Raw genomic sequence first — 255,768 nt, 5'->3', positions numbered from 1 at the left:
TTGTGTATCGGATTTAAAACAACTTTCTGCGGCAGCCTAGCCAATATTTAGTTTGAAACTGAAAAGACTTGTCCCTTTTGACCACAGCACAGACGGCTAGCTTCGCTACAATACTTGAGAAAATACAATTGCATTTGCTGCACAAAACATTGTCAAAGCTTTCCCCGCGACTGGCCAGGCAGTAACGCGACTTCGTCAGCTGTTGAGGAAAATACTTTCCATTTTAACTAGAAACAGGGCGTCTATAAGATAGGGCGGCGAAACGCACGGATAGCGTGTTGAAACATGTGTGATGCGATTTTAAGACTGCGACGGGGCGGTCGGCGAAAAATTCTCGAACGAAACAATATTTACTTGGTTTTTAACAAGCTCATTAAAACCACTCAATCTGTGAAACTATTAACGCGATATCTAAAATAAGAGTTCTCCTGTGTAATTTGTAACTCTTTCTATTAATATTGTGTCTTAAAATTGTTTCTTCAAAAGTTAACTGACCGAATTTGTCAAATTAAAACTACGGACACGCACGGCTACTTGGTCTTTTTTTAGATGTATCATACATATTTTGATTTTTCTCGGTGAGGAAAATCCCCAAAAGCATTATACTTCAAGATTTGGTGTACAGAATATTGACGAACATTTGTAGCAAATTTCACTACACAACGTTTTGAACCTTTTTTGCAATCATTTGTAGAAGTGAACGTATTCAAACTTTCTACAACAAAATTGTTTTCACGGCTGCGAGGTCGGAAAATATCAACACAAAATCCCGTTAAATTATATTATATACTTAGATAACGTTCCAAAAAGTTTGTATTTTCAAAATACAAAATTTCCATTAAAAAATTGAAAACCTTGTCATAGCTCCTAAAGCTGGGAAATTTAGAAAATAACTCCCTTGTTCATTAACATCGACTCCACGTGCAAATGGTCGCATAATGTTTTGAACCTTTTTCACAATTTTCTCTGGAAAACGACAACCATAAAACGGAACCATGTTTACAAACTTGTCTTGGTAACCAGCGGACTGGGACAAGTATAAAAAACACGAAGAAACCCTTTCAAGAACAGCAATTAACTCCTTTACGTTGAAATTAACAGTATTTCCAACTGGAAATGACGAATTTGTGCCATCTGTTGCCAGATTAGTGTCATCCAAACTAATAATCATCTCAACTTCTTCGTCTTCTAAGTAACCCGCCGCCATTTTGAAAACAGTTTTTCGAATCTTCATGGGGGGTCCGCACATCACACATGTTTCAAGACACCCTGCCAGAAATACATGCATGCAGCAACCCCTCGCCTCGGTTAAGCCAATTGAGTTAAGCATAGGGATGGTAACATGATAGTTGGAAAATTTTGTGTGGGTTGGGGAGTTTGGAGGGTACTTGGTATTGTTGGTATGTGAGAAGAGAAGAATGGAAATATATTTCTGGAAGCGGAAGCACTGTAGTCATAGCAACTCGCAACCAACATCGCAACGGCCGTATATTTTCAAAGAATCAAAGTTTACCCCATTGAACTATATAAGATGGAAGGATAGCTGCATGATAATGAGGTGAAGCCATATTTGACCTCCAGACACGCGTGTCTGGAGGTCAAATCGTGTAGTACGCGCGCGATTTAATCGCGTTTAGTGCGAGACGTGTCGAAGCAGTCGAATAGTGATGGCATGGCGGCATGCGGTTTTATGGAAAGATAAGGTTTTGAAATGCTTCAAAATTCAAATATTATATTTTTATATTCTAACAAGCGGTGATCACCCTACGTTTTGACACAAAGAGTGATTGTGTTGAGTTCTGGTTTAGTCAAAACGATGCTTTACATAAAATGCGTATATTAAATCAGGAAAATATGAATGGTGAAATGAAATACTCAACATGGATCCTCCTCTCGAATATGGACGGTACGTTTTTATTTTGTACACAACTGAAACATTGAAACAATTGCTTTTATTATTCTTTACAAAAAAGCCTATTGGTTGTTGAATAAGATCAGTTTGTTAAGACTATTCTAACACTTTGTTTTCCTTTGTTTACAATGTCCTTCGTGAATTTCTTTCCCAAATTAAATAGTCGAAGAGTCAGATACTTGTCAGCCACAAATTTAATCAATTGTGTGCTGTGGTCGTCTTCCAGTAAAAGTTCGTTGAATCCCTCTTCGTGGTCGCTGAATAGTTTTTTCGTTGTATCAAGGGAAAAATATCGACACACTTGTAAGATCATTGTTTTTTTTAGGTTTGAATCGTTGCTGATATTTTGACAATTCTGTCCGCTTACAGTTGATCTAAAAACGTGTTCACAGTATTGAACGGTCCTGAATACCGAGGTTGATGGAATCTGCAAGCCCCCTCTATTAACGAATCTTGTAAACGATGATGCTTTCCCGCAATCGTGATATAAGCTGGATGTATAATCGTGTCCATGGATTGGTGGCTGTGTTGGAGGAAGAGGTACAAGGCATTTTTTACATTCTGGGCAAGATAGATTGTCCATCAATTTTGATACGATATATCCCGCAATATAAAACAAAGCGTTGTCAATGAATTCGCTGTGTTTGTCAAACACGAGATCACAAAAAAGGTCCATCTTTTCATCATCATTTGGACCACTTGCGTTATTTTTTGCCTGCTCTTGACTCTGCCTTTTTTCTGTGTGTTTTCTTGTGTGAAACAGTGGGGTGATATTATTGCAACCTGTGAAATCGACACAATTGGCATTTTTGGATGCAGTAATAGCATTTCGCATTAACATTTGCCTGAGGGCATATTTCATCTGTAGACAATTTGGGTTGTTGTTCCAACCTCCACGTGATCTAATGCATGAAAACAACAGTTCGACATGATCCTGGGAGTATTTGTATGTTAATAAATACTTGAAAGGATTTGTTGTCTGTTGTAGCATTTGGTTAGCCATTGAAATAGTCGATTTTATGCACGAGTCAAATCCAATTACAAATGTTTTACGCCCTGATCCAGAAAGCAATTGTTGTTTGGTTGTGTTTATTTTTAAACCCAGAAGATACTTTGCAATGGATCTAAAGTCCGCCTGCCATGTTTCACGATCGCAAAATTTAAGTGGCTTTTTAAAACCTTTCCCTATTGGATTCCGAGAGTTGAGCATATCGAATAATTGATCAATCTTTCTAATAAAATTTACAGTGCCTTTGCTGTTGGTAGATAGCTTTTGTGATCTGTCCAAGAACTCGATTGCATCTGCTACCGACCTGCTTAATGTTTGAGCAGCCAGTCTCACATTCATCTTATGTTTCTGGAATTTTAGGTGATTCGATGAAAGTTTGTTTGCAAGATTTAATCCCTCCTGTTCTTGGATGTTATGAAGTTCTTCAATATGTTGCCATCTGATGATATTGCCGTCTTCATCTTGAAAGGATTGTAAATGGGCAAGTGCGTTCCGAGCTAGTTTTATCATGTGACAAGGATCAAGTATTGCAAAAACTTCTCCCATGGTTGGATGAACAAATGAGCTTTTAATGTTTTCATATTTGCCAGAAAATTTGCAACCAAGCAACTCAAATGTGCTTACATTAGCTGCTGTTCCATCGGCTGTTGTAGACCAAACTTTTAAACCAGCATTAGCGGCCTTTTCCAGACATTTTTCAATTAGCATGGCTTGTGTTTTGGCTTTTATTTTGTCAACAAAAAAATATCCTACTGGGCATTTCCAAGGACCTCTTGCACCAACCAATAGAAAAACTAGTGCTTCACTTGCTAGTTTGTCCACATCGTCATTGGGAATGTCCTTCCCAAAATCTACAAATCCTGTGTAACAGTCTTTTTCAGAGTTCCAGATAGTTTGTTTGCGGATTGACATTGCGTCTACTATTAGGAAATAATCTTTGTCAACTGGTGTTTTAGTTGCTTTTTGAGATAGTGATGCAAATGCCTCGTCAATAAATCCGGGTTCACACTTGAATGTGGATGTCCACTTTTTAATTAGTGATGGATTAGGCAGAGGAATCAAAGACCTGACATACTTGTATGCTCTGGGTGAGTAGAAGTGCAATGTTACAGAAAATTCTTTAATTTCATCTGAGTATCTTCTTGCTGATGGTTTAGCATTCCAGTTATCTTTAAAGTTGTACAGAAATTGAAGCTGAGTGTTACTAAGGGTGGATTGAAGAGCTTCTGATTCTTGTGGATTAATTACTGATGTTTCTTCCAGGAATTGAATAACTTCATGCATTGTATCCATTTTCTTCTTGGTTCTTCTCAGTTTCTGTTGCAGGGCACGAATTTTTTGTTGCAACTTATCATGCAACCCATCTCTCTCCTCATTTGGGGCAGCATATCTTGGCCTCTTTTCTGATGGCATAGGAAAGGGATCGGTGCGTTTGTTAGTCTCTCTGTTTAATTCTTCATTTACTGATGAGGGTGTTTGACAAGGATATTGAACTGAAGAGGGAATAGCATTTTTTTTAAGTCTGCTCGTGCCATTAGATGATGGAGGCAAGATGTAATCTGTGCTCTGAAAATGTTTGCTGCATATACGGCTGTACTTGGTTGCATGCCATGGTTCATTGCTTTCGTTAACTTTTTCAACATAATTTTCCCAACATTTTAGTAATGCATTATTGTTTAAAGGAAATCTGAAACAAAACATTTTCTAATCTTTAGCACTATTTTGTATGTTTTATTGTCTTAATTTTAGCAATTTGTTTGTTATATAGGATGTGCTTTGTGGAAAAACTTGAATAACACCTGGATATTTGTAATTTTTTAAATTTACAATGTTTGTATTTAAGACTGTATAGTCTATAAATGAAAATAATAGTCGTAGTAATAATATAAACAACTATGATTTACAAGGCTAATGGCAACAGTGGAAAAAATTGTTGCCATTAATTATTTATACGGTAAGTAAACAAACAAAAATATTTAAATACCTATGAAATGCTAAAGCTTCTGGATGATTTCCTCTGCTGTTACATCTATTTATGACACATGTGAGTGGCATTTTTATTTAAAAACCAAATGGTGTATAAACTAAATTGTATTTTTCTTTATCGTAGAAATTTGTACGTCATCGATGTGTACTTGATTGCGCTCTGGGTTTTTAAAAACAATTGCAGACTGTTTTTGTTAAAACTGAAAAATTTAATATTTGTTATGGCTTAGAAGTTGGTAATTTTATTTGCTTTTACACTCTTGTTTTAGTTATTTTATGCATAATTTTAGCTGTGAGGCGAGAAAAAGCATCGTAGATGACATGTAGGTATTATTACCGACGGGATGTTGTCTGACAGACCGGTGAGGAAAGGACGGTCAAAAAATCTACCCGTAACCCCTCACAAGTTGCAACCATTTTAGTTACTAACTTAGAGACATTGTGACTCTAACAAATATTGTCGTTATTGTTGTAAATTCTCCGTTTTATTATATCAAATAAACAAATATTGCTATTTAAAAGCTGTTTTCCAGCTTCGCACCTTGGCCACCGTATTTGGCCGTGTGTTTACTTTCCGTGGAAGTACTAGGTTCTAACCGGATATAAATTGGCTTCAAACTTCCGGCAGCAGCTATCCTTCCATCTTATATAGTTCAATGGTTTACCCTCATATTTTTGTGAAAAAATGGCAAAAATACGACAAGATTCTAACCATTTTCTGGAAGTCAAGTTACTCATCTATAGTCACTGTTATGGTAAATTATTTTAATCAATAATTACTGTGAAATATAACATCAGACGTCTCATACGACTTCCCAAGTTTTATGTTTACGCCTCGACTGGTTTTTGCACGCGAATATTTTGAAAAAATGGAGTTTTTAAATGAAATTATAATGTCGTCTATCACATTACCCATTCTGATTTGTAGTGAAATACGTTTGAGAATACTAAAGTTGTGTTTACCACGAAAGAATGACTTTTTATACCTGTGCCGGGTTTTATTTTCAAGTGTAAAATCTTCCGATTTCATTATACACGGTGAATTCGGTCGAAAATTTAGTCTTGTTTTTTTTTGTTAAACCGTAAAAAGTCCCGACCACATTTGACTGATTCGAGTTTCCCTCTGATGTAATTAAAAAATATATATATTCCATATTTATGAAAATATAAATAATATGAAAATATATTTAAAAGTTTCTTCAAAATTTTGCAAAATGACAGTTATGCATGTTTAAAAATACAAATATTTGTCTCGACCAATTAAGAGCTTAGTACACTGGCGCATGCGCATAACGTAGAAGACCGTCCATGGCGTGAGGTCCATTGCATAATGGCGGACAACTTTGATTTCGCCTTTGCACATCCTGGGTGTAAATATCCGAGCGGAATCAGTACCCTCGCACGGTCCTCCGCACCGGCTCAGGGATAAAATGTCAAACGATAATAAATAACCGTTAGGAAGATCAACATGTATGCATGCTTTTCGACGCATGAAATATGTTATATTCTGTTATATTATATTAAATGAGCGAATATTTTGTACAATATCTTGCCTGACTTTTATACAAGACTCTGTTCGTGTCTCGGCAGGCCTGAAAAACAACTTTCTGCAGCAGGCTTAGGAAATATTTATTTTGACGATTTTAACCTATATGACTGAAAATGAAATATTTTTCATTGAAGGTTGCCGGTTAATCAATCATGTAGTCGGCGAGCTCCACACGGCAAATATCTTGGAATGTTCTCTGAACTGTCTCAGAAAGTCTCCTGTTTGCAAGGCTATCAACTACAGTGAGAACAAGCAACAATCGAATCTACCGAATTGTCAATTAATTAACGCAACGGAAACCACGCACCCCCAGAATTTACTGCTGGACAAAGATTACGATTTTTATGAAAAATTGGAAAAGGTATCAATTTATGTACATCGTACCATCCCAACCTGCATCTATAATCACGTGGAACCGTGTATCTTATAATTTTAGTGAAATTTTATATAATTTTAGCCTCTCTATTTGTAGCTACTATATAAAATTATTTGGTTAAAATGGTTACATAACACTAAGATAATTTTTAGTGTCTGTAAATCCTTTATTAAAGCCTTTATTTTGAATTGCAGGAAGTACACAACAAAGACGAAGGTGAGATTTAAACGTATTTAAGATTGCTCCCAAAAGTTATACATCTTGCAATACAACCAGTACAGGGAATGCGCGTAATTTTCTTGCCTAGACCACAAATGCTTACTGTTTTAGATAAATGTCAACGGATATAAGGCATTGCTTTTGGCAATGTTGAAGTCAAACATTGTGGTATCTTGCCTTATGAAAACAAAGTGCAAAACTACACGATCGACAACTCGAAATTTTTCCCTCAAAAAATGTATCAAAGTCATGTTTATATTATACCTGAATGCCATTTTATTAGGAACATAATTTATACCCTGGTTCGGCTTATAAATTTTAACTGGAGAAAATGAGATAAACTCAGCAACTATTGACAATCTGACAGCATTCAATGCAGCAGAAGAATAAAATTTATTGCTCAGGTTCGGCTTTATCTTTTTGGAACACAAAATTACAACTTCATCTTTTCACCAAATTCCTCTTGCAAGGAGAAAGATATCTTGGGAAAATTTTGAAATGAAATAGAGAACTGTCACACTTTGGTGTTCTGTCATTTATAAAATAACAGATTTGATTATTTAGCTAGTGTGTAACAAATGAATAAACATGCAGTTTTATGAAAAGTAAAATTAATTACACTTTCACTAAGCTGTGTTTTGTACATTTGACGTAATAAAAAGGCCCAACCCGAATTTATCATCGCCGTTTTTATCAAAAATAATGATAGTTTAACGTCTTAGTGACTCCATCGTATAATGCAACTTTCACAAATCTTGGAGCGACAGGACGTTTCGGTCCTACTTCGCTTGGTTCTTATTATGTTGGTAAAGATAATGAGAAAATGGTGACAGTCCAAAATGGTACACAGTTCTGGACAGTTCCCTACGATGGTACATACGAAATAACGGCAGTTGGTGCAGCCGGTGGATATGACATATTTGGACCAACCAGTACGCCAGGTCGAGGAGCTTACATAAAAGGAGAATTTCAACTGAACAAAGGAGATGTGCTAAAAATATTGATTGGACAACGAGGTGTAAAAAATACAGAGAGATATTCTGCAGGAGGAGGTGGAGGAACGTTTGTGGCAACGGCATCGAACACCCCATTAATTATTGCTGGAGGGGGTGGTGGTACACAAAGCCTTAAAACCAGGTTGCTCAACTGTGATGCAAGTACCAGCAGGTCAGGAAATAAAAACGCGTGCATTGGTCAATGTATAATTCAATCTGGTGGTTCTAATGGAACTGGTTCTCGAAAGACAGGCCATTCGAAGTCAGGTAAAAAGCTGTGAACCACAAAATATAATAGTTTGAAGCAGAAAATATCAATATATTTTTTAAAATGAAAAAAAAGTGTTGATTGCTTCACCTCAGTATATATGGGGGCTAACAGAATGGAGATTTGAAACACGACAATATGGATTTCTAGTTGCGGAAAGTAATTCGAAGCTTGAGTTTAGTTTAGCTTAATAGATTTACCGGACAACACGTATTACAGACAGTTGTGGCAGGGAATGAAAAGAGGACAAATTAAGTCCCAATTGACATTCAATCCCTTTACATAGAGACGATACAATAAAATATATTTACAAGAATTTATGCATGCGTAAATAGTTATCACGTACTTCCAGGAGGCAGCACAGAAATTCTAAATTCAGAACTTTCGCCCGACTTTATATTTTTGCCTTGCACTCAAGATCTTTTAGGGTACTTGGATGCAGAAATATTGGCATTTCTACAATTTTCATTTGAAATATTGAAGCATCGTTGAAATATTTCAAACAAACCCTACACGCCCGTCGTTTAATCATATTATTTCTTCAAGGTGGTGGCGGTGGTGGATTTCAAAGCAATGGACATAGTGGTTCATATTTCGACGGATCTTTTGGAGAGGGTGGAGAAGGGGGAAGAGGATTTCTTCAAGGAGGAGCAGGTGGTCGCTCATTAGTACGAGATAATGCTCCCGGAGGATTTGGCGGAGGAGGTGGTGCATGGGGATGGAATGGAGGAGCAGGAGGTGGAGGAGGATATTCGGGAGGAGCATCTGGTGATAATAAAGAAGGTTCATGTGGTGGAGGAGGAGGATCTTTCAATGGCGGAAAGAATCGCTTCCATAAAGCAGGATATCTTGCTAGTGGTCACGGTTTTGTTCGGATCAAGCATTTATCGCATAGATTTTCATAAGTCATGAAGTATGGATGTTGCAACATGGGTATTAAGGTACTAGTTTACACAAAATTAACAATATTTCTCGCATGTAGACAGCATGCGTACAAACATAAATAAAGAAAACAATACACGGCTGCGTATAAGTCCAACATTTAATGTTCTCGCTTATATTTTCAGTTGTCGATTTGAAATCAAATAGTCCACTCTGATTGGCTTGGACAATTACGGTTTTTTAAACACGATACAGATTACTCTTAACACCAAACAATGAGAGCGGACTACCCATGTTTATATAGTTAGTGAAACATGTAACTCATGTGTGTTTTCTTCTTATTATCTCGTCTTTATTTACTTCGTCACGCCAGCTATATTTAGAATAATGAAAGAATGCAGTGTTCATAATGTTGTCTGCATGTAAGATCTTGTGCACGTGTAATATTGGGTATATAGAAATGTGCAATAAACTTTGGACTAGAGGTAATCCTGAATTTTCTTGAATTTTTGCAATTTTAGCCGAATTGATTGGTCATTCTATTGTTTACTTTCAAATTTTATGGCAATTCTCCCCATGAAACTATTAATGTAGGTATATTTGGGGTTGGTCTATTTGTGGTTTTTATACTGATGTGTATTCAGGGCTTTTCATAACAATAGAACTGGAGGAAGGGAATTCCTTCAAAAGGACAAGTATTGGGCTTAAACTGTATGTGACATTCGGAAGGGTTTGGGAGAGGCGACCAGCAGAATTGATATAAGGTTTTTGCAAAGTGAGGTTATAATAAATTAATGACTTTGTCACTTTGTTCAAAATCAGTTTGACAGAGTTAGGTTTTTGGGTCACTCAGCACTCTTTAATAAGAACGATTTACTAAGCATAAACAAAGTAATAGTACTTTTGTTATCAATTTTCATCCGGCGTTGCGAGAATTGTGTGGTATTTCTAGGGAGTTGCAAAATACTCTGGGCATTTTTTTTAGTTTTAAGCCGCTACAAGATCCAGAAGTCTTAAAGATAATTAATTTGTATATGCTAAATTTCAAAAAGTTGAATGCCCGGTAAAAGGGATGGTTAAGTATGGTTATAAAAAGTATAAAAGTTGTGATAATATTCTGGTGGGCGAAATGTTTTAAAGCACGGTTTGTGCGGACGGCTACCGGGCCACCATTTAATGGCGAGGAATTCACCAAGTTTGGTTAGATTATTGGTTTTAAACATCGTAAGGTGACCCTGTTTTTGCCTCGGGTTATTGGTGACGTCGAAAGGTTCTTTCGAATAGTGAAAAAGTATGTTAAAGGTGCCAAGACAGAAGCAAAGAACTTGGGGAAAGAGTTATCGGACAACCCCACATCCGACCACAGGTGTTGCTCTAGGTGTATTTCTAATGAAACGTGCTGTCCGCGACAAAATTCCGCACATGGACAGCAGAGAGGAAGAATGCTTGGCCCACATGAAGCCACATGGTGATAAAAAGTGTTATGTAAAGCCAAACAACATTTCGGTCGGTGAATCGGTGTTGGAGAAACGGTCCATTGGCTGTGGTTGGAGTGAAAGGTAATATGATTACGTCCAAGAATGCAGATACCACAGTTACGACTCATCATTCTTTAAGAAGCTATCTTTAGAAATAGGAAGTGTTAGACCAATTGCGAAACTTAGCAACCGCGCCTTCGCGCAACATGGAAACAAATAAAAATTTTGTACAAAGAAGAGGAAGAAGAATGCATGAAATAAATTTTCAAAACTTTAGACGAAACAGTTTTGAAAAAAATAATTTTTTTACCTGAGTTTGTGTCGGCCTTTTCCATGCATATTTTCCAGTTAAAAGTATCCAAAAATATGTAACACAAGGGCGAAAACCAGGACATAACTCGGCGAATAGGTTTGTATTGCAAAAAAGAAATATTGTTTTTTACACAATAAGCCTCGTTTCCATGTTGCGCGAAGGCATGGTAACTAAGTTTTGCAATTGGTCTATGAGAAAGATGCAGTTGCTATTCCACCAGTTTAAGAGTGTCCTAAACAGACACACAGTGAAATTTCAAAATCTTTGTGTACAACCACACCTGTCAATGAAGATAAGACATCATCGCAGCTAGGAGAACCTAGTCAGATTATATCGAAGGAGCCTGTTCAAATTCAGTGTGATCCACCTGGGCATAAACCGAATCACCGCCGTTGCGGAGATCAACCAGGAAAATATGTCCAAGAAAGATTTTAAATTTGTGTCAATTTATTTAGATTGTCGGGAAAACGATAAATACAGTACGATTATTTGAGAGCATTGACAATTTAAATTTGAGTAATATTAGGCATATGGCTTTGAACTATATAATCAGATGTAATGTTTTGATTAATATTAATTTACGACTGACTAAGCCTGCAAAGGATTGCTGGCTATCAGGCACAAAAATCCATGTAACTTAGGACTAAATAGATTTTGCGCTTGAGTTTTACTTGGATAATAAACGTTTTTTATAGAAGAGGAATCTCACAATTGCTTACAAAAAATCGTCTATTATACAGTCTGTTTCATCCGTATAGGAATCTTCAGGTGGTAGAAAAATGCGAAAAGATGCCACTTCAGTAGTTTTGGTCGAAACGAGGCTGGATGGGCGTTCAAACAATGGAAACTAATTATTTTTCTGTATACTATGTTCTTAGGGGGCACTAATAAAGTGTGACCGATTGTTTCTAATTATGTTTCTAATTGGTAACTACGGACTTCACGTTCCATACAAATGTAGCTTACCTTAACTTATTCCCTTTAAAGATCTTATGCTGCTTGTGCATAGCTATGTGGGAAGTGTTTAACTTTGTCTAGCAGGTTTAGGAAGCAGCATGCAGCCAACATTGGTCGTCATACTCTTATTATATACTTATTACTTATAAAGGAGGGTTGCTCCTGCGACTGCCTGTTTGTGGCTGTGGTGCACGTTTGATGTAGTCTAACTTCTGTCTATAACAGGTAATGCCTTTGGTAAGTAGGTGCTGCGCGCATCATTAAATTATTGCTCGTCAGTAATTGTTTATGATGTATGGTGGGTGCTTGGAATGTTTGTTAATGCATATCGAATCGTCATTGGAATTCCTATAAGGTTTATACTTTCGGGCGGAAGGATCGAAATTCGAAAGTTCACACCATAGCAAAGCTTTCTCATTGAGAGTATAACTGAGATAATAAAAAAATTTGTTTATTAAGAAAGCTTATTTTTTAGGAAATTCTTTAAAAACGAGGATCCAACGGATGTCGATCACAACGGTGTCGGCCAACACATCCACCATTTTGCTTTAAACTGTACAGTACAGCATGCTAATATTTTGGCTCAGTGTGAAAAAAAGTGTGTTTCTTGCACAAGGGCGTTCTTCAGGGCTTTAAAAGAACATTTTCGTACTTAACTCCACGTAGGCTATAACATTATAAATATTAATTCCTCATGCTGTGTAGAAATGACGTCGCTCATGATACGCTTAGCTTTGCTGCATCTTAGAAAATAGACTGTCAGTACGAATGCTATCGTCAGCATGTGCATGTATAATAATCCTTTTACCGGCATTGCATGAGGACGTCCATTCGCGAAATCTATGCATTCCAATTCAGGCTTCCTGCATGATTACAAGTTCCTCACAAGGATGTACTGTTGGAATATCTGCCCGATAACTGCACTCGCACTAGCGCACGAAATTTCTTCATGTATCGAGTTGTCGTGCATTTCCTTTGACCTCGGCATATTATCAGAAACGTACAGCACTGACTTAGACAATAATTATCTAAACCCATGTTTCTATAAAAATATCTAACCGTCAACAAAATGTATTTATACAAAATACAATCGTTTCGGTATGATAAAAATTTTATTTCAAATTTTATTATTGCATTCCTTCATTGTCCTCCATGCTAAAACTAAAAGCACTAACTCAACTAAATCATATTAATAATCATATTTGAGGAATAGCATTAGTGATTTGCAAGATTATTTAAGTCACATTTCAACTACTGTGAAGGTGGTACTTCTTCAATCACAATACGCGAGACAGAATTCCAGCCGGAATACGCGTCAGCGTTTCCATATCCTTTGCAATTGCCAACATTGAATCCAACACGGATATTGCCTTTGCGAATATTGCCACAATAACCTTCAATATGTCGATGACGGTGAAGGTTTTTATGGTTCACACCTCTCCACATATAATAAATACCTTCAATAGGAACATTGCATTCAGCGCCCCCAAACGTGAAATACCATCGCTTGCAGCAAGAATTACAATTGTAAATACGAAGATTTCCCTCGTAAAAAACACGAAGATATGTGTCGCTGCGTTTCTTCACAAATGTACATGTCTGAAATATATAAGAGCCGAAGTTATGTGAACATTTTGTGCAAAAAATATATATATTCAACAATAGGAGCTCAATCGTTCAGGTGGAGTGGCGCCCTGTGCTTTCCACCTTATATTCAATGAGCATTAAGGTGCATTCGCAAGCAGCCCAGCGATAAAAAAACTTTTTACACTTTGGGGATCTGTCTTTTGTCCCTATTTGTTTTGCCATGGAATAAATGCTTGTGTGTTCAAAATACAGGAATATTAGACCCAAAGAAATCACTAAACACAGTCCTTAAAAATTCCATGAGTAAGTCATTAAACATAGCCATACTTCGTCAAATTAATGTAGATGTATGTATACGAAAATATTATCCAAATGTATAGCCACATTTAACTCACGAAAATATAATATTATTCTCCCATGCATGTGTGCAAACAATCTTACATACAGGGTGAGTCAAAAAAAACTGACACCTTTGAAATTCAAATTAGCCGCGAACTTATGGCTGGAATTTGACAATTCCCATTGTGTACAATCAACAAGACGTGGTTAAAGAATGCGAAAGTGTTTAAACCAATTGAACCAATTCCACGTTCTTTTTTATTACAGAGCTTAGAATGCATTTTAACTCCTAAAGGGAACAAACTTTATGTTCTACTTAATTAATGGATTAACTTATTTGATATGCTTCGTATACCCATAAGATATTTTAGGCAACTTCTGTCTCATTACAGCCGATTACAGACACATTGCAGCTAGTTTGAATTTCAAAAGTGTCAGTTTTTTTGACTCACCCTGTATTATACAGGGTGTCCCAAAAAAAACGAAAACTATTGAAATCACTCATTGTTGAAATTTGAATGCCGTGCTCACGAATTTCCGCCCGTGGGGATTTAATGCAACTTATAAAATGCTAAATGCTTTGTGTTGTTAGAGAAAGGGGACATATCGAAAGTCATGGTCCTTGAGATGCACATTAAATAATGTTATCCATATTTGTAAATTGTAAATATTGTTGATAAATATAATTTTTGCGAACAAGCAAATTTGACTGCATCATATGCATGCATAAAAAATGCTTATGGCAACCCCGATTTATACACTTGTGGGCCCAACAGAGTGCTTGGGCATTCAAACTCTAACAATGGCATTGTTATAGGTGATTTCAATAGTTTTCTTTTTTTTGGGACACCCTGTATAGCAAAGTAAAACAATATCTTACACGAATAAGTCCATTGTCTCTACCATCGTTAGCTTTCCATGTGCATTGTTTCCAGTTTGGAGTGGGCATCTATGAAAGCAATAATAAGAACTTCGAGCTAACTAATTTGTGATTTAGGGTTCGAATCAACCAACGCACTCCGTATATTATTATAACTCATCAGTACACAGTGCAGCTAGAAAGAGCATTCTAATATTGGTAAGGCAGGAAACTTGCAATTGATGGCAAAGTTTGTTGCGATCGTGTGAATAAACAACGAAACCTGAAACATGGAAAATGAAAACGTATAGAGGTAATTGCACTTGCGAAAAATATTAACATACACTAGCTTTTTATAAGTAGGCGGATTAATACATAGAGCGCTAGTCAGCTAGTGCTATTCTGAAGTGATGAACTGCTTTTCAATCGTTAATCGAAATTGCCTTAATTACCAGATCAATTTTACAAAAATGCATGACTGTGTGTGCATTAAATGTCACTCTGGTATCCTAAGCTTTTATTTGAATTGGTGATTATCAGGAATTTCCACCGCTAATTCTCAGTTGATGTATATTCTTGCGTTCATATCATTCTACTGATTCAGTCAATACCTTATAATTGTCTTATATTATACCTTATTCTTATATATATTATAATAATTATAGTGTACATTTTGTACTATTCTCCTATATAACCAGGGAGCAGCGTGGCGGCGTCTTCAAGCAACTTAATTAGCATCAAATGTGGAATAACAACTGCCTAAAATAGACAAAAAACTTCTCTACGTTTACCTGAGGGCCTTCGTCATGCAGGAGAGTTAGTATGACGAAGGCCCTCAGGTCGAAACCTCGAGAAGTGTTTTGTCTATTTTAGATAGTTGTTATACCACATTTGATGCTAAGTTGTATTCTCCTGTATATTATAATACCATCAGTATTAATTATGCGTTGTTCTTTTATTATATTATACTATTGAGATATTGTAAGTTTTAATTTTATTATATTATATAATTAGTATTTTATCGCAAATATATTACACCTTATTCTTCTAAAATTATATTAAAATACAAACGTATTACCCACATTAATTATAATACCAATATATTATACCTACCTTATTCTCCTCAGCTAATGCATGCAGTTTTTTGTCACTCTGAACGTAAATCTTCTTGTTGTCTTTGCGATAAACCATGATCCCTTCGATCTTCGGAATCTCTTTGGCAGTTTTATTATCAGGCACAACCAGCATCTAAAACGAGCCCATTTAAGTCGATTTAAATCCCAGGTTAAAAATATGTGTGGCGGAGTTCTGGTGCAATAACTTGATTGATAACTACATGCAGTACTGTATGATTTCCCAATGAGAGCTTTTTAATTTTTTTTTCTCCAAGTCAAATTCAGTTTTCGACCTCTCTAGTAACAATAATTCTTACGACGAGCAGCTATAGAAATTTGTAGTTTCTGGCTGCCTCAATAAAATTGTTAAAGAAATTGTATCAAAAATATTAAAGAGATTTTGAATTCAAAACGGTTTTATTTTACTCACGTACCCCGTCATAGAAAAGAGGCTTGTCTTTACCACAACGACCCTAAATAAAAGCATATTAATTTTGTTGTATTCAGATCTCGTAAATACTAATCATGCATGCACGAGTCAAAAATTGCATTGGGTATCGTGTGGTATATGTAGCCTACATATGTCTAAAGGACGTCCAATCAAATGGGAAAACTGGTATAATTACAGAGAACCGTTACGTTTATAAATATTACTAATCCCGAGAACCTTCCCAATAATTATATTGTAATAAATTTATTTGTTTTAGTATAAATCATTCGTTTTAAACAATTGCCCACCGGACAAATTTTTTTAAATGCATGCCTATTTACAAAGTCCAGCAAACCTTCTTTGGCAACACATTTGCACCAACGAGTTTGTACCATACTGGAGCGCCATTTTCAGTGACTTTATACTCCATGCATTTGCTCCACATCCTCTTTGGAAGAGATGATCTAACCCAAAACCAAGTGTATACATCCTTTTTAATCGTCCCACCATTTTGTGACGAACATTCTTTGAAGCAGTAATTATTTTTCCCATTCTTAGGACCATAGCATCCGCAACACTTAAATTGCCATAATACAACATATTTGAATATTAATTAAAGGCGAATAAAGGCGAAATGGTGTTTATAAGAAAAATTAAAGAGAATATTTACTTAAAATACAGGGCTTAGGGCGAATGAATTGTAATTGAAATTTTAAATAGGTGAGGGTAAATCAATTCAAAATTTTGTGACACTTCAGGCGATTTAGGATAGTTTTTCTACAGCGCTTTTAAGGGTGTTCATTTCGATTGAAAATCGTACACAATCCAACCTACACCTACTGGCTGTTTGCATGATCCCGCTTAGCCGAAATTTAGCGAATGACTACAAGATATTGAAATGAGTAAATAGCACTTTTCCAGGCAGTTGTGCAGTCATTCCTACAATGGTATGCTTCTTTAATTCTGTTTCAATATCTAAATTTTAATACCTAAATCTCGGGTAACCGGGTTTATGTGAACCGCTTTTAAGCTACAGAAATAGCTGCCAATACAGGGATATAATCCTGAGGGATATAATAAATTTAGATTTTGTGGCAATTGACCTTTTGCATTATAGACTACCTTCTTATGTATGCTTGAAAATGCAATTAAAATACCACTGCTGAAAAAGCGTGGTAAAATTAGTAGAAGTGCAAAATTTGGTTGCGAAATGTTGTATAGAATGCGGAAAAAATGTGTATACTTTTTTACTACACACGGAAATTGTAACCATGCATATTCAGGCCAAAAATGTAAGGATAACTTGTTTAAACAGTTTAAGGTCTTAATTTGCAAAGGCGACTGTTTGTAATCTCCCTTCACCCTGTGGCAAGTTTTGTAATTGCTATGCATAATCATGCTTTAACATTAATTTTATTATGTGGCATAATTTAATGAGCTTGTTAAACACTGCGTGTTTTCCGGTCATTTCAAGTTTAACCTAATCTAGCTATGATATTATCTTAAGTTTGTTACAAACATATACAATATATAGGATAAAGTAGCTACAATTTCCTAATCCAGATGTAAAATTCAGAATATTTAATTTCTTTTCCAAACCTTGCCATTGTCACAGCCAATAAATGCAGTTGATCCGAAATCTATTCCAGAAATGGCATTCTTTGTGCTATAACTGTATTAAATAGATTATAAATTGTTATGACAGTTCGTAGTCCATAGTAGATATAATCTGCAGCTCTTAAATTTCAATCAACAATAATTGGTTGATCATGTACGAATCACCCGTATCTGAATTTGGTTATAATTAATCAACTTTTTTGTAATTTTATTGAAGTCCATTGCATTGGAGCTAGATTACAATTTCATAGGCTACAATGTTTACATATAAAATGCACTTTCACATCAAATGTAGTACAACCGAATAAAAATGCTTCTCGACGTTTCGACCAAGGCGGCCTTGGATCATCAGGAGAGTTAGAGCGTATTGAGTTATAATTTGTTTACTTGGGATATGTCACTATGGAAACGATGCAATGATGTGCAATTGGAATTTTTTAATGAACAATTTTTTAATTGGAATTTTTTAATGAAAAACAAACTAATAACTTAACAAATTACATATTATGTATACCATTAATGTATAGCTTTACTAATGAAAGTTTAAAAAACCAACATCATGCAGTATATATTAAACGTAACTACCTGAATGCACCAGAAAAATCAGTTTGAATAGGATATTTATGATGAAAAGCAAATCCCCAGCGGCATGGTCTTTCCAGGCAGTCGTTCATCTTGGCCTGAAATTTGAGGAATGTGTGAATATTCGTCTCACATGCAATAATCTGATCGGCGTTTCACAATAATCTTTCATTGTTGAATATATAAGGGATTTTTCATGCATGTGCAACTAGCTAGGCAATTTTTTCTACCCTAAAATTCCGAACATTTGTATATGCTTACCCATCCAAACTTTGCTCTTTGACTATGAGCTACTCCAAATTTCGAACAGCGAAATTGAGTAGTGACGATGTTGTCCGTCATCAAATCTTTCACAAACTTAACATCACCTATTCCGGGCGATGATTTCCCACAGCCTCCCTTATTGATGATCATTAGGTGTTTTAATGCTCGAGGATTCCGAAGTCGGTAATACCTTCAATTTTTCAAAAACAATTTAATTGTTTGAAAGATTGAAATGCTAAAAGTTCAACCTCGTACACAGGGCAATTTGCTTCTACATTGGGACGTCGGCGAAAAAGGCCCTGAAATCGGCTGGTCACGTGACACCCTGATTTTGAGAGTGTTTGAAGTGATAATTTATTTGCTCCGATAAAAAACATATTAATGATTTACATAAATCGTCCATTATCTGGAATGAGCCGAAGCCTGGACGTTCTTCCAAATTCATAACACAACCCCCTTAAATTCAGAGTCTCACGTGACCAGTCGATGCCAATTAAGGGCTTTTTCGTAGACAAATTGGAGGCAAAATGCCCTGGGTATGAGGTTGCCACAAGTTGATATAGCTACGACAAATCTCTATCCGTATGAGCGGAGGGATATATAATCGTATGAATTTAAGGCTAATTAATGTGCATGTTAAAAAACGCTTAGAAATTTGGGAATTTTCCAGGATATAAGGCTGCTTTCCACTTACGCGTTTTTTTACGCATGGAAAATTTGAAATGCCTCCAAATTGTTATTATTTAACGAATGGGTCAACAAGTGTGTATTAAGTGGAAAACTAAGCTCTTTCGATTTATTTGCCCAGCTTCTTCAAGTACGACATATAATTTATAAGGATTCAGACCCATTCGTGCAAGCGTGCATGTACGTGCGTATGAAAAACGCGACAGTGAAAAGGAGCTCTTAAATCGGTTTTCCACAGGGCAGAATTTTTCGTTTGATCGTCATTTTCGTTCGATCGATTAGTCATTTTGTATATTAATTAAAAAGAATGACAAGAGCAGAGAAGGTTTTTTCTCCCCTTCAAAAGTGTGTTTTATTTTATGAGAAATCACGTTAGATATATAGACAGGAATTCAGGGTTGCATGTATTCAACCCGATATACATATATATATATATATATATATATATATATATATATATATATATATATATATATATATATACTGAATTTAATCGCCTGAAGATCGAGATAATCGTGAAACTCAGAGTAGCGATAGCTAAATAAATTCATTTTAAGACTTAATTTCATCTATATATATATATATATTATATATATAATATTATATATATATATATACGCCACTTTTTAATGATTTCTAGGAAGCATACCAATGTGCCTTTGTTGTTTTAAAATTTTCTGCACTTGCTATTTGAATTCGAAAATCAATGATCCGTGCATTTCCCAACGAGCTTGACCAATGAGGATCGCCGAAAGGCTCTACGGGCTTGTTGTTCGACGGTACTGTCCATGTGATTGATGTATTTTTGTGACCGACCAAAAAGAACCCTCCTCCATCAGTTGTCATATCGCAATAAACCTTGATTGAACACAAATTGTTATCGGTCGTAATTTGAACAATAGTATGATACACTTTTTTAGGAAAATTTAATCATTAAATGTTAAATCCTGTATCGTGTTTTTTCGAACGTTTTAATTCAGAAAAAACGGAAACAAAACTGTATATTTTGTAAATCTATATTTTGACGACCTTTGGTGCACTCTGGCGTGCTTTTATCAAGGAAAACTTCAATTTCAACTCCTTAAATCTTTCTGACATTTTGTTTACGTTTCTCTACTACACAGATATGAGATAATATATGTCTAGTACAGATCCAATCAGATTGCACATTAGCTCATTTTACGACATAAATTATCAAGATGAAGTAGATGATATTACTTTTCTTGGCATCTTGTATCCGAGTGTGATCCAATAAAATCCATCTTTAGCTTTAGGATCTTTGTTTAATATACTAGTACAATCGTATCCTGGGCTGAAGAATTCACCTGGAGGACTTGACCCTGTTTTAAACATTCATACTATTGAATCATGCCAAAACTAATACAAAACTAAACAAAACAGGAAATTTCAATTAGATTACTGATCATGAGAATCTAACCATTTACTGTAAGAATAAATTAGCTTCCTAGCAATTTTAGCTTTTTCTGGCTATTTCGGGAAGTCAGTACTATAATTAATTTTGTCACTTCGCTAATTTTATTGTAATATTTCAATTATGCCACATTTATAGGTACAATAAATTTGTTGTTGGTTTTTGTATTGTTGAAAACACGTGACTCTGGCTATAAACATGGAGTACATAACACCGGAATTAGGAACTTTTTCTCTAACTCCTGGGGTCGGCTGTTCGAAAGGCATTTAGCTTGAACGGTAATAAGCCAAAGTTTAAAAATACTGTCATATATATTGTGAATGACTGAACCTGTTTTATATGCATTAAATATGTTAAAATTTAAGCTATTTACATCGAAATATTTTAGCTCATTTGTTCAATAAAGAGATCATTATTTTTGTTTTTCATTTTGAACTTATCCGCCTTTTAAGTTAAACACCGGTCCCTGAACTATATGCTGCTATGTTTAAGGAAAAAACTACCTGAAGAAAGATTTTAATTTCATAGTATGTTAAGAGAATAAACTATTTCCGGAAGTAAATCCATATGCTATAGCTACAAGAGTTGCTTCTCATCGCTTCAAATTTTAAAATTGATCGCAAGGTTGGAAGCTAAGAGAAGATATTGTTCTAATTGGTCATTTATGCTTTACGGGAGTGTGAAATTCACTTGAAACTTCATCTGCTGAGTTGTATAAAAGTTTCTCTAATTTCAATAACATTCAATTATTTCTATAGGCTTCTGGCATATTATCGGTTACTATTGTTATTCTCAACTATACATGACACTCCACACTATATATACATATGTACATAAATACATATTTTTTTTAAGTAGATCCACTCAGAACATTCCAAATATGAATACTAATACGCAAATGAATAATGCCTTTTGCAAATTGCTCAAGGTCTCCAAAGCCTTCCAAGGTCATCAACCATTTGAAGTTTTTTTTATTTCGCGGATGGGTCAAAGAACTATTTCATTATTTACAATTACCACAAAATGTGCCATACAAACTCCAGGCTATATAGATCAATAATTGGCAGTGAATGATTTAAAATTTTTGTCTGTTTAATTTAACCTCATGCACTAACTTGTCGCAATCGTAAACACACTAGCCATAAAAACATTCGCTACAAAAATCGTTAATGTAAGGCGATCAACAATGAAACCATGTAATAATAATTACCCAGGCGAAACTCGACGTAGAAACTAGTCTTATATTGTTATAGCATACGCACTATACCAACGTTAGAGGTGTAGCACTTCCCCCCTCCCCATGGATACAATTAGCGATATGAACTATGTCTAGAGAACCAATCTTTTAATGGGGTGAAACAAGCTACCTAATAGTAATATGATATACAGGACAAATCAAACCTCAGTTACCACATACTACACCAGTTACCCATAACTGAGCAAGCTACTATAGTTGTCAACCGTCAGCAGCACGTGGTTTTCGCCAAACTGCATGCTCAACGTGAAAACTAATCACATGCAATGGATAACACACGGTAGTGATTAATCAAGTACGAATAGAAGTTAGTGCACGCAAAAATTTAACTTCATGAAAGCACGGATATATTTCGTATTAACTTTTGTGATATTTTTTAGGCTGATACTAACAAAATTTTCAATCTTACCGTCCAATGTTCGCCATCCATAAATACCGTTGTCGTTGGTACAGATCAGTAACTTATATTTGTTTTCTCGATCTCGCACTAAGATCATCTCTCTACTATTTTTCTTCGAGCACAACCCAGGATTGTTTCCTTTGTGTACTTTGAATTTCTAGAAAATACATGAGGCTAGAAACATCGTTTCACGATAATGCAGTTCTCTATTATTCGAAAATAATCGCATGATGCGCTATTTCGACAAAGAACTAGCTTCCCTGTATAAAAGTAAAATTATTAAACGTCCCTATAGAACGTCCCTATTTAAAGGAGATATTATTAAAGAAATCACGAAACGAGAGCTCCTTAATTCCGTCTTGAAATAAAGAAAATATAGCTCCAAAATATACATACTCCATTGACAAAAATGTATGAAATCTCCATCAGGAGCATCAACAGGAAAAACACGGTCTTCATTTTGGCTTCAGAATCCTTTGAACACGACGACAAAGCTTCTGCGCAGAAGGCTAGAGTCATCTTTTTGTAATCACCGTGAAAGAAAGAAGCTAAAACGGAAGTCACTCAAACTCTCAGAAGAACAATAATGCAGAGAAACACCACAGAAACAACCCACTAGACATAAACACTTAAAGTAAATTCACACGAATATGCAAACTCAATTATTTTTTATAATCTGCATTTTTTTATATCTGCAGTTGATAAATAGCTGAGTCAATTCTCTTCTAACTGAGCTATTAGGACAAATTCGCAACCCAGTCTAGTCCTTTCCATATCTGTGTGGATTAAAGTGACACACGTTAATGTGTCGCTTTAATACGGTCGCGAAATCCATTCCCATTTCAATGTGTCTGATACACAACAAAAACATACTTGAATTAGAAGTAAGTCAGGAGCAGTCATTTCCGGTTGCGTTTGCTTGGCAGGCTTTTGTTGGTCCTCTGCTTTTGCTGTCTGCCCCAATGATAACTGTTTTTCCTAGCCATCCTGTATCCCTTGTTGCATGAGTTACTTTTTCGGTTTATCTGCCATTATTTATCTAGTTAGCAATGTAATATACAGCTGTATACTGATTGGGAAAGGAAAGGTGATTTACTTCCTAGCTGAATTATGCCTTACCGTGTCTGTGTTGCATTGATTTGCCGTTGTCGTTCTTTTTAAGATATTGATAGCAATGCCTAAACTTTTGACCGACAAGTAATCGATTTTTAATCGGTAAAAATGACTTGCATGTTTACGACAATTACGACTAAATGGAATTGTTTACATTTTGACCAGCCTTCCATTTGATGAAACGATGATCGAGGTTACAGTGTTCATTGTGGAATAGAAAAAATCTAAAATATACGTTTGTACGATTCCTACTGAAAAAGACCCTAAACTAACAATGTTACACTTTGAATTGATGAACTTTTTTACCTCAAGAAATTAAATAGAGACGAGTTACATACAGTGGCTTACCTCATTGCATAATCCGATTTTAAAATATTTACTGTTTTTTGTCATGCGGTACGTCCTTAGTAAACTGACATTAAGTTAGCTAAAGATAAACACGGCGTTAATAAAGCTTACGTGGCAACTACCAAACGTTAGAATATTGCTAAATTAGATAAAAATATTTCTCCAGCTATTCTTCAAATTCTTTGGAACCTATTTTTCAGAGCTTTATGTATAAGAAGAAGGTGGAAGACTTGAGAAATTTTGAGCATTCGCCTTTTATTCACCGCGTGTATTTATAATCACACTCATATAAAATTATTTGTATTAGTGCTGAAACGACCTTTGTCACTTTCTAAATAGTGCAGATATTTGAAAAAACATATAATAGGAGTAGTATTGAATAGGGATTTTTGCAGGATCTAAATTGAATTGAGAATATAATAAACGCAGCCATATACAACCATGAAACAATTGTCGAGCGCTATACCATTTAATATCACATATATTTGCTACCAATCAATACTGCACTAGACGGAACTAATAAAATGTAAGGCAAAAAAGGCAGCAATTTATGCAATAAATTAATTTCCGTTCTTTGAAGGCAGTTGCCATCATCACATTTGATAGGAATAATTTTCAAAGTGGGGTCACTATATAAATGTTGTTTTCTCCTGGGAATTTAAAACAGCTAGCATCACTTGCGCACATGCATTTGACTTTCAAATGTGTCATTTTTTTACTCACCCTGTATAAAGTACAACTTGAACTTTTCGCCTGATTACTTTGGTAAAAATTCGCAGCAAACATGCCGATAACGAAACTCTAAGAGTTATCATTTTCTGTACCATTTGGCCAAAACATTACATGCCAGACAATGTAAACATGCTATTCCACAACGCAACTCTTTTTATAAAGTATTTAGACAGAATGCCGACCCTGGCCTGTCAAATGTCAAATATACACATACTTGTATTTTTTATTGGATCTATAAGGCTTGTGTTGCGAAAGTTGCAGCTTAATTTAGGCTGAAATTTGTTAGTATTTTTCCAATTTCCCATTTTGGAAGAAATGTACGTGAAAAGGTTGATCCATATAATGGTTAGAGCTACTACCGGAAGTCCCAAATTGACAGAGTAAATACCCCTAAAGCTAATAACCATGAGTATCGATTTACTTTAGAATGATAAGAATACTCGCAGATTAAATCTCGGTTAAAATTTTTACCATTAATGATTCGTGCTCCCCCCATTCAGTGCTGTGGCTCAAAAAACACCTGCGCTCGAAATACTGGGAAATGGGCCAAATGCCAACATTTGCGCAGGAATTTCCATCGCAAAACCTGTTGTCAGTGTGATGCTAACCAGAAAGTGGACGAAGAATAGATATATGGAGTTATCAAACTGAAAATCTGCTGAATGCCTCATTATTATGAGTCTTGGATTATTATCTGATCAAAATTATATATTTAAACATTAAACATTCAAAAATATGCGCTAAGTCCATTTTCAATCAATATAAATCTACTACGAATTCTTTAGTAAACCTTTTGCTGTTGTCAACCGAACTCATGTTACACGTTCACACTGGACGTGCGCATGCGGGACATGCAGAGCGCCACGTAGATTAATTGTTGTAGATTAATTATTGAATATTGTTGTTAGATTATTTAATTAGCTGGTTGCAACGAAAGATCGCGTTTGCTTTGCTTATAGAACTCGTGGCAGCCGAAGTTGGAGGACTGCATCCATCACATCAAATAATGACACTACTTTGTCGGAATGAAACTCGAACAATTAGGGAGTTTAGTTAATTTTTTTTTAATAATCTGTAGAACTGTTAAACTTAGTTTTAATGCATGATCGATTATTTTGAATTTCCCTAGTTCTAATAACCGTAATAATTATATACTCTTATTGTTGTGCTTACGAAAATAGAACGACAAACTAAATCATTTATGATATCAAACCACTGAATGGAGCTTGTGTTTTGCATAATATTTTGATTTTTTATGCTCCCAATGCTTAGTCAGACTTCGGCATTATAATTATGTGTCTACATGCCCGGACTCCATCAGGAATTGGAGTAATATTGCGCAATTTTTACACTCTAAATGGTACGCTTTAAAAATATTAATTTTAAGAGCCTGCAAAATAAGTATGGTTTTTAAAACAGTGAAATGTGTATCTCGCCAAAAATTTGAGACCTTCGCACACGCACGGATGCATTTTAGCCACTGTGACGTCTACTTTGTTCATTGCCTGATAACCACGCTGTATCATGGCGGCATGTAAAGATAATCAAATGTCGATGCAAATGAAGTGCAATCTTTGCTCTTTGCTTCAACACAATAAACTGTCCGATATTGAGGTTGTAGCAATATTGACAATAATCGACTTGTCCATAGTTCACAGTGATTATAAATTTAATGTCAAGGACCGTACCGTATATAAATGACCATTAATCGAAAAACTTATGCTTCTTAAGTTATTATTAAATTATATTAATAAACTTATGTCTTTAAAACAATATCATAATTATCATCCTTTACTGTTGAAGGTTTATGTTCAAACTATGTGTAAAAAAATATTGCAGATAATTTAAATTGTGCATGTTCATTAAATAGCCATAATCCTAAGAATTGACGATGGTGTATCATATATATAATGCATTTTTATCCATCTACAACAAAAGGCGATGGAAATTGTCTATACAGAGCTTGTTCCAAATTACTTTGTGGCAAAGAAGATCTTTTCTATTCATGGAGAGACATTACCAGTATTGGAGAGACCTTACAGCCTCAGGAGTTTTATCCATTGTTTTAGTAAAAAATGTTATTTTAAATGTTGTTGCAGGTATTTGGATCCTGTGCCCTGTGGAGATGACCATGCCTTTATTGTGGGGGTGTTGGAGGGTGCCTTTTGAAAATGAGATGATTGGCAATGTTGTTGCAAGTTTGAATATTTTTTTATTTCTAACAGTGGATGTGAATCTGTAATGGCAATTGTGGAATGTAAATTATTATGGTTTGAAAATTATAATAATTTTAATATAGTACGAATGTATTTGTTTGCTTATTTAGCAAAAACCTGGGTGCAACGTGAATATGTGTGCATGGTATGCCATGGCCAGAATAAATGCTTGTCATTGCCTTTCTGGTCAAGTCCCTTTCGTTTGTTTTTCGTTCAAAACTGCGGTTGTTTCATCAGGCTCCAAGCACAACTAGGAAAAGCACGTTTCTAACCCGCTAGCAGGTCTTCGAACGATGTGCTCGCATGTTTAACTTCTGGTCTTGGAGTCGAGATTGTGTAACGTGAACTCGTGATTCGTGGTTGTTGGTAAAATCGGTGATGATGAAGTCCAGATATGAGCATGCTGTTTGTCCAAGTATGGTTGATTGTTTGTGTGAAATAACAAGTGTTTTTTCTTCATTTTTTTATATATTTTTTTCAAACTATTCATTTAAAACGCTGGAAATCGCATTTGCTAGATTTTAAAATTTCCCGGGGGAGAATACCATATGACCTCCCTTTTCATGCGAGACCTAAGATTACGCACCGGTCAGGCGATTTCCTCGATTCGCCCATGTCTATAGCTCATATCTTGAGTTTACAAAATGCAATTTTTTCGGAGTATGTTTTTTTTTATACATGCGTTCATTAGAATTAATTAAAGAATTACGGAGTATGTTTTTTTTTATACATGCGTTCATTAGAATTAATTAAAGAATTACGCCGTTTCGTTTTTCACTTACTTAGTATATTATTGAATTAATATGTGATTATTCAAATTCTGATATAAAGCAATAAGTGTAAAAGCAGGTAGTAATTAATCTATTGTTGTGGAGGTGGTACTTCTTCAATCACAATACGCGAGACAGAATTCCAGCCGGAATACGCGTCAGCGTTTCCATATTTATTGCAATTACCAACATTAAATCCAACACGGATATTGCCTTGACGAATATTGCCACAATAACCTTCAATATGTCGATGACGGAGAAGGTTTTGAGTGTTTAATCCTTTCCACATATAATAAACACCTTCAATAGGAACATTGCATTCAGCGCCATTAAATGTGAAATACCACCGCTTGCAACATTCATTACAGTTGTAGATGCGAAGATTTCCAGCGTAGAAAACACGAAGATAAGAGTCGTCTCGTTTTTTTACAAACGTACAATCCTAAAAGCATAATAGGCGGAATATATAATTCTTTACAGTTGAGTTGGACACTAACATGTAAGGCTTTTTGCGCGATTGATAATACAAGCATCCTAACTAAAATTATAACCGAGCAGCTCTGGTAAACAGTCAAAAAGCTAGAGGAAGCTTGGCGAGCTTTTTAAAAGCGTAGGCTTTTTAAAAGCGTAGGAAAGAAATATCATTATCATAATTTATTCTGACTTAACATTGTTTGGAAACACCATCAATAGTGAAACAGTTGTATATGCGTAAACTAATGATCATAAGGTGTCCGTAGGAATATCGATCTTCTAAAAATTCTACTTTTCCAAAATAGTAAAGCAATACTAACACTATTGAAGTAAACAAATATGATTTTATACCATTTCCTTAACTAATTTCAAAGAGTGAAAGGGGATAAAAGCTTACACGAATTAGTCCATTATCTTTTCCATCTTCAGCATTCCAAGTACATTGTTTCCAGTTGGATGTCGCGGAAACACCACGATCACCTTTCTCACCTTGTTGACCTGGTGCTCCAATTGCCCCAGGCACACCAATAGGGCCAGGGTGGCCGTCCATGCCAGCTCGCCCAGGTACACCTGGAACACCAGGAACGCAAGGGACACCACAGCATTGCCCTTTTGGGCGTAATGGTTTGTGGCATCCGGGATAGCCAGGGGGACAAGGGCTTGGCGGTCGTCCTCTTTTTGCTCGCACGTCTGGTCCCTAAAAAAATTCATAAAAATTGACGCATTTCGGAACAAAGAATACACGCCATTTTCTTCATACAAGGAGGCTCTCGTGGCCTTCACGCGTTTTCCACGAATTTTTATTTACCGGCAAGCCATTAAAATCGATCAGGGCAAGTTGAAAGGGTCGTTTAGCGCAACTATTCGTGTTTACTTCATCAAATAACTTTAAGAAAGTTCTAAAACAGTAATTATTACACGTGAAAATACACAGGCGGTTAACATGAATGATTGCGCATTTAAATGCCACAGAAGCTCAACAGAATCCACCAATCGCTATATTCGTTCAATTGCTGTTGATGTCGTGATCCAGAAATATGACAAACTTCAGCTACGGCTTCTACCATGAGCTAAGATTTGACACTAAACAGAATTGATGGATTTAATCTTCCGGAGTAAGTATAAGGACGAGTATTATTTACATTTACAAAACCTTTGATTTCGGTATTGAAAGTCAATGAGGTAGATTTTTTATGAGCTCGTTATTACTTTATATAACCAGTGACTATGAGGCAATAGCTATAAATTATGCTGTACTCCTGAAATTGCTCTTAGCAATAGCTATTGATTGTCAAACAATAGTGCGAAAAATTGTTAAAAAATTTCTCCGCTCTTTGTGTGGCAATAAAACATGTTGTGAAAGACCAACAAAACAAGGTGTGAAATTATGTGAAGCTCGCGAGAAGTTTGCAATATATAATTCTATTAACTGTTTTCATTTTAAAAGGCATTGCCATGCACAATATAATTAGTTAAGAACGACAACAATATTAAAACTACTTTTTAATCACTTTGTGTAATAAACTGTTTTTTCGGATTGACGTCCAATACTTGGGAATTCACTCAAACTGCGAAGAATTAGAATTAAACTTGTTCATAGCGGTCAAGTTTATATATTTTAATGTTATATATTATTAATACTTACATGAGGCTGGTCGGCAGGCTTGTCTTCTTTATCAGCCAAAGTGTGTGAAACAAGCGCAAAAGTGAACACAGCAAGCGATATGAAATTCATCGTCTTTTGCTGAACGAATTAACAGCAATGTCGCTCAGAATCCTGTGTGTTTAATGCAGAGCTCCGTGCGCTGCTTTTCTTATATGTTTTTCTAAATCTATTAATAACTATTACCATTTATCGGAAACTAAACTGAAGCATGTTATGTTAGAAAAACAATGTGCTTGAGAAAAACAACATTGGTATTGGCCCGCCCATAACTGAAATTAAAAACGTGCACTTATTTTGCAGAGGAAATAACTATATGTATGGAAATAAGTATGTCATCTTGTTGCTAAAGCTTTGCAACAAAATACGTTTAACATTAATCGAAATTTTATAAAAACGAAATAGCAAGAAAATTTCAAAGCAAGAAAATTTAGAACTCCTCCGTACTGTTCCAGAAAATCGAGTACGATATATCTCGTTTTAAAACGGTTTTTCATATAATGTGGTAATCTAATTTTTTTTAACTTTATTAATTTTTAACTCATGCATGCTACGTTGGCCCGCTATAGTTTGAAATAAATAATTTTAACTTAGAGTCTAAAATCCAAAACTGGCAAAATTTTTCCAACTTTCGAACTTGCGGACTCCTGTTTGTTATGAACTGAACCGAAATAAAAGATAAATCCTCTTACGTATGAATCAACAAAGAAAAGTTGTCAAAGTAATGTGAGCACTTGTATGAGTTTGCGGACTATTGTATTTTGCAGTGGCAGCTAGCATTAGCGCTGTACCCTTGACTGATTTGACGATAAAAATCAGCTCAGGGAGTTATGGAATATTAAATTCGGAATCACATAAAGATAGAAAAACGAAAAAGATTGAATAACGTTATTATTACATTACATCCTAACGTTACTACATTATTCAGAAATGAAATTTTAAAATGGCGCCGGTTAGCGCGCTTATACGTTTGCCGCTGTACGATTAAATAACTAACTGCAAACTAAATTGCCAAAATAAACTTTTGGCACGTTCACACAGGCAGTAAAACTTGTCAAAGAAAAAACTGTCATACACACTGTACATACACACTGCAATTGCCAATGAAACCATGTCGTAAAAAAATCTGATCCGTCATATAAAGCTAGCTCTCGTCTGTACGGGGCTTAAAATGCGATTACAAAAATATGATTATAAAAGATTTAATACGATTTGAAATACCGTAACAAAATGGTAACGTGGTAGTTATAGGGATATTCCCAATCAATGAACTTAAGGGGAGAACTTAAGTGGAAGCAAAAGTTGAATTATTTATACATGAATTATAATTGCACCATTCTGAAACTGGCAGGAAAATTTGTGACATCTAAAATATGTGATTGAATGCGCGTTTGACAGCCAAACTACAACGTGTACAAAACTTTGCTGCAAGAATAATCACTTCATACCCCTCAAGCAGCTTCTACCTTTCAAAAATTTAATAAAACTGTTCTTACATAATATCCGACTTTCAATATATGTACAACTAGACCCTGATATCAATTTTACCTCCACTCACACATTAGGGGAAATAGCCATATTTGTCGTATACGATTCTTACCCTGGCGTATGTGAACGTGTAAACACATATACAAACGTGGCATTTGAAATTTCTCCCTCAAATGAAAGCGAGGGGATTGCAACATAGGCCCTCTTTTTGCCTTCTTCTGGGGCCGGTTGTATCAAGCCCGTTTAGCTTAAACGGTGGATAAGTCAAAATTAAATAACACTCTTAGGTCTCTCTTAATTGAATAAGTCAACTTGAATATTATGCACTGAATATGTAATTGTAAACAGTGTCTTTGTATTAAGGTTTAATAGACTTGCTTTCTATTTTCAACTTAATCACCGTTTAAGCTAAACGGGCTTGATACAACCGGCCCCAGAATGATAGTTGCATACAACTCATATCGTATAATCTAAATAGGCCTTTAGAGAGAGTATTCAAAAGAGTATATTATTAGTTGATAAACACTTGAACTTATAATGTATATTCCGAGGATACTACAGTCTATAGCCGACATTCGAACCATGTTGAAAATGTCTGAGCATGATTGCAAACCTATTAAAAATTGCCAAACAAATCCATTTTGATATCATGGCTTTCTATTCTTGGGTGAGTTGACTCAAGTTAACTCAGCCAACTGTACTAATCTTATTAGCTATAATAAACAGCTCGTTGATATCTTTGTCTAAAAGAAATAATTAAACTGGCAGAGGAAACGTGTGACATACCCAATGTACTTGCACCCACTTAATTCCTTATTCAAGTACACCTTAATATATTTACCTCCACTTATTTGCATCGGGGGAAATAACCATCATTGGCCGATGAAACAAAGAGAGAGCGTTCAATACAATATTATTAGTTGATGAAAACAGAACACTTGAATTTAGAATGTATCCGGAATTTAAGTAAACCCTTATCTCACCAGCGTAGGTTTCAGCCAATATACAAACTATTATTCTATATAAAATTATATACATTTGATAACATCAGAGAATGCATATAGGACTAACTATTTGCTCGTTTGCATCGACCAAAGCAAGAAAGTCGTATTTACAGAAAATCGCAGCTTAATGGTTTAACTATACATTCAAAAATCGCCAGTTGATGAGTCCGAAACACATTACCGTAAAATTGGTATATAATTATTAACTTTTTTCACTCGTATCAAACGTAATCACCTATTACGTTTGATTATATTAACCTGTCGTAATCGTTGCTGGAACCTGCATAGGCTATAATTACCTAATTAGATTCCTAACGATATTTGAGATGCAACGTATAAAAATGTTTGAAAACCACAATTATATTGATTATTGTAATGCTAACACAGTGGCTGTCGGATTGATTGCTAGATTCGGAAATATTGCTAGATTCGGAAATATTGATTTCGATCCTCTGTTTTTTGTTTTAGACACAAGTATTATGGAGCCGTTCATAATAGCTAATAATATTAGTCAGGTTAATTATTAATCAATTGACTAAATAATTATAGTAATTATATCTCAGTGAATTCACCCAAGAGTAGAAAGTCATAACAAGAATCGATTTGTTTGTTACTTCTAGACAAGTACAACAATGCTCAGACATTTATACGCTATGTTGTAAAAGCTATTTTTTGCTGCATAGTGAGTTATTGTTGCTTGCCCTTATAGCACACTATTCTGGACGCAACATGAAGTTTTTCACACTTACTCGTGCGCAGTGTCTTTGGCCGAGCAATGTGAAGTAAAGTGGAATCTCCACTTGCAAAAATTTTTATTTCTATTGGCATTCCGGGCGGGTCACGGGAGGTGTTTCATATGGAAAACGTACTGCATTTCCTGGTTTTAGATTATTCTTAGAGTGAGGGGTTGAACAATGTAGAGAATGGTAGACATTTAATGGCAAATTGGTAATGTTGTATCCTAAAGCAGGCAATAGAAAATTACGGAAAGAAAGAACTTTCCAAGTCCCACCTGCAAGTACGAATCGCTTCGGGAACTCTTTTATAAATTATTATGCCAAAAAACACTATAAGGAAACTTAAACATTTTATCTTTTTAAATAGTTTAAATAGTATATTATAGATAAATAATTATTAGTATTATAAAAGTATTAGTCAGTAGCTATTATAAAATGTACTATATAAATTGATATTCTATACTATATTCTTAATTTTTGTATCCAACACATGTAATTCAGTCTTAAGACTGCGAGATGTTGTTTTTAATAAACTGCTACTACTACTAATACTTGTATTTCGTCAGTTCCAAGACGCGTACTACACTAGCAAGTATATTTGGTTTTTAATGCAGTAATCTAATGACAAATTGACAATATTTTACTACTTATCTGCATTGACAATGTGATATTATCTATCTGAAAAAAAATTGAATGTTTAAAACTTTTAACACGCATGTGCATGTAAATCTCCTTTTTAATTTTTAGTAGCTAATTTTTTTGAACATTTTAAAAAGAATTACAAATTTTGTCAGATACAAGTATATATTTAAAATTTTAACATTATAATTTTTTTTAATTTGATATATATTTAAATATTTTAAGGTGGTCCATTACAAAACAATCAAGATTTAATCAGTTTTAAAAATATCAAGGGATTGAAGTTTATGAGTTCACGGCAACCAGGTATATAATCCATCGTAATTATCGCTACTCTGGTTTTAGTAAATGAAAGTAATCACCACACAAAGATTAACTTTCACGACCCAACGTTTCGACACTCCGGTCTAGTGTCTTCATCAGGGGTGATCTGATGTTGAAACTCGGTTCCTTATATACTCTCAAAATGACGTCATCTATTAATCAGATGTAAATACTCTTTTGGCAAATAGCTTCCGTCATCCCTATTAAGGGCACAAAGACTCGCATTAATATGCCAGGCTTCCAAACAACGCCTTTGTCCATAACGATCATTAGTGGTAATGACTTTTGAATCGTTCCACGCAATGTTATGGTTAGTTTGACACACGTGTTCCGCCAAGGCTGATTTTGAACTGTCTAAGTTCGATACGGCCTTTTGATGTTCTTTTAAACGTGTGCCGAACTGGCGTTTTGTTTGACCTAGATATTCTTTCTCGCAATCACCACATGGTATAGAGTATACAGCATGAGTTTTCTGTTTAGTCGCTACGCGATCCTTGGGTTTCGCGAAAATATGTCCCAATGTCTGAAAGGGTTTTAAGGCAACTTTTATACCACAATTATTCAGGATCCTCCTGATTGGTTCTGCAATTCCCTGAATGTATGGAACTATAGCAAAACCTGTTTTTGAGGTATCACCCTCTGAGGAATTGCATCCAGTCGAGACAGGGGATTTTAGACAATCATTTAAAAAGTTTCGAGGATAGTTGTTCTCTCTCAGTACACTGAGGACATAATCACGCTCGTTGTCCCTAGCAACGCGATTGGATGGTAACGATTCAGCTCTTTGAAACAAAGTTTTTGTAACAGACTTTTTATGACTTTTTGGATGGTGTGAGTAGAAGGATAGATATTTGTCCGTATGTGTAGGTTTACGGTAAACGTCAGTTTCTAACTGCCCTTCGATATTTCTATGAACATAAGTATCCAAAAAAGCCAACTTTCCCTCACTCTCGCGCTCTACAGTGAATTGAATTGATGGCTCAATAGAATTCAAATGTTTCAACAAATTATCGATCTCATTTTTGTTAACCGCAGAGGCCACATCGTCAACATATCGTTTCCAAAACAAGGGTTTGACCGGACTAGAGGCTAAAGCTCTTTGCTCGACATCTTCCATTACTAGGTTAGCAATTACTGCCGAGACCGGGGATCCCATCGCTGTCCCAAAAACCTGCTGGTAATAGTTGCCTTCAAAAGTAAAATAAGTCGTATTGAGACAAAAGGATAAAAGATCGATTATATCCTCCACAGGTGACGTTTACCGTAAACCTACACATACGGACAAATATCTATCCTTCTACTCACACCATCCAAAAAGTCATAAAAAGTCTGTTGCAAAAACTTTGTTTCAAAGAGCTGAATCGTTACCATCCAATCGCGTTGCTAGGGACAACGAGCGTGATTATGTCCTCAGTGTACTGAGAGAGAACAACTATCCTCGAAACTTTTTAAATGATTGTCTAAAATCCCCTGTCTCGACTGGATGCAATTCCTCAGAGGGTGATTCCTCAAAAACAGGTTTTGCTATAGTTCCATACATTCAGGGAATTGCAGAACCAATCAGGAGGATCCTGAATAATTGTGGTATAAAAGTTGCCTTAAAACCCTTTCAGACATTGGGACATATTTTCGCGAAACCCAAGGATCGCGTAGCGACTAAACAGAAAACTCATGCTGTATACTCTATACCATGTGGTGATTGCGAGAAAGAATATCTAGGTCAAACAAAACGCCAGTTCGGCACACGTTTAAAAGAACATCAAAAGGCCGTATCGAACTTAGACAGTTCAAAATCAGCCTTGGCGGAACACGTGTGTCAAACTAACCATAACATTGGGTGGAACGATTCAAAAGTCATTACCACTAATGATCGTTATGGACAAAGGCGTTGTTTGGAAGCCTGGCATATTAATGCGAGTCTTTGTGCCCTTAATAGGGATGACGGAAGCTATTTGCCAAAAGAGTATTTACATCTGATTAATAGATGACGTCATTTTGAGAGTATATAAGGAACCGAGTTTCAACATCAGATCACCCCTGATGAAGACACTAGACCGGAGTGTCGAAACGTTGGGTCGTGAAAGTTAATCTTTGTGTGGTGATTACTTTCATTTACTAAAACCAGGGTAGCGATAATTACGATGGATATCAAGGGATGCAAGCATAAATGTATCCCTAAGCGATCCTGAATGTTTTTTTCCAAAAATATACAAAGAACGCGAGAATTAAACAAAAAGTTTTATTAATTTTTTTTATTAACTTTTTGAACGATTTATTTCCGACATATAAAATTACAAAACCAAACACGTTTACCATTTCATTCCCAATACATTTTCGCGGGAAAACGCTCGAGATAAACCACATGCCCACTGGATGTTTTTTCATGATTCACCCCAAGATCCCCTGAAACTTCTATTGGATATAATTTTTCCACCGGTCGACTTAACTCCACGCAGTTATTGTCCTTTGCCAAACGCACTATACTGCAGCTCTTACACGACCATCTCTCTCCTTTATTAACTTCTGTACGATTGCGACTTTCTAATTTTGGCGTGGCACCAAATTTTCATGAACACATATTATGTCTCCTTGTTTAATCTTCCGCTTGTCTGATTCTTTTCTTCCGCGATGGTGTTCCCGTAGCTCCGCTAAATACTCTCTACGCCATCGATTCCAGAAATGATCTAATACTAAGTTCAGGTGTTTCTGCCTTCTCGTCAGGTCAGAAGAGGCGAATAAAGAGTACTTGTAAATGGAGACTCGTGATTCGCTCCGGGATCGAGCAATCTCCGACCTATACACAATGATGATGGAGTTAATGGTTGCGTGAATTCTTCCGATAAGTACGTCAAAGGACGGGAACTTAGAGTCCGTTCAATCTCAACAAGAATTGTCTGGAATTCTTCATAGGTTATCTTTGAATTTCCAAGACTTTTCTTCAAACACCATTTTATCGAACGAAAGGGTCTTTCGAAGAAACCACTCCAACATGGGGCTAGTGGAATGTTAAATTTCCAAGAAGTATTGTACCGGGAAAGAAACGCCTTCAAGTTCGAACTCTTAAACGTTTTTGCCTTGTCAGAAACAACAAGCTTTGGCTTCCATTCGTATAACGCACTTGGAGATTACTTTATTGACGACTTGACGGCCTTGTGTAATCCAGAATCGTGCACGAATTTCTCTCAGAACGTCCCTTGCTCCATTGTGCATAACCTTTGTATGACTATCCCAAATAACCAATTTGGTGAATGGATCTTCTTTCGCGAGAAGAGCTGGGAACTTCGCTTCGTATGGATAGAGAGCGTTTCCTATTCTTCTATGACACCTCAGAATTCCGCTTTCATCTTCAACTTGACCCAATGCGTTTCGTAATATGTAACTGTCCGTATCCCTTGTCTTCGCGAACGAAATTTTGCGAGTTCTTGATCCACAATGCTTCTGAACGATTCATTTCTTCAACGCTTGGTTCAACACATTCTCTCATACGACCAGATCTACATTTCGGCGCAACATAAATAAATCTCAAATCATAACTCGTAACTCTCAGTAACCTGCCCAAATTGCTGAATCGCTCAATTTCAATGACTTGATTGATACCAGCTTTAGCTACTTTGACCACGTTTACCGCTATTTCTTGCCTCTTTTTAAGCTCACTGTCTTCGAGTTTCGTCAAACCGAATTGTTACTGCACTGGCCATAATTTCTCGCGCGATTTCAGAAAATTAGGACCCTCCCACCAGTGTGCTTCATCTTTCAAACGTGACGCGCTGCATCCGCGAGATAACAGGTCTGACTAGTTGCCTTCCGATGGAACATGTCGACACATTTCCAGGGATGTTAATCTTCGGATTTTTACAACTCGATTTTGGACAAATGTTTTAAATTCTTTCTCTGACTGGGTAATCCACCATAATGCTATTTCCGAGTCCAACCAACAGACACATCTGGTGATCGAGAACGTTTCGCACAAGGCGTTCTGAACTCTTGATATTAATCGGGCAAGAATAACCGCGGAAAGTAGCTCTAATCTTGGAATAGTGCAACCAGCGATAGGGGCAACTTTTGCCTTAGATGCCACTAATGTGGAGACTACCGATTCACTAGACTCGGCTCTAATATACACGACCGCCCCGTATGCCTTTCCTGACGCATCTCCAAACCCGTGCAACTCAACGCAAGACAGTTCGAGAGTGCGATTGTTCAACTTAGAAAAAATACCATCTGGGTATCGGTATAGCAGAGACTTCTTTCATATTCTCCAGAATGGATCGCCATTCTTCGATTATCTCCTTGTCGACAGGGACGTCCCAGTCAACACTTTTCTAGCATAACCGCTGGAACAGAATTTTCAGGACAATGACGATTGGTGAAAAGACACCAAGTGGGTCGAATATCTTCACTTCGAATATAGTGCTGGAAATAACTTTCTGCGTAATGATCTTTTCTTCTAGATATCTAAGACACAGCCAAGCTTAGTTGAAATGGCTACTGGACCATGACTACTATCACGAACGACCTCACCAGTTACGAAGTGCCAATAAAAATCAACCCCAATAAGAATATCCACAGCAAGCTCTGCGGAATTCTGCGTACTGTCCGCTAACTCAAGTCCGCGTAAGTGAGGATGGGTTTCTTGTGTGAATTGAATGATCTGGTTGCTGAGGGCATATTGTGGGAACAACATAATTATGCGGACATATATATCTCCATTCCATCCATTGTCTCAACCGCCGGCTGGACAATGTGATATCGCTGTAACTTGGCTGAGGTTTCTCCAAACGTTTTAATGAGTAATGTATCATTTCCAGACACTGGAAGGCGAAGGACTCTTTGCAGGTTGCTGGTGATATAACTTCTTTGACTACAATTGTCAAATAATTATGATTCTTGCATTCACGCTAGGTTGATCACAACCAGGTTTGCTGACCTTGGCTCTTGCAGTTTGTAATGGAGTGCTGTTTTTCGAGTTCATTAACATGCTGGTAGTCTGGTTATTCCCATAAGCAGGAGTCTGCTCGGAGGTATCATTTGGGTTGTTCCCTGTGCTCCCTTTCAAAGATTCTTGATTTTTCACTTGATCTGAATTGGTTGGAGACTCACATACAACCTCGTACCCAGGGTCTTTTACCTACGCTCCACGGCCCACGCTGCGGCAAAGACCCTGGCAGAAGCTGGTCACGTGACCCCCAGATTTTGGGGGTTTCTTGACTATTTTAATATGGGAGGGGTAGTTGGGAAGTGTATTTTGTATTGCTTTAGTTTTTGTATAGTTCACTGTTTTTAATACACGAAACTTTATATTAATATTTGCAATATTGTGAGACAAAATGTGTGAAAAACCTTGCATCATGTCTCTCTACAATCGTGGTATTAGATTACAATTCAAAGCAAGAAGTTGGATCAAATGTCAAAATCCTATTCATTTATACTTGCGTCGATGGCTAGTAAAGACACGCCTAAAAAGTTCTATAAGAAACGTTCGGAATCGACGGCAAATACTTCGCGTTGCAGGCTTTGCAACAGTGTTACTGATCCAAATCATAGTAAACGTCTATTTCGGGCCAACAATAAAGCAATTCTTCGAAACGTTGAGTCATTTTTTGGCAGCGAATTAATTGAGCACGTCGAGCTTCCTCGCTTGATATGTCGGCCGTGTGAGCGAAGACTTGATAACGTTGTGCAGTTCAAGAAAGTTATCGCCGAAACTCAGAGTGAGTTACAGAAAATTGTAAGAACAAAACGGTGTCTTGACGTATCACCTTCCGTGCTGAAACCACCCGTCAAACTTCGTTCTGCTGGGGATTTGCCACGTCGACGAAGTATCGATTTCGGCAATGTTGCTGAACAAGAAAATGTCATTCCTGCTGTTGCGTTATCGACTGTGAATGTAAGTACTTTATAAAACCTGAAATTTTACATTGTATATTTGTATAGGCGCAAAACCTTGCCAATTTTTCTTTTAGGAATATTTTGCGCTATATTTTACGCAAATTATGTATTTTCATTAGTGATTAATTCATGCATGTGTAATATTGTAAAAAGGTTTCCTTCACGAGATTGTTAGGCAAGCTGATGAAGCAAACCAATCATTCATTCACTTATATTATAGTTGGCAAGTCATAAGATGTTTCATATAGTAATAATCACAAATCTAAAATATGTGGTAACGTATTTTGATACTAATATCATATATTCATATTAAATTTTAAGAATGAAAATCTTGATTGAGGCAGAAAAGGAGCTTATAGAAGTTGCTAGGAGAAGTGAGCCATCTGTCCTAAGAGAAAGGAGCTTTGATGGTCTGGCAGACATAAGTTGGGTTACAAAAGTGCTTGAGGAGTTGTCGACCAGATGCCCAAGAGTCCATAGGATTCTATGTAGACTATTTGATAGCACCATATACAAAGAAAAGAAAAGTTATGCCATCTCCTTTGTGTACAGCATCATTATGTTTTTACGGTGCCATGAATTGAGTCGAGTTCAAAGAATCAATTCAGTTTTGCTAATTGAAGGACAAGCATCTGGAAATGTAAGATAAACTCATTCTTTCTGATTTACCTTTATGTGTGTGTTGACAATTGACATAATGTTATGGTAAGTTGTGCAATAGAAATGAATATTTAGTCTTATTTATATTCTGCATTATAGCTGGTTACACGTCTTCACAAGTATGGTATGTGCCTTGAACCATCAAGCAAATACAACATCCTGGAAGACATTGGCAAACACTTCATTGATCGTGCCGCAGAGTTGGTGAAGTCAGGACGTTCATTTGTGTATGTCTTAGATAACATTGACTGGGAGGAGAAAGCCCATGACATGAGGCAAAATGTGCAAAATAGAAGTGTTCATGCAGTTGCAACAAGTATTGTATTTAACCGTGTTTCTGATGAAGGATTGCCCGATTCTGGTCCACAGCAACGACTGAAAGATTGCAATGTTCATGAGTTGGTGAATATCAATCCACTGGAATTGGAGGCAATTCGAAACCGGTATACAATACTTGTTGCTAATATTCTGTTTGAATATTTCCCCTATTTTGGAGCGTTCAGGCAGTATCTACCTAAAGCCACAAACTGTGCATACAAGAGTGAGATGGAAACTAAGTCGGAAGTGTTGACAATGCCGGTTTTGATGAAAGACGAGAAGAAGTATGCAGAATGTGTTGATGTCTTAGATCAACTTGAAAAGTGGACTCATGACATCTATGAAGCTGCAGGGTTATGTTCACCACCTCCCAGTGATGTCCAAGATGCTACTCCCACCATTGGAACCCACTCCAGACCTGACCAACCTGGATCCCACATCCCTCCTGTAGAAACTGATACTGATCCACTGTGTGGTGTGAAAGTTCCATGCTTTGGGGATCAATTGACAAGAGTCAGATTTGCAGGGGCAAGAGACTTAAGATCAGGTTGTCACACAGCAAAGCAAAGACTTGATCATATTTATCCTTTCTCTATTGTTGACTGGCATACAAAGAGGAGCTTTTGAAGGTATGTATGACTACAATACATGTAACCATGTAACTTCATATCTGCCATATTATGCAAATTAACCCATTTGAAATATTATATAAAATTGCCAAAAATGAGTAAACCTTTTCCATTTAGACCATATTCAAAAAACTCTACAAAAACTCAGGCAGAGAGAAAGGTACACTTCGATTCTTTCGTGAGAAACTGAACCGAAGAAATGTTACTGTAGACGTGAAGCACTATGAGGATTGTGAACAACTGTTTTTCAGTATTGGTAAATGCTATGTTGTTGAAGCTCTCATGGAATTTTTTCAAATGGAAGACAGAAAGCACGATCCCACTGCAAACGTTCCTCATAGTGCAAGTGTTTCTGGTGATGAATATGGAAAGCAGTATATTTTTCAAGTTGTTGACAAGTTTCTTGATGAGTTTGTTTTCAATGAAGAAAAGAGTGATGATTCAGATAGTGTTTTGGATGGGATTTCAGATGATAGTGCATCAAACGAAGTTGCAGATGGTGTTTGGGCATATGCTGATAACTTGCTTGAGTGTTTCATGTTGTTAGCTGACTTCAAGGATGCTGTTGCTACTGGCAATGGTGAACACATTTTCATTCTGCGTAAACAATTATTAACTCATTTCTTCTCAACACCTGGCTTTAATGACTTTGCAATAGAGATGTTAATTAACATTCTTCAAACAGAAGTGTTGCTTTCAAAAGCTGAAGCTCATCGTTGCAAGTGGGCAGCAACTGTTAACTGGAAAGGTGGTGCTGGTCATAACATAGAGATTGACCTGTTTCAGGTAAAGAATCACATAGAATCTGACTATATTTTGAAAACCGTCTATCTATATACTACATTATGTATGCGAATATTAACATCTGTATAAAGCTATACCATGCATACTAATTAACTTAATTATACTAATTGACAATACTATAATAACATAGAGATTGACCTGTTTCAGGAAAACAGAAACTGTGAAATGAAAAAGTTGATAAGGTCAATGGGTGCCAATAAGACAGAGAAAGCAATAAAACGAGCAAGCAAAGCATCAGGTGGAGTGACTGAGATTGTGGAAGCATTTGAGGCACAAATGAACATTCATGCTAAGTCAACAAGCCATACTCACAAGTCTTCAACTGATGATGAGGCCATAGTTGCAAGAGACCTGAGAAGTTTAAGGCCTTTCAGACAGGAAGAGGAAAGGAAATTTGAAACATTTGATGGCATTTCTCACAATCCAACACACTTGTTAGATAAAGACAAGTTCAAGGAATGGATGGAACGACATAAGAACAATATATTAATCCACTATCCTGTAGCAGAAGAACCTCAATAGACCTTTTCAGGAATTACCAGTACATGTCACAAATGCATAGAAGTCAGACAGAAGACAATGGTGAATGTGCACATTGGCATTATTATATTATAAATTGGCATGAACCATGCAGTTGTGAAATAATTACTGAAAATGTATATTGTGTTGTCAAACTGTGCTAATATGCAGCACCATATTCTAAATGTCATTACTGTCAGATTTGATGTTTCAATCAAGTTTTGTCAAACCGGTTGGAAAATTCTTTTATAGGTATCATGGTTTTTATCTTTATTCACACACACTATGATTTAAGCACTCTTACAATTAACAATTAACAAACAATATGCATGTTTGATGCAGTACTAGTTTGTTGTATTTGACTTTATCATTGTTGGTCCTGTAACCCTTCACATTTGTGCAGGACAAATTTCATTTAATTAGATGTAAGCCAGGATGCTGTAAATATTTTCTACATTTTACCTTAATTTGCAGTCAATAAGATGTAAACACATAATACAACAAAACAATTCTATGATGTCTCTTTCATGACCAAACATTTGTCTCCAACTTAATGTTTTACATTAATACTTGCAAGCAGCTGGAACATTTACAGTGTTTCTTACAGGAGCCACAACAAAGATGCAATGGTTTTATATAAAAGTCTTGTTCATAATCCAGTGACATTAGCATTAATTTTCTGAGGCATACATCAGAACTGGCACAAAACTCACGCATATCATCTTGCATCCCCACTTTGTTCTTTGCAATGTCTCTATTGCAGTAATACAAATAAGCTGATGCAGGCTGTCCATCCCTGCCAGCACGTCCAGTCTCTTGGAAGTATGCTTTTACAGAGCATGGAGGACCAATATGTACCACCTGGCGGATGTTAGGTATGTCCACCCCCATCCCAGTAGCTACTGTTGCAAATACAACACGGACAACACTTCTTCCAGAACTAAGTTGCATCAATATTTCTTTCTTCATTTCTTCTGTTTGGGGAGCATGGAATTGTGCAAACAACCTGTTTGCTGGTCTATGTGAACCAGTAGGATAATATTGCTCACTGCCAAGAACATGTTCAAACAGTTTGTATGCAAAACCACACAAGCGCAATGGAACATATACAATTGTTAAAGGAAATTCAATCTTTTTCTTTAACAGGGCGGTAGCAATTGGCATTAAAATTAAGTGGATAGTATCAACATCTTTCCCACTTTGAAATATTTTTTGATAAAATATATTTCTTCTGTCAGGGTTGCCAATTATACACTTCACCTTTTTCAACCCCAATGAGTCCCGGATATATTTTATATCAGTTTGACTTGCAGTTGCTGTCATTGCAAGAACTGGGACGTCTGAAAAAAGGGCACAAAGCACTCCCAACTTGCTGTAATCCTTTCTAAAGTCGTTTCCCCTAAAAATATTCAAATTGAAAAATATTAGAATTTTAGTCAATGCAATATTCAAATTGATAAATCCATCCTAAAATATTAAGTTTGTGTTATAGCCCAGTGGTAATAGAACCAAGTAATAAGAGTTGGAATTTTTTAGAGTTCCTTATAGTTACCATACAAAATACGTTGTTTCAAAGTTTATATTTATACATACCAGTCAATAATGCAATGGACTTCGTCCACAACAATCGCACGAACATTTTCCTGATATTTGTCGCTTAACAACAAATCACGACCGTACTTGCTGGATATTAATGCTTCTGGATGTGCAAAAACAATATTATAACAGCCATCGCGTAACATTTGTTCTTCACAAAAGCAGAAATTAATCTCAATGTTTCCCATTTCATCAGAATCGTCTTCTTCCCCTCGTTGACTTCGTTCATCCTTCGACTCTTTCACCGTTAAGACAGACGCCCGGATGCCACTCTTATTTAGACGGGATATTTGATCAGAGATCAAAGAATTTAGAGGAGAGACAACGACTACAATCGAGTCAACTACAGCCGCAGTCAAACCCCTTGACCTCCAACCACAAATTAAATCGCCACGCAACTTGATCTTGGCATACAACAGCATTGGCAACAGATGGAAAACTAGGGACTTGCCGTATCCCGTCGGCAAAACACACATAACATCATTATGAAGATAAACACTTTCAAGACATATGACTTGCCTTGGTTTAAAATTTTTTTCTTCGTATAAACTGTTCAAAACGGCAAACTCCAAGCAAGATAAAAAAGCAAGATGGTCCAACATGGCAAAATCAAATCCGGATGTGGAAGCATGTAATATGATACTCTAATCCACACTCCCTGAGGCAACAAATTGTTCGCTAAACACGTGACCAGCTTCTGCCAGGGTCTTTGCCGCAGCGTGGGCCGTGGAGCGTAGGTAAAAGACCCTGGGTACGAGGTTGACTCACATATTGATATATGGTGATTCAAATGACAACGCAGGCATCCTTTTTTGGGTTACCTACAGTTTGCAGCAAAGTATCCCGCCTGTGAACATACAAAACACTTTCCCTTCTTTCGCAGAATTTGTTTTCTTGGAGAGATTTGGGTAACAATAGTACAGCTAGCTGATGTATGATTTCCCTTGCAGTAAGTGCACCATGGACCCTGTTGATCATCATTATTGGTGTCAGTGAGCAGTGAATGTGATGTAGAAAGAATGCCTCTGTATCGATTGTCCCTGCTATTTGGTAGGGAACCAGGAATATGTTGACATTTTTCACGCAGTTTAAGGAGGCTCTAATTGCCAGTCATTAGATGATAATTCTCTTATGATGGCAATACGCATTTCTTCAGGAATCTTTGTCATTATAACTGAGGCTAAAAAGCTACCATAGGTCTCAGTTTTATTGTCTCGGCATTTAAATTGTCCAACTTGGAAGTAAAAAACCTCCCTTCGTTTGTCGGGAATGAATTCAACTGCGAAAGATTTAAAATAATTTGAAAGACTCGCGCAAACCCCGCGACAAACCCTCGTGGACAACATTCCGGGGGGAGAAATATTCAAGAATACATTTGTTCACAACCACAAACAGTCAACAACCCGAGTAAAATTTGTCCGTTTTGCTGTTAATATTTCTCATTAAAAAGCTAAAAAAATAAACCAGAAATATCTTCGTGAAAACGCGCACCCCCCTGCAATGTTGCCCACGAGCATTTGTCGTGGATTGTGCGCTAGACTTTTTAAATTATTTTGAAAATTTCGCACTTAAATTTCACTCCCGATAAACGAGGGGTGGTTTTTTACTTCAAAGTGGGACAAATGCTTTTAAATTTTGGATAGCTGCTATTGTAGCTATCAATTATTCATCGTGCTAAATTATTAGAATCGTGGTAAAGTACGTTATTTGGATGGTGCTTGCGACGGACGGCGAAAAACGGCGATCAAATTCGCAAAATATGGCTGAAATCGTGTTTTGGCGGGGGGTAAGTGAAATGAAATATGTCGTATCATTATAGGAAATTTATAATGAATAAAACATTAAAGTAAGCATTAAAATAAGCATGTTTTAAGCAATTCATAAACATTAAAAAAAGCATGTTTTTTTATCATATGGCAAACGTGTTTTGGAAATTAGAGAAAATTAGACTTTGCCAGGTGAATCTTTATTTTTATGCATAAATAGCAGTTGACCTGGTATGGTAAACATTCAGTAGCGTAGCCAGCCTGACGAATTGCCCCGCTATGCTAATATTTTAGTGTTCATTGACTGTGAAAACAATAAATTTCTAAAGGAATGAATAATTATAATAACTCGAAATTTACATAGCGGGACAAAATCGCCAGGCTGGCTACGCCACTGTAAACATTCATTTTCATAGTAAAATATGAAACTTAGGCTAATTTCACTCTCCAGTGACAACCCCTAAAAGCAACCATTCTGAACCATATAAACAATTCAGAAAGACGTAGCTTTGATAATTCAGGAATTAGAGCTATGTCGACTATGCCGTTTCTGGGTGTGGTCATTTTAGGACTTTCGTCCCGGATTCAGATTTTCATGTTGACCGTCATGGTAATTTTACCCTAAGACAGTTGAGATAATCGGTCCAAACTGAAATGCATACATACTCCTTTACAGGTTTTAGACTACAGCTGATTGAAAGAGTCCCAAAAGATGTCCTCTCGACAGGATTTCAACCAAATTTTTTAAGTTCTAACTTAAGTAATCTTGCATGAATAATGTTTGGCTTTCCATACAATGCAGTCAGGGGGGTTGAGAAGCCAGTTGAGGGTTTTTCGTTATTTGAGCTTCCTATACTAACAGAAAAACATCAGAAACACAATCATAAACAGCACTTACGAATTCACAACTGGCTTTGACTTCTTAATTCATTGCTTTTCCATCTTCGAGTGATTCTGCGATTTCGGTATCCATATTTTTTAGCTGCGAAAATTTATCTTTTTATTCAGATTCCAAAGACTTGAGCTTTTTTAACGACCCCACATTTCCTCTGCCTTCGACCTTTTCGAATGTTTCTCTAGCCATAGACATAATTTTCTTTGCATGACTTCGATGTCCGGCTCAAATTCTCACTTTTTTACTTACATCCGCCATGTTTGATTCACAAATTATCAATGATAAATCACGAATTTTAGACTTCAATAGACTTCAATTCCCGGGAATCGGCACCAAAATGTGTTTGAGTGACTATAATTCCTTGACCAAAATCCACAAATGATTTAGAATTCTCTTGTAATCCTTCCCTTTTTGAACGATTTATTCCCGACAAATAAAATTACAAAACCAAACACGTTTACGATGTTTAATATAATGCCCTCCCACTAGGATAAATTTGACCCGAAAAATTGATTTCTGACTTAAAATTGGACCTAGGGGACAGATTTTCGGCTTTTTTGCCTGGAATTTTTGTCGATATTTTTATTATTGTGAAATATTATTGCCGGTGATGCGATGTAATTTTATTATGTGAACTAAATCACTTTAACCCGTTTTAGTTTGCATTTGGGCAATACTTTATAGATTAGGCCTCTTTGATGTGTAATATTGAATAATATATAAAACGAATGCACATTAAATTGAATATCATAGCGAGTTGGCAACATATCGATCTAAAAAAACATGTATCCACTGAGAACAATTTCTTCTTCTTTAAAGTGGTCCCATTTTTATTAAAATCGGTCAAGTTTTCGCACAGGAATCGCAAGTTAAAATCAGCTAACCACTTTTAAATATCATCTGATCGGACGGGAATTAATTTAATCCACAAAGCGATAAAAAAGATAGCCAATCAGACCGCTGGAGTGATGTAGCGAATGACGAAACGAGGAAAACTCACGAGTAAAAGCGCTTTCTACGCTTTCATGTTCGAAGGCTTTAGGCCAGATAATATTTTTAAAACTGGACTGTGAACTTTTGTTTGATGCATGCATGCAGGGCACTGGACTGTTCTTTTTTCCAATTCATATCCTAGGCTTTTTTTTTAAATTTACCTCAGTCCTGGAATCGCTCTGATCATCCTTAGATCCGCCCTGTGAGACGTGTAGTCAGAAATACGGGCGACACATCAAGTTTGGCGTGCATTTATTAAGAGTTATAAGAATTACTCCATCACGTTTTTTACTTAAGCAAAATAATATTCACTGTAGACTTAGTATAATTATTGTATTCATATGTGATTATTCTCTAAATTTCCCAAAAAGAAAAATTCACACAGAGAAATTATTCAGAAATTAAAACGTATTTCTATATAAAGCAATAAATGTAAAAGCAGGTAGCATTTAATCTATTGTTGTGGAGGTGGGACTTCTTCAATCACAATACGCGAGAAAGAATTCCATCCGGAATACGCGTCAGCGTTTCCATAACCGTGGCAATTACCAACATTAAATCCAACACGGATATTGCCTTGACGAATATTGCCACAATAACCTTCAATATGTCGATGGCGGTGAAGGTTTTGAGTGTTTCTTCCTTTCCACATATAATAAACACCTTCAATAGGAGCATTGCATTCGGCTCCATTAAAAGTGAAATACCATCGTTTGCAACAAGCATCACAGTTGTAGATGCGAAGATTTCCAGCGTAGAAAACCCGAAGATAAGATTCGTCTCGTTTTTTAACAAACGTGCATTCCTAAAAACATTATAAACGAAATATATAGTTCTTACTTCTTAGGAATAAATTGTTTTCTCAATTGAGTTGGACTCATCAAGCTTGCTGCGCCACTGATAATATATATACAAACAGTGGCGTAGCCAGCCTGACAATGTGGTCATGCTATGCAAATTTTAAGTCATTAGAATTATTAAACTCTTTAGAAATTCATTGTTTTCGAAGTCAATGAACACCAAAATATTAGCATAGCATGACTAAATTGTCGGGCTGGCTACGCCACTGTATACAAATTATCCCAAGTAGAATTTCAGCTCTTGTAAACTGTCAAAGGGCAAAGGAGGCTTGTCGTGCTTTTTAAAAGTACAGAATAGGATTATCGTTATCATAGTTTCTTAAAATTAATGTTTCTCACCATTGAAACAAGTTGTGAAGTAAAGCTGACTCGATCTGAAGTATCGTAAACACGATTGATTTAACTTAATTAGTTTGGATATACGTAAACTTAAAGGTCATAAGATTTCCGTATGTATTTATCGATACAGTAATATCGATCTGGCCTCGAAATTGTACTTTTCCAAAATATTGAAACAAAATAAACTATAGAAGTAAACAAAATATGATTTTGAGAACCAATCTCTATGAAACAACAATATGCATAGCTATATTTCTGTTAAAGGCCACGCGGAGGTATCCGTCAAATATGACTATAAAAGTAAAAAATTTAATCATTTTTAAAATTTCCTTAAGTAATTCTAAAGAGTAAAAGAGTATAAAAGCTTACACGAATTAGTCCATTGTCTTTTCCATCTGCAACCTTCCAAGTACATTGTTTCCAGTTTGATGTCGCGGAATCACCACGATCACCTTTCTCACCTTGTTGACCAGGAGCTCCAATTGCCCCAGGCACACCAGCACGGCCTGGTTGGCCGTCTCTGCCAGTCTGTCCAGGTACGCCTGGAACACCAGGGACACCCGGAACACCACAGCATTGCCCCTTTTGGCAACTAGGAGTGTGGCATCCTGGTTGGCCTGGTAAACAACCGCCAGGCGGTCCTCTTTTTGTTCGCATTCCAGGTTCCTAAAGAGACATTAATATTTATGTATATATTGAACGAACTCTCCTTGAAGCCTTGGTAGTTTTTATAGTCATGCCCACGTTACATAGCTCAAACTGGCTTTGAGGTGTTAACAAGTTATTTCTCTTTTAGCCAAATGCAGATCTATTTTGATCAAGATGCGACCGAACTTCATCTTGACATTAGGCTGACTGACACTATGTAATTGCCTCTATAATAGCAACAACGATACAGATAGTTTACATTCAATTTTAGTATTCTTACACGAGGCTCGTTGTCATGCTTGTCACCTGTATCAGCCAGGGTGTGCGAAACCAAAGCAAAAGCGAACACAGCAAGCGATATGAACTTCATCGTTTTGCGGGACGAAAAGGAATGTCGTGCAAATCCTGAGTGTCTAATGAGAGTTCGGTGAGCTGCTTCTCTTATAATGTTCTTCTTAATCAATAATAATAACTCTTTATCTCTGCTCGAGAACTAAGGGATGCATGTACCGAATAAAAACAATGTACTTAAGAAAAGGAAATTGTTATTGCCTGATATTGCACGTCAACAGCTAAAAACGTGCGAGGGGAAATATAGATATACATGCGTGGTGTATTGCTTCTTTTTAAATAAAAAGAGATCGTAGACTCCTTGGAATGATTAAGGTTGCCGTTTTCATACACCCTCGTCAAAGTGTTCCTTAAGTGAGCCCGATAAAGATGAAACATTTAAAATTAAGAGCTTATATACGATTATAATTACCGCGAAAAATCGTACCGATCGAGGTATAATTGAGCCCACCTAAAGAATTTGAGAGTGAGGGTTGGGATACAGTTGTTGACCTTCTAAATTATTTGAACATGGATTGCTATTCTTAAACTAGAAAGGAAATTTATAACATGGCACGAAATGTGCTCGAACGCACTTCCGTGTTCAAGTACACCTGATATTTACCTCCGCTTATTATACATTGGGGGAAATAATAATTATTGGCTGATGAAACAAAAACAGAGCATTCAATAAAATATTATATACTTGATGAACACTCCTTACACTCGAACTTAGAAAGTGCCCGGAACCCCATTGCGCCATTAACTCATCTGTTAAGATATTGTACGTCTGTATAAAGTATTCTGATTGAAGCATCCCGGATGTTCTAGCCGATATACAATCTATGTTAAAAAATAGCTTTCACAATACACCGAAATAAATGTCCGAGGATTCTGCCCCCTGTTCTGGCGTCCCTGTGTTCATATAAGTGATCGTATTTGCATCCGTAGTAAACACTTAAAAAGTATAAACATCTACCAAATGAATCTTCCATTTAAACTTACATATTCAATGAACACCGGTTATTGGCATCATGTGTGTGCAGCGTGATGTCTTGAAAAATAAGCTATATATCGTGATTGACAGAGCCGTAATGTAGAGTGGAGACAGGTAAATTGTAAAGGGCTGGTAGTGTCTCGCGATAGGTCAAAAACTTTTAAACGCAAATCAGTGGTTCGTTATTATAGTAGGTATTAAGTAAGTACTAGGTTTGCGCTACTTATGTTCATTGTTTTTTATATGTGATTTGTTATTGATTGTCCCCTATGTAACCTGTCATTGGCACGATTGTGACATTTTGTCCATTCTCCCAATTTTGAATTTTTATATGGATTGTCACTCGTTTTTACTTATTTCTGTTGCGATTATTGAATTTCTGCACTATTCTCCACTTTCACAAATACCATAATGCTTTGCGCTTTGGGGGGACTGCGATGTAAACAAAATGGGGGACAGACAGGAAGTATCAATTGTAAACTCGTTAAAGACGTTCAAGGACGTTGCACAACTGTCCAAAACAAAATTAAAACATATCGCTAAAAGTTTGGACATTGACGTTGAAAAGTCGTTTGGAAAGAAAGCCATACTTAATCTTGTCTGTAATGGTTTAAACATATCAACTTCGTCTACGAGTTCGTCTGTGCCGTTGCCCCAACCTGCTGAAGACCAAAGCTTACCGTCGATAAGGCAGCTACAGAAACTAAAAAACTGGAGCAAGAGTCTCACTGGTTTACCGCAAGTTGTGGAAGAGTCCATGGTAAAGACCTTTTTAGTTGGAGCGGGTTATACCAAAGCGGACGTCAAGAAATACAAAACCCTTCGTGCTTGGGAGCACAAACAAGGAGTTCACTCTTTAAAGTAAATATTTACAACAACATATCTAGTGCACAATTCTTTGTCTGTAGCAGAAACATTTTTTCCTAAAAATTTATACCTATATAAATATTAATATATTTCCGTTTGGCTGTTTTGCTGTAAATTAGGGTTCATTCATTACCAGAGTATGAAAATATGTGGGTTTTAAGAGGTTGTTGCAACCCATCATTCTCCACCGATCCAGAAGAAATGAAGACGATGTATGTTGTCATGCACATGGAGACCAGCAAGCCATTATTTGCATATTGTACCTGCACAGTTGGGTAAGCTATTTTTGCAAATTTGGTGTGATGGTAGTAAGTGTGATGGTAGTAAATGTGTTTTTTTTCCATCATAAAGTTTGCGAGGTAATTGCAGCCATGTTGGTGCTTTGTTGTTTGTCTTGGCTGACATTATTGCAGAAGGAAAAGTGCAAATCCCTTCAGACCCTACTTGTACGGACTTACCTTGCTCATGGACAGAACCTAAAGGTAAAATAATCCTACATAATCTAACATGTCAGCACTGAAATAGAATACAATATTTCTGCACATTTTTCTTTGTAGAATCATCTTAAGAATTTTTGCTATCAGCTGCCTGTGAATTATTATGGAATAATCTTTGCTCTTTTTCCAGGTGCCAAAGTAAAACCACCAATGGTTGAAAATATAAATATTTACAAAGCTAAAGTGGGAGAGCAACCACCTGAAAAGAAATTCCGACCATCTCTTGCAATAACAGAGGATTTGTACAAAAACAGTGATGAAAATCCCCTAACAAAGGAAGAACGAAAATCTAACTTGAGGCAGGCAATTCTAGAAGCAAATATGGGTAAACCAATGCCTCCCATAGTTTACCTGTTATCAAAGGTGGAAAATGATTCTGCCCAACCTGCATCTGAGTGTAATCTACCAGACGTTTATATTTGTGAGAATTATGATGCAAGTTTAGCTATTTGTTGTGATATTGAGGTACAGACTAGCTCATATGCAAATGCTGACAATAATGAAATTGAAGAAATCTTAAAGCATAATCTTGGTAATACAATTTGCTTGCAAGAAATTCGAGAAAAAGCAGAAAATGTTTTGAGTGAAATATGTGTAAGCCAAGAGGAAGTTGATTCAATAGAACGGGAAACCAGAGGCCAGCACAACAATCCACCCTTTGGGCTGATTTTGTTGCTTCAGATGGAAAGGCTATATTTGTTCTGAACACTGCTTACTGCCAGAAATTTTGGGAACAGCAACTACCCAGGCTTAGGAAATTTTATTATGACATTATTTTATTGGAGCTTGCATATCCTCGGGTTAAGTTTGGACACAGTAGAATTGGTAAACTTGGAATTACATATGAATCTCTCAGCACTGTTGTAAGAGAGGAATAATTATTATACAAATACCATTGAATTATTAGGGCTGCCCCAAGGGTTTCTAAATGTAATGGAGTAATGTGATAGTACCACATATATATGTGCAGCACAATTTACAATAAGTTATTTACCCACTGGTAATATTAATGAAATGCATTAATAATTTATTTATCCATTGTTGAAAACTTTAAATAGTTGAATTGTACATATAGTTTACTTATACTGTAATTTATTGTACAGACAAATAATATGTTAGGGAAATATATATCAAAGTATGATTCTGAAATATTTGATATTGAAAAGTTTTGTTTCCAATGCTCTATTCAATATTTAACTGTCAACCTATTGTAGTATTGGGGACTGGAAATTAACTAAATAGGCACAAACAGTAAATATTTGCTCAGCTAAGTGTGTCATAGTCAAAGGTATTTAAGTTCGAAGAATACGATAAATCTTGATTCTCTGTATTGCCCTCTCCACATGTATTCGTGCCACTGCTATATTTTCTGACCTTCTACTTTCAACTGCCCTCATTTGTGAGCGGTCTTTCCCCTTAAAATCTGGGATGATAACTTTAACACCTGGAACACTTAAGACATCATCTATGTCAAATCCTCTATCAGCCATTATCTCATCCCCCTCTTTCATTGAATCTAGTAAGTCATTACAGTTTGATGTAATATGTTTGTCCGAAGTGCGCCCACCCCAAGCTCGAGAAACATAAACAACTGCTGCATGTGTGTCAATTCCAACTAAAAACTTGAATGTTGTGTGCCCTTTATAATTGGAATATATTTCTTTGCATGCTTGCAATGATGATGGTTTCTCTGTAAAAATTTCTGTACAATCAATGATAATCTTCACATTTGGAAAATTGGAAAAGTGCTTGGCCTTTCCTTCATCCAGAGATTCTGGCATTTGGCAGAGGTCTTTTAATTCAAAGTACATTAAATTGATCCAAGTAGTGAATATTTTGCTAATATTGCCTTCACTGAGCATAAAACGCGATGCCAAGTCAGTCAAGGTGAGTCCAAGTCTGAGGCGAATCAGAACCATAAAAAATTCCTCCTCAAGTGATAACTTGCTTGGGGCCCCTCTCTTTCTTTCTGTTACATTTACCTTGCGTAACAAATCAGATCCCCTCCAGTTTCTCTTGTTTACTAAAGCACACTCCAGGTACTGAAACAAAGCACTGAAAGAACCATAATTAGGAAATCCAGTCCAAAACTGAAAGCTAGAATCATCATGCTTCAATTGGGCTAAAATGAGGCATCGTGAGCGAAGATTTTTTTTCTTCTTCAAGTTTCTGTACTCTACTTTCTAAGTCATTGATATGCTTTAAGGTTTCTGAATCAAAGTTTAGGTTGTCTGGATAAGCCTGTGTTCTACAATAATCATGTGCTTTCAGAGGATGGCTCGAAGGAAGGCATACTCCCCAAACATTGTGCCTTCCAAAGTTATCATCTTGTGGATTACCTTTAGGCCTCCCTTTTCGAGTGGGTACCTAAGTTAAAATATAAAGGATTTTAACAATTGCTGCACAGTGCGCAAACGTTGAATGTTACAGAACAGGTTATGAATTATTAAAATTCACAACTGGTTTTTAAAAAGCGTATCTGATTCGTCTATGAATAAAAAGATGCCAATCAAACCTTTGAGGAAAAGATAAATCAGAAGGAAGTTTAGACAGGCTTACCGGCATTCTTCGTTGCCTCTTCAGCTTCGGTTCTGTAATAACTTCCAATGCTGTATCTTTGGTGACACTGTTGTTCGTGGTCCTTGGAGTTGTTTGTGCCAAGTGAGAGTATTCAAAAATCGAAGGAATAAAATTTCGACTGGTTTTTTCATCTGACTTGACGCCGTCAGCGAAATGAGAAGAACACAGTCGTGTGTTTTCAGAAGGGACAAAATCACGCCTAATTCTAGCCAGCCAGCTCTTTCTCCTAGTTTTCTCTTTCGGAATTCTGTAGAATTGTAGTTCAGGGTTTTTCGTTCGGTTATATTTGAACATCCAGGAGCACAACAATAGTCTTTTTTACCCATTATTAACAATGTAAAATTGTAAACAAATGGTACAAAGGAAATATTTTTTAAATAACCCCCCAAAGCGCAAAGCATTATGGTATTTGTGAAAGAGGAGAATAAGTTGTTGATATTTTCTCAACAATGATTGCGACCAATACAGATTGGTGCTTCAGATTTCCGAAAAAAAACCGATCTTCTCGTTAACATTCGTGACGAAAACATTTTAAAAACATATAAAAAAATGGTTGGTTGGTAATTTTAATTTCGATAGCTACATGCTATAATTTGGGTACACTGTCGTCACGGAAGACACTTGATTGAACCAATAATTATGGCGACGACCAAGGCACGCCATTCGAATAGAATTGTGACATGACATGTTTCACATTATTTGTGTGGACACGAAAATTTTATCATGACTGAAATATCAAAAAATTCATATGAGGGTAGAACACAAAATAAGCTGTATTATGAGTCACTCATATACATAATACACATTACTAAAATTGCTTTTAAAAGCACGCTGTGATTCCCTTAGAAACATGCGCGCGCAGAGGAGTAAGGTTCTAAATCATAGATAAATACTATACCGAGACTGCATACTTTGTTCCTATATAGCTCTATAGGATATACTGTGTCTTAATACAAACACAACTGCAGCAACTCTCTATTAGTGTTGACCGAAATCTTTTTACGTAAGAGGTTCACGTGATGGAATATTGGGAAACATCTACCTCAAACCTTACCCCCTGCCTTTTTGATACGTGATTTCCATGCAAACACAAGTTCGCGCCAGTTCAAGTTGATGAAATCATCGCAAAAATTCTTGCATGCAGCGGCAGGAGATTTTTAACTTCATGTTTTCTCGACTTATCTGTCTTCACCATCTTTTGTTCGAAGAATTAGAATAATTTTTTTCTCAGGCATTGCTGCAGTAAAATTCTGAAATAGCTTGCACAACTGCATTGAATAGGCCACAAAATTCATAGTTATTATAGTTTATTTACTAAAATCGTTGTATTTGCTGTTTTTGAGAAACAGATAAAGTCATATGTTACTAATGTGAAATACTAGTGTGGGAGTATATCCTTATGTCTACTTTTGTGGAGGTGGTACTTCTTCAATCACAATACGCGAGACAGAATTCCAGCCGGAATACGCGTCAGCATTTGCGTAACCGCGGCAATTGCCAACCCAAAATGCAACACGAACATGGCCTTTGTGAATTTTTCCACAATAACCCTCAATATGACGATGGCGGTGAAGATCTTGAGTGTTTAATCCTTTCCACATATAATAAACACCTTCAATAGGAACATTGCATTCAGCGCCATTAAATTTGAAAAACCACCGCTTGCAACAACTATTACAGTTGTAGATGCGAAGATTTCCAGCGTAAAAAACACGAAGATAAGAGTCGTCTCGTTTTTTTACAAATGTACATTGCTAGAAATGAAATATAATAAACATGGTGATCAAATTCAACATTGTTACAGTGATAATATTAATATAAATTGAGTGTAAAAAATATGCTGAACTGAGTATTAAAACTATTATATACTCTTATCTTTAAACTTTTAAGTAGAGGTTAAGTTTATTCTGTGTGTAGGTCAATCTGCTCATAATAATGCGGAGTTTACGATTCACGATGGCTTGGAAAACCAAGAAACTCCACACGCAAGAAAGTAGGTATATAGAACTGCAATGTCAGCGAGACATCGGAGGTTCTTACTTCTTAGCACAATCGAAACGTTTCTATATTATTTCAAAGTTCTGGCAGCATAATCACTTCTCCGTGAGCTTATCTCTAGCAAAATTTTTGACTAGTGACGTCGAGCTAACCCTGTCGTAGATCGTAAACTCCCTCATGAGGTCCCTCTCACATCAGATTTAAAACAGCGCTGGGGCAGATATTCATATATTCGTAATCTGCATTATTAATTTCTTTTCAAATCGATTGTTTTTAGGATCTGCGAACATGAATATGTGAATATCTGCCCCCGTTATTATCGATATTCCGGCGCCCCTGCAACTTCCAATATAATTATTTGACATCTAAAGTTGTCAAATACGAGCATTTCTTAGGATCTGCTAACGATTTCGTAGCTATTCGAACACTTTTCACAAGTTAACATCGCTCAAACTTATAATTGCATTGCAAGATACAAGGAAAATTGCATAGCGTAACAGCGCCAAGATTGTGTAAGATTGTACTATGTAAGGTGTTTCATACTATGTGAGTTGTTTTTGAAGCCTTACTGATTACGGAATAAGTAATGGCCGCTGGTAATCGTTCTCAGCCAATCACAGTTCTCTATTTTACCAATAAAATTAAAAACGATATGATATAAAGTATTGAAAAAAATCTGATATTGAAAGAATAGAAATCTTACACGAATAAGCCCGTTGTCTTTTCCATCACCAACTCTCCAAGTACATTGTTTCCAGTTTGATATGGCGGGTTCACCAGGATTTCCTTTCTTACCAGGCGCTCCAATTGCGCCAGGCACACCAGGGCGACCGTTTCGTCCGTCTCTCCCGGTCTGGCCGGGTACACCTGGGACACCAGGAACGCCTGGAGTACCACAGCATTGTCCTTCGGAACATCCCGGTTTATTACATCCTGGCTGACCAGGTAAACATCCGGGTGGTCCTTTTCCTCTACGTTCCTCGGGGGCCTGAAAATCATAAATTATTGTTATACATGCAAGGACTGTACAGGGTTAAAATCTAACTTCAGCACGCTATTATTCATGAACTATACTCTTTCTATGAGCGAAATTTGGAAAGTTCAAACATTTAACTATCGAATGACATTTTCAATACGAAATAGAGTAAAAATTAAATAAGAAAATACGAGGCTGGAAAAAAAATGTTGGTCAGAATAACTATTTTTCACCACTTAGCTATATATAGCCTAACTATCGCAGTGCATAGTAACAGGAAAATTGTCTACTGCATGCAATTGTTTTGCAATGTTCAGAAGAGAAATTCATCAATGAATTACGTCCCAAAGGGAGCTGAAGAAAGGAGAGTTTTCGATGGTTTCAGTCCAAATTCACAGAAGTGGAAATATGCGTTTCTTACTAACACTTTGTATCAGACTTGTGTTTGTTCGTTTTTTTGTCCATTTAGTTGTGAAAACATGCCATTCGGAAGCTAAAAGACTGGTGTATCCCAATGTTTAAAAAATACGTTTCTAAATTGTTCGGTAAAATACAGACTCTGTAATTTTTTGTAAAAATCACAAAAAAAGTGAGCAGAATAAAACAGAAAAACAAATTTAGAGACCAGGACGATGTCCAACTCCCACAATTAATCTACCAAGCAGCCCAACCCAGTCCCAGCCCATGTAAGCGGGCGCTGTTAATTATGCAGGGACAACCCACGCTGAGAGGCCTGGCACAAAATGTTGAGATTTCAAAAATTGTCCCTGATTTTGTCCCTGACGCAAATATTTTGAGATCAGTATTGCTTGAGAAAATTTTCTGCCGCCATTTTGAATAAAGAATTAAAAACATTTTGTGCTAGTCCTCTCTGATGACACAAGAACCGAAGGCGCGCTAAGGAGGACTAGGGACTAGTCTGCATGCAGCCAGTCCATGGTTATTTCTTTCATCTCATTCCCATTGGAATGGGGACTCGAAAGAGAATTTAAAAGTTTTCCGACAAAAATTATTCTAAAACAATCATTGGAATTCATGGTTGGTCAATTTAGTATAATAATTATACTGTTTTCCTGTTTAAAGATGTTGTATTGTGTAATGTGCAAAACATTTTTGACATCCATAAATATGAGAGTATCATTAGCATCGGTTAAAAAGTACCTATACGATACCTGTACAGGAAACGTCATGTGGCTTTAGTGTATTTTCGGCTAATTTTTTATGTACACCTTTTCGTAATTCTTAAACCGAAGTTACATTCATGTGTTAAGTATAGATCGTTACGTTATTGTTAGGCAGGCGGTGGTAAACGCAACCTTTCGAACAATGAATAAACAGTGCATTTTATTAGAACCTAGGTAAGTAAAATGGGTGCAGGAATTTCTTGACAGCATGTAGCTATAAAAGAAGCAGAAGTACAAATGGAAATAAACAAAAATTGCTATTAGCATAAAATATCCTGTTAACGAGATCCTGTGCCACACTTTCACAAAGCGAATTTTGCACTTACAATCCAGATGTTAAATAATCATGGTGCAAGCATTTCTTTTCACATTTGATAGGGGAGTGAAGAGTATAGTCACGGAAGGGTTGGTATCACTGTAAACATGAATTACATGATCGCAGAGTATTATACAAAGAGTGTGAGCACCTGAAAATATAACCCATCACCCGTGCTCCATCCATCTCTGCTCTTGGGCGAAAGAACATGTGCATGATACCTTATAATTATATACTTTAGTGCATTTTGTCATTTACAAACTAGTTAAATAAATGTGGGTGGTAGAATTTCCTTACTGTATCAAGCTAAAAGAAGCAAAAGTACTAGTAAATAAATTGCTCAGTCAAATGTTTTAAAAATACATTGCCCTCTCTTTATTTAGCATGAAAATTACAAGATTTAAAATACTCATTGTTGCATGTTTATCCGCCATTTCAGAAGAAACTGCAATACAACAATGCAAGCCTTACTTGCTACCTCAAATACCCGTTGAAATTAACAGTCATCCTTACATGAGGCTCTTTGTCAGGCATCTCTCCAGCATCAGCCAGAGTATTCGAGACTAGGAAACAAGCAAAGACAGAAAACTTTGCCCAATTCATCCTCGACAGTTGAATACCACTAAAATTATTTTCTTATTTGAGAATACGGTGCATGCAGTGCAGCAATTTTCAACCAGTGTGTATAACGCAACGATTTCTTTAATATTCCTCTCTTTTACGTTTTGGAATTTCTAAGATGAATGAGCATTGGTGCATGATTGGCTCATGACCACTCGAACCTTGAGGGTATCTTCAAGTGAAAGTGTTTCGTACTCATGATTTACTGCTTGTTGGATAAATCCTCCTTTGAATACATTTACCGTAAATGTTGGTTTTAATATATGACACCATTCGTCGTAATTCACATGTCGTCATTTGTTTTAATCAGCGGTTTTCACAATTGTATATATGTCGGGTTTCGCACAGCAGCCAATTATAACGAATAAAGGCATGTGACTAACGAGGAAGTATGACATATGAAAACCAGCCTTAATTGCCTTTTACATTATTTCCTCATTTTCTTGACAAAACAAGGATTTAGGCTAATTAAAAATTTACCTTGTCTTGAACCCATATTAATATATAAGGAAATGAACGTATATAGTTCATACTTTTTTCTTCCTAGCAAACTTTTTCCAAAAGGACAAAAGATTTCAGTCCCCGGAAATTTTAAACGACTTTTACGAACAAACCTTTTTATCGCCCTACATCTCAAAGCTGTTTTCGAAACTGAGTGAAATAATTATTTATAACGATGACAACCATAAGCTTGATAGTGTAGTGAATTGTGTGGTAAACAAAAAGGGAGCGTTAACTTGTGAAACATGACATATAGAGACAGAGAATGCAAGCATAGAACTGTGAAAATATAAACCCTGTGCCACAACTTCTATTAACAGATATTATTTCAAATGTAATTATAATATGCAAATAATAATTAAGAAATAGAAAACATTTTCCGTGTTTCTATACAGTTATAGAAACACGCGTGGGAGTTTGGGAGAACGAGAAATAATCAGTGGGAAAACGAGCCCGTAGGGCGAGTTTTTCCACGTTATTTCGAGTTCTCCCAAACTCCCACAAGTGTTTCTATAACTGTATAGAAACACAGGAAAAAATGTTTTCTATTTCTTTTATAATATAACTCAATAAAAAGATTTTGTACAAATATTATGATTCGATTCAATTACAAATTCTCATTACATCGCTTCGCTTGTCAAGTTCGGCGGGAAAATTCCCGTGTTTCTATACAGTTATAGAAACACGCTTCTCGACCAATCAGCACGCGCGTACTATAAATGTTATATTATAAAACTCTTTGTTAAAGGCCATATTTCGAGGACACATGCTAGCGTTTATCATCGACGGAATGACTAAGGTGTTTTTTTCCAGAGCCGTTTGTTCCTTTCATTAACATGCACTGATTTCAGTATTTCTAAAATAATAATTTTTATTTCAAATATATTACTTTTTACTTCAAGACATCGGGAATGTATATAGCAGCCCAGCCGGCACACTATTGTACTTCGATTATAAAATCAAATCCACATAATTATGAAGGTTGCCTGGAAATAATTATTGATACAGTTGCGTTAAGAGAACAGAGAATTGTATACGATTTTGCAATGTTTAAACCAAGCCGCAGTATCTTCATGGCAAAAATGCGACCAAATCAAATGACTTTATCGCGCGTGACTTGATCGTCGTTGGCATGTGATTATTCTGCGACAAACAATTTAGTGAAGAAAAATTTAAACGTTCTTTATCCCGTTCCAATCCCTATACTTAAGGATAAGGGCATTAAGAACCCCGCATATCGCATAATATTATCTCAAGAGGCGTATTATTGCACATAAAACTATTTTTTAGAAAACAAACGTCTTTAAACAGAGCTCCCGTTGACCAATTCAATATTTAGGAAAGCTCGTTATTTTCGGAATTGCATGTATATTGGTGTTCATTTTCGACTCGAGTATATTTTTAGAGCTACAGTTTAAAATCGCTTTGTCAAAATTCCCTGATTCCATCTTTAGACTAATACGTGACGTCAACAGGATGGAAACATGTATTTTTAAAACAAAGGTGCAAGTCGAAAGTTAAGACAGAACTTATATAATTGATCGGAAATTAGCTATAGCGGCTTTTCAACGCCGAGTGCTTCAACAATTTCAGCTGCATAAATGTAAAGCTTCTTTAAGATCAAATTATATTGTTGCCTTTTGCCAGATGCGCCCCTGTCGACGCGTACTTAGTGATACAGTGAACTGTACTAAACCTAAACAACACATTAATTGATATCTTAAACATATATGAATTCGCTTTTTTGGCACGAACATTAGCGAACATCTTGCATTGTTTTTTTGAAAGCATTTTGCAACTATACATCAACCAGGAACAGGAAGCTGCTGAAGTGGATGTAAAACAAAGCTGTTTCACCAGCGTTATTTGAAAGAATAATAGGAAAATAAAACTCTTTATTTGTTTGCACCCTAACATCGTGAGAAATTTGGTCTATATAGATTAATATATATATATATATATATATATATATATATATATATATATATATATAATATATATAATATATATATTATATATATATAATATATATATATATATGTATATATATATATACAGTATATATATATATATATATATATATTATATATATATATATATAATATATATATATATATATGTATATTATATATATATATAATATATATATATATATATATATATTTATACACACTTCTATTATTACAATTTAAGTGTCGCCGCTTTTCTATTGCTATTTTCGCGACGCGTTGTTTAGCATGTAAATGCATTGTCATTACATGTAATTCTCCGGTAAGCGATGTATATGTTTACTCAAATTAATGACGTTATATAGGCATGGCATCATACATGTCTATATATGTATATAGATATATACCACTTATTAACCGAATTTGAGGTCCGCACTAGAAAAATATCAGACCGAGGTCTTGACAGTATGTACATAAAAGAGCGATGTCTGATATTTTTCTACTACGGACCGAACGTATTCGGTTAATAAGGGATTTATTATATGGAATACAGTATTTAGTTTATTACTCCGCCAGCGTATGCGCAGCGGAGTCTTAAAATGCCATGGTCTTTTTTCCTTTTCGTCGTTTTGGGCGACAGAAGTTGGCATTTCTACAGGTAACCCAAAACATTTTGACCGAGAAGCCCTGGGTTACACGGTCCACGGATGAATTAGGTACATCAGTTGGCATGCAGGCGGAGTGAACGCCTTGAGCAGGCGTCTTGTTTATTTATATAATGCGCTGCAGCATTCCTGACGCTCTTTCGCCAGCCAGTCGCCAAGCAAGCACTGAAGTGGCTTTCAAAACTTTGTTTTTTACTCGTTAAATAAGAATGATACAGTAATATTATAAACAACAAGACGCCTGTTCTGGCGTTAACTCCGGCGCACGTGCCAGTCTTTAATATAGAGCTTCTGAACATAAACAATACAGTTCATATTCGCATTTAGATACCTTGCGAACCTATAAATGTTCGATCGCGAAATTCAGAAGCACATCGCACTTTAAAAAGTATAGAAGTTCAATTGTTCAAAAATGTAAATAAACCGCATGATACATTCGCTTTGTCTTACACTTTGCCTTTGGAATTCGCGCTTATATAGTTATATTAAATCTTCAATCCTGTGCAAACTACGACGTGTCAACGCGGCCATACACGACCACATCATCTTGTTAAGCGGCGAAATAGCAGTAATATTATTAAAATAGGACCAGAATTAACATGTATTAATATATTCTGACCCCAATTCAATCTAAACTTAATCGAACAGCATGAAAACAACGGTTTATTCGTTCCTCCTGGAGCAATTGCCTATCATGCGAGCGAAATCGAATCGCGCATCGGAAAATTAGCCAAAGCTGTACACTGCACAACTCTTGGGAGATAAGACTGGGACATAGATAAATAGGATTACATACACATTTTAAATACTAGAATGTTTCGCGCCATTTCAGACTTGCGACGACGAAAAATAAAAAAAAAAAAAAAAAAAAAAAAACAAAACCGAGGCGAATTTTCAACTCCGTCGCTGACGCCGGAGTAAAAATCAAAGATGAATAAAATATAATATTCACATGTACCGAATAATGCTCTTCTTCGTCCATTCTACGTCAATATTTTTCGTGTCAAAAATAAAAGTGCAAGCTTGTTTTTTGTAATTGTTTCTGTAATTTTACAGTAATTGCTCTGGCGTCCAAGCTGCCAGTTTGTGTTTACATTACTAAAAAACTGTTTTCTCCTATACTCAGTGCTTAGTGCTCCTTTATTCCCATGGGCCAGATTGAATATATCATTTGGCAAAAATTCATTTACAATTTGGTCAATTACTGCACTTCCAACAGACATTTCTCCCAATTTAGTTTTTATATGATGTTTTAAGTGAGTTTGAGACATGTTATGCATTGCCTGCATTTCCTGGATGATCTTTTGGATAGTGCTAGCAGGCACATGATATTTGGCATTTAGTTTCAGGTAAAACAATGCCAAATTTTTAACAAATAACTCACTAATATCCTCTTGGGTATCATCATTTTCAAGATTGTCATTGTTGGATGTCTCTCCTGAATCAAAACCATCAAACTGGCTTAAATTTGAAGTGTTATTAGTTGCTTGGCTATTTACATGTACAAGTAACTCAGAAGACACCTCTCTGTTGGCAGGATTTTTATGACGCCTACTTAGATGAGAAGTAAATGATGATTTTATTTTGAATTTTGAGTTACAGCCGTTAAAAGGGCAAGTTACCTCGACACCTTGGGTAATGTGATCTTTTTGATGAGCAATTAAATCTTTTATGCTTTGTAGAAACTTGGAGCAAAAACTACATTGGCATTGTATCGGCGCAGAGCTAACAGTATTAGATCCCTCTCGCCTTGCATTTTCATGATCTCTTGTAACATGCGATTTGAATGCACTATATGTTCGAAACCTTCGAGCACAATTTTTAACAGCGCAAGGGAACGTTACATTGGCCTCGTTGGAATGAAGCCTGTAATGGTTGGCATAAGCTCCCAGCGAACGACTTCGATGAAAACACGTAGGCGCCTTGCAACGGTACATACTAATTAACAATACGGAAATATATAACACAACGAGCATTGAAGCGGAAAGACATAAGTAGTACTTACTAATTCACATAAACACAAACTAGGACAAACACAGCCTCGAGGAAAGTGGTCACTTCAAAACGACACTCGACTGTCCGATGTTGAGACGCGACTTATCACGCTGATTATCCAACGGTAGGAAACGTAAAAGCCTCAGCTCGGCCAGGAAATTAGTATAGAAGATTCTCTGATAAGTACCCAACGGTGTAAAACTTTTAAAACAAATATTTTAGCCTTTTTAGGCACGTAAATGCAGTTCTTTCGCACCTTCTCCGGCTTTTCAACCTTTCTTCCGGCTTTGCAACTTTTTGCCAGTGAAGACAAAACTTCACAGTAAAGATCAAAGGTCAACAAAAACCACAATCACATTTCTGTATCACGTGTTACTCACGGACACGGTTTGAACAGCCATTAGCACTGAGAATTTTATAATGATACTCGAAACGTGGCTAGTATTTATTTATTAGGGAAAATATTACATATTTTGATTCGAAAGAGTTAAAACAAAACAAATTAAATGATTGCTATTAAAAGAGTATATTATGACTTTATGTCTATTCGCAGTGCATGGAGTTCACATGCACGCCACTGACTATTAAACAAGCTTTTATTAAAAACAAACGAAATAAGCTTGTTTTTCAACAGGAACTACGATTTTTCCGGTTTATATCATGTGCAAATACTAATTAAAAGCTATTTCAGCCTATTTGCCATCATTGACAAATTGAAGCCCGCAAGAGACGAACATAACAATTGACAATTCCCCCTTCCAAATTGCCCTTTTCAAAATTTATGTATCTATTGGAGTATCTGATATTTTGGGATAATTGTTACTCAAATGATAGTGTATTGTTCTTATCTATAATAACCACTAAACCATCACTATCAGATATCCCAATATCAGATATTTCAAAAGATCAATAATTTTTGAAATGGTCAGTTTACTGCAGTACTTACATCAAATGACTTAATCATAAGCTCTTGAGGTTCTTCAAAGTACGCCAAAAGCATTAGAAATACACCATCAATCTGGGGTACTTGCATTTTCTCTGCAGACATAGCAGCTTCTATACGAATAAGCAATTGCTTCAGGTTTTTCAGGTTATAAGCTTGTTTTTGTTCAAAAATATGAGAGTTAGACCGTTATTACGGCAACGGTCTGATACTGGGGGATTCCAGACGGGCAAAGAACCAATCAGCGCACGCCATTTTAGTCACGAGACCGCGTGCCATATAATAAATATAGTTATTATATACACAAGCGCCAGATATGAGGTATGCTGCAATTTCATTGGTTGGCTACTAGACAGATATTAGCTCATATCTGTCTAGTAGAGAAAGTAAACAAAATGGCCGAAAGATTTCGGGAGTTGAGTGAAATAGAAATCCAAGCTTTAGTTGATAATAGCACACCAAAATGCACCGAAAGGGCGACAAAGTTTGTGTATATAATAAAACAGTTATTTTTCTCACTCTCGTCGTATATGGCCGATAGCCAACTCGGCGCTACGCGCCTCGTCGGCTATCAGCTCATATGCGACTCGAGTTCGCAGAATAAACTGTTAAATATATGTGATCTGATATCATTACGTCATGAGGCGTCTCGACTAACTATGTGATCTGATATCATTACGTCATGAGGCGTCTCGACTAACTGAGTTATCATACGCCTGGTGTTATTTGTCCTTATTCTTCTAACTAATACTATAAAGGGCGAAAAATTTAAATTCTAATTCACAGTTGGGAAAAAATAAGCGTGTTTTCATTATTGAAGTTTATGAGTTCACGGCAACCAGGTATATAATCCATCGTAATTATCGCTACTCTGGTTTTAGTAAATGAAAGTAATCACCACACAAAGATTAACTTTCACGACCCAACGTTTCGACACTCCGGTCTAGTGTCTTCATCAGGGGTGATCTGATGTTGAAACTCGGTTCCTTATATACTCTCAAAATGACGTCATCTATTAATCAGATGTAAATACTCTTTTGGCAAATAGCTTGCGTCATCCCTATCAAGGGCACAAAGACTCGCACTAATATGCCAGGCTTCCAAACAACGCCTTTGTCCATAACGATCATTAGTGGTAATGACTTTTGAATCGTTCCACCCAATGTTATGGTTAGTTTGACACACGTGTTCCGCCAAGGCTGATTTTGAACTGTCTAAGTTCGAAACGGTCTTTTGATGTTCTTTTAAACGTGTGCCAAACTGGCCTTTTGTTTCACCTAGATATTCTTTCTCGCAATCACCACATGTTATAGAGTATGCAGCATGAGTTTTCTGTTTAGTCGCTACGCGATCCTTGGGTTTCGCGAAAATATGTCCCAATGTCTGAAAGGGTTTTAAGGCAACTTTTATACCACAATTATTCAGGATCCTCCTGATTGGTTCTGCAATTCCCTGAATGTATGGAACTATAGCAAAACCTGTTTTTGAGGAATCACCCTCTGAGGAATTGCATCTAGTCGAGACAGGGGATTTTAGACAATCATTTAAAAAGTTTCGAGGATAGTTGTTCTCTCTCAGTACACTGAGGACATAATCACGCTCGTTGTCCCTAGCAACGCGATTGGATGGTAACGATTCAGCTCTTTGAAACAAAGTTTTTGCAACAGACTTTTTATGACTTTTTGGATGGTGTGAGTAGAAGGATAGATATTTGTCCGTATGTGTAGGTTTACGGTAAACGTCAGTTTCTAACTGCCCTTCGATATTTCTATGAACATAAGTATCCAAAAAAGCCAACTTTCCCTCACTCTCGCGCTCTACAGTGAATTGAATTGATGGCTCAATAGAATTCAAATGTTTCAACAAATTATCGATCTCATTTTTGTTAACCGCAGAGGCCACATCGTCAACATATCGTTTCCAAAACAAAGGTTTGACCGGACTAGAGGCTAAAGTAAGAGAAATTGCAGAACCAATCAGGAGGATCCTGAATAATTGTGGTATAAAAGTTGCCTTAAAACCCTTTCAGACATTGGGACATATTTTCGCGAAACCCAAGGATCGCGTAGCGACTAAACAGAAAACTCATGATGTATACTCTATACCATGTGGTGATTGCGAGAAAGAATATCTAGGTCAAACAAAACGCCAGTTCGGCACACGTTTAAAAGAACATCAAAAGGCCGTTTCGAACTTAGACAGTTCAAAATCAGCCTTGGCGGAACACGTGTGTCAAACTAACCATAACATTGGGTGGAACGATTCAAAAGTCATTACCACTAATGATCGTTATGGACAAAGGCGTTGTTTGGAAGCCTGGCATATTAATGCGAGTCTTTGTGCCCTTAATAGGGATGACGGAAGCTATTTGCCAAAAGAGTATTTACATCTGATTAATAGATGACGTCATTTTGAGAGTATATAAGGAACCGAGTTTCAACATCAGATCACTCCTGATGAAGACACTAGACCGGAGTGTCGAAACGTTGTTTCGTGAAAGTTAATCTTTGTGTGGTGATTACTTTCATTTACTAAAACCAGAGTAGCGATAATTACGATGGTGTTTTCATTATATTAAAATTAATTGATATTTTTGAGTGTGGAAGTCGTATGCAATGAAGGAAATGATAATTCAGTTTTGTCGAAGATCTGGCTTCTGATTGGTTGATTTTTCTACCCTGATCAGCTGGATATATCTAAATAGTGTATATTCTATTTTTATAATTTATCACATATATACTATTTTGCATTTTACTAAAATTAACAGCATTTTCCTTTTTTTAAAATTTTCGACATATAATAGTATACAAATTGAAACATGTCAGAATGCTCGGAAGCTTTCGTCCAATTGGATAATGCTTTTCTATGCTTTCTAAAGAACGAAGCTAATTCATTGGTTAAACCAAAAATGTATTGCGAGGACCTGCTAATTTTTTTTTGAATATATTCCAGAATATTTAAAATTCGTAAAATTGAATTGAAGTTTTTGAAATTGTAAACAGTACAAAATCTTCACAGACAAAGAAAAAACTTCAAATGTTATTTTATTCTGTAATTGCAGTCAACGCCGGCGGCTAAAAGTTTCAGTATACTTTATAAATATAGTGTGTATTTTTGATACCAAAATTCAAATTACACTTTCAAAAACACTTTTTGAAGTTAAAGCAAAGGTGTAATAGCCCTTCACAGGTTTATGCATTTGCAGAAAAAGCTGAAAATTTAACAAATGAACGGCATACAAAGCTGAAAAGTATACAAATACGGCTCATTCTTACCGCGAAACAAGTACGAGATAAACAAAGTAAACACGTACCCTTTGTCTTTGAAAACATTTATAAGCTTGCAGATTATGAATTATTCCTCTTACACGGCTTTGTTTTGACTGTATCCACGTTCATCTTTGCTATCTGTCATGCTTCATATATCTTGTTTCTTCTCGTTTTACTTTCTTTGCACAAAGTTTATGAAACGCTTTTACAAAAATGTTTACGGAATGACAGTTAAATTGCTGACGTTCTCATTGAATTACAAACTTTCTGTCTTAGCCAATCAGAACGTTCGTTGATTACCAGTCTACACTCGTTCGCATTTCGCGCATGCGCACAAGTACCATGACCATTGAACGTCCACGGTCCACGGTCCACGGTCCACGACATAGAATTTGAGCAACTTTGGATTCCGCTATGTTCTGTCACAATACCCGGGTGTAATAAATCTCCCAGCGGAATTAGTACCCTCGCACGGCGCTTCGCGCCGGCTCGGGGAATATTTTTAAGACTGGACTGTGAACTTTCATTTGATGCATGGCTTTTTTTTAAATTTACCTCAGTCCTGGAATCGCTCTGATCACCCTTATATCCGCCCTGTGAAACGTGTAGTCAGAAATATGGGCGACACCACAAGTTTGGCGTGCATTTATTAAGAGTTAACAATCACTCCATCACGTTTTTACCTAAAAGAATATTTACTAAACTTAGTATAATTATTGTACTCATATGTGATTACTCTCTAAATTTTATAGAAAGAAAAATTCACAAAGAAAAATTGTTCATAAATTAAAACGAATTTCTATATAAAGCAAAAAAGGTAAAAGCGGGTAGCATAAAATCTATCGTTGTGGAGGTGGTACTTCTTCAATCACAATACGCGAGAAAGAATTCCAGCCGGAATACGCGTCAGCGTTTCCATAACCGTGGCAGTTACCAACATTGAATCCAACACGGATATTGCCTTGACGAATATTGCCACAATAACCTTCAATATGTCGATGGCGGTGAAGGTTTTGAGTGTTTTTTCCTTTCCACATATAATAAAGACCTTCAATAGGAACATTGCATTCAGCGCCATTAAAAGTGAAATACCATCGTTTGCAACAAGCATCACAGTTGTAGATGCGAAGATTTCCAGCGTAGAAAACACGAAGATAAGAGTCGTCTCGTTTTTTAACAAACGTACAATCCTAAAAACATAATAGACGAAATAGATATAGCTCCTACTTCTTAGGAATAAATTGTTTTCACAATTGAGTTGGACTCGTCAAGCTTGCTGCGCCATTGATAATATTATACAAACCATCCCAAGTAGAATTGTAACTGAGCAGCTCTTGTAAACTTTCAAAGGGCAGAGGAGGCATGTTGTGCTTTTTAAAAGTGCAGAATATATAGGAATATCGTTATCATAATTTCTTAAAATTAATGTTCGTCACCACTGAAACAAATTGTGCAGTAAATCGGTGACTCGATCTGAATTATCCTAAAAACGGTTGATTTAACTAAATTAGTTTGGATAAACTATAAGGTCATAAGATGTCCGTATGTAGTTATCTATAAAGTAATATCGATCTGGCTTCCAGATTGTACTTTTCCCAAATATTAAAACAATAAACTATGGAAGTTAACAAATATGATTTTGAGAACCGAACTCTATGAAACAACAATATGCATATCTTTCTGTTAAATGCTACGCGGAGGTATCCGTCAAATATGACTAAAAGTCTAATTTTTAAAATTTTCTTAAGTAATTCTAAAGAGTAAAAGAGGATAAAAGCTTACACGAATTAGTCCATTGTCTTTTCCATCTGCAACCTTCCAAGTACATTGTTTCCAGTTTGATGTCGCGGAATCACCACGATCACCTTTCTCACCTTGTTGACCTGGTGCTCCAATTGCCCCAGGCACACCAGCACGGCCTGGTTGGCCGTCTCTGCCACTCTGTCCAGGTACGCCTGGAACACCAGGGACACCCGGAATACCACAGCATTGCCCCTTTGGGCAACTAGGAGTGTGGCATCCTGGTTGGCCTGGTAAACAACCGCCTGGCGATCCTCTTTTTTTTTCGTATTCCTGGTTCCTAAAAAGACAAAAAAAAATAAAAAAAGATAAAAATATATATATATATATATATATATATATATATATATATATATATATATATATATATATATATATATATATTGAAGCCTTGGTAGTTTGTAGTCGTGCCCACGTTACATAGCTCAAACTGACTTTGAGTTGTTAACAAGTTATTACCCTTTTAGCCGCAGCTCTATTTTGGTCAAGATGCGACTGAACTTCATCTTGACATTAGGCTGACTGACATTATGTAATGCCTCTATTATAGCAACAACGATACAGATAGTTCACATTTATAGTTAGTATTCTTACTTGAGGCTCGTTGTCATGCTTGTCTCCTGTATCAGCCAGGGTGTGCAAAACCAAAGCAAAAGCGAACACAGCAAGCGATATGAACTTCATCGTTTTGCAGGATGTCGTGCAAATCCTGAGTGTCTAATGAGAGTTCGGTGAGCTGCTTCTCTTATATGTTCTTCTTAATCAATATTAATAACTCTTTATCTCTGCTCGAGAACTAAGGGATGCATGTACCGAATAAAAACAATGTACTTAAGAAAAAGGAAATTGTTATTGCCTGATATTGCCTGTCAACAGCTGAAAACGTTCGAGGGGAAATATATATACATGAATGGTGCATCGCTTCTATTTAATAAAAAAAAGTTCGTAGGCTCCTTGGAATTATTAAGGTTGCCGTTTTTTTATACACCCTCATCAAAGAGTTTCTTAAGTAAGCCCGAGAAACATTAATAAGATGAAACATTTAAAATTAAGAGCTTATAGCTAATTATACGATTAGAAATACCGTGAAAAATCGTACCGATCGAGGTATAATTGAGACGACCACCTAAAGAATTTGAGAGTGAGGGTTGGGATACAGTTGTTGACCTTCTAAACTATTTGAACATGGTTTATTATTCTTAAACTGGAAAGGAAATTTATGACATGGCATAAAATGTGCTCGAACGCACTTCCGTGTTCAAGCACACGTGATATTTACCTCCACTTCTTATACATTGGGGGAAATCATAATCATTGGCTGATGAAACAAAGAGAGAGCATTCAATAGAATATTATTACTTGATGAACACTCCTTACACTCGAACCTAGAAAGTGTCCGGAACTCCATTGCACCATTAACTCCTCGGTTAAGATATTGTACGTCTGTATGAATTATTCTGATTGAAGCATCCCGGACGTTTTAGCCGATATAGCTATAATCTACGTTAAAAAATAGCTTTCACAATACACCGGTATAAATGTTCGAGGATTCTTCCCCTGTTCTGACGTGTCTGTGTTTATATAAGTGCTCGTATTTGCATCCCTAATAAACACTTAAAAATATAAACATCTACCAAACGAGTCTTTCATTTAAACTTATATATTCAAATAATAAACAATTATTGGATGAGGTTTTTGTGATATGCAGAGTTATCAAGGTCGAGGTAAGCGTTATCAACCGAGCCGAAGGCGAGGCTGATAACGCTTACCGAGACCTTGCATATCACAAAAACCAAATTCAATAATTTTTTTATTATACATTTGAAGAATAGTAAACATAGTGTTAACGAATGAAAAACCTTATTTAATAGCAACATCCAAAAATACATCAATTATTACGAGGAGATTTTTTATTATGTCGCGTATTTTGGCGGGAAAACGCTCAAAACCTAAAGTCTTTTTGGCGTACCACTCAAAATCCATTTATTTTACCGTTATTCTTTAGATTATGTTATGAACTAAGTTTTGAACTGTATTTGGTGAATGCAAAACACCAAACAAAGGAGTTATTATAAAATATAATGACTGAAATGCGCCATTATAACTGAAATGAATACAAAAGAAGCTTCGATTCAATATTGTGATTTTCTTCTCAGCGTATCCGAGAAATCTTTTCATTTTCACACGATTTTGAGATTATACAGTAAACATACTTTGTGGATGCTTTTCAGGTTTGCAAAACATTTTTATTGCTGAAAATTTTAGCGCTGTTGCATGAAGATATAACTGAGGTTTTGAGCATAATATTATAATATTACGCGACATAGAAAAATATCTCCTCTTAATTCCTCTTAATACATAAATACATTCAAATGAACACCGCTTATTAACCACCGCAGGCTCACTTGCAGATAACTGAATTTTGCGTGATTGCGCGATTTATTTGTCAACTATTAGCCAATCAAATTGCTTTTACTACTATGATGTATAATATATAACACCGGTTATTGGCATCATGTGTGTGAAGCGTGATGTCTTGAAAAATAAGATATCGTCCTTGACAGAACCGTAATGTAGAGTGAAGACGATTTTAGCACAAGTAAAGGGCTGGTAGTGTCTCGCGATAGGTCGAAAACTTTTAAACGCAAATCAGTGGTTTGTTCGTTATTTCGTTATAATAGTACGTATTAAGTAAGTATTAGGCTTTCACTACTTATGTTCATTGTTTTTTATGTGATTTGCTATTGATTGTCCCCTTTGTAAACTGTCATTTGCACGATTGTGACATTTTGTCCATTCTCCCGATTTTGAATTTTTATACGGATTGCTTATTTCTGTTGCGATTATCAAATTTTTGCGCTGTAAGGTGTTGATATTTTCTCAACAATGATTGCAAGCAATATAGATTGGTGCTTCAGATTTCCGAACTAAAAATCGATTTTCTCGTTAACATTCGTGACCAAAACAATTTAAAAACATATAAAAAATTGGTTGGTGGGTAATTTTAATTTGGATAGCTACATGCTATAGTTTGGAAACACTAACGAAACTTGACTGAACTGATAGTGGGGACGACCAAAGCACGCCATTCGAATAGAATTGTGAAATGACATGTTTGACATCATTTGTGTGGACATCACAGAAAATTATTACATGACTAAAATCTCAAAAAATTCACATGAGGGTAGAAAAGGAAGATAAGCTGTATTATGAATCACTGATACATAATACAGTTTACTAAAATTGCTTTTAAAAGCACGCTGTGATTCCCTTAGAGACATGCGCGCGCGGAGGAGTAAGGTTCTAAATCATAGATAAATACTACCAAGACTGCATGCTTTGTTCCTATATAGCTCTATAGGATATACTGTGTCTTAATACAAACACAACTGCAGCAACTCTCTATTAGTGTTGACCGAAATTTTTTTTCGCAAGAGGTTGACGTGATTGAATATTGGGAAACATCTACCTCAAACCTCACCCCCTCCCTTGTTGATACTTACGTGATTTCCATGCAAACACAACTCACTTGCGGCAGTTCAAGTTGATGAAATCATCGCAAAAATTCTTGCATGCAGCGGCAGAAGATTTTTAACTTCATGTTTTCTCGACTTAACTGTCTTCACCATCTTTTGTTCGAAGAATTAGAATAATTTTTTTCTCAGGCATTGCTGCAGTAAAATTCTGAAATAGCTTGCACAACTGCATTGAATAGGCTACAAAATTCATAGTTATTATAGTTTATTTACTAAAATCGTTGTATTTGCTGTTTTTGAGAGACAGATAAAGTCATATGTTACTAATGTGAAATACTAGTGTGAGAGTATGTCCTTATGTCTACTTTTGTGGAGGTGGTACTTCTTCAATCACAATACGCGAGACAGAATTCCAGCCGGAATACGCGTCAGCATTTGCGTAACTGCGGCAATTACCAACCCAAAATCCAACACGAACATGACCTTTGCGAATTCTACCACAATAACCCTCAATATGACGATGGCGATGAATATTTTGACTTTTTAATCCTTTCCACATATAATAAACACCTTCAATAGGAACATTGCATTCAGCGCCATTAAATTTGAAAAACCACCGCTTGCAACAATTATTACAGTTGTAGATGCGAAGATTTCCAGCGTAGAAAACGCGAAGATAAGAGTCGTCTCGTTTTTTAACAAACGTACAATCCTAAAACGTAATAGATTAAATATATAGTTCTTACTTCTTAGGAACAAATTGTTTTCACAATTGAGTTGGAAAGTACATTGCTAGAATTGAACATAATGACAATATCAATATACAGTGATAATATTAATATAAATTTTAATTGAGTGTTAAAAATGTAAGAAAAAAATGTAAGAAACTTTTAAATCAGATTTTAGCCGATCCAAGCATAAATTGAACGAGTTAGTGTGTAAATAGGAATCTCCCTTAACATATGAGTAGCGTACAGAGAAACATTTTTATATTCCCATGCAATTTTTCAAAAACTATTTTATTGTTAGTAGTTGCCTAAATAAATAATTAAATTTTATAAACTATATACTATACTGTAATTTTTTGTAGCTATACTAGCTCAAATACTGTAAATATAAACATAATTTTTCGCTTACTCTCACCTCTAATCACCACGTAATTCTGTCCTATGTAACTGCAATGTGTGTGAATTATTAAACTATCTGTCTATTTATCTATCTATCTATCTATCTAAAACATGTTAAACTGAGTATTAAGACTATACTCTTATCTTTGAACTTTAAAATGGACGTTAATTCTGTTCTGCGCATCGGTTAATCTGCTCATCCGCGGCATAACAATGCAGAGTTTACGATTCACGCTGGCTTGGAAAACCAAGAAACCCCACATGCACGCAAGACAGCAGGTGTGCATACAATTTGTGCATGGTCCTATACGACAGCGTTGTCATTCTTACGACACCTTCAAATGAGCTATTTTCATCAGCCTCTCAATGACATGAATGCAGCGGCAACGTTATAGCTGTTTTACACCTTATATGAAATTGCAATATCAGCTTGACATTGGAGGTTCTTACTTCTTAGCATAATCGAAACGTCTCTATAATTATTTCAAAGTTCTGGCAGCATAATCAATTCTCCATAAGCTAATCTCTTGCAAAATTATTGACTAGCGACGTCGAGCTAACAGCGTCGTAGATCGTAAACAGGTGAGGTCCATCTAACATTATAATTATTTAAGGCAGTGTTACACCATGCAACTTTCCGTGTAACTTGCATCGCAATTCTTCTCCTGAGGCATTTTAAAGTTGTCAAATGCAAACATTTCGTACGATCAGCTAACGTTTTCTTAGCATTTCGAACACTATTTACAAGTTAACATCTCTTTACTACCGTATGTAAGTTGTTTTTGAAACCACGCTCAATACGGAATAAGTAATAGACCGCTGGAAATCATTCTCAACCAATCAGAATAATGGTTTATTTTACCAATAAAAACTTATTCGATATGATAAAGCATTAAAATTTTAAAAAATTCCGATATTGAAAGAATAGAAATCTTACACGAATAAGCCCGTGGTCTTTTCCATCACCAGCTCTCCAAGTACATTGTTTCCAGTTTGATATGGCAGGTTCACCAGGATGACCTTTCTTACCAGGCGCTCCAATTGCGCCCGGCACACCAGGGCGACCGGGTCGTCCGTCTCTCCCGGTCTGGCCAGGTACGCCTGGGACACCAGGAACGCCTGGAGTACCACAGCATTGTCCTTCGGAACATCCGGGTTTATTACATCCTGGCTGACCAGGTAAACATCCGGGTGGTGGTTTTCCTCTACGTTCCTCGGGAGCCTGAAAATCATAAATTACTGTTATACATGCAGGGACTGTACAGGGTTAAAAAAAGGTAATCTAACTTCAGCACGCTATTATTCATAAACTATACTCTTTCTATGAGCAAAATTCGGAAAGTTTAAACGTTTAATGTCCACTATCCAATGACATTTTCAATACGAAAAGGAGTAAGAATTAAATGAGAAAATACGAGGCTGGAAAAAAATTTGATCAGAATAACGATTTTTCACCACTTAGCTATATAATTATAGCCTAATTATCGCAGTGCATAATAACTGAAAAAATGTCTACTGCATGCAATTGTTTTGCAACGATCAGAAGAGAAATTCATCAATGAATTACGTCCCAAAGGGAGCTGAAGAAAGGAGAATTTTCAATGGTTTCAGTCCAAAGTCACAGAAGTGAAAATATGCTATTCTTACTAACACTTTGTATCAGCCTCGTGTTTGTTCATTTTTTTGTTCATTTGGTTGTGAAAACATGCCATTCCGAAGCTAAATGACTGATAAACATGCCATTTGGAAGCTAAAAGACTGATGTTTCCGAATGTTTAAAAAATCCGTTTCTAAATTGTTTGGTAAAATACAGAAGACAAAAAAAAGTGGGCAAAAAAAGAGGCCTGGCACAAAATGTTGAGATTTCAAAAATTGTCCCTGATTTTGTCCTTGATGCAAATATTTTGAGATAAGAAGATTTTCTTGCCGCCATTTTGAATTAAGAATTAAAAACATTTTGTGCTAGTCCTCTCCCGCGCGTTTAAACCGGTGACGTCACAAGAATCCAAGGCGCGCTAAGGAGGACTAGGGACTAATCTGCATGCAGCCAGTCCATGGTTATTCCTTTCATCTCATCCCTATTGGAATGGGGACTCGAAAGCGAATTTAAAATTTTCCGATCGAATATGAAGGCGAAATAATTAATAATAATTAATAATGGATTAATTTGTTAAAACAATCATTGGAATTCGTCAATTTTGTATAATATACTGTTTTCTTGTTTAAAGATGTTGTATCGTGTAATGTGCAAAACATTTTTCACATCCATAAGTATGAGAGTAACATTTGCTATAGCACCGGTTAATAAGTAGCTATACGATACCTGTACAGGAAACGTCATGTGGCTTTAGTGTATTTTCGGGTAAATTTTTATGTACACCTTTTCGTAATTCTCAAATCGAACTTACATTCATGTGTCAAGTATAGATCGTTGCGTCATTGTTAGGCAGGCGGTGAAAAAGAACGCAACGTTTCGAACAATGAATAAACAGTGCACTTTATTAGAACCTAGTTAAATAAAATGGGTGCAAGAATTTCTTCACAGCATGTAGCTAAAAAAGCAAAAGTACAAACGGAAATAACCAAAAATTGCAATAAGCATAAAATATCCTGTTAACGAGATCTTGTGCCACACCTTGACAAAGCGAATTTTGCATTTACAATCCAGATGTTAAATAATCATGGTGTAAGCATTTTTTACACGTTTGATAGGGGAGTGAATAATACGGTCACGGAAGGGTTGGTTTCACTGTAAAACATGAATTACATGATCGTAGAGTATTACACAAAAAGTGTGAGGCCCTGAAAACATAATCCGTGCTCTATCCATCTCTGCTCTTAGGGAAAAGAACCTGTGCCATGATACTTCATATTTTTATATACTTTAGCGCATTTGTCGCTTACAAACTAGTTAAATATATGTGAGTGGTAGAATTTCCTTACTGTATCAAGCTAAAAGAAGCAAAAGTACTAGTAAACAAATTGCCCAGTAAACTGGCTTAAAACAACATTGGCATTAGCATGAAAAATACAGGATTTAAATCTTCATTGTTGCATGTTTATCCGTAATTTCAGAAGAAGCTGCAATATAACAATGCAAGTCTTACTTGCTACCTCAAATACGCGTTGAAATTATAACTCTCATTCTTACATGAGGCTCTTTGTCAGGCATCTCTCCAGCATCAGCCAGAGTATTCGAGACTAGGAAACAAGCAAAGACAGAAAACTTTGCCCAATTCATCCTCCAGAGTTGAATACCACTAAAGTTATTTTTTTGATATAGAGAAAACCGTGCAGTGCAGCAATCTTCAACCAGTGTGTATAACGCACGATTTCTTTAATATTCCTCTCTTTTACGTGTTTGCATCTCCAAAGACGATTGAGCATTAGTGCATGATTGGCTGATGACTACTCGAATTTCGACTGTATCTTCAAGTGAAAGGGTTTTGTACTAATGATTTACTACCTGTTGGATAAATCTTCTTTCGAATATATTTTTCCTAACCAAAAAAGGATTTAGCCTAATTAAAAATTTACGTTGTCTTGAACCCATATTAATATATAAGAAAATGAACGTATATAGTTCATACTTTTTTCTTCCTAGCAAACTTTCTCCAAAAGGACAAAAGATTTCAGTCCCCGGAAATTTTAAACGACTTTTACGAACAAACCTTTTTATCGCCCTACCTCTCAAAGCTGTTATCGAAACTGAGTTAAATAATTATTTATAACGATGACAACCATATGCTTGATAGTGTAGTGAATTGTGTGGTAAACAAAAAGGGAGCGTTAGTCTGCATGTGAAACATGAAATATAGAGAGAGAATGCAAGCATAGAACTGTGAAAATATAAACCCTGTGCAACACCTTCTATTATTTTTAGCAGATTTTATGTTTTCTTGAAATATAATTATATGCAAATAATAAAACCGAGCACCTTGTTGAAGGCCATATTTCGAGGACGCAAGCTAGTGTAAGGTTTTTGTCGACGGAAAGACAGAAGACTAAGGTTTTTGTTTTTCGGAGCCGTTTGTGCCTTGTTCATTAATACTGATTTCAGTATCTCTGAAATCATGATTTTTATTTCGAATATATTACTTTTTACTTCAAGACATCGGGAATTGTATATAGCAGCCCAGCTGGCACACTATTGTACTTCGATTATAAAATCAAATCCACACAATTATAAAGGTTCCCTGGAAATATTCATGAGGTCGCGTTAGGAGAACAAAGAATTATATACGATTTTGCAATGTTTAAACCAAGCCGCAGTATCTTCATGGCAAAAATGCGACCAAATCACTGAATGACTCTATCGCGCGTGATTTGATCGTCGTGGGCATGTGATTATTCTGCAACAAACAATTTAATGAAGTAAAATTCAAACGTTCTTTATTCTGTTCCAATCCCTATACTTAAGGATAAGGGCATTAAGAACTCCGCATATCGTATAATATTATCTCAAGAGGCCTATTATTGCACATAAAACTATTTGTTAGAAAACAAACGTCTTTAAACATAGCTCCCGTTGACTCGTTCAATATTTAAGAAAGCTCGTTATTTTTCGAATTGTATTTGCTGCTCATTTTCGACTCAAGTATATTTGTAGAGCTAAAGTTTAAAATCGTCTTTTCAAAATTCCCTTAAAAATCAATTTTTGATTATGTGACTATATTAAGACGTCAACAGGATGGAAATGTATTTTTAAAACAAAGGCACAAGTCAAAAGTTAAAAAAGAACTTGTATAATCGATTCAACACCGCTGAGTGCTTCAACAATTCCAGCTGCCTAATAATTATAAAGCTTCTTTAAGAGCAAATTATATTGTTGCCTTCTAATGCCAATGTACATAGATGCGCCACTGTCCATGCGTATACTCAGTGGATACAGTGAACTATCGGTACTAAACCTAAACAGACAATACATTAATTATTGATATCTTAAACACATATGAATTCGCTTTTTTAGCACGAATATTATCGGGCATCTTGCATTGTTTTTTTTGAAAGCATTTTCCAACTATACATCAACCAGGAACAGAAAGCTGCTGAAGTGGATGTAAAACAAAACTGTTTGACCAGCGTTATTTGAAAGAATAAAAGACTGTTTATTTTTTGCACCCTTATATCGTGATGAATTTGGTCTATATATACAGTAGGGGGCAAAAGTTTGAGTCCAGTTGTTGTAGAATTCTAGTATTAAATCCTGGCAGCGTATTCGAGTTAAGACATGCGTGCTAGTGTTTGAATACTGTAAACCATATTAATTGCACACTGTTTTGGTCCTATTGATCTAAATTATAACAAAATAAAGTTCTCATTCCTTTACACAACCCAAGATGGTTGAGGGTTAAGTGATGGTGCACAAGGACAAATAGTTGCATTAAGTATTGAAGGATTCTTTCCTCGTAAGATCGCAGAAAAAGTGAGAATTTCAAAAGGTGGTATGCAACTAACCTTGGAGAAATTCGAAGAAACTAAATCCTACTCAAGCAAAACTTTTAGCTGCTTTGGTCATGCTGGGTTTGGCAATATTGAAAGATATAATAGGATCCTAATTAAAGAATAGTATTATCCAATTCTTCAAGGACATGAAATTTCATCTGGCACAAAGATGATCGCGCGTCTAACTATATATATGATAATCACCCTAAACACATGCACATCTCCTATGTGCCACAAATCTTTTAGAAGCAAACTCGTTCTGGTGATCTCGTTCTCATGGCTTTCCACCTCAAATTCCAGATCTAAAACCTATGGAGCACTTGTAGGATCTCTTTAAACGGAAAAGGGCGAGGCACAGACCCACAAGCCAGGATGACTTAAGGCAAGTGGTCGACGAATGCTGGCAAGGTATTGAACGTGCGACATTAAAAAACCTATGGGATCTATGCCAGCAAGAATAAAGGCCGTTTCAAGAGCAAAAAAGTGGGATACTAAGCATTGACATGTAATGCATGTTTGCACATCAACATACGTTAAATGAATATCATAACATCCCATAGTTGTTGTGCAGCATGTATTTTTCAGTTCACTTATTTACTTTTTTCTAGTTCACTTTTCGGTAAGGTTTTCTGTAGAAAATTAATATATGCTGCTAAAACAATGAAATACAGTCACTGGACTCAAACTTTAGCCTCCTACTGTATATTAATATAATATATAGTTATACATAGTTATATTATAACAATTAAGTGTCGCCTTTTATCCTTTTTTCTATAGCTATTTTCGCGTACGCGTTGTTTAGCATGTAAACGCATTGTAACTGCATGTAATTCTCCGGTAGGCGGTGTATGTTTATGTACTCAAATTTGTGACGTTATAGGGCATTGCATAAGCTATAAACTGCGAATGTCAATAGAATTAGGCACTATTAAATATACTAGTCTACAAAATTACTGATCATGATGTAGCTATTATCTAATTTCCAACCCTTATAGCATAGCGTGCATGCGTATTAATATCACTGACACTGCACATTTGAGTATTTTTTACTGCTGGCAGACAGACAAGAATAATTTCAAGGTTTTCAAAGAGAGTTACACATTCACGTAAAAAGAAGTTACGATAGACGATACAATTCGCAGGCACAAATAGACAAGATGAAGTAATTCACCGTTTTTCACAGATAATTCCGAACACGATTGGGCAATGCAAATTTCGCAAATTGAACCGGTTGATAATATTAAAAACAAGACTGCACTGGCGTTAATTCCGGCACACGTGCCATGCAGTCTTCTGAACATAAACAATACAGTTCATATTCGCATTTAGATGCCTTGCGAACCTACATGTTCGATCGCCTCTCTCCGAATTGTTCAAAAATGTAAATAAACCGCATGATACATTCGCTTTGTCTCACACTTTGCCTTTGGAATTCGCGCTCATATAGTTATATTAAATCTTCAATCCTGTGCAAACTAGGACGTGTCAACGCGCCCATACACGACCACATAATCTTGTTAAAAGGCGAAATAGCAGCGATATTATTAAAATAGTACCAGAATCTACATGTATTAAATATATTCGTACCCCAATTCAATCTAAACTTAATCGAACAGCATGAAATTAAAAGAACGGTTTATTTGTCCCTCTTGGAGGAGTTGCCGTATCATGCGAGCGAAATCGCGCATCGGAAAATTAGCCAAAGCTGTGCACCGCAACTCTTAGCCGGATAAGATTGGGACGTAGATAAAATACGGTCACATACACATTTCAAATACTAGTATATTTCGCGCCATTACAGACTTGCGACGACGAAAAAAAAAAACCGGGGGCGGGGCGGGAGTAATTACTTGATGATAGTACATTTTAAACCCAAGCATTTTCCCGTCCTTGAATATATATACATATACATATACATAAAAAAAACATTCGCGTGTCCGAATCGCCTATCCAAATAGGCTACCAGAGCGAAATGCCAGAAATAAAGCTTTTCATGCAGCATCTATTGTAACTTTATTTTATTCACTTAAAAATACCACGCATGCGCTTAATAACACATATAAATTGTCTAATGATATACTCTAAACTGTCAGAGAAATAATCACATGGTTTCTGCATGTTTTTTGTGTAGAGCGCAGTGGCGTAGCCAGCCCGACAATTTAGTCATGCTATGCTAATATTTTGGTGTTCATTAACTGTGAAAACAATGAATTTCTAAAGAAATGAATAATGATAATAACGTAAAATTTGCATAGTATGACTAAATCTTCAGGCTGGCTACGCCACTGGTAGAGCGAATGGAAATTAGGGAATAGGAAATAAAGTCAGACAAAGTTTCTGTATGGGAACGCGAGACTGACAAAATATAATCTCGAACTGTGTTATTGATACATAGTGTTATGCGCAAAAATTACTAGAATATTTTGAGGCATCAACATATCTATTGACATGCGACACTCCATGCAGGGCCGATTTTTTACAATCCAGTTAGCTGAACCATATATAGATGAATTTATAGTGTAAATCTAGAAATCAATTTGAACAGTTTGTTGCAGCAACTTTCCCTGACTTGATAGAGATTTTTTTCTAAAATCTTAAAACAATAGCTATATACAGGCATTTTATTATTAGCGCTTTATATGCTCTTCCTATACTTCCTAATCATCTTGCAACTAAATTTTTCTCCTACTCAAAGTAATTTATTGCTAATTAAACACATAATACATGTACAGCCAAGTTGAAGTAAAATTTTATGGTTTCCTTGCGAACACCCCGCCAGGAAAGAAAAGGACGGGGTTCTTGTGAAACTGGATATCAACAAAGCCATGTTTGGTGAGCAGCTCTTTACATTCTTTTTCTGTTCGATACCTGTCATGGCCATTCTGGTGTATCGAGAGCACCAACATGCCGTAAATCATGGCCTGCCAAGGTCCTCGTTTGTCGTTATCAAGCATTATTACACCAATCAAAAAACCTCCACCTTCAAAAATGAGTAGAAAAAAGTGTTGAGAAAATGGGCTGAAAGACACTTGCATTGCATGCATGATCACGAGTGCTGACCTGGAGATCACGTTCACTTATTTAAAATAGCTGCGTATAGAAAGAAGGGTCCATCTAAAAATTTCTGCCATATTAATGGGACCAAGCGGAGCCCTCCCTACAGCCTTAAACATGAATTAGGTTACAATTACAAGTGTTATAACAATATTTACAAATACTGCAAATTTTGTGTTGCCAAACTTCATGAGATCAAATCAACCTCTTCGGAGGGCAAAACAATCTCTTCGAAGATCAAATCAATCTCTATGGACCTTGATTATTCCTTGCATGCGCATTCGTAGTAAAAGTAGAAAATTACTAAAGCTGAAATAAAATGTAATGTGGAAAATGCAACTCTCAAAGGTTGGCAATATTATAGTCGTTTTGAAATTGACAATTCTAGTTATCTATCAGTAAATTGATCTTTCAATACCTGAAGGAAGACTGTTGTATATTTTCTTTACCAGAAAATCTATTTTCTCCACACTCCAATCATTAATGAGAGTGACCAAGCTATACAAATCGGCTGGAGGTAGTTTAAAAAAATCGCAAAAATCTCCAGCCACAAACGTGACATTATCTCTGTTCAGGCACTCTTCCAGAGACGGTCTGAAATGATCAGACACGTTGACAACAGTTGGCAGATCAAAAACTATCGACTTCATATTCGGGTAGGTGTTCACAGCAGCGTAGGATAACGCCCCACCTGCACCTACAAACCTGCATTTACAAAATACAAATACTATCGATAAAAAAATAACGTAAAATTGAAACATCTTCTGGAAACTGAATGTAATTTTGTTAAAACGTCAACAACCCGCATTAGTAATTCTAAATGATCGAAACACAAAACATCAATAATACAAAATTGAAAAAAATCAATCTACAGTCCTGCGCATATGAGGCCTGAAAAATGACCTCCAATCGCTGCTTCAACTTCCGCCATTTTTGCTAATTAATTACTTCTGCATTGGCATTTAAAGAGCTGACTGAAATAATCGAGCATGTACGCGATCTACGACGTCACGTAACCGGAGCTCGATGCACAATAATTTGGTTCAGTAGGCTAGACCTTTCAGCGTTTATACTGACCTTCCCGCGGCGCGCCATGCTCTCTGAGATCGCATGAAGACAAGGACGATTTGCGTGCTTTCAAGGAAACCCTTATATTCATGCTAAACTAAATCACTCCTAAACACAGCACCGGCAAAACTCAAAATCTTAACTTGGATAGTCAGGTAATGCATTGCGCGGATGAGAAAGGTGAAAGGAGCACTTGGCTTCATGAAAACAAACCTCCGAGATCACAAAGATGGTTGAATGCAGAAAAGTCGAACGGGCCAAGGACTGAGCTCATTGACATTTTCATACGGCAACCCATCCCTTCTACAAATTCGATTGTTTTTTCTTTGTTGTCAAACAAATTGGTGAAACATTCATCTTCTATATAAGGAAACACCAAATGCTCTCTCCCACTGCCATTTCCCTTCCTTCACTGTGTGCTCGAAATTGGCAACCAGCTTTGAGATGGTTTTTGCTTCGACAATGGCGTATCCATACACCGATTCCGGACTTTTAGGAAGAAGATATCGCTTCGTTTGTTCGGAGTTTGAATAGAGAGCATTTTCTACTTCACCGTTTGGTATTTCTTTCACCAAAAGATCTACGCTCGTGCAATTGTCAAGTAAAACCGTCGTCGCAGTCTCGTCTAAAATCAAGTCTCTCGCCGTCTGACGAGCCGTTCGTCCCCCGTCTTTCGTTTCCAAATATTCAAATATTCCATGATTCAGGGCTGCAAACAACCCGTACGATGCTCGATATCCACAAATGAGGTTGAGAACGTGATAGTTGCTGCATGCAGAGGCTATTTTGTACGCCATATTTGAATATATATATGTATTTTTTTATATACGATGTGTCCTCATTGTTTTATGCCATAGGCATAGCGAATATTTGAATATTGCCCAGCATTTAACGATATTCGACTGCCCCTAAAGGCGGATTTCCATTCAGTGCAAAACGTCTAGCGATCGACTTTTGAAGATCGCTTTATTTTGAAATACAAACAGTCGAGCGGAACTAAAGGGTCGGCGTTAGATCATATCGAACTATATATAAATTTTGCAATAACGGAAGTATAATAACAGAAGTCTTTCATGAAGTCTTTCTAGAGCTGGTTCATAAAAATGATAAAATAAAAATGGCGATGAATGATGATACATTTATACATTTATAAATGTACACGAAAGTGTAAATGTACTTATGTAATAGTATCTCTGGCTTTACCATAATTACGGTTAGGGTTAGGGTTATTGAAAATTTTATGACGTCATGTACGTTAGTTCAATATGATCTAACGCCGACCGAACTAAAGGCGGATTTCCATTCAGTGCAAAATGTCTGGCGATCGACTTTTGAAGATCGCTTTATTTTGAAAAACAAACAGTCGAGCGGAACTAAAGGCGGATTTTAATTCAGTGCAACATGTCGCGCGCCGATTTTATGCGATCGCATTCTTTTGAAATGTGTTCATTCAAGCTCTTCTGATGGGATTAGTTCCGCTAGACTGTTTGTTAAGGCCGCGAGATTTAATGGGGCCGTCTATGGTAGAATGTGACAATTTTTTAAAGCATTACGTAGTATCATTTTTGATGTTTTATCGATAGAAAAGTTTTAATACAAATTCTGCAATATGCGATTTTTTAAAAAGATAAATAACGTTATTTTCAATTTAAAGGAAATTATTTGGACGCTTAATTTGCATTTAACTATATATATCAAGATTTAAGGAGCCATTTTAATAGCTTGATGAGTTGTGTTTGCTGGTCTAACGATCTTCCTAACGTTGATCATATCACTAATCATTTTTCAATGTAACAACGGCGGCAAGAGTTTATATTATATATTGCCATAGCAAAACTATAGTGTGCCGAAAGTTCCGTCGTTATTGTTCACCTTAATGAATGCATGGTTTAATTATAATCGCGAAAGTATGTTCCAAAATCTGAGTAATACGCCATCAGACCATTCATTCCAGGGTACTTAGCTCAAGTGAGGTACATTAGGACGCAGAACTCTCGTCTCAGTTCACCTAGTGGGATGATCGGTTCCTGGATAGATCGTGAATAAACACGAAAAAAACACCAAATGAATAAATACCTAAGCTGCTGTTTTGATCTGAAGTTGTTGTGCGAGGTCTTGATGTATAAATATCTTCGGACGATCCTCGAGTTTGAAACAGCTGTAAGATTTTCTTGTCATCGTCCCTACAAACACGGAAGTCACTTCCTTAAATGAATCACATTTTGGTTTTGATCATTTTGTTATATTAAAAATATTATTTAAAAATCAGAAAGTGTAATATAAAAGTAATTCGCAGGCGGATATTGACGAGATAAAGTAATGTTTTTCACAGATAATTCCGAACACGATTGGGCAATGCAAATGCAATTCTCGCATATTGAGCCAGTTGATAATATTAAAAATTTCTGGATGATAGTAATTTTAAAACCCTGGTATTTTCCCCGCCCTTGAAAACCATTCGCGTGTCGGAATATTTCAGAATCCGGTTAGCGTAACCATATAATTTTTATAGAGCTTATAGTGTAAATCTAGAAATCAATTTGATCAGTTCGTAGCAGCACCCTTCCCTGACTCGATTGAAATTTTATTCAAAACAATAGCTATAATTATAGGTATTTTATTATTAGCGTTTAATATGTTCTTCGCCCTATATTTCCTAATCATCTTGCAACTAAATGCTACTCCTACTCAAAATTAACTCATTGCTATACATTTACAGACAAGTTAAGGTAAAAGCTTATGGTTTCCTTGCAAATACTCCACCAGGAAAGAAAAGGACCGGGTTCTTGTGAAACTGGACATCAACGAAGCCATGTTTCGTGAGCAGCTCTTTACACTCTTTTTCCGATCGATACCTGTCATTGCCATTCTCGTGCGACGAGTGTCAACATGCCGAAAGTCATGGCCTGCCAGGGTCCTCGTTTGTCGTTATCAAGCATTATTACACCAATCAACAAACCTCCACCTTCAAAAATGAGTAGAAAAAAAGTTGAGAAAATGGGCTAGAAGACACTTGCATTGCATGATGACGAGTGCTGACCTGGAGATCAGTTCACTTGTTTGCTTGAGGAGCCCTCACTATAGCCTTAAACATGAATTGGATTACAATTACAAATGTTAAATACTGTAAATTTTGCGTGTGGCCAAATTTCATGAGATCGAATCAACCTCTTCGCAGGGCAAATCAACCTCTTCGCAGGGCAAATCAACCTCTTCGTACGGCTATTCAATCTTTTCGGAGTTTAAATCAATCTTTTTGGACCCTAATTACTCTCTGTATTTCCATTCCTAGCGAAAGTAGAAAATTGCTAAAACTGAAAGGAAATGTAATGTGGAAAATGCAACTCTCAAAGGTTGGCATAATTATAATAAGTATACAAAAATTACTAATTAATGCAAAATTGCGAACTTCGCACGAAGATACATTTAACAAATTTCAGCATTTTGCCAGTCAACTTTTTATCATTACAACTTTTTAAGTTCAATATCTAAATCAAATTATGTCTAAATCTAAATCTAAATCGATAACGCCATGGAACATGAATATGCCTGGCTAGTCTATGTTACCACCCATGGAGGTTGATTCGATCTCATGTCATTGGCCATTTACGTTAAAGTGAATTTTATAAAGAATAAAAGCATGATAATTCGATCATGTGGGTACAGGTAAGAGTCGTGTTGAAATTGACGATTCTATCTATTAGTAAATTCACTTTTCAATACCTGAAGGAAGACTGTTGTATATTTTGTTTACAAGAAAATCTATTTTCTCCACACTCCAATCATTAATGATCTGGACCAAGCTATACAAATCGGCAGAAGGTAGTTCATCTTTGAAGAAATCCCCAGCCACAAACGTGACATTGTCTCTGTTTGGACACTCTTCCAGAGACGGTCTGAAATGATCAGACAGGCTGACAACAGCTGGCAGATCAAAAACTGTCGACTTCATATTTGGGTAGGCGTTCACAGCAGCGTAGGATAACGCCCCACCTGCACCTATGCATTTACAAAATACAAATACAATTAAAAAAATGAACCTAAAATTGAAACATCTTCTGGAAACATTTCATTGAAGGTAATTTTTTGAAAACGTCGACAATCCGTACTCGTAATTTTAAATAATCGAAACACAAAATCAATCTACAGTCCTGCGCATACGAGGCCAGAAAGATGACCTGCAATCACTTCTCCAATTTCCACCATTTTGGACTAATTATATACTTTTGCATTGGCGTTTACAGAGCTGACTGCAATAATCGCGCACGTACGCGATCGAGAACGTCACGTAACCGGAGCTCGATTAGAAGAGACAGAAGTATGAATGGACCCAAAGTTGGAGGTGTGTCTATCAGCATGTCCGTACCAATTATAAACTATAAAATTCGAGATGATTAAATTGATAGGTAGATTCACTTCAAAACCTAGTTTTGGAAATTAAAAAACCAAGATCTAAACCCATATTAATTTGTACCTGGTACAGAGTACAGACCCCCTGATTCACTAGTTAGTCATTTTTCATAATTGGAACAAATGATAGGTTCTTTTGATGCTGAAAATTTGGAATAATATTGTCTGTTTGGTGATCTAAATGTTGACGCAATCTTTCGACGCAATCAACGCAATTGACCTGCCAACGACCCCCAAAATATCATGAACTGAGAATTAAAAAGCCTTATTGAGCTAAATGGTACGGTAATTAACAAGACAAAATTCTGTTAATTCTGTCAAAAACCTTAGGAGTACATATCGATGGTCATTTTGCCTGGTCAGTGCATATCGATAAGTTTTGTAAAAAGATATATAGACAAAAAAGTATTATAACTTATATCCCAATGAGTACGGTTGTCTAGATCTACTGTACACTAATCCAATTTATATATCCAACCTCATTTTGACTGTTGCTGCTCGGTCTGGGACGAACTTGGTGAAATGCTAACCAATAAACTACAAAAACTACAGAATCGAGCAGTTAGAGTCATTACGAGAACTAGCTATGACAGTATGACACTAATGCAGGTACGTACATTACTCGATACCCTACAGCTGGATTGCCTCTTATTGAGACGAAAAAAAATTAAAAATTAACATTCGGTTTAAAACTCTAAAAGGTAACACTCCTAGCTGTCTACAGAGATCGACTCGCAGCTCAGATTACGTTAGAATTGAATTCTGAAATGAAGTTGAATCTCCCTAAACCACGTACTAATTAATACGAAGTTTTCATGATAGCGGAGCATTGTCGTGGAACAGCCTTCCCGAAAATATACGAACATTACGATCATTTTCTCAGTTTCGGAAGGCTGTAAAATAATACAATAATGCTTAAACTGGACTTCCACACGGCAATCTTGTAAATCAGGGAAATTTTAACCTTTGTAATATAATGTAATTATACTTATAAGTAATCATGCTTCGTTAATATTCTTGTAATTTGTTATACTGAAGATTTTACTGTGTTTTAAATATAGTGTGCGGCAGCCAGAGGAGAAAGCTTTCGAGCTGGTTGCCGCAATGTGAAAGTTTAGTAAGCAGATTTGGTATTTCGGTTAAAAAAAGAAGAAGAGCTAGATATAAATTATTTGAACGATCATACATTGATAAACAACTCATTATAATAACAAGATTACTCTTGACTGAAAAGTAGAAATTTCTTGTATTCCTTTTTAAACGATATGAAAGGCAATAATTTCAAGTATACAGGCATTGTTTTCCATAATTGAGCTGCAAAAAACTTGAATGAAAATTTTCCATAGTTTGTTCGTAGAGCAGGCAAATAGTAATTTTTTTCAAGTGCATAATCTTGTAAAGTAAAAATGAATGTTAGAAACAGGTACCAGCCATTCTGAAAACAGATCTGGAATTTCATGACCTCTACTCCTTATTTGACTTATAAATAAAGCTGTTTTTAATTTAATTAGATTATCAAATTTCAAAATCCTAAGTAATTTATAATATGGACTCAGATCCTCCCGACCACTTACAAAAAATATACACCTAATACATTTGTTACCCTTTGAAGATAACCGTTTTAGCAATTAGTTTTGTAAGTAGTCCCCCAACTCATTAAGCCATAATTCAGATACGGATAAATAAGAGTATAATAAAGATTAATTAACATCTGTATATTAAGATAAGAACGTAATCGAAATAAAATTCCTATATTCTTAGCTATTCTATTGTTAACAGTATAATTTGATTATGCCATTGAAGATGCTCGTCAATACAGACACCAAGATATTTTATACAACTTGTTTGGATAATATTAGGAATGTAAATTAAATTACTTGATTTTGAAGCTATTATCATATAATTTGTTTTCTTAAAATTAATTGAAAGTTTATTTGCTGAACAATACTGGTATACATTATATAATTCATTTATAACATTTTGTAGTGTATTAGAGCTTTTTGATGAGTAAAATATATTAGTATCATCAGTGAATATTCTAAATTGGAGTATTTCAGAAGAATTAGACAAGTCATTTATATAGAGAAGAAAGAGCAGTGGGGCCAGTGGGCCAAGGGTTGACCCTTGTGGAATACCACATATTACTGTTAATATTATCTAACTTAGCATTTCTCATCTGCACAAATTAAACTCTATTAGTTAAATAGCTATAAAACCATTGAAGGGGTAATCCTTTTATTCCATACTTCCATAGTTTTTTCAATAATATATCATGGTTACAGTATCAAATGCTTTCGAAAAGTCTAAAAATTCCACATGTATATAGTTTATTGTCTATTGCTGTTCCCTTTGTTGCATATTGGTTACAATTATAACCTTAATACTTTCACCCCTGCTCAGGATATGATTATGTGATACCTTTAGTATAAGTCTCTCGTTATTTTCCTATATTGACGCTAATTGCAAGTAAGCTGTTCCGTGGGGGCATTCCTTGTTAATTTTGTAAAGATGGGGTCAAGAAAACGAAGATGGTACGTTTTCAATTTATGTAACTTACAAATAAAAATATATATTTTTTAAGATTCCTTCAAAACACGGTTTTATTTTTCTCAGCCTAAAATATACTAATGATGTTATATATAAGTATAGGTTTCAATAAAATGCCTTGAATAATAAATGGCAAACAATTTTTAAATTTGGTCACAATTGTGATCATCATAAACCTGAATTTCTGTATTATTACTCGGGTAGCCGACTGTAGGTTTCGCGATCATTATTATTACTTTTTTTTCGTGTTGCAGACTTAGTCTTCCGCGCGGACAGTCGCGTATTTACAGAGTATCAATATAGCTCAGTTTCAGTGCACGCGGTATTTACCAGCTACATAGCGCAAGTTAACGCCTACTGGGCGTCTTGTTTTTGGTAATAAAATACTAATTATCAGTATTGCTACTTTTTATGTAACAAATTAGCTATTTTTATATACTTTTTGAATGCTTCTTTAAGTCCTTGACAATTCATTTAGATGTTCTGTGGAAAATGTACAAAACCTTGACCAAAATGAGGAGCATTCCCTCGGGAAGTGAGGATGACCGATTTGACAGTGATGACTACTAGCTCGGAATTTGAACCTGGTGATCATGATCTTTTTACAGGTGGAGACAATCATTTACAAATTGAATTTGCAGAAGGTGAAGATGAACAATATGTTATTGATGATGACCATAATGACATCAACAAATGAATCTGACAATGAATCATCTACTGATGAAGCATTTCATGCGACTATTAATAAGAGAAAAAAGAAAACAACTGATAAAAAAATGAAAAAAACAAAGAGGAAAGTATCGAAGTGGGAAATGCGGATTTAAATTATCCTGGTGAGCTGCCAACTAATGTACTCCAGGCTAAAGAAAGAACTAAAGACCTAAAATCAGCATTGGATTTATTTTTTGCAATGTTTAGGAGAGAAACACTTGAACTATTGACCTTAGAGAGTAACAGGTACCGAATCCAGATGAATAAAACAAGAATGGCTCCCCATCACACAGGATGAAATACAGGAACTTATTGGAATAATATTCTACATGTCTGTCGCTCATTTGCCTGGTACGAGAGATTATTGGTCTGAAGCTATGCAACAAAATTTTGTGGTTGAAATAATGCCTGTGAATCGCTTTGAACAAATACTCTCAGTATTACATGTTAATGACAATGAGTTGCAAGTGACAAATGACCAACCTTGATATGACCGACTACACAAAATTCGCCCCCTTACCAAAATTCTACAGAAAAATTTTGCTAATTGTGCTAAGGAAGAAAATCATATGGCTGTTGAAGAACAAATTGTGTCTTTCAAAGGGAGACATTCTCTGAAAGTTTATATGAAAAACAAACCAAAAAAATGGGGTTACAAGATTTGGGCATTAGCTGGGCAATCAGGTTATATTCACAAAAATTACGTACATCAGTGAGGACAACACAGTGCAATCATGTGTGAATGAAGTTGACCCAGCCATTGGCAATAGTGGTGCAGTTGTTCTCAACTTGGTCAAAGATATATGCCAAGGAGTACACATCTATTTTGATAATTATTTTTCCTCTCGCGAGCTGTTACTTTAGGTAAAACATAGAGGGTATGATGCACTTGCACAATTCGTGGAAATCGAAATGGAAATTGTCCGAGAGATGGGCAGGGAACATCAACATGGACTTTCTTCTCAGCACTGTTTTGGCGGAAAAGATGAATGGGCATAACCGAGCATTTATTCGAAGCTAAATTGACAACAGTGTTATCATACCAAGAGGCAACAACAATTCCATCACTGGACTTGTAATTATAGGAGCCTCTACCCTCGCTTTCTTCAACTCTTTTTTGGTCTTCATAGTAAAATCTTACAACAAGAGCATGGGAGGTGTTGATCTCTGTGATATGATGCTTTCATTTTACTGGAATACAATGAAAAGCCACACAGTGCAATCACCTCCTTGATCTGTGCTGTGTCAATGCATGGACACTTCAAAACCATGTTGTTGGCTCGACCAAGTTCTACTTTGAATGCATGCTGATCACTATTGTCACCAAAAAAACCTCCCCACGGGTAAATATTTGATACTGATATTTCAACTTTTGGATATCCTTTTTCAATATAATTGATTGTGCAAAAGTTCTCAAAGATTCAGGAACTCTTAAGATTCATGCAACAAAGGGTTGTCTGTATTTTCAAGAATAGCTTGTTCTGTAGAATACCTATCTCTTTCTTAATCCAAATTGAGATTGATATAAAATATTTTGTTTCTCAATAAATAACAACAGCTGATTATAAATTATACGTTCAAAAATCTAACTAAATGGGGATAAAGTTGATATTGGTCTAAAATTTCCAGCTTCAGTCATAATTCCACCCTTATAAACTGGGGTTATCTTTGAAATTTTCAGTCTGTCAGGGACAATGCCAGTCATAATGGATTCATTATATGATAGTGCAAATGGTATTGCAAGAGGTTGATAAGCCAATCTTACCAATTTGTTAGGAGGCTTTATTGGGGTTAAGTTGAGAGAAAAGTATAGATACATCTGCTGTGCTTCTAATGACATAACAAAACTAGAAGAAGGTGATTTCTTAATATATGACGTTGGGTCAATATTAGTATTCTCAAAAAGTTCAGCTAATATAATGACCCAATGCTAATATAATGACCCAATGCTAATATAATGACCCAATGCTAATAAAATGTTCATTAAATTGATTTGATATGTCGTCTTGTTTAGTAAATGTTTTCCAATTTCTAAGTACTAATCTAGTTGGAGGTGTTTGCCATTTTGTCTGTCTTTTAATCAATGCAGTAATAAGTTTCCACGTTTGTTCAAATTATTCTTATACTTTTGAAAATAATTAATATAATATATATCGATCTTTTGCTTTCTTTTTTAACCTGCTCAGAAATTAACATACTGTTTATATATACTGTTGTACTAATAATGGTTGTTCGCTTAAAAAATTAGTACAATACATTTTTTTCTTTTATTGATTTTAATAATCCATCAGAGATATCCATGGTTTAGATATTTGATCATTTTAGATTTAGAGGCAAGCTTTTAAGGGGCATGCTTATCAATAATACATTTTAAAGTATCTATCACTTTTTCTGTTTTTTTTTGCAAATCTATAACTGGTGAAAGTACAAAAGAGCAGATATCACCCAAATAAGCTTCATTATTAAATTTTTTACAGTCACGAAAATATACCTTTTCTTTATTCCTATAAGGACCTGGGAGTAAGACACACAGAAGATCTGCAAATTATCATGCAGATATATCAGCAGTAATCTTAATAGTACATTATCTGTATAGAAGATGAATTTCTTTAATTAAATTAAATTAATTAATGTTGCAGTGACAAGTCACTCAAGTTGCTTTTGTTATTAGTGGAAGAAAGTTATTACTGTAGATCACATTAAGATACTCTTCAGTTTGACTATGCTCCTCACAATTAAGAAGATTAATATTTAAATTACCTAAAATATATGTATTAGATCAGAAGTAAGCATGTTCATGATTGCTTCAAGTTCCTCTATATCTATAAAGACAGCTAAGCTAGATGTAGGGTGTCAATAAATGCAGCCAATCATTAAATTAGGCTTGTTGGTACAACTATATCTATTTCGACCCAGCAAGACTCTATACTAGAGGCATATTACTTCAAGTCAGGTCTTAAAATGGCATTTAAATTCTTACTAACATGAATGCTTGCACCCCCAGCATTAGTATAAGGGAGTCATGATGAAAGAAATTATAATTAATTAAGTCAATATTATTTACAGACTTAGATTAATTCAACTTAGTCTCAGATATAGCAATATTATATCAATAGATTTATTTAATGTATCTAAAAGTTCATTCAGTATAGTGGAAGATTATTTTGCAAGCTTCTAATATTACCGTACAGTGCATAAAACTCGTTTGTTTATTGCATTAATCAAGAAGTTCATTAAGTTGGCAAGGACTACAGTAGGAGTCCATATCATCAAATTTATTACGATTAATTACTTAGTATATCATAAATATCTTTACTGCGGTCCAATCCATAGCAAATCATAATCAGACATTTTTGTATAAATATTTTAATAGTTAATTTATCATTTATCAAAATAAAATTTAAACACACAAACAGACAGACAGACAGACAGACAGACAGACAGACAGGCAGGCAGGCAGGCAGGCAGGCAGGCAGGCAGGCAGACAGACAGACAGACAGACAGACAGACAGACAGACAGACAGACAGACAGACAGACAGACAGACAGACAGACAGACAGACAGACAAACCAACAGACAACTTATCTGTTAGTACTGGCTATAATTGTAACGTTTATATTCTTTATTTAACGTTTATAAGGAAACGTTTATATTCTTGCTAAACTAAATCACAGCGCCGTCAAACTCAAAATGTCAAGTTGGATAATCAGGTCATTCATTCCGCGCATAAAAAGGTGAAAGGAACTTAGCTTCATGCAAATTAACAAACCTCCGAGATCACAATGATGGTTGAATTCAGAAAAGTCGAACGGGCCAAGGACTGAGCTGATTGACATGTTCATACGGCAACCCATCCCTTCTACAAATTCGATCATTTTTTCTTTGTTGTTAAACAAATTGGTGTAACATTCATCTTCTAAGGAAACACCAAATGCTCTCTCCCACTGCCATTTCCCTTCCTTCACTGTGTGCTCAAAATTGGAAACCAGCTTTGACATGGTTTTTGCTTCGACGATGGCGTATTCATACAACGATTCCGGACTTTTAGGAAGAAGATATCGCTTCGTTTGTTCTGAGTTTGAATAGAGAGCATTTTCTACTTCACCGTTTGGTATTTCTTTCACCAAAAGATCTACGCTCGTGCAATTGTCAAGTAAGACCGTCGTGGCAGTCTCGTCTAAAATCAAATCCCTCGCTGTCTGACGAGCCGTTCGTCCCCCGTCTTTCGTTTCCAAATATTGAAATATTCCATGATTCAGGGCTGCAAACAACCCGTACGATGCTCGATATCCACCAATGAGGTTGAGAACGTGAGAGTTGCTGCATGCAGAGGCTATTGTGAACGCCATATTTAAGCCGGTGCGAAGGAACTACTTCCGCCCGGAGATTTTTAAAATTACGCCCGGGAATCGGGAATGCAAATGCGAAATCAGGACGAAATGAAAGTTGTCCGCACTGTTGTCCGCCATTTTGTTTGCACAGCTATCTTGGATGTTTACTTTCGTATATTACGCATGCGCTGTTAAGACAATCCATAAGCAGATAGCTTTCATTTTGCCGCACGCGGAAAGATTTTGGCACGCGAGGCAGAAATTATCAAACATGCTAGATATTTGGCGTATTAAAGTGGCACGAATGACCAAAGTCGCCGGAAAAGTCGCCCGCACACGAGAGCGACTGCCTTACGTAAATGACCACGAATGACTTTTTGCTAAGCACATAACTCTAGTGTGCGCCGGCCCAAGTTTAATCGTTCAACGTCTTAATCTTAAAGAAACAAATTCTCGCGGGGCCACTCTTGAAAATTTCTGCGTTTAATTTTGCCTGACACTTCGGCACTAAGACGTTGAACGATTAGTTCAGATTAAGCTCTTCTAATGGGATTAGTTCCGCTTGACTGTTTGTTATAGCTACAAGATTAATTGGGTTAGTAGATAGCTGCATATTTGAAGCCAAACACTATTTGTTTTGTTTTCTTGGTCTTGGCTTTTTGTTTTCTTGATAGCACAAGTCGATGATGTCCAATTTTTCGCGCAAAACTTATTCTCCCATGCGGCTAATCATCCTTTTGGCCAATCAAAATAAATCAAATAAATCGTTCTCGCACGCGTGGCATATTTGTGACCAACTTATTGGCGTTCAGCAGCTCATTCGACTACCAGCTTCTTTGTGCTTAACATCACCTGTGTGTGAAGATTGTTTTCTGACATGCAACACGTTACATTAGCAAAAAGTGTAATAATACTGTGCGTTTTATTACGCGTACCAGCTTTGTAAGCGTACTAACTACTTGATCGAAGATGAACGACTGCCTGCAGCAGCTCGCATATTCTATGTATTCGATTCTGCGTGATCAAAATTAAACGTTTGTACGCATATTCCGTGAACTCGATCAAAACTAAAAGACTGCGCGCATATTTTGTGTACCCGATTAGTTATTTTATTTCAAAATTTGATATAATTATATTATTATAATCATTTTTGTTGCTAAAACGGCTATGGGCAATCGATGATTCACGGAATCTTCAGTCCCATTCCCCCCTCCCCTCGTTTTAAGTTAACCTGCGATATTTTTGCTGTGCCTGCCAATCTTCTGCTTTTATTTATAAACTTTATCAGCTCGAAGTAACTCCTAAGTAGCTCGAGTAGACTCTTGGTGTCTTGTCGTTAACTTCTATTGTAAATTGATAGTGCTTGAAACAGTTTTGTCATAACAACAAATGTGAAAAACGCTTGAAAACGTTAAGCTCTTTGTTTATAACAATATGAAGCGAACATTGTGAGGACATTTCATTTGGAAACAATCATTTTATTCAAGGGAGGTTTCGCAATGATTCATATTAATTAGCTATGAAAAAAAATCGAACATAAAAAGTCGTATCTGATTCCAAAAATGACCGTCTATAACTGGAAGTTTAAAATCCTAAGCTCTAATTAAGCGCGGAAAACATTAAATTTAGCTCACGGGAATTTACGTCTAGTTCCAGTTCATTTCTATTGTTGGTGACCGCACGGTTTGCAGAACTAGCATAAAAGAATTTTTTTTCGTATAATTATGTCGTTTTTCTGAGACGTTTTACTGAGAAGTTTAAGTAAAAGCTTATGGTTTCCTTGCAAACACTCCACCAGGAAAGAAGAGGACGGGGTTCCTGTGAAACTGGACATCAACAAAGCCATGTTTGGTGAGCAGCTCGTTACACTCTTTTTCTGTTCGATACCTGTCATGGCCATTCTCGTGAACCGAGAGCATCAACATACCGTAAATCATGGCCTGCCAAGGTCCTCGTTTGTCGTCATTAAGCATTATTACACCAATCAAAAAACCTCCACCTTCAAAAATGAGTAGAAAAAAAAGTTGAGAAAATGGATTGGAAAACACTTGGATTGCATGATGACGAGTGCTGACCTGGAGATCAGTTCACTTATTTAAAATAGCAACGTATATAGGAAGCAGGTTCCATCTAAAAATTTCTGCAATAATATTGGGACCAGAGCGGAGCCCTCACTATAGCCTTAAACATTAATTGGATTACAATTACAAGTGTTAAATACTGTAAATTTTGTGTGTGCAAAGCTTCATGAGTTCAAATCAACCTCTTCGGAGAGCTATTCAATCTCTTCGGAGGAAGGAAAACAATCTCTTGGGAGTACAAATCAATGTTTAAGGACCTCAATTACTCTCTGTATGTGCATTCGTAGTAAAAGTAGAAAATTACTAGAACTGAAAGGAAATATAATATTGAAAATGCAACTCTCAAAAGTTGGCATAATTATTATAATAATATACCAAAATTACCAATTTATACAAAATTGCGAATTTCGCACGAAGATACATTTCACACATTTCAGCATTTTGCCAGCCAACTTTTTATTATTACAACTTTTCAAGTTCACTGCCTAAATCAAATTTCACGATAATGCTATGGAACATGAATATGCCTGGCAAGTCAATTTTACCACCCATAGTGTCATTGGCCATCCACGTTAAAGAATTTTATACAGAATAAAAGCATGATAATTCGATCATGTGGGTACAGGTAAGAGTCGTGTTGAAATTGACAATTCTATCTATTACTAAAATTCACTTTTCAATACCTGAAGGAAGACTGTTGTATATTTTGTTTACAAGAAAATCTATTTTCTCCACACTCCAATCGTTAATGATAGTGACCAAGCTATACAAATCGGCAGGAGGTAGTTCATCTTTAAAGAAATCCCCAGCTACAAACGTGACATTATCTCTGTTCGGACACTCTTCCAGAGACGGTCTGAAATGATCAGAAACGTTGACAACAGCTGGCAGATCAAAAACTGTCGACTTCATATTCGGGTAGGCGTTCACAGCAGCGTAGGATAACGCCCCACCTGCACCTATGCATTTACAAAATACAAATACAGTTAAAGAAATGAACCTAAAATTGAAACATCTTCTGGAAACATTTCATTGAATGTAATTTTGTGAAAACGTCGACAATCCGTATTCGTAATTTTAAATAATCGAAACACAAAATCAATCTACAGTCCTGCGCATACGAGGCCAGAAAAATGACCTACAATCGCTTCTCCAATTTCCGCCATTTTGGGCTAATTAATTATTTTGCATTGGCGTTTACAGAGCTGACTGCAATAATACACGCGATCTACAATGTCACGTAACCGGAGCTCGATTAGAAGAGGCAGAAGTACAAATGGACGCAAAGTTGAAGTTGTGTTTATATATGTCCGTATCAATTATAAACTATAAAATTCGAGATGATTTAAAGATAGATGCACTTGAAAACCTAGTTTTAAATTAAAAAGACAAGATTTAAACCTATTAATTTGTACCTGGGACAGACCCCCTCATTAACCAGTTAGTCATTTTTCAGAATTCGAACAAATGATAGGATCTTTTGATGCTGAAAATTTGGAATGTCATCTGTTGGTAATCTAAATGTTGACTACATTCCAAAAAGTGAATTATCAAACAGACAAAAAGTGCAGGAAATACTAGACATAATATGATATAGAGCAATTGATAAATGAACAAACAAGAATCACAGCTGCATCAAGTACGTCAATAGATCTATGTCTTACAAACAAGCCAGCTAATATTGTCAAATATAATCTGATACTCTACACATATTCATCGATATGATACGTAAGGCCCACTATAGAAACTCCACAGAATCCTAGAATAATAAATACTGGATCAATAAAAAAATTCAATCGAGAATTCTTTTTAAATGAGCTGGAACAAAAAAAAAATGGGAAAATGTTTATTATTTCCAAGACGCAAACGAAATGTGGCATAACTTGGAAAGTATGCTGATAGAAACTTATTAACAAGCATGCACCACTTAGATCCAGAAGAATTAAAAACAGGAAATCACCCTGAATCACAAATGAACTAAAACACCGAATGTTTTATAGAGGCTACATGAAAAAGTTATTTCATCGGGCCATGAACTAGAAATTTGGAATCATCAATACAGACAAACAAAAAACCAGGCTATATTGTATTGAAATTAAAAAAACCAAGCAATCTTTTACAAGAATAGTCTTGAGATAATGGTAATTTGAAAAAATCTTGGAAATTTGTAAATGAGCTGAGCTCTCGATATGCTTGTAAAACTAACCGAATAGCTCAACTAAAAGTTGAAAGACAAGAAATATCTACGCCCAGAGAAATAGCTGAAACACTTAATAACAGCTATTTCTCAAACATTGGTGAAAAATGTGCTTCAAAAATTTCTACCTTCCGAACATGAACCAAGTTTCTGTCTCAAAAAAACTGGTATTCTCAGTCCAAGCTCCACAGGTTGATACCGTATATCAATTGCTGAGCAGAATAGATGAGAGAATATCGGAAGGTTTCGATAAAATACCGAATAAACTATTAAAGATATAGCTGCCGCTGTGATTGCAGCTTCACTAAATGGAGTATTCGCTGCATCAATTAGAACAACAATATGCCCAGGTGAATGGAAAGCGTCTAGAGTGACACCCATCATGAACAAGAACCGATCAAGAACCAATCGTCTTCGATCAGCTATAAGAATACCTAGATGGCAATAACCTGCTAAATGCCGGTCAAACTGGCTTTCAATCCTTCCACAGTACCCTAACAGTACTGTTGAAGCTACATTTGACCAGTCTATATAAATATTGACAACGGCCTAGTAAATGCATGGCGTTGTGTTTATTGATCTAAAAAAAGCTTTCCATCAAATTACTCTATTAAAAAAAACTTGGTTGAACCGATGAAACCTGGTTTAACCTGGTTCCATTCCTATCTTACTGATCGAACTCAAAAATGTAGGGTCGATAACGAACTCTCAAATTCTGTACCAGTCACTCCTGGTGTCCCACAAGGTAGCAGCTTAGGAGCATTCTGTTTCTCATTTACATAAATGACCTACCAAACCGCCTGAACCATGCAACAACACCAAGGATGTTTGCTGATTACACAAGTCTCAGCTATGCGTCGAATTTTGCGAACAACCTCCAAAGTATCCAAACTCATTGCAATCTCATTGCAAAGCTTTAATGAGCGGCTTGTCACAAATAAACTAGGTCTAAATATTGTGAAAACAGAGTTCGCGATAATCGGATCTCGGCAAAGAATAACTAAATCGTAAGGTAATTAATAAGACAAATTCTGTCTTAGGAGTACATAGCCTATAGATGGTCATCTTGCCTGGTCAGTGCATATCGATAATTTTTGTAAAAAGATAGCTCCGGCATGCAATAGAAGCATTAAAACGTATTATAACTTATATTCCAATGAATACGGCTGTCCAGATCTACTATACACTAATTCAACCTCATTTTGACCATGCTGCATGCTCGGTCTGGGACGAACTTTGTGAAATGCTAACCAATAAACTAAAAAAACTACAGAATTGAGCAGTTAGATTGATTACGCGAACTAGCTATGACACTAATGCAGGTACGTACATTACTCGATACCCTACATCTGGATTGCTCCTCATGGAGACGAAAAAAGTTAAAAATTAACTTAGTGTTCAAAACTCGAAACAGTAACACTCCTAGCTATCTACAGAGGTCGAATTGCAGCTCAGATTACGATTGTAGTTGAGGCTCCCTAAGCGACGTACTAATTGTTTAAAACGAAGCTTTCTTTGCAGTGGAGCATTGTTGCGGAACGGCCTTACCGAAAATATACGAAAATTACAATCATTTTCCTAGTCTTGGAAGGCTGTAAACGAATACTATAATGCTTAAACTGGACTCCCACACGGCAATCTTGTAAAATAGTTAAATTTTAACCTTTGGAATATTATGTATAATTATTTATATGTATATGTCTCGTTAATGTTCTTGTAATTTGTTATACTGAAAATTTCTGTGTTTTAAAAAAAATCGGTTGATTTGATTCATAGACGATAATTTGGTTCAGCACGCTAGACATGCATCTCAGCGTTTACTGCGTTCTCGCGCGCGCGCGCCATGCTCTCTGACATCGCACTGTTCAAGAAGACAGGGACGATTTGTGTGTTTTCAAGGAAACCCTTATATTCATGCTAAACTAAATCACTCCTAAACACAGTGCCGTCAAAACCCGAAATGTCAAGTTGGATATTCAAGTCATGATCAGATAATCAATGGCATTGCGCGCATGAGAAAGGTAAAAGGAACACTTAAAAGCTTCATGCAAACAAACCTCCGAGATCGCAAAGATGGTTGAATTCAGAGAAGTCGAACGGGCTAAAGACTGAGCTCACTGACATCTTCATACGGCAACCCATCCCTTCTACAAATTCGATCATTTTTTCTTTGTTGTCAAACAAATTGGTGTAGCATTCATCTTTTAAGGAAACACCAAATGCTCTCTCCCACTGCCATTTTCCTTCCTTCACCGTGTGCTTGAAATTGGCAACCAGCTTTGACATGGTTTTTGCTTCGACAATGGCGTATCCATACAACGATTCCGGACTTTTAGGAAGAAGATATCGCTTCGTTTGTTCTGAGTTTGAATAGAGAGCATTTTCTACTTCACCGTTTGGTATTTCTTTCACCAAAAGATCTACGCTCGTGCAATTGTCAAGTAAAACCGTCGTCGCAGTCTCGTCTAAAATCAAGTCCCTCGCTGTCTGACGAGCCGTTCGTCCCCCGTCTTTCGTTTCCAAATATTCAAATATTCCATGATTCAGGGCTGCAAACAACCCGTACGATGCTCGATATCCACCAATGAGGTTGAGAACGTGATAGTTGCTGCATGCAGAGGCTATTTTGAACGCCATATTTGAGTATATATGATCTGTATTTATAAATTATACGAATTGAAATTCGAAACTTAACAAGCATTCGACCCCTGGGGTGTTGGATGTTATCTGTGTTAAAAATTCTCGTATATTTGCGTGTTCTTGAGATCTCGCGCGCTGCACTGCGTGATGTTTTATGACAAAGGCCTCTGAAGAGTGCAAGTGTCCTCATTGTTTTATGCCACGACGAATATTTCAATATTGCCCACAACGGCCTCACTAAATTAACGATATTCCGCTGCCCTAAAGGCTAAAGCCCCTTTAATAAAAGTCCACAACATTTGATGGGGCCGTCAATGGTAAGATGTGACGTTCAGGGTTAGTAGATAATCTACATGTATTAAATATATTCTGACCCCAATTAAATCTAAACTTAATCGAACAGCATCAAAAGAACGGTTTATTTGTTCTTCTTGGAGGAATTGCTGTATCATGCGAGCGAAATCGAATCGCGCATCGGAAAATTAGCCAAAGCTGTGCACCACAACTATTGGGAGACAAAACTGGGACGTAGATAAATACCGTCACATACTCATCTTAAATACTAGTTTATTTCGCGCCAAACACTCTTGCGACGGCGAAAAAAACAAAACAAAACAAAGCCAAGGCAAATTTCCAACTCCGGCGTGAGCGACAGAGTAATTATATCAGTTTGTTGCTAAATGCAATCGACTCCCCATTCCCGGCCCTCTTAAAGATACCCTCGTTTTATGTTAACCTGCGATGTTTTTGAAGCGCCTGCCAATCTTCTGCTTTTATTTATAAATTTTATCAGCTGAAAGTAACTCCTTTAAGGCGCTGTTACACAATGCAACTCTCCTTGCAACTTGTAATACAATTGATCTTAATTTGTAAAGAGTGTTCAAAATTCTCAGAAAACGTTTGCAGATTGTAAGAAATGTTGGTATTTGCCAACTTTAAATGGCCCGGGAGTAGAATTGCACCGCAACTTGCAAGAAAAGTTGCGTAGTGTAACAGCACCTTTAATTAACTCGAGTAAACGCTTAGCAAGCGTCTTGTCGTTAACTTCTATTGTAAATTGACGGTGGTTGAAACCGTTTTTTCATAACAGCGAATGTGAAAACGCTTGAAAACGTTATTGTGGGATAGCCTTAAGCTCTCTGTTTATAACAATATGAAGTGAGCATTGTGAGGAAATTTCATCGAAAACCATCATTTTATTCAAGGCGCTGATTCGCAGTCATACATAATTAGCCATCTAAAACATCGAGCATAAAAATGTCGTACGTGATTGTCAAACCAAACTGGAAGTTTAAGATCCTAAGCTCTAAGCGCGGAAATTAAGCATTAAATTTAGCTGACAGGAATTTACGTCTAGTTCCAGCTCATTTCTATTGTTGTTGACCGCACGGTTTGCACAACTAGCATACAAGAATTTTTTTTCGTATAATTATGTCGTTTTTCTCACATCATTTAAGGAAATCCCAAATTTTCTCACATCATTTAAGCAAAAAAAGAATGATTTTGCTTATAGCTGACACAAATTTGCAACACTTTCGATTGCTGTCGCCATAGTTACAAATATATGACTTCTCATTGAATAAAATACAGGGTTGGTGGGGGAAATAATAGGAGTAAATTAATTAAGGCCTATAAATCGACGGGCTAAATTTCATCAAGCTAAACGCAAAATATTGAATTCTCGTATTCAAACATACGGTTGAAAGATACGATTACAATAACTATCGTATTGAAAGATACGGTTTCTTTCTCGTGGGCATATTTTTGTGTTTTAAAGTGCTGGCAAATTTTTAACCACTTTCTCGCTTTACACAAAAAGTAAAAATACGGCAAACGTTTGTTCAAGAGCATCTTAAAATAATGATTAACAACTTTGTACAATACTGCATCGTTAGAAAGCATCACATGGTATAAAATTTCTGTACGGCTTCCCCATTAGGTGGTGCGCATTACCTGACCTAGGCACCGCATTGATTGATGTCTTTAATAAATAAACGACAAAAAGTTCGCCAAGGTAGGCATATCTTTGACCCCAATAATCATTCTTCCTACGTCTCCACAGTTTCATCACAGCTTTCTCCCTCACTTTCACTTCCTGATTGATCACTACTACTGTGCTCATTATTACCACCAGATAACAAGCTGAGCAATACACGAAAACGACTTTCCACCTGAATAAAACACATGATGCATGTAAACGGTAATATATATATCTGCGCATTTCTAGGTCACGTTGGCTTGACCTGAGAGGAATTATTAACCTACAGTAACTTGGGCAAGATGAAGATCATTCTCTGATAATCTGTTTTGTTCCGCATGGGATCAATGCTGAATGTTTAATTTAAACAAGGGTATATTGAACATTTAATGTTTGGCAAAAACATAAAAATTTAATAGGAAACATACCTAGAGCGTAAAACGTTAAAAAATGGCCACCAAATTGAGTACAATTCGTGTTTATTTCGCAAAGGAGTTCGGTGACCAACAATTTTTATCCCATTAAAAGTATTGCGTAGTATCATTTTTGATGCTTTATCGATAGAAAAGTTTTAAGAAAAATTCTGCAATGTGCGATTTTTTAAAAAGATGAAATAACGTTATTTTCGAATAGAACAGAAGCCAAGCTTCCAGGAAAATATTTGGACACTTAATTTACATTTCACTATTTCAAGACTTATGGAGCCATTTTAATAGCTTGATGAGTTGTGTTTGTTGGCCTAATGATCTTTTTAATGTTCTTAACGATCACGTCACTAATCATTTTCAAAAGTAAAACTCTAGTGTCATTGCCGAAGATTCCGTAGTTATTGGTCACCTTAATGAATGGTTTAATTATAGTTGCGAAAGTATGTTCCAAGATCTAGGTAATACGCCATCAGACCATTCCAGGGTACTTAGCTCAAGTGAGGAACGTTAGGACGCAGTACTCTCGCCTCAGTTCACTTAGTAGGATGATCGGTTCCTGGATAGATCGTGAATAAACCCGAAAAAACACCAAATGAATAAATACCTGAGCCGCGGTTTTGTTCTGAAGTTGTTGTGCGAGGTCTTGATAAATACCTTCGGACGATCCTCGTGTTTGAAACAGCTGTAAGATTTTCTTGTCATCGTCCCTACAAACACGGAAGTCACTTCTTTAAATGAAACACATTTTGGTTTTGATCACTTTGCTATATTAAAAAAATTATTCAAAAATCAGAAATTGTAATATAAAGGGAGACGACGTACCTCGTCCAGATAACCGACTTTCCATTTTCGTCCACGTCAAGATTGTTCGCTGAAATCCGTTTTCCCACATCATTTGAAGATTTGTTGACAGGTATTACATTTTGGTGTTGAGAAATATCTCCTGCACACTGTACAGAGTCTTCAGGTTTCTCTTCCGAACCACACTTTGAAGAACCAGGTATTGCAATATTTTTTTGGCTTTCAATAGAAACAATTTTTGATTTTATTTCATCACTAGCCGCCGAGTTCTGGCACTGTACCAAAGACCCTGGGGAATTATTTGTTATTGCGATCATATCAATAGTCTCACTACTCCAGTCCGAAAAAGCTTCCGATGCTGACGTAATCTGACTCTCTTGGCTTGCCTCAGGTGAATCAATGTAATCTTCATCAAACGGATCATCCGCTGACTTGCATTCACTAGCTGGAGTACTAGGGTTGCTATTATCACTGGCATATTTCGTTATATTCTCGGTATCAGTAAAATTTTCCAGTGTTTCACTATCACTGTTAATTTTATCCATGGCCTCATCGTAATCCTCCTCATCAGATTCTAAAACTTTATCACAATTATCCTCCATATCTTCAGGGAAATCATTCACTTCTCCAAGATTATCGATTGCTTCATCAAGATCATCGCCGTCCTTTTCACCGGCATTTTTATCGTTATCGTCACCCTTCTTTAACTTCCGATATTTTCTAGAGATATTCCTATTGGTAGGTTTTACCGGCGTCTTATCGAATTCTCTTGTCTTTGTCAAATTTTTCTTCACGTCTGGTATGACAAGCTCTTCGAAATCATCAACCTAAAAAATGAAGACGTATAGTATCATGAAGCTGGGTGACGAGGAGAAAAACCAGGTTCTATAACTGATATTCCATAAGATATTTGAATCATTTTCCGCGAATATTCTGGTGTTTTATACACCTTTTTAAAAAGAGCTACCTCGCCCTGGGGAAATATCATCGCTTTCGGAAATATTTCGCCTAACCCCTTCACTCCTGGAGCCAGTTGTGAGTTAGGTAATTCCGAGTTAACTAGGATTGAACTATATGCAAAATGTAGTTAAAGCGTTTTATTCAACGGCCCTTGGTCTATAAAGATAAATGTTAATCAACCAGATTAGGGCTGTATCTGAGAAGGAGGGTTGGTGTTGTTGGAGACAAGACACAGCTTTGCAGTTTTAAACGGGTACTTTGTAAGCAACGGCATCATATACAATACTGAACGTGGGGCTCTCTATTTATCCGCTATTATATCCATAAAATCATGACGATTAAATACAGTCTGACCTCGATTTCACTTCCACTTCCAAGGTCAACTTCCTCAAAATCATCACTGTGGCTGAAATAACAATAAAATTGGAATAAAATAAGACAAACAAAATAGAGCGTTCCATCTATTCAACATAGCTGAAGAAATTTTGACTCGTATTCACATAAATCGAGTCGGATGCAAAACAAAATATATTATGCAGAGGGCAAAAAATAATTGAATCTCCGGCAAAATTGTCAGTAGCAGCTAGCGATCATCAACCACCAGGAAAATGAGTAACGCCTAAATACGTATAACTTTGTACTGCATGTTCAAGTTTTATCGGGTGGTTTACAAAGTATGCCAGGAATTATTAGTATACATCGACGGAGGAGGAAGTTTTGTATCCGGCATATAATTATATAAATATATAAACTTGCAATCATTACCATTGTTCGGGTTTTAATTGCTTGAAAAATGAATTGAATTCCTCGATCAGATATTGCTGTCCCTTTAGGAGAGGAACGACTGCTTCGTACAACTGAAAAAAACCCCACATAAAATAGTTACCTAAAGTAATAGAGTTTAGGTTTATTTACTTATTTATATTTTTTACCCTTTATTTATTAGTAACGCTTTTCCCACTGGTGAAAAATGTTTCTTTAAAATTGCTGCAAGTACCTTCTCTTCTTTCTCACTCGATAATGATTCCCGCGAGTTGAACGCTGAGAATGCCTTGATAATCTTTTGAAAATGTGACTGATTCTTTGAGAAATGGTTCTGTTCAGAGAAAAGAGATTATGTATGCGTCAAAGGCCGGCAATTTGTTTAAAGCTCGAATAGTGTGACCAACATTGAATTTTTTTTAGAAGCATTCTCGATATATCCCACAAAGACCCTTCTAATAATGTAACTTACCTCAACTCGCTCAAGAAATGCCCTCGCTTTTAAAATATCCTTATTTCGCATAAACTATGGAAAGTTAGAAAAAAAAGGCAATTAGTTCGATGTTATCAATACAATTGCTTTTGCATTTTGTGAAGATAAAAATATACAAATGGATTTTTTCCGCCACAAAAAAATCTTACCTCTCCAGCATCCAAGGCCTGATGAGGTTCAAGAAAACCGACAAAATCACGAACCAAGTCCGGAAAATCTTTCAAAACTACAGCAACTTCATTGTAAATCTTTTTAAAAATATTTAAAATAACGTTATTTTCACGTGTGTTAATACGATATTTCTCAGCAGCTAAAAACTCTACAATTATAACACTTTTGTTTAACAGTAATTGGTATGTTTCATTTAAACAACCGTTTAAGCTAAACGTCTTTCGAATTAACAACCGGCCCCAGAAGTGCAATCATGGATATACATATAGTCATTCATCTGATTAGTGCCGAGATTTTTTGGAGCTCAATTTGCGTAGCTAATATAGAATAAATAAAAAGAGCTTTCGATATTTTACCCTTGTTGGACTCCAGGCATTAATTTTTGAATCCGCGAGAACTCTTAGGAACGATTGATAAGTAAGGCTGTCTTTCTTCACCTCTCTCTATATAACGTAAGGCAGATATTATATTAATTATATTGAAGTAATCACTATGATATTTTGCACAAGCCATTTTGAAATAACATATGCATGCATATATAAGCCCCGTTTACACTACACTCGATATATTGGCACGGCACGGCTAAAATGGGTACCCGTACCAATTTCATCTGTGCTCGGCTTTTGTTTTGGTAGCCTGAACACTAATAAAATTGGGTATGGGTACCAATTTTAGCCGTGCCGTGCCGATAGATTGAGTGTAGTGTAAACGGGGCTGTAGACTAAAGCGCCGTTTACACTATACGCTCAATTTATCGGCACGGCACGGCTAAAATTGGTACCCGTACCCAATTTTATTAGTGTTCAGGCTACCAAAACAAAGGCCGAGCACAAATGAAATGGGGACGGGTACCCATTTTAGCCGTGCCGTGCCAATAAATCGAGTGTAGTGTAAACAGGGCTTAAAATCGTAAGCTTTATAACTACGTGCACGTAAAATCCTAAGCGAGGCAAAATAAGAGTACAAAATGCTTAGATTACCTTGACATTGTTGAGATATGACTCCGCGAATGAGAGAGCACGAATCTAAATATAGGAAACACTGTACTGTTGAGCATAATTTATGCCAGCTCCTTAAAATTAGCGCTTTAAACAGATGTTTTCAGTAATTTTTCTGCGCCTGCATGTGTAGATCGAAGGACGTTTAAGTATTATAATATTATCATCACCTTTGCATCTTCACTTGTATCAGTGGGCAGGCCTTCACGATTTCCATCGTCTACGCTTCCACCAAGAGTTTCCTCGCTAGTTGGTTGTATATTCTCTTTCTCTGAACCTTGCAAAATTGTGCAAGAAGCATGATCCGTAGTCATCTCAGCTGCGATTTCACTTGGGGAACTGCGTTCGGGAGTCGATGTTTGATTTTCTACAAGTTGTGTGGTTGGTGTGGAAGAGCTCTGAGTTAGCGTCTGTTTTTGAGCCGTTGGTAAGGTTTGTGTGAAACTAACAACAGTTGTTTGATTCGGTAACGTCTGTGAGGCTGGTATGGGAATGTTCTGTTGGTGTGGGGATGTTAATATTTGACTTGGTAGCGATGTCGACGTGGACGCGGGGATATTTAGATTCAATGATTGCCTTTGCACTGTTTGAAACGTTTGTACGGGCATGTTTTCAGCAGGCCTTAGCAAAGGCTTCAAATATGGCAATATTTGCCTCATTCTGTCGTTAGGTGAAGAAACAGAGGTTCTAAAGAAAATGGAAACGAGCAAGAGAAATGAGAACACCATACGCACTCACCAACATAAAAACTGAATGGATACTTGCATGCAGGTCGGGAATTATTTATTATCACAGTAATTAACGTGTAACAATTTCACTTATTGATCTATTTTATTAAAACTTTATGTTGATTTTATGCTCTTTATCTAGTACCGTAACGTTGACCTTACACTATTATTTTGTTCCATTTGTATATACTCATATTGTGATTCGTCTGAATTATACATGACCATGGAATTCTCCACCGTACAGTTCGCTCAAGTGTTGAAAGTTTATTATTACAACAAGATTTTGTTATTATATAGACCATGGTCAAGTGGCTACGTTAACGCTGGTTTTCGCTCGGGGAAATCATCCTCTGGACGGCATCGGACAGAAACGTTTCTTTTATCAGTGCTAATTTTAATTTTTATCAAAGCTAATTGTTTTAAACACAAAAGAAACTACACTGTTTAATCCGGTCCGAAAGATAATTTTCCTGAGTGGAAACCAGCCTTTAAAAGGAGTATTGGAATCTGACTTTGACAATACCGATGCACTCGAATGATGTTTGTTACGAAACAAGGGATAACAGAATCAACTAAAATTGACTTATAAAAACTGAAATTTTATTGGCCAGGCAGGAAAACATATTTACCTTGTAGAGCTTCCATTCCCACCAGCATTGTTGCCGTTGGCCTGGGTGTTAATACCTTCCAATGTAGCATTTTTGCTAACTTCCACTAAGCGGACATTAAACGGGACACCTGGCGGTCGCCCGCTGATTAGAAGACTTTCGGTGTTTTTAATGACTGGATCCTTCACAATAATAGTCGGAATATTCTACGAAAAGAAGAATCGTAACATGGTTAAAATACAGGGCGAAATTCCGGAAATCGGATTCCGATAACATGCAGCTGAATTACATATTTCTTTCATATTTCACAAGTGAAATATGGAAAATATGAGTGTTTTAGTTTTCGTAAACACCTATGTCGATATAATCAAGAAGAGTATACACCGCATGTTTTCTGACGGTGACATCTTTGCGTGCCACACTCTGTTTTACCTCATATGGTATACCATAGACCGGTGGATAATGAACTGACGTAGGACAAGTTCCTTGTTCAACATTTCCACTTTTCATGTGTTGTAAATTTTCCAAGTTGGCTGGCAGCACCTATGTAGAAATATTCATTTACTAACCGAGTTCCGAATACAGAAATTCCACCGGATTTTTATTTGAAAGACATGGCAACGGTTAGCACAGTTGTGATAACAATACGAGTATTGAAAGGTCCTAATGTTTATGGTATATGAAGAATTTGAGGGATAATCAAAGTGCTCACTTATTACATGCGATTCCTGCCTAATTTTCTGGCAAGTAATCCGTAGAAACTAATGAATAACAAAAACCTAATGTAATTATTATACTAGCTTTGGCCTTACCTTATTTGAAACACCAGGAACAAACGGATTGGCAGCAATTTCTTTACTTATTTCACTCTTTGGATGTGGTGTGGTCTTGCATATCTTCACAGTGGCCGGCTTTATCTGCGGAAAAAGTTGAAGAATCAAAGCTGCCTAAAACCTAGAAATTAAAGGGGGCTAAATGACGCCTATAATGTGAGTAAAAATCTGCCAAATGTAAATATGCAATGCTTGAAATTTCTTTCGAGCATTTCCTAGGCATCATTGTAATGCAAACATGGTTTTCTAACCTTAGTGAAACATGAAAGATTTACTCACATTCTTTCTTTTCCTGCCAAGTTTTTTCTTCCCGTTAGTAATTGTCTGCTGGGAATTTGATTTCTTCAACAACGCAGGACTCGCACCTGCTCCAACAACGGCAGGAAGTATAAGACGCGGAGCTTCAGGTGCTACGAATAAAGCGACTATAAGCGGACCATCACCTCATACAGCGGGTTAATAAACGTAACCTCAGAATCTTTCGTACAGAAGTGCACGCATCTACTTTCATGCAATTATTTTTCTGTAATGCAGGTAAATTTCAATTCATACAAAATTACTTCTAAAGAGGCGACGGGAAAAGGTAGAAAGCTAAGGAAAACTATTACAGCCACCACCCCCACTCACCTATAAAAGTTAATGTAAGTCAGCTTAGCCCCCGGATAATAAAAGAATATTTTACTTAGCGTGAATAAACAGGTAGTGTAGATTACATGGACTACCTTTGTGTCTCTGGTTTGGATGGTTAACACTTAGAATCATTTCGTGGCCGGTCAGACGAAATCCCTTTTAAATTTAGGTCCCCAAAGTAAAATATGTTCCGTCGGACTTCATTCGGGAAATTCCGAGGTTGAGTTTTAACAGACGATCCCAATTTATGTTATAATCGTCATAAATAGTATAAATTTTAAAGTTTCGTGAGCGAAAAGTTAAGCAATTTTTAAACCCGTGCTTCACACGTGCCGAACGTATTAAAAACTAAATAATCAGTTGTGGTGGCTCATTATCATTTGTTGTTAGTGCGTTTGGCACATGAGAAGCACGACGTTTGAAACATGCTTTGTCATGTTTATGTAGAAAAATATTTGGTTCAAAATCGATTATATTCTGTACCTGGAGCAGCAGGAACCGTGGGTAAGCTTGGTATCTCGTGAGAGGCGTTATACTGTTTCACGACATTATCTGGAGCACGATTTGAACACAAATTTTTGCGACGAATCTTGATTTGTTTGGTAGTCTTGGCTGGCAGATAATGCTTCCTAATTTCACTCCAATTATGGCCATATTGGTCCAATCCTAACACAAGTAAGTTGTCCTCGCTCTGAAGGAAAGCTGCTCGAGTATTTGTTGTCTTTCCAGCATCAAAGGTGACCTGAGGTAATAATTCCCTGTATATGAACACAGGTGATGACACTATTACCTTGATCACTTCCTTAGCGACAGGACCTGATGTGCTCTCACGTGACTCGTCTTCAGGCTTCGGCGATGTCGCAGTCGATGTATCAGACGAACGGGGAAGGTTAATTACTCTGAAAACGAAAAACTCATGTTAAACTCGGCTGCCGGTCATTAGTAAAAAATATTATCGAAAACGCTATAGCCTGATAAGAAACATTTACATTGGCAGTGTCGGGCGCAGTCGGGCCTTTCTAACGTCATATTGCTAAATGAAACAATAGGTGCATGGTTTGCAATTGCCATTATCTTGGTTGTTTTTCAAAACATGTGCACAAATAAATTTTTCATCGTTGCTGTATTTCAATGCCCACCCAATAATACGACAGAGATGATAAGCAGTGACAAAATAAGCAAGGAAAAAGTAAATCAACGAGTTTGTTCCCATAAAAAACAGAATTAAACTTTGTACAGTCATCAAAGATGGCGCCTAATGGTTGATTACGACGTCATATGCAAACCAAGAATATATTATTGTTTTGTGATAATACACGTGTGCCTTAAAGTGCCTATATCACTCGTGGAATCTTTATGCATTTGAAAAGAATGTAAAAAGTTACCTTAGTTAATAGATTAAAAAAGTTTTTTGATTTAGTGCAATAATTTTGAAGATACTAGCCTTTAAACTACCTGAGTCCCAAACTCCTGTAAACAATGGGCAGTTTCAAATTAAATAGCCGCGTGTTTAAACCCAGGAGGTTGGGACTCAGGAACCGCAGTTACTTTAGAGGCTTGTATCTTCCAAATTATTGCCCTAAATCAAAAAATGTTTTTTAACATATTCACTAACTTTTTACGTTCTTTTTAAATGCATAAAAATCCCACGAGTGATATAGGCACTTTAATTATCGTCTTAAAATAAAGTACGCTTCACGCCCGTGTTGCTGAAAACATCTGTAGCTCTCTATTGTAAATTGAATGTGTTAACACACTCGCAGCGGCCGGTGGAGATCGCTAGCTGTGGAGTTTTGGGGTTCAAATTTTCATCTATTCAGGTTCTGCATTATCAGTTTCTCTTCAAACTAGTTATATCCACAGTATGCTAACAGGAATATATAAATGCTCCCGATCTTTCGCAGCCGCTGCACCATTGACATACTAAAAAAGGTGGTGCCTTAACAACTTACTGTTATGTCAGGTTAGCAGCAATAGATTAATCTCAAAAAGTCTTGACATTTCTCATATTTACTTTGTATTATATAATCCTACCAAGAGTTGCAGTTTACCTGAGAGCCTCGGAAAGTTTAACGGAAGAAAATACAGTAGGAGTCGCGTGTTTATCATCTACCAATCGAGTGACGTAATTGCTCGTGGAGACATCGTTGAGGCGTATCATATCCTGAAGTAATCCTTCGCATGATTCTGTTATTAAACTCAAATCAGAACGTTCTTTAGACAACAGCGTCACTTGGACAAGCAGTTGAGTATGCTAAAAGGCAAAGGAAGGACAAAATCGCAAAAAAATTAACGATTTACACGAAAAATATGCAATAAGTTATTCTCTACGCCCTACAGCAGGTCTAGTCGCCAAAGCTTTGTTTACGAGAGGTAAGAATACATAATGGTACACATAGAAATTCGGAGATGGGCCAACTTTTTTGAGTACGTAAATGTTGACATTCATCTTGAATATACTCGAAGTCATTCAGGGTTCGTGCTTGGAATGCATGCACGCTATACCGAACTCTAACGATCGAGCGAACCATAATTTTTTACCTCTTCATTTATAGCACTAAACAAGAATGTTTTTCATCAAATATAAATGTAAAAATCAACATGCACTTCAGGTCAGATTTAGACGTTTTAAAAATGAATTGGTATATCATTTCTTGTTCTCTTTCAAGTACTCTCCAATCAATTTCATGCATCATTTTAGATTGAAGCACTTTTCAAGTACCTTGAATTATTTAATTACCCACTTGAAGCTATTTTCAAGTGTTTTAAGCACCTACTCGCTTTTAGCCAGTTTGATATTGTCAATGGCAGTCTCGTGCATACTTGCGCCATTCAAGTAAATAATAAGCCACGCATTCTGCAGCGTAAGAAGGCAAAATAGGCTTTGTCGTATGGACTGTTACAAACCAACTGCATTGCACACAAGTTGCAAGAACAATATTTTTAGATGTGGAGGCACACTCGCTGCTTTATACTGTATCTGCATAATTATAAAAAACTTTCACGTATATAATAAAGTATGTATATATTATGGTGTTTGAGCATTTGCTGAACAATGCGTTGTATTAAAAATGGAATTTTCTCACTGCAATTCATTACCTATATAAGGACTTTATCTACGGTGCAAGTTCTATTTATTTGCAGTTGCAAATTTACCTTTTGTAATTGTGTAATCAAGCACGCCCGTTGTTCCAAAGTCATTCCAACTCCTTCTATATACGGTACGGCGGGAGCTTCCAGCGCTTGTAAACTGAAACGACAACAGTGAAGCTACAGAACTAAAATATACGTGGTAGCAATTTCCACACATAATTACGAGTCGTATATCTGAAACATGTGTCCAGAGTAAATCATAATATCATATTAAATACGTCAAGAGAGGCTTGCAGGGGCGAAGCCGGTAGGACACAGGACTTTAAGGCCGTTAAGGCGTAAATAGTGAACAAAATATTTATTTACCACTTACGGCTGCTTTCCACTGTCGCGTTTTTTATACGGACGTGCACGCACGTAAAAGTCTAAATCCTTATATATGTCATATATGAAAAATATCTTAGTTTTCCGCATATTTTAGTATGCATTTGTTGACCCATGCGCACAACACGTACGCGACCATGGAAAGCAGCCTTTAGTAATTTAAATTATAATGTTGTCATTGTAACTATGTCTATAGTCAATCACATGCATGCTCATAATGTGTGAAACTATCCAATACATGCATGTATTTTAGGAATATCCACCACTGGAAGATTATAATAGTAATAATATTCGAATAACTATCTCCTAGCGAAGATTCTACTATTAAATTTCGGGAAAATATGGCATTGAACGTATGTATGTAGCTACCTGTTCCTTTCATCCGTCAGAGGAATTTCATCACCGAACTACAGAAAGAAATGAACATATTAGATTTTGAAACGTAATATTCAAAGTGTAATAATCCATGAATCAAAAAGTGAATCATTCAAATCGCAATTTCACTAAGTTAGTTCGATAATTTGTAAAATGTCTTTGTAATACTCATGTGAACAAACAATAAAAGGTCATACCTCGGCTAAAAATTCTTCAAAGAGTTCGGCCAACTCTTTCTCTAAATATTCATAAGCGGAGTCAGCAATCCTAATACTCTATCATATTTTAATACTGTTTTCTCATTAGCAATTTTGTTCACCACATACAGTATGGAGCAGTATGAACCAGTACGAAACAAAAACATACAAAGGGGATGCACGAAATATTCATGATACAATATCACTGTTTGATTTGAGCTTGCACATTTGAAACAGGGACTGGTAAGAATGTACGTATCAAAAAAAAATTTTCGAATGTCCAAAATCTTAGAAGTGTACATAAGGAAACAAGCAACATATATATGGGGGTGGAATGGTCGGTATTCACACTCTGGTTAAGAATTCTCGCTGCTTATGAAAATATTTTTGCAATATAATAAAGCTTACGTGAGATTGTCACAGCTCGATCAGTTCGATATTCTTCCTGTTCTTCTTTCTGATCTTCCGCCATGAAATTATACTCTGAATCCTCAGGATCTTCAGTGTCTGTTGCTCCTGTATTTAACAAAAATCATTAATTTTGGAGCAATGATAAAATATCTCAACACTATAGTCTAGACACTCGCGAACAATTTCGCCAAGGACGTTACCACATCATGCATACACATAGGTTTATTGCAGTTGATTCAAAGCTAGGTGATTTTGTGTCTTTTTGAATAATGTACTCAGCGAAAAATTAAAATCCATGACATCTGGCTAATGGCTATGTAATGTCTCTTGATTTTTGTACAGTACAGACTACACATATGTAGTGTCCACTGATTTTGTACAGCACAGAGTACAGGTATGTAGTGTCTATTTGTTTTGCGCAGTACAGCCTACACGTGTATGTAGTGTCTAATTGTTTTGCACAGAGCTATGTACTGTCTATTTGTTTTGCACAGTACAGACTAAACATGTATGTAGTGTTTATTTGTTTTGCAGCCCACAGACTACACATGTATGTACTGTCTAATTGTTTTGCACAGAACAGACTATATACATCTATCTACTCTCTATTTGTTTTGCACAGTACAGACGAGTCTACGTGTATGTAGTGTCCACTTGTTTTGCGCAGTACAGACTATACATGTATGTAGTGTACGTCTGATTGTTTTGTACAGTGCAAACTATATATATCTAGTTGTAGTGTCTATTTGTTTCGTAAAGTACAGACTACATGTATATAGTGTCTACTTTTTCAGTACAGCTACGGGCACTGATATTTCCTCTCCTTCGTTAGATAGCTAGCTATATCAACTGAAGTATTTTCACCTTTCTCAGCGTTAAGACCAAATAACCATTTATGCCAATCAAGATCGTCTTGCTCTAAATCATCAAGATTGATAATATCGTAAAGATCTGGTGTCTGATCCGGGGGAACAAACTGAGCTGTAAAAAAAATAAAAAAATAATGAGTGGTATAGCAAGTATCAGAAAAACTAAGCGGGAAAGGAGCAACTCATTCCGATAAATTTACGGCGTTTTATACATGTCAACGCGTGATTAAGTTTTGTATTGATCAGTAACAGTTACCTTCTATACTTTCCAGGCTCGTATCAGTCAGTGGAAGTCTAGATCTTGTTCTTTCCGCAATCAAGTCAGTTTCCTCGATTTCTTTCTAAAAACATTAAAGTATCGTATTTATACTTTAGATATGAATAGAAGATAAAAGTATTGAATATTGCACTGTAATAAAGTAACGATTAGTCAAGAGAGATTGTGGAGATTTATGGTTTGTTTTATGGTTTGTTTGGTTTTTTGGTTAGGTTTCAGTTAATGCAAATTGTTCACAACAATGGACTCTCTGCAGAATGTAACCAATAAAGCGATCGTTTAATATCATCACGCTATTAAATTATTGCACTAGCTACATATATCACAGCAAACACCTCGACACCGCACTCTGCAGCATTCAAATCACAGAGCTTGCAAGTCATCTTCTTCTTGGACAAAGCATCTCTTAACACGGAAGCGACATCGAATAGAGCGATACATACAATATTTAAATGTATATTTTACCTTATCTGTTGACTTTGAAATCGGTAGAGGAACTTTGAATTGAGATGACAATTCTTCCGGACCTGAAAAACATTGATAACCTGGAATGTCATTTACAGGAAATACACCACAAGGCACAACGCTATTTAAAACAAAGTTATAAAAACGTCTGTATGCAATGTTCTTTAAAAAGTCATTACCCTTGCAGAAAGCGGTCGGATAATTAAAGTTTCACATTTCGGATTGTAATTCTTACACTAAGCCACGCATTATTGTACATATATACTGTGATAAGATGGCGACTATTCCTGTTAATGTTAAACTAAAATTATTGAACTATAGAGTATAGACCGATCAGAGACCCATCTTTTCAATCAAAATCAAAGCATCTAAAATACCCAGATGGAAATTTCGGAAAACAATACATGATGCTTAATATGTTTATGTAGTAAAGTACCTGTAGTTAAAGCTGTATTTTCATCCTTCTTATCATCATGCTGAAGACTGCTGATCTGATCTGTCAGTAACCGCCGTTTGACTCGTGATGTACGACGTAATGGCTCAGGTGAAGCAAGGTCACTACATTAAATGCATTAGATACATATCATTGCCATAAATTAAATAACCTTAATCAGGGCCTTAAAAAATTAAAGCACCTTAAAAAAATGGTGGGCTCGGTGTATTATTCGCACACTAGTCGAAAATACGAGTGACAGCCATTGTTACTTTAATTTCTAAGATACGTTGATATTGTTTGTAAAGAAGTTTGTTTGTTAAACTTTTTAACATCGCTTTGAAGTACTTTATGCCTCGCAGATATTTAAAACCATGACGTCATAGGGCCCCAGAAAAAAATTGCCCCGGGCCCCCCAATTTCTCTCGACGGCCCTGACCTTAATACAGGTATATTAAGAGGTTTTCCAAAAGGAAAATTCATTCGCGCTAACTAATAGAAAGTAGAAAATAGAAAGCGATTCTACAGGACTTTTTACGGCGAATTCGTTCAGTACAACACATGCAGTTATGTTACCTGGTACTAGAGACACAACTCTCCGAATCGTCTTCACTACCATCCTGTAGATATTCAAAATACATATTTTCTCTTATAATTATGTACTTCACTGTGTATATTAACCGTACGTGGCATGGCAATTAAGAAAAATTATGGTCCTCGGGTAATTGGAAGAAGCATTTTAAACCTATATACACGTGTGTAGCTACACAAGTCATAATGACTACACAGTTGTGATACACTGGTGATAATATTAATGACAAACAACGTATATTTGTGAACTTATGTTCAAAAATACTGCACTTAGCGCTAAATGATATCACTCACCACATGTTCTTTCAAAGGATCATATTCTTCATCAGAAGAGCCGCCTTCCGAGAAGGTAAGATCAGCCAAGGGAACCTCAATCTCCTGTTATCAAGAGAAACACACATACATATACGATAATTAAGGACCGTGGAAAAAGTTCCCGCGTCCACTTTTTGGGACATTCGAGAAAGGGTGTTCGGTGCCGCTATATACAGATTTGATTTTTATAATATTTGTGCTCTTACAGGCTTTCATTGCATTTCTTACTTGGTTGACATCCTTGTCTTCTTCTTTTTGATCAGTTCTATCAATCTCATCATGTGTGTTAAAAGTATCCGGTGCTTTGCGTTTCAGTTTAAATGGAGATATAACATTCTTTACCGGCGAGTGTATAATAGTCTCTTTCTAAAGAAGAAAGTTCATGCCTGTTAACGAACTCTTGAAATTCAGTTTCCGAATTAGTACATACGAAATAGTTGCATGAAAACGTGAGAGTAGGTGACTTCTACAGTAGGATATGTACACTGTACATACCACAAGTAGCAATGGATCTGGAGCAGTCCCAGTTGTTTCAGCAACTTTACGAACTCTTGATCGTGTCAGTTTTGGTTCCTATGATATTAAAATACGCATGTCAATTGCATGCACATGTATCATACTTGGTGAGGCGCAAGGCAGATTAGTTTTTCAGCAAAACGGGCATGCAACCACCCTCCCCTCACAGACCTCACCCCATGTTATGCCTTTCTGAAACAGTAAAATTCATAGATCATGCATTGAATGAATATATACAGTGCTGATCAAAAGTGTTCAAATACTGTTTTTTTACAGACCTCATAAAAATGCTCATATCTACTTTCAAACAAAAGCGAGTAGAAAAACGAGTTATTCGCATTGTTGACCAGTTATTTTAATTTACTATTTTAAACAGAAAGTACATTTCAAACCAAACAAGTGCCATTTACTATTTCTTTCTAAAGTTAACACTTGGGAGGATATTTGTGAGAGTACTTATTGAAATGTTTTAGGAAAAATGAATAGCAAAGTGTTTGCTTTTTTAAATACAGATAGAATAATGCCAGTAAGTTGCGTATAGTTTTTAATTTTGATCAATTAATTTTCTGCCAAAAAATAACAAAAGTTTCCAGAATTTTATATCCATTCATTTTTATCCCAGTTCTATGTTATTAAGGATGTATTTGGAATAGGTTCTATTAATATCAGTCAATATCTGAAATTTACAACACCAAAAGACCCAAGTTGTCAGCTTTTGAAAATTTAGTGATTTTAATGCGTATTTAAGAATTTATGCACCTAAAAACTGTTTGTTGCACTGATTATTTTAAAAATAACAACCAACTTTCTGGAATGGAATCACAGTGAGACAGTTTTAACAATGAAGTTCATACAGTCATAATTTAATTTTGAAAAAGTAGTGCTAGATGCCACCTCTTTGGTCATACGTGTACAAGTTTGGGAGTGACCAATTAATTTCTAAAACTGCTGGGGAGAGCATAATATCACACTCTATAATAAAATAGTCATTCAAATAGGTTCTGTTTTATTTTTGTGTACATGACAGTGCTTTTTGTAAGGGTCAAAAAGAGGTGTTTTGATTAGTACTGAGATGGTAGTGTAAGTATTAATAAAGTACTCACAATAATACCAGGGGATGCTGAACATATTTCATCCTTGGTCTTGTCTTTTCTATTCTCATTATCATCATCATCAGCATCTGTTTTGCCTTCAGCAATGTTACATGCCATTGCAACCACCCGTTCATCAGACAACACATGCTACATTAAAATTACACAAACCACAGATATTTAATTAACACATACATCATAATCAAGGCCGGCAAGATGGGAAGGGGGCAGCATCCAAGCAAAAACTCTTCAGATAAAAGGGTTATTTTCAGTGGAGTAGCCAGCCTGTTGATTTTGTCCTCCTAAGCATGCAAAATTTCAAGTCATTAGAATTTTAGAAATTCATTGTTTCCACAGTTGATGAACACCAAAATATCAGCATAGCATGACTAAATTGTCAAGCTGGCTCTGCCACTGGTGATCTTACCATCATTATTCAATTGTAATATATTGACAAAAATTTGCAGAGTAAATGTAGAGAGCTGGCAAAAGGACGGAAAAAATTTGCAGCATGCAAGAAACTAATTGTGAGCCAACAAGAGTTGGGACTGTCAGAGGCCCCACTTACTAAATTGTTCTATCTCAGGCTAGCCTTTATTGACCATAATAAATTGACCGAGTCTTCTAAAATTTTTGGAGGGTACCTGAGATATCATATTTGCTCCTGTTTACTTCTAAATGTAGGAAATTGCAAATGCTGTACACTGTAATTCAATACTTGTAATAACACTGTAATTCAATACTTGTGCATGTTACATCTTAATGATAGCAAGCTAAATATTAAATCATCTTCAATCATCTGATCTAGCTTAAATTGGCAGCATTGCAGCTAATCAATCTAGGCAAATTATTGGTGCTGATCAGTTGCTTATCTATACTTCTGGATGGGCAAATTTAATACTTACATGAATCAAGCTCTTTACATTAAATACAGACAGATTACTTTTTGAGGCATTTTTGTCAAGTTCATGATCTATATCAAAATTCTGTTCTGAAAATGGATCATCATCACTCTTGCTATGATCAACATTGGCATCTTCAAAATTGCTCTCATTCTCTCCTTCATCCTTCTCATTTGCTTCATCGTTTTTAGCCCGTCTAACTCTCTTCGCCTGCTTACTGTTATCATCCTTGTTCGTCTCTTTTTTGCGCCGTTTTCCCGGAGAAGACTTAGGCATAGTTACTCTTGTATTCACCAGGGAATGCTAACGAAAACCAGCAAGATATCAAATCAGAAGTAATTCATATTCGTGGCACTGCACAGGAAAACAAAATTGAAACACAAATGCAACAAACATCACTTTAATAACGTATTTAAAATTCGTATATTAATTTTGTTATATTCTGGAATTCTGTTATAATCTGCACCGCCTAACATGAGCCCGCGATAGGTTAAATTATTATTGATTATGATAACTGTAGCTTCACAGTTCACAGTTCACAGTTCACAGTAAATAACGATTAAAGTTAACTCTAAATCATAAAACTCTTTCGCTTTTTAGTATAAGCAATATACAATGCATCATGCCATTTATTTATATCATGTAGCGGGCATCGTTTGTAGCGGGCGTCGACCGCGTCGTTTGTTGTACGATATTTTTTGTCAATATTTCATGTTTTATTTCTGAAATACTTTATGTAATAATAATCAAAACCAATCGCAGCCCTGATCGTTTCATATTTTTGAGAAATGTAGCAAAATGTTGATTTTAATGTTCTCCCCTGTTGTGTGATGCGTCAACGTGTTCTCTTGTGTTCCAAAAAGGATCCCAAATCCAATATGCAGCACGAACTAATGCGTGCCTCATCGATTATTATCATTCTACTGTATTATTATTCTCGATAATGCTCAGCCGCATCCAATAATTATTTATTATCCCCAAAATCTGACTCGCCTTGCTACTAAGCTAAGGGAAGGTTGTTTTTAAACTCGATTTAGTTCCTCACATACTTAAAGTCGATAGCACGGTGTTTTGCGATGTAACGGCCTGGTCGATTTGCTAATATACAACCACTTTACATCATTACTTGAAAATATAGTCGCTGGTAAGTGTAGTAATGATAGCAACCAGCTAAAGAATGCTGCCCCTTAAGTTCAACGAGAGTGATAGCTATTTGGGTCAGACATATTAATTGCAGCATGTAACTGACAGTAACAGTATTGTTTTACAGCGATATAGGTAGGGCCTTTTTTCGTCTACATCCTCGTTTTTTTTTTGCCTTATTTTTAACAACATTTTTTCGTTGTTCTGTGTTCCGGATTATTACTGTTCCGGTGTTCCGTGTTCCGGTATTTCGCTGTTCCTGGTTTTGCAGGTGGCCGGACAAGGCGGAGCTGTTAACGTGACGCACCGTTCTTTGTTTTCAGGATCAACAGGAATTGCAAAATTTATTAAAAGCAGGCCGGGCTTTCAATCTTTCTAATCTCGTGTTATACTAAGGCTTAGAACTTTATTCTTAGAAAATTGTTGTGATACGCGGACATTCGAAGCGGATTTTTACAGGATAAGATAACTAGATCTTGAAAAACATTATCGTGGTGCAGCGATTTCATACGAGCAGCTGTGTGGTCATTAGACTTCGACTTAAACAAAAAGTAAGTAAAGATATCTCTGCTGATTGATCATGAAACTAAAATCGTGTTGGTTAGAGAAACATTTAACCAAGATAATATGGATTTGATATAACAAATATAGCATTATACTGAAAAATATATTGACAGGACACCATCGGGCCTATAGCAAACGGCACTTTAGTGTGCGATTTAACTTTCCTTCTCAAAGGGAGAACCTTGCTGTTAAAAAAAAAAGTGGTCCGAAACACGGTAAAGACGAAGTCATACCATTTGTAATCTCCTATAATATTTGTCCATTCGTTCACTCAATATAACCCTAATGATATCGAAAGTCGCGATGCATAATTATTATAACATTCGCGTCTATATAACTATTGGGTTATGTTATGATTTGAATTGTTTTGTAAAGTTCTTGATTGATAATTTATCTTACTCGGTGGCTGATTGAAATATTTTTCTTTATTTCGCTTCATGGTATTCTTAAATAATTATTTCATCTGAACTTTTGTTATCATCTGTGGCGTAGCCAGCCAGACAATTTAGTTATGTTATGGCTAGTATTTTGGTGTTTATTGACTCTGAAAACAATGAAATTCTAAAGAAAGAAATAATGATAATAACATAAAATTTGCATGGCATGACTAAATCGTCAGGCTGGCTACGCAACTGGTTGTCATAGCGCTAATATCATTCAGTTTTGATGATTGTGCAATTTTATGACCTATTATAGGAGCATTAAGTTGTGTGTTTTCACTGTTTTGAAATATGGCTCTTTCTAAAACCAAAAACGCGGAATCTTAGAAGGGAATGGGGATTGGGGAACGCGAAAGTTACTAAACCTGGAATACTAAAGCCGGAATCTTCAAAACCAGGAATACCAAAATTCGGAATCTCTAAATTCCGAAATACTAAAAGCCGTATATCTCCAAAACCCAGAATACTAAAAGATTCAAAGACGGAATCTCTAAAACACGAAATGCCAATAAAAATAGTATACATTATGCTAATATTTTCTGAAAGTGATTTTTTAACTGGTTTAGATGCAAATGAATCTTTCTCGATTGCAGATAAGAAAGTAAACATGTCTGTAACCGGATTGCTACTTGATGTTTCTGGTTCAATGAAGAATAACATTGGAGGCGGTGTTGAAGAAGACGGCAAGCCGTGGGCACAATCTATTTTTTGCGCTATTGATGACCTTATCAAACATGATCTTACGTCTGAGAATCGAATTTTTGCTATAGGCTTTGGTGCAGAACAAACTGGCAGCCAGGTATTTGATATTATCTCAACACTTTATGGGGACACGAGTATGATGACCACACATGAACAGTCGGTTGACAATGCACCTGCAAAGCGTGATGACATCAATAATATCCTAGATATTCTCGAGCAGCATGGAGCCCGCAACATACGCACATGGGTCTCTGTTGAGTTGATTGAAAAAGTTATTGATTCACATTTAATCGCAATAGCTTTGGACAGACTCATGTCTGAGGAAGAATTTCCATCCATATTTGTACAAGATATTTTACCACCTGGTTGTCGGAATAAAAGTCCAGCTTTTTGGCCAGCCGAAATGTTTGAGGATTTGGGTGTATTTGCTTTCAGTTATATAGTACCGAAAGCTACGGAAAAGGATATCAAAACCATTGTGGAAAAAACTGTCAAATATTTCAAATCCAAGAAACGTTTGGTGAACGTGGGATCTCACTCTATATACAGCGTGCAAGATGCTTCCCGCATTATCCGTGGTTGCGTTGGTGAAAAGGAAGTTAGCGAACTTTCTGAGGAACGCAAAAAAGAATTGCTTGAACAAATCGAGCCGTATATTTATGGAGGAACCCCGTTATTCGAATCCCTCGAGAAAGCAACAAGACTTTTTGAACAAACTACTGCTGAGAACAAGCTGCTTTTTGTGCTGTCAGATGGAGAACCTGCAGACGGCAGGCATTTTCTCAGTGTGGAGCATTTCACCTCCAGATTAGCACGAGCTGGCGTATACATAGTATCTTGTTACATCACAGAAACCACAGATATTTCTGCAAAGCACTTGTACGATGAGATGGATGGTAATTGGGAAATTGGGGCGAAGTTTCTGTTTTCCTTGAGCTCTAAACTGCTTACACAGGATCTGCCACTGGGATTCCTAATCAAGAATGATTGGAAGATCGACATCGACAAGAATGAAACAAACTTGTTTATTCAAGCCAATCATCCTGATAACCTAAGGTACGTTTAATAAAAAGAGGTCGAAAATATTCAGTGGGAGTGGGCGTAAAAAAGTAACACTTTAAGTTTCTCCTGTGCCTATCCCTCTGAATAACAACGTAATAACAATAATACGAATAATATTCTTGTTTTATTTCATCATGGTTAAATACTTACCTTTAAATTCATCCAGTCATAGAATCGTACCGGAAATTATTATATAATTAAGCCAGAAATAATATAATTATCTCGTCGTCCCTAAGAAAATGCAAGATCGAATTTCAATCTTGCAGAATTACATTTTTAGATTGATTTATATTAGAGAAGCCCGATTAAAACTAAAACGAGTAATAAAGTATCCTTTTTCCCTAAGTTCGTCTGCATCCGTATTTGTACTGCGTCAAGACGAACTACCCATGGAAATTTGTCTGTATAAATAGACGAACTATGCGGATAATTCGTCTTGACGCAGATGATCCGTCTACTTGCCCGTGTTTATACACAGACGAACTAGAAGACGCACTATCTTTTGCACGCCCAAATTCGTTCAGACGGATCGTTGTTATAAGCTTGAACTTGATGTTTTAAATAGGTAGGCAAAAAATTGACTAAGCTAAGATTACTACTTCATCATTTCATTAATTTTTGATTTCTATGCACCGGTCTGTGCTCACAGGAAACGAGCATGTTCTACAAATGGCATAATTTTTATATTGACATGATGATTGTCGGACGAAAAAAAATCGAGCGTTTACAATCTGCACAGGAATTGAGCCCTGTTTAACCGCACAGGAATTATATTCTTAATAAAAAAATTCCCTTCGGCCAAAAATAAATTAGAACCGCGTTCATGAAAGCAGCCTTTTAAATCATTCAAGATCTAAATAATTTTCAGGGAAGCATGTAGAATGGCCAAAGAAGTTGTCGGTTCGGCTGACACATTATCTGAATTGCTAGTATCTGTTGACCTCGACATCTACATTAGAGATTGCACGAGAGATATGGAGGCGGAGGAGCAAATCTTAAATCAAAATACTTGCTATGCGTTTGCGTCAGCTGCTGTGCTTCATTTAAGAATGCAAGGAGTTTACGGTCCGGAGGGAGTTTATCCTGAGTTTGACATGTTGAAAGATGAAATGATCGCAGCCCATGGTGTCAATGGTGCTAACACCGGTGATGTTCTGCAAAAAATATGCGAGAAGTATGGTTTTAAATGCGAAAAAGTCTTCAAGGTTAACAAAGCAAAGAAAGCCATTGTCGAGAAGCGTCCTGTGGTAGCAACATTTCATCTGCCAAAAAAGAAAATGAAGAGCTTTAAAGATTACTTTCGCAATAACCCAACAGGTATACTGACGCTGAAGGAGATGACGAACGCTGATACTGAATCTTCGGACAAAACCTCGCCTCCTACCATTGGTCATGCCGTCGTTTTGACCAGCTACAACAGCAAATGCTTGAAATTTATGAATTCCTGGGGACAAGAGTGGGGTGATAATGGATTCTTTAGAGTGGAAAATGCAGAAGTGCTTGGTGATAAGCTGGAATTCTTTGACGTTTCCTGGGATTGGGACAAAGCGACTGAAGGAGAAAAGGAGTATTACCGGAAACATGCTGCTGAAGTAGCTGCAAAGCTGATGAGCTCGTTGAAAGGTTTGCAAAACGCAGAATACACGTGCCCAAAATGCGAGAAAAAATCGTTAGTTACCGAGTTTGAAGGAACGTTGTCGAAAGCCCTTTGCCCTAAATGCCAGAGTGAATTTTCTACGAATGATAAAAAGGGAAACATCGTCGCACTAAACGTGTACTTGGCATCTTTGAGCAATTGAACGTGCTCTCTTTAAATTACAATTGATGATTGCATAAGAGAATGACTGTATTCCAATAAAACTTATATGTTGAAGCACTTTATTGGGATTTACATTATTAGTATACAAGCATGTGTAGGAGCATACATACCGTTTTCTGGTTTTCAAAAATGAAATTAATAACCACACAAAGACTGCATTCACGACCTTAGTAACGTTTCGGCAACCAGTCTAGTGTCTTCATCAGAGGTGATCTGATGTTGAACGTTGAACCTATATATGCCCCAACATGACGTCATCTGCCAGTGAGATGTAAGTAGCTTCCGGACCGTCATCTCTTTCAACATCAGATCACCCCTGAGAATCCAAGATCGGAGTGCGGCGATGACTTTCATTTTTTAAAACCAGTGTAGCGATTATTACGGACTTAAATTCAAATACTTTTTGTCCAAGATTGCAGTATAAAGCCGCGTTTACACTACGTGCTTTGATATGGCCTGGACCAAGCCTAGGCCTAGATGTGAACGTTAATTGTTTATCCGCCTTAGAACGGACTGGACCTGACCTGGGGCAAGATTTTGGCAATGTGCACAGGCTTTCCTGACAAATTTTGAACTTAATAGTTATACTATGATTTGTGTAACATATATATATAGTATATTACCACTTTTCGGCGTGTTTTGGGTCTTCTTCCAAGTAATTTGTCAATTACTTTGGCTATCCGATATCAGCTACAAGGAAAACAGTGTGAACGTGGCACATATTACCTAGACTTGTCGATCCTAGTCCTGGTCCAGGTCTGAAGTGTAAATGCGGCTTAAAATTGATTAACGCGTTTACAAACAGGTCGTATCGAAGCTTACTTGGGGGAGTGTGTAATTATTCTTTTAATCAGTCTTATGCCCGAATGATTGTCGTGAAATAAACAAGTGAGGAACAAAAATCTAATCAGCATTGGCAGATGATAAGCATATTCAATTCAAAATCAGTGAACCTGTGGGCAAATACGATAGATTTGTAAAGTCAGGGTGAATAGCTAGAATCAGTTTAGATTTAGTGAATGAATACAAGTTTACTTGAATGTCACTGAACAGTCGTACTGCATGCCGGTTTCTCTAAACTCTCTATATAAAGACCAAGTCCACTTGGCCATGGAACAAAAACCAGCATTCTTAAATCATTAACACGTCATTACGTCATATTTTCAGTGTATCATTATAAAAACAAGTTTGTAAATACCTATATACTGTATTTACTAATTACTATATATTTATTTGTTTTGACAAACCCTGTCATTGATTTGTCATTTTCTTCATGATCAAATCGATTTTGTATGCTACAAAATCCGCTATTATTATATCTATTAAAGTGAAGTAGCAAAATACTAAACGGGATTGATATATAAGAGTTCACTTTCATACACCTTATATATCAATTATTACATAGCATGTTATAGTTAAGTAATTCATCTTATAGATTCATGAAGTTGAAATACGCGAAAATTCGCCTTTTCCACGAATTGCATTTTGTCATATAATATAATTATTGAAGTTCCACGAATTACATTGTCAACAATATTAAACGTTTAATTTTGATCAATTACTATTTAGCTACAAAACATACGTAAAGTTTAAATAAAACCAAATATGGCCAATATAGCCATATCTCTAAAACAAGTTCAGTTACTCCCATTTTTTATTGCTGATCGTTTTCATTTTGATTGGGAGATTTCGATAATATCCTGAAAGGCAAATTTCGAAATTCCATTTTTTCCCCTTTTATTATTATACTTATTGCACACAATTACCCATCTGGTTGAAAAGCTAAAATGTCATGGTACCAAACCCGTGCGCCGCGATCAATGAAATGACATGCGCGTACATATAATCATTCTAATCCCATGCAAGTTCGGATGAATCGGATCGCATGCATTACTGCAAAAGACATAAATGCCATAAAATCAAGATAATATATATGAAAAAAGGTCACACTAGTCTAACATTATCGGTTTAATGTTTTGTCCGCCTTAAGGCACATCAATTCATCCCAGCTTTACCTAAGTTGGGATACTCGCAAGCAAACCAGACAACACCAAGTATCCAGCACAAAAACTGCGCAAAACAAAAACACAATAGTGACATTATAGCGAAAATGTTGGATGCGATTAAACGCCCCAGCAAAAATCCTACGTGAAGTGCGACAAGTGACCATGATTGGTAAAAAGCTGCGTCTTTTGCATGTGTTATTTTAGACAAGAGCGAGCAACCTAAGGTAAATGAAAAGTATGGTACTCTAAGACTGACATAAGGAATTAGAATATAACCACCGTATACACCAAACGAGCTGTCCCAAGTAAAAGCAATAAAAGTTAATAACGATATTGCAGTTACCTGCATTAGCATGGAGCAAATTAACAATAGCGTCTCATGGTAATATTTTGCAGCAATGTAAAACACGATCAAAAGAACCATGGAAAATAAAGCACACACGAGGAATAGCAATTTTACATGAATAAATTGAAGATGGAAGTGTTCTTGTGCGAGCAAGGGGACTAAAATTGTAGTCGTGTTTGAGTAGAATAGACCTAACAAAACCAGGTGAAATATAAAAAATATTTGAGAACAAGAACCAAACTTTGGCTGTTTCCCAGAATCTCGAGTCGCAAGAACATCGTCATCATCATCGTCATCATCATCATCATCCTTCACCATCACTGTTCCAAACTCTTTCGGTAACTACAGGGAAATTAGAAAATTCACAAACCATACTAGTGCAATAAAACGTGCTGGAGAATTACCATCCAACCATGCAAGGATATTAATATTGAAGATCAAAAATACGCCAACGGTTGGCCCCAAAAGAGTTCCCAAGATGAAAATCGCCTCCAGAATGATAAAAAAATTGTGCGCAAAACCTCTGAGGCGTGTACAATGTTACTCGTCCAAAAAATACTCCGACAGTCAGATCAGCTTGAAAGACCACCTATTAATCGGCCTGCCAAGGGGAAATAAGCTGAAATTGGGATTGAATAGATCACGAAGCCGGTTGCCCTTAGAAACAAACTAACGAAGAAGATGAATTTAATATGACCAAATTTGTCTGCTAGTCTTCCGATGATAGGGCTGAATGGAAGAGCGCTGAATTGGTATGCAGTCATGACGATGCCGAATAACGTCTTGTCTCCTCCAAGTGATTTCACATAATACCAGGCTGACGCTGCAATGAGGTACTCTTCGACCCCGTCGACAAAATTTCGTATAGCAAGTACATAAAATACCTATGCCTTCAAGTATGTTCCCTTCATTTTCGGCCTGAATTTGGTCTGTATAAAAGATGAAATTATATTGTTACTCTTTGTAATCATTAGCATTTTTAAATATTGGTTCGTTGTAATATCGAGTCACTGCTAATTTATTATCGTAGTACCTTATCATAATGCAATTTTATTTAAATGAAACCTTCCATAATTTAGTAATTCCAACCCAGCCGTCTAATCATTCCAACATATTGGGTTAAACGAGTTTATAAAAAAAAGGCTTTCAGAATATTTCGTGATTCCAGATCTGATGTCATCAGCATGCATATCCTCAATAATCCAAAATGGTGAACAAGTAATTTCTTTTTGTAAAAGCAAGTATGTGATGTGCGTAGAGATTTCCAATTTTTTGCCATATCGCCTCCTCATGCAGGTGATACGAACATTTTTCTAATACTCAGTGGCGCAGCCAGCATCGATAACTGAGGGGGCGGGGCGATATTCATATATTCATGTTCCGTAATATCAATTGCTTTTGAACTCTATTGCCTTTACAGTCACTTACATCAACATATGAATATTCCCACCCCCAATTATCGATATCCCCAAGCCGGTGCGAGGGTACTAATTCCGCTGGGAGATTAAAAACACCCGGTATCGTATCCGGAAATATATTTAAAATCCAAAGCCATCAAACACAAAACAGACCTATATTACTTGGTTTAGATAAAAAATGAATAATCACATGTTTAGTCGTTGAATCGAATCCGTTCTAAAATTACATGCCACTGGACCAGGAGCGACCACGAGTGATCACGTGCACGGATGTCAGTTATCATTTTCGTAGCTCAGCCAGACTCGCACAACATTAAAATGGAGGGCAAGCGAAAGGATTGTAACCAGAAGCCAATATTTATATAAATCCCAAGCGACTGGCAACTGTAAAAGTCGAAAATTCGAATTCAGCGAATAAAAGTATTGGTACTATTGTTGTGGACGACGAGCATGATGAAGAAACTAGCAACACCTACAATTTGTCGCAATTGATACACATAATAGACCATGCGCAAGTCAGCAGATCGACACCATACCTATTCAGCGCATGCAATTGCGATAGGGAATATAATGTATTATAAACAATCAAAAAGTTATTAAATACGGGGATGTCTGCCAACAATTTTTCCGCTTCGAAAACTGTCGCTTGTTGACACCTGTGGTCACTCGTGATCCGCCTGTGGTTCATCCGTGGTTACTCATGGTCCATCCGTTGTCATGCGTGGTGCACTATAGTATGTAGTTTTGAAACTGAACGTTGAATCGCGCATTTTTACAAAAGTGGACTCTTCGCCCAAAGAACGTATCAAAAAACGCAAAAAAAGCTTCCAATGCCTCAGCAGGAACTTTCGAGTCTTCGGAACATATCGCAAACTATTGTCACGTCAAATTGCATGCATGTAACTATCTATGTTATTTCTGCCAATCAAATCTAAATTCTGCCAATCAAAATTTAACTTCATACGTTAGAAATTAGATAACTGAATTTTAGTTCATTTAACGCCTTCGATAAATGTTAACTATTATAACTGTACAGTGGACTGTATATAGTCAGTAGCGTAGCCAGCCTGATGATTTTTCCCGCTATGCTAATATTTTGGCGTTCATTGACTATGAAAACAATAAATTTCTATAGACATGAATAATTATGATAACATGAAATTTACATAGCGGGTCAAAATCGTCAGGCTTGCTACGCCACTGTATATAGCTCATGAGTCATGTACGCGCAGCTATATAAAAAACGGTACCACTCTACCAAAATTCTCTCATCGTGGTCTTTTTACAAGAATTGACAGATTGAATGTTGAAGGTAAGTCCTAATATCAGACTCACTCTAAATAATATTTTGAATTTGTATAAGTTCACCGGTTCATTGAACCCATTTTGTTATATACGCTTATAATCATACAGGTATATAGCTTTGGCACGTTCTAAACAGATTTAGTTACGTTGTTTCATTACGCTTTATTTTGTCCTCATTTATTGGTATGTACATTTGTAATTCGCATGTACAGACTGCTAGAACAAATTAAGGCAAAATTTACACAATTTCACGCGGCATTTCTCTCTCGGTATGCATGTAGATTTATAAAGCACTCTCGACATTCGCTGCCAAGAATGAGCAAGCAATAATTGGCCTATAAGACCTAATCAATACACTGACTTTCATGAATTAATGTTGTTTGCCGGTATTCACTCGTATTTTTGTCTTTATTTCTTTTATTGTTCCGCTTTATAGTTTGTAGTTATGCGGATTATTTTTGGTCATTATCATTATTTACACAACACTAGCTACCTTATTGACGATACTTATCGGAAGGACATAATTATAGGTCAACGCGTAATCTACACTAGTTAAATTAGGGTATATTTTTCAGCCAGTTCACACATCAAATGATGGTAACGGTATACCGTTTTGTTTCTTGACATCCTTGCCGTTCAAGGACATTAATTTTTGTCATCTATGACCATGCCGTTCTTTACGTTTCGCGGGGCATTCTGCCGCCCGACTGCTTGACACGCGATGCAAGTTAGCTAGCTGCATGTTGAAATTTATTCCGCCTTATCATGGATTCGATATAAATAACTAGAGTGTTTAAACATAATATGTCTTTCAGAGGAAACCAAAAGTGAACAGGGCTTGCCCAACACTATCAATTTGTCCTCAACTCAAAGAAATTTCTAAAAAGAATTCCTCATTGGATCCCGGGTATGCTTTAATTTACGTAAAGACTTAATATCAGCATGTCATACTCGCCATGATATGATAGCCAGAATTCTCGGCGTACGAAAGTACACCATAAATATTATATTCTGGTATACAATATTGCACTTTGTTTCAGAATTCAATGTAACAGCTTCCTGCTTCCCTTTTTAAAATTTCCCTACGGAGACATAATAAAACACGATTGTATACAACGCGTCTTCTGATTGATCAAAGCCCGTCTTTCATGCAATATGGCTATTGAAACACTGACACCATAATTTGTTCGAGAATTCACTCTAATACTTTCTCTTTTTCTATTAACCAGAACTATTTAATCGATCCAGGAATGGAGATTACATATTTGAAGACATTTGTGTTCTACGCTTTTATTCTCCGCCATTTTCTTACCGGTCTCGATTCATTCCTCATTTTACCGACAGCCTGGTATTACGTCAAATCCCTTGGACAAAATATAACTTTCTTCGGAATTGTTATGTCAGCATACCAACTGACCTCTCTTTGGTCCAGCCCTATCATTGGGAGATTGGCGGATAAATTTGGACATTATAAATGTATCATCGTCGTCAGTATGTTTTTGAAGGTCATCTCCTATGTTATATATTCAATCCCAGTCTCTGCCTATTTTCCCTTGGCAGGCAGATTGTTAGATGGTCTTACCAGTGGATCTATTGGAGTGATTTTTGGACAAATAACATTGTATACACTAAAGGAACACCGCGCGCAAATTTTTATAATGTTGGATGGAATGTTAACCTTGGGAACTCTTTTTGGTCCGACAGTTGGCGTATTTTTTACCTTTAATGCCAATATTCTTGGTTGGAAAATTGATGCTGGTAATTTCCCAGGAATTGTTTGTGGAATGTTGTGGTTTGGAATGTTTGTAATTTCACTTTGGCTTCCTGAAGAGTTTGGGACAATGAAAGTGGCAGATGATAACCATGATGATGTTCTTGAAACTCAAGATTCAAATGAAGAACTGAGATTTGGTTCTTATTCTCCAATTTTCTTGATATTATATCTTGTAATTTTAAGCCTCTTCTACTCAAACACAACTGCTATTTATGTCTCCTTGCTTGCACAAGACCACTTCCATTTTCAACTCATTCATGTGAAAATGTTATTTCTCGTGTGTTCTTTATTTTCAATGGTTCTTTTCACCGTGTTCTATATTGCCGCGAAATATTACCATGAGACGCAATTGCTAATTTGTTCTATGCTAATCCAGTTAACTGCGATATCGTTATTAAGCTTTATTGTTTTCAGTTGGGACAGCGAGTTCGGTGTTTACGGTGGTTATATTCTCATTCCATACATTTGTCTTGGAATGCAATTCTTTTCATTTTCTTTGGGTTGTTCACTCTTGTCTAAAATAACCCACCCAAAAGACGCAGCCTTTTTCCAGTCTCCGTCACTTGCCGCACTTCATGTAGGATTGTTGCTGGGGCGTTTAATCGCATCCAACATTTTTGCTTTTAGTGTTGCTTTCAACGATCTGGTACTGGTGCTGAGATAAAAAAAATGGCGATGATGGAGCCCGTTGATGCTCTATCCAATTACACGTATTAACTAATTGATATAATGTGTATTAAACTGAATTATTATGTAGATATATTATAGTAGCTCTTGTCGTATTTTTATGAACAAATTAAACATGTTATTAAGTTGTTTTAAATAGGAAATTAGACCATGAAATCACCGTGAGTCCGTCAAGGCCATGGCATGCCTTTTACCTGATTTACCTGTTTGAACAGAGATTATGAGATGAGGAACCCTGGACAGAGTATTATCTTGTCTAAAGTTATTAACTAGTTTAATAATTTATATGGTCTATTAATGTTGTAGATTAATTATTGTACAGACGTGGTTTAACATAATTATTGTTAAACATGGTTTCATTAATTATTTGAGAGAGTGCATAATAGAGGACATAAATTCGAAAAATTACTCGAATTTGAATCAGGTGATGCCTGGCTTGCTGATTAGAATCACAATTTCTATTCACCATAAGAATCAGTTCCTTGTTGATTGGAATGCATTTAGTGACTCGGGGTTTGAATGAAGAGGTAGGTGTAGCTTTCGTCTGAACAGAATTTGAATAGCGACGATAATCCAAACGAAACTACTAGCCTAAATAGACGGGTGCGTGGATAACAAAACGAACTCGATAGACGATTCTGATTCTGATAATTTCAAATTCGACTGTGTTATCCTAACGACAAGTTCGTGTTTGTCAGTCTATACCTGTAGTATCGTTGATTTATATAAAATCCTCAGAACATTGTGACAATGTTCTGAGGATTTTATATAAATCAACGATACTACAGGTATAGACTGACAAACACGAACTTGTCGTTAGGATAACACAGTCGAATTTGAAATTATTTTCCTTAGATAATACGACTGGAATCGGACTGTAGATCGATTGGGAATCCACTAGAAATCGATCGAAAATCGACTGGATATCGGTTCGAACTATATAACAAATATAAACAAACTAACTATAAACGAGTATATAACACAGAAAGCTAATTGGGATACATAATTATGTGATATGACAATTAACGAGTATACTTATACTGAGAATAACATTCATTAAGGCTGTAAATTACTATTGCCGATTTATACATGGCGATTAATGCTATAACAAAAAGACACTGAATTTGGCATGCGGAATAATCAGCGAACTTAGCCTTTTAGAATAGTAAAATATATAACGTTGCATTCAGGTATTGTATAAGGGTCAGCTGAAAAAAGCAAGGTGCTTGGGGTGGTTTTGTTTAGCGAGAAAGCCGCAAAGCGCCAGGCAGAAAATGACTGATTTCTGACAAATTATAAATCATTAATTCAAATAAACTGCGCATACAAACAGGTCTGATACAACTGCGTCACTGCGCACAACCACAATGCAAAGCAACCCTAAAAATTTGCTTTTCACTGCCTACTGCGCCAATTAGACTGCTGCTACGCTCGCTCGCTTCAGGCTCGCTCGCTCCGCAGCAATTACATCAACGATTGTAGGTAAATATCAATATTGCATCCGAATAGATTTACGTTGAAGGTCGCAAATCAGGGGTGAAATTGCATTGCATAAGCACTTTAAGATTTAATTTTTCTAACGACCTTCAAAACTTTGAAATGATATGTATACTGAAATCAAGAGACCGCATTGTCTCCTTTTTTTGCTAAGTGCTTTGTACCCACTGTTGGTTTCGAAACGGAAGGGACAAACCAACGGATGTTTTGTATGATATTGTATTAGTCAGTGTCCGTTGCGCAAAACAACATTTCTAGATCCATAGCACGTTCCGGTATCGCTCCGCATAAATATAGCCGACTCAAGCAAACGTAAGTCAGTGTTTAACGTGGACCTGCTTGTGAACAAGCAACTGTCGTTTGTTATTTTTGTGCCTTTATCAAATAATTGGCGTATCATTATCTATTCACGTTGGAATTTTAGAAATCTGCATATTCTACGCTATATTTCTTTCAAAATTTGGTGCGTGCGCAAACCAAAGTAAGTGAATTTATCAAATATAATTGTTATTCTATGCGCTATGTTCACATTTTGCGCTGTTTGTTTATTTCAAGTAATCTGCGCATGATCCTTCGCTGATTTGTCAGTTCGCATGCCGCATGTTCTAGTTAAGTATCGCTATTTTAATAGTAAATAAAAAGCGGCTGGGTATGAGGGTGGTCCAGCGAGTGTGCATTTTGTTAGCAGCGAATTTCTCGTTGATACAATCATCGATAAGTTTCTAATTCCCGAAACTGTTTACCTGACGGACGATCAAACGCCATCCATCGCATAAATTGCGTTGACAATGCGTAGTCTTTGTCTCTACGATACTAGGTTGATGCGGTGCCGAATTTTGAGAAATGACAGTTAAAAATTCACGTTTGAAAATACAAACTTTTGTCTCGATCAATCCTGAGTATAGCAGTTCACATATCAAAATGGCGCAAGCGTATAACGTAGAAGACCGTCCATGACGTGTGGCCCAATGCATCATTACGGTTTTTTCTCTGTTGTTACAGAAATTTGCACTGTTACACGTTTTTGCACTACTGTTTGGGATTGACTGCACTGAAATAAACCATTCAGGATCATGAAACGTTTCCTTGTATATTATTACCACGAAAGTAAATGGTATAGGTTCTGCTGCCAAAACTTGAAGAGCTATTATATCATAAAAGCTCGCTTTTATGCTATCTCACTGCATAAAAGATGAGGCCTGACGTTCCGCGTCATGCCTTCAAACAATAGGAAAATATAATTCTTTCAACAGCAATATTTCAATTTTATCAGCTTCAGTAAACACTCATGCATGAAGTATGCAGGCATGTTTCCATGTTTCAACGAAATTTAAAGCTGAATCACAACAATATTGCAGCTTAATTTTCAACTTAATGAATGTTACGCAATTTTATTGTATTTAGTGTATGTTTAAAATTAAAATATATAAATAATCGAATAAGGCATTTCCCAATCGAGCAGGGTACTGGGTCTAGTCGCAAAATGCAAAGCATATTGACTGAAGAATATTGTACGTTCAATCAACAGTCGTGCATGTATGGCATTTTTTTACGCGTGAAAAACATCGCACGTCCATTCAAATTTCTTAGTTAACCCAGTGAAGAACGATCTTTATTTCATCATTCTACTGTGCGTAAATCTATATGCACATATATGCACATATAAGAAAATAATTATCTTGTCATTACCGAGCTAGCCTTTTTACTTTTTGTTACAATAATTATGTTGTCAAAGAGATGCCTGATTGCGGGCTAGAAATAGCACGAAATTGAGGAAGCCTTGTATTTAATGGGAGAATTATGACCGCGGCTCAGTCCAAAGCCCTGTCTACACTAAAATCGATTTATTGATACGGCATGACTAAAATGCGAACCTGTGCCTATTTCATTCGTGCGCGGCCTTTTTTTGGTAGCCTGAGCACTAATAAAAGCCCTATTTACACTGACACTTGATTTATTGGCACAGCACGGCTGAAATTGGTACCCGTGCCTAACTCGTCAGACATTAACATTTCATAAAATACGACAAAGAGCTATATATCTACATAATTATTCACTTTAATACACATTATTTCAATTAGTTAACACGTGTAATGAGATAGATAATCAATAACTACAACATAGGTAATATGGAAAATTTGGGTGTAATCTGAAAAATGAGCTCCGTAATTGCCATTTTTTTTAACTCAGTACCGGTCCCAGATCGCTGAAAGCAACGCTAGAAGTGTGTCGTTTAAACTGTGTCAAGTTATATCCGCCCCTGCTCTTCGTAAGTAGGGATACTCTAAAGCAAACCAGACAGCACCAAGTGTCCAGGATAAAAACTGCGCTAAACAAAACCACAAAAGTGATGCCTTGGCAAAAAAGTTGGATGCGATTAAACGCCCCAGCAAAAATCCTATATTCAGTGCGGCAACTGACGAAGACTGGTAAAAGGCTGCGTCTTTTGGATGTGTTATTTTAGACAAGAGAGAACAACCCAAGGAAAATGAAAAGAATGGCATTCCAAGACAGATGTAAGGAAAGAGAATATAACCACCATAAACACCGAACGCGCTGTCCCAACTGAAAACAATAAAGGTTAATAACGAGATCGCAGTTAACTGGATTAGCATGGAACAAATTAGCAATTGGGTCTCATGGTAATATTTCGCGGCAATATAGAACAAGATGAAAAGAACCATTGAAAATACAGAACACACGAGGAATAACATTTTCACATGTATGAATTGAAGATGGAAGTGCTCTTGTGCAAGCAAGGGGACATAAATTGTAGTCGTGTTTGAGTAGAAGAGGCTTAAAATTACAAGGTAAAATATCAAGAAAATTTGAGAATAAGAACCAAATCTCGCTTCTTCATTGGAATTTTGAGTTTCAAGAACATCATTATGGTTATCATGGTTATTATCTGTCACTTTCATTGTTCCAAATTCTTCAGGAAGCCAAAGTGAAATTAAAAACATTCCAAACCACAATGCTGCACAGACAATTCCTGGAGAATTACCAGCATCAATTTTCCAACCAAGAATATTGACATTAAAGGTAAAAAATACGCCGATTGTGGAACCAAGAAGAGTTCCCACGGTTAATATTCCATCCAACATTACAAAGATTTGCGCGCGGTGTTGTTTTGGTGTATACAATGTTATTTGCCCAAAAATAACTCCAATACATCCAGTGGTAAGACCAGCTAACAATCTGCCTGCCAAGGGAAAATAGGCCGAGACTGGGATTGAATATATAACATAGGAGACGACCTTCAAAAACATACTGACGACGATGATACATTTATAATGTCCAAATTTATCCGAAAATCTCCCAATGATAGGGCTGGACCAAAGAGAGTTCAGTTGGTATGCTGACATAACAATTCCGAAGAAAGTTATATTTTGTCCAAGCGATTTGACGTAATACCAGGCAGTCGGTGCAATGACGAACATATCGACACCATTAAAAAAATGGTGTAGTACAAAGGCGTAGAACACAAATGTCTTCAAATTTGTAATCTCCATTTCTAGATTAAATAGACCTGGTTAATACCAAAAGGGAAATATTAGAGTGAAATATTGAACATTTTTTAAGGTTACAGTGTTTTGATAGCCTTATTGAAACACGGATTTGACCAATCAGAAGACGCGTTGTATACAATCGTGTTATTTTATGACACAATCTTGCGCAATCTCCGTTGGGAATTTTAAAAAGCGAAGCAGGAAGCTGTTACATTGAATTCTGAAACAAAGTGCAATAATGTAATACCAGAATATGATATTTATGGTGTACTTTCGTGCGCAGAGAATTCTGGCTATCATGCATATCATGCCGAGTATGATATTAAGTCTAATAGGTAAATTAAAGCATACTGGGATCCAATGAGGAAATCTCCTTAGAAATCTGTTTCGGTCGAGGAGAAATTGATAGTGTTGGGCAAGCCTTATTTAGAGGCGGTTTACATGAGCCCGTTTACCTGAGATTCAACGAAGCGTGAGAGAACTTTGAGGTATTGAAATAAGTCTTTATTACACCAAACGAGCACATGCTATTGTTGTGGTGATTATATTGCTGCCAAGATTACGTGTGGTTTCCTCACAAAGACATCTATATATACATACATATATCTTATATATATACAGCAGCAGATTCAGGATAAGGCGAAATGAATTTCAACATGCAGCTAACTTGCATTGCGTACGTGTCAAGCTGTCAGGCGGCAGAATACCTCATGAAACACAAAGAACGGCAAGGATGCCAAAATATCCTTGAGCGGCAAGGATGCCAAGATACAAAACGGTATACCGTTACCATCATTTGATGTGTGAACTGGCTGAAGGATATACCCTGGTTTAAATGGTGTAGATTACGCGTTGACCTATAATTATGTCTTCCAATATGTTTTTTCAAAATTAATGATAATGACCAAAAATAATCCGCATAACTACAAACTATAAAGCGGAACAGTAAAAATATCAAAAATACGAATGAATACCGGCAAACAACAATAATTCATGAAAGTCAGAGTATTGATTAGATCTTACAGGCAAATTATTGCTTGCTCATGTCAAAAACTTGGAATTCTTGGCAGCGTATGATGGAGTGCTTCAGTATAAATTCTGCATGCAAAGCGAGAGAGAAATGCCGCGTTCAATTTTGTAATTTCTGCCGTAATTTGTTTTAGCAGTCTGTGCATGCGAATTACAAATGTATACATACTTATAAATGAGGACAAAATAAAACCTAATAAAAAAACGCAACTAAATCTGTTTATAGAACGTACCAAAGCTATATACCTGTATGACTATAAGCGGGTATATATCAAAATGGGTTTAATGAACTAGTGAACTTATATTTAGTGTGGGTTTATATATAAGTGTCTAATATTATGGCTTATACCTTCAACATCCGATACGTGAATTCCTGTACAAAGACCACGACGAGAGAATTTGGTAGACTAGTTTTTTATAATATAATATAGCTGCAAACATATGAGCTATATACGGTCCACTGGCACTGTGTAGTTAACATTGACCGAAGGCGTTAAACGAACGTAAATGCAGTTATGCATGTAAATTTTTAACGTATGAATTTGAATTCTGATTGGCAGCATTTGTAATATATGTAAATGTTCATATGCGCATACCGTTTATACTGTAGAATGTGCAAATTCTGAAGAATTTATTGTGCTTCAATTCGCTAAATCGATTTCGGATCTAACATAGCCAAGTCGGCACCTACACACTCCTAATCTATAGATGATTAGATTTCGTAACTTATCGTGTCGTACATGTCAAGTTGTTCATAATCGTGCAGAGTTTAAAAAATATGAAACGTTTCCAGGCACGGCCACAAGAGTCACAAGGGAATAACATTAATTATTTGTGCGGCCCCGACAACGTAATAAAGAGACTTTCTAGCGATCTCTTTCTATTGAGTTATATAAAACTCATTATTCTTATACCTTAACCTATAGGGTGTCCCAAAAAAACCGAAAACTATTGAAATCACCCATAACAATGCAATTGTTAGAGTTTGAATGCCTAAGCACTCTGTTGGGACCCACAGGTGTATAAATGTTTACCATGCATACGCATTTTTAAGCATGCATATGATGCAGTAAAATTTGCTTGTACGCAAAAATGATATTTATTAACAATATTTACAATTTACAAATATGGATAACAATATTTAAATGTGTATATCAAGGACCATGTCCTTCGACATATTCCCCTTTCTCTAGCTACACAAAGCATTTAGCATTTCATAAGTTGCATTAAATCCCTACGGGCTGACACCGCGGAAATTGGTATAGGCTTAGCCGCAATTCTCGATACTTAGACGTCAAACTTGGTGAGAAAAAAGATTTATAAATATTCAAGAAAATATGTCTTGCACAAAAGATTTGAAGCTTGCTCACGGTAAAAACGAATCGTCTGAATTAATAACCTTGTGTATACTTTAAGCCTCAAAATAGCCATTTCACAGCGGTCAGATGTGTATGATGAGCTGTCAAAAGATTGCAGAATGCGTATTCAGAAGAAAAATTGAACTTTTTTAAGATATTCAAAAGGTTTCTCTTTGATAGGGTGATACAGAAATGCACAATTGTGAACCAGCGATTAGATTTTCGGGTTGAAACGTCTTAAACACCAATTTCTGCGGTGTCCTACGGGCTAAAATTCGTGAGCACGGCATTCAAATTTTAACAATGAGTGATTTCAATAGTTTTCGGTTTTTTTGGGACACCCTGTACGTATAAGTAAGTAAGCTACATACCGTTTCCCGGAGGTGTGAAATATAAAATTTGTTACATGCCACAGGTCCAGAGTTTTAATATTTCATGCAAGGAAATTCCATGTTCGTGCGTTCCGTACGTAGGTGAGCAAGCGTTCAGTTCTGCAAGCTTGCAGCTTTCGTGCGAATAAATTAAGCCGAACGTTATTAGATTTTTGTCCAATCAAGAGCTTAGCCAATGAGAAACTGTATTTTAACTATTGTTTCGTTCAGTAATGAGACTTTCCGTTCGTTTAGCGCCGTCGGTGAATGTTAACTAATCGTTAATAGCGTTAACATGCACCGATGGAGTTATAGCCTCATTAACGAAGGAAACATACGCTAAGAATATTGCTCCCTGTTGGCTGAGACTGCCAAATTCGTACGTTACCGTAAAATGCCAAGCTCTCATTGGTTGAACGTTTACTGTGATATATTTATAAACGAAACTACGTTTGCAGTTCTGTTTTGCATAAGTTTTTTTAACGCAGGTTGAATGCTTAATATTAGATTCCAATTTTTACGCTGATCGACAAGTAGCTTACGTACACCAAATGCTAATGTCAAGTGACATTATGCAGACCCTAAAATTCTGCCTAAAATTATTCGGCAAACAGCATTTCGCTCTCCGGCATTTTAGTACAAGGGTCAAGTACCGCTGAAATTCGAACTTTCAACAAATATTTCGCATATATGTTTATCGATTTTAATATAGCGCAGTATTGAAAGAACCTATTGCTAAATGCTAAATACAAAAATCTCTAATTTGCCGGCGTGGGAAGAAGGACATGTCGAAGATCATAAATGAATGTTGTTAATAGAAATAATTTGTATATGCACGAACAAATTGCACTGTTATCATGCATGAAAATGCTAATGTCAAAAATGATATAAAAAGGTTAGCTGGAAAACGCGGACACGGACACGCGGACACGGACACGCGGAAACGGACACACAGACATGAAAAACACGGACACGGACACACGGACATGGAAAACACGGACATGGAAAACACGGACATGGAAAACGCGGACATGGAAAACGCGGACATGGAAAACGCGGACATGGAAAACACGGACATGGAAAACGCGGACATGGAAAACACGGACATGGAAAACACGGACATGGAAAACACGGACATGGAAAACGCGGACATGGAAAACGCGGACATGAAAAACGCGGACATGGAAAACACGGACATGGAAAACACGGACATGGAAAACGCGGACATGGAAACACGGACATTATTATTAATATTATTATTAGACATAAATACAAACTGCGTATAACGTGGACTTTATTTTCCCAAATATCAACTATAATATATATAGAGATTACTTCATGGTTGGCGAGTGCGTACGATTTTTATGCACGAGTTGTGAAGGATGGCAGTACGAACGAGTGAGTGCAGCGAACGAGTGAGTTTGCGATCCTTCGCAACGAGTGCATAATAAAAATCGTACAAACGAGCCAACCATGAAGTAATTTGTTTATTAAATGTGTATAGAGATCAATTTGACAACGACACGCTTTTAATATACAAAAACACAGCGAGAAACAAAATCGAAACTTTATCCATGAAAGCATATTTATTACCGTTCAGTCTCTTTAATTTGTAATTTTGTTCAATAGAAGTTAGATATTCTTTCCGAAAGATTTGAGAATGTGCTGAATGTAAAAATATCGTGAATATGAGAATTATGTTTTGAATTTCACTCCTATATTTCGACGCCATCTTGAAAGAAAATGAAAACAAATTGCCGCCAAAATGACATACGACAATTTTTCACGCGTGAAGAATATCGTACGTCCAATCAAAAGTCGTGTATGGCATTTTTTCACACGTGAAAAACATCGTACGTCCAATCAGATTGCATGAAATTAATTTACACAGTGAAATATGATTTTTATTTCATCATTTTTCTGTGCATAAATATCTATACACATATAATAAATATATATATATGTATAGGTAATAGTATGGTTTCGAGTGCAATTTGGAAAAAACATGCACGAGTGAGTTTTTCAAAGACTCAAAATAGCACGAGTCCGAAGGACGAGTGCTATTTTGGGTCTTTGAAAAACTCACGATGAAAATGTTCGAGACAAACACACTTACGAGTATTTCTTGTCCCCATGTACATTTTGTTGATCGATTTTTCCTTTATATTGAATATTTCCTTTAGCGACGTTATATTTCTTAAATATTTCGTTGTGAAACCATTGTTTTAACGTTAAAAAGTCGCGAAAATCCAAATTTCCGTGCTTGATTTCCGTCGCCATCTTGGTTTGTTTTGTTTGGGGCAAGCATTATATTTTTCCCGCCAAAACGTAGCTCGAATTTGATTGGCTAATATTTACGACAGCCAATCATCTTGTCTGACAAATTCTTGTATAACGCCGTTGGTCCTCTCTGATCGATTGGTGGTAAATCTTTCCGGAGGGCAACCCAAGCCGCATCTTTGACGTACAGGGCTTATAACGCTTTCCTGAAACTCCTGCGCTTTAAGTTTAACGAACCAGTCGTAAAATGTTGCACCGCTGGGATGAGCGTTTGACCATCTCTGTTTCAATACCCCTAGAAGATTCTGAAATTCTTCATTGCTCGTTGCTTCTGTCAAACCACTTTTAAAAACATCACCATTTTGTTTCCCAAATACATCCGAAATTACATCGTTCTTGACGTCTCCCGTAATTCCTAACTCAATAAGCTTTCTTTCTAGATTCTTCTTCAAATGTATTTCACAGAGAAGGTGTGTAGTTCAAAATGTCTGCTGAACCCCTTCGCTAGCGCCTTCTCGTCATCTGTTCCGAAAGCCATTAGGGTTGATAATCCTGGTTCTAAAGTCTTAAGCGAAGACGGAAATGTCGAATAGGTTTCACGAGGTTCTATAATCCATTATATGTCCATGAACATTTTTTTTCGAATTTAATTAATAGTTTAAACAATTTATACAAGTAATGAAAAACATTAAAAATTCTAAAAACTCAAATTTTAACAGTTCGTGTGTCCATTGCTATTATTAAACGTGGATCAGTAATTGTTTGGCTAATTTCATTTTTTTCAACAAATCAAATGTATTTAATAAGGGGTTTTTCCACTGTTGTTACAGAAATTTGCACTGTACACGTTTTTGCACTACTGTTTGGGATTGACCGCACTGAAATCAAGCATTCAGGGTCATGAAACGTTTCCTTGTATAGTAGATATACATGCATGCCAAATCCCCTCGCCTGAAGCAATAAACATATATTTCCATCACTGAAATTCTATAATACTTGTTTCTGCTGAATGATCGAAGTCGTATAAGTAAAATCCTATATCAAGTGCAATTATAAATTCTCGAGCTATCACATTCAACTATAACCATACTTCATTAATTCTGCTAGGAACAGTTTTAAATACTGTACCAAAAATTAATTTTTAGCGAAATTTGAATTCCTTTTTAAACAGATTCACATTTAAATATAAATGCTTTCTCAATCAAAATCATTCGGTTAACGAAATTGACGAGTATATTCAAATAGGTGTCGTAAATTTGTTGATAAATGCACAAGTTAAATTTACAAAATGCTTGCATGCTTTAAAATATAAAATCTATCCATTTACCCCAAGTATGTACTATAACGATATTATGGACACGACACTGCATTCATACCTCGGAATTTTTTAAATGCATATTATGGAAACGGCGATTATATGTTACATTGTATGTCACATAGCTTTTAAAAAACGAGTGATCTATGATAATAACCGATCATGCACTGTTCGATTGAATGTGTGCTGACCATTCGCAAAATGCGAGGTTTATAAGTATTTTTCATGAGAGATGTTAATTCAGGTATAGCTAGAAGCTTAATTTGGGGGGGAGAGATTATATACACAGGGTCGTTGCTAGACCACTTATTTGAGGGCTGGGGGTTGTCTATTCATGGACTCATCGTATCACGGGACATCACCCTAACCAATTAAGTTTCCAGCTGCGGTCCTGAGACAATACCCTATTTAATCTAATTTAATTATTCATAATAATCATAATTATTGCATAGACGTAAACCTCGTTTCGAGCATCTCTCTTTAACATATATAGTTACTGTAAAAGACTGATAAACGTGAATTACATAATTTCTATGGTGTTGATTCTGAAAACGTTCCACTGCATTTACGTGAAACACAATAGGACTAAGAAGTTTCTCTTGTTTCTCGTAAGTTGGAATATTCCCAAGTGAACCAGACGACACCCAGTGTCCAGCATAAAAACTGCGCCAAACAGAAACACAAAAGCAATGTCTTACCGAATACGTTTGATGCAATTAGACGGCCAAGCAAGAAACCTACGTGTGCTGAGGAAAGTGATGAAGATTGGTAAAAAGCTGCGTCTTTTGGATGTGTTATTTTAGACAAGAGCGAACAACCCAAGGAAAATGAAAAGAATGGCATCCCAAGACAAATGTAAGGAAGGAGAATATATCCACCATATACACCTAACCCACTGTTCCAGTGGAAACCAATAAAAGTTAATAGCGAAATCGCAGATACCTGCATCAGCATAGAACAAATTAGCAATAGCGTTTCATGGTAATATTTTGAAGCAATATAGAACACGAGAAATAGAACCATGGCAAACAAAGAACACACGAGGAAAAGCATTTTCACATGGATGAATTGAAGATGGAAGTGGTCTTGTGCAAGCAAGGGAACATAAACTGCAACCGCGTTTGAGTAGAAAAAGCTTAAAAATACCAGGTAAAATATCAAAAAAATTGCCGAGTAAGAACCATATTTTGCTTTTTTGCGAACATCATCACCCTCATCATCATGATCGTCCTCTGTCACCTTTATTGTTCCAAACTCCTTGGGGAACCATAGCGTAATTAGAAACAGTCCAAACCATATCATTGCATCAACGATACCAGGAGAATTACCAGCATCAATCTTCCATCCAAAAATATTTACATTGAAGGTCAAAAATACGCCGACAGTGGGACCAAAAAGCGTTCCCGAGGTATATATTCCGTCCAACATTATAAAGATTTGTGCACGATATCTCTTAGGCGTGTACAGTGTTATTTGTCCAAAAAGTACTCCAGCGGATCCGCTGCTGAACCCAGCTAATATTCTGCCTGTCAAGGGAAAGTAGGGCGAGACTGGAATTGAATATATCACATAGGACATGCCCTTTAAAAACATACTGACGACGATGATGCATTTAACATTTCCGAATTTGTCCGCGAATCTCCCAATGATTGGGCTGGACGGAAGAGCGGCGAATTGGTATGCTGTCATGACGATTCCGAAGAAAGTCATATCTTGTCCCAGAGATTTGACATAATACCACGCTGTTGCTGCGATGAGGTACTCGTCGAGTCCATCAAATAAATTTCGTAAAACAATCGCACAGAATACCAAAGTTTTTAAGTATGTAATCTCCATTTCTCCAATCTCCTGAATTTGGTCTGTGAAATAAAAGAACGAATATCCACGTAAATTTTACAATCAAAGGTATGGTGTATGTTATAAACTCTACATTTTGAACAGCTAGAAAATGTATTCCCTAAAACAATATAATTACACACTCGACAGTGTTTTTTTACCACACTTAGTCATCATACCCTCAAGCTTTCATTCTTATACAATTTAGACCTAACTAGATGAACTTAAGGCTTTTCAGTCTACGAAAACTCAACAATAGTTTTTGTGGTAATACTTTAATTAAATGCGTGGACATGCATGCTTTATATACTTTTGCATTTCTTGCAAAGAAATATATTATATTAGGTTCTTTCAACAGCAATATTTCAACTTTATTACATTCAGTAAACACCAATGCATGCTGTATACAGGCATGTTTCAATGTTTCGACGAAAGTTGAATCATAACAATATTGTAGCTTAATTTTTAACTGGATGAATGTTACGCAATTTTATTGTATTTAGTGTATATTTAAAATAAAAATTATAAATACAGCATTTGCATGTCATTTAAAGAAAAGAGAAGAACATTAAAATGATTGGCATTTCAATAGCGCTGAAAGAACTACAATAGCGCTAATTTAAAATCAATTGTATTAGTGCGGAAGTTCAACAACACGGCCTTATTATATATTCCGTAAAGTGAAAATCAATAGAACGAAACGAAGAACAATTGCGTTAACTTATTGATCATTAACATTTTCGCAACAACAATAGCAATAAATCAAACGACATTTAGCATAGAGAAATATTCATTAATGTAAAGGTGTACAAAGTAAATATTAGAGTTCGCATTCTATCATATTTGTCTTTTCACACAACAACAATATATGTGCAGTATGTTTTATCCCTGGATGTGTTCTCTTGCAAGTAGGTCTGCATGAATAAGTCTGCCCCATGCTGTGTACATTTTGCAATGGTTAGGCAGTGCACATTCCGTTCAGCAGCTGCTATCAAAATTTGTTTTTGAAATTCAACGTTTTGAAGTGAACAACATCTTTTCATTATCTCATCTGTGCCTTTATAGCTATCTTTTGTTTGTAATTCATGTATACATATTAGAACGCAGATGAGAGAACTTTGTGTAAATGAGTATTTCTTTACGCTAAAATGTCGTTTGATTTATTGCTATTGTTGTTCCGAAAATGTTAATGATAAAAAAATTAATGCAATTGTTCTTCGTTTTGTTCTATTGATTTTCACTTTACGGAATATATAATAAGGCGTTGTTGTTGAACTTTCGCACTACTTCAATTGATTTTCAATCAACGCTATTGTAGTTCTTTCAGCGGTATTGAAATACCAATCATATTAATGTTCTTCTCATTTCTTTAAATGACATGCAAATTCTGTAATCCAATAAGCTATTTCCCAATCGAGCAGGGTACTGGGTCTAGTCGCGAACCGGAAAGCATATTGACTGAAGAATATTGTACGTCCAATCAATAGTCGTGTATGGCATTTTTCACGCGTGCACAACATCGCATGTCCAATCAAATTTCTTAATTAACCCAGTGAAGAACGATTTTTATTTCATCATTCTACTGGGCGTAGATCTCTATGCGCATATAATAAAAAAATCTTACCATTACCGGTACCTTTGCCTTGGAGCTGTATCTAGTACAAAGTAATAAGACTGTTGCAATAGTAAAAGTTTGGCAGGCTAATAGTATACATCAAACTTTTACTATCCAGCCATGAAAACTAATTTATCAATAAGCTAGCCTTTTTACTTTTTGAGTACTCTTGTATAAATTATGAGAATTTTACTATCCCAAGAAAAGCGATAAATTAGAAGTGAGATATCGATGGATTATATGAATGTATTTTATAATTCGCTTCAATGAACAACAATATTGTTTCGGCGTACTCAAATACGGTCAATCACATGCGTCAAATTTGACAAAGAATATCTGATCGTGCAAAAGCAGCCTTAACCGAATCAACTAGACCAGCAAGCATTATAAAAACAATTCAACATGATTGCTCTGATGAAGGCCTGAAGTTTGCAGCTGAAATTTGAGTTGTTAAAACTTAAAAATTTTATCATGTATACTCTACCGATCGCCAGAATAGCATAATAGGAGAATATACATATACATATATTCAATTTAGTTTCAAGTGGGATTTGTTTAGAGGTTGCTTCAACAACAATTTGACATTTGCCAATATGCCAGGCTTCCAAACAACGCCTTTGTCCATAACGATCATTAGTGGTAAAGATTATACAGTTATCATTGACAAAACGTTATCACCATTATAACTAAAGATGATAGTGTGATTTCATAGATCCAGTAAAAAGGCACAGGTGGTTTGCAATGTTGATTACAGATAATAACTCATCAGCATGGAGATGATAGCACGAGTTCGTAGGTCCAATAAGACTGCGTGGCTTGTTTACAAATTTCATTGACAATATCTTCTGTGGTAATCAATCCGACAATCAGTCAACATTGAATGCCATCGTTCATCATTGATATAAATGTGTATTTGCTGAGTAGTAGTTACCAGGAAGGTATGTCCTAGGACCTGGATTTTCCTACCTATCATTTGAAAGTATCAGTAATAATGGCACATAAACATTGTGATAGTATATAATTTGAACATACCATAAGCACAATTCACTGTTCCTTTGACCCTTAATCAATTCGTTCTTGAGATATGACAAGGGCAGGTATTGAAATTGAACCAGCAGTGCAAATTCAACCATTCAACAAATTCAACCATTGTGCAGATATAAATAAAACGTTAAACCATATTTGCTGATTTTTTCAAACAAAATACTAAGTTTAAGGCTACAAATATGGGCGTCATTATTGAAGTTCATCACTCCAGGATTGGTTCACACCACAATTTTCTAGACCGTCGAAACAGTCTCTGGCAAGCTTTGGAATCAAATACTGTTGATGTTTCATATTAATGTATTTTGCTTGCCATATCTCAAGAAGCAATTGATTAAGAGTCAAAAGAACAGTGAATTGTGCTTATGGTATGTTCAAATTATATACAATCACAATGTTTATGTGCCATTATTACTTTCAAATGATATGGAGAAAAATCCAGCTCCTAGTATGTACCTTCCTGGTAACTACTATTCAGCAATACACGTTTATACCAATAATAAATGATGGCAATCAATGTTGACTGATTGTCGGACTGCATGATTACCACAGTGATAAGATATTGTCAATGAAACTTGCAAACAAGCCACGCAGTATTAAAGATTTGTACGCTCGTATAATTTTATTCCGATTGTCATCAAAATTGCTCGATCACAGTGGTATTTACAAGCATTTGTCCCACTTGGAAGTAAAAAACCACCCCTCGTTTATCGGGAATGAAATTCAAGTGCGAAAGATTCAAAATAATTTGAAAGTCTAGCGCACACTCCACGACAAATGCTCGTGGGCAACATTGTAGGGGGGAGGTACATTTTCACGAATACATTTCTGGTTTGTTTTTTTAGCTTTGTGAAAGCAAAAACATGCAATTTTAACCGGGAGACTTGTTAAAATTGTTATGAGAAATACTAACAGGAAAACGGACAAATTTTACTCGTGTTGTTGACTGATTGTGGTTGTGAACAAATGTATGCTTGAATTTTCGTCCCCCGGAATGTTGTCCACGAGGGCTAGTCACGGAGTTTGCGCGAGACTTTCAAATTATTTTGAATCTTTCGCACTTGAATTTCAATCCCGATAAACGAGGGGTGGTTTTTTACTTCAAAGTGGGACAAATGGTTTTAAATTTTGGATAGCTGCTATTGTACTATCAATTATTTATCGATTCTGTGGAAAAAATACAGCTTGGGGATCAAGAAGTGGCATTTATCGTGCAGAAAGGCGACGAGACATGGCAATGGCGACATAATTGATAAAATGTCAAGAGACAAAAAAATCAAAAAATATTATATGGCACTTCTTTAAAATCCATCGAAAATTGGTTGAAAAATTTTTTAGTCCACTAGAATCGTGCTAAAGTACAGTATTTGGATGGTGCTTGCGACGGACGGCGAAAAACGGCGATCAAATTTGCAAAATATGGCTGAAATCGTGTTATGGCGGGAGGTAAGTGAAATGAAATATGTCCTATCGCAACAAAACATTGTTATTTCCTAGGAAATTTATAATAAATATATTAAGATAAGCATGTTTTTTCATCATATGGCAAAATTTTTTAGAAAATAAAGAAAATTAGACTTTGCCGGGTGAATCTGTAATTTTATGCATAATTAGCAGTTGACCTGGAATAGTAAAGATTCATTTTCTTGTAAAATATGAAACTTAGGCTAATTTCACCCTCCAGTGACCACCCCTAAAAGCAACCATTCTGAACCATATAACAATTTAGAAAGAATGTAGCTTTGATAATTCAGGATTTAGAGCTATGTCAACTATGCCGTTTCTGGGTGTGGTCATTTTGTAGACTTTCGTCCCGGATTTAGATTTTGGCACATATAAGCCATGTTAACCGCCATGGTCATTTTACCCTAAAGCAGTTGAGATAATCTGTCTTAAATGAAATGCATGCAAACTTTTTTACAGATCCTAGACTAAATGCGTTATTTTATACACGAGTGAGCAGCACAATGAAAATGACGAAAATGCATTCCAAAGCAGGCGTAAGGAATAAGGAAATTACCACCGTTACCTAAATGACTAGTTTGTGGTTGAAATTCGTTGTTTATTAATTTCTGTAATCCCAGAAATACGTTTAATTAAGTAATCTTTCAGTTCTAGGATAAAGGTATGGACGCAACTGATGTAGATTAAAAAAAAATGTGATAAACAATCGATTTGTGCGAAATTTAACGATGGAATAACGCAGAAAATGTTTCTAAAGGAATTAATAAATTAATCAAACAACAAAGGTAAGAACTTAAATACAAGTCAATGAGAACGAAAAAATATTCGATATTCATTTGAAGTTTGTATACGTAGCGTAGTGATCACAACGTAAATTAACAAAATTTTGTCGTAGAATCGTAGAGTACGCGTCCGAATCACACAAGACGCGTTGGCCGCGCTTTTACCAAGCCTTTCTTACGCGTATTGAGTTTCCTAACCGCGTCGTGGATCACGGTAAACTTTCTAATCTGCCAACCAAAGGAAAGTAAGCCGAGACTGGAATTGCATAAGTTACATAGGCAACAGACTTCAAAAATAAACTGACGACGAAGATGCATTTAAAATTTTAAGATTGGTCAGCCAATCTCCAAACAATGCATGGGACTGGACAGAAGCTTTCAATCATAGAGAGAAAAAAGTTGGTATACTTTATCAAAATGGCCATTTCACATGGAGCTGGAAGATGTGTATGATGAGGTTGCAAAAGATTCAGAGTATATATTCTGAAGAAAAATTGGAACTTTTTAAAGTTATTCAATAGTTTTCTCTTTGATATAGACACGTCAGTAGATTTAGTAATTAGACTGCCGGTTTGAAATTTAATAAATACCAATTTCCGCCATATAAGTAATGTGAAGTGGGATGTTAACTCAGTTTCTATCTTTGAAGTGGCAAGCCCTATTCACGTTTGGTTTTCTCACAAAGACATAATTTTATTATGTTTAAACACGGTAGTTATCTATATTTACAACGGCGGATCAAGGATCAGGCGAAATCTCAACATGCAGCTAGCTAACTTGCATCGCGTACGTGTCAAGCTGCCGGCGGCAAAATGCCGCGCGAAACCTAAAGAACGGCAAGGATGACAAAATATCCTTGAGCGGTAAGGATGCCAAGATACAAAACGGTATACCGTTGCCATCATTTGATGGGTGAACTGGCTGAAGGATATACCCTAGTTTAACCGGTGTATAGATTACGCGTTAACCTATAATTATGTCCTTCAAATATGTATTGTCAATAAGGTAGCTAGTGGTGTGTAAATTAATGATAATGGCCCAAAATAATCCACATAACTACAAACTATAAAGCGGAACATAATAAAGACAAAAATACGACGGAATACTGGCAAACAACATTTCATGAAAGTCAGTGTATTAATTAGATCTTACAGGCCAATTATTGCTCGCTCATGTCTAAAACTTTGAATTCTTGGCAGCGTATATATGACGGAGTGCTTAATAAATTCTACATGCATAGCGAGAGAGAAATGCCGCGTGAAATTGTATAAATTTTGCCCTAATATTTTTCAGTTTAGCAGTCTGTGCATGCAAATTACAAATGTATACATAGCAATAAATGAGGACAAAATAAAACGTAATGAAACAACGTAACTAAATCTGTTTAGAACGTACCAAAGCTAGATACCTGTATGATTATAAGCGTATATAACAAAATGGGTTCAATGAACCAGTGAACTTATACAATATCAAAATATTTAGTCTGAGTTTATATTAAGTGTCTATTATTAGGACTTACCTTTAACATCCGATACGTGAATTCCTGTAGAAAGACCTAATCACCATGATTCTACTCACCATACAGGAATCAACTGATTGAAATTTGAGTAAACTTTCCAATTTATGTCCTTTATATGCACTATTCACAACACTCATAATGATATGCAAAGCGGAAATAAGGCTTAATAACCTAGAATTTGCAAGTATAAGTGTTTTTAAGCCATGTTACACGGTGCAATTTTTTTTAACTTGCAACGCTATTCTACTTTAAAGAGATGTAAATAAGTGAAGAGTCTTACCTGTTACCGAAATATTCAACACTTCATTCGCCACAGCTATTTTGAAAAAGAAGAAAATCGCAGCAAGATCACAAGTGTAAACGAGCCTTTAGGAACCAAGTTTTAATCAGTTTTACAAACAGCTGTAACTCCAAAAGGAGAAGGAGTCCATAATTTTCATTCCTGTTGCGCTGAAACTGTGCAGAGGACGACTGTATTAGTCCCTCTTGTCATTCAGGAGTGCGATTTAATGAACAAAATTAATTACGTAATTTTTAGCTCGTTTGCACGATTTTTATTATGCACTAGTTGTTAAGGATTGCAAACTCACTCGTACCATGGCGATATGACATCATCAATTAAATCACGAATTTCAGGAGGGAAGGTATCATAGCGAGAAAATGAGCATGGTGAGTGGTGACCTATCTTTTTTATTGCAGAATCACTTGATTTATAATAACTTTTTGAATCTTTTGAGAAAATAATTTCAAAATCGACAGTGTAGTTTTTTTTAAAAAGCCAAAAATTGGCTTGACAAAAACTGTACTGGCGATTTTTCCCAAAATTTGAAATTAACTTAGCATGGTACATATACGTACAAAATTTGAGATATGGTTACCGTGGAAATGAGCGAGGAAATAGCGCCTCAATATGCAGTTTTTATTTCACGAAAACCCTTCAACTACATGCATTAAATCAGATGTTATTTTCTTCTGCGGATGCGGCTGGACGGACAATTATCTTTAACAGATCTCTAAGTTTCTGAATTAAACCGTTTAGTTTTTACTCTTCGAAGCTAAGTGATAGTCTTTTTTTCTTCTTGTGTTGTACAGATGAACGTCGCTGTTTAATACAAAGTCAAACTTTTTCATTCTTTATCTTATATACTAACAGACAACGATGGCAGGGCGTAATCTCTGTTCAAAGCTTACAGTAGATTATTATGCGGTGTAAACATTCCTTAATGTAGGTCAATCAGGCAAAGGGAATGCCATGGCCTGTGGCAATAGCGGACTCATGATCATGTTAATTTCACCGTCTAATTTTTATATTTAAAACACCTGAATAACATGTTTAATTGGTTCATAAAATACGACAAGAGCTAAATATCTACATAATTATTCACTTTAATACACATTATATCAATTAGTTAACACGTGTAATGAGATAGAGCATAAATAGCGACAAAATAGGTAATACGGAAAATTTGGGTGTAATCTGAAAAATGAGCTTCGTCATCGCCATTTTTTTAACTCAGTACCGGTCCCAGATCGTTGAAAGTAACGCTAGAAGTGTGTCGATTAAACTGTGTCAAGTAATATCCGCCCCTGCTATACGTAAGTAGGGATACTCTAAAGAAAACCAGACAGCACCAAGTGCCCAGCATAAAAACTGCGCCAAACAAAACCACAAAAGCGATGTCTTGGCAAAAATGTTGGATGCGGTTAAACGCCCCAGCAAAACTCCTATATGAAGTGCGGCAAGTGACGAAGACTGGAAAAAGGCTGCGTCTTTTGGGTTGGTTATTTTAGACAAGAGAGAACATCCCAAAGAAAATGAAAATAATGGCATTCCAAGACAGATGTATGGAATGAGAATATAACCACCGTAAACACCGAACGCGCTGTCCCAACTGAACGCAATAAAGCTTAATAACGTTATCGCAGTTAACTGGATTAGCATGGAACAAATTAGCAATTTGGTCTCATGGTAATATTTCGCGGCAATGTAGAACACGATGTAAAGAACCATTGAAAATAAAGAACCCACGAGGAATAACATTTTTACATGAACGAGTTGAAGATGGAAGTGGTCTTGTGCAAGCAAGGGGACATAAATTGTTGTCGTGTTTGAGTAGAAGAGGCTTAAAATTACAAGGTAAAATATCAAGAAAATTTGAGAATAAGAACCAAATCTCGCTTCTTCATCGGAATCTTGAGTCTCAAGAACATCGTCATGGTTATCATCTGCCACTTTCATTGTTCCAAACTCTTCAGGAAGCCACAGTAAAATTACAAACATTCCAAACCACATCATTCCACAAACTATTCCTGGGGAATTACCAGCATCAATTTTCCAACCAAGAATATTTATATTAAAGGTAAAAAATACGCCGATTGTGGGACCAAGAAGAGTTCCCAAGGTTAACATTCCATCCAACATTATAAAGATTTGTGCGCGGTGTTCTTTTGGTGTATACAATGTTATTTGCCCAAAAATAACTCCAACAGATCCTGTGGTAAGACCATCTAAAAACCTGCCTGCCAAAGGAAAATAGGCCGAGACTGGGATTGAATATATAACATAGGAGATGACCTTCAAAAACATACTGACGACGATGATACGTTTATAATGTCCAAATTTATCCGAAAATTTCCCAGTGATAGGGCTGGACCAAAGAGAGCTCAGTTGGTAAGCTGACATAACAATTCCGAAGAAAGTTATATTTTGTCCAAGCGATTTGACGTAATACCATGCTGTTGGTGCAATCAGGAATGAATCGAGACCGATAAGGAATTGATGCAGAACAAAAGCGTAGAACACAAATGTCTTCAAATTTGTAATCTCCATTTTTAGATTAAATAGATCTGGTTAATAGAAAAGGGGAAAATATTAGAGTGAAATATTGAACAAGTATTTTATGGTTTCAGTGTTTCGATAGCCTTATTGAAACACGGGCGTTGACCAATCAGAAGTCGCGTTGTATACAATCTTGTTATTTTATGACACAATCTTGCACAATCTCCATGGGGAAATTTTAAAAAACGAAGCAGGAAGCTGTTACATTGAATTGTGAAAGAAAGCTAATATTCATTTTTTGTAAACTTACGTTCTGATTGGTCGATTTGTACCACGTGAGTGAATGTTAAATAACAACAACGCCACGGCAGTGCTGTTATAGGATTTATTGCACTATCAAATGGCTGCAACAAACAAAAATTTGCCGAACTTAGCGAACAGAACGGGGAAATTAATGTAATTATAGATGAATCCACACCAAACGGGCAACCGCTTGGGGTATTTCAGTATTTAAAGATAAGCATGTGTTGTTTATTTAAGTTTATAAATGATACAAAGTCTTTACGAGTTTACTCAAAATGAATATTAAAAGCATTAAAGCACTCTTTGTTTGTGCATCATCGGGTTTTACATCATCGGGTTCACTCATGTAAAACCCGATAATGCAATCACAGAGTGCATTAATCCTTAAATAATGTATACCAGAATAAAATATTTATGGTGTACTTTTGTGCGCCGAGATTTCTGGCTATCATATCAATGCCGAGTATGACATGTTGATATTAAGTCTTTAGGTAAATTAAAGCATACTGGGATCCAATGGGGAAATCTCTTTAGAAATCTCTTTCAGTTGAGGACAAATTGATAGTGTTGCTGTGTTGGGTAAGCCTATATATTCACGTTTGGTTTCCTCAGAGAGACATATTATGTTTAAACACTCTAGTTATCTCTATCTACAGCGGCGAATCCAGGATAAGGCGGAATGAATTTCAACATGCAGCTAGCTAACTTGCATCGCGTACGTGTCAAGCTGCCGGGCGGCAGCATGACGCGTGAAACGTAAAGAACGGCAAGGATGAAAAAATTTCCTTGAGTGGCAAGGATGCCAAAATACAAACTGACGGCATACCGTTACCGTCATTATTTTGATGTACGAACTTGCTGAAGGATATACCCTGGTTTAACTGATGAAGATTACGCGTTAACCTATGATTATGTCCTTCCAATATTGTGAATGAGGTAGCTAGTGTTGTGTAAATTAATAATAATGGCCAAAAATAATCTGCATGACTACAAACTATAAAGCGGAACAGCAAAAATAATAAAGACAAAAATACGACGGAATACCGGCAAACAACATTTCATGAAAGTCAGTGTATTGATTAGATCTTACAGGCCAATTATTGCTTGCTCGTGTCTAAAACATTGAATTCTTGGCAGCGTATGACGGAGTGCTTTATAAATTCTACATGCATAGCGAGAGAAATGCCGCGTGAAATTGTATAAATTTTGCCGTAATATTTTTCAGTTTAGCAGTCTATGCATGCGAACTACAAATGTACATACCAATAAATGAGGATAGAATAAAACGTAATGAAACAACGTAACTAAATCTGTTTAGAACGTACCAAAGCTATATACCTGTATGATTATAAGCGTATATAACAAAATGGGTTCAATGAACCAGTGAACTTATACAATATCAATCTAATATTAGGACTTACCTTCAACATCCGATACGTGAATTCCTGTAGAAAGACCTAATCACCATGATTCTAATCACCTTGCAGGAATCAATTGATTGAAATTTGAGTAAACTTTCGAATTTATGTCCTTTATATGCACTACACTCATAATGATATGCAAAGCGGAAATAAGGATTAATAACCTAGAATTTGCAAGTATAATTGTCTTAAAGCCATGTTACACGGGATATGTTTTAAAACACCACACGAGTCTGAACAGGAGTGAACACGAGTGAACACGAGTGAACACGAATGAACACGAATGAACACGAATGAACACGGATGAACACGAGTCAGAACACGGCTCCAAAAATATGAACACGAGTGAACACGAGTCAAAAAATCATGAACACGAGCGAACACGAGTCCAAAAATCATGAACACGAGTGAACACGAGTCAAAAAATCATGAACACGAGCGAACACGAGTCAAAAAATCATGAACACGAGCGAACACAAGTCAAAAAATCATGAACACGAGTCCAAAAATCATGAACACGAGCGAACACAAGTCCAAAAGTCCAAAAATTATGAAAACGAGTAAAAAAACACAAACACGAGTAAATTTTGTAAATATTTGAACTCATTTAAACAAAAACACAACAAGATCCTACAGAGGCATCTTTTAATTACACTCTTTATTATAGTAAAGTATTAACCCGGATTTATTTAAGATTGAGGCTGGTTAGTGATTACTACAATCTTGGACAAAATAGTTTAGTAACGTGAAGTTATGTTATGCGGGAAATTTATTATGACTTAAACTCAACTTCGCAGCTAGAGGGAACAAGGATTAGGTACATATAATAAGAAAAGAATGCGCATACGACTTTGTCGAAGATTGTAGTATAATCATTATCAGTGACCGGTTCTTAGTGTTCAAAGCAGGTTAGCCTAGCCTTAGGTCAACCTCCGCCGCAGGGCACTTTTCATTGCAGTGCTTTCCGCCCACTGGGCTCCCAGGAAAGCCTACGAAAGACCCTGGGTAAGAGGTTGGCCTTGGGTAACAAAATTGTTCAAATGAAAGTTTCCAAGATTGGTGATTTTATAACTATAACAATGATTGACATCGTATAATTCCCAATCGAGCAGAGTACTGGGTCGAGTCGCGAACCGCAAAGTATCTATGGACTGTTTGGAGGGACAAATGATTTCAGACTTATATTTCCTGTCCCTCCAAACAGTCCATAGATACATTGCGGTTCGCGACTCGACCCAGTATTCTGCTCGATTGGGAATTATACGATGTCAATCATTGTTATAGTTATAAATTTACTCGTTTAGCATCACCAATCTTGGAAACTTTCATTTGAACAATTTTGTTACCCAAGGCCAACCTCGTACCCAGGGTCTTTCGTAGGCTTTCCTGGGAGCACAGTGGGGGGAAAGCACTACGATGAAAAGTGCCCTGCGGCGGAGGTTGACCTAAGGCTAGGCTAACCTGCTTGGAACTGACACTATAAGAACCGGTCACAGATAATGATTATACTACAATCTTCGACAAAGTCGTATGCGCATTCTTTTCTTATTATATGTACCTAATCCTTGTTCCCTCTAGCTGCGAAGTTGAGTTTAAGTCATAATAAATTTCCCGCATAACATAACTTCAGTACGTTACTAAACTATTTTGTCCGAGATTGTAGTAATCACTAACCAGCCTCAATCTTAAATAAATCCGGGTTAATACTTTACTATAATAAAGAGTGTAATTAAAAGATGCCTCTGTAGGATCTTGTTGTGTTTTTGTTTAAATGAGTTTTACTCGTTTTCATAATTTTTGGACTTTTGGACTCGTCTTCGCTCGTGTTCATGATTTTTGGACTCGTGTTCATGATTTTTTGACTCGTGTTCGCTCGTGTTCATGATTTTTTGACTCGTGTTCACTCGTGTTCATGATTTTTTGACTCGTGTTCATATTTTTGGAGTCGTGGTCTGACTCGTGTTCATCCGTGTTCATTCGTGTTCATTCGTGTTCACTCGTGTTCTGACTCGTGTGGTGTTTTAGAACCGATCTGTTAGACGGTGCATTTTTTTTTAACTTGCAACGCTATTCTACTTTAAAGAGATGTCAATGAGTGAAGAGTCTTACCTGTGACCGATATATTCAACACTTCATTTGCCACAGCTATTTTGAAAAAGAAGAAAATCGCAGCAAAACTAATCGCAAGTGTAAACGAGCCTTGAGGAACCAAGTTTTTATCAGTTTTACAAACAGCTGTAACTCCAAAAGGAGAAGGAGTCCATAACTTTCATTCCTGTTGCACTGAAACTGTACAGAGGACGATTGTATTATAGCTACTTCGCGCACGCCTGCTTAAGGTCCCTCTTGGTATTTTAAGACTGACAGGGGCCCCGGAATATCGATAATAACGGGGCAGATATTCATATTTCGTGTTCTGCATTATTAACTCCTTTTGAAATCGATTGTTTTTACGATCTGCGAACACGAATATATGAATATCTGCCCCCGTTATGCCGGTTTTCCACTAGCGATATTTTTGCGCGAAGCGACTTTATTCCTTTGTATTTGAGCAATTTGTTCCAGATGGTTGCATTTGAGAGCTCTGGAACAAAAGTAAAATGTCGATTCGCGCGAAAAATATCGCCAGTGGAAAACCGGCTTTGTTATCGATATTCCGGCGCCCCTGAAGACTGCGTTTTGACAAAAACTCTATTACTCGTCATTTTTTCCCGTTTCAAGCCAGAAAATCGACCATATTAAGACGGCAGAAATTTTATGTAATTTAGTTCATAAAAATACGACCGTATAGGTATACGTAATGGATCTTTTCGGTAATTACGTCAGAACATTATCGCTTTAAGTTTCGAACCTCCTTAAATGAGTTGGATTTGAAGTTTACTCTCACAAGCTATGTGCGAGTAGAACTTTAAATCCATTTCATTTAATTAAGGTGGTTCTAAATTTAAAAGATTGCAACGTTAAAATCTTGTTACCTAATTACAGAAAAATGTCTATTGTTTACACATTATAATTATCAACTTGATAACATGAGTTATATACAGTTTAAACGCTTTAATTTGCGTTAAGGTCACGCAAATGTCGTCTTTTGACTCTTCCACAAATTGCATTGTCATAGAACTTCCAAAGCAGAAGAAAACGTCAAATTATTAAATATTATAATAGAAAAATCAATAATATGGATTCCGATCCAGTTTGCTCGGCTGCAATAACTACAACATATCTAATATGGAAACAGGGCCGTAGCTAGAAGCTTAATTGGGGGGGGGGTGTATATTCATATATTCGTCCTATGCCCAACCGATTTCTTTTGTACGCTATTGTTCCTACGGTATATAAACATGAATATATGAATATACACCCCCCCAATTAAGCGGTCTAGCTACGGCCCTGTATGGAAAACATGGTCGTTAATTAATCCCAATAACAAGCCCGGTCATTTCCAATTTTTTTTATTCCAGTAGCGGCTCCCTATTGTCAAAAACAAGCCTAAAAGTATTTCAAGGCGAGTTAAATTGTATCCTTCCCTGCTCTTCGTATGTGAGGATATTCTAAAGCAAACCAAACAGCACCAAGTGTCTTTAGACAAGAGCGAGCAACCCAAGGAAAATGAAAAGTATGGCATTCCAAGACAAATGTATGGAATGAGAATATATCCCCCGTAAACACCAAACGCGCGGTCCCAACTAAAAGCAATAATGCTTAATAAAGATATTGCAAATACCTGGATTAGCATAGAACAAATTAGCAATTGCGTCTCATGGTAATATTTCGCGGCAATGTAGAACACCATGAAAAAACCCAGAGAAAATAAGGAACACACGAGGAATAACATTTTCACATGAATGAATTGAAGATGGAAGTGATCTAGTGCAAACAAGGGGACATAAATTGCAGTCGTGCTCGAATAGAAGACGCTTAAAAAAACAATGTAAAATATCAGGAAAACTGCAGAGTAAGAACCAAATTTGGGCTGTTTACATGATTCGCGAGTCGCAAGAACATCGTCATTGTCCCAGACATCATCGTCATCATCTTTCACCTCCACTGTTCCAAACTGTTTGGGTAACCACAGCGAAATAAGAAAAATTGCAAACCATATTAGTGCAAGGACAATTCCAGGGGAATTTCCAGCATCAATTCTCCAACCAAGGATATTAACATTGAAGGTCAAAAAGACGCCGATGGTTGGCCCCAAAATAGTTCCCAAAGTAAATATCACTTCAAACGTCATAAAAAGTTGCGCACGAAATCTCTTAGGCGTATAAAATGTTATTTGCCCCAGAAATACTCCAAAAGATCCGCCCGAAAGACCACTTAGTAATCTGCCTGCCAAGGGAAACCAAGCTGAGACTGGGATTGAATAGATCGCATACGCGGTAATCTTAAGAAACAAAGTGACGACGATGATGCATTTAACATGACCAAATTTATCTGCTAGTCTTCCAATTATTAGGCTGGACGGAAGAGCGGTGCTTTGGTATGCAATCATAACGATGCCAAGGAAAGTCCTGTTTTGTCCCAGAGACTTGACATAATACCAGGCTGTCGCTGCAATGATGTACTCGTCGACTCCGTCGAAAAAATTTCGTACAGCAAGTAGACAGAGTACCCAAGACTTCAAGTATGTTCTCTTCATTGTTGTACTGAATTCGGCTATAGCAAAGGAAAATTATGGAATTATTTGCTTTCTAACTTTCTAATTCGGGGCAGTGGTTCGACATGGTTCTACAGATTGTTTGGTCACGGACTCAATGCTAATTTTCAATTGTTGTAATGATTTTCATGAAACCCTCCGTGATACACTAGCGGTCAAAAAGAACTGCTTAAATGTTGCTATACTCGTATGTAACAGGAATCAATTTATCTTTTATTGTACACTAGCAGTCAAAATGAACTGTTTAGATACAAATTCATAAAAAAGAAGCGAATATAGGAGAGAGCTTCATAGGCATTTTGAATAATTCTCTTATTCCAAACAATATTTCAATAATGTAATGCAACCTACCACACTTCCAAGATATAGTCAAACAATGGTTTCAGGAAGAGGGAGGGACAGAAATTGATTAGCCTGCACAGTCAAAATATCTTAACCCTATTGAAAATCTGTGGGACAGTGTCAAGGGGATAGTGCAAGAAAGGAATTAATTCATAAAGCGTCCATGCATGATTTATGCGTTGATGTGAAGACTGTGCATAAGATGAATTTCTTTTGACCGTGAAGATTACCACCTTAACAGAACGTATGCCACGCCGGTGTAAGGCCGTTATCAATTATTAGGCCAAAGGAGAATCGACAAAATATTAATATTTCATATAGCTTAGCATGTAATCTAGTCCATATTTACTCGTATATATTGTTAGAGGGACAGTTACGTTCATTTGAGAGCATTTTAACTTGTTTTGAGTAGTTCTTTATGACCGCTAGTGTATAATCTTTGTGGCCAATTTTTAGATTTTAACTTTTAAAGCAAGTACAAGCATTTTATGGCTTATTTGGCTGCAAATTATACATTTTTTCGATGCTTTAAAAGGCAAAGCAACAAAACATTTTAACTCATCAATAATTGAATTTTGTTGTGATGACGTAGGGATTGGGTTGTCTTGCTAATTTTCGAGCAAGAATCATAAGACGTTCACAATTTATTTAGAAGTTTGAAATACCATAAAGGAGTTTCAGGTTCTTATTGATAACGTTTTGTCAGGATAACTCGTGCTTCCACACCTGATGTCATCATGCATAATTTGTGAGCTTCCATGGGAAAACACAGGTTAACGGTATTTCTTTGAAACGGCAAAACAAACGGGTAACGAGACGGTAACGAACGGTTAGAGAACGATCTGTGATAACGTTTTAACGAATTGAATGTAAAAAACGTTTTGACGAATTTAGTTATAAATCTGAAGGTTTTAAGTCGAGAATATACGAACGGATAAATAAATGTTCAATCAGAAGCGTTCGAACGATTTACGTTTATGAACGGTTTTTATAAAATAACATGTATATAACGCGTGTTCTGATTGGTTAAAGCCCGTGTTTGGATCAGGCCATCCAAACACGGAAATTTCGCGGGAATTTAAAAACAAATTTATTATGGTTTGTTATTTTATAAAACAATTACTTAATGGTTTCCGTGTTTGGATGATCTGATCCAAACACTTGGGAATGTTGCTCGAGTTAAGAAAAGCTCGCAAAACACTCGCCTTCGGCTCGTGTTTCGCGCGCTTTTCTTAACTCTCGCAACATTCCCGCGTGTTTGGATCAGGCCATCCAAACACGGAAACCATTAAGTAATTGTATAGTATTAATTAAACGAATTAGTCTGAAGGCTTGATGCGCGTGATATGATTGACGCAAAATAAATTATTAGGTCTATATACTACCTAAATCACATTATTTTGTACTTTATATGCATATATACATTTGCGTTTTGCGGCAAGATTCGGGTTAAGCGTTAGAAAGCCTTCAGCCTCCACAGACAAAATCAATGTAGCTATGAGTGCATGATTAAAGCCGTAAACATAGACGTAAAAATGCACCGTTTTATCAACACGCGGCTGTAAACCAGGCCAAGCTGTAAACGAAGATTGACATAAATGGCCTGCCTTCGATAATAATATCATAGGTAATGTCATAGGTCACCGTCTCACTTTGGTTGAGTTTCAGCTACTGGATACATATTTCAGTTTTGTTAAACTAAACACAAGAGTACGCTTTTGCTAAAACTCTTTGATGCGCAAACGATTGAATTAATTAGCGCAAGAATCAATTAAGTTGTTTACAGATGATAACCAGACATTAATACAGAATATCGCATACGCAAAGTTCGTTTGTATGCGAACCAGCGTAGCCGAAACGTGTTTTCATGCCGTCAAAACTAATTTGATGTAAATACTACATGTTTGTTTCGATGTTCGTTTCATTTGGCAGGGATTCGTTCAAGTGTTTATTAAAATTTCAAGTATTCTAAATATTCACAGATATATTTATATACACGTGAAAATCCAAATTTAATTTCAATCCCAGTAATGTATTGCGCAGTAATATTTAGATAAAATTATCAGCATCATTTTTCCAACCAAAAATATTGACATTAAAGGTAAAAAATACGCCGATTGTGGGACCAAAAAGAGTTCCCAAGGTTAACATTCCATCCAACATTATAAAGATTTGTGCGCGGTGTTCTTTTGGTGTATACAATGTTATTTGCGCAAAAATAACTCGAACAGATCCTGTGGTAAGACCATCTAACAATCTGCCTGCCAAAGGAAAATAGGCAAAGACTGGGATTGAATATATATAACATAGGAGATGACCTTCAAAAACATACTGACGACTATGATACATTTATAATGTCCAAATTTATCCGAAAATCTCCCAATGATGGGGCTGGACCAAAGAGAGGTCAGTTGGTATGCTGACATAACAATTCCGAAGAAAGTTATATTTTGTCCAAGGGATTTGACGTAATACCAGGCAGTCGGTACAATGAGGAATGAATGGAGACCGGTAAGAAAATGGCGCAGAACAAAAGCGTAGAACACAAATGTCTTCAAATTTGTAATCTCCATTTTTAGAGTCAATAGTCCTGGTTAATACAAAAAGGGAAAGTGAAATATTGAACAAGTATTTTACGGTTTCAGTGTTTCGATAGCCTTATTGAAACACGGGCTTTGACCAATCAGAAGACTCGTTGTATACAATCGTGTTATTTTATGACACAATCTTGCACAATCTCCGTTGGGAAATTTTAAAGCAGGAAGCTGTTACATTGAATTGCGAAAGAAAGCGCAATAATGTAATACCAGAATATAATTTTTATGGTGTACTCTTGTGCGCCGAGATTTCTTGCTATCACATCAATGCCGAGTATGACATGCTAATATTAAGTCTTTACGTAAATTAAAGCATACCCGGGATCCAAGTAGGAAATCTCTTTGGAAATCTCTTTCAGTTGAAGACAAATTGATAGTACTATTTACGTTTGGTTTGCTCAGAAAGACATATTATGCATGTTTTTACTGTATATTATAGTTATCTCTATATACAGCGGCGAATCCAGGATAAGGCGAAATTTCAACATGCAGCTAGCTAACTTGCATCGCGTACGTGTCAAGCTGCCGGCGACAAAATGCCGCCCGAAACCTGAAGAACGGCAAGGATGACAAAATATCCTTGAGCGGTAAGGATGCCAAGATACAAAACGGTACACCGTTGCCATCATTTGATGTGTGAACTGGCTGAAGGATATACCCTAGTTTAACCGGTGTAGATTACGCGTTAACCTATAATTATGTCCTTCAAATATGTATTGTCAATGAGGTAGCTAGTGTTGTGTAAATTAATAATAATAACCAAAAATAATCCGCATAACTGCAAACTATAAAGCGGAACAGTAAAAATAATAAAGAGAAAAATACGAATGAATACCGGCAAACAACATTTCATGAAAGTCAGTGTATTGATTAGATCTTATAGAGGACAATTATTTCCTGCTCATTCTTGGCAGCGAATGACGAAAGTGCTTTATAAATTCTACCTTCATACCGAGAGAGAAATGCGGCGTGAAATTGTGTAAATTTTGCTCTAATTTGTTTTAGCAGTCTGTGCATGCGAATTACAAATGTACATAGCAATAAATAAGGACAAAATAAAACGTAATGAAACAACGTAACTAAATCTGTTTAGAAGGTACCAAAGCTATATACCTGTATGATTATAAGCGTATATCAAAATGGGCTCAATGAACAGTGAACTTATACAATATCAAAATATTATTTAGAGTGAGTTTATATTATAAGTGTCTAATATTTGGACTTACCTTCAATATTCGATCTGTGAATTCTCGTACAAAGACCACGATGAGAGAATTTTGGTAAGCTAGTTTTTTTATAATAATTTATAATATAGCTGCGTGTACATGAGCTATATACAGTCCACTGTATAGTTATAATAGTTGACCGAAGGCGTTGAACGAACGTAAATTCAGTTATGTAAATTTCTAACGTATGAAGTTGAATTCTGATAGGCAGCATTTGTAATATATGTAAATTTTCATATACGCATTTCGTTTATACTGTAGAATATGCAAATTCTGAAAAGAATTTATTCTGCTGCAATTCGCTAATATCAACTGATTTCGGATAGAACGTAGTTATGTATGTACTGTACACGCCTAACAATAGATCATTAGATTTCCTAACTTATCGTGTCGTACATGTCAAGTTGTTCATAATCGTGCAGAGTTTAAAAATATGAAACGTTTCTAGGCACAGCCACAAGAGTCACAAGGGAATAACATTGGTTATTTGTACGGCCCCGACAACATAATAAAGAGCAATAAAACTTTCTAGCGACCCCTTTCTATCGAGTTATACAGTATAAAACTCGTTTTATACCTTAATCCCCCGTGCACGTGAAGTATTGATTTGTTATCGCTACATGTAAAGTCTAGTAATATCATTTGATTCACAATCAGATTTAAGAATAACAAAATATTCAGTACATTCGGGAATGGAAATATTTTCGCAATTTATATTCAAGCAAGTATACTATGATTTAAAACTGGGATACATTCGCACAGAGCTACATGCACGACGATTTATATCTTAGAAATTTGGTGAGTAAGCTATATATCGTTTCCCCGTGTTGTGAAAAATAAAATTCGTGACATGCCACAGGTCCATGCAGAGTTATAACATCTCATGCAAGCAAATTCCATGTTCGCGTTCCGTACGTAGCAAGCAAGAGTATTCAGTTCGCCAAGCTGGCAACTTTCATTGATGCATTGAAGGTAACAAGGTGTACACCAAGCAACTTTATTTAACTACGGAGGTCTGCGTATATCATAGGTCAAACTTGCTCTTATTCACCCCAAACATTAATTGCAGTCCCTGGTAGCATTATATGTGAATTGCCCATGATTTTATCATTTATTCATCTACAAATATTGAGGAAAGATATCATTGATAAAATACTGGTGGATTCATAAAAAAATGTATGATTACCCTCTCATGCTTTTTTGACACTGTTTGTGTCTCAGCACTGTTTGTGTCTTACATGTGGCAATTTAACTCACGAAGCCTGGGTGCTTCATGGCAAGCATTGACCTTAAGGACGCTTATTATAGTGTACCGGTCCACCATGATTTTCAGAAGTACCTTAAGGTGGCTCCCTACAGTTTTAAGAATATTGAAATCTTGTTGTTTTGATTTAAAATTTTAGCACGAGATTTCTTGGTAGGGATAAGAAATTTCCCATATATATTAACCAACATTCTAACAGTCAGAAATTACCCATAAGCATGACGTCATTACCGTTGTTATGGTAACAATGGCGATTCAATATGGCCGACATTTTACCTATTCATGCATTTTACTCGAAAACAAGTTCGGTTACCCCAATTTTTTATTTTATAAAAAGTTTTCTTACAAAAAAATGGGAAATTTGAGCAAGTTTAAAAAAATTCTATGGAGCCAAAAAATTTCTATAACGAAAAATTACGTTTTTTCATTTTTAATAATTTTGGCTCCATAGAATTTTTTTTAACTGGTTCATGTTTTCCATTTTTTTGTAAGAAAACTTTTTACAAAATAAAAAATTGGGGTAACCGAACTTGTTTTCGAGTAAAATGCATGAATAGGTAAAATGTCTGCCATATTGAATCGCCATTGTTACCATAACAACGGTAATGACGTCATGCTTATGGGCAATTTCTGACTGTTAGAGTGTTGGTTAATATATCTGAGAAATTTCTCTTCCTTACCAAGAAATCTTGTGCTAAAATTTTAAATCAAAACCACAAGTTTTCAATATTTCAAAAAATTGTAGGGAGCCACCTTAAATTCAAATTTGATGGGAAATTATATCAGTACACTTGCTTGCCTAATGGCCTCTCTAGTGCCCCTCGTCTATTTACAAAACTGATGAAACCAGTATATGCCACACTGCATGAACAAGGGCATACTAACCTTGGTTACATTGATGACTCTCTTCTGCTAGGAGACACAGTAACCGAATGCACTAAAAATGTCAAGGCAACTAAAGGCTATGTCGAACAAGTGGGGTTCACTCCACACCGGGAGAAATCCATTTTAAACCCGACACAAATTATTGTGTTTTGGGGGTTTAAATTAAACTCTATAACAATGACTGTTACACCAACCCCTGATAAAATTATGAAAACTGAACAGGGCAGCATGCTGCTTTTAAACAAACAGAACCCCACCATTCAAAAGTTGGCTGAGGTTATTGGGGTACTGGTGGCAAATTTTCCAGGTGTGGAGTTTGGGCCATTACACTATTGTAATTTGGAAAAAGATAAAGTGTTAGCCCTTTCCGCCTCTATAGGCAGCTACCAGGGACATGTAAATCTATCTAAAAAGTCCTGTGAGGAATTACAATGGTGGTTAGATAACATAGCTACTTCCAGACAGATGCTTCAAAAGCCGGATGGGGTGCAGCATGCTCTGAGAAAAATACAGGTGGCCGTTGGTCAGCTGCGGAACAAGAGCAACATATTAATGCCCTAGAACTCAGAGCTGCATTCTTTGGGCTTAAAGCGTTTTGCCCTGGAATGCGTGATAATCATGTGAGACTAGAAGTAGATGATACCACAGGAATAGCTTACATAAAAACATGGGTGTTTCCAAATCAAAGGAATTGAATCAGCTTGCATGCGAATTATGGGATTGGTGTTTGGTGTATAACTCGCAACATCTGGGTGACTGCAGCCCATATACCTGGGGTTCATAACATTATGGCTGACAAAAGATCTAGACAGTTTCAGGATGAACATGAATGGCAGCTTAACAAGTTGTATTTTCAGCAGATACTAATTAACTATCCTAATCTTAATGTTGACTTGTTTGCAAGCCAACTAAATCATCAACTTGAGACCTATGCCTCATGGGATGACAAAATCATGATAGTGATGATAGGGAGGTGTACAAAGTGTAGACAGATATACAGATGAAGGAATCACAAAGATAAATTTAAGTTACTTATATAAATGAATGAGATTATTAAAAAATAAGAAATATTGTAGTTAGTATTTACCAATCTGATCATGATAATATTTATTTGCCAAAGTTTATAGGTCATTTCATAAGCATGAAAATATGTTACGACGTTACACCAACAAATTTAGAAGTTTCCTAACAAATTTTTATCGTATAAAGACCTGCAGTTTATTGGGTGTTGTTTGAGCAAGAATTTAGTTACACACATGCAATAGCTTCCCAAGGTTTATATTGCGGTCTTGTCTTCCCATGCATTGCATTCGTGTAGGTGAATTAAGTAAAATACTCCAAGTGACTTTCTTGTAAGTTCAAAGATTCTTTGAATAATTATCCTAAATGAAGTCAATTTATAGAGTGTCTCAAATGTGTCCTGTCAAATGTCCTGGGAATAGGTACGATATTGTCCTTGATTTTGTAATTTTATTATGTTTTTTACTCAATGGTGAAAGTCTCTCCAAGAGGTACCGGAAAACAAACACGCCTTGACACGCAATTTCGCCAGCCATATTTGTCTTCTTTTTTGCTAATTGCTTGGTACCCACCTCCTCATTCAAACCCTGAGTTACGGAAATGCATTCGAATCAGTGATTCGAACCAACAAGGAGCTCGTTCTTATGGTGAATAGAAATTGTGATTCTAATTACCATGCAGGCATCACCTGATTCAAATTTGAGTAAACTTTCGAATTTATGTCCCCTATATGAGTCCTCCAGAGAGTTGAAAATTCGCCTAGGTTTTGTTTCATTTTTGCTTTTATATTTTTCGTTGTCCTAAGTGTGTTTTGGCGCGAAGTATACTAGTATTTGAAATGTGTATCTGATCGGATTTATCTACGTCGCAGTTTTGTCTCGCAAAAGTTGTGGTGCACAGCTTTGGCTAATTTTCCGATGCGCGATTTGATTTCGCTCGTATGATACGGCAATTCCTCCAAGAGAAACAAATAAACCGTTCTTTTGATGCTGTTCGATTAAGTTTAGACTTAATTGGGGTAAAAATAATTTTAATAGATGTAGATTCTGGTCCTTTTTAAAGTACGACGTGCTTCTGAATTTCACGATCGAACAACATTTAGGCTGGCAAGGCACCTAATGAGTATAAACTGTATTGTTTATGTTCGTATGTTCAGAAGCTTTATATCGAAGACTGCATTAAACAAATAGCTGATTCTTATGGTGAATAAAAATTGTGACTCTAATCACCATGCAGGCAACATCGGATTCAAATTTGAATAAACTTTCGTATTTATGTCCTTTATATGCTCTCTCTCAAGTAGTTAATGAAATCATGTTTAACCGTGTTAGTAGTACCAAGGTTGCCAGATTACTGAAAAAAGAAGCCAAACATTGTTTTAGTCGGTCCTTTGAAACAATGAAAACAACTATTGTGGTAATAATTAGCTGATTTATTCAGTAATCTGGCAACCCAAGCCTGATTCTGTCTAGCAGAGTTCCTCATCTTGTAATATAAGTTCAAAGCTTAGTAGATTTTTATGCGGTGTAAACATTGATTTCCTAAATGTATAGGTCTGATTGACTTATAGGCCACAGTTGATTTCAGATTGATTTCACAAATGTAAAGGTCTTGTTGACCTATACGCCATAGGTCTGATTGGCCACAGTTAATAAAATATACATGGTTTGGAGACACATAGAATTACAATGCAATCATTAACTACGTTGAGGTAGATTTATGAAAAAAAATAATGAATGTTGCCTTTCTCATCACATGTCTATTGTATTTGGCATAGATAAACCAATAGCAATCTTATAATTAACCTATTTTTCAAGTCAAGGGTGACGAGCTTAGCAAGACGAATGCCATTGGTAAATTTGGCTAAGATACAATAGACACGCGACAAGAGGAATTGAATTGTTTTTCTATTTAGTCTACCGGCAAACCACGTATATTCTATTAACTATGACCAGGCAAAATCCATGCCAAGGCCTGTAGCAGTGACGGACTCAGTGGAATTTCAATTCTAATTTTCTATTTAAAACATCTTAAAAACGTGTTTAATTGGTTAATAAAAACGCGATAAGAGCTTATAATTATACACTTTTCTAATTATACATTTTAATACACATTATATCAATTAGTCACACATACATAATTAGATAACGGTAAGTCATGCAAAAGTCGTCTTTTCCAATTTCCACAAATTCCATCGCCAGTCATAAAACTTCCAAAACAGAAGAGAGCATCAATAGCTACAAAATAATAATTTATTATTACATAACACGCCAATCCCGGGTTATTCTAAAAAACGAGCTCTGTTATCGCCATTTTTTATCTTAGTACCGGTCCCATATCGTTGAAAGCAGCGCTATAGAAGTGTTTCGATTAAATTGTGTTAAGATATATCCGCCCCTGCTCTTCGTAAGTAGGGATACTCTAAAGCAAACCAGACAGTACCAAATGCCCAGCATAAAAACTGCACCAAACAAAACCACAAAAGCGATGTCTTGGCAAAAATGTTGGATGCGGTTAAGCGCCCCAGCAAAAATCCTAGTTGAAGTGCGGCAACTGACGAAGATTGGTAAAAGGCTGCGTCTTTTGGATGTGTTATTTTAGACAAGAGAGAACAACCCAAAGAAAATGAAAAGAATGGCATTCCAAGACAGATGTAAGGAAGAAGAATATAACCACCGTAAACACCGAACGCGATGTCCCAACTGAACGCAATAAAGCTTAACAACGTTAACGCAGTTAACTGGATTAGCATAGAACAAATTAGCAATTGGGTCTCATGGTAATATTTTGCGGCAATGTAGAAAAGATGAAAAGGACCATTGAAAATAAAGAGCACACGAGGAATAGCATTTTCACATGAACGAGTTGAAGATGGAAGTGGTCTTGTGCAAGCAAGGGGACATAAATTGTTGTCGTGTTTGAGTAGAAGAGGCTTAAAATTACCAGGTAAAATATCAAGAAAATTTGAGAATAAGAACCAAATTTCGGTTTTTCTTCGGAATCTTGAGTTTCAAGAACAACATCATCAGCCACTTTCATTGTTCCAAACTCTTCAGGAAGCCAAAGTGAAATTACAAACATTCCAAACCACATCATTCCACAAACTATTCCTGGGGAGTTACCAGCATCAATTTTCCAACCAAGAATATTGGCATTAAAGGTAAAAAATACGCCGACTGTTGGACCAAAAAGAGTTCCCAAGGTTAACATTCCATCCAACATTATAAAAATTTGCGCGCGGTGTTCCTTTGGAGTATACAATGTTATTTGTCCAAAAATCACTCCAATAGATCCACTGGTAAGACCATCTAACAATCTGCCTGCCAAGGGAAAATAGGCAGAGACTGGGATTGAATATATAACATAGGAGATGACCTTCAAAAACATACTGACGACGATGATACATTTATAATGTCCAAATTTATCCGAGAGTCTCCCAATGATAGGGCTGGACCAAAGAGAGGTCAGTTGGCATGCAGACATAACAATTCCGAAGAAAGTTATATTTTGTCCAAGCGATTTGACGTAATACCAGGCAGTCGGTGCAATGACGAATATATCGACGCCGGTAAGAAAATGGCGCAGAATAAAAGCGTATAACACAAATTTCTTCAAATTTGTTATCTCCATTTTTAGACTAAATAGACCTGGTTAATGGAAAAAGAATAAACATTAGAGTGAAATATTGAACAATTATTTTATGGTTTCAATGTTTCGACAGCTTGATCCAAACACAGGCTTTGACCAATCAGAAAACGCGTTTTATTCAATCATGTTATTTTATGACACCATCTCCATGAGGAAATTTTAAGCCAGGGATCCAAGGATAGTGGAAAGTTAGATAGATTGTTCTAAGCAACCAGACATTTGTCTCAATATAAACGTTTTGTTAATATAAACGAATTATCTCAATTTTTAAATAAAATAAATATTTGTTTCATTCATGTTTTCTAGTTATAAAAGTTTCCCTGATAATCATGAAAGTGTTATTAATTAACTGTATGCTACTGGTTCTCCACTCGAGTTAAGATATGTTCATGCATCTTCATTTTGCTTCTTAATGTCAAGACCCCGAAACACCACTAAACGATAGAGCTTGAAAAGACGATTTGAATAGTATATTCAAACCAGCATAATTATAGTGATAAGCTGCATTTGCATTATAAGTCAAAACATGAATCAAAATAATAGGTTGCTTTGTTATCTCAAATTACTGACCCATGGCAACGATATACTTAGCTTTAGAAATTCCGTATTTTTTTGCTTTTTTTGTTCTCTGTGATCTTCAAATAATCTGAATTTTCATATTATTAATATTATTCTGTTATAATTCTGAGTAATTTGTGGGGTAGGATTGCAAACGAGGCGGACAAATAGCGTTTTCGGCCACAAAAATCAACTCGTGACGTAAAGTTGGACCAAGGGGTCAGTTTTTCGAATTTTTTTCCCCGAATTTTTTTTTCGATATTTGTATTATTGTGAATGTGAAATAGTATTGCCGGTGATGCGATAATTCATATCATCATGCATGCATGTTTATAAAAATTATAAAAAATCAGCAAAAATCCTGTTTAGGCTCGATTTTGACGCAAAGATATCAAAATAATCTGAAAATGTGAACTAAATCACTTTAACCCGTTTTAGTTTGCATTTGGGCAATATTTTATAGATTAGGCCGCTTTGATATGTAATATTGAATAATAAATAAATCGCATGCATTTTAAAGTGGACATCGATCATAGCGAATTGGCAACATATCAATCTAAAAAAACATGTGTCCACTGAGAACAAGTTCCACTTCAAAATGGTTATATTTTTATTAAAATCAGTAAAGTATTTACACATACAGAAATCGCAAGTTATTTTAGATTCATTTGCATTCGATTGGACACATGAAAAGTTCGCCGTCGGAAACGGGCCTCAGTAATCAAAATTTGAACCAGTTCAAAGGCCATAAGAGTTCATGACAGTGAAGGACGTTTGACGCGATCAAACGCTAGCGAAAGCACTAGTTGTAACCCTCATCAACTCTTATTCTCGTTTGACCGGAGCTAAAGTCTTTCAATTGCTTCTTTAACATCAGACATATGGATCGACTGCTATAGTTGATATTATCTTTCACGGATTGTTGATCTTAATCACACTTAGACACTTGCGCTTGAACAGCTTACCCAGAATCTCGCTGGTGTTGACTCCGTTAACACATATAAGGGAATTCTTATTCTTTCCGGGGTGAGACCAAGAATCAACTAATTTCAAATTCTCAGCAACAAATTGCTTTAATGATTCAAAATAACCAAAGCATAAATTCCTGTTCGGCTTTGTTGCTGCCATTAAGAGTGTTCCTAAGAACGCTATGTTTCAAGAAATAAACATATTCGTAGCCGGATCAATCATACATCAAGCAAGAATAGGCATTAAATCTGTGCAGAGACGAATCAATAAACCTATTTAGAATCAAGCGAACCTATTTATTGTCATTGTAAGAATAATGGTGAATAAACAGACACTCATGCATGCATATAAAATTAAGAGCAGAGCGGTGGGCGAGGACGAGTGAACATTGAACTAAAATCGTAAGAAAGAACTACGACAAAATTAGGTTTCAATTGAAATCAAGTAAAATATAACGATATTATAGCTGCGACATTCATACCTGATGATGGGAGCTGACTATAACCATATCCGTGAGAATAACTTGTCACGGTTGGATTGAGGTATGGAGACCTCTCATGGAATGCGTGGTCAATTTACGGTATGTTTTAATGATCTATTCTAGAACTACGGAATCGGGGGATCGGGGAATGGGGGATAGGGGGATCCGGGAACGGGAGAACTGGGGAGCAGGGGAATGAAACAGGTGGGCATTTTGCTCGCGCTGACCAAAAATTGCGGGCTTATTTCTTCTTCAATTTGCATTTTCGCCTAGAAGAACTAAAAATACAGACTTTCACAGCTCGAAAATTAAGGTATCCTCACATCCTGAGGGTATCATCACATCATTAGGCTTAAATCAAAGTTTTATCTATAGTATTTTATTAGAACTAAGATTCAACATGGCAAAAATGCGCCAAAAGGGAAAAATTAGCATTGTATGTGTCCACTATTTTTGACATGTATTGTTTGCTATTTTGAAAAGGTATATTCCCATATAACCAGGGCCGTAGCTTGACCGCTTAATTTGGGGGGTGTATATTCATATATTCATGTTTATATACCATAGGAACAATAGCATACAAAAGAATCATTCGGGCATATGACCAATAAATGAATATGCACGCCCCCTCCCCCCAATTAAGCTTCTAGCTACGGCCCTGCATATAACATATGTTCTATTGCATTTTTCATTATAATTATTTTGAAATTGCATCCCAACTAAATGAACACACAAGCTTATTGTTTTAACGTCATTCTTATAGTGACACAACAATACCATCATGCTATTTACAGTTTTAATTTTTCAGTACTGAAAGGGATGTATATTATGATTTTTCACTTAAGTAATATCTAAATCTTCAAAAAACACTTGCCACGTTTGCATAACAATATTCATCTTTTAAATGTAGAACAGATAGATATAAAATAGTTTCTTTCCTACCATGATTAGCACATTAAACAAGTAATTTTTAACAAGTAATTTTTAAGTGTAATAAAAATTTTAAGCCATCTTGTAAAATAGTTAGATATTTATTATTTTAACTTTTAATATTTGTAAAACACATTGTAAATAATTTTTTAAAAATCTCATCTTTGATTGTGTTGAACCTAATTAAAGGAAAAACTGTTTCCACATCTTAGGCGCGTGTATACAGTATTATCCCTTTCTGCATCTGAGAGCAAATCCCAGTGAACGATAGAGATATTGTCACCAAACAACACCAGACCCGTTTAAAATTAAGGAACCACCCGTACAGCGAAATGTCATAAACTCCCAAGTCAAGTTGCGCTAAAACTCGATAACTTCATGTCTGCGATCTCGTGTATTTACGCTTTGATCATGACAAGACTCGTCTACGAAAGCCCTACCTAGTCGTATCCGTTGACAAGCCATGGTGCTTCGTTAGAAAATTCTCCGATGACAATTACTGAGTGTCATGCAGTTCCGTGTCGGGAGCCAAATGTTTCTCCTCGACGATATAAAGAAAGTAACAGTGAAAACGAGGACTTGGTTCCCGGTCCACCATTTCAACCTGCCATAGTACAACCGGCATACACTCTACCCAGTTCATCCATACCCCTGCAAAATTTGTCTCATGCCACTTTCCACGCCAACCAGAGTACGAGACCCAAGCGCAGCCAACAACCACCCACGTACTTTGAATGTGAGACTTGGGAGGAATATAGACCAGTTTGATACAGTTACGTTTGTTTGCGTTACGTTTGCGGAATCCAAAGTTGTTCAAATTCTTTGTCATGGACGGTGGACGGTCGTTAAGTCTGTTATGCGTATGCAGGAGTAACGGTGCTAATCAACAACGTACGCGTGTGTGGGGAATGGTCCCAGAGACACTGAATAATTCAAACCTGATCACTTCGCTTTGTTAAAAATATTTATAAATATAATAATATAAAAAAAGTTTTCTTCTATGAGCTCGCTCGCTCCGTGTTCAAAAGCACATGTTATTGTTTTTTTCCATAAATTAACATAATCAACTATAATGTCAATCCCAGTTCTCGCGCTGTCTCACAGTTTCTAACAACGTGCTGATTGGCTACGACAGAAAGTTTATATTTCAATGAGAACGTCAGCAATTCCGTCATTTCGTAAAGTTTTTTGGGAAAGCGTTTTATAAACTTGTGCAAAATAAAAGGAGGTTTTTTAAAAGAGCCAGACCTCGCGTTCGGTCAATAATCAGTTAATATTCATATTTTATTGATTAGATATTTTGAGTTTCAAAATGGCCCTATAAACCGAAACGAAGTCGAATCATTGTCGCCTTTGTGTACTTAACCAGTGGTGGATCTAAGCAGGGTATATAAGTCAGAATAAAATACTAGATTCTACCTTGTAGTCATATTGGTATTTTTTTTGTAAAATTATTCTTCAGTTAAAAAAGAATAACCAGAAGCGTTGTTAGTATAAGCTTCTGTCACCTTTATCCTCCAAAACTCATTGGGAAAACATTACGTAATTAGAAACAGACCAAACTATATAATTGCATCAACGATTCCAGGGAAATACCAGCATCAATCTTGCATCCGAATAGATTTATGATAACACCACTTTAAGATTTAATTTTTCTAATGATCTTCAAAACTTTGAAATGATGTGTAAACTGAAGTCAAGGGAGCGCATTGTTTCCTTTTTTTGCTAAGTGCTTGGTACCCATCTCCTCACTCAAACCCCAAGTTACGAAATAATTAGCAATTATTGAATGAGGTTGAACATGATATGAAGAATTATCAAGCCGAAGTTTGACATTCCTAAATGTAGGTCAATCAGGCCAAAGTGGTTTGGAGACCACGTGGTTTGGAGACCACATAAAACTACAATACAATCATTAACGATGTTGAGGTAAATTTATGCAAAAAATGTTGTCTTTCTCATCACATGTCTATTGTATTTGGCACAGATAAACCAATAGCAATCTTCTAATTAACATATTTTTCAAGTCAAGGGTGACGAGGTTAGCAATGCCATTGGTAAATTTGGCTAAAATACATGCAATAGACACCTGACGAGATGAATTGAATTGTTCTCTTATTTTAGTCTCAAAACCATGTATATTCTATTAACTGTGATCAGGCAAAAGCCCTGCCATTGCCTGTGGCAGTGAGGGATTCAGGGGAATTTCACGGTCTAATTTCCTATTTAAAACACCTAATAACATGTTTAATTGGCTCATAAAAATACAGTAAGAGCTATATATAATTATTCACTTTAATACACATTATATCAATTAGTCAACACGTATAATTAGATAACGCTAAGTCACGCAAAAGTCGTCTTTTCCACAAATTGCATCGTCATAAAACTTCCAAAACAGAAGAGAGCTACAACATATTACGTATTACGGCAAATTCGGGGTAATTTTACAAACGAGCTCTGTCATCGCCATTTTATTATCTCAGTACCGGTCCCATATCGTTGAAAGCAGCGCTAGAAGTGTAGCGATTAAACTGTGTTAAGCTATATTTGCCCCTGCTCTTCGTAAGGAGGGATACTCTAAAGCAAACCAGACAGCACCAAGTGTCCAGGATAAAAACTGCGCTAAACAAAACCACAAAAGTGATGTCTTGGCAAAAATGTTGGATGCGGTTAAACGCCCCAGCAAATATCCTAGTTGAAGTGCGGCAACTGACGAAGATTGGTAAAAGGCTGCGTCTTTTTGATGTGTTATTTTAGACAAGAGAGAACAACCCAAAGAAAAGGAAAAGAATGGCATTCCAAGACAGATGTAAGGAAAGAGAATATAACCACCGTAAACACCGAACGCGATGTCCCAACTGAACGCAATAAAGCTTAACAACGTTAACGCAGTTAACTGGATTAGCATAGAACAAATTAGCAATTGGGTCTCATGGTAATATTTCGCAGCAATGTAGAACAAGATGAAAAGAACCATTGAAAATAAAGAACACACGAGGAATAACATTTTCACATGAACGAGTTGAAGATGGAAGTGGTCTTGTGCAAGCAAGGGGACATAAATTGTTGTCGTGTTTGAGTAAAAGAGGCTTAAAATTACAAGGTAAAATATCAAGAAAATTTGAGAATAAGAACCATATCTCTGTTCTTCATTGGAATCTTGAGTTTCAAGAACATCATCATCGTTATCATCTGCCACTTTCATTGTTCCAAACTCGTCAGGAAGCCAAAGTGAAATTACGAACATTCCAAACCATAATATTCCACAAACAATACCTGGGGAATTACCAGCATCAATTTTCCAACCAAGAATATTGGCATTAAAGGTAAAAAATACGCCAACTGTCGGACCAAAAAGAGTTCCCAAGGTTAATATTCCATCCAACATTATAAAAATTTGCGCGCGGTGTTCTTTTGGTGTATACAATGTTATTTGCCCAAAAATAACTCCAATACATCCACTGGAAAAACCAGCTAACAATCTGCCTGCCAAGGGAAAATAGGCAGAGACTGGGATTGAATATATAACATAGGAGATGACCCTCAAAAACATACTGACGACGATGATACATTTATAATGTCCAAATTTATCCGCTAATTTCCCAATGATAGGGCTGGACCAAAGAGAGTTCAGTTGGTATGCTGACATAACAATTCCAAAGAAAGTTATATTTTGTCCAAGCGATTTGACGTAATACCAGGCAGTCGGTACAATGATGAAAATATCGAGACCAGTAAGAAAATGGCGCAGAAAAAAAGCGTAGAACACAAATGGCTTCAAATATGTAATCTCCATTTTTAGACTCAATAGACCTGGTAAAAAGAAAAAGGGTAAATATTAGAGTGAAATATTGAACAATTATTTTATGGTTTCAGTATTTCGATAGTTTGATCCAAACACGGGCTTCGACCAATCAGAAGATGCGTGATATTCAATCATTTTATTTAATGACACTATATCTCCAGGAGGAAATTAAATTTTAAACTCAGTAGGGATCTAAGGATAGTTGAAAGTTAAACACGCCAGGTCGTGCTAAGCAACTAGACATTTGTCCCAACATACACGTTTTGACTTTAATATGGCAGTAAAAATATAAAGTACTAGGTTAAACATTACCCTTAATCAAACAGGGATTACTCAAAGTACACAAATTACGTTTGCTGTGATATTGTTTCTCATGCAAAGCGGGCCAAATTTTCTCAGTTTAGCATTACAGGATTCGGCAAAAAACACCATGTCTCTTCTCTTTGCAGTAAGCAACTGTGACTACATGAGCTACATGTACATGATAGCAACAAATGACCCGTCATTTCAAAGGAATAGCCAAAATAGTTGCGTTGTAAATAATGTAAATAAACCGCGGTGAACTTCGACGCGTAAATCGATACAACGCAATATACTTATAATCAAAACTGTATACCGCCAAAATGATTTGATTGCATGTAGCTGTTACGTACATTGAATTGTGAAAGAAAGCGCAATAATGTAATACCAGAATATAATATTTATGGTGTACTTCCGTGCGCAGAGAATTCTTTACGTAAATTAAGGCATACACGGGATCCAAGGAGGAAATCTCTTTAGAAATCTCTTTTTGAGGACAAATTGACGGTGTAGGACAAGCCCCGTAAAAAGGGCTGTCCACAAGATGCTCAGAATTCATCGCGCAATAATTTACGCGCACCTTTAGACTTTAAGTTTGCCCTTTCCGCTTTTTTTTTGTATTTAGGCGTTCGGCTGTTTGGATAGAAGAGAAGTTGCTCGGAATAAGGAAAAATGGTCAAAAATGGTAAATTTCCGAGCATCCTGTGGACAAATATCGCTATATGCGTATACGAGGGCTATGAATCTGAATTTGTGAATTTTAATTAAGTTGCATGGGTTGCACTTGATGACCGCTTCTAGATGCCTTTTCTAAAGAAAGCTGAGATATTCTGTGATTCGTGTCGTAAGATTATGAACGAATTACAAAATATATTAATTTGGAACAGAATAGAAATGCATGCAGGTGACCACGTCTGTCAGAAGTGTCACGTGTACTGGCAATGTGCGCCAGTGGTACAACGAGTAGGGATTCCACCACATGATCTTATCGCAATTTACTACGGGCTGGTTAGATCTGTTTCAGAATATTATTGTACAGTGTGGCATTCTGGTCTGCGTGGGTACCTATCTGTCTGACGAAATTGGGAAAGTTCAAAAAGGCGGATTGAGGGTTAAACCGCCAGGTCGATCTTACAGTGAAGCGCGAGAACTGCTGCAGTGTCCTAGACTTGATAATCGTAGAAGCGAACTTTGTGCGAAAACAATTAAAAAGATACCATCAGGCGGCCGCTTATTGCGCCACCCAACCCTGATTGAAGACGAACATCGATATAATTTAAGAAACATTCAACAGTTTTCTTCTTTTAAATGTAGAACAGATATACAGGGTGTATAAAAAAAAGGAGACCTTTAGAAGTCAAGCTATTGTTAAAATTTGAATGCCTTTTCAATTGCATTTGCACATATACTGAACCGTAGTGCGTGAAATATTGATGGCGTGCATGCATACATTAAAAAAAGGAGACCTTTAGAAAATGAATTGACGTTTGTACACAAGATTATCTGCTCCTGGGAATTTGAAAATAACTTTAATAGCATAAAGAAAAATAACGACCCAAAAATATTCAAATGACTAAGCACAATGTATGGTAGATTGTTTTAGCTGTTCCTTCAAAAAATGAACAAATATTTGCCATTAATTTTTAACACTTCATGCGAGTATTAGGGCTGTTCACATGAGTTAGAATTGACTTTGAATCCGGAATGGCTCAGCATGCATTTTACAAACCCTGGCTATTAAAATGTTTTCATGAGTCAGGAATGAATTACAACTTGATCTGACACAGATTCACTTGACATTGCGATCCGGATTAAAAATTACTGATAAATAAAACATCAAAAGAACTGAATGTCATGGACCATGTCCTTCAACGTGGTCTCCATTTCTCTCAACACAAACTATCGTACGCTTGTGCATATCGCGAACTGCTTTTCTGATGACGGCAGGCTGCCCCCGTAATGCATTACACTGTTCAATGATTACACTCGTTGCTGCATTTGAGTCTTTTCGCACGTTTTTAAAAACTGTACTTTTTACGGGTGGTTACGATCACGAAACCTTTCTCGACTCTATACTGCGAGTCTGGGTATAAGTTGAGACTACAAAAACTCTGCTTTGTACTGGTAGTGTGCTTAGTCATTTAAATATTTTTGGGTCGTTATTTTTGCTTATGCTATTATATATATATATATATATATATACACCCGTTAACAAAAACGTTGTCCGCAGATAGATATATAGATAGATACTCGAAATCTAATTAGAATTGCATATATTGTGTAATATGATTGAAATCCCATGCAAATGTAATCATATGCAATTCTAATTAGACTTCGAGTATCTATCTATCTATCTGCGGCCAATGTTTGACTTGCTACAAGTCGACAAAAATATCGGCAAAAAACCTCAAAAGGCTCGATTTTTACGCTAAGGATATCAAAATAATCCAAAAAGTGTGAACTAAATCACTGTAACCCGTTTTAGTTTGCATTTGGGCAATATTTTATAGATTTGGGCGCTTTGATGTGTAATATTGAATAATGAAATAAATCGCATGCATTTTAAAGTGAATATCATAGACATAGCGAATTCAGGCAACATATCGATGTAAAAAAGCATGTATCTACTTAGGACAATTTCCTCTTTAGAATGGTTCTATTTTTATTAAAATCAGTCCAGTATTCACACAAAATCGCAAATTAAAATAAGCTAGCCACTTTGAGATGCCATCTCATCCGGCGACAATGAGAATGACGGCTTTGATGACCGGCTAAACGGACATGAAATCTCGTCGATGTGCCGAACATATTATGTAACAAATGAGTAAAATTCTTTGTTGAGGTTAATTTGCATTCGATTCGACACATGAAAAGTTCGTTGTCGGAAACGGACCTCATGCATGTATAAAAATTTCAAGCAGTTCAAAGGCCATAAGAGTTCACGAGAGTGAAGGACAGTTCGCGATCAAACGCTAGCGGGAGCACTAGTTGTAACTTTTATCAACTCTTATTCTCGTTTGACCGGAGCTTAAGTCTTTCAATTGCTTCTTTAACATCAGACATATGGCTCGACTGCTATAGTTGATGTTATCTTTCACGGATCGTTGATCTTAATCTAAGTTAATCACATTTAGACACTTGCGCTTAATATAAACAGCTAACCCAGAATCTCGCTTGTGTTGACTCCGGTCGCACACAACGAATTCTTATTCTTTCCGGGGTGGGACCAGGAATCAACTAATTCAAATTCTGAGCAACAAATTGCTTTAAGGATTCAAAATAATCAAAGCATGAATCCGTGTTCGGCTTGGTTGCAGTTGCCATTAAGATCTAGAGTGTTCCTGAGAACGCAATGTTTCAAGCAAATAAACATATATCATATATATCATAAACATATACATCAAGCAAGTATAAGCATAAAATCTTCGCTGAGACGAATCAATAAACGTATTTAGAATCAAGCGAACCTATGTATTCTCATTGTAAGAATAATGGTGAATAAACAGACACTCATGCATGCATATAAAATTAAGAGCAGAGCGGTGGGCAAGGACGAGCGAACATTGAACTAAAATCGTAAGAAAGAACTACGAGAAAATTAGGTTTCTATTTTAATCAAATAAATTATAGCGATATTATAGCTGCGACATTCATACCTGATGATGGGAGACGACTATCAACACCATATATATATCGATGAGAATAACTTGTCACGGTTGGATTGAAGTGTGAAGACCTCTCACGGATTGCGTGGCAGTGGCGTAGCTAGCCCGACAATTTAGGGGCTGTTTACTCGAGATTCAACGAAGCGTGAGATGACTTTGAGGTATTGAAACGAGCAGATAACATCATCCTCGCAGTCGTATAATCACCACAACAATAGCATGTGCTTGTTTGGTGTCTTAAAGACTTATTTCAATATCTCAAAAGCCTCTCACGCTTCGTTGAATCTCGAATAACCGCGGGCTCATGTAAACAGCCCCTTAATCATGCTATGCTAATATTTTGGTGTTCATTGACTGTGAAAACAATAAATTTGTAAAGAAATGAATAATGATAATAACATAAAATTTGCATTGCACGACTAAATCGTCGGGCTGGCTACGCCACTGGTGCGTGGTTTACGGTATGTTTTAATGATCTATTCTAGAACTACGGAATCGGGGAATGGGGGAATCAGAAAATGGGGAAATTCAATTCTAACTTTCCATTTCCCCAGCTCGTCACTCCTCATTTTTAAGATAGCCGTTACTCGTCTAAAGTCATTTTTTACTTGTCTGCACTCGTTTGTCTCTCGCCTGTTACCGACTGTCACTCGTCTGATACTCGTCTGTTACTCGTCTGTATTCGTCTGTTGCTCGTCTGTATTCTTCTGTGATCGTCTGTTATCCGTCTGTAGTTTTAGAATAGATCATATTTTAATAATATGTTTTGTGAGAAATGCTTATAAACCCTTCCGATAATTACGTGATTTAACGTCGCAATATTATCGTTATAAATTTATAACCAGCTTAATTGAGATGGATTTCAAGTTTTACGCTCACGAGCCACGTGCAAAAATGCAAAACAGCCTTCTTTAGAAAGAAGTTACAAGGCAAAGTTCACCCTGGCTAATCGGTTACGTCTTAGAGAACTTGGACTTGGTGCAAATAAGTTATAATTTTATTTAATAAATCTACTTACTTTCACCGTTGCAGTTATTTAAACTTAAAGTAAGGTACAGTCCGTAATGTCAACAAACGCTTCGTTTACATTTTGAATTGGTATTGTGACTGCCATTATAGTCTGCCAAGCATGTCTTAATATTTAAATTAGGTGTGGTCATTATATGTATAACGTAAAGACGGTGCTTGTCAATTAATGCATGATCGTGATTATTAGTTTTTGTGAACAATTACTGAAGGGGGTAGTTCGGTACGGGTACGTTTTTTCTACCGTACACTGCATGATAAACGCAGTATTCTAAGTGTGTGTATTCCATGTGAATACTGGTTGGAATAAAACACATATTGCAAGCGTATTCCTACATGGAATATTAGTGTGAATACGGCATCGTTCACACGGCATCGTATTCCTAAGTATTCTAAGTGTGAATATGCTGTGAATATGCGCGTATTCCGACCAATATTCACGCTTGGAATATCTCACTTCTCGCTTAATCCATGTTTCCACAAGATAATTTCTGACACTGACATTTTTTAAACTTTATTTTGAATGCTCAAAAATGGAAGTCGAATTTTATAAATAAATAAAATAATTTGCCGCAAAAAGCGCGCTTTCAAGTTAATAAAAATTGATTGAGGATCGCGCATTCATACTTGTAAGAAAGCTTTTTAGCGAAAAATAAATATGGGTCAGTACGCCAAGGGCTTAGTAAAGTCTGCAAACTCTGGTCGCGGCTATTTGTATGCAGCGATTCCCACGAAGAAAATGCGCAAAACAGAAATGAGATTGCATGGCGAGATGCACACGGTACATTATGTTACTTGTTCACCAGTGTACAATGAAAACGAATACTATACCTATAGACTTACCCTATAGCCTATGACCATGTGGTGAGTATCTTTACATTTCTTTCACGAATTACCTTGTGATAAAACGTTTTTGGGTTATGCGTTGACAGTCTGTGCGAATGTTTAAGCAGTTATTGTCCTTCAAGCTTATCTATGAACAAAAATATCAATATGAACAAACATGATCTTTAGGTTGCCATATTAGTTTGCATACCATATGCCATGATAAGATTATTTGAGATTTCGTACAGTTCTCAACAGATCACTGAAAATGTGATGCTTAATGTTTACAACATTTGAACACTATCCATTATTGCTGTAATTAATTGCAAATTATCTAAATCATAAAAAACTGGTTGCATACAGTAATTATTTTTACAAATGTACCTAAAAAAAGCTCTAAGCTGTTAAGATTTTTAATCTTTGGGCAGTGGTTGTTAAGACTTCAGTTTTTTGGCAATCAGTTCATAGCTACACTGTGGTAAACACTTAACTTCCTAAATTATAGCAATGTTGTAGTATATATGAAACATCATTGCTCTTGGATTATGTCAAGCAAAGTGAAGAGTGAATTGTTGAATATACATGTAAATATTTTATTTACTTAAAAAAACACAGTCTGGCTTGGACTTCTAACCTGTTAAGATTTTTAATCTTTGGGCAACTGGTTGTCAAGTCTTCGGTCTTTTGGCAATCAGTTCACAGCTACACTGTGGTAAACACTAACTTCCTAAATTATAGTATTGTTGTAGTATATATGAAACATCATTGCTCCTGGAGTATGTCAAGCAAAATGAAGAGTTAATTGTTGAATATAGTAATTATCTTTATTTACTTGAAAAACACAGTCTGGCTTGGACTTCTAAGCTGTTAAGATTTTAAATCTTTGGTCTTTATAGTACATCAGTTCATAGCTACACTGTGGTAAACACTTAACTTCCTAAATTATAGCAATGTTGTAGTATATATGAAGCATCATTGCTCTTGGAGTATGTCAAGCAAAATGAAGAGTGAATTGTGGAATATATACGTAATTATTTTTATTTACTTAAAAAAACACAGTCTGGCTTGGACTTCTAAGCTGTTAAGGTTTTTAATCTTTGGGCAGCTGGTAGTTAAGACTTCAGTCATTTGGCAATCAGTTCATAGCTACACTGTGGTAAACACTTAACTTCCTAAATTATAGCAATGTTGTAGTATATATGAAACATTATCACCCCTGGAGTATGTCAGACAAAATAAAGAGTGAATTATTGAATATGTATGCAATTATATTTATGTAAAATTTTATTATCATAATTAGGGCAGGTACTAACATTATAAGTGCCATATATGTATACAGAATGATAAAGTGTAATCAACTAAAAAGTAGAAGTTTAGGTGAAACATTGTTAAATATACATGTAGGAAACAACTAAGAAACACAGTCGGGCTTGGATTTCTAAGCTGTTAAGATTTTCTATCTTTGGGCAGCTTGTTGTCAAGACTAGTTTCTTTCGGCAAGTCAATCTAAGTATTTAACTCTCTATTGATATAAGTATCAGTGTTATTTTAGAAGACATGATCAACATGTGTTTTCTGCATTATCAGTTCATACTTTCACTGTGGTAAGTGTTTAGTGTTCATAGTAGCACTAGGTACCAACATTGAACAGTACATATGTATGCATTTGAATACACTTTGCAACAATCAATGGCAATACTCCTAATTTGCACAAACCACACTTGGCAGCCTGATTTATTTCAGGCACTAATTGTCAACCAGGTTTTTTATAAAGACAAAATTCAACGTAGAGTAAATAGGATATAAGAAAATGATTTGTCATGATCAATCATGTATAAAGTCATTCCATGTAATTAATTATTTGGTAGTGCATGATTTTATGAATTTTTCTATTTGCCTAATTAGGTAATAATATAAATAAATTACAAAAAAGTTGTGCTGATGCCAACCATAAAAGCGTTGGTCTCACATTTCTGTCTGTCTGTGTGATTATTCTGTCTGATTTTGATACCACATATTGAGCTCGTAGTCATGGCATTCCAGGAAGGCAGGATAGCTATTGAAACATTCATATCATTCCATGGTTGCGATGTATAGTTTCACTACATATGTACCGCCAATATATTTCTATCTGTCCGCATCTTATTTGTGCAACAAACTGAACATGGTTAAAACATTTCCAAATGAAGTTCGTAGGTGACTAAGGTGAGTTACAGTATTACTTATTTCATTATTTATATCAGCATTTTCGCGCCGCTATCGTCAATAGCTGACACTAGCAGGCGATTGCGGAATCACAACAAGGCTATATATATATATATATATATATATATATATATATATATATATATATTTGGCACTATAGACAAAATTAGCGGCAAATTTTTACAGTGAATGTCTCGCTTATTCTATATTTATTCAACAGCACTTAATAATATGACCAAGTGTGAATATCCAACCTCAAAAATTATTCACGCAATATTCCAACATATTCTATGTGAGAAATGGGGTGTGTTTTATTCACAAGTATTAACGTCGGAATACCCCAAAATATATTCCGAGGATATTCACAGTGAATATCTGTAAATATGTGTGAATACTAATCATATATTCGAACTCATATTCGAACTCATATTCGTACGTATTCACCTGTGAATACTCGGCTTTCATGATCATGCAGTGTAGTTATCGACAAAAACGTCATAAACGAAAGCTATATACTTACATGAAATACTTTAAACGAATACTGCCGTAACATGAGTGGAAAAACCGAGCTTTAAGGTCAACGTAAAGTGAAACAACAAACAACGACGAACGAAGCGTGTCGAAACGGCGAGTATGTCAACATCTTCGTCTATTGACATGGATATCGAATTGCACCTGAAGAGCAGCGGAGAGAAAGAAATCCTACCGAAAGAGGACGAGTCTACAGGGTGAGTAAAAAAACTGACACCTTTGAAATTCAAATTAGCTGCAATGTGTCATGAGACAGAAGTGAGACAGAAGTTGTCCAAAAGATCTTATGGGTATACGAAGCATATCCAATAAGTGACTAATAAGTGACTAACGAGACACACAAAAAAAAATAGATTCATTAGCGACCGATTATGATAATTCGCATATGGTTAAACGAGAATTGGAAGTGCTGGTCGCTATGTTGGATGAATTGAGAGAAACCTGTCCGTGTTGGTATGATTTATTGAGAACTAATAAAGAGAAATCAGATGGTATCATATGGTATAATGAACAAAAGAAACGAGCGTTAGAATTTAATAAGGATATCGAGGTATGGTTGGCTGAAGCACGGAGCAAAGAATAGAAGAATAATTTGATGAATTGTACAGGGTGAGTAAAAAAAACTGACACAATTCAAATTAGCCGCAAACTTATGGTTGGAATTTAACAATTCCCATTGTGTACAATCAACAAGACGTGGTTAATTAATGCGAAAGTGTTTAAACCAATTGAACTGATTTAACGTTCTTTTTTATTACAGAGCTTAGAATGCATTTAACTCCCAAAGGGAACAAACTTTATGTTCAAGGTCAATTAATGGGTTCTCTTATTTGATATGCTTCGTATACCCATTAGATATTTTAGGCAACTTGTGTCACATTACAGCCGATTACAGACACATTGCAGCTAATTTGAATTTCAAAGGTGTCAGTTTTTTTTACTCACCCTGTATTTAACGCCCTTGCGAGCTTTGCGTTCTGATCGGTCTAACTCGGCTAGTTCAAAAGATTCTAGTGTGACTTCAAAGATGAAAGAGAGTCTTAAAGTGGCGAAATTACGTGCAAAGGCTGAAACCCTGGAAAGGAAACAAGATCTTGAGAACAAAACCGAGAGACTACTGTTACAGTAACAGTTAGCGATTGCTGAAGCCCGTGAACGTGTATATTCGCAAGTTGAAGACCCAGACACGAAGAATGCTATGAACACCTATTATAATGAAATGACTTCGAAGGATGTGCCAGCTGCGCTGACGTCAACGAGTGCATTTGGGAATACAACTATTTCGACCACGTCAACAGTAATTGACACTACAGACACTGTCACAGCTGCAGAGATTTCATTATTCCCAGCAGACATTCCTCCTTTGTTCCTATCTTCTGATTCGAGATTCACTATCAACCCAGAGTTAAGTCAACCGAATGTATCTGAGATACCTAAGGAAGGATAAGGAATCGTATGGATTAATACTACTCTTAGACCACCTAAAGATTATCAAGATCGTCACCAGCCAGTATTTACGAATGTGTCAGCCAGTTCAGACGAACAACCTGTTTCTTCGACAGCGGTAAAGTCGACACGTCGAGACATCGATGAACATTCGACACGAACAACAGGTGTAACGTTTAGTGAAAAACAATTCGGATTGTTGATTAACAAACAATGCAACTTCACGGAGAAGTTAATGGAGCATAATCAACAAGTTCTTCTTCCTCGACTTCCTCTTCCAATGTTTAAGGGATATCCTATTGAGTACACTACTTTTATTCGTGGCTTCAATACGCAGTTTGGCCAGAAACTTACTTACGACCGTTTGCGCTATTTGGAACAGCACTTGGAAGGAGAAGCAAAGAACTAATAAAGGGATATTCTCATATGCAGCCGCGATAACGCCTTCATCAAGAAATTAATAGATTGGTCGGTTACTAGAAATACATGCATGCAGCAACCCCTCGCCTCGGATAAACGAAATTAGTTAAGCGTAGGGATGGTAACATGATTGTTAGAAAATTTATGTGGGTTAATTTGGGGGTTTTGGAGGGTACATGGTATGTGAGAAATAGAAATTGAGAAAAGTATGGAAACATTTTCCTGCCCGTGGAAACAGTGTAGTCATAGCAACTCGCAACGGCCGTACATTTTTAAAGAATCAAAGTTTACTGGTTTACCCTCATATTTTTGCGAAAAAATGGCAAAAATACGACAAGATTCTTACCTTTTTCTGGAAGTTAAGTTGCTCATCTATAGTCAGTGTTATTGTACATTATTTTAATTATTAAATACCATGAAATATAACATCAGACGTCTCATACAATTTCCGAAGTTTCAGTATGATGTTACGCCTCGACTGACCATTTGTTTTTTATCACGCGAATATTTTGATTTTCTTTTCATTCTGTTTCATTATGAAAACGGAGCTTATAAAATAAATTATAATGTCGTTTATCACATAACACATTCAGATTTATAGTGAAATACATTTGAGAATATTAAAGTTGTGTTTACCACAAAAGAATTACTTTTTAAAGCTGTGCCGGATGAAATATTATCAAGTGTAAAATCTTCCGACTTCATTATACATGGTGAATTCGGTGGAAATTTTTTTTTAAACCGTGAAAAGTCCTGACCTCATTCGAGTTTTCCTCTAATTTAATAAAAATACATATATATTTTATATTTATGAAAATATAAATTTGTAAATTTTATCAAAATTTTGCTAAATGACAGTTATTCATTGACGTTTAAAAATTTAAATTTTGTCTCGACCAATCAAGAGCTTAGTAGTTCACACTGGCGCATGCGCATAACGTAGAAGACCGTCCATGGCGTGAGGTCCATTGCAGAATGGCGGACGACTTTGATTTCGCATTTGCACATCGTGGGTGTAAATATCCGAGCGGAATTAGTACCCTCGCACGGTGCTCCGCACCGGCTCGGGAATCAAGTCTAATAACGACGGGGTTCTTGAACGTTTCTCTACGTTTTTGACACAGTGTACAAGTGCTATGCAGTCGTTATCTGATCTGAACATTTTAGACCATCCGCACATTTTACAGAATTATAGGCATTGGTGAAAAAACTGCCTTTGTATTTGCAAGATAGATTGAGACGTCAGGCGTCCAAGTCTCGCCTGAAAAACATCAGCACTCCCATGATTTCAACATTATTCGCAGATTTTATAGAAGAAGAAGTCAAGGTTGCCACTGATCCTACATTTTCCAGAGAAGCCTTTAAGGTACGGAGCTTTGATTTTAAGGTACGGAGCATCGATTTTACGAACTAGCGTAAACTTATCGACCCTAAAATTAAGAGCAATACAACGAAGATAGATCCCTGTCCTTTTTGTAAGGAAACACACGATTTGGATGACTACGAAAAATACTCAAAAAGGGAAATGATTGCATGGAAAAAGAGCCTTTCTTTCAGAACACCGATCCCGAGGCTGCTTGCAAAAGCGGATTTGTAAAATTTGCTCTAAACGACATCCAACTGGTCTCTATCAAGAAAATTTTCGCTTTGAAATGGAGTAACCACTCAAAGATAGTAACAAAAAGGAAAATAAAAATGAGAATAAGAACGAGAAAGCAAATACTACAGTTATCATGACTGTGAAGTCGAATTCAAACACTATGCCAGAACAATTGCTTGATCAAGAAAACGCTTCGGAGACTATGCCTTTCGTGCAGCTTATGCTAAGATCACCCAGCGCAGAAGTTATGACGTATGCTATGCTGGACAGCTGTTGCACAGGAATATTTGTTTTCGAAGAACTTCAACAACAACTAGATCTGGAAGGTGTAGATTCTCATGTTCAAGTGAAGACAATGAATGGACAGCAGCTTTATAACGTTAAGGTTTTGAGAAACTTTGGTCGAAATTCCATCAATTTACCCAAAGTTTACACGAAAGATGAGATTCCAGCTACGGAGCAAGACATCCCTCAACCAGAATGTGCCAGAAAGTGGCTCCATTTGGTTGAAATCGCAGATCATATGCACCCTTTCATGTCTAACATTAAAGCTAGCCTTCTATAATTAGTCAAATTGTCCAGAAACAATTGAACTTAGGGATATGGTGGCAATTAAGTAAGAATAGTGGCTCATTTGTAATCAGGACATTTGCTGGTTGGACGATTGTTGGACCAAATTTAATATCAACGAGTGAAGACATTGCAATCAATTGCAATAGGACCGTTTCAAAAGAAACTGGTATCTTTCCATCACAAAGAAATCCTTTTTCCGTCAATAAAGTGGTCAAGGAAGTAATTACGCCTGAAGCTTTCAACAAGATGATGGAAATCGAATTCAGCGAAAGAAGAGTCACGGACGAATGTAGCCATTCCCAAGAAGATAAGCTTTTCCTTAACACTGTAGAAATGGCGAGAAGATGTCATAATGCCCAGCAATAGAACTCAAGCTGAGATAAGAGCAAACTCGTTAAAGAGGAAACTTTTCAGAGACCGTCGTCTGCACGAGCAATATAATGAACTCATGAAAGTGTGTATTTGTGTGGTATTTGCCCCACCACGCCGTTTACTACCCGAAGAAGCCCAAAAAGGTCCGCGTGGTGTTTGAAGGAGTATCGTTAAGTGCTAGGTTTGAATTCGAAGGAGTATCGTTAAATGACAATCTACTACAAGGACCAGATCTTATAAGTTCTCTTGTTGGCGTGTTATTACGATTCCGTCAAGAAATTCATGCCTTTATGGGCGACATAGAATTAATGTTTTACCAAGTCATCGTTCCTGAAGATCAACGTGATTTCGTCCGTTTTTTGTGGTGGCCTGATGGAGATTTATCGAAAGAGTTAGTGGAATATCAAATGAATGTCCACATTTTTGTTGCGGTATCATCTCCAAGCTGTTCCAACTTCACTCTTCGCCGTGCTGCTGACGATGTCCAACAAGAGATCAGTATCGAAACTGCCAAGTCTTAAGACGGAATTCCTACGTGGACGATTGTCTTCGATCAGATAGAGCAGAAAGCATCTGGGGAGCCAGATGTGACTGCCCATTATAGTCTGCCAAGCATGTGTTAATAATTATTTAAATTACGTGTGGTTATTATAATTATAACGTAAAGACAGTGCTTGTCAATAATTATTAGTTGTTGTGAACGATTAGGATCCGTTGAACGAGAGAATCCGTTGATAGACGAGATTAACTCTAGCTCGATTCAAGATCTCTATTCTCGATTCATGAACTTAACTCCTGAAAAAACTATTTGGTTGACAAAATTCGCCCACCAAGCACTTGTTCGCCCAGGTCTAATCCAAAAACGTCGAGGTTTCGCCTGACGTTTTCGGTTCAGGCGTTTTAAGACTTGTTTTAAAGTCGGCAATGAAAAAACCCAAATTATATTTCTGCGCTTCTTCAGATTATCTGCTTGATAATTTAGAATGGCAATATTTTTTGAAGCTGAAAATAAGCCACAAGGCTTGAAATAAGCCCCATGCATTACTATCAAAACTACAGCTTGTTTGCTATTTAACATGATCGGCCGAGAGCGCCGACTGGACTGAACTGGGCTTGAAACGTTACGTCATCGTTTTCAAATTGTTTTTAAATTTACCCGCGGCTAAGCCGTCCACGCGTATCCAGTGGCGTAGCCAGCGTCGATAATTGGGGGGGCCCATATTCATATATTCATTTTAACAGACTGTAAAGACAATTGATTTGAAAAGAAATTAATCTTGCGTATCACGAATATATGAATATTCGCCCCCCAATTATCGTTCTGGCCACTGCGCGTATCCACTCTGGAGAGCGTTTTCAAATTTATCCGGATACCGTGTGAAATTAATTCATTAAGCACTATAAGCATATTTTAGACCAGGCCAAGGGTACTTATATTAGCCAAAGCTGCATGTATAAGAAACTGCCTCATTAGTTTAAATTTTACTCTAGCAGCCATTAAGCATGGATTTAATAAATATATTATTATTTGAAGCCGATGCTCGCTGACTGTAGCTATTACGCCGGAGCAAAATGTCCATGATTTCGGCAAAGAATTCCGAAAAAGACTTTTTCAGCAAGACAGAGAGAGAAATGCTCCCAGACTTCTTGTTATATAATTTGTTATATGATTGATTCAAAAAAAGTTGCAATTTTGAGTACAACTTATTGGCCTTCCCCGCAAAGTGTATAGAAAGAAATATCAACCTTCACAAAAATTTTACATGACATTTCATGTACGAAATAGGAGTATCATATATGAAATGAACATTTTCATATATGAAATAAAAAAATTGATATATGAAATTCGACTTTCATATAAGAAAAGTGATTTTCATAACATGAAATGCTGCTCTCATCATATGAATTTTAATTTTTTAAATATATAAAAAATACTTTTCCTGTATAAAAAACAATTCATAAAAAACAATACATCAAATTTTGGCTTCACCAACGAAACAATTTAAATCGTGTATAAATTTTTACCCTTGAAATAGTATGTGTTTTAATTGGAAATAGCATTGAAGTTTATTATAATTTATCCTGATATTAATAGATATGATATGAAAACAGTATTATATTGGTATAGCATGTTTCCATAGTATTGATTTGATTCCACTCCATTTACGTGAGGTGCGATTGTTTGGTTAAGAATTCTTTCCTTTTTCTCTTAAATTGGAATATTCTAAAGTAAACCAGACGACACCCACAGTCCAGCTTAAAAACTGCCCCAAACAGAAACACAAAAGCCGCAGCGATGTTTTAGCGAAAACGTTCGATGCAATTAGACGGCCAAGCAAGAATCCAACGTGAGCTGCGACAAGTGATGAAGATTGGTAAAAAGCTGCATCTTTTGGATCTGTTATTTTAGACAAGAGCGAGCAACACAAAGAAAATGTGAAAAATGGTATCCCAAGGCAGATGTATGGGAGGAGAATATATCCACCGTTTACACCTAACCCACTGGTCCAACTAAAAGCAATAAAAGTTAATAGCGATATTGCGGATACCTGTATCAGCATCGAACATATTAGCAATTGCGTCTCAGGGTAATATTTTGAAGCAATATAAAACAGGAGAAATTCAACCATGGAAAACATGGAGCACGCGAGGAATAGCATTTTCACATGGATGAATTGAAGATGGAAGTGGTCATGTGCAAGCAAGGGAACAAAAATTGCAACCGTATTTGAATAGAAAAAGCCTAAAAATACCAGGTAAAATATTAAAAAAATTGCAGAGTAAGAACCATATTTTGCTTGTTTGTGAACATTATCACCCTCATCGTCATGATCGTCCTCTGTCACCTTTATTGTTCCAAACTCCTTAGGGAACCATAGCGTAATTAGAAACAGTCCAAACCATATCATTGCATCAACGATACCAGGAGAATTACCAGCATCAATCTTCCATCCAAATATATTTACATTAAAGGTCAAAAATACGCCGACAGTGGGACCAAAAAGCGTTCCCAAGGTAAATATTCCATCCAACATTATAAATATTTGTGCTCGATATTTCTTAGGTGTGTACAGTGTTATTTGTCCAAAAATTACTCCAATGGATCCACTGGTGAGCCCAGCTAATATTCTACCTGCCAAGGGAAAATAAGCTGAGGCTGGAATTGAATATATCACATGAGCGACAGCCTTCAAAAACAAACTGACGACGAGGATGCATTTAACATGTCCAAATTTGTCCGCCACTCTCCCAATGATTGGGCTGGACGGAAGAGCGGCGAATTGGTATGCCGTCATGACGATTCCGAAGAAAGTTATATTTTGTCCCAGAGATTTGATATAATACCAGGCCGTTGGTACGATTAGGTACTCGTCGAGCCCAGCAATAAAGTGCCGTAAAACAATTACACAGAATACCCAGGTCTTTAGGTATGTAATCTCCATTTTTTTACTTTCTTTGTCTATAAAATTGAAAAAGGTATTATTGCTCTGTAAATGTACAGTATTGATAATTTTTGTTTTGAATTCACTGTGCCTGAAGATGTAAGGAAATCCAGGATTGACACTCGTTTATTGTGTGGCTTTTGCAACTACATAATTATTCAGTAAATGATATTCAAGTTTTCTCATTCAAGAGAAATGTAAAGGCCCATTTAGACTACACGATAAGTGTATGTAATTATCATTCTGACAAATGCAAAAGAGGGCCTTTGCACAATCTTCATTCAATTTTGTTCTTTGGTTGGAGTTAAAATTACCAGGTTTGTAGTGTGTTCATTCGTTCACATACGCCAGGTTACGAATCCCGGGAGAACATAGCCGAAACCAAAGTTGTCCAAATTCTTTGTCATGGATGGTGGACGGTCGACGTTCGTTTTGTCTGTTATGCGTATGCGTGAGTATAACGCTGCTAATCAACAACGTTCTGATTGGCTAAGACAGAAAGTTTATATTTCAATGAGAGCGTCAGCAATTCTGTCATTTCGTAAAGTTTTTGGGAAAGCGTCTCATAAACTTGTGCAAAATAAAAAGAGGTTTTTTAAAAGAGCCAGACTTCGCGCTCGGTCAATAATCATGGGTAAAATTAATATAATTTCAGTACTGATATTAGATATTTTGATTGCTCTATAAACCGAGACGAAGTCGAATTATTGTTGCCTTCGTGCAATTAACCAGTGGTGGATCTAAACAGGGTATATAAGTCAGAATAAAATACTACGACTGTACCTTTTATTTATATTGGCAGATTTTTATGTAAAAATATTCTTTAGTCAAAAACGAATAACCATGCAGAAGCGTTGTTATAGTAAACTCATAATAATATCTCAATACATATATTGTTAACTTTCGATACTATGTACAATAAGAAGATAAAAAGATAAAAGGTAAGGCGACTATAAAATTATTATTTTGAGCAAAACTTTCTTGGCTGCAGCAACAGATATATCTAGACATTGTTATAGTAGCTATAAGGTTACCTATTTGGAATTTGAAATAGAAATGTGAAATTTACTACATGCACGAACATGAAGTATAGTTTTAACACTACCTACCAAATATAATATCTATACAAATCAAAGTTACACTACAAAAATAATTCACATAACTAGAAACTATAGAGCGGAAAAGAACAAAAATAAAGACAGAAATATACAAATGAATTGACTAGATCTTATATTAATGATCAGATGGAAACCGGTGAGGAAAGTTGTTGTCGAGAGGCTAACATGGCTGATGGTTACATAGCTCATGTGAAAATGCTACCTTGAAAATTTTGGCAGCGTATGACAGATTGCTTTATATAAAGTCTATATACATTCCGAGAGAGAAATGCCGTCAAATTGTGTCTGGAATTGTTAGAGCAGTCTATGCGAATTAGAAAATAATCTACCGAATGTAGTCATAGACGAGATATAAAAAGACTATAGCTATATATTACGGTATAATATACCTGTTTTTAAGCGTATTTCAAAATCAGTGGACCATTGAACTTGTATAATTATAGTAAAATTATATTGAGATTGAGTTTAGATTAAGTGGCTAATAAAAGAACTTGCCTTTAACGTGAATTGCTGTATACCAGAGCCTCGACGAGGAAATTTCGATAGCCTAAAGTTTTTTATATTATGTATAGCAGCGTATATTTTAGTCCATGGTATGTTTAGTAATGAGCATCCTTTATGCTTTGTAGTTCACGTGGCTAATTGCACTAACAACAAAACTATTAGCCCCCCTATTGAGATTCGAACATTCAACAAATATTTTGTATATATGTTTAATAGAGATCCCGGTTTTTCGCTATATATACAAGCTTCTAAGGGGGTTACAATTTTTCAAAATTAAACACGAACAAAATTAATTGTTTATCTTGAAACAACATCTAACAACAACCCGTAGGCAAAATTTCCGCTTGCTAAATAATAATTTGCAAGCGAATTATTTGCATATTTTCTTTTGAAATGAAAGTTGTCCAGCTGAACTAATTTATTTACTAAAAGAAAATATGCAAATAACTGTTTCTCTGTAAGTGGAAATCCACCCTTGTCACTCTAGCCGTACTTTACTATCATAACATTGAAATTGCTTCATATTATTTTGCTCCTCGCTTTTTCGTTGGTAAGAGTAATGAGTTGCAGACCGATGGTCGGCCCATCTTTGATTAGCTTATCATCACTACGGCTGTAGCCCGCAGAGTGATAGTAAAGTAGCCTGCTTACACTTGCCATTTCACCACTGTACTATACCCGTTTCGACTGGCGTGCGATATCATTCGTACTTGCAATATTCTGATTCGGAAACTGCCGGAAAACGCCGGAACCACGCTTTATTAACCGCCACGCTTGTTCATTAATTAAATACTAACCAGCAAACATGACATTTTGGCCCCGTTCACAAGGCACCGAATTGCCATCGGAACAGGTCAAATTTTAATGTTAATAAAAGTCAGTGAAGATGTTTAATGTGGGAAACCTGAGTATATTATATTCAAAATGTCTCAAAATAACAAGCATTTTCTACTAATGGGGTAATGCAAGAAACGAGCTAATTCATGACCTACTACTGTTTATACAAAAAAGAGCAGCTAGACTAATTTTAGCTAGAAATACAACCATGCGACATCCCTCCCAATTTCAAACGAAGCAAAATATTTCCTGAGCTAACCAGACCTAATCTTCTCAGTATATATTTTGAAATATATACCTTATCTTAAGTGTAATGCCTATTGCTGATGAGTGGTGTTTCAAAATTTTCGAAAACAAACGCAGTCGTAATGGTGAAGTGCAACCGCCCGTTTTCCTGCTGCATTACGTTGCATGCAGTTATAGACTTTCACAATTTAAGGGAGAGGTAATACTTCACTATATAACTAAACCATCAAAACATCAAAGCAGCACAAATAATTTTCTCCCCCAAGGACTAAACGTCGAATGTTTGTTTTTCGATTATTGAATTTATGCATGCGCAGTGATTGCAGTCGAGTCTATAAAATTTGGTCTCATTTCGTTATGAGACATCGCTCTAGTATACACACGAGATCATGTCTGACAGACCTGGAAAAACGGAATCTGCTAAGTCAAAGTTATCATTTAGTGGCGCAAGTTTATTTAATTCACTGCCAGAAATTTCGAAATTTACTATTATATCTTATAGGAAAATCGTAAAAAATAAATTACTTTATTAATTTTAATTATACAGTCAGTGACCATATCAAAAAGTTTAGCTGCATTGCTTGCAAGCACGTGGTCATTTGTCGATGTGTTTCCTACCAATCTTAATTCTTTCGAGAGAACACTAAAGAGGGCCATTAGGTAGAATACGTGTCAAACTGTAAAATAAATAATGTAGAAAATACCCTCTTGAAATAAAGTTTCATTAGAGATCAGAAGGAAACACTGCCTTTCGGTAATTTCGAACATTTAAAAGTAGTAAAGATTTAAGCGCAAGTTTTATATCTGTAAGGCTTGTCAGACAGTTATTAAAATTCTGTTCACGTTTTTAATCTCAGAACAATCATGAGGAAAACATACCGAGTTCAGTTATGAGAAGAAATATTCACATAGCAATATATTACATTGTTAAATTTTACACGTACGCAAACTGTACACCAATAAAGTGGGTACTACACCATGCAACTTTCCTTGTAACTTGCATTGAAATTTTACTCCCAAAGCATCTAAAGTTGTCAAATACGAACATCTCTTACGATAAGCTAACGTTTTGTTAGCATTTCGAACACTCTTTACAAATTAACTACCCTAAAAATTATAATTGTAATGCAAGTTGCAAGAAAAGGACCTTAAATCTTTGCACATACGTCTGGTTCATTCCGTCCTTAATCCACGTAAGTTCGGATACTCCAAAGCAAACCAGACAGCACCAAAGGCCCAGCTTAAAAACTGGACTAAACAAAAGTATAAAAGTGATGTTTTGGTGAAGATGAACGAGGAGATAAGACGCCCTGTCAGATATCCTAAGTGAAGTGCGGAAATTGAAGAAGATTGATAAAAAGCTGCATGTTTTGAATGTGTAATTTTAGACAAGAGCGGGCAACAAAACGAAAATGCAAAAAATTGCATTCCAAGACATATGTAAAGAAGGAGAATATAACCGCCGTATACACCTAACGAACTGTCCCAGCTAAAACCAATGCCTGTTAAAAGCGCTATTCCGAACACCTGCATCAGCATCGAAGAAATTAACAGCTGGGCTTCATCGTAATATTTCGCAGCAAGATAGAAAACGATGAATAAAACCATGGAAAACAAAGAACTTGCGAGGAATAGCAACTTCACGTGAATAAACTGAAGGTGGAAGTGTTCTTGTGCAAGTAAGGGAACGTAAACAGTCGCAATATTCGAGTAAAAAAAGCTCAAAAAAATTAGGTAAAACATCAAACAGATTGCAGAGTGCGAACCGCATTTCGATTGTCTACTAAAATCCTGAGTCGCAGGAGCATTATCATTGCCATCGTCTTCGCAATCTACCACTTTCCTTGTTCCAAAATCTCTAGGAAACCACAACGAAATTAGGAATATTCCAAACCATAACACTGCAAGTACAATCCCTGGAGAATTACCAGCGTCAATCTTCCAGCCAAGGATATTGACATTAAATGTTAAGAAAACGCTGACTGTTGGACCAAAGAGGCTGCCCAAGGTAAATACACCATCCAACAGTATAAAGATTTGCGCTCGGTGTCTCACTGGCGTGTACAATATTATTTGTCCATAAAATACTCCTACAGATCCATCGGTAAGACCAGCTAATAATCTGCCTGCCAAGGGAAAATAAGCTGAGACTGGGATTGCATATATCACATAAGCAGTGAACTTCAAAAACAAACTGACGACGATGATGCACTTAACATGTCCAAATTTATCAGAAAAGCTTCCAACAATGGGACTCGACGGGAGAGCGCTGAATTGGAATGCAGACATAACAACACCGAGAAAAGCCATGTTTTGTCCCAGCGATTTAATGTAATACCACGCTGACGGTGCGATGAAGTATTCCTCTGCTCCATCAATAAGATGTCGTAGAATAATTACACAGAATATCCAAGTCTTCAAATATGTAATTTTCATTTTAGGACTGAGTCACGGCCTGTGAAATAAAGATAAGAAGATTGACTAAAAATATAACTGCTCCAAATTTTTTTACTCCTTTTTATCTGTCTATGTTATTTTAGCTCTCGGGTAGATGCAAATTGTAGAGAAATGGATTCTTAAATTGAATTATTATAAAGTACACCTGCGAAACTCTTTTTGCTATAATAGGTTTGCAAACGATCTTCAAAACCGGAGACAAAAATAGCGGGGAAACTATCTGATTATGTCTCTGACATGCAGTATTTTATGCCTGCATCTTCAATTCCAGAGTAATTGTAGCACCGCACATGTGGGGAATTGTGCATGTGAGCCGTTTATAGCCGGTAACCAGAAAAAATAAACCGTAACTAAAAGTTAACAATTAAGAAGAACGTCAGCAGACTCTGTTCACACGTATCCGGATATTTTTAAAACGGAGTATTTTTTCTCTGCTTTTAAGAAAATTTGCGTCCACACGAAAACGCTAAAACGAAGGAAATTTGTAGAGCATGCGCATTTCCAAGTAATATGAGCGTTTCCAAACGATCACAGGGCTCGAATGCCATCGATAACAAATATGTTTATTTGGTGGAATTTAAAAACAATTCTGCTTATTTGCTTTGGGTTCGCTTTACGCTCGCCCTTTCTTGGATTAAAATGACTAAATGACCAAATCTTCGTGATCTAGCTGGTGAGGTGGAAAGCATTTTCATCGTATTCATTTGCTTTATTAAATATACTCTCCGTGTAGGTTTAGCATAGTAACATGAAGCTGAATGCATGCTATTAGACTTGAAATTATGAAATAGGCCAAAGTAAAACAACAAAGCAATTTTAGTTCACAATCTTGAAGAGATACAATACACGCGCCGTTAATGGCCCGTTATAGACTGGATCCGAGTACAAACGTCATCGAATTCGAACACCTCCGTTTTAATTTCGGTTACCGAAATTGAAAACCTCCGTTTTCGGTTACGCCGGTTATACGCCTGGACGCAAGGCCAAAACGGATAAAAAACCTACGTTTCAAAAAAATATCCTGCACGTGTGGACAGGGTTTTAAAAAGAGCCAGGCGTCGTGTTTGGTCAATAATCAGTTAATTATCATATTTCATTGATATTAGATATTTTGAGTTTCAAGATAGCTTTATAAACCGTCGAGACGAAGTCGAATTAGGCCCTATTGTTGTTTAACCAGTGGTGTATCGAAGCAGGGTATAAATCTAAGGCTCTATAAGTCAGAATAAATCTCTAAGGCTCTACGTTGTAGGCATAATCTTCTTCAAAAAAGAATAACCAAAAGCGTTGTTAGTATATAAGTTTACGTATTTTGAATTTGAATTAGAAATGTGAAATATTCATACATGAAGTAGTTTTTACAATACCTACCAAATATAATATCTTTATAAATCAAAGTAATGCAACAAAATATATCTTTTTCTACTATTTTCAATATGGTAGTGTAATGTCAAAAATTATGTGCATAAATGATAATGTAATAATGGCCAAAAATAATCCACCTAACTGCAAACTATAGAGCGGAACAGCTAGTACAAAAATCAAGACAGAAATACAAATGATCAAGCAAGGTTTAGTGACTAGATCTTATATGAATGATCCGATGGAAACGTGAGGAAACGGTTGTTGTTGAGAGGCTAACAATGCTATACTGTATAGCTCATGTGAAAACGCTAGCTTGAAAATTTTTGCAGCGTATGACGGAGTGCTTTATAAAGCCTATATATATATATATATATATATATATATATATATATATATATATATATATATATATATATATATATACAGTCGTTATCATTAAGGTTGTCCATGTCAATATATACACAAATATATAAATATCAATCACGTGACCATTAAACATGGCTTATTTTGTTCACTTACCTCTTGTTTCTTTATTATTATCAATATTGTCCACCTTACTATGACATTTAAGAAATTATCAACATAGATTTCCAACGATTTCCCATAAAATTAACGTATGCAGTACAATCACGTGATCGATATTTAGGTATTTATATATATTTCCAGGTGACAACCTTAATGATAACGACTGTATATATATATATATTATATATATATATGTAAGGTGTATTTGTTTTTCTGCACATATATATATATATATATATATATATATATATATTCCGAGAGAGAAATGTCGTCAAATTGTGTCTGGAATTCTATCCTACCATATAATCTACAAATAATATTATATCTCAACTGTAAATCATCCAATCAGAAAGCTCGATTTGTACCACGTGATCAGTAAATTAATCATGCAGTTCCATCGAATTTTTTCACATTATGCTATAAAAGTCGAATACTTCGAATACCCCGCTGCAGCGGGGTATTCGAGTTTGCGTGTACCACGCGTGGATGCCTCGCACACGATTCGAGGTTGTCAACAATTTCAAAATGGAGGCAAAAGAAGCCGGTCGGCGTTAGATGATATCGAACTAACGTACATGACGTCATACAATTTTCAATAACCCTAACCCTAACCGTAATAAGATAAAGCCAGAGATACTATTACATAAGTATATGATCACTCCCATACTGGGTATGAGGGTAACAGACATTTACACTTTCGTGTACATTTATAAATGTATAAATGTATCATCATTCATCGCCATTTTTATTCTATCATTTTTATGAACCAGCTCTGGAAGACTTCATGTAAGACTTCTGTTATTATACTTCCGTTATTGCAAAATTTATGACGTCATGTACGTTAGTTCGATATGATCTAACGCCGACCAAAGAAGCCATTTCATCCAGCTTTTGCGCTGCCTACACGTTGTTTCGATATAATATATAATTTATAGACCTTCCGCTCGGGGAATTTGACGAAATATTACCCCCTTCGGGAAGATATATCTTCCCTTGGGGGTAATATTTCGTCGAATTCCCCTCGCTACAGCCTACAGGTCTATAAATGATAAATATAGTCATAGACGAGATAAAAGACTTAGTGTAGAGCAACGTAACTGTGTAGACGGATTCTAGCTATGTAATATACAGCATAATATACCTGTTTATGGGCCTATTTCAAAATCAGTGAACCATATTGAACTTATATTATAGTAAAATTATTGAGATTGAGTTTAAATTAAGTGGCTAATGCAAGAACTTGCCTTCAACGTCCGTGAAAGGCTGTACCAGAGACTCGACAGCGAAATTTCGATAGACATCATGGACTAGTTTTTTAAATCATGTATAACTGCGTATATTTCAGGGGCTGTTTACATGAGCCCGGTTACCCGAGATTCAACGAAGCATGAGAGGACTTTGAGGTATTGAAATAAGTTTTTATGACACCAAACAAGCACATGCTATTGTTGTGGTGATTATACGACTGCCAGGATCACGTTATCTGCTCATTTCAATACCTCAAAATCATCTCACGCTTCGTTGAATCTCGGGTAACCGGGCTCATGTAAACAGCCCCTCAGTCCATGGTAACGACAAAATTATTAGCCCTCCTATTGAAATTCGAATATTTAACAAATATCTCGCATATATGTTTAATAATTAATGATCCCGGTTTTTCGCTATAACTCATATAATTATATAGCAAATATACAAGCTTCTAGGGGTTAAAACTTTTCAAACTTAAATTTAACACGAACAAAATGAATTGTTTAACTTGACACGACATCTAACAACAACCTTAAGCACGATTTCCATGCACCTGCTACTAAATAATAATTTGCAAGCCGAAACATTTGTATATTTTGTTTTGAAATGAAAGTTGTCAAGCTGAACTAATTTGATTATACTGTCAAAATTCAAAAATAAATACGCAAACAGCTGTCTCCCTGCAAATGGAAATCCACCCTAATCACTCTAGCCGTACTTCACTATCATCACATTGAAATTGACACAGCTGATGTTTAATAACAGTAATTGATGCTGCTAGGCCTGTTCAGCAGGTATCTGTATTAAGGCGGATTTCCACTTACAGCGAAATCGTTCGCTAGCGAAATATTAGCATATTTTCTTTTGAATTTAAACAGCATAAATAAATTAGTGCGACTTGAGTGCTCTCAATTCAAAAGAAAATATGCAAATATTTCGCCAGCGAACGATTTCGCTGTAAGTGGAAATCCGCCTTTACGCTACGCCGCTTCTCGCCGTCTCACCCTTCTCTGACGTGATACATTGTGCTATTTGAGTAAAGAGCTGCAGACCGAAGGTCGGCCCATCTTTGATTAGCTTATCATCAACTCCTTCTCGAAATACTCTCTGATACCGCTGTAGCCCGCAGAGTGATAAGTAAAGTAGTCCGTTTACACCAAAGGCATGCCTTTCCATTATACACTTCGCCACTATACCCTTTTCCTAATCCAAATTTCGTTTCAAAGAGCCTGCGATATCATTCGGACTTGCAATATTCAGATTCGAAAAGTGCCGGAAAACGCCGAAAGCACGCTTTATAAACCGCCACGCTTGTGTATTAATTAAATACGAACCAGCAAACATGACATTTTGGCCCCTTTCACACGGTACCGGATTGCCATCGGAACAGGCCGGTCAAATTTTAAAGTTAATAAAAGACAGTGAAGATCATTAACGTGTGAAACCTGAGGCTGAGTAAATATTCAAAATGTCTCAAATTAACAAGCATTTGCTACTAATGGCGTGATGCAAGAAACGAGCTAATTCATGACTACGGCTTATACATAAAAAGAACGGCTAGACTAATTTTAGAATAGAAATACAAGCATAATTAAAGACGCATCTCTCGAGTATTTCACAGGCGATAGGTAGTATTGATATAGGGCGATAGTTTTCGCATTTAGGCTATCATCAGACTTGTAAATGGGTGTAATGGCTTTAGTTAGTTCAAAATTAACTTTTGCTTTGAGAATTGTATCTGATCGCTTTTATTTTATGGAAGTCTCTTGATCTAATTAAACTCTTGATGCTTTGAGAAACCCGGGGAAGAGAATTACTCGAATTCTCATACGTCTAACGGGAGCATGTCAGTTAAGGACCTGGGGCCGGTTGTTCAAAAGCAGGTTAAATTTAACCCTGGGTTAGTGCTAAACCTGGGCCCAGTTGTTCAAAGCTAGGTTAGCGCTAACCCTGGGTTAAATGTTAACCCGGTGTTTTAGTTTAGGTGCTTCTGAACAACTGTTCGACTTAAAACTTTAGAAAATATAACATCTATCGGTCCAGAAAATATTTATGAAAAAATATATTCAACTTTACAAACAAGCGATCAAAAAAATTCGTGTAAAAATTTGCTTTAACCCAGGGTTAAGCTAACCGGCTTTTGAACAACTGGCCCCTGGGTTAAAATCCTTAACCCTAGGTTAGCTAAACCTGGGTTAAAACTGTGTTGTTCAAAGCAGGGTTAGCGGTAGGGTTAGTTAACCCAGGGTTAAAATATTTAACCTAAGATTAAATATATTTTAAGGACTAAATTGGATATAAGAACGTTTTCGATTGGTCAATAAACGAGCGTCAAAACTTTACTCGTCGAGGATATATTGTCAGTCGAAAGATTATATGCCGTGAGGGCAGGGTATGCCTGCCCGTTTGTAGCAATATTTAATCCGTAGAAATGAATATGTATTCCGATAACTAATGTTGATGTTCACGTTAAAATATCTCTGATCCAAATAATTATTCGAATATTTTCAAAATATCATTTAAACTTTTTCAAAATATCGTTTAAACTTTTTCAAAATATCGTTTAAACGTTTTCAAAATATCGTTTAAACATTCTCAAAATATCGTTTGAACTTTTTCAAAATATCATTTAAACATTCTCAAAATATCGTTTAAACGTTTTCAAAATATCGTTTAAACATTCTCAAAATATCATTTAAACTTTTTCAAAATATCGTTTAAACTTTTTCAAAATATCATTTAAACTTTTTCAAAAACATATCACTACAAAGTGGAAACACCCTGGAAGCACCAGTGCACCACGCTGTGCCCCCGCCGAGTCGAAAATCGAAACCACTTCACTTGTATAATAACCATTAACCACCGGTGTTTCAATCTATGATGGCCGATGAACTCGAACAGTTTTTAGCTTTTGTTTTAAACAGATCTGAAGAAATTCGTTTGCTGGAAAACACAAGCGCTTCGGATAATTTTCTCTCTGAATTATTGAAACACATTGATTTACTTGGTAAGACCGTACAGTTACTGAATGAAATCAAAGATTTTGTGGATGCTCCTGCAGTTCACTGTGCTTCTGAGCCTGACTCACACAAATGGCGGGAATTGATCGACATTTATTGTAAAATTGAAAATGAATTCATTCGCCTCTTCCATCACGAAGCGACCCGAATTACTGTTACATGTCATCTGCCACCACTAATAGAGGAAACTAAACGTCCTGGCAGGCCGTGTTTAATATTACATTCCAAAGGACTCTTTGATAGAATTGCGAGGTCTTAATTTTTCTTGGAGCAAGATCTCCAGTATGTTTCGCGTATCCAGGTGGACTATTATGCGTCGTGTCAACGAGTATAACCTTTCAAATTTACAAAGGTTTTCCATAATTTCGGATGAGGAAATTGACGAAATTGTAAGGGAGTACATTTCCCGGCATGGTTCAACCACTGGTGAACCATTCATGTCTGGCTACTTTAGATCTTTAGGCCTTCATATACAAAGGCGAAGAATTAGAGCGTCGCTGAACAGGGTAGATCCTGAACACTCTGCGTTACGTTGGGGTGCTCTAGTTTCAAGACGAAAATACTTTGTACGTTGGCCAAATTCCCTTTGGCACTTAGATGGCCACCATTCCCTCATCAGATGGAAGTTTGTCATACATGGCTGCTGTGATGGTAAATCCAGAAAAATTATGTATTTGAAGTGCAATACAAATAACCGTGCAGAAACTGTCCTGAATTTATTTCTAAGAGCTATCAATGAAAATGAGGGATTATGGCCTTCTCGTGTCCGTGTGGATTATGGTGTTGAAAATGTGCTGGTGTGCGATGAGATGGTTTCCCAGCGGGGCGAAGGACGAGGAAGTTACATAGCTGGTTCATCAACAAGTAATCAAAGAATTGAGAGACTTTGGCGCGACGTGTTTAGATGTGTTTGCCACTTCTTTTACTATACTTTTTATGCTATGGAACAGACAGCAATTTTGGATATTGAAAACCCAATCCATATGTTTGCATTACACCAAGTATTCACAAGTAGAATAAATACTGCTTTAGATGATTTTGCTGCAATGTTTAATAACCATAGACTTTCAACTGAAAATGGTTGGAGCCCTAACCAGATCTGGCTAAATGGAATGCTAAATGAAAACAATCCATTGCGCTTTAGTCATGGATTGGATGACTTAGTTGTTGATCAACATTATGGTGAAGATCCTGATGGCCCACGTCCTTTGTCAGATGATGAAGGTGTTGTTGTTGAACCAGTGCAAATAATAAATGAGAGAGAAATATCTGATTCAATTTTGCAGCAAATTAATCTAAATAGACCATCAGATAAAGCTGGTATGGATGTTTATGCTGATGTTTTAGCTCTAGTTGTGCAAAATCTTGAGGAGTACATTTAAATGCAATTTTGTCCAATAGGAACACAACCTGTTTTTTCCAAAGTTTTTTCCAACTTTTATCAAAGTTTATGAAACATTATATAATTAGAAATTAGTGTGTGTTTAAAAAATCACTTCTTAAAATCTAACAACTAATAAAAATAGAAAACCATGAAAAAATGATATAACAGACAATCAATTCTGCAATGTACAGAACTAAAATGTTGGTCTTTCAATGCCTTTGAAATGTTAACACAAGAACTAGAAACCTAAAATCAAATTCATGTGGGAAACTCAAAGTCTAAGACATTCAATTCACTTCTGTGATGTTCAGATCAATGCATATGTTGAATACAATTCTTAATCAATGGTCTTAATGAATTAGGCATGTAATACTATAAACAGGAAGAGGTAACTTTAGTAATAACATAAGTGTAGTTTAACTATTGGCTTCTTTGACTTTGACTGCCCACATGATTTTTTGTTAACAGTATTGATAAATTGTTAATGATGTATTATCAAATAATATGAAACAACAATGTGTTTGGGTAGTAGTGTACGCTCAGTTACGCATTTCCAAAGTGAGCATTCGCAAAAGCAAAATCAAAAACCTCAAAAAGTTCTTCTTCACTTGGTAACTCAGACGTGATTGATCCTATGGATAAGACCATGTTGTTAGTACAGGTGTGAGCCTTTGGTATAAATTCATATTTGCTTGATACCTGTTAAAAATAAAGAAAGAATTAAAGAAAATTAGGGTGCCTGTTTTAGCAGAGCCTTATTTCCCTTTTCTTTCCTGCAATTTGGATGTAAACTATTTTTGTCTGGTTTAATGGGAGTTCATGTGCAAAGTTAACGCTTGATGGTTAACTGATATGACTAAAAGGAGCCCATAATACTGCCTAAAATTGTTTTTTAAAGAAATCAGTTAACTGATTTACTTTGTGGTTCATAGAAAAAAACAAAAATCTTACAGTCAAATTTTTGCCAGAAGGTGTAAACAAACGAAAATAAAGTTCTGCTTACAAGTTATTATTTAACAAACCATGAATCACAGAGCAAGTTGTTATTTTTCTCTTCACAACTTTACTCCTGATGTAACAATTAATGCAATAATTTTGCACTGTCATGTTCATTGCCAATCAATTAATTAAAGCATTCAAAGAGTACTTCATAACATTCCTGTCCATTTGTATATTGTTGGAAGATGCTGTACATACCTTCATTGGCTCTTCATCCTTACATGTGAATGTAATTGATGGATGAACAACAAATCCAAGTGGTGGTTCCTCAGAAGCACAGGTTGCAAAAATTAAGAGAGAACTTAAAGTAATTGGTTCTCTCCTACCACTAGCAACCTGCCTTACATACTTCACGAACAAAGCATATAATGCCTTTTCCTTAAAATACATGGATGATCCTTCTTCAGAGAAAGTGGGTGCCAACAATTTAAGAACCATCTTTGCTGATAATGTCTGGTTGTTGTGTCTGAGTAAATGGAGCAGGATGGGGAACTTCTCCATTATCCTTGCAAGGCCAAAAACATTTAGACCCTCTCTTAATTTAGCAATGCAAGGATTTAAATTGGGTGAGACCAGACTCTCAATGACATCATGGGGCATAAAAGTTGGCAGCTGGCCATTTTGGAGCAAAGCAATACCAATCATGATGCCCACATAATAGTAATCATCAGCTAGATACTCTCGGAGACCTTTGTCAAAGTACTTGTCCTTCATGGCTGCATTCATTAAACGAATCCACTCTTTTCTAGGACCTCCTACGTCTTTAGCCATTTCACCAATAAAGTCAACTTCAAATGTGACATGAAAATCTTGTATTGCCTCCAGCTCTGAAAATGTGGATCCCATTATATTATGTCTATCAACACAAATATAGTTAGTTTCACCTTCTGGGATTTCTGATGTATCTTCAACATCTAACACTCTTCCTTTCACTAAGTTCTTTTGTAAGAAACGTAAGATTTCAACTGGGTCATGCAGACTTTGACTTGTTATTTCATCAATGAGGTTATCAACAAGATTGGCACAGGGTGAGGTCTCTTCCTGGTTGAGCTGTATTGTTTTTATAGTCTCAGGATCTTTTTCTGTAGGCTGTTGTGTACCAGCATGAGCGGTAACTGCACTTTCTGTTGTCTTTGTTGCATCAACATTAATAATTTCAATTTCAGGTTCCACATACGACTTCAATAACTCATCATCATCATCATCATCCTTATTTAAGTCATACAGGAAGTCATACCCTTGCTTCACCTTGACATAAATCTGTCCTTGACCAGCCATTTTTTTTACTACAGCGTAATTAAATTCTGTTCCTGGTCCCAGCTCAAGCTTTGTGATTGCCTTGTGTCTAATTTTGACAAACTCAAAATCATTATCACCCAAGGCAGGAATTTTTGATGCAAGAGAATCTTTTATGGCCTTTCTGATGCTTTTTTCGTTGTCGTCTTCATCAATGGTCAGCATCCCACTTGCCAGGACTGAGTCCCACTTTAGATGATGCGGTTCATCCTCATCATCATCCGCCCAACATCTAAGCAATGAAAACTCCATCGCTTTCTTCACTTTTTGCTTAGATGGCTTAGTTTTCGACTGTCGGTTTTGCTGATAAGGAGACGATGCTCTTAATCTTTCAGTTCTATTCAACCGTCTGAAAAGTCCAGACGAAGAACTTGCTTGTAACATACCGCGTGCTCTCTGAAGCGTTTCCCCCAATGGAAATGATAAAGAACTTGAGGCCGTGCTGGATCCGCTGGAGGCGGCATTGCTTCTTGGAGTAGGGTTGTTGATATTACTTGGTTGTGAATCGGCACTTACTAAAAGCTTGGAAGCTTCATCCAACAGTTTGGCAACCTTTTGTTTTACTTCTTCATTCATATTTTTCGTTCTCCGTTCGTATTACTTTGCAAAAAGAATCGTCCGAACACCATACATGTAAGTTTTGGCGGGAGTTTGGTGTGGTGCTTCCAGGATGTTTCCACTTTGAAGTGATATTTTTTTGAAAAATTTTAAATGATATTTGGAAAACGTTTAAACGATATTTTGAAAACGTTTAAACGATATTTTGAGAATGTTTAAATGATATTTTGAAAAAGTTTAAACGATATTTTGAAAAAGTTTAAATGATATTTTGAGAATGTTTAAACGATATTTTGAAAACGTTTAAACGATATTTTGAGAATGTTTAAATGATATTTTGAAAAAGTTCAAACGATATTTTGAGAATGTTTAAACGATATTTTGAAAACGTTTAAACGATATTTTGAAAAAGTTTAAACGATATTTTGAAAAAGTTTAAATGATATTTTGAAAATATTCGAATAATTATTTGGATCAGAGATATTTTAACGTGAACATCAACATTAGTTATCGGAATACATATTCATTTCTACGGATTAAATATTGCTACAAACGGGCAGGCATAGGCAGGGTCGCAGGGACGTTGTTTTGAACCGCAATTTCCGTGCATGGAATTTTGGAAAGATTCGAAATGAAAGGCCATTTTGTATGATAAACAATGTCGATGTGAAATAAAATTAAGCAAATTATAAACAATCTATTTTAAAATTCAGGCATTCTTTGATTATTCAAAATTCAGGAACAAACGTAGCCTTACCACTTGCTCACAATCAAAAGAATCGAATTTTGGCATCCGAAACAAATATTTCGATTACGATATTTCATTTTGTACGGTTGTATGCATTTATCGTGTGTTGCATTGAAGCGAAGATAAATAAATCAATACATCAGCTGAAACCGAACGAAGTCAAATTTAAATAATTCTTTGCTGTCGAAATTATTCGTAAAACCTTTCAAACGTGTTTAATTCATGACGAATTATACGTGTTTACATGTTTCAGCTCCTTATTCATCCATTTTGAATCGAAGTTAACCCAGGGTTAAAAAGTTAACTCACCTAGCTAGCAGGGTTAATTCTTTTATCAATTTTAACTCCGGGTTAACGCTAACCGAGCTTTGTGCAACGCAAATCAACCAAGGTTTAAAATCTAACCCTGGGTTAGGCATTCTTAACCCTGGGTTAGCGTTAACCGGCTTTTGAACAACCGGGCCCTGGAGGCATAGAGATTTCAATACTTGCCAGGAAACATTAGGATTATCATATTGGGCGAGGTTTTCCCAGGGCATCAGTAAAAGATCCGCAAGAAAATAATTGACATTGAAATTTTTAATATGACGAATGTATTTAACGTTTTCCAGAAATTTAGCAGGGCATTGTTTTCTAGAACAGTAGCGGAAATCAAACTGTGATCAGAAAGTCCAAGCTGTCATACACCAGACTTTGAAAGATTTTCCTCCTTATTTGTTAGAATTACATCAATTAGGGTTTCTTTTCTGGTTATCCTTGTGGGTTCATCAATGAGCTGGTCAAGTGAGGAGAGGAATTGTAATTTAGTATGAGATTCAGAAGGAGATTTTAAGATATCACAGTTCGAATCATCCATGATTCTTTTTCCTCTCTATTTTCGCTGTTTCTTAGAAAAGTACTCAGTAGTACTCCCCCGCGGGATCTAGATCGGTCACAGCGAATGTGATAGTACGGGCGATTGCAATCTCAGCAGCAGGCACCAACTCATCTAATTTTGTCTCATTTACAGCAAGAATATCGATTGGCATGTTTTGCATGATCAGACGAAGTTGGACAATGTTTTTCAACAGGCTGTTAATATTCAAGTAAGCGCTAATCGTACGTAAGCCTTTAGAAATTTCCAACTCATGAAATAAATTATTAGAGTTACCCTGTAATGGGGTCACACCGTTTACCATTTGGCTCATATAGACTCCGCAGATTAAGCAGCTGGTAGAGTCCGGCAATGCATTTAATCAGATGTTATTTTCTTCTGCGGATCCAACTGCTCTTATCTGAAGGGACAATTATCTTTAACAGATCTCAAAGTTTCTGAATTATTGTTCGCTGGAAATCCTCATGGTTTTGCCTTCGTTTTCTTGTAGGAGTTGATGCACTGCCCCCAGTGAGAAATTTAATGAAGTGGAGCCCTTCGCGTTAAAATGGAGCTTACTGCCATTTAAGCTAGTGTCATCTATAGTCGTATTTTGTCAATAAACGAGATGTCCAGTTTCGAACAAATATGCTGAAGTTTCTTATTGATCTCATCAATACTATCAGGCATAGCAACATCAAGTAGCGTTAACAATTGCGAGTGATTTCAGTATTACCAGGGTATTCTTCCTCTCTCTCTCGCTCCCCTCAATTAAGGGATTCGGCTAGTGTAAAGAACCAAAATGATTGGCATAATTACAAACTAATTTTCGGCACAACTGCAAGTACAGTAGGAAAAGACCGTAGCTACGCAAATCCTAGAGCATTATATAAAGTAAAAAGATATTTTAATTATCAGATGAGGTTGAAAACCTCAAAATGAAATTATACAATTGATATGATGGTCCCATTACCATGGTATTCGCCGATGACGACGCAAATATCTATATGAACAGGTTACCCGGTTACCCGGCCTAGATTCAACTATAGACGTAAGATTATATTAAGGTATTAAAATTAGTATTTGTGAAGCAGAACATGTTATTGTCGGGATGATTAAATCACTACCAGCATATATATAATGTTACATATATTCTTATGATAATTTCAATGCCTCCAAGTCATCTAGTGCTTCGTTGAAATTTGAATCTCTGCTTAGCGGGATCACGTAAACAGCCTTTAATTAAACATTTTTCAAGTTTAAGCGAAATTCTGGTATGTCGCTATTGCCCTGCATAGTGCATACCACGCGTACATCTTTAGTACAGCGAACGTATCGTTATTAACCCGCATTGTGCAATGCGCAAGCGAGTTGTTAAAATGGGAAGCGTTCTTATTAATATTTTTATGGTCGAGAATTTCGCGACCCGCAAGGTGCGATAAGGTGCGCTGACCTGCAAGCCACGAGCTACGCAGGCGTGGTTGCTAAGCTAACGTGCATGCTGCACTGCTGAGTCATTAAACTCACTAATCAATCAAGTTACGAAGATCACAAAGCTAACCCGCGTTCTGAAATCCAAAGTTATATTTGAATTAGGATGCAGGCGATCACAGCGCAATCAAATTTATCCAATGCTCTCCCCATTTTCACGCCCGTTCCATTGCATAGCTGAACAACTATGGCAAGCCCAAACACACGCCTGAGTAAGCGTCTTTTTTTTCATAGCCCTAGCTCGACTCAAGCAATGCGAGTTTAATGCCTAGCGGGCATCTTGTTGATATATGACTATGGCTGTCGAGACGTGCCTGCGTCTATTCACTGAAGTTTCAACATTACTCGAGTTTGTTTTGGCATTAAGTGCGATCAACAAAAGCACATTAAAATAAACTAAATACCAAACGTCTGAGCATCATTTTACTGTTTACTGTGTAAAACATAAACGAGCATCTGGACGTCCTTTACGCTTGACCGCCCGATAACGCATGCATGCCTGTTTTGTAATTGTCTAGGATTACACGTACGCGCGCTTTCTCTCTTTGTTGTATACATATGCGTTGTGAAGTATTTTATTTCATTCTGTCTGAAGATGATTTTTAAAAAAATTCGAATATTAACAGTCTCAGCCTGTGTCTTGCTTGCTTCCTATTTTGATTCTAAAGATGTACTAATTATTCGGAATTTGTTTTTCTTTACGAGAAGATACCACTGTTAATTATATCTTTACATATGCACTCTATACTATGAATTTCGAATAGGCAATGCCGCGAAATGGCATTTATGTGATGCTATATAAATATATTAGTGGCGTGATATATTATATATGAAGGTTTGAGAGTATCCGAAATACGGTGCTCGAGATAAATGGACAGTCTAGAACGATTTTTCATGCCGTTTGCACGGCATTATAGTGTTCGTCGACGATTATTTTTAACCAGTGAGCAAATATACCTAAACGTTGTTAGTAACATCGCAAAATATCTAGAATCAGTTTAATGTAAGTGGAAAATTGCAAATATACCTTTACTTGCGGCGAATCACTGTACAAGAGCATCTGAGGCGAGCTTGATATTTAATTAAGGACGCGTTTCGACGGTTTCAGATTGCTTGCAAAGGTCAAATTGTTTGTTGTAATAATGTCAAGGACTCTCATCTAATTGTATAAACTGACGAGGTACCAGCTTTATACATCGAAATGTTAAATGAATGTGAACAGCTGGCAATAAATAGGTACGCTAAGCGTACATGTATCCGCGTGCGGCAAGCAGGTTAAGGATCTTTAAAGGATACAGGACGGCAACACGAAGATAGCGGCTACCAATACAATGGGTCGCTAGAAAGATACAAATATTTAAGGAAGTATGAAAGTTCCATACGTTTTCACGGCTTTGAGGTTTTCACGTCTTGTGTACGACATCTGCGTTTTAAGACATAGCGAACGTTAAGCCGGTTTTTCACTGGCGATAATTTTTGCGCGAAGCGATATTTTACTTTTGTTTCAGAGCTCTCAACTGCATCTATTTGCAGCAAATAGATCTTTTCAACTTGTTTGCGAATTGACCATTTCAAGTCACATGGTCCGAAATGGTTAAATTTCATTGGTTATTCCATGGTCACAACAACTGAAATAGCCTCGTACTCAGGGGCCATGGAGCGTAAGTATACCAGTAAAAGACCCTGGGCACGAGGTTGCACCTGAAATGGTTAATATGCATGCAAGCTGAAAAGGAGAAAAATATCGCTAGTGGAAAACTGGCTTTATTTGTATACACATTAACTACATACATATTAACACATTAACACATTACTACATATAATTACTGACAACAATATACAACAAGTGATTGTTACTGGTAACTTTTCTAGAATATACAACCAAATGAGGTAATCCATTCCAATACCATCAGGGGTGGATCCAGCGCTAGTGCGCTATTTTGCATTACAGAACAAAGTGGTTATTTCTAGCAGTTTTCTTATGTCATGCAAATTAGTGCGCTAGTGCTGGATCCACCCCCTGAATACCATTGCTGATACGATTATCCTTTATAGTCCCCATTAGATGAGAGCTGGAAAGCATTAATTAAATGTGACAGAATAAAACGTCAATACAACATGACATGACACAGTTAAAGTAATGTTCATTGCGCTTCGAGGGGCAGGAGTATAATGGTTAAATCACCAATGTTGCTCGGAAAGAATGTCGTGAATTTAGCCTATATATACTCATTAGGTAACAATTGGAATTCGTAGACAATGTTGAAACACGGCAGGAAATTATATATGGAAACTAAAAGAGTCAAAGGTCAATTATGTGATAAGCTGGCGCATTATGAAACTTTGTACTCACGAAAAATTCATGATAATCTACTACCCTGAACTTCGTTCCCTGAATTGAAGAAGCGAACTTTTATCAAAATGCAAACATAGAAATAAATTTCTCTTAAGTAATGTAACCTAATACAATACGTATATGTATAAATATAAAAAATTATGCAATACGTTTTTCGTCAACCATGGCAACTATATAGCGCGACATTTAAATTCACCTGATGAGTGTGGCAAGCTCTGTTTGTTATACGAAACAAATTTTTAGTGCAGAATAAAATAATATGAAGTCAACCAAGTTTATTGTATTTTATCTTTGAATAACATGCATGCGTGCCCGTGAAACCATGCACGCGATTTAAACCCTTGTAAACAATTTACAATCAGTGTAAATTAAGTCCAAGAATTTACCTTTAACGTTGCCGATGTAGTGTACAGGAGCACTTTTAGGCTATGTATTGAGTTTTATTCGCCTTATAAAGTTGCGTAATCCAATTCCGCTCGAATGCTCGTTTGCGTACGTAGGAGATTAAATATAATTTACCTTCTTCACTGACGTTAGTCACCAGCGTTATTATATATGCAAATACCGTAATTACTCGAATAAACGCTGCGGCGTTTATTAAATTTTTAGCAATTAAGATGCGGCGTTTATTCGAGGGCGGCGTTTATTCAAGGGAGGCGTTTATTGCAAACTCGTAACAACTCTGGATTTATTGTGTAATTTAAACGCCAATTTAACCAATACAATCTAGTGGTACCGGCAAGATTCTCGGCTGTTACCACGGAATTACGCATCGCAGAAGTTTTAGAAAGAGGGCTAAGCAGCGAAGCTATGAAGTATAGCCACGTTGAACTGAATAACATTCAAATTGAGAAAAATAAATTTCCACGACTGGTTTAGATTCAATGTTGTCTTTTTTTGTAAAGATAGATACTTGAATTTCTTACAGTGGTTATAAATAAATGCTTCGAATAAACGCCGCAATGACGAAAAGGTCGCGGCGTTAATTCGAGGCCGGCGTTTATTCGACGGAGGCGTTTATTCGAGAGAGGCGTTTATTGGAGTAATTACAGTACGTGGATGTGTTGAAAAGCCGCCTCGCGTCATAATAGCCTTCTGAAGTGCTTACGTCACACAGTTTTCTATCTATACAATTTTGTCCCACTTGTTTCCCAGATTGCATTGCGATTCACTGTTCGAGACCGACATGACGTAAGCACCTCAAAGGTCTATTATTGATGTGGGGCCGGTTGTACGAACGCCGGAAAGTGCTATCCATCAGATAGTGATTTTTTCAACCGTTCTAAATTAAGGCTCGAAAAGCTATAAAATTTTATCTTTGGGATCAAGGAAAAATAAAGAGGATCCTCAATTTAGGAATACTAATTGGTAATCAAAGTTATAGCAAACAACGGGCGATTTTAAAACGATTGAAAAAACAATTTCCGGTGGATAGCGCTATCAGGCTTTCGTACAACCGGTCCATATTGGCTGTTCTTCTGGAATTTGCATGCTTAAACACAACAAGGGGTGTGAAAGAACTGTGTAAAGACAGTAATTCGCATATGAGGTCTCATTTAGTCGCCGCTTGTTACACATGAGCCAAACCAATATTGGCATATAGATATAAAACTATATTGTTGTCTTAATTTATGTATAATTTATTTGCATAAATTCGGCTCATTTACTGAACAAAAGGCCCATTTACACTTGCAGTTCTTGTTGCGATTTTCTTCTTTTGATAGATGTGAACGAGTGAATTAGTTACTTATGTTTAAATAAGAGTTCTTATACATCAGAGCATTCGTAACTTATTGCTCATTCACATCTATCCAAAGGGAAAAATCGCAGCAAAAATCGCAAGTGTAAGAGTTTAGAGTTTTATTTAAAAACCAAGTCTGAGAGGCAGCTAACAAGCTGAATTGCAGAGGACTTGTTACAAGTTTAGTAGATATTAAAACGATATAATATTATGGACTACAATATTAACAAATTACGAAGTCTACTAGTTCTACAATTAATTAGATCAATGCATGTGTTGATCATTACGTAAATTATAATTACGTCTATCTTCCCGTCTATTCGGAATAAGACTGAACATCTTGTTTTCTGGATTAGGCAGTTTATTAAAATACGACTGACATAGGAGAGTGACGATAATTCACAGGCTTGTAAGGCCAAACGATAAGATACGTCTGGACAGATTATATACGTAGGCCACGTTTTTGTATTCTTTCAATTTCTTCCTTTAAGTAGTCAGAGGCGTTAAAATTCCAGAATAATTTTGTATATTATTGTCTTGCGCTATTTTACGTAAACCACTCATTCTATTAACGATTTTTGTTCACATTCCGAAGGTTAGGCTTTTAACTATCGAATGACATGTTTTTGATATACCAAATGGTGAAGAAATGAGCAAATTGGAGGCTGCTAAAAAGTGTTAGTCAAATCGCATATTTTCACATCTGAGAGTTGGGACTAAAACCATTGAAAATTAACTCTCTTTGGGACTTAATTGAATAATTTAGCTTTTGAATAAAATACCCGCATATGCATATTAAGTAGGACTGTAGGAATAAATCACATCATGAGAACATTCCAAGCAATGCGGCATAAAACCAGTGCAAGCTGTGACATGTTCGTGATTGTTTTTTTTCTTTTGTTATGCACTGCTTTAATTAGGCTCAAAGGTGAAAATATGCGATTGCGACTAACATTTTTTATCAACCTCATATGTGCTCACTTCACTTTTTCACCATTTAGTACTAAAACATGTCATCCGATAGCTAAAAGCATGATCTTTCCGAATGTGAAAAAAATTCGTCCATAGACTGAGTAGTTCACGTACAATAGCGTGTTGAAGTTGGATTACCTTTTTTTAAACACCCTGTATTGCGGTGCAATTGGGGTATGCCAGTTAGGATTGGAAAGGATAGATTGATTAGTGGAATCAGTTGGGATAGATTCTATAACGTGGTTTATGATAAATGAATAAATCGTCTGCGATCGATTGGGACGATTATTTGGGAAGAATAGATTGGTGGAATTTGTTAATTGGATGAGATGGATTTGAACGGATTGATTACATGGGTTGCGATGCAATCCACGCGGATTGATTATATGGGATGGATTGGAATGGCCAAATTCATTGGATGGGATGGATTGGGGTGTGCTGATTGGTTCATTGAATGGGATTCATTTGGGTGAGATGGGTGAAAATTAATACATTGACTGGATGGGATGGGTATATTGATTAGGTTGATTCATGAGCGAAGTCAGCATTTAGTAGTGATAGCAATTCTAGTATCAAATATTTCACCCCTCCCTCGATAAAGTCAAGCTTCTCTAAGGAAATTCCATTAAAAGTGAGAACGCTGGTTGCAGAATTTATATTAATTATAAAGTATGCAGCCAAATCTGATATCCACAACAACCTTGGTCATCTGAGCTAAATAATCCTAAAAATTACAACATGTAATGTAATTTCAAATAGAAGCTATATGTTGTCTAGTTACATGGTATCTAGGTAATCTTGCGTTTAGAAAGTTCGAAATAGCAAACTATTCTTCAGTATTATATATTTCCTTTCAGTTTTTATGATTATATATTTAGATAAAAAACTACAGCTGGGACATAAATTTAAAACAAGATAAAATATAATTATGTCAAGAGATATGGAAAGTTTCAAACGAAAAATGGATTTTCATTTGACAACCAGACCAAGGCGTTTCCCACCATTTCATATTAACTGGATCAGAAAACTGTAGTAAAACCTGGAACGAAAACTATACCGCCATCTTTGATGCCTAAAGGTGTTTTTTGAACGTTTGTGACCGGCTTAAAACCTAAATATCTGGAAACGTTTAAATATGCAAAATAAACTGATTTTCTAATTTGCAGTAAAAAATTGAACAAGCAACAGAGTCAAAAACTCAATTTTTTGCTTGATGTTTAGGCATCCAAGAAGTGGTGTCTCAAAAAAACGGAACTATTGAAATCACTCATTGCTAAAATTTGAATGCCGTGTTCACGAATTTTAGTTCGTGGGGATTTAAAGCAACTTATAAAATGCTAAATACGAAAAATTTGAAATTGTGAATATGATTAAACTTAAATTAGCCTTTTATTGCTTCGAAAGAAAATGGTACAGCTGACCGCGGAACAACGAGTGTTTATTGTGATATTATCCTGCGTGTTTTTCGAGTGCTTTAGTATTCAAACTCTAACCATTACACTGTTATAGGTTATTTTAATAGTTTTCGGTTTTTTTTGAGACATCCTGTAGTGCTGGGGCCGGTTTTTCAAAAGCTGGATGGTTAAAGCAAATCTTTGCATCAATTTTTTAATCTCTTATTTACAAAGTTGATAATAATTTTTAATAAACAATTTCAGGACGGATAGAAATAACATTTTCAAAACGTTTTAAAACGAACAGTGCTTCAGAAGCACATAACTAAAACTCTTGAATATAATTTAACCCAGGGTTAGCGCTAACCTATAGCTTTCAACAACCGGCCCCATGCAGCTGAACTATATGATTTATCGTTCCAGGTTTTATTACACTTCACTGAACTGCATAAATGTGATATCATCATATATCAGCATAAATGAACCTGTTTCATGTGAAAATAAGGATCATGTTTAATTTTCTATTTATTTCACAACTATTTTTTTCGATGTGAATTGCTTTGGACCTATTACGCTTTTAACTGAATTAAATCTAACTGATACTGTATTACATTGGCTATTTTGGTCTGCGTTCTAGACAACAACGACTACACAAAAACTACGCTTAATCACAAAAACATTCATTAGAGATAATGTAGCTGGCAAGATCCGAGTTGTAGGACACCTTGTTTTTTTTTGACACGGACAGCCATTTATCACTGGCGGACCCAGGGTAAGGCAGAATAATTACCTTAAGTCTCGCGAGTTTTTTTGCCACGTAACAGTATTCTAACGACTCGAGTTTAATGCTCAGTCGGCGTCTTGTTTACCATGGTAAATTTTTTTTAAACTGTTGTTTTAAAAATCAGTTACCAATACCGCGTTATTAATAATGTTCTTTGAACTTAAAATAAAGCCATGTAATTTATTCTGCCTAAACCTGAACCGCTAATGGACTATACAGTTAGGAACACATAACACACTGCATAATTATTATCACATGCATTTTTTTAATAATGAATAGTTCAATTAACACCATTCCCGACACCCATATAATAAAATTTAGCATTTCTATAGTTTAAGCTGTACGGAATTGTTTGTTCCAAATAGTTTTATTAAAGCTTTATTTTTAAGGTGATTAATATTTGGCAAGCACAAGTGTAAATAAACGAGAATAATTTTGACAATAAAAATCAATTTTCACCGCATTCAACGATAAACACGTTTCTTTTGTAGTAAAGTAAAAAGTTACTTAGTAAAGGTTTTTGAAAATTAAATCCTCAAAATTTGCTTTTATTTTTAAGGATCTTTTTCGTTAACATTGTTCAAACGAGCATGCTTTCTGAAACAGGTCACCACATTGCATTGAAAACGATTGAAGCCTCTAAATAAACCCTCAACTTGTGGTAAAGAAATTAGGCGCGAAGCACGAACACATTAGGTCAGACGTTAATACTGCATAATTTATGCATGCCCCCTTGATGCTTCAACATGTTTAAATATTTGCAACTTAAAGGCCATGTTACACGGTGCAACCTTGCAACTTGCAATGCAATTCTACTTTTAAGAGATGTAAATTAGCGAAGAGTCTTTAAAATGTTAGTCTAAGAAGCGCCAAGGAGTGTAATAAAGACAAAAGTTCGGTAGTTGCCAAATTTGGCTACATCTCTAAAAAGAACAACTGCATTGCAAGTTGGAAGAAAAATTGCACCGTTTAACAGGGCCTTACGTTATTAAGACGATCAATTAAGATAACAGTCATTATTAGTTTTCCCAACTTTAGCGGCTGTGCATGTCATGAAAAATTAGGGCTCAATGGCAGTAATTTTGATTATTATTTATAGATTATAAAGTTATTGCATGCTATTGATACGAGTTTAAATGAAATCCAAATAATAGCTTGATGTAAATTTAAACCAATACTGTCCTTATAATCTAGTCCTTATAATCACTATAATATGTATAACTGGTATTCTTAATTACTTTGTTCATAAAACTGGCAAACTCTTCAAAATTTCTGGTAAGGATTTCAACCTAATTTCCTTCGACAACTCCACCAACCTTTCAATATTATGTATCTTGAAATATTTAATGTCATTATTACCAACCGAGAGAAGTATACCTCGCGAAGAAAGGTAAAAGTGAGACCTACGTGGACCAGTCCCTCCTACGAAAAATTCAGCAATAATAGCACCCTTAAATACATCAATGTAATATAAAAATCTACCATAAATAATAGCAAGAAAGTTTGTATCAACATACATGACATCGTTGTCACCGACGAAAATTGGCAGAGGAATGTCAAGCAAACGAGCAATCTTTTTAGTTGGGAAATCAATACAAGATAAACGAAGTTGTTCATATAAGTTATCTTGAAAGTCCGATGAAGAAATATACATTAGCCATAAAGAACTTCGAGAACCCTCATTTCCAGTTAAACAGAACCATTTTATTGCATAGAAATTTTCAAATTTACCATTTGAGAGTAACTTCCATCTATTCCCATCGATTCCTGTTTTTTCCCACACTTGATAATCTGAGCTGGATTCTCGATACAACAGAACTGCACACCCATCTGAACTTATTGCCACTGAAGAAGCATCAAAATGTGAGTCAGGTATTTCTTGGCGACAAAGATTTTCGTTAACGAGTTTTAGAATGGAAATTTTTACATTCCCAGGAAGTCGTATGACGAGAACACCTTGATCAAATTTAAGAACTTTATCATATTCTATAACAAATTCTTCTTTTTCATATCCCAAGACTTTAGTTTTGGCCCACTCGCAAGGGAATTTGACCACAAAACACCTACAAACTACCCAAAAATACGACTGAGACCACCAGCAAGCCTCCGGTTGTTGTTTCAGGGCAACAGTCTGTAAAATTTTTCTACTATCGATACTTGTGATTTCCACAACACAATTCTGGTAACAGCGGGCTAAATGCAGTTTAGTTGGAGATATTGCGCAACATTTGAGTTCTGGCATTTCGACAAAAGTAAATGTGGAAGATTTTGTAGAAGGTTTCAACGACAAAATAAATATATCTCTTGAATTTAATTGAACAAGGAAATTTACCTCAGCGATTTTGAACATGTAACCAATAGACGTGCCACCTGGAAAAAGGTCAATATGAAACAACTCAATGATTTCTTCATTTACATAGTCATACACTAGTAACTCCGAGGAACTAGGGAAGGAATTTGAGAATGCAACACAACTTTTCTCCTTCCATACAAAGGGGTCTGTACAATGTTTATTAGCAATAAGAACTATCTCACCAGTCGGCAAGTGAAAATGACAAATTCGAAATGTTTTATTCAACAGACTAAAACCCCTTGGAAGGGGCGCAAACAATTGATAACAACTTTCGTGTGTCAAGCAACGGCTAACACAAATTTCAGAAATGTTATTCATCTTTTCTAACGTGACAGATTGCAAGACAACAAAATCGTTAAAATTCATGAGCGTCTCAACATTGAATGCATCGTCCCATGGTCGAGCAAGAATAAACGAACCGCAATTAGTAAAGAAGCAATACTCTATGTCAACCTTAGTCTGAACTTCTACTAACAAAGTTTTCCTTTCTACATCCCACATTTTAATATAATTCTGTTCAGATGAAACGAGTTTTGTTCCACATGAGGAAAATGAACAATACAAACATTCCTTAGGCCCATCAGGAAAAAATGGCACTTCTTTTTGTTCTTTAAAGGAAACACAAGACCTGACAGAATCACATAAAATGAAAGAAGAATCTGGAGAAAACTTAACAAATCTAGGCAAAGAACGCACGGCAGCAAGTTTTACCTTTAAATAAATTTCGAGACGAGGTAATTTGAAAACTTGCACTTGATAGTCAACTACAACTGCAAGCAATTTTTCGTCTGGTGACAATTCCATAATACAGGTATTCATTAAAAGACCCCCGGGATTTCTCATAATCGTATGGGAAACTACTTCAAAGCTGGAATTAATTCTGTTTTTCAATGGCTCTACCCAAACCTCTGTGGTCTCATTTAAAATATCTATAGTTTCGGATTTACAACGAGGGCTGCTATTACTTTGAACATCAGAGTATTCACTTGCTAAAAATTGCAAATAAACAATAAGAGAAGCTTTTTGTGAAGTTAGCCTAAAAGTTGTATGTAAAAAAATTCCATTGGTTTTAAGATCCGCAACCCTTTTAGCGAAGGAATGGAGTTGAATAATTCCTCGAAATAGATCATCGGAAAAGTCGGGCGATTTTGATTTATAGACCTCCACAATACCACGAAAATCGAGCTTTAAAATCAAATCATCGGTACAGAATTTGATTTTTAAATAATTTATCCTTACACTCACCAGCCAGTGAATATCGTCAATATCATCAGGGTAAGTCAGTAAATAGTTTGCACCGTATTTCAAAGAGTACATTACCGCAGGGGTCATTTTAACATCTGACACAGACTTTAATGATTGTATTTCACTGTATACACGTTTACAAGCACACCAGAGACGTTTATTGCCATCTGCTATATCTGCGACAAAAGCATGCTCTTCGTACCCATCTAACGCGAGCCAGTCCCATAATGACTTATGATACACAGTAAGGGAACCATCGTAAACTGGAAGAATTTCAGACATTACGTCGAAAATAATCTCGCGTGTTTCATACTCTTCTTCAGATACACCTATGCATAAGAAAAACATCCTAATTGGAAGGGGCTCCCTTGAAGTTGCAATAACATTTATAAAACTCTTTAAGATAGATGACCAGGCATTTGGCTTAAATCGTCGGAGACCTGTTCTTAAACGTTTGAACTGCTTATCATAAAATCCGGAGATACCTTTGGGGGCAGTGGGATCAATTCCTTCACCCAAATTTTCCCTCAATACAAAATATGCGTACAGAAATGAACCCTGACATATGTCAGCAAGTAACTTAAGCTTATCCTTTTGAAGAGTTGGCAAACTTTTCTGAATAAAATGCATCAAGTCAAGACGGTGCTGTGGATGATTTGGATAGATTTCTAAATGCGTCAAATAGTTTTCAGATGGATTATTATCTGGAACATTCTTTCGTATTTTTCCCTCCGGTCTACTTGAAATTAATATCTTAATCCACTTTGGCAATTCGGAAAATTTCTCCGATATTAACTCCAAAAATTCATTTTTTGCATCGGTTTTGCTCTCGTCCAAAGCATCAACAACGATGAACATTTCCTCATTTTGCGAAAGAGCCTGTAGTGGATCGTTTAACAGGACACGAAATGCATCTGCCAGAGTTTCGCTAGAATGTTCACGACGAAGAACTTCCGCCAGTTTTTCCCTGAAGCCTTCAACATTTTCGCACATTTGACTGGCGAGTGACTGGAGAATCTTGTGAGGATTACTGGAATCAGAATTTCTGAAGTCACAGAAATGGCTGGCGGCGAGTTGATCACTTTGTTTATACATCTCACAGATTTTTGCCAATAGAACACTCTTTCCAAATCCAGGAGATGCAGTGAGGATAACAACTTGAGACTCGTTAATAAGGAACGATTGATATAACTCGTCAAATAACCATTGTCTAGTGCCATCATAGAATTTTTGGCAAAGGCTGTTAATCTTTCCAGTGAAATCAAACCTTGCTAATCTGTCGACTTGCGACGGTGTAGCATTTTCAATAACTTTTCCTAGCGCGACAACTTTATGGTCTACGTTAACCACTTTCACTTCAACATTGTCCAACTTCTCTTCTACAATATCAACTTTCTCTTCCACGCGGTCTACTTTGTCTTCAACATTTTCCACATTTCCTTTCAACGTATCCATTTTCCCCTCCAAATCCCTCATTTTCAACAAAACATCATCGTCAAGTTCTTTCCATTTTTTTAATTCTTCAATATAAATCTCTTCTTCGAGACTAAGAGGGCAATCTTTCAATTCATCAATATCGTTTTGTGAAATCCCCAACCGTAACAAAGGTTTTGAAATATCCTGCCACAATGCGCGAAATCGGGTGTCGTCAAATTGAGCGCTTGCGATATGACCGTAGATATCATTTCTGAACATTTTCATCCTCACAATATCTGCAGATACCGAGACATCACTTCCTGCAGGAAAAACGTCCCATCCAGCTGTTGGGGGAGAGAGTCGACAAACATTTCGCAGTAAAATTGTCAATAATGTTATATCGAAGTTGGTTGAATCTGGTGCACCAGAAGTTGGAAAGAGTAAATCCCATTGCGGATTTTTGATGACTCTGTATCGTAGCTTCGTCAAAGCCGGTTTGTTAGTATTTAACACAGAAGCTAGTGTAGAAGGCGGATGTTTTGAATGCAAAACATTCCTCAAAGCAACGCTACCTTTGTTTACCAATAGTTGACATACTCTTGAATAATTAGCCTTTGCGTCTACCGGATTCATTGTTTCACTCGGTCCTGAAATATATTAAAGATGTGTGTATTTAGACAAATTTACCAAAGTGTTTTGGATGTAATAAAAAAGAATATTTTCATTCGGTGAAAGATGGAATCAATGTCCTACCGAGGGTAAAAATCCCTCTTAAGGTTGAGATGGAATGTTCATATAAGCTCGTCTTCGCCTCTTTGAATGGAACATTCCCTCTTTAACCTCTTGAAAATATTCTTATCATTGCACTCATAAACATTCATTCTTAGTATAACAGGTAGTAGGTTAGCGTACAATTTCAAAGCAGCGCTCGAATGGAAAACCTTGACTTCGCTATTCACGGATAATGGCTTTGCTTCGGCGAATAACTTTTTTAAAATTATAAAGAAAGACAGAGAGACAAATGACAGCTGTAATGACAATCATACAATTATATTCAGCGTTATAAACGTCAGCATCATTCCTAGTTAGAAAAAAGGAAAAGGGAGTGTACTCGTTCTTATAAACAACTCCATTTTGTTCAACAATTCATTGTTGTCACTATATCTAGTATTCTCGTATTCGCGAATTTGACACTAAATGAGGCCGCTCGTAAAACGGCAGCCATTTAGACACGAGCCAATAACATGAACGTAGGTGGGTATTCTTGTGAGATCGCTATAAAATTATAGGCATTTTAAAGCACTGGTCCTTTCAGCCAGTGTAATAAAATAAAAATTACGTCACATATTTGCATCTTCACAAACAATAGAAAACGTTTAAAGAACTTATGAAATGAAATTTTACGTTTTCGTGAAGGAAACATGGTTACTTATAGCAATGAAACCTTAGCAATTTTTTTCGTCCATTTGTTAGATTTTTATCGCAATATTTTGTCATGTGAAGAAAACGTATTACGGTGGATAATAAGCACATTCAGTGGTCGTGTTTTACTGCGCTCAGCTTACACCAACACTCAGGGCCATAACTAGAACGATAATTGGGGGGGGGAGGGTGTTTATTCTTATATTCAGTTCTGCCCGACGGATTTCCATTGTGAGCAATTGCACTTAAAAAAGAAATCCGTCGGGCAGAACTGAATATATGAATAAACACCCCCCCCCCAATTATCGTTTTAGTTACGGCCCTGCCAACACTAGAGCCGCCCCAGTGCATTTTAAATTTTGGCCAGATTATTAATCAAGAACAATCACTAACAAAAGGAACACACAAAATATTCCTTCACTCTCTCAACATCATCGCAGAAGTCACTTAATTGTTTTAATTTCACGCGTTAACAACAGTGTATAAAAATAAAAACATGCATTAGCAAGTTAATGCTGACTTATTTCGTCATTCGCGGATAATCATCGTAGGTTCACTAGAGACAGAATGTTAGATGTCTGTATGCGAGCTCGCCCATGACGCATTACGAATGTCTTCTACCATGCATGCCCATTCACTCGATGGTATTTCCTGGCAATAAATCCGCCGCACATTGGCTGTACCGCCTTTGTTGAATATGGAAACTCAACATTATTGAATAATTATACAAAGCATAAGTTATCTATTAGACGGACGCACATATAGCAGGCGCATGTTACGTATATTAAACGTCCTTGTTATATTCCCTGTAAAAGAATATTAAATCTACATATTTGTGCGATATTTTCGTTGGAGATTTATCCATAAAATCAACAGGTTATAGGCCCAGACATCGCCAAACTGTGAGGTAACTGTATATTGAGTTATTGTCGTGTATATTTTACAAAATTGGCCCAGGAAGACAAATTAGCGATCGATAAATTTGAAGGTGCGAGAAATTGGCAAATATGGAGGTATCAGATGACGGCAATTTGGGGAGCTAGGGAACTGTACGGTCAATTTTGATGGAACGTTGACTCGCCCAAGTACATCGGAAAACAGTTCCGGGGCAGAAGCGTCGTTTGAAAAAGCTCAAAGAAGACAAAAGGTCTTACAGTTACGTCTATTAAATCCGATCTTATCTACTTCAAAACCGAACGCCACACTCCAAAACAAATATGAGACACGTTGAAAAATCGATTTGATCGAGATACGATTGCGAACAAGCTGTATCTAAAAAAGCAAAGATTTTTATCCTTAAAAATAAAAGAATCAGACCCTCTTGATGACGACTTTTGAAAAATGAAAGTGATCACTGATCAACTATCTGCTATATCAAAGCTTCAATACGTGAGGATGAACACATAGTCGCTCTACTTTCAAGCTCGCCTTTTAAGGAGATGAATTAAACCCGGGTCAACTGTATGCAGCATTGTTAAATGAAGAAGAAAAACGCAAGCAAAGTGAAAGCAATGCATGCTAGTGGTAGTGGAGGTAGTGATGGCCAATCTGCGTCACAACACAACAAGTCTGATCGAAAACTTCTCAAGTGTTATGGATGTGGCAAGGAAGGTCACCTTATTCGAAATTGCGCTCAGAACAGGAGGAAGAAACAGCATAGACGAAATGAAAATCAAGGGAAATTTGATAAATCAAAGCATAATGCTTCTCCTGCTGATGGGGACGATGGTAAGAATGATGGGTGTGGTGCCAATGTTTTTGCTGTTGGATTGAATGTTGCAAAAGATTATGATTGTTGGATTATCGATTTTGGTGCGTGACACATGACGTCAAATTTTAGTCTACTGGTGAACTACCAAGAATTTTCAGAGCCAGATTTAGTTGCTCTTAGATATAGCCGATCTGTTCGCGCTCTTGGCACTGGCGATATACCCATTACTATGCTTCTTGGTCCTAAGAAGAAAGATGGCGATGAAAGGAAAGGTGGTCTATTTTGTCTAGTGCTGCAACAGCGAAGCAAACAGTCCTCGATGTAACAGAAGTCGACGAACCGACAACATTGAGGAAAGCACTCGAAAGTGACTATGGTGTACACTGGAAGACAGCTTCTGATTCTGAATATAAATCCCTAATGGAAAATGAGACTTGGGAACTTGTAGAATTGCCACCACGAAAAAGCAATTAACTGTAGATGGGTATTTAAAGACAAACATGATGAAAATGGGAAGATTTTCTCCTGTGGTTTGGTTTACATCTATCCGAACTCTCTTGGCCTTGGCTCAACAACATGTTTGTCCATCAAATGGATGTTGTCACGGCTTTCCTGAACGGGACACTTGAAGAAGATATTTATATGGAGCAGCCTGAAGGTTATGTTGTCCAAGGAAAAGAACACCTCGTATGCCATCTTAAGAAATCTCTTTATGGACTGAAACAGAGTCAACGATGCTGGAACAAGTCATTCACTGAATTTATGCTATCCCAAGGATTTGAGCAAAGTACAGCCGAACCATGTGCGTTTATTCGGAAAGTCGATGGTAAACTTACAGTAGTTGCTGTACACGTTGATGACTTAATACTTCTAACCGAAAGCTAGCAAGAAATGGTTTACGATTTAAATGCGTGACTCGCAGCCCGTTATAAGATGAAAGATATGGGTAAACTGCATTACTGTCTAGGAGTAAACATCAAATCACTGGACGGTGTTCTGCAAATAAACCAAGGACAGTACATCCACAAGATATTAAACAAGTACAACTTACAAGATTGTAAATAAACCTGTATCAACTCCAATGGATGTGAACGTGAAGTTGGTCAAAGATGATGGTATCAGCAAATCTGTAGATCCGGTTATTTATCAATCAATGGTGGGAAGCTTAATTTACGCGGCTATTGCAACACGACCAGACATCGCTCACGCAGTTGGTACTCTGGCAAAGTTCAACTCGTCTCCAAACGAAGCACACCTTACCGCTGTTAAGCAAGTATTTCGTTACCTGAAAGGAACAATTAGATATTCAAGCTGCAATAATCAAGCGACAATCGCAATGTCAAGAAACTCTGTTCTACACAAGCGCCCCAAACATATTGACATTAAATTCCACTTTGTGCGAGAGAAAGAACAAGATAAAAAAATCGAACTTAAGTATTGTCCTACTCAAGAAATGACTGTTGATAACTTCACGAAACCTTTAACACGGGGACAGTTTGAATGTCTTCGAGCAAGACTCGGACTTGTACAAGTGCAGTAAATGCTGAGTGAGTGGGAGTGTTGAATATGGACACTCAACATTATTGCATGATTATATAAAGTATAAGTTACCTATTAGACGAACGCACATATAGCAGGCGCATGTTACGTATATAAAACGTTCTTGTTATGTTCCCTGTAAAGGTTCTAGTTATGTTCCTTGTTCTTGTTATATTAAATTTACATATTTGTACAATGTTTTCGTTGAATATTCATCTATAAAATCAACAGCCTTCTGGCCCGAAATGGCATAATTTTGCACAATTCGCCCTATAGTCCTATTGTCACCACCCTGGCAATACTGTATTCCTAATATGTTTGCTAGAATTATACTTCGCCACAAGCGCTGAGTATAAAACGTTTTTACGATGTTGTCGTTTTTTGCGGTGTAGGAAAGAACAAATTGCTGACTTTGGTAAGCAGATTATATTTAAAACTAGAATAATAAATTGTACGTGAAATTCTGCGAGTGAATACACGTAGTGCCTTCCCCCAGGCATCTCTTGGATGGTAATGGCAATATTACATACATGATAAATGTATTGACTATTGTACAGCATTATATTGTGGTTATATGCTGATGAAAATTCTCTCCCTTCCGACTAAATGTGCTTTTAGCTGACGCAAGCAAAGTGCACTTAATGCTAATATGAAGCATTACGCATTCGCATAGGATGAAACCGCAGTTTACTCCGACGAGCTACACGCAAAGATGCACAGTATCCTTCTGTAGGAAACAATAGATATTTGTCTTCTAAATTAATTTATTTGATTGGTTGGTTGGTTAATTAAATCATGTGATCGGGACAGATAAGGTTGCACTATTGTACGTGGGAAAACTATTGGGAAGTCAGCCAAGCAGACAACATGTAAATTATGTTGATTTGTGACTTGTGTTCTAAATAAATAATTATCTAAAAAGCAAAGAAACAGTGCGACCATGCAGCTTTGTAGAGCAATTTTATCCTTAATTGGTTGATCCCAAGGACAGCGGGCCGGAAATTCTTAATAACATGAAAGAGGTATAGAACCTAGTTATCAAGTTATGGCAAAGGCGGATCTAAATCTCGAAAAACTTAAACCGTGCGAAGAAACAGTGCGACCATGCAGCTTTGTAGAGCAATTTTATCCTTAGTTGGTTGATCCCAAGGACAGCGGGCCGGAAATTCTTAATAACATGAAAGAGGTATAGAACCTAGTTATCAAGTTATGGCAAAGGCGGATCTAAAACTCGAAAAACTTAAACGGACGCAAAATCTTAGTGATAGTATCGCAAATTATTCTTTACGCACAGTTGGCTTAGATACAAGCGCAAGCGGAAGGGTAGTGCATTGCAAATTACCAAAATTAACATTACGTGAGAAAACGTTTACGGGAAAACGTTTAGATTGGCAGGGATTCTGGGATCAATACCAAGTTTCGATCCATAATAATCTGACTATTAGTGATATAAATAAATTTAACTATTTGAAAGGGGAGCCTCTTTCTGCTATATCGAGGTTAACTTTGACATCAGAGAATTACCTAGGTATTAAAGGATATATTTGGGAATGAGCAGATGCTCATTTCCGCGCATATGGAATATTTACTTAAACTTACTAAAATTAATTCGGCGGACAACATGAAAGGATTTAGGAACTTGTTAAAAATTGTGTACGGAATTTAAAATCTCTAAATCTTAGCTTGATACCAGTGATCGTTTGCCTGATGAAATTGATTATTTCAAGGCAGTTTTGTGTGAGGGTGTGGAACCTAGATAAGGTTATGGAGTTTTTAAACAATTAACTTAGGGCTAAGGAAGTTTGTAGTTCTTCGCTCAGAAATAAATCGGAAAATTTTAGGAATAGGGAGCCCTATACCGCAAGTGGGTTGTTGAGTCAAACTGGTAAAGCCCCGTGTTTATTACAGAATGAGGGGGGACATTCCCTATTAAAATGTACTAAAGTTTCTAAGCACCAGTCTCGGAAAGACAGTTTTCGAATTGCGACAAAAGGGGAGGTGTTTCATTTGTTTGGATTCGACACACATTGCAAAAAATTGTTAGTCAACCTATGTTTGTAGACGATGTGATAAAAGTAACCAACGATGTGATAAAAGTAACCCTGTGACCAACAGGGTATATTGTTACAAACAGCTAGGGTACATGTATATTCGGTAGAAGATACTTATTTTTAGTTTAGCACGAGGATTTTATTCGATAGTGGCAGTCAGCGCTCTTACATCTCAGCTACGGTTAGAGCCAGGCTACGGTCAAAGACGGTCAGATAAGAAAAGGTTCTTATTAAGACATTACGCCAGGATGACAGTGAATTTAAACAGCTGGACGTTGTGCCGTCTAAAGTTAGGAATAAATCGGACTCAAGATCCACTATGGTTGAAGCTTTATGTGTACCAACAATTTGCAGCCCCTCAGCCAATTTGCAGCCCATGGTCAAACACCTCAGTACCTACAAGAGATGTTCGTCTCTAGAAGGGGGCAGTATGCTCTTAGGAATTCCTATGGCAAGTTGTTTATTCCTAAACCTAACACTGATTACTTAAAGCGCTTCTTCTCTTATAGCGGGGCATTTCTTTGGAACAGCTTGCCTGAATCCTCTAGATTATCGACATCTCTAACCTCTTTTAAAAGTAGACTGGAATCTCTATATTCTAGGTCAACCGACTCCCACACGGCAACCAGGTAGAACAGTACTCCCACGATACTCTCTTTATTTATATATAAATTAGACTGTAAATATTTAAATATCAAATGTACTGATGGTTTTCCTTCCGTGTTTAAATAAAGTGTATGTATGTGTATGTATGTATGTATGTCATTTCAAGAACACATCATTTAGAAGAATTTAAGGATCTAGAATTTGCGGACAATGAGGGTGATTCAGCCACACTCTCAGTGGAAATTTTAGTCGGGGTTGATTACTACCATACTTTCATGGCAGACAAAGCTGTAGAAGAAGCAAGCAGGATTCTGTAGCATGCGGCACAAGAGTTGGATGGGTATTATATGTGGTAGAATCGGTTCAGGTCCTTCTGACCTGCATTGTTTTGAGACCAATATCCTGCGAGCTTCAGCTGAGAGTGAAGAGATAACCGATATAGTAAGACAGGATCTAGACAAATTCTGGTTGGCGGAAGCTGCTGGTGCTGCATGTGTAGTCAGCTGGTTTAAACAAGACATAAGTCATGACGGGACCAGAAACGTCACTAAGTTGCCTTTCAAGCCAGATCATGAACCACTATCCGATAACTTTAACGTTTGTGAAGGACGCTTAAAAGCTCTGAAGCCCAGAATAACGTCTAAAGATATTTTCACGGCGTATAATAAGATCTTTACCGAGTATGAGAAAAACGGCATAATTGAACGCGTTCCCTCGCATGAGATTGGGTCGTTCCTATTATCTTCGTCACGGACCCGTTGTGCGTGAGGACAAACAGACTACGAAAATACGTGCAGTTTTCGATGCATCATGCAAGGTTAATGGCCCCTCACTAAACGAATACTTGCACTCAGGACCCAATCTCACTGCGAAAATTAAGATTTTTGACATCCTATTAAGATTTAGGCGTCATAAAATTGATATAATAGCAGACATAAAGCAGGTATTTCTTAATATCGCTATATCTAGTGAACATAGAGATTTTGTGGTTCTTGTGGTATGATCGCGATTCGGAAGATGAGAAAATAGTAATTTTAGCAATGACGCCATTTCATCTAATTCATGGGCGCGGTTATTGAAAGCGGGGATCTAATTCATTCACTGCGAGCCTCGGACAGTACAAGCAACGAGTAAAACATTTGCCGAAAATCCTGAAGGATTGCTGGATACGGTTTCAGAGGTAATACATAAACGAGCTGCGACAGATGAATCTTTACCGGAAGAGAAAAACCGGTTCGCAAGATCTCACAGCTGGCGATATCGCGTTGATCAAAGATGACCTACCTACGCCGCGAACGTATGGGAAGAGTTCCTCAGCACGTGAAGGGGCGTGATGAGGGGGGCCAAACCCAAGGTCCTCGCGAAAGGTGGAGCACATACATCGGTTGATCGACCGTTGCAAAAGTTGATACCGTTCGAGATTGTTGAACACGATGATACGAAGGATAAAGAAGGGGGGGAAGACAGGAACGAAGAAATGGGCGAAGCTAGGGAGACGGAGTTGGAAACGGAAGATCTGACGACGGGAAGGAGATCACCGAGGAAAGCAGCGATAACGACTTTCTTTGGTTGGGGAGAATGTAGAAAACAATGGATCATTATATTCTAAATTGATTTATTTGATTGGTTGGTTAATTAAGTCATGTGATCGGGACAGATAAGGTTGCACTATTGCACGTGGGAGAACTATTGGGAAGTCAGCCGAGCGGACAACATGTAAATTATGTTGGCTTGTGACTGGTGTTTTAAATAAATCATTATCTTAAAAGCAAAGAGTTTAACGCTTTTTATACCTTCAACAAATGCATAGAAATTTTGCCATGTCATAAATGTAGTTAGTTTAGGCAGGGGCCGCGGAAGTTCCTCAAGCGGGCGGCAAATACCAATATATTCATGATAGCAGACCGTAAACGCAATCAATTTTAAAAGAAACTAATAATTCTTAATGTGAGTATATGCATATTTACCCCCTCCCCCAATTAACGACCTTGCGCGCGCCTGAAATTAGGTCCAGCCTCGATGTGCTGTTTTTGCTTACAAATTTAAATGAGAATATTTGAATCCAAACATGAACTGAACTTATCAAAAATGCAACGCAAGCTTTGAAAGGAATAATTAGACAATTCCTCTATCATCACCCAGGAATGACGATAATGATAATCGTGTACAAATTGCAACAGCAATGCTGCTACACGCTGTTATATCATCATAGCGCGTGTCTAACTAAGATGCTCTCAAGTAAGTTTTAGTTTAGCAGGATTATTATTTCCGAATTCATGCAAATTATCCTTAACATTGCTGTTTAGTCATCCCGGAAAATCTTCTAATGCAGTCAAAAGCATATCTGACGACTGAAAGGGGGGTGTGACGCTCTACGGTTTGCTCGATGCACTGATGTTTTATAGAAAATATTTCAATATTATTCAATCGAAATACCTATCCTTAAAACAATTTTCTTATCGTAACTGTTTAACTTGCCGAGGTTGCATGTATATTGATATATTTAAAATCGTAGACACTGTACTACTTGCTGTGAAAGGTAACAACAGCTCAGAAGTCGCTTACAACACATTTTTCTCAACGAGGTCTATGATTGTAATCGTACTGCTACAATTGCAAAGATATACATACGAACGGTTGTGTAGGAACACATTTTTGCATTTAACAAAAAACTTAACCAGCCGTTTGTCTCCATCGGCGAACATTCAACGCGCTTTTGATCTAATTTGAATCACGTTCAAAACTATGCTGCACCCCATCCAATGACAATGAAAAAGGAATACAAACGTATTCCTTAGAGCAGTCTGCCAGTTTCTCTGAAACTATACCTACCTCAGTACTTAGCTATCATGTTTCCACCAGCGCTTCATGGACAACATCCCTCATCACCTATTAGATAAAAAAATGATTCATATTCAATTACCCTGTGACGGGGTGTAGTGAAAATCCATCATCATGTGTGTATAACTTTTACACATAAAATAAGCATATAATTTATAAGCCTTCGACTGCTAAAAACAAGTGTCCTTTTTATGTGGTAAAAATTCCACTGCTTTAGGAATGAACTCTAACTGTCTGTTTTAATTCATTCAAAGTTTCATCACCTAAACTAACCGGTCATGTTTGTAGAGATATTCGTGCCTACATTGACATTTCTTCAGTCTTATTTTTTGAAAGAAGCATAATTAAATATATGCAGGTTTCGGGTAACCTGACAGATAATATTTGTGAGTTGTGACACTAATAACTTTGCTGATATCTGGAATATTTTTATTGCCAGTAATCTTACACATAAACAGACGCTTGCTAAGCGTTTACTCCAGCTAAATGAGTGTTTTTGCTTCAGCTTTTAGCAGAGAAAGTTTATAAATAAAAACAGAGGATTGGCAGACACTGCAAAAACAACAAATATGTCACATGCGACAACGATTTATTTCGATTGGTTCGCGTGTGAGAACACCCTTAACACTCTTTTTTTCAGAAGAAACAGTAGCTATTAAATACAGAACCAGGTCAGTACAATTAATTCCTTATTAATAAATTTACTAATAAGTATTTTATTGGAATTGTAACAAGACGAATGTTTCATGAGCACGAACAATACAAAGAAACAGCTAGCACGAGAATTAAACATCTGAAGTTTAGCATATTGCGATCAGTAAAAACAGATACAGTGTTGAATTTGATTGGTAGAATGTAGCCTTCTACTCATGTAGGTGTATGAAGAGTATTTAAATATACTCTTTAAGAAATTCAATTCAAATGAACACTGAATTAAAATGAGTAATCAATTACTTTGAACTGTGACCATCTGTGCATGCAGTTTGGTAAGTAATAAAATTCTGCTTTTGGTAGATCGGAGGTGACTAAGTTTCTTGCATGTAAACTAACTGAATCATTGGTTACTATGTGAACTAAAACCTTCATTGCCTTGTAGTGGACTTTGATTAAAAAAATTACATAATGTGACCTGAAGTTCATAGCAGCGGGTTCAAATGGTTGGTTATTCAAAGTTTTATTGTCATATTATTGTCATATTTTCAACTGCATTTGAATGAAAAACTTTAGAATTATATAATTTGATATGATATTAATCACATTTTTGAGTTTGTGCTTATAATAAAAACTTGCGTTGATTCTATAATATTGATGTATGCATATTTTTAAGTTCAAAATAATCATAATGGTAACCTGGCGCTAGGTAAGTAACATATATAAATGAGTTACTAGTCCAAGATGGTCAGCAAAACCAAAGTTACAAGTTGATTCCCACCATGGGAGGGCTAATGTTTCAGCTTGCCCAATTGGTAACTCAGAGTAGCACCATTATGCATGAAAATGCTTAATTAGAAGTCAAATTTAGGCTGGCTGTATAAAACTATTTAACTAAACTTTGCATAGTTAAATCCTAGTTAACTAACTCCTAGCTAAATACACAACTTTGATTGGTCAACTCCTTAACTACAGAACTTTAAAAGTTAATCATGATTTCAATAGTTTTGGGGGGGTTTTTTGGGACAACCTGTACAGAAAAATAAAATTTTAAAGAAAAATAGAACTATTGATATCACCTATTGTTACAATTTATCACCTATTTGTTAAAATTTGCTACAGATGACACAACCCAGGGACATGTTGATGGTGCTTGAGTTGTAATTTTAAAGATTGTTATCCATATCTGTAAGTTGTAATTATTGTTAATATTATTTGCAGCTACAAACAAATTTTAATGTCATCATGCATTAAAATATGCTTATGTCAAACATTTATAAACATGTGGGTCCCAACAGAGAGCTTAGGGATTCAAACTCTAACTATTACATATTTGGTATGGGTGTTTTAAATAGGTTTGGGGTTTTTTCAATTTATAAGAACATAATTATTCGCTTTTTTATAATACAACGATAAAAAGTGTGCACAATGCCTGTATTTAATATGCTCTGAACGGGTCTGGACAAGAAAGGTTCTAGGCTTCTAGCCTCTAGTCTGTGAATTTATTTTAAAACCAGAACTAAATCAACTAATGGCATTAACACAAAAGACGCCTTCTTTCCTGCAGCTGTCCTAGGTAAAATTCGAAGTGAACACCATGAATCGAAATCAGAACTGGTCATTAGCAGAAAGCATATATGTAAAGTTAAAAGTAGACGAAATATTTTGGTTCATGGGATGCCCGTGGGACATGTGTGAAAGAATATTAAATCAAGCAATATAAATATACCCACCTCAACTGCATGTCTCATTCATCAGCTTGCAGACTATTCTTCTTAATTTAAAGTTGAGTTCAGTTCGAAAATGATTTGTTTCTTGCTACAATATAGTAAAATTCATATTTTAAAACATGTACGGACGTGAATGAACAAAATGAAACCTGAAGCTGAAAAACCGGAAACTCCAAAGTCAAAAATTCCTGGGAGATTAAATTAGATTTCCTTCATATTTACCCCGGGAGGGGGAAATCGCCCGAATTTTTGAATTATACAATGTGCCCGAATTTTAACTTTTACCAGATTTGTAACAATAAACTTGGCAAAGCGCCGGATGTGCTTAGAAGAAAGTGTAACAAAAATGGCCAAATAGAGTACAAATATGTGATATATATTACAAATTTTTAATTTTTTTAGCTATGTAACTCTTTTTCAGTTTGCCAGAATTTCCGGCTAAACTTTGCCCGAATGTCTTGATTCTCGAAATTTTGGGGGGGAAGAAGTGCCCTCCTGCCCCCCTGTCCCTATATACGCCTATGGCCCTATGACTAAGCGCGCGGCGCAATCTCTGAATTTATCAAACTAGAAATACATTGCATGCAAAGTCCCCTCGCCTGACGCAATAAACTTTAAACAATAAACAATATTTAAAGCTATAAACAATATTTCCATCACTGAAATTCTATGATACTCGTTTCTGCTGAATGATCGAAGTCGTAAAGTAAAATCCTATATCTTGGTAGAATTATAAAGTCGACTCTCGAGCTATCAAATTCGACTATAATATAATCATAATTGTGCTACGAATAGTTTTAAATACTACAATTCTTAGCGAAATTTCAATTACTTTTTAAACAAATCCACCTTTAAAAATAAATACTTTTCAAATCCAAATCATTTCAACGATATATTGACGAATAAATTCAAAGAGGGGTCATACATTTGTTGATAAATCCACATATTAAACTTACAAAACACTAGTATACTTTAAAATACCGAAATGGCGAAATCTACCCATTTACCTGTTCAAAAACACTTTAAAAATGCTTCAAAATCGTAGATATTTTACCATCCATTAGAATGAAAATTTTTCTATCCAAAGGTATCTTTTACATTATATTTTAATCAATTTTACGAGTCAATTTTTCGTATATTTTTAAGACCATCCAAATGAAAAATATTATTTAAAAAAAGGTTTATAATTCAAAATATCAGTTATGCTGACGTGACCCAAATTTTAATTTAGCCAATCGCACGTTTGTAAACGTTTGCTAGTTACCAGTTTTAACTCGTCTTATACTCACGCATGCGCATAACTTACAAAAACGCCCAACGTCCATGACATAATGGCGGACAACTTTCATTTCGCATTTGCATTCCCGGGCGTAATTAAAATCTCCGGGCGGAATTAGTACCCTCGCCCGGTGCTTCGCACCGGCTCGGGGATAATAATACGCCCACAAGACCAGTTATCGAACTAAAATTTCGTAACATAACGATGAGGATAACAACATGGAAGAATCTGAAAGATATCCACGATATGATGAAGACTGTGTTGGCAAAACTTGACAAACTAGACGCAATTGAATCCAAAGTAAAGCAGTGAAGTAAACTCAGTCGAAAACGATCTAAAAAGTATGAGGGTATTTATTGAATTGAATATAATTATAATTATACAAAAATTACAATAAAACGCGTATAATTATTCGCGTTTATTTCACAACAGTATCAACACTATAGTAATCTCTGTTCGAAAGTTTGAAGAGAAACGAAATTAAGTAATAAAACATGCAATAATTACAAAGGTGATTTTTAGTGCATGATTGTGACCACTGATTCGTTAGACAACTTAAGATTAGTTTTCTAGAGAAAGAAAAAGCTTAAAACTCGGAGGGAAATTTGGCTAAATTTCTTTCTATTTTAACTTCCGTATACAATATATTTCATTGGTAAAGGAATGCAATCATATAGGCTAACAGGTTAACGTTGGTCAAGTTTCTGAAATAATCACCTTTGTACTAAAACAATTATTCGCGTAATAGACTTGGTAAATATCACTGAATAAAATCTTCGATATTTACTTTTTAATTTATTATTGATATAATTATGTACCTTGTTATGCTATTTGAAATCACTTATTAGCCTTTCTCACGGTGACGTTTTTGTGGTACTTTCAATTTTCTTAAACACCGGTTTAAAAAATTATAAAAACATGAAAAGCAAGTTTTTTGGAGTCAACATCACTTGAGGAATAACGCCAGCCTAAAATTAAAGACCATGCATAGAAATTAGCTGATAAATGACGGCATATTCGTCATCGTGAGAAAGGCTAATTGACTTGTAGTGACTGTCATTATGTCATCTGTGTCACTAACTAAAAGCAGTTATCAATGTTTTTGCTTTTTTTTCAGCTGTTAAATATTTCTCACACCTTACTCTATCCAATAAATAATCCAATTAATAGTAAGTTAGTAACATTCTGATATCCGTTAGCTTGGATTGATGGTTAACGTCACTATAAATATCGTTATGATGACGTCATTGGCGACCGGACGAGTTGTTTTTGTCCCCCATGATAGCGGAAGGTTTCTATTTTGAAAAGAGCAACTACATGCTTCCAAAAATTGCCATTTCTAGCCTTAATCGTCGTTTTCCAGGCGGTGCATTTTGTGTAAATTGTAATAGACATCAAATTGTAAGCAAGGTTATCATGCGATGGCGAGTACAATTCGGGAGTTGATAGTGCGAGTGATGTTTAAAAAATTTGGCAAAAGTTGGACAAGCTGCCGATTATAATTTTTTTATTATTAGCATGATAAAATCGTAAAATCGTCGGAGTGCTTTATCGCGAACTTTTGAGACGAAATTTGCAATAAGTATAAAAGTTTTTGGTCAAAACACTGTCCTTCAGACTTTTATCCAATATTTTCTACTCCCCCTCTCCCCCCCCCTGTATTTTCGAATACCTTTCCGGCCTTTTTAATTCCTACGTGGCTGGCAAAAAACGTTCTGCGTTTCTCTATCACTGCAGTACAATTAATGAAATAACTGTTCTCTTCTCGATCAATCAGTATCCAGTAATTTTATCATGCTAATAATAAATACAAAATCGTGCGAGCCACACTCCTGACGTCATCATGCATATCTGGAATATCGAAGATGAATGACAATCATAGAGTAATGTATGGGTAATCGTAAAAATAATAAGAAGTAAAACATGCTTTAAAAATAAATTTCGAAAAAAAATTGAACTACTCTAAAATGGTATATTTATAGACATAGATTGAGAATAAAATTATTATGGTGCACGTAGGTAGGCATTCTGCCAACAATAACTGCTAATGTTTCATTGTCATCCATTTCACAAATCATTTTTTCAATGTGAAATACCACGTTGCAGATAGTAAGAAAACCATTTATATGAACTGAATATGTACTAAGCTATATCGATACATTATTACACCTGCTTTTATGGTCTGTTTGATGTATTCAAAACATGCAGTTACGACTAAAAATATAAACTATAGCTTTGTGGAAAGAAATTTTTATTTGGTCGATCAATCCGGTGTAGACCAGGCCAGGACGATTTTGTTAATGTGACCAGGCCGTACCTATAGTCCTGAAAAATTCTTAACTTAACATAATTTTATAGGATCCATACAGTATTACCAATTTTCTGCGTGTTTTGGAGTTTTTTTTCCAAGTATTTTGTCAATTACTTTGACTATCCGATATCATCAACAAGGAAAACAGTGTGAACTTAGCACATATTACCTAGACCTGGTCCAGGTCAGGTCTTGGCCTGAAGTGTAAACGCGGCTTTAGACTGTGGAGCTCAGTTGCAAGACATCTGAACAGGACCGTAGCTAGACGGCTAAATTAGGAGGGGGGTGTATATTCCTACATACACCCATATATATTCCCCCCCGGAACAATATTGCACAAAAGAAATCAGTCGGGACGAATATATGAATATGACCCCCCCCCCCAATTAAGCTCTAGCTACGGCCCTGCATCTGAACTGTGGTTTCTAAATTCCGAGTATATGTATACAAAAACATCGAGTATATATTCAGTTTTGGTTAACTAAAGTACACATTTTGTTACGGTATTAAAAGATCTTAAGATTTTGTCTTACTTATACTTTGAGCATTAACATCAATTTGGATGCTACAAATTTTTGGGATTTGATAAAACACACAATTATCACTCAATTATTCTGATAATATTTGGTGAGCGATAGTGGGAATTTGAACCAGTATATAAATATAAAGCTATAATTGAAGTATCTGAAGAACAACTCCCTTAAGTCTACGGCATAGTTCGCGGATTTGTAAAATTTTGCAAACATGGTATTTTCATTCGAAAATTCCGTTTAGATTTTCTCAAATTTCATGACAAATTAATTGTTCAAACGAGCACGAAACAGGTCTCCGCGTTTAAATTTAATGACATTTATGCAAAAACCTCACGATATATATGTATAATGAATAGCTGGGATGAAAGCTAAGTTCGTAGGTGACAAAAAGTTTTATATAATTATGCATGATGAACATTTCTAACTATATATACACACTGAATGTTAGCCGGTCGAATAGAATGCTACAATGGGATCTAATTTGAATGCGATTTCGGGAATGTAGTATAATTTATACATTATATTTTGAATCGCGCAAGAAACATGGTTTAAATTCTTCTGTTACAGCTTCCACCGTTGATGCCAGTCAACAACGTCTAAAATTATGACTTTATAACCACGCGATTATAAGAATATAAGAAAAATGTATAAGAGTATCTTTTAAAAACTATAGTTCCAACGGCTGGTAATAACACGAAATGCCATCATTAACACTATTTATCTTTCAATAAATTTCTTACATTATGTATCTTGAAATATTTGACGCCCTCATAATTTGCAATGAGAAGTAAGTCTTCTGAGAAGATGTAAAAGTAAGAAAGCTTTTTGCCACGCGTCCGAAAGTCTAAATGCAACTTAGCTATAACTTCACCTTGTGATATGTCTATGTAATATAACCATGCACCCTGATTAACGACAAGTAAGTGTGAATCCACATACACAATATTTTTGTCATTGAAAAAAATTGATAGAAGTATGTCTTGCGAAAGCACCATCTTTTTACTTGGGAAATCAATGGAAGACAAAAAAACTGGTTCATTCAAGTTATCCTCAAAGTTTGAGGAAGAAATAAACATTAGCCATAAAGAACTTCGAGAACCCTCTCTGCCAGTTAAACAGAACCAGTTGACTGCATAATTTAAATTACCATCCGCGAGTAATTCCCACCGATTATTGTGTGCTTTTTCCCACATTTGATATTTTGAACCGGATTTTTGATACAACAGAATTGCACACCCATCTGAACTTATTGCGACTGAAGAAGCATCAAAATGTGAGTCTGGTATTTCTTGGCGACAAAGGTTTTCGTTCACGAGTTTTAAAATGAAAATATTTCCATTTTCAGGAAGTCGTATGACGAGAACACCTTGATCAAATTTAAAAACTTTATCATATTCAATAACACATTCTTCTTTTTCATTTCCCAACACCTTATTTTCTGTTGATAAGCAATCACATTTAACAACAACACCTTTACAAACTATCCAAAGATACGACTGTGACCACCAACAAGCTTCCGGTTGTTGTTTGAGAACAAAACTTTGTAGTATTTTCCTACAATCGATACCCTCGATTGTCACAACACAATTTTCGTAACAGCAAGCTAAATGCGTTCCTCGTGGGGACATGGAACAGCATTTTAGCTCTCCGGCCAATTTCACCAATGTAATTGGGAAACTATGTGTTGTGGTTTCGAAAGATACGATAAATAATTCCGTTGAATTTGTACAAACAAGAAAATTTTCACCTTCCATTTTTGTGATGTAACTAATAAAGGTGTCACCTGGTAAAATATTGACATAAAAAAAATCAATAATTTCTTGATTTATGTAATCATAGACTTGTAACTCCGAGGAACCAGCAATGGAATTTGAAAATGCAACACAATTTCTCTCTTTCCATACAAAGGGCTTTGTGCAATGTTTATTTGCGATTAGAACTATCTCATCCGTCGGCAAATGGAAATGACAAATTCGAACCGTTCTATTCAACAGACTTGGACCACATGGAGCAGGCGAAAACAATTGATAGCAGCTTCCTTGCCTCAAGCAACGGTCAACACAAATTTTACCAATGTCCGCATTCAGCCTTTTCAACGTGCTAGATCCTAAGACAACAAAGTCGTGAAAATTCACAATCGCTTCAAAATTCAATTCATCGTCCCATGGTCGAGCCAGAATAAAAGAACCAGAATTACTAAAGAAACAATACTCAACGTCAACTTCAGTACTAACTTCTGCTAACATAATTTTCTTTTCTACATCCCACGTTTTAATACAATTGGGTTCAGATGTAACGAGTTTCTTTCCACACGCGGAAGATGAACAGCAAAGACATTCTTCAGGACCCTGGGGGATAAACGGCACTTTTTCTTGTTCTCTAATAGAAACACAAAACCTGATTGAATTGCACAAGAAGTAGGAAGTATCAGGAGAAAATTTGACAAATCTGAGAAAACTACCTAGAGGCTCAATCTTTACCTCAAAAATAATTTCAAGGCTTGGTAACTTAAACACTTCCACCCGATCATTGCCCAAGAATGCAAGCAGATCATTGTTTGGGGACACTTCCATAGCACGAGAAGCTATATAAAGTAATTGATGATTTCTGGAAATTCCGTGGGAAATAATTTTCCATTTCGAATCATTCTTACTTTCCATTTCCATTTCCTGTACCCAAATTTCAGTGGCGTTTTTTAAAATATCTTCCGTGTCGCATCTGGTAGCAGGGTCATATGTATGTTGGAAGCTGTGGTATTCATTTGCAACAAACTGCAAATAGACATCAATGTAAGATACGTCAACATTTTCTAGAAGAAGGCTTTTTAATTGCAGATCTTTAATGCGTTGTGAGAAAGAATTTAGTTGAACAATCCTCCTATGTAGAGGGTTTGTAAAATTGGGGCCTATGGATTTATAAACCTCAAGGATACGGGAGAAATTAAGTTTTGAAATCAAATCAGAGCGAAAGTATTTGAGTTTTAAATAATTTATTCTAACGTTGAGAAGCCAACGAAAATCCTTTGCATGGTGTATCAGTAAATAATTTGCACCATGCTCCAAGGCGTACATCACAGCAGGTGTAATTTGAAAATCTGACACCGATTTCAAAGATTCAATCTCGCTATATTCTCGTTCACAAGCGCGCCAGAGACGTTCTTTGCCATCGGCAACATCTGCAACAAAAGCATGCTCTTCATACCCGTCTGCTGTGAGCCAATCCCACAATGACTTATGATAAACAGTCAGGCAACCATCGTAAACTGGAAGAATTTCAGACATTACATCAAAAATAATCTCGCGTGTTTCATAGTCTTCATCACTCAACCCCATGCATGACAAAAGAATTTTAACTGGAAGGGGTTCTCTGGCAGCTGCAACAACATTTATAAAGCTCTTTAAAACAGATGAACATGCATCTTTAACGCATCGTTTGAGACCTGTTTTTAAACGCTTGAACTGTTTGTCGTAAAATCCGGAAATACCTTTAGAGGGGCTGGGATCAATTCCCGTACCCACATTTTCACTCACCAGAAAATAAGCGTAAAGAAACGAGCCCTGACAATAATCGACGAGTGATTTCACAGTACCTGGTTTGAGTTTTAAAAAATTATGCTGCATGAAATGCTCCAAATCAAGGCGGTGTTGGTGGTCATCTGGATTGATTTCTAATAAATAATGTTTGGCTATATTCCTTCGCACTAGCTGTTCTGGTCTACTTGAAATTAGTATTCCAATCCATTCTGGTAACTCTAAAAATTTCTCCAATAACAATTCCAAAAATTCACTTCTCGGATTGGATTCGCTCTCGTCCAAAGCATCAACAACAATCGTCATTTTCTGTTTTGTAGGAAGGGCATGTAAAGGATCATTCAAAAGAACACGAAAAGCATCTGACAGTGATTCTCGAGAATGTTCACGACGGAGAACTTCAGTTAGCTTATCTCTAAATCCAACAACATTTTCGCAGATTTGACTGGCAAGTGACTGAATAATCTTGTGAGGATTACTGTAATCCGAACTTCTGAAGTCACAGAAATGACTGGCGGCGAGTTGGCCACTTTGTTTATACATCTCACATATCTTTGCCAATAAAACACTCTTTCCAAAGCCAGGGGATGCAGTGAGGATAATTACTTTTTTGCGATCATTAAGTAAACCATGTGATATTTTGTCAAATAACCATTGTCTGGTGCCATCTTGGAATTTTTTGCACAGGCTGGCAATCTTTCCAGTGAAATCAAACTTTGCCAGTTTGTCAACTTGTGAAGGTGTAGCATTTTCAAGAGCCGTTCTTAGCGCAACAACTTTATGATCTACATTATCCACTTTATCTTCAACATTTCCCACTTTCTCTTCAACATTGTCCACTTTCTCTTCCACGCACTCAACTTTCACTTCCAATTTTTCTTTCAATGTGTCCATCTTTCCCTCCAAATCCCTCATTTTTAGCAAAATGTCCTCATCAAGTTCTTTCCACTTCTTTAATTCTTCAATATAAATCTCCTCTTCAGGACTCAGAGGGCAATCTTTCAATTCATCAATATCGTTTTGAGAAATCCCCAACCGTGTTAAAGGTTTTGAAATATCCTGCCACAATGCATGAAATCGGGTGTCGTCAAATTGAGCGGTTGCGATATGACCGTAGATATCATTTCGTAACATTTTCATCCTCACAATATCTGCAGATACCGAGACATCACTTCCTACAGGAAAAACGTCCCATCCTGCTGTTGGGGAAGAAAGTCGACAAACATTTCGCAGTAAAATTGTCAATAATGTTATATCGAAGTTGGTTGAATCTGGTGCACCAGAAGTTGGAAAGAGTAAATCCCATTGCGGATCTTTGATGACTCTGTATCGTAGCTTCGTCAAAACCGGTTTGTTAGTATTTAACACAGAAGCTAGTGTAGAAGGCGGATGTTTTGAATGCAAAGCATTTCTCAAAGCAATGCTTCCTTTGTTGACCAGTAATTGGCATACTCTGGAATAATTAGCCTTCTCTTTTACCGGATCCATTGTTTGTCTTGGTTAATGCTAAAATAAATTTTTTAATTAAGGCAACGTAATTATAAAAATAAAATATGAAAATTGAAATACTTAAGGAAGTTTGAATCAAGAATGCATTATTTCATTGGCTTTTTAGAAGTTCGTAAATTGTAAAAGCTAATGAAATAATGCATTTGTGATTCAAACCAAAAACCGGTATCAGGCAACTTGCATCCCGCATAGTCACAGCGAAAAATTCAGCAAATTTGTTAAAAAAATTACCGATTTTTCGACACTTCCAGTGCCGTTTGCGACAAAAAAAAATGGTTAGTAGTTTAGTAAAGGTATCTTAATTTACCTCTATGTAATTTTTTGTGTTCTTTGCTATGTAGTTCCAAAGTTTTTTTTACTATTTCTCCTAAGGTACGTGCTGACTTGGAAATTATGTTGCCAACTTTATCAGGATATGATACAGTAATTTGTACAGACAGTAAAAGCTGACCCGTCACTGCACGCGTAAACAATATAGTCGAAGGCTGAGTACAACAGATCTGGGCTACCTATAATCTCATCAGTTTGATATATTCTGAAGGTCGGAAACTCTCGGCAATATTATGTAAACAAACATTGACCGTTAACAAAAGCACGTTTTTAAATATCTTAATTAAAAACAAAGTGCAATAACATAAAATACAAATTTTTAAATCCTTTTAGAAGCATGTGGAAAAAACGAGAGCCTTTTTTTCAAAACCCATCCTGGGATCACCCAACCAGTCCATCGTCATCCTTTTTAAATACTAACTCTTCTCCTATTGGCTAAAAATCTGAAGAATATATGTAGAGCCAATAAAATCTGAAGAAGAGCAAATATATAGGAGCAGAGTTTGCATTTTAAAAGGATATCGATGGAATGGTTGGGATGACCCCAGGATGGGTTTCGAAAAAAAACAACTTAAAACGGCCCCAAAACTCTTTTTTCACATGCTTCTAAAATATTCAAAACGGAAAAATTCGTATGATATACAGTATGAATGTAGTAAAATTATTCGTGATCAATATGCTTTATTTTCAGTTTTGATCTTATTGCAATTTGTTTTTAAGATATTTAACGTGCTTGCATTAACGGTCAATGTTTGTTTACATAATATCGCCGAGAGTTGCCAACCTTTGAAATATATTAAACTGATGACACTACGCGAACGTCGCACGAGACAGGGCAGACCTTCGTGCGAGAAACACAGTAACGCCGGTTTGTGCAGTATATGAAATGATTAATATGTATAAAATTGATTTATTTAGTCTAAATAAACAACAATTTTAGGCCGCCTATGGTAAAAGTTCTAAAATGATACATAATAATTACAACCAATTGGCACTCACAAAATCCACATGCAGTAGAAGTAATAATCAAGTATTCAAGCTAAACGCAACGAACGGTAACCACTCCAATGACCAATGATCAACGACCAAGTCTTGGGAATGTCACCAACGAAAACACCAAATGAACAAAAAAGAACTCTCTAACGTTCTTTTCACAATATCCTTACTTAAGAAATTACGTACTTATTTTTCTAAAAAGTTATATACAACAATAATTGTGTAAGAATTTTAAATGTCACAGAACACCATTACTAGCGTCTTTACGCTACAGTGCTCGCAATCGCACTCGCACTTGCTTCATGGTTAAATTGCTGACCAATCTGAACTTTATTGATTTTGAAACTTTATTGGTTCATGTTTCGCGCATGTGCACTGGTACCATGATCAGTGATCCTCCAACTTAGGATTTTGCTATGTTCTGTAACTTCTGTCACAATACTTGTGTGGTATTTCAAATCTCCCAGCGGAAATAATACCTCGCCGGCACTTCGCGCCCAGTCAGCGGCAAGAAGAATCGATAAGTGAATGGCAAACAGGTTTATTAAATATTTTGTATAAATACATATATATTTCTGTGCTCATATAACTTATTGTAGTTTTATAATATAGTTTTATAATTACGAGACTTGTTACAAGACAAACATATAGATTTCCATGTTGATGACCCAAGGACATGGAAATCTATATGTTTGTCTTGTAACAAGTCTCGTAATCTGTCCTGTCAAATATCGTGTTGTTTTTAGATTTGTGTTTGTTGTATAGTATTAGTATAGTTTATGGGGCCGCTGTAATTGGTGAAAACTGTAGCGTGCACCCTGCCAATTTCCATATTATATGTTGTTGTAAATATACTGGTAAATGTTGCATATTACTTGGCAAAGTTAATAAATAAATAAATAATTGCAATCCTTCAGTTCAGATCTGTTCAATTAATTCTGTTCAGTTCGATTCAGCCGAGTCGAGTTGAGTTCAGTTCGTGTGCAAACGTTTTCCCGCAGTATTCATTCACCAATATTAATAGGCGAATCAGGCTTGCGCAGCGCTGTATAAGATGCCGTTTGCTGCATATTAATTGTACAAAAATAATTTGCGTACGCCAGCTAGGCCTTAGTTACGAAAATCCCACCACTCATGGTCATTCTATTTTCTAATTCTATTTTGTAGTAAAAATATAAACATTAGCGCCTACCGTACTGTAGTTACACAAATGAACTGAATTACAAATTTGTTCAATGATTAATTCCAGAAGATATCATGAGATTTTCCCATTTGCGAGAGGATTGTTTATGAATGCTGAATAAAAAAAATAAAGTTATGTCTTGCAAATTTTTAGCGGCATTTTCACAGAAGGTGAATTAGATGAATACGAAGGTAAATACTATAGTCAATTCTGATAATTATAATCGTCAAATTTGGGCTTGTTGCCTTGAAAAAAGTTTCATTCTTAAGCTAGCATCGTTGCCCAACCAATAGGGTAGAATGAAATTGCTTAATTTGTTGCTACGAAAGATTGTGCTGTGGTTATTTAAAGGCACAATTTTGCGGCCACACACCGGAAGCGATACGTCAACACGATGTGTTTTCACGAATTTTTCAGTTTTTAAAAGCCTGCTAACCGTTTGACAATATAATGTTGTGATGTTCGTGGTAATAACTAAATGATACTATATTTTTACCGATCTGGTACCCATATCTCTCAAATCTTCTTTCAGAATTGAATTTTTTTGCCCCTCAAAATGGAAATTGGGGTCGAGTTAAGGCTAATTTCCACTCCGGAAAACGAGCAGCGGATCGGATCGCATTTTTTTCTGAGCTGGT

At 36.3% G+C, this 255,768-nt stretch overlaps 24 protein-coding genes across 34 annotated transcripts; 6 read left to right on the top strand and 18 right to left on the bottom strand.

Annotated features, from left to right (window-relative positions):
- The first annotated feature begins 6,559 nt into the window (after positions 1 to 6,559).
- Positions 6,560 to 9,242, top strand: LOC114533313 (glycine-rich cell wall structural protein 1.8-like). Its single transcript, XM_028554822.1, has 4 exons — positions 6,560 to 6,817; positions 7,027 to 7,048; positions 7,774 to 8,313; positions 8,861 to 9,242. Exons 1-4 carry the CDS (start codon positions 6,560 to 6,562, stop codon positions 9,217 to 9,219), a joined length of 1,179 nt encoding a protein of 392 aa, XP_028410623.1. The 3' UTR covers positions 9,220 to 9,242.
- Positions 9,243 to 13,162: 3,920 nt separating this feature from the next.
- Positions 13,163 to 29,959, bottom strand: LOC114533376 (collagen triple helix repeat-containing protein 1-like). 2 transcript variants are annotated; one of them, XM_028554887.1, is made up of 4 exons: positions 29,810 to 29,959; positions 28,562 to 28,861; positions 27,803 to 28,132; positions 13,163 to 13,213 (listed from the first exon to the last, which is right to left on the bottom strand). In XM_028554887.1, exons 1-4 carry the CDS (start codon positions 29,897 to 29,899, stop codon positions 13,196 to 13,198), a joined length of 738 nt encoding a protein of 245 aa, XP_028410688.1. In that variant the 5' UTR covers positions 29,900 to 29,959; the 3' UTR covers positions 13,163 to 13,195. The 2 variants fall into 2 exon arrangements, with proteins under 2 accessions (XP_028410688.1, XP_028410687.1); XM_028554886.1 differs by lacking the exon at positions 13,163 to 13,213 and having other exon boundaries at positions 27,406 to 28,132.
- LOC114533375 lies at positions 13,178 to 22,993 on the bottom strand. Its single transcript, XM_028554885.1, has 12 exons — positions 22,908 to 22,993; positions 22,521 to 22,668; positions 20,643 to 20,764; positions 20,074 to 20,282; positions 18,735 to 18,927; positions 18,477 to 18,571; positions 17,874 to 17,946; positions 16,630 to 16,851; positions 16,279 to 16,317; positions 15,843 to 15,977; positions 14,751 to 14,819; positions 13,178 to 13,543 (listed from the first exon to the last, which is right to left on the bottom strand). The coding sequence occupies exons 1-12, from the start codon at positions 22,968 to 22,970 to the stop codon at positions 13,196 to 13,198; spliced, it is 1,716 nt and encodes a 571-aa protein (XP_028410686.1). The 5' UTR covers positions 22,971 to 22,993; the 3' UTR covers positions 13,178 to 13,195.
- Positions 29,960 to 33,137: 3,178 nt separating the features above from the next.
- On the bottom strand, positions 33,138 to 35,175 carry LOC114533312. Its single transcript, XM_028554821.1, has 2 exons — positions 34,572 to 35,175; positions 33,138 to 33,280 (listed from the first exon to the last, which is right to left on the bottom strand). Exons 1-2 carry the CDS (start codon positions 35,173 to 35,175, stop codon positions 33,138 to 33,140), a joined length of 747 nt encoding a protein of 248 aa, XP_028410622.1.
- A 6,939-nt stretch (positions 35,176 to 42,114) lies between these two features.
- LOC114533388 lies at positions 42,115 to 42,914 on the top strand. Its single transcript, XM_028554902.1, has 2 exons — positions 42,115 to 42,292; positions 42,458 to 42,914. The coding sequence occupies exons 1-2, from the start codon at positions 42,176 to 42,178 to the stop codon at positions 42,839 to 42,841; spliced, it is 501 nt and encodes a 166-aa protein (XP_028410703.1). The 5' UTR covers positions 42,115 to 42,175; the 3' UTR covers positions 42,842 to 42,914.
- Positions 42,915 to 43,396: 482 nt separating this feature from the next.
- LOC114533311 (putative ATP-dependent DNA helicase Q1) lies at positions 43,397 to 45,031 on the bottom strand. The gene is made up of 2 exons (XM_028554820.1): positions 44,432 to 45,031; positions 43,397 to 44,237 (listed from the first exon to the last, which is right to left on the bottom strand). The coding sequence occupies exons 1-2, from the start codon at positions 44,908 to 44,910 to the stop codon at positions 43,397 to 43,399; spliced, it is 1,320 nt and encodes a 439-aa protein (XP_028410621.1). The 5' UTR covers positions 44,911 to 45,031.
- Positions 45,032 to 48,323: 3,292 nt separating this feature from the next.
- LOC114533336 (collagen triple helix repeat-containing protein 1-like) lies at positions 48,324 to 50,359 on the bottom strand. Its single transcript, XM_028554845.1, has 3 exons — positions 50,216 to 50,359; positions 49,657 to 49,953; positions 48,324 to 48,893 (listed from the first exon to the last, which is right to left on the bottom strand). The coding sequence occupies exons 1-3, from the start codon at positions 50,303 to 50,305 to the stop codon at positions 48,543 to 48,545; spliced, it is 738 nt and encodes a 245-aa protein (XP_028410646.1). The 5' UTR covers positions 50,306 to 50,359; the 3' UTR covers positions 48,324 to 48,542.
- A 1,351-nt stretch (positions 50,360 to 51,710) lies between these two features.
- On the top strand, positions 51,711 to 53,331 carry LOC114533310. Its single transcript, XM_028554819.1, has 4 exons — positions 51,711 to 52,123; positions 52,249 to 52,404; positions 52,481 to 52,611; positions 52,757 to 53,331. Exons 1-4 carry the CDS (start codon positions 51,711 to 51,713, stop codon positions 53,329 to 53,331), a joined length of 1,275 nt encoding a protein of 424 aa, XP_028410620.1.
- A 587-nt stretch (positions 53,332 to 53,918) lies between these two features.
- On the bottom strand, positions 53,919 to 54,887 carry LOC114533309. The gene is made up of 2 exons (XM_028554818.1): positions 54,879 to 54,887; positions 53,919 to 54,809 (listed from the first exon to the last, which is right to left on the bottom strand). The coding sequence occupies exons 1-2, from the start codon at positions 54,885 to 54,887 to the stop codon at positions 53,919 to 53,921; spliced, it is 900 nt and encodes a 299-aa protein (XP_028410619.1).
- Positions 54,888 to 56,591: 1,704 nt separating this feature from the next.
- Positions 56,592 to 66,459, bottom strand: LOC114533308 (collagen triple helix repeat-containing protein 1-like). Its single transcript, XM_028554817.1, has 3 exons — positions 66,358 to 66,459; positions 57,908 to 58,192; positions 56,592 to 56,960 (listed from the first exon to the last, which is right to left on the bottom strand). The coding sequence occupies exons 1-3, from the start codon at positions 66,457 to 66,459 to the stop codon at positions 56,610 to 56,612; spliced, it is 738 nt and encodes a 245-aa protein (XP_028410618.1). The 3' UTR covers positions 56,592 to 56,609.
- A 3,911-nt stretch (positions 66,460 to 70,370) lies between these two features.
- LOC114533345 (collagen triple helix repeat-containing protein 1-like) lies at positions 70,371 to 72,154 on the bottom strand. The gene is made up of 3 exons (XM_028554856.1): positions 72,018 to 72,154; positions 71,406 to 71,703; positions 70,371 to 70,813 (listed from the first exon to the last, which is right to left on the bottom strand). The coding sequence occupies exons 1-3, from the start codon at positions 72,032 to 72,034 to the stop codon at positions 70,463 to 70,465; spliced, it is 666 nt and encodes a 221-aa protein (XP_028410657.1). The 5' UTR covers positions 72,035 to 72,154; the 3' UTR covers positions 70,371 to 70,462.
- A 3,031-nt stretch (positions 72,155 to 75,185) lies between these two features.
- On the bottom strand, positions 75,186 to 79,386 carry LOC114533356 (collagen triple helix repeat-containing protein 1-like). The gene is made up of 3 exons (XM_028554867.1): positions 79,178 to 79,386; positions 76,964 to 77,248; positions 75,186 to 75,611 (listed from the first exon to the last, which is right to left on the bottom strand). Exons 1-3 carry the CDS (start codon positions 79,265 to 79,267, stop codon positions 75,261 to 75,263), a joined length of 726 nt encoding a protein of 241 aa, XP_028410668.1. The 5' UTR covers positions 79,268 to 79,386; the 3' UTR covers positions 75,186 to 75,260.
- A 4,817-nt stretch (positions 79,387 to 84,203) lies between these two features.
- Positions 84,204 to 97,706, bottom strand: LOC114533355 (acetylserotonin O-methyltransferase-like). Of its 3 annotated transcripts, XM_028554866.1 has the most exons (4): positions 97,031 to 97,706; positions 89,317 to 89,592; positions 88,634 to 88,678; positions 88,469 to 88,558 (listed from the first exon to the last, which is right to left on the bottom strand). In XM_028554866.1, exons 1-3 carry the CDS (start codon positions 97,608 to 97,610, stop codon positions 88,641 to 88,643), a joined length of 894 nt encoding a protein of 297 aa, XP_028410667.1. In that variant the 5' UTR covers positions 97,611 to 97,706; the 3' UTR covers positions 88,469 to 88,558; positions 88,634 to 88,640. The 3 variants fall into 3 exon arrangements, with proteins under 3 accessions (XP_028410665.1, XP_028410666.1, XP_028410667.1); XM_028554864.1 differs by lacking the exons at positions 88,469 to 88,558; positions 88,634 to 88,678 and adding an exon at positions 84,204 to 84,451; XM_028554865.1 differs by lacking the exon at positions 88,634 to 88,678 and having other exon boundaries at positions 87,855 to 88,558.
- Positions 97,707 to 99,154: 1,448 nt separating this feature from the next.
- On the bottom strand, positions 99,155 to 104,508 carry LOC114533363 (acetylserotonin O-methyltransferase-like). Its single transcript, XM_028554873.1, has 3 exons — positions 103,928 to 104,508; positions 100,357 to 100,632; positions 99,155 to 99,591 (listed from the first exon to the last, which is right to left on the bottom strand). The coding sequence occupies exons 1-3, from the start codon at positions 104,505 to 104,507 to the stop codon at positions 99,362 to 99,364; spliced, it is 1,086 nt and encodes a 361-aa protein (XP_028410674.1). The 5' UTR covers position 104,508; the 3' UTR covers positions 99,155 to 99,361.
- A 1,758-nt stretch (positions 104,509 to 106,266) lies between these two features.
- LOC114533343 (GON-4-like protein) lies at positions 106,267 to 124,275 on the bottom strand. Its single transcript, XM_028554854.1, has 31 exons — positions 123,823 to 124,275; positions 122,930 to 123,067; positions 121,806 to 121,883; positions 121,539 to 121,676; positions 121,290 to 121,373; positions 120,981 to 121,024; positions 120,408 to 120,529; positions 119,972 to 120,033; positions 119,486 to 119,570; positions 119,225 to 119,341; positions 118,358 to 118,465; positions 117,950 to 117,990; positions 117,747 to 117,784; positions 117,057 to 117,150; positions 115,952 to 116,154; positions 114,384 to 114,799; positions 113,550 to 113,680; positions 113,250 to 113,354; positions 112,870 to 112,980; positions 112,459 to 112,643; positions 111,272 to 111,788; positions 111,084 to 111,128; positions 110,460 to 110,546; positions 110,082 to 110,180; positions 109,912 to 109,965; positions 109,675 to 109,773; positions 109,443 to 109,534; positions 109,032 to 109,083; positions 107,739 to 108,544; positions 107,521 to 107,623; positions 106,267 to 106,681 (listed from the first exon to the last, which is right to left on the bottom strand). Exons 1-31 carry the CDS (start codon positions 124,093 to 124,095, stop codon positions 106,559 to 106,561), a joined length of 4,650 nt encoding a protein of 1,549 aa, XP_028410655.1. The 5' UTR covers positions 124,096 to 124,275; the 3' UTR covers positions 106,267 to 106,558.
- A 1,051-nt stretch (positions 124,276 to 125,326) lies between these two features.
- Positions 125,327 to 130,951, top strand: LOC114533385. Its single transcript, XM_028554901.1, has 3 exons — positions 125,327 to 125,513; positions 126,560 to 127,724; positions 128,599 to 130,951. Exons 2-3 carry the CDS (start codon positions 126,574 to 126,576, stop codon positions 129,527 to 129,529), a joined length of 2,082 nt encoding a protein of 693 aa, XP_028410702.1. The 5' UTR covers positions 125,327 to 125,513; positions 126,560 to 126,573; the 3' UTR covers positions 129,530 to 130,951.
- A 17,819-nt stretch (positions 130,952 to 148,770) lies between these two features.
- On the bottom strand, positions 148,771 to 156,819 carry LOC114533362. Its single transcript, XM_028554871.1, has 2 exons — positions 156,705 to 156,819; positions 148,771 to 150,303 (listed from the first exon to the last, which is right to left on the bottom strand). The coding sequence occupies exon 2, from the start codon at positions 150,278 to 150,280 to the stop codon at positions 149,030 to 149,032; it is 1,251 nt and encodes a 416-aa protein (XP_028410672.1). The 5' UTR covers positions 150,281 to 150,303; positions 156,705 to 156,819; the 3' UTR covers positions 148,771 to 149,029.
- A 1,455-nt stretch (positions 156,820 to 158,274) lies between these two features.
- LOC114533307 (tetracycline resistance protein, class H-like) lies at positions 158,275 to 159,534 on the bottom strand. Its single transcript, XM_028554816.1, has one exon. The coding sequence runs from the start codon at positions 159,532 to 159,534 to the stop codon at positions 158,275 to 158,277; it is 1,260 nt and encodes a 419-aa protein (XP_028410617.1).
- A 22,323-nt stretch (positions 159,535 to 181,857) lies between these two features.
- LOC114533378 (tetracycline resistance protein, class H-like) lies at positions 181,858 to 192,419 on the bottom strand. Of its 6 annotated transcripts, none has more exons than XM_028554889.1 (6): positions 192,134 to 192,419; positions 191,868 to 191,901; positions 190,043 to 190,135; positions 189,427 to 189,556; positions 188,191 to 188,285; positions 181,858 to 183,600 (listed from the first exon to the last, which is right to left on the bottom strand). In XM_028554889.1, the coding sequence occupies exon 6, from the start codon at positions 183,581 to 183,583 to the stop codon at positions 182,324 to 182,326; it is 1,260 nt and encodes a 419-aa protein (XP_028410690.1). In that variant the 5' UTR covers positions 183,584 to 183,600; positions 188,191 to 188,285; positions 189,427 to 189,556; positions 190,043 to 190,135; positions 191,868 to 191,901; positions 192,134 to 192,419; the 3' UTR covers positions 181,858 to 182,323. The 6 variants fall into 6 exon arrangements, with proteins under 6 accessions (XP_028410690.1, XP_028410693.1, XP_028410694.1 ...); XM_028554892.1 differs by having other exon boundaries at positions 189,427 to 189,479; XM_028554893.1 differs by lacking the exon at positions 188,191 to 188,285.
- A 10,843-nt stretch (positions 192,420 to 203,262) lies between these two features.
- Positions 203,263 to 219,989, bottom strand: LOC114533338 (tetracycline resistance protein, class H-like). 3 transcript variants are annotated; one of them, XM_028554848.1, is made up of 3 exons: positions 219,944 to 219,989; positions 219,675 to 219,717; positions 203,263 to 205,158 (listed from the first exon to the last, which is right to left on the bottom strand). In XM_028554848.1, exon 3 carries the CDS (start codon positions 205,137 to 205,139, stop codon positions 203,877 to 203,879), a length of 1,263 nt encoding a protein of 420 aa, XP_028410649.1. In that variant the 5' UTR covers positions 205,140 to 205,158; positions 219,675 to 219,717; positions 219,944 to 219,989; the 3' UTR covers positions 203,263 to 203,876. The 3 variants fall into 3 exon arrangements, with proteins under 3 accessions (XP_028410649.1, XP_028410650.1, XP_028410648.1); XM_028554849.1 differs by lacking the exon at positions 219,944 to 219,989 and having other exon boundaries at positions 203,263 to 203,956; positions 204,206 to 205,158; positions 219,675 to 219,818; XM_028554847.1 differs by lacking the exon at positions 219,944 to 219,989 and having other exon boundaries at positions 219,675 to 219,818.
- LOC114533306 lies at positions 211,179 to 213,211 on the top strand. The gene is made up of 2 exons (XM_028554814.1): positions 211,179 to 211,416; positions 211,535 to 213,211. Exons 1-2 carry the CDS (start codon positions 211,179 to 211,181, stop codon positions 212,698 to 212,700), a joined length of 1,404 nt encoding a protein of 467 aa, XP_028410615.1. The 3' UTR covers positions 212,701 to 213,211.
- Positions 213,231 to 215,698, bottom strand: LOC114533337. Its single transcript, XM_028554846.1, has 2 exons — positions 213,900 to 215,698; positions 213,231 to 213,401 (listed from the first exon to the last, which is right to left on the bottom strand). Exons 1-2 carry the CDS (start codon positions 215,571 to 215,573, stop codon positions 213,246 to 213,248), a joined length of 1,830 nt encoding a protein of 609 aa, XP_028410647.1. The 5' UTR covers positions 215,574 to 215,698; the 3' UTR covers positions 213,231 to 213,245.
- A 5,391-nt stretch (positions 219,990 to 225,380) lies between the features above and the next one.
- LOC114533341 lies at positions 225,381 to 243,598 on the bottom strand. The gene is made up of 3 exons (XM_028554852.1): positions 243,463 to 243,598; positions 241,070 to 241,126; positions 225,381 to 231,555 (listed from the first exon to the last, which is right to left on the bottom strand). The coding sequence occupies exon 3, from the start codon at positions 231,539 to 231,541 to the stop codon at positions 227,138 to 227,140; it is 4,404 nt and encodes a 1,467-aa protein (XP_028410653.1). The 5' UTR covers positions 231,542 to 231,555; positions 241,070 to 241,126; positions 243,463 to 243,598; the 3' UTR covers positions 225,381 to 227,137.
- Positions 235,123 to 235,581, top strand: LOC114533305. The gene has a single exon (XM_028554813.1). It carries the CDS (start codon positions 235,123 to 235,125, stop codon positions 235,579 to 235,581), a length of 459 nt encoding a protein of 152 aa, XP_028410614.1.
- Positions 243,599 to 255,768: the final 12,170 nt, after the last annotated feature.

Source organism: Dendronephthya gigantea, unplaced genomic scaffold (genome assembly GCF_004324835.1).
Source record: "Dendronephthya gigantea isolate DGI-Jeju-01 unplaced genomic scaffold, DenGig_1.0 000089F, whole genome shotgun sequence".
NCBI lineage: Eukaryota > Metazoa > Cnidaria > Anthozoa > Malacalcyonacea > Nephtheidae > Dendronephthya > Dendronephthya gigantea.
This window is presented reverse-complemented; position numbering and strand designations above follow the sequence as displayed.

Bases quoted from the DNA above. Each gene is read 5' to 3' on its own strand.
- LOC114533313 (XM_028554822.1), top strand. From the start codon at position 6,560: ATGACTGAAAATGAAATATTTTTCATTGAAGGTTGCCGGTTAATCAAT. The intron at 6,818-7,026 runs GTATCAATTTAT...TTTGAATTGCAG, and splicing joins TTTATGAAAAATTGGAAAAG to GAAGTACACAACAAAGACGA. The intron at 7,049-7,773 runs GTGAGATTTAAA...TTAACGTCTTAG, and splicing joins AGTACACAACAAAGACGAAG to TGACTCCATCGTATAATGCA.
- LOC114533375 (XM_028554885.1), bottom strand. From the start codon at position 22,970: ATGAAGACCGTGTTTTTCCTGTTGATGCTCCTGATGGAGATTTCATAC. The intron at 20,765-22,520 runs GTAAGATTGAAA...TGTTTAAAACAG, and splicing joins TGGATGGCGAACATTGGACG to GGTCAAGTCCTCCAGGTGAA. The intron at 17,947-18,476 runs GTAGTTACGTTT...TATTTAATACAG, and splicing joins GATTTTTCTGGTGCATTCAG to TTATAGCACAAAGAATGCCA.
- LOC114533376 (XM_028554886.1), bottom strand. From the start codon at position 29,899: ATGAATTTCATATCGCTTGCTGTGTTCACTTTTGCGCTTGTTTCACAC. The intron at 28,862-29,809 runs GTAAGTATTAAT...GAATTTTTTTAG, and splicing joins AGCCTGCCGACCAGCCTCAT to GGACCAGACGTGCGAGCAAA. The intron at 28,133-28,561 runs GTAAGCTTTTAT...TTATGCTTTTAG, and splicing joins AAGATAATGGACTAATTCGT to GATTGTACGTTTGTAAAAAA.
- LOC114533312 (XM_028554821.1), bottom strand. From the start codon at position 35,175: ATGGGATCCCCGGTCTCGGCAGTAATTGCTAACCTAGTAATGGAAGAT. The intron at 33,281-34,571 runs GTATAAAAGTTG...TGCCTGCTTTAG, and splicing joins GAGGATCCTGAATAATTGTG to GATACAACATTACCAATTTG.
- LOC114533388 (XM_028554902.1), top strand. From the start codon at position 42,176: ATGTTAATTAACATTCTTCAAACAGAAGTGTTGCTTTCAAAAGCTGAA. The intron at 42,293-42,457 runs CTGTTTCAGGTA...ATAGAGATTGAC, and splicing joins GTCATAACATAGAGATTGAC to CTGTTTCAGGAAAACAGAAA.
- LOC114533311 (XM_028554820.1), bottom strand. From the start codon at position 44,910: ATGTGTGTTTTGCCGACGGGATACGGCAAGTCCCTAGTTTTCCATCTG. The intron at 44,238-44,431 runs GTATGTATAAAT...GAATATTTTTAG, and splicing joins GTCCATTGCATTATTGACTG to GGGAAACGACTTTAGAAAGG.
- LOC114533336 (XM_028554845.1), bottom strand. From the start codon at position 50,305: ATGAAGTTCATATCGCTTGCTGTGTTCGCTTTTGCTTTGGTTTCGCAC. The intron at 49,954-50,215 runs GTAAGAATACTA...ATGTCTCTTTAG, and splicing joins AGCATGACAACGAGCCTCGT to GAACCTGGAATGCGAACAAA. The intron at 48,894-49,656 runs GTAAGCTTTTAT...TAATGTTTTTAG, and splicing joins AAGACAATGGACTAATTCGT to GAATGCACGTTTGTTAAAAA.
- LOC114533310 (XM_028554819.1), top strand. From the start codon at position 51,711: ATGGGGGACAGACAGGAAGTATCAATTGTAAACTCGTTAAAGACGTTC. The intron at 52,124-52,248 runs GTAAATATTTAC...GCTGTAAATTAG, and splicing joins CAAGGAGTTCACTCTTTAAA to GGTTCATTCATTACCAGAGT. The intron at 52,405-52,480 runs GTAAGCTATTTT...TCCATCATAAAG, and splicing joins TATTGTACCTGCACAGTTGG to TTTGCGAGGTAATTGCAGCC.
- LOC114533308 (XM_028554817.1), bottom strand. From the start codon at position 66,459: ATGTCTGCAGAGAAAATGCAAGTACCCCAGATTGATGGTGTATTTCTA. The intron at 58,193-66,357 runs GTAAGTACTGCA...TATGATTTTCAG, and splicing joins TTATGATTAAGTCATTTGAT to GCCCCCGAGGAACGTAGAGG. The intron at 56,961-57,907 runs GTAAGATTTCTA...TTTCATTTCTAG, and splicing joins AAGACAACGGGCTTATTCGT to CAATGTACATTTGTAAAAAA.
- LOC114533345 (XM_028554856.1), bottom strand. The intron at 70,814-71,405 runs GTAAGCTTTTAT...TTATGTTTTTAG, and splicing joins AAGACAATGGACTAATTCGT to GATTGTACGTTTGTTAAAAA.
- LOC114533356 (XM_028554867.1), bottom strand. From the start codon at position 79,267: ATGAATTGGGCAAAGTTTTCTGTCTTTGCTTGTTTCCTAGTCTCGAAT. The intron at 77,249-79,177 runs GTAAGAATGAGA...TATGATTTTCAG, and splicing joins TGCCTGACAAAGAGCCTCAT to GCTCCCGAGGAACGTAGAGG. The intron at 75,612-76,963 runs GTAAGATTTCTA...ATTACGTTTTAG, and splicing joins AAGACCACGGGCTTATTCGT to GATTGTACGTTTGTTAAAAA.
- LOC114533355 (XM_028554864.1), bottom strand. From the start codon at position 97,610: ATGGCGTTCACAATAGCCTCTGCATGCAGCAACTCTCACGTTCTCAAC. The intron at 89,593-97,030 runs GTTTGTTAATTT...GTAAATGCATAG, and splicing joins CCATCATTGTGATCTCGGAG to GTGCAGGTGGGGCGTTATCC. The intron at 84,452-89,316 runs GTATTGAAAAGT...TCATTTTTGAAG, and splicing joins ATACAACAGTCTTCCTTCAG to GTGGAGGTTTTTTGATTGGT.
- LOC114533363 (XM_028554873.1), bottom strand. From the start codon at position 104,507: ATGGCGTTCAAAATAGCCTCTGCATGCAGCAACTATCACGTTCTCAAC. The intron at 100,633-103,927 runs GTTTGTTTGCAT...GTAAATGCATAG, and splicing joins CCATCTTTGCGATCTCGGAG to GTGCAGGTGGGGCGTTATCC. The intron at 99,592-100,356 runs GTATTGAAAAGT...TCATTTTTGAAG, and splicing joins ATACAACAGTCTTCCTTCAG to GTGGAGGTTTTTTGATTGGT.
- LOC114533343 (XM_028554854.1), bottom strand. From the start codon at position 124,095: ATGCCTAAGTCTTCTCCGGGAAAACGGCGCAAAAAAGAGACGAACAAG. The intron at 121,884-122,929 runs GTGAGTACTTTA...TTAATATCATAG, and splicing joins CAGCATCCCCTGGTATTATT to GAACCAAAACTGACACGATC. The intron at 106,682-107,520 runs GTATTTATTCAT...TGTTTTATTCAG, and splicing joins AGAACAAAACCGCGGCTCAG to GTGGAAAGTCGTTTTCGTGT.
- LOC114533385 (XM_028554901.1), top strand. From the start codon at position 126,574: ATGTCTGTAACCGGATTGCTACTTGATGTTTCTGGTTCAATGAAGAAT. The intron at 127,725-128,598 runs GTACGTTTAATA...AATAATTTTCAG, and splicing joins AATCATCCTGATAACCTAAG to GGAAGCATGTAGAATGGCCA.
- LOC114533362 (XM_028554871.1), bottom strand. From the start codon at position 150,280: ATGGAGATTACATACTTAAAAACTTTGGTATTCTGTGCGATTGTTTTA.
- LOC114533307 (XM_028554816.1), bottom strand. From the start codon at position 159,534: ATGGAGATTACAAATTTGAAGACATTTGTGTTCTACGCTTTTGTTCTG.
- LOC114533378 (XM_028554889.1), bottom strand. From the start codon at position 183,583: ATGGAGATTACATATTTGAAGCCATTTGTGTTCTACGCTTTTTTTCTG.
- LOC114533338 (XM_028554848.1), bottom strand. From the start codon at position 205,139: ATGAAAATTACATATTTGAAGACTTGGATATTCTGTGTAATTATTCTA.
- LOC114533306 (XM_028554814.1), top strand. From the start codon at position 211,179: ATGGCCGATGAACTCGAACAGTTTTTAGCTTTTGTTTTAAACAGATCT. The intron at 211,417-211,534 runs GTAAAATTGAAA...GCCGTGTTTAAT, and splicing joins GGAATTGATCGACATTTATT to ATTACATTCCAAAGGACTCT.
- LOC114533337 (XM_028554846.1), bottom strand. From the start codon at position 215,573: ATGAATGAAGAAGTAAAACAAAAGGTTGCCAAACTGTTGGATGAAGCT. The intron at 213,402-213,899 runs GTATGTACAGCA...TATTTTTAACAG, and splicing joins AGGATGAAGAGCCAATGAAG to GTATCAAGCAAATATGAATT.
- LOC114533341 (XM_028554852.1), bottom strand. From the start codon at position 231,541: ATGAATCCGGTAGACGCAAAGGCTAATTATTCAAGAGTATGTCAACTA.
- LOC114533305 (XM_028554813.1), top strand. From the start codon at position 235,123: ATGGATGTGAACGTGAAGTTGGTCAAAGATGATGGTATCAGCAAATCT.